The sequence below is a fragment of the Leptosomus discolor genome, chromosome 8 (genome assembly GCF_034619465.1).
Source record: "Leptosomus discolor isolate bLepDis1 chromosome 8, bLepDis1.hap2, whole genome shotgun sequence".
NCBI classification, from domain to species: domain Eukaryota; kingdom Metazoa; phylum Chordata; class Aves; order Leptosomiformes; family Leptosomidae; genus Leptosomus; species Leptosomus discolor.
The window spans coordinates 28,994,153-29,282,510 of record NC_141398.1 but is presented as its reverse complement, the minus strand read 5'-3'; the positions used below and the strand labels follow the sequence as shown (position 1 = coordinate 29,282,510).

At 40.1% G+C, this 288,358-nt stretch overlaps 2 protein-coding genes across 2 annotated transcripts; one reads left to right on the top strand and one right to left on the bottom strand.

Moving 5' to 3' along the window:
- Positions 1–16,441: 16,441 nt before the first annotated feature.
- IRF4 (interferon regulatory factor 4) lies at positions 16,442–28,934 on the top strand. Its single transcript, XM_086469390.1, has 8 exons — positions 16,442–16,660; positions 17,396–17,582; positions 18,526–18,614; positions 19,172–19,313; positions 21,076–21,183; positions 22,446–22,799; positions 26,635–26,747; positions 28,791–28,934. The coding sequence occupies exons 1-8, from the start codon at positions 16,457–16,459 to the stop codon at positions 28,932–28,934; spliced, it is 1,341 nt and encodes a 446-aa protein (XP_086325516.1). The 5' UTR covers positions 16,442–16,456.
- Positions 28,935–57,082: 28,148 nt separating this feature from the next.
- On the bottom strand, positions 57,083–170,959 carry EXOC2 (exocyst complex component 2). Its single transcript, XM_009948124.2, has 27 exons — positions 170,842–170,959; positions 166,416–166,592; positions 164,855–164,981; positions 154,979–155,092; positions 149,803–149,927; positions 139,794–139,874; positions 135,699–135,844; positions 135,449–135,530; positions 134,834–134,936; positions 131,652–131,770; positions 119,754–119,879; positions 114,972–115,096; positions 111,310–111,378; positions 110,891–111,048; positions 107,683–107,804; positions 104,031–104,092; positions 101,250–101,330; positions 100,218–100,277; positions 99,294–99,355; positions 98,334–98,400; positions 96,194–96,310; positions 92,608–92,749; positions 67,174–67,229; positions 63,932–64,054; positions 61,562–61,623; positions 60,050–60,109; positions 57,083–57,220 (listed from the first exon to the last, which is right to left on the bottom strand). The coding sequence occupies exons 1-27, from the start codon at positions 170,957–170,959 to the stop codon at positions 57,127–57,129; spliced, it is 2,778 nt and encodes a 925-aa protein (XP_009946426.1). The 3' UTR covers positions 57,083–57,126.
- Positions 170,960–288,358: the final 117,399 nt, after the last annotated feature.

Below are 288,358 nucleotides of genomic sequence, written 5' to 3'. Positions count from 1 at the left end.
GTTGCATGTAATGACCATCTCCTGGGAAACTGCAATAAATATGGTTGTGTCTCTGTCCTGGGTTACAGTGTAAAATGTGCCAAAAGAAAAAAAAAATATTCTATTACCATCTTCAGGAGCTGTTGAGACCAGGTGGGGCGGTGCTCCCTGCCTCCCCCCTCTGGACTATCTCCTGTCAATGGGCACAACAATGCCTTATCGCCTGACCCATCGATAACTCGCTTCTGGACTATCCCCTGTTAATGGCCCATCAAGGAACTGCCTCACGACTCCCCATCCCATTGTGAGATGCTCCGCCCGGGGGGAAGGAGCCGAGCAGTCCATGCCAAATAAAAACGGAGATTTTGAACACCCTAGCAGCCTTTTCTTCCACTGGATTCCCAGAGGAGCTTTCCCCCCCCCCCCCCCACTGGAGTTCCAGAGGACAAGAGCTACCTACCGACCACTGGACCTTCGGAGGAAGACCAGACTTTTACCTGATTGCTGCTTCCACAGAACTACACCCATCACTTCAGGAGGACTGCAGCCAGCATCTTATCGGACTGCTACTGCCACCCTAACAGGGTGTCAGGTTGTATTCCTGACTCTGTCAGTGTAAACCAGTGGGTTGTTTGTTTTTCCCTGCCTTGTGTTATATATATATATATGTTAGTAAAGAACTGTTATTCCTATTCCCCATATCTTTGCCTGAAGGCCTGTTAATTTCAAAATTATAATAATTTGGAGGGAAGGGGGTTGCACTTTCCATTTCAAGGGAGGCTCCTGCCTTCCTCCACAGACACCTGTCTTTTCAAACCAAGACAGTCTCCATCATCTAGAGTAAAACCTGCACAGAGAGGAGGATAGCCTGCCCAAGTGTCCCAGCTGGCTCTGTGCTTCAACAAATGGCATGCCCTGGCTTTGTCAGCTTGGGCGCAGGTGGATCTCAATGCACAGAGTCAGGCCAGGGCTAAGCTAATGACCCTGCCCAGCTCAGGCTGAGCTGAGCACAGACCCATGGCGTGGTTCACCGGTGAACTGGGTAAGATAACCCAGGCAACTGGGAGCTGACTGTACAGTGGTAATACTGAGCACGTTCTGTTTAGGAGAGGATTAGCCTTGAAGACCTGGAAGGGAAGCTTTACACACTGAGTGCAATCCTAAGATAAGCCTTTCATGCACATTTTCAGAAGTCAATGACGCTTTGGGCAGTTTTGCTTTTTAGCCACCCTTCAAAGGAGGTGATCAATGTTCTTGGTCTGTTGCATGTTGTTGCAGCTTTAGGAACCGGAGTTTCACATTTCAGGGATGATTTTTATCAGGCCCTGCAGATGGCAAAATCATTCTTGGAGCAAAGATTTAGCAGTCAGAAAAAGGAAGACCTCTGTTATGGGATACCTTCCCTTCCACCTGTCAATAATAATTAGGTGTGGGAAGACTTTATGAAGATCACGTTCTAGGGAGGGGTAATTTGTTTAAACAAGACTACTGATGGAGTGTAGCCTCATCTTAAGGTTTCAAAAGAACTTCCAGCAAAGTTATGTGTTTAAAATCCTCCCATCATCTGACGGCTTGAATAATAAACATGATGGTTGTTTGACTTATGCAGATGTCTGCTGTGATCATCTTTGAAAGCAGCACATAAAATGTAATGGAAAAGAAAAGCTTACAGTCATTGTATCACTTTGGGTTGTCATCAAATTTCTCTTTTTCCTGCAGTCTTCTAGAGCTTTGCACCAAAGATTCTCAGTTTCTGTCGCTGTTGGTGTGTTGGACAGTCACAGTGCAAGCTTGTTAAGACACTGAAGGTAAACAGTCATAACAGACAACCTGCTTTTACTGGGGTTTGTAGTGGCCTGGCTCAGTGAAGGTAAGAGAAAAGCATAATGATGTTTTTAGAGGAAAGCCAAGCAAGGCTTTGATTTGGTCTGTTGGTTTCCTGCTGCTTTATCACAAAGGGAAAGCTCTACAAGCAAATAGCGGCACCTGTGGGAGCTGGAAGCAAAATTTGGAGGAACTTTCAGGAACTGCATAAGTTTCCTGAGAAAGATACAGTGAGGTGGAGCTGAGTTTCTGTTCTGGGTTTTCTGAGAGGGCAGAAAAGATGGCTAATATTGCATGTAAATAGAAAGATGAAAGGAAAAGGACTCTTCTTGGAGAAGTACATTGACTATTGTATTTCAATGCACCAAAAAAACCCAATAATGAAACCACAACGACTAACCAAACTGATGGGTTTACTCCAGAGTGTGCAGACAAACTGGCTGGTACTGAACTGCACTTGGCAGTGCAGTTACAGCACCGTCGCAATACTTCTAGTGAAGAGCAGGAATATGAGGAGAGAGCATGAATGCATCAGCAGAGATTTAGGACTTGCAGACTTAGACTACATGAGCTGTCACTTGTTCTCCTGAGCAGTGGGAAGCTAGGCCGAGCTTTCCACTCTTTGTCCTGGTATTTTGTACTTTCAAGTCCTGCCTATGTGGAGGGGTGGAAGTAAGTAAAAAATGCAGCTGGAAGATGATGCCGCAGGTGGACAACCTCTTCTCCCTTAAGCACTGAGGAGCTTTATTAAAGTGTGCACCTAGCTGAATAGTTTTTCCGAGTTGTGCAGATATAACATGGGTTCCTTTGCTTGTGCTATTTAGTGGCACCAACAGTTATCCTATCCCGAGGCACTAGAGGCACTTATGCTTTTTGTTGATCCTGTGAGCTGTAGCTGCTTCATGCATTCATAATCTGAAGATGGAGGTGACTGCTGTGCCACCCTGTATCACTCCTCTGTACTAGGATACCCTGGTCTGCCTTACGGACCTTCCTTGAACGGCCTCTGTGCTCTGGAAATGTGAGCTAATGTTTTAAAATCTATAGACTGAGAGTTCCCAAAAGGATCCTTTCAACCTCTGGTGAGAGTCAAAATTGCAGACACTTGGCTCAAGTGGACATTTGAGGGAAGAGGAATTGGTCCCAAGCAGAGCTGGAGCAGCCCTTGTCATGCGGGTTCCTAAATGAGCCTTGAGCAGCAATAATGATGTTCTTGAGTTCCCTGTCAGACATCTCTTTTTTTTTTTTTTTTCCTAATGAGAACAGCTTGTACTGCTCCTTCTGCAACAATATGGTGTGATTCTCATTTGCCTTACAAAAATTAAGCACTAGTCCTTGGAGCTCTCCCAGTCCTTCGTAGAGAGAATTTTATCTGACTGTCCAATGTGGAAGCACACACCTATCCCAAACATAGGATTACTGGAGTATCTAGACACTGCTTTCTCTAACACATTGAGATACATTACACATGGATATTGGTCTAGGTTTCAGGCTGGAGTTTAGGTGGATAGAGAACAAAATGGCTGAAACTGTGTCCTGGGACTGCCGTTAGTAATACGGTGCTGCCAGTGCTGTGGAGGCTTCGAAGTAACTGTGCCAGTAAAGTCCTCACCTGAGAGATGCCTCAGAAGCCCCGATATGTGTGCCATTTTATGCAGAGCATTTACCATCACTGAAGCAGCACTGTGCCGGCAGGGAATTTTGTCCACATCGCTTTAAATGCTGCTGTCCGTCCTTTTCGAAAAGTCTTTTAAAAAGCCATTGCCTTGCAGCTGGGGAGGGAAACCTCATAACTCATGGCTGCTGGGGCAGCATAGCAGCAGGCAGCCCCTTGCATTGGCAGGACTGTCTGTCCCTGTGCAACAGGCAGCTCCTGGCCGGGACGCTTTGCCCCCAGTGAAGCCAGTGGGGAAACTCCTCCCGAGCTCAGGGACAGCAGGATCTGGCTTTCGGTGCTTTGAGTAGCAGTTTAAGGCCACCAAGTGGCCATTTCTTTATTTCTTTTTTTTTTTTTTTCCCATTTTTTATTTAATTTTTTATTTTCTTTCCTCTTCTCAGGGCAGCCAGCTGCAGCACCAGCATGGTGGAAAGGCTAAGGCAGTAATAGAGAGATGTAACAGGATTTTGCCTTGCATAAGATGAACTCGCATTGCTTCTCTACTTCTCATACCATTGCATTATTGCAAATAAATTCTCCCATCTGCAAGGTCTAAATGTCTGTGAAAGAAAAGGGTTAGAGAAGCTTTAAAAAACTAGTAGTTTGGACAATATGCTTTTTACAGTACCATGGGCAGCAATTTGTGTCTTCTCAAGCAGTAAGGGCTGGGGAGCACTGCAATGGGATTTTAGAGGCTTTTGTTAAGTCTGGTAGGTCTGAAGAGATGATAACAAGGAGGGCTGAACTGTCCCATGGTGGGTCTGAGGTGTTGCAGGAAAATCACTGGCAAGTTATCCATGCCATCCTGCTCAGATCTGTAGCCCATGGTGCCTTCCTGCTCAGTCACATCCACAATTGCATTTGCTATAAACAAGCACAACACAGTGTTATTTTTTTTTTTTTAACAGGCAGTGTATTTTTTGACCCAATCCACAGCAAAATAATAAAAAAAAGAGAATTATGTAACAAAATGAGTAATGCTAAGTGAGTGAGGGAATTTCTTGGTGTTTTATAGCATGCAGCACCTTCAGTAGAAGTGTGCATGGCTAAGCTTGCATCCCTGGCAATGTGAACAACCTTATTTTGCTTCAAAAGGGAAGCATTCACCCATGCTAGTAAGTCACCCTTCAGAGTATCTTTCCTGTTCATGCTAACCGAGGGTAGCCATGCATGCAGAGATCTTTTTTCTCTTTTTTTCTTCACCATTAGAAAAGAGCAACCTGGTACAAAAGTTAATGAAATAGGCCATCCAAGCTGCATCAGCTGTCAACAGTCGCTGCAGCTGTTAATTACTCCAAAGGTGGTGTGGGCCAGCATCAACTGTCAGGCGAGACTCAGAGAATATGCAGAATTTTCCCCGAGATAAAGTGAAGCAAAGCGAGGTGAACAACGTGTTTTAAAAGGGGAGTTCTTCCCATGTCACTAAAAGGAAAGCAGCACCCCACTGCCGCTGAAAATTTCCCTCCCTACCTTTGTGGACTTCCCCTTGGTGGTCAGCGCGCTTTGCTGCAGCCACTGTGAAGCAAGTGAATATAAAACCAAACGCTGCCCACGGGAAACCCTCTGGACGCGTGTGCGCACGCTTTCACTTGCACTTTTCCAGTTCTCCCTGGCAGCACCTATGCAGACTAGCACCTGGTGTAAGATTGTCTTCTCCCTAAATTTTGATGGCTCCCAAGTGCTATTCTCCTGACAAGGCTGTCCCGGATGCACCACTGCAATTGCCGTGGCCCTTCCTTACATGGTGATATCCAAAGCTGCTGTATTATTACTATAATTTCACATACTCACTGTTCAGGGAGACATTTCCAGCCCAGTCTCTTTTGCCAAAGTGGCCACAATGTTGTGAAGTTTCCTCCTGTATTTCCTCTCGCGTTTAGTAGTTTTATCCTCCACCACCCAGGTGTTTACTTGCTCTTTGTGTGCTCTCGGCATCTTTGGAAATAAGGCTTTATAAGCGTTGTGCTGTTAGGCTCTCCAAGGAAGGAGAAGCATCCCAGAGCCTCCTCCATCTTTACTGGCTGTGGGGGAGAAGCATGTCTTGCAGCCAGCTGAGGAGCGATGCAGCCATCGCTCTCCCTCTGGCAATAGCCTGCTGTTTGGAGAGTACCTGCACCTCCAGCTTTCACCTCTTCCCTGACAGGTTTACATGGGGCACAAAGCAAGGCAAGCCCTAGGGAGCCCCGGTACAATGTCCTTGTTCCACCTGGCCCTGTGCCTGGGGTGATCAAGCACCAGTGAGGAGGAGAAGCCTGGTTACACTGCCCCTTCCCCCTTACTCCACAGTATGGAAAACCCACACCCAAGCTGCCCTAGGCTGAAAGACGCTGACATCCCAGGAGAGGTAGGTTACTTCAAGCAGTTTATTAAAACTTTGTGGTGTCAAGCACTCTCCATGCTCTCATTCCCTCTTCTTTATAAAGGCACCTGGCACAGAGAACCGTAACACAAACATCCCTGTTGTCACAGGACTGCAGAAGGACAATTTGTCCCCTGCAAGAGTTTGCACCAAAGCCCCTGCCCAGGGCAGCTGGCCTGTTGGGTGTTTTGTGCTGCCCCACGATCCGAGCACTGGAGCTGAAACTGATGAGGATCCAGTGGAGCATCTCATGCTGTGCTGCAAAGCAACATTTGATTGCATTTGGTGTTGCAGCTAATGAAGGTGTTTCATGTTTTTGAAAACTTTCAGAAAGCATTCACTGATTTATGTATGTGCTAGACTGATCATTGATAGCAGGAGAAATTCTGACTGGATGTACTCGCTGTCCCCTGTTCTCGCTCTCTGCTGAAATCCTTGTTTACAAAGATTTGTTTCCTTTTAGATTATTCTTCTGCACATCTAATAGGGCTGACCCACTTCTTTTTGAAGTGAAATACCACTGTACATTCATTTAGGGCTCGCATTCACTCCCTCTACATTACAGCTCAGCTTGCATTGTGCTGCTGTGAATGACGAGTCAGGTCACTCCTCAACAGGAAAAGACACAGGCAGGTTATTTGTGCTGCTGCCTGAGGAAGAGCAATTAATAAGTGGATTTCTTTTTCTATAAATAATTTAGATTATAGCCCCCCTTGCTCACTAAGTATTTTTCCTTTAGGTCTGTGAGTTCCTGTTTTGTCTATCAAAAAGAAGAAGGTAATACAAACTGCTAGACCATTGCCACCACCTCCTTCTCACAACCATCTGCATCTCATCACCACCTGCTCAGTAAGTCCAGGCTGAGGATTTACCCCTCACTAATCAAGATAGGATGAAACCAAATCACGTTTGAAATCGTACAGGGTATGCTACACCTATGGTCTCTGAAACATCTTCCAATAGGACATATGTGCCACAAGTGATTTCTACCCTACAATGGCCACAGACAGGAGAAGACTGTCCCAGATTCTTTAAAGCAGAGAAGGCTCCGTGGCAGCTGCATCTATGGTTTTTGTGAGACTACCAAAGATCTCTCCCTTCTGAGTTCTTTTCTCTATCATCTAAATTCCTGCTTTGCATTGCTTCTCACAAAGATTCTCCAATTCAAAAAGACAGAAAACCCAGACAGTTTTATATTTAATGGAGAAATATAGTAGTCAGTGGGAGCAGAATGCAGTATTGATCTTGTGGATTTTTTTTAATGTTCAGTTTTCAGTGATTTTTCTTTATGTGTCACCCTAATCCCTTCCCTCTCCAAGTCACTTTCTGATTTAATTTGGCTCCTTGCAGCTCAGTTGCTTTGCAGTAGAACCTCAACCCCCAAATGTACAAAACAATGTTGATCTTTTGAACCCAGGAAATTATGTGGGTTTGAACTTAGTATTGTGCTTGGGTTCATTTGTATCTTACATTATGCTGATATGAAAGCCAGCAAAGATTGGTTAAAGCAAATACTTGAAGTGATCACATCGGCCGCCTCCCTTCCCCGAGCGCGGAACTCTCACAGCATGCCAGGATATCCAACAGTTGGGGTGTCATCCAGCCACAGACTCTTGACAAGCTCAAAACGTGCCAGCAATCAACCTGCATGCCAACCAGTGCTCCCCAAATCCCTGGAAATTTTCTTCTCCTTGCTAGAGGAAAGTACTCAAGAAAGTAATCCTGAGGGGGTCTCACTCCAGCCCATACACCCACTGCAGCCTCCCCATCACCAGCTGCATCCTTGTCCCACTCCTGCACCGGCCAGCCCGGCCCTCTCTCTATGTGTCCTGGAAACACATTGCAAAAAGGGAGTTTTTCTGAGGACATGAATTCAGCCTTTATCTTTTTCTTCACTGTAATAAATCATGTTTAGATTGGGTACCACCTCGGGTACCACCACTTTTCCACTCTGGTGAGATACCATCCCTCCCCAGCTTGGTTTAACTTCTTCTGTGATCAAGATGCAATAAAGGGTTTTGTCAGCATTAGCCACGTTTTGGGATGTCTTCAGCTGAGTGCAGCGTGTAGACTACAGTTATGGGCACCGCTCTGAGGACACAACATAGCTGAAGAAATTTGGCCAGGAGGGCTTATGGTCTAACGCCCTGTCTTGTCTGTTTACTCCAAACAAAGCAGGTTGGATATGAAAAAAAAAAAAAAAAAAGGTATTCCTATGCTTTGGATTTAGAAGGCTCCTAGGTTGGAGCATGATGGACACATTACTGCAGGGGACACATGGCCGTGCTGTGCTCCACATTGCTGGCAAAGGATCAGTTTGCTCGGCTCGATACTGGCAGTCTTCAATAGCCAACAGCCACCCGACAGAGATACGAGACTCAAACTACTTGAGTTAATGGAGAGGTTGTTCTCAGCATCTCCTGGCCAGTACCAGAACATGAGACAGAGATGGCTGACTTGTTTGCTGGAGGTCATTTGAAAATAAGATTTTTTGCATTAAAAACCAACTAACCAGAAAGTGCCAACATAAAATTTGTTAAAATATTCTGTCTATGGTAAGCAAATAACCCCAGAATTTTTTAAAGCCTTAAAAAGAGAATTCGAACAGATTTTTCATTTTGTTCTGTTTTGTCAAACATCAAACACACCAGATTTTGAGTTTTTGTATGGAAACAGAACTATTTAAAAAAGTTGTTTCTCTAAAAAAAGTTCTCTATAATTTTTTAAAATTAGTCAGGGAAAAGATTTGGCTTTTTGCTTCATCTGCTCTCCATGATAGAGGGTTTTCTTTTGTTGTAAATTTTAAATTCTTGCAGCAGTCCATCATATTAAGCTCTATGTTACTATTTTAAGGGCCAGAACCCTCCCCAGACTTCATCAGGACAGGTTATCTCTCCAAAACTTTTGTGTTGGTGGTGATCCTTCAAGAGACAGGGATTGGTATTGAGACTTACTATTATTTAATACAAGGCATTTTAAAGAATGGAAATGGTCGCACCAGGTGAGCGACCGCATTCACTGGATGGATGATGCTCAGTGCGATGCTCATCTCCCGAAGGTCATCAACATGTCAGCTGCTCAGGTGGTGACAGCGAAAAACAAATATGCAGAGACATTAAATGCGTTATTTCAAGACAAAGCAAACACATTCTTCACAAATACATTTATACATCTGTTAAGAAATGGTCAGAAATTCACCTTGTTAAGTGATGGCAACCACAATTTTTTAATTTGAAAGCTAAAAAATCCTCCCCCACCACTTTTTTTTAGATGTATAACTGCTGCTTGCTGATGAAAGTGGTTGGACTAGCATAGGTTGAACTGCTTTGGGAAGATGGGGAGAAAAGATGACACTGTATTCAGAAATACAGCTGAAGCAGAAAAAGAATGGGAAAAGGATGCTGCTCTGGGGTAAGCTGCTGCACTTCAGATCCAACCTTGGCATACAAGAAGTCCAATTTCTTGCTCATTCAGCAACAAACTCTCAATATTGTTTTTATTCATAACTTTGATGATTTGATTTGCAACACTACTCACTCACATGTTTTCATTTCCTCAGCTGGGTGAAATCATCAGATTCGTGTGTCCAGCACAAATGTGACTGCAGGTTTTTTGTCTTGCTTGGGCTGATGATGATCCAGAGCTGCCTTATGGCTGTTCAAAGAGTGCAGAGCGAGCTTTAAAAATACTTTTTAGCAAAATTGGAATTGTTACCAGCATCCTGAAAAACACAGGCACGTGAGTGTGTGTGCAGACACACAAAATCCAAGGTTTTCTCCCTTACAAAATTGATAAAACCTAGAGCACCTCAAGAGTAAAGCCCACTCCTCCCATTAGTTGTAGACTGGAAATGTTCACGCTTTGTGGTTCCACATGGCTACAAGAGGGTGTCTGGATGCTGGAGCAGTACCCAACTCCTATCCTTCATATTCCTTTTTACTCTTCTGGCTTCCCAAAGGAAAATCCTTTCTTTACCGTTCAGTTTCCCTGCACTCTGTCAGGGCATTTGGCGTTTTCCAGATGGCAGTGGTATTTGTGAATTACCTCTTGCACTTGCTATAGAAACAAATACATGTTAGCAACCCCCGGGCGGCTTTTGCCCTCAAGGACACCCAATCTAAAAGTGGATGTTTCCAGTCATACGGCTTGTCGCACATTTCTGCATACTAAAGAAAAGAGTCCAGAAATCTGAACATTAGTTATTCCTCATTTCAGAAATCTGTTCATGAGACACACTCTCCTTGTACTTGCTTTCCCAGCCAGCATGGGGAGTGTTGGAGAGTTGCAGAAGCAGGCCACAGGGGGGCTGTTCAGCCACGAAAGGGCTTCATTGCATTTCTCCGGATCCTCGCTCAGCAGTTCAGCGTGGCATTTGGGAAAATGGAAATGTTATTGGGGTATTGGTGGGAAGGGGTCAATAATGAGCCAAGAATAACCAGAGATCCCTGAAAACATGTGGAAAGGTACATAAGAGTGGAAAAAAAAAAAAAAAGAGAGTATAAAGTACCTCTGATTTCCAGAGAAAGTAAAGTAATGCTTAGAAGTGCCATTAGATGAAAATATATTGATTACGATATCATCAAAACAGTCTCCAGCATCCAGCAAACAGCGTTGCTCTTGGTGGAGCTCTCACTCCTGGCAGTATGACGTCAACAATATATCCTTTCCCTTCAGGTGCCTGATGGCACCTGAGCCCTTGGGGCACGGCTGGCTGGCACGGACAGGGAGGCGATGATTCTGCTGCTGAAGCCTTTCATCCCCCATTTCAAGGCCCTCCAGTGCCTGCTTTATAAAGAAAACACCATCAGCCCAAGCAACTTGCTGCTCAACCAGGAGGCCCTGAGGAGCGGGAAGCCCGTAAAAATTTTGCCATTGGTTTGCAGGGGTGAAGGTGCCAACCCAGGGTTTCTAAGCTCCTGGCCTGACGACCCAGCATCGGGGAAGGGCGCCTTGCTGCTTGTGTGCTGCGTTAGGTGGATGCACACACCAAAACTTCAAAGGAAAGACACGGGATATCTCAGGTGTTAGGACATGCAGTGAAAGGCTATTCCAATCTCAGGCACAGGCTGATGTATGGAGGCACAAAAGCAGTTTGAAATGTTCTTGGCTACAAAGCAGAGTGGAAGTATGTGAAAAGAAAACAAAATGTACACCAAATCCACCCAAAATAATCGCAACCAGACCGTGAGACTTTTCTGCTTAAAAGACATGGCCATGCTTGCCAGTTTGCTTTATTTCTAACAGTATAAAATGACAGTGTAATTAGTAATATGGAAGATATATTATAGATTAATACTGTTTCAGGAGTCACTATTTTAAATGGAGGAACAAATATCCCCCCAAAATGAGAAGGGAGCGCTTATGACACCAGAAGTTACAATAGAGGATGCTTACAATCACCCGTTGTGACTCAAGTTAGACTGCTTGCAGAGCAGGTGCTTCACTGGAATAAATCAAAGTAATCCGGAATCTACCTCAAATTTCCACGGTGTCTCTGAATTCCGTCAATGCCATCCATGGAGGTCTCTCTGCTGTGTAAGTGACTTGTGAACTCAGCCCCATGCCTCGGAGCTGTTGACTGAAGTGGGGGGTTGTGCCTCTTCTTGGGGTCTGAGTTGTGCTGCTGCTTTGGGAAGTGGAAGGCATCATCTCACAGTGACTTGCAACCAGGGATTTATGAGGACTTCCGAGGGAAGAAGGCACCCAATGGAAACACGTGCCAAGCGCAAGGTATTGAGCCCTTCAAACACCTCAATCTCAGGAAAGCAGATTTGGGAGAGCTGAAGATGTAGACAGGCAGGTGTGGGCTTTTCAAAACCACTTTTAGGGGCTTTGTTCACTTCTGAAAATGCATTTACTGATGTCATTTGTCAAGGGCTGGGTTCCTGAAAACCCTTGTCAGTCTTCACCAGAGACTAGAGCTGGACCGCTGGGGAAGGAGCTCACTCGCTGCCGTGCTCCTCACTGGTGGGTCCATCCCTGGCTGCAGCGAGTGCATGGGGGGCCCGACCTTTACTGCCCACCGAGTCCTGCGTCATAAGCGCATTCCTACCAGAGCTGCAGCGGATGGATGGCCAGTGCAACCAGGGCAGCCCTGCCACCCCCAGTGGGAGCAGCGCAAGGGAGTGGGCGCCCCTCCCTCACCCTCGGCAGGTTCCTCTTCCTGCTCAGAGGAACTCCCCCTGCGTCAGTGCCCGAGGGGATTTTGTGGTCTGCAGCGTGGGGAGAGCCCCTGAACGAGTGGCAATCCTCAAAGGGCCACTGCTGCCAGACATACTGCCTCTGGCATATTTCCAACAGGTCCCTCTGGCTTAGAGACTGCACTCACCCAGTGGTCTTTTTTTTTAGGGAGGCAGGATAGTCTTTGCACCCCGGAGAGCAAGGGAAACCTTCCTGAAGGAAAGCAGGAATAAACTCCTGCATGCAAGAGCATTTAATACATGTGCCCTTTGGCTCAGCACTGCGCCTTTCCATAGGGACCCATTTCAGAGAACCCCTAGCAGCCCATCTGAGCTGCTGTCTGTCTTTGCTTTTCCGTCTTGGGTGCAATTCCCAGGTGAGTCAGCTGGGACTTCAGAGGGGTTTGGTGAAAGCAGAAGCCAGCTTTGTATGCGCTGAGGGCTTGCGAGCTACTGTTGAGAAGAAATAGTCACTTTTCCTGGCATGCCTTTAGTCAGTGTGACCTTAAGAGTGTGAAAAACAGGGGCCCAGCGGTGACTGCCGTGGTTAAACAGCAGCAAGAGCATTTTCACAAGAGGACTTCAATTCGGTCACCAGCGCAGAAAACTTCCATGAAGGCAGTGGGGCTTTTGGGTAAGGTGTGAAGGGTCAGGCACTCGCAATGGTGTGGAAATCACTAGAAAAAGGCAAACAGGCTTGAGGTGCTGGAGGTGTTCAGATCACCAGCAAGGGAGGTTAGGGAGGAATCTTCACATATGCAAAAAGCACACCACGAAAGCTTACCAGCGCACTGCTGCAGCATTAAATGCAGACACCACAGTTGTGTTATTGATCAGATTTTTTTACTTTACAGACCAGAACAGTGGTCCAAATTTTTTTTGCCTTCTTAAATGGAAATGGCTGACATCCAGAAACCCCAAGTAACAAGTCAGCAAAACTAATGAAATTAGCATGTCTTACTCATGAGAAGACCTACTTGCAAAGGCTGAATGTGTGTGTAGGGTCTGGCTTTAAGCATCCTCTCTAAAATTTAGGCAACTGTAGAGAGTTTTGTAATAGTGTTCTTGCTGCATGAAGACAACAACCAGCCACCCAGGTAGGTAATTTACCACACACATACTGTCTGGGGTTTTTATTATCGACTTTATCTTCTCTCAAAGATCTCTGAATGTGTAACTCATCTACCTCTCTATCTATACATGGATTTCTTTGGACAAGAACAACTATTTTTTCAAAATATTCTCCAGCATTTGAGAAAGATCGGGGTTTTTTTACCCTGAAGGGTTTGATCTAATGTGGATCAAATCTGCATGTTTCACATTGGCCCAGAATTTGCTGTCTTAAAAGCTGCAAAAGATAGAAAGCATTAGAAGTGTTCATTTTATAGTGATGTATTTCAAGATGGTTTTATCATTAATGAAATTACAGTTGGCGCCCTGGGTACCACATGGTCTTGCCCCCAGGAATCGAAATTTGATTTTTAGAAAGCCTTTCTGATGCCTTTTGGTAAAGCTCTGGTTGCTTATCTTGATTGACAAGCTACCTCCAATCTCAAAGATGTATTTTAATGTTTTGAAGGTGCCTTAGCTCGTGACTGCAAAGATTTCTGCTGGGCGCTGCCAACTCTTTTTTTAGAGGATGGATGGTGCTTTACAAACCTGATATCTAAAAATGCCAGCACTTCTCACTTCTCCCTCAAAACGTGGCGATAATTACATTTAAATTTCAGAAGATGGCGTTGAAGATTTGCAATTAATATCCTAAACTCTGCGCGTACCCTCCACGCCGGCGGCCTGCCAGCACAGCGCGCGATGACGGGTTTTTTGATCTGATTCGTTACAGCAGAAAGGATGTGGATGTGTGCGGGAGACGTTAAAACAGAACAACAACAAGAAAGCGTCGTGGCACGAAACACGTGTTTGAAACCCGAAAGGCGGTAAGAAAGACTTTCATGCCAGCCCGGACCTCGCTCCTTCGTGTGTCCCCCCCAGCTCCCACCACGTTAGGGCAGAGTGAGCGCGATCCCAGCCGCCCAGCCCCGGCTCCGGTGCCGGTTCTCCAGACGAGCTTTCCTCGGGCAGCATCCCCCGAGCCCAGCGGGGCGGAGGCCGCTCCCGGACGGGGCTGGCGGCCGCCCCCCGCTCCGGCTGCTGCCGCCCCGTCGCGGGTCGCTGCCTGCGGGGCCCGGCGCCGCTGCTGCCCCCCACCTTGTCCCCCATTTCACACAGTGGAAAGCACTGGGGCAGGCTTGCCGCGGCACAGCCCCAGCCCCAACTTCGCCGTCGCCTCGGGGAGCCGGTTCTCATCCCCCTCCGCCGTCCCGGCTCGGTGACCCGGGCAAAGCCGGGTTGGGTGGCAAGGGGTGCGGGCAGGTGGCACCGGCCCCGGGCGCGGCGTGGGGGCGCGGCTGGGTGGGTGGGTGCGTGCCCCCGCCGTCTCCCCGAGCCGCCCGGGGGCCCGGCCGGCGCCGTCTAGTACGTTTCTGGTGGGTGTAGCTAGCTGGGTCTTTTACAGTAAAAGCCGCCTGGGTACCATAGGTAGGAGTTTCCCCATGCTATTTATGTAGATGTGTCTGTATAGGTTTTAAAAAAAACCCAACGCGGACGCAGAGAGGGCGCCGGGCTGCGCGCCCCCCCGCCCGTGTTTACCAGCAATGGGCCTGTGTCACTGCCTCAGATGTTTTCCAGCTCGCAAAGTCCCCGCTCCCCGCCGCCGGCTCCACCTCCGGGCCGGGGCCCGCCTCCCCCCCCGCCCGGGCACGACGCCCTCCATCATATAAAGAAACTTCCCGGTGCCGCCGGCCCAGTTGCCGTCCGCCCCTTCTGAGCAGCCGCTCCGGCAGCCGGCGGCCCCTGCAGACAGAGGTAAGCGGCGGCGCCGGCCGGGACCCCCCCGGACACCCCGCCCCGCCCCGCCGGACCCCCGGGCCGAGGAGGGAGACGGGGGTGGCCGGTGCGGGCACCTCGGCGATCCCCCGCCCGGGCTTCTCCTGCTGCTGTCGGCACCTGAGCGAGCCATTTGGCCTTATTTATTTATTTATTTAGAATCCCCGCCCCGTTACCTGCTCCCGAGGTGAAGGCGTGCACCGGCCCCGGCGCTGCCGTTTCCCCCAGCCCGGGGAGGGTCGCGAGGGCGGGTGGGGGCGATCCGCTTCATGCTCTGTCTAAAGAGGGAGAAAGGACTTTTTGGGGGGGTCTTTGCAGGGGCTCCGGCGGGCCCCGCGCGGGGAGAGCCGTGGCCCCGGCCGCCCCCCAGGCACATCGTGCGCAGGGGAGAAGCTGGGGGACGGGATTTGGTGTCCGGGGGGATGCTGCCGGCTGAGGAAGAGTGTAAGGGATGCGGAGCTGCCCGTCTGCCCGCAGTGGTGTGCACCTGTCTGTCAAGGGTCTCTGAAAAGCTCCCTGCGTATAGAGGCAGAGATCGTGAATGAGGAATCACTTTTTTATTAGATGTAACGCGGGAAAAAAACCCACCAAACTAAGCTGTAGGGCATTCCAGCACTTTTTCAGATCGGGGAGACAAACCTGACGCCAGATCCCCATCACTGGTGTCAGTTGTCCTCCCGTTCGGACCTTTCCAGCGGGCACCCACCACTGCAGAGCCACACTGCTCCCAGTGCGTGCACCTCTGCCTTTAGCTGGGGCTCTGTGCCGCTGGCTGCAAGCTCCCACTTCCCTGGGGACAGCATCCCTATGCCAGGCTCTGTAGGTTGGTGTCTTTCCACTTTTAGGTATTTGCAATATCTAGATTTGAATGTTACTGTATATGTGTGTCAGGAGCAGTTGGAGGGGTAGATATGTATGGGACGTAATGTGTTCAAGTGTGTCCTGCTTAAGTGATCTTGTGAAAACTACTTTGGTGTTATAGTTAGATGCCATGTAACTCGTAACTGCGTGTGGAGCCCTGCAAATTGTGTGCATGTGTCTACCATTACATGTGCGCACTGTCATATGCAAATCTCTTTTTATGCAATTTTTTTTCCTTTTTGGTTAAAAAGTAAAAACCCAGTTGAACTCTGAGCAGGACAAGGGGTTTATGCCTTAAGTCACTGGTGATGAAAATTTCAACAACCCATGTATGTTCATGCAAAACAGTGTCAGGACAGGGGGGGAAGTCTGTCAAAGTCTGCAGCACGAGTGGTGCCTGGGGAGGGCTGTGGGGGGCTGTGTCCGGTTTCCTGAGGCTCTGTACCGTGTTTCCCGGGCCCCCGGGCCCCCCCTGCATGCAGTAGCTGCTGTTTGGTGTGATATGTGTGCCACCAGGGAGTGGGGACTGCTGGTGGGGCTCTATGTGAGGACTCTGGCCAGTGCCTAACCTGTGGGTTTTCCTCTCCCCCCATCCTGCCCCTCTCCCACTCCTCCACAGTCCCCCAGAAAGCCGGTGCTTGGGTGTGTGCAGAGAGGTGGGCTCAGGGAGGCACCCCAAAACCCCCCCACCCGACCCCTGACACGAGTGGCATGAACTTGGAGCCGGGTGAGTGCGGGATGAACTCGGTGAGCTGTGGCAATGGGAAACTCCGCCAGTGGCTGATTGACCAGATAGACAGCGGCAAGTACCCGGGCCTGGTGTGGGAGAACGACGAGAAGAGCATCTTCCGCATCCCCTGGAAACACGCTGGCAAGCAGGACTACAACCGTGAGGAAGATGCCGCCCTCTTCAAGGTAGGGCTCAGCCTGGGCTTAGGGTTGTGGGACACAGCCGAGGCAGGAGGGATGCTTGGAGGCTCTGCGGTGGCCCCTTGCCATCCCATCCTTGCCTCTGCAGGCTGGCTCTGCTGGGTGTGTGCTGCCACCAGCCACCTGCCTGGTGGCCCTGGCTGTGCCCTGGTGTCCCCTGTGTTTGTGGGATGAGACCGCCTGCACTTTCCCGCTTCTCTGTGTGGAGCTAAATGCTTGTGGGACTGCAGCACGTCTATTTCCACATTCATCTTGGATCTTTTTCTCTTCTTTCTTGTGCTGCTAAACTGTTTTTCTACCTTACCATGCTGCTTTTTTTCTCAGCCTAAACCTGTAGGGAGTAAATTCATGCACATATAAGTACACACGTATATGCTGTTTCAAGCATTGTGGTTCTTGAACCTTGTAGTTGATTTTTCTTTCTTTCTTTCTTTCTTTCTTTCTTTCTTTCTTTCTTTCTTTCTTTCTTTCTTTCTTTCTTTCTGTCTGTCTGTCTGTCTTTCTTTCTGTCTTTCTTTCTGTCTGTCTTTCTGTCTTTCTTTCTTTCTTTCTTTCTTTCTTTCTTTCTTTCTTTCTTTCTTTCTTTCTTTCTTTCTTTCTTTCTTTCTTTCTTTCTTTCCGTCTTTCTTTCTTTCTTTCCGTCTTTCTTTCCGTCTTTTTTTTTTTTTTTTTTTTTTTTTTTTCTCCCTTTGTTCTTCTGATTATCTGAAATGTTTCCAGGCCTGGGCTCTTTTTAAAGGAAAGTTCAGAGAAGGCATTGATAAACCAGATCCCCCTACCTGGAAGACAAGATTAAGGTGTGCTTTGAACAAGAGCAATGACTTTGAAGAACTGGTGGAGAGAAGCCAGCTGGACATCTCAGATCCTTATAAAGTATACAGAATAGTGCCAGAAGGAGCTAAAAAAGGTAAAGCACCTCAAATTCCCTATGTAACAGTTAAATTGAATAGGTACCAAACTACATGGTGCCCCATGAACGGAACTGGAGGGAGTTTGCTCCGGAGCAGCCGCATCCTGACATCCCATATCAGGGTGCCAGCGTCCCCTTTGCAGCTCGCAGTCATCACTGGCAATTGTCTCATTGTAAGCATATGAGGACTGAAGCGTGCTTTACTGGAGTGGCCCTCAGTCTTTTTAAGTCTTTTAAGGAGCCAAAATTCAGGGCTCAAGTGCAGCTTGTTCTGATGACTTAAGAAGCTGCGTCTGTGGGAGGACTGCTGGCGTTTGAGTCGGAGCATTGAAAGGGAGCCCTTGCAAAAGATGCAGACAGGCACCCTGCACATCGCTGGAGGAATTGCTCTTTTAGCAAGAGCCTCCCTGCCAGTTCTGTGTAGTGAGAGCCAAGCAAGCGGCTCAAGGGACAGGCAAAAAAAAATTGGAAAAAAAATATGCTTGCTGGATCTGGGCTTTGAATACAGGGAAGAGCGAAAGTGTTTTGAGCTGGACAGTAGGTAACTGCTGCAGGGGGAAGAGCTGGGAGCAAGGGATGCCCAGCCTGCAGCCTCCTGGGCAGAGGCTAGGAGCAGTGCCTGCTCTCCAAGAAGCCCCTGGCAGCAGGCAGGACTTGCAGGAGGCAAAGCCTTGGCAGGGCCCGGGGGGGCATCGTGGTGCAGTGGGTATGACTGGGCAGCACTTTATCAGGGTGCACTGGAGAGCCCAGCGGGACAGACTGTCTCCTGGAGCTGCCTGCAAGGGAGGGCTGGGAATCTTGTCCCAAACGGGCACTGGAGGGCATTTTAGTCCTCTGCTTGTTCAAAGGCAGGTTGTATGGGTTTGTCTTCCATGTGTCAATTCCAGGTTTCCTTGAGATGTAGTTGACATAGTTTTTTTTGTCGCTCTGATGAACATAGGTGCAAAACAGATCAGCATGGAGGAGCAGCCATTGATGATGAACCATCCCTTTCCAATAACGTCTCCTTACACTTCACTACCATCTCAGGTATGATATTGGTTACACATTTCGCTTGGTGCTTGTACATGGAGCAGGATCATTTCTGTGCTATGTTTGTCTTTGCTGGCGTGACTCTCTAGTTCTTTCTGGGAAGAAAATTTATTATGAAAACTGAGACATCAAGAAGCAACTTTTCTAATGTCATATGAGGCCACAGGGCATTTGATTTCCCTTGGTGTTATTTATCCCTGAGTAATAGCTCTTTTCTGTTGGACGATAGATATTAGTGCACTGCCATTCTGTTGATGCCAGAATGTAGGCACCCAGTGAAGCCTTGCTCTTCCAAGCAGACATTTACCAGCAATGCTTTGATTGCCTTTTGTTATTCCACCCTGCTTATTATTTACACCAGTGGTGAGAAGTTAATTTGAAAGCCTCATTGGTGGTGGTGATGGCAAAGTGCCACTTGTGTAGCCTGGGCAGTGTTTAGACCTCCGTGGGCTTTGGCAGAGAAAATCAAGGAGATGAGATGGGAAAGCTGATGCAATGCATAGCATTAGTTTTGACAGCTGCCGGGTAAAAGAATATCTCGTTAAATTGAATAGGTACCAAACTACATGGTGCCCCATGAACGGAACTGGAGGGAGTTTGCTCCGGAGCAGCCGCATCCTGACATCCCATACCAGTGTGCCAGCGTCCCCTTTGCAGCTCGCAGTCATCACTGGCAAGGGCCTGGCTGTGAAAATGGTAAGACATTTAGGGTTGCTCGCTGGGGTTGGTCACCTAGAAGGACTGCAGATTTCAGGTTTCTTATTCATGGCTTTGGCAGGAATTAACAGAAGTGGCCAGAGAGGAGTGCTGGGCTCCCTTCAAAGAGAGCTACAGCATCTGTGGCAAGAGCCTTTGTCTGGCTCTTGTATTCACTGCCACCGTACATGCGGTGTGTGGGCTATTCAGTCCTCCGAGTTGATACAAGTCAGCCCCAAAAGTCCTCAGCTGTCTCAAAAGCCCTGAGCAATAAGAAGGCAACCAACCGCCTCCTCAAACCTCGAATGGGAGCATGTGTCCTTTAGCTTTGCTTTCTGATTTTGGACCTTTTGAGGCACACACCAGTGAGATTTTCCCTCCAGCCTTGTGTGTTACAGTGGCATTATTCTCCTGAGAGGAAAGCTGAAATTATTACTTTATTTTAGTGCTCTGGCAATGGGACAACTTGTCATGGATTGAGTCTCTCTTGGGGCTGGTACAGCAGAAACAGAATAAAGGGACGTTCCCTTCCCCAAAGATCTCACAGTACCAGAGCCTGACATAATCATGGCTTTCCAAGCTCTGCATCCTTAGGAAAAACCCTGAATTGTGAAACCTGGCAACGCTCGAGCCTGTAGGGGATAAAATGTAAGAGAAAGGGAACTGTGTGCCATATACCCTTGCAGGGTAACTCACCTGAGGATGCGGGCTTTTGCTTCGTGAGGAGAAGCAGCTGGTTCAGAAGGACCAGAAAGGCTGAGAAGTGAGGAAGGACTTCTTAGAGCAGATACTAGATTTTCAGAGGACAGATCTCTAGAGGTTTTGGTGCAGAGAAATCTTTGGGTCTGCTAAAAAGTAAGTGCTCAGTGCGTTGCAACTTTTGCTGGCAGGATATTGGAATTATTAGGCGGAATCCTTTGCTTTTATTTGAGCTATTTGCTAATAAAAAACTGAGGTAGCAAGCTGAATGAACTCTGCCCTGGAGTATATCTTCTGCAGCAGTTAAACATAAGTTCAGATGCTTTGCTGAATTTGGAGGCAGTTCTTAGTGGCTGGTAGTAGATTTCTCATTGGGCTGTGAAGGGACTTGGGTGTTTTGTATCCACATTGCTCCAGCTCCTGATCATGGTGGGTTCTGCCATTGGAAAAGGTAATGTGCGCTTGTCTGCAAGTCACTTGCATCATCCTCCAAAGACTTTTATTGTCATTAAGAAACAGAGAAAACATCAATTGCCCATGTTATAATCCACTTCCTGAAAGGCATCTCTCGGAACAGTCTAATAGTAGTTTTGGTAATAAAACCCTAATAATCTCCTGCTGCACAATTTTCTTTACCTACTTTTTAACAGGGTTAATTCCAGCTTTATCGTTACATCCACCTTTAGTAAAATTCCTTTTACAAAATGGATAGTTTTATGCAGGCAATTTGTAAGAGCACTGTAGTCTAGTTAAAAATGTAAATTATTTGCAGAATAGAATAACACATTAGGGAAGCAAAAAGGGCAAAGGGGAATACCAAAATGCTAAGGGAGTATTTCGTGCAGACCCAAATAAAAATAGAGTCCAAATAACATCTGGAGAGGTTGGTAGAGTTGGCATACCTGGAAAAATTGGGAAGTAGGACCTTTTTAAGAAGAAGGGGGGATGAGAGAAAGTTCCTGGTGCGGTCCAGAAAAACTCGCTTTTGCATCACTGTGATCTCTGCCTGAGATTTTCCTTTAGGATTTAGGCAGCTGTCACTGACTTTTGTTTGTGAAAACAGGTTGTCAGGTGACAGGAAGCTTTTATGCTTGTGCCCCTCCTGAGTCCCAGACTCCTGGCATCCCGATTGAGCCAAGCATAAGGTCTGGTGAAGCTCTCGCCCTGTCAGGTAAGGTCCGTAACCCCCTGGGCTTTCTGGGGAGCTTGACAAGGTACTCCCACTTCTGACTTGCCCTGGCAACATCTCTCCTTTCTGGTGAAAAGAAAAAAGAAAAAGAAACCTCTTTAATGGATCAATATAGTGTATGGGCTTAAGCCTCTGTTTTCCAGGATACTTAAGCACTTTTAGACCCAGCTTTAAGGGATGGAGATGGTTAAAGTTAGCAGAAGTGCTTCACTGGTTCACAGTGTTAGTGCTGGGTTGCTTTGGTGAGCCACCAAATCAGGCCTTCGCAGGGGAGTTTGGAAATTTTGAGGGGTCAGTGAGTTTTCATTTGGGAGGACCCTCCCAGAAAACTAGTGTTACCTGGGTACCTTGCTGTGCTCGTGCTGGTGCCATCTGGCTTTGCTCTGCTTCATTATTCCTGGTGAAAAAAAAGGCATTCAGGAAAGAAAAGAGATGTTATTTCAGCCAGGTTTGCAGTCATCTGGGTACTGGGGGACTTTCTGAGTAACTCTGGGAAAAGGTGTGGGAATGTGCTTTTCACAGTAAGAAAGGGTAAACCTGTAAGATGACACTTGGCAGGTTTCTTAAGTGGGATTGTTCTCCTGAATCAGGGTCTGTATGCATGTAGATATATGTGTGTGTGTGTATATATATGTATATACACACATATTTTTATATATATGTATTTTTAGTGCTGTGTGTGTTCTTAGGGGTCAGCCATTTGAAAGTAAAGCTGGGGATTTTGGCTGCAGCCCTGTTGGAGCTGGAGCCAGCAGTCGCTTCTCTTCAGGCAGCTGAGTGCAAATTTGCAGGTCCTCTGTGCAGAAGCCTCTCATGCAAAATCTGGGGAGAAACACAGCTACTTCCTGATTAAATCTGAGGAAGTGTACTGAGCCAGTGGGTTTAATTGTGACGTGAACCTGGAAAATATGACAAGCGTACGCGAACAACTTTTTGTGTGCAGACTTTTCCTTTTAAGCGGAAGTGTGGAGTTTGTGGGATGTTAGTTCCTACCAAATTCCCACATCAGTAGCCGTTATAATAAAATCAGAGAGCATTAATGCTACTGTGCCCCGAAAGTGGTAGTGTTCATATTCTTTAGATGATTTTTGCTAATGTGCGCCTATCTTCTGGGCGGTGGTGACACCAGGCTCCAAAATATCATGCAAACTTGTCTCTTGGCCTTAGTACAGATCTGAAACAGAAAACATTTGTACTAATTATCACAGTGATTCTTTTCTTTTTTTTTTTTTTACTCCTTGTAGATTGTCGGCTCCATATCTGCTTATATTACCGTGAAATACTGGTAAAGGAGGTGACAACTTCTAGTCCTGAAGGTTGTAGGATATCCCATGGCCAAAGTTATGAGGTCAGCAGCCTGGAGCAAGTTATCTTCCCTTATCCAGAGGATAATGGCCAGAGGAAGAACATAGAAAAGCTACTGAACCACCTGGAACGAGGAGTAATACTGTGGATGGCACCTGACGGCCTCTATGCTAAGAGACTTTGCCAAAGCAGGATCTACTGGGACGGACCTCTGGCACTCTGCAGTGACCGACCCAACAAGCTGGAGCGGGACCAGACATGCAAGCTCTTTGATACTCAGCAGTTTTTAGCAGGTAATTCCCGCTATGGCTTTGATAGAATTTCTGGAGGTGTCACCAGATGACTCTTATATCAGCTTTATGGGAGTGCTCTTTTCGTGTAACCTTGTGAATTACCCCTTACTTCTTCTGGGTAAGCGCAGTCAGGGGGTAGCTGGCTCCTGAATAATCCTGTAAATTCTGCTCTCAGTGCACATTCGATGCTCCTGCACAAACCAGCAAGAGTGCACTGGTGCCTAGCTGGTGATACCCAAAACCGCTCACCTCTTTAAGAAGCGTAAGGAGGAACCTAACCAAATAGTCTTTCTACAAATTGAGTGACAGAGGAAAATGGATCCTGATGTTGGATCTGCTAGTCTAAGTCCTGGATCAGTCTGTGGTCTGCACTCATACTGCTCTCAACTTGACACAAAGCGAGCCTGAGATCTTGATCAGAGTATACAAATACCAGCATGAATTTCAGTAGAAAGCCTTCTTTTCAGTCTGTGCCAGTGTTTAAAAGATATCTCAGAGTGTAAAAAAGGATTTCACGAGCTCTGCAGTTTCAGGATTGCCTAATACTCTAAGCAAGGAGGTGCATTACCTCTCCAGAGCTCTGTGGGAAGGTCTTGATTTGCACAGGGCAGTACAGAGGGAGCAAGGGCATGTGTCTGGACGGTGCCTTCTGCTTTCAGCCTGTGGAGGGAAGAGGAAGACCCTCAACCCCACTTCCCAGCATTTCTGAGCAGTTACGAGGGAGGAAAGCTGTCCACCCAGAGAAACCAGTGAGACCCAGTCATTGTCCCAGAGGACAGCTTGGGCAGCAGGCCCTTTTTTGAGAAGTGTGGCATTGCTATAGGTGAACTGTGTGCCTATGTTTTGTGCATGTGTTTTCCCATTAGAACAGGGTATCAGCACCAGCACGACTCTCTCAGGAGAATAATGCATTGCAAAACTGAAAAAAAACCCACCAAACCCAAACCAACAGCTGTAGCGTACTTTATATTCCAGGGCTGTTGCACCATCCTAGCAAAATGGTCAAGCAAGGAATGCATTTAAAGAGAGAAATCTCATATGGATGTGAGAAATGACAGTTAGAAAGGGGAATTTGAGGTCAGGGTATGGGCTTGGGCTTCAATCACATGCTAATTTAAAGATGTATAATTCTGTCTCTGATGATGGTTTTGGAAATCCCTTTCCCTTTTCTCAGGTGTTTTTTTAGATATACTCTGGGTTCTTCCAAACAGTTGACAGGACATCTGTTTTTAGACTTCTAACACCAAAGATAAGCTCAAGCAATAGTTATTCCCCCCTGCCCCAAATTACTTATGCACCAGTGCCTGTGCAAACCCAATCATGTGGTTGAAGTCATAGTCTGTGCTGTGTGCAAAACGAGTTTTTGCATGTGTTGATGCTCAGCTAGGTTTGTAGGTGACTTGCCATGGGCATGCATGTTAATTGAATGTACTGAGATCCCAGACTGCAGGCAAGCTTAGGGATTCCCCCCTCAGGAAACTGGGCCTTCCTGGGGAAGAGAGACAGGAGATGTCTACCAGGAGAGGAAATCTTAAACAGCAGAGAAAGAGACAGATGCAGAACTGCTATGGACCACAGCTATTAGGACCCCATTGAGAAGCTGGACCCTGCAATGCAAACTGCACCAGAGCATTGAGGCCTGTGTTGAGCACCCTGTACTGCTGAGAAGCTTAAAATGACAGTAAATGGCAATAAATCAGAAACCAGGTGGATGGTCTCTGGGGAGCAGTGCGTAATAAATGCAGTAAATTGGGCTGGGTGGAGAGTAGGAGGATAGAGGAAGAGATCTTGGGAGCATGAGGGCAGCAGCCAGAGGAGGGTTGGCTTGGCAGAAGGAGGGATGACTGGATCTGGAGTGGCAGGAGATGGGGAAGGTGTGGGAAGGCATGGGGAGAACCCCGTGGTGTTGGAGGAGACGCTTGGGCCTGGGAAGGGAGACGGAGTGAGTGGAGGGTTTTGGTGAAGCATGAGGCTGACATCAAGCCCTGATTATCCTGTTGCTGGGAAAGAAAGGGCTTTCTTCTCCAGGTCCGTGCCACAGGCTGCTGTGGAGCACTCCCACAGGTTTTCAGGAGTTGGAGAATTGATGGGGCCAAAGAAAACTGGGGGGAAAGGGGAAAAAAAAAAAAAAAAGACAAAAAGCAGGGTTTTGAGGGAGACCCTGTGGAGAGCTATGCTTTACTCTGTGTTTTAAGTGAGCTGCCCATTGTTTCAATCTTACAACTGACCTTCCCAGTGAGATCAGTAGTCCCAAGCCAGGGTTGGGACACTTGTGGTAGCCACTGGATTCACACCTTGGTCTGAAAAACTTGCAGTTAGAGTAGAAATGGCGGGGGTGTATTTTGGGAAAAGATGCGTTTGTCATGCCAAATTCAAAGACTATCCTTTCCCTGTATAGCAGGGGGTGCTTCATTATAAGACGTTGGTTTTAATATTAATTTCAACTTTTTCCAGAAAGCATGAAAAGGGTTATAAATTAAAATGAAATTTTCATGAATCAACTATGTAGAAATACTGCACATAATGCAGACTTTAACGAGGATATTGTGTTAGATGGAGTTTTTTTCTGGAAGGAAATTCAGTGACTAAAACACGACAGTGATTTTGATCTGGATGCATGTCTCTTATAAAGGCCTCCCCTGCTATCTTTCACAGGGGAGACTGACTATTGGAATAATTATATAATTTGACCTTTTTTCTTTGTGCAAGGGTGTAGGTTAGTGAAGAGAGTGCAGGAGCACACAAGACACAGGCTCTTTTGCTGGCTCAGTGCATGGCTTGGATAAGGTCCTTCACCTTCCCTGGCCTCCCCGTCCTCAACTAGTCACAGTGACAACAATGGCTCCATGACTGTGTCCAGCTGAGACTGAATTCCGTGGCTGGCAGGGTAAAGACTGACTTTCAGTCCCTGTCTCTACTAAGCCATTGGTTTCAGTGTGGCTGTTGGGTGTCTGCTTGAATGGGTCCCAGCTACCACCAGCATCTGCTGCAGGAGGTTCTGCTGTCAAGGCCCAATAGAAATGCTAAGTGGAAGACATCCCAGTTGGTGCATATGAAATAACTTGTGAAGCAAGGCAAATAGAAAAGTTGCAGTGTTATAACTACCTCCCTCCAATCTGGGAAAGTATCCAAAATCAATGGCTTCTGCTTGCCTCTTGTCTTTTTCCTGACCGCTCTCATCCTCCCCTGGAGTTACTTCATCTTCTCCAACTGTGCTCCAGGGTCATCCATTTGGAGCTCAGACCTCCATGAAGTCTTTTTTTACTGGCCTGTACTGGTTTTGGCTGGGATAGAGTTAATTTTCATAGCAGCCCATGGTGCTATGGTTTGGATTTGTGATCAAAACAGTGCTGATGGCACAGGGATGTTTCAGCTAATGCTGAACAGTACTTGCACAGTGTCAAGGCTTTCTCCGTTTCTCACTCTGCTCCCACAGCAAGTAAGCTGGGGTGGACAGCAGGTTGGGAGGGCTGACCCAAGTTGACCAAAGGGATATTCCCTACTGTATGACCTTGAGGTCAGCAGTAAAATTGGGGTGGGAGTTTGCCAGAGGTTGCTGTTCCTTGGGGACTGGCTGGGCATCAGTCGGCTGGTGGTGAATGATTGCTTTTTACATCACTTGTTCTTCTTTGGTTTGTTTTGTCTTCTTCTTTTTTCTTTTTTTTTTTTTTTTTTTTTTTTTAACATATTAAACTGTCTTTCTCTCAACCCACAAATTTTCTCACTTTTGCCCTTACGGTTTTCTCCCCTATCCTGGTGGCGAGAGTGAGCGGCTGCGTGGTGCTTGCCTGCCTGCTGGGGTTAACCCACAACATGGCCCTTTCTCTCTTCCCAGAGCTGCAAGCCTTTGCTCACCATGGACGTCCGCTGCCAAGATACCAGGTCGCTCTGTGCTTTGGGGAGGAATTTCCAGATCCGCAGAGGCAGAGGAAACTAATTACAGCCCATGTAAGTAGGACTTCTGCCTTACGTGAAAGAAACAGATTCCTTGGAGGATATGAATCTGCCAGTCAGGCTTTTCTACCTCGTGTAGGTTGTGAGGGAGGTAATAAATTCTTGAAAATGCAGCACCATCCAGACCAGAGTTGCATCCCCAGATCTGCCAAGGACTGACTGGTAGCCCTCAGTAGGGCAGAGTGCCTGATTTCCGTCTCTGTAGAACATAAGTGTCATCTGTGATCCCCTGCAAATCCCTTCAAAACCTAAAGCTGAAAGGTACACTGGAAGAGCTGGCCCATGTTGTTATCGCTGGCCCATGTTGTTATCGCTGGCCCATGTTGTTATCGCTGGCCCAGTTGCATGGCGTCTTGTGCTGCCAGGCTGGTGCAGGACATGGTGCTTTCACAACCGCTGCACCTGAAGGTGCTCCAGAATCCCAGCCTGCGTCTCAGGGACTTCAGCCCTTAATGGGATGCAGGGGCTGCCTGTGCAGCTTCAGGGTTAAGGTAGCTGGCTGACTGACCACAGTTCACACACACTCAAAGCTAGTGTTTCGGGATGCTATCTGAGAGAGGGTGATGACAGAGACTGAGACCAGGTACTTTCTAAATTGGCTGTATTGGCCCATAAAACCACAGGAGAGGTGATAGTGCATATGTTAGTGGCAGGGCTTAGCTTATTGCATCCTTAGGAAGAAAATTGGTGTCTCTCTTAATTTTTTGAAAGCCCCTTCAGTAGCAGCATGGGTCCCAAGTCAGACTTTTGTCATAAGCCATGGCCTCCCCTTTTTTGTACTGCCACACTCCTGCTTAGTGAGTGTCTGGGGTGGAAGGTGGGAAGCTCACAAATCCATCCTGAGCTATGCAATGACTGGTTAGAGGTAGCTCTCTGTCCCCGTCTCTCCTTAAACTCTCTTCCATCCTGATTTTGGTTTTCCAAATTTCCATCCCTCCTTCCTAGCATGCCCCCTCCAGCTGCCTTCTCCATCTCCTGTCCTGGCAGCTTCTCTGGGAGCCTGTATGTCCTGCTCTTCCCAGAGATTTGCTTCCCCCTTGCAGGTTGCTCTTCAACCTCTTGGGCTGTCGTGGCTTGTGGGCTGATGGGGCTCCACCATCCCACCAAACAGCTATGGCCCGGGAGCTCTCCGGCTCACCTGCCCCGCTGCCTTCCCATCTTCCCCATGGCGGGGCCTCTGAATACTGATGAGAGGAAAGGAAGGAGGGATCAGTGGGGCTGCTCCAAGGGAAAGAGCCAGAAGGGATCCACAGACAGCATATTTTTCCTCCAAAATGGTCCCCATGTCTTAACATGGAAGGGTGGCTGACCAGCTGGAGAGGGTTGTGGAGAAAAGTTGTCCAACCTGTCCTTCCTCCAAGAGTAAGGAGAGCTTCAGGTGTTTGTTCTCAGTGTGCAACTTCAATATTTGCAGTGAGAGCACAAAGGCCTGAGCGGGAACAGTGGTTTCTGGAGAGACAGAAGTGAAGGCAGTGTTAAATCATACAAATCCCTCTTGGTGGTTGAACAGATTCCTCATCAGAGCTTGAATGAACAGAAACAAGGGTAGCCTTGCTGTTAGATTGAAGCCTAATTTCAAACATAGTCGTTTGATGACAGTATCTCAGTCTGCCTGAGGACTCCAGCATTTCAAGTTAAGTCCTCAAAGTCTTTTACAATGGAGACTTTCAGTGCTTTGTGTATGCATTTGAACACATTGAGTGGTCACAGAGGTGCATTGCTCACACCCAGGGTCTGGCTCAGGGGCAGCAATTGCTAATACATCATTTGTGTCACTGGTATGTGCCTTGTAAAGGAAGACTGTGGAGGTAGGGACTGTGTGCAGTTAGCAAGGTACTTGGCAGCAGAACAGGCAAGCCCTATCTTGAAACAGAGATTAGTGAGACCACTGAAATTGTATTCCCATTCTGGTAAGCAGAACTGTTTTGTCCTGCCCTTTTTTTTTTTTTTTTTTTAAGTTAAACCCAGTGTAAATAACTAAGATGAGGAGCGTGACATTTTCTCACATGTCTGATTAACATTTTGTCTGTTCTTAAGGTTGAACCAATGTTTGCCAGGCAGCTGTATTACTTTGCTCAACAAAACAGTGGACATCTTCTGAGAGGCTATGATTTACCAGAACTTGTGACTAGTCCAGAGGATTATCACAGATCTATTCGCCATTCCTCTATTCAAGAATAAGATCCTCAGAAAGAGTATTTTTAAAGGCACTGTAAAGATTATGCAGAGTGGAGGAGCAGATCTGTGTCACAATTTGGACATCCAAATCACAGCTGGATGTGTTCGGGGGTTCAATGGTAGGGAAGTGAACTAGGACAACCATATTGTATGTTACAAATGACGGGTCTTCAACGTTTGGATGCTACATCTCACATAAGTTCCACTGTCTCTGAGAATAACTAAAAACTGACAAAATGATTGCTATGTTTACGTTTGCTTTATGTTCTCCTTGGGTTTTGAGGACTGATTCTTATTGAAGACTTAAATCCAGAGTTTACACTGTTACATTTGCAGGGCTATTTATTTTGGATTACTGATCTCAGGGAAGGTACATAAATTTGTGGTGTTCCTAATTTGAAACTGTAGCTACTATAGGTGGGTAGCAAACGTAGATGGATTATTGAGAATAGCTAATACATGTAAGTGGTTATCAATTTAGATTCATAAGTGTGATGCCTATATTCTTGTATAGAATATTTCAGTGTATTTTTTAAAAACAATGAAATTCTTCAGAGCCATATTTTTTTAATGCCTGACTGATATTTGTCCTGACAGTGAATTTTGTTGCTGCCACTGTTGTTACTGGATTAGCCCCCATAATAGCAGTTTCTAAAGTGATGCATTTATGGTACTCTGTTAAGAAAAGTTACTGTTCAGCTCATATTACCTGTGGATTTAGTGGATTAACCAATGAAATTCTAAAGTCCCGAAAAGCAGGTTTAAAAATAAGTTACATTTTTCATATAACTGAAAGCTATATATATATGTATGCATTAGAATTAAGTTGGCAGACCTTGAAACTAGCACAGAAATGGTCCTGCTAGCCCTTTTTTGATGTCACATGCATGAGACAGGTTAAAATAACTACCACCTCTGTCTTACAAAGAGCTCTGCTCTTCACGTGCACTCACAGCTTCCTTCCAGTGGTACTGAAATGAATGTGAAGGGAGAGTTCAAGGAGAGCAGCATTTGGCCTCCCGTATTAACACAGTCAAGGAAATACTCGTTTTAATGTTTGTTTTCAAGAATTTTGCAGAAGTATATTTTGATGCAATTTGCAGCTTTTAATGATAGAGTGCCATTATAAAGACAAAGAGAAGAGGTCATTTGGTATGCATGTCAGTGAAATTTCCTCACTGGTGAGCAGACCATGTGATCTTAGTAGCTTTAACTCCAGAACATGATCACCCTATGCTTGACAGACATAATTCACTTGACTTTCTAAATGAGGAAGAAAAACCGGTACTTGGTCTGGCAGCAGACTTGTGTTCTAGGGACTTTGAATTTATACATCTTAAAGATGCATACTCTTTTGGGATATATTATCCCCCTCCTTCTCCAGAGTGCCAAGCGGAATTAACAGATCATTTTCACTTTTGTGTTCTTTGCTACTTGAAGTGTTTTTCCTGGCTTAAAGATTTTCATAGGGGAGACCTCTTTCTAGACATTAAAAGCACTGCTCTAGGTGACCTTCAGAGCTTCTGCCTATGCTTGTGGCCTGTGCATACATTTTACTGAAAGGGACTTTTGTGTTCAAATTGAATTGATACAATACAAATATTTGATGTGTTTTTTCACTTTTTTCTAGTGGTCGTTGCTTCATATGCTCATTGCTTCATATGCTCATTGCTTCAGCTCACGTCTTAGAATAAAGTCTTTATTCCCTACCAACTCGATTTGTATGTGTTGTTTTCAGTAGCGAGGCAAATCTAGAGCGTGCGGTTCTGCACTCTGAACCTGGGCAGCACTGCTGGCTAAGTGTATGGGGAACTGTGTTTTAAGCCAAAGGTGCAGGGAAAGGTCAAAAGGTAAGGATTTTTTCTCATTAAAATGTCTGCAATATTAGCTACAGTTAGTAGAACAAGGGAAAAGAGGGATGTTGCCCTTTGGCTGTTGGTTTCCCGGACCATGGAAGATGCAGCAGAGCCCTGCAGCTGGGGATCTGGTGCTGCCACACACCTGAGGGCTCTGCCCCTGCCCCTCCATGGCCTCCGGGGCTGGGAACCCTGCCCAGCCCAGTGCTTGAGGACTCTGACCCACGGGTTGTCGGGCTGGCAGCTGGAGCTGGAGGTGGTGGTTACTCATCACTATGATTTCTAGAGTGCTTTCAAGTGAGAAAAGCTGGGAAAGGGTGAAAAGGAGGATGACAAGAGAACTAAAAGAGTGAAATTAAGAATAGGAGTGAATTTCACCAGGCAGCCCCTGCTTACTGGAAATCAGGGTCCTGAGAAAGGTCCTTGGGTATGGTAGATTACAGACAGAGCAAGGTGTGAAAAGTAGTTATGAGATTTGTGAAGTGTCTGAAGATTGGGGGGGGGCAGGCATTTTTTCTTTATGTGGAGGCTTCTGTTGACTACTGAGGTGCGTTATAATTTTTTGCTTTGGAATGAGCTTTCAGTTATTTTCCTTGAAGGAGCATGTTTTAAAGTCAGCGGCTGTGAAGAGGGAGGGAGAAGAGCGTTGTCTATGTTCTGGCCAAACACAACTTGCTTCATTTCAATGTGGAGACATGCATGTGAAAGACTTGCTTTAACCAAGCAAAGAGGTTGAGATATTTCTCTTGGAGGGATGGGGCAGAGGGAAGAGTGGAAGGAAAATCAAGCTGTTAATTTGTACCATAAATTACTTTGCACGTGAGGACTTTACAGCTTCATTTGACTTTCGTGACGATCTTTTACTGTTCAAAATAACTCATGGATACGTAAAGTGGAAAAACAAAAAGCAAACAAGAAAAAACCCTGAAAACGTTTTCTCCTTTTAGTATCTTTTTTACAGTCACTACGTGAAAGCATTTGAAGTACTTCCTACTTCTGTTAACTTCTGTTTATAGTTTTTGAGGTCTACTTCCTTCCTGTTATGATTTCAGTGGCGTTATAAATGGCATGTTTCACTCCTGTCAACACTGAAGGCATAGCTGGTGTTTTTTTCAAACAATTTCAACATGTGATTTATGTCAGTATTGGTTTCTCTGATTTTAATATGGCCATAATTACAATTGTTTCTTGAAAAGGTTTCATGCCAGATCTCTGCAGCTGAAGTACCTGTATTCAAAATTTGGTTCTGCTAAGTGGTTTTGCCTACTGCTGTAAACTGTATTAGCCTTAAAGGGATTGTAGGTTAACCAGAAACAAGGAGATATATTTTAAGCTGAAACATAGTGTAACAGGGTTTGTGGAAAAAACACAGGATTCACGTGAAAACCCCTGTGGCCTTTTAGATGGGCATATGCATACTGTTTACATCAGCATTTGTCAGCAGCGTGGAGGTGGGGAAACACCACCTTCAGCAGAGGGCTTTCAGGAAAAAGTAAAGCATTTTCTCTTGAATGCTTTCAGATCATTGTCTATGTATACGTGTAGAGAGGCAGGGCAGGGGGAGAGAGATAAAAAGTGCTTCCCAAAAAAAAAAAGCAGAGTAGTTTGAAATAATCATAATACCTCCTTTCCCAGGCAGAACTGTATGTCAAGTGTAGCTGAACTTGGACAGCAAGATTTTAAAGATTGCCAGGGTGTTTTTCTTCCGAACTCTTATCTGGCTGGTAGGAGGCTGAGACTTATTTATTTGTGATCAAGTGCTTGTGAGTTTGGTCAGCTCCGACGAGAAGTCGACAGGTACCTGTGACTCGGGGCAGTTAGGCGGTAGCTGGTGTGCAGCTCATTCAAGCACTTAGCTTTCAAGCTTGTAGCCAGGTAAGTGCATCCTGTTTGTGTCCCAGCGGGGTGGTTACATCCACTGCGTCCCACAACCAGCTCCACTGCTGGGCTGCAGTTACCAACTGCCCAAATGCCTGCAAAATGCTCAAGTGCCTTGTCTGTGCTGAAATGACAGTCAAGGAGGAGCTAACTTAGGTGTCTCAGAATAACATTCCTTGAACTATAGACAGCTGATGAACAAATAACTGATGAACATGCCGATTGGACGGGTTGCCATTGCCCATTTGGCAACTGGCAAGGGGGTAAGGCAATCACCTGTGCTTAAGTGGAAGCTGAAAACAGGCCAGATGCCTTGGTTCTAGGACTGGATTTGTTTTTCCACTTTGCACTGGCAGAGTCTCACCTGAAAGCCGATGTCTGAGGCCTCTGCCCAGGGTGGTGTTTCATAAAAAGGTGATAGTCAAGAAAGGGTAGAGCCCAGTCTGTATTTTCAGCTTTTAGATAGGAATAGCTCCATGCTCTGGGAAACAATGGAGATGAAACACAAGACTTCATTTTGCAAATGCATTTTTATTGTTTTGGCAGTGTTGGCACAGCTTGGCTGCCTCACATCGCTGCAGGCCAGCTGGCAGTCTCCTGCCACTCCAGTCACAGTGCTGCCGGCTGAGGCCAGACACGGGACTGTGAGCTAGGCACTTTTCTAAAATCAGTCTCCCAGGATTTAGCTATCATTTCCGGCTCCCTTCAGAAGACGGTTCATGAATTATGCACTAATTCTGCCTCTCAGGCTAAGGAAACAGATAGATTTAGGTGACTTTTTTTTTCACAAACCGCAGGCAATGAGTGTCCTCTGTATTCCTGGGAAGTGGTTTCATCTTTGACCCTTGGGCTTGCCCTGTTTTGGTTTCAAGACCAGCTTCTGCGTTCTTGCTCTAGAAATTTCTAAAGTCCAAAAACTTGTGGATTCCAGTTGGCCTGGCTGCTTACCCCAGCTTTTAATCCCTTTCCTGGCCAGGCAGAAAGTATGTCCATGTAATATCAATGAGACCACCTACCAGAGGAAGCTCTGTGAATGTCCACATGAACCTGGAGAGGTTAGAGCAGATCTTGCATCTTAGTAGCTGAAATATGCTTGCCAAGCTCTCTCAGCTATGTTAGTAGTGCAATGTGTGCATCATGATGCGTGTGAAATGCATTTCATCACATGCTCACCAGGTTGTCCACCTTGCTCCTTCTCACTTACTTCATGAAAAACGGGTGTTTAAATCTGCATCAGGCAGCTGGAGGAATGCCCTGATTCTGATCCAGAATGTCTCTCTGAGCAGGGGATGGCCAGTGCAGCACAGACAGAGATCAGACACTCCCAGGTTCAAGCACTTCTGCTGTTTGTCTCCAAAATGCATTAGCCTGTCTCTGTCCATGGGTAAGCCCTACTCATGTATCAAGGGGCTGTTTATCTCATGTAGTCTTATGCCTTCTCGTCTAATATAGGTATCAGACCTGGTACGTGGTCATGAAGAAATTTACTGGTGGTTGTAGCCATCTAGTAATGTGCACTGCTAAATACCTCTAGCTAATACTTTTGGCTCTCTTGGGTCCTCTCTCAATCTTCCTCTACATTGACAGCAAGATCTAGAGGCAGGCAGTGCTTCTTACTATTTGCACAGTGCCAGGCATGATGGGGCACCACCTTTGAAAATGAGCCTCTAGTCAACACCAAAATTCCTATAATTGTGAGTAGGGTGTTCTTGGGTCCTGCCAGTTGTGACTCTCACCCTAGAAACCACAAAATGCTCAGCAGAACGTAATCGTGGCAATCATTTATGCTAGGCTTTCCCGTAGGAAACTGGCGTGCAGCTTATTTTAGCCTGAGCCACCACATTCAAATTACGTTTTCTCAAGGAGGTGATTGAATCAATTGTTTCACACGCTCCTGTTACAGCCATTCATAATTCTCCGTAAAAGTGAAGGCTGAGCATTTCCACTTTCTAGCACAGAGCATCTAGCTTCAGATAAAATCACTTTTAGAGCTAGATGCACTGCCTTTTTCCTTTCAAACTTCTCCTGAGTTTCTCAATTTTTATATCCTCAGAAACCAAAGTTATGGGTCAGGTCTAGTTACATCTCCAATAACTCATTTTCATTTCCTTTTTTCACACATGATCAAGAGGTTTAGCCCTCTTCATGACTGTCCCCTCCCACAGAAAAAACCCATGTGAGCAGTAGTGAGAGAGAAAGACTTCAAAAACAGGGTGAATGACCTCATCATGTATCTACTGTAGAGACGTCAGTCTCCAAGAAATCAGAAAGGTCAGAGCTGTTTAGAGCAAGGGTTTTTTCACAACACAGCTGAAAAACCCAGACGTGGTCTAAAGAATTCATGCTATCCTGACCCCTTATCTCATCTTTTCCCCAAATATTTGGAGACTCTCCATCTAGAGGAGTTGCTGCTGTGTGATTTTAACATTGGTTACTATCCTGAAGCACTGATTATGGTAGCTTTCACCAGGCTTGGCCCTTCCAAAAGAAAACAGTGAAACAAATGACAGACATTTGCATAGGAATAGTGCAAAATCTTTTTTTCCTACGAGACAGTATTTTCTTCTCCCACCCCTCCATATAACCAAATTCTGGAAGTTTTCATTGCACCACTTTAACAGTTTAGTATTTGGACTAATTAGCCCAGGAGGTCACTCAGTTTTGTGCAGCGGATGGGAGAGATGCGGACAAGCTTTCTCTGTGGTGGAGTGGCAGGAAGGTGGAGGAGCTGGGAGCTGTGTCCCAGGTGCCATGGACTGGGGCAGGGGTTTAGCTGGTGTCCCTGGGCGTGGATGCAGGTCACCCATACCCACACACGAGATGGTGCCAGCCTAAAGAGTGACTCTGAAGTCTCACTTTCCTTTAAAACCATTGCTCTGCAAATAAAATGGCTTACCTACAATCCCCACACAGATACAGACGCTGTTTAAATATAGCAAGCATTGATGTCTATCTGTAAATTACAAGGAAATGAATAAATCGAGGCGACATGAACCACAAAAAGGAAGTTTGAAATCAGCCTGGAGCTGTGATAGGTCAGCTCCTGCTGAGGGACCCTGCTGAACCTTCACCATCCACTATGGCAGTGACACAGCCACTGAACCCGACCCACCTATTTCGGCTGCCCGGCGGCTCCCTGGCACACATACCCATGTGTTGCCGCTTGCCAGGGGTATGGCCCATATCTAGTGGTCTAGACCTGTGCCGTGGGGGCACCAACGCCCACACAAAAGCTGAAGGCACCCCGAGTACCCGGGATCCCTGCCACAGGGAGGGGACAGTGTGGCGTTTTCTGGAAACCGATGAGCTCATTTCTGGGAGGTGGTGTGGGGGGGTGCTTCAGCGTGCGGGGGGGGGAGGTGTGAAGAGGATTAAAGCAGGAAGCTGGGGGGAAAGGTTTTCTTACTTTTTTTTTTTTTTTTTTTTTTTTAAAAAAAAATCTGAAGCACGGTTTCTACACTGCTTACCATCCTGCAGCTAGCTAGGTGCAACTATTTAGCAAGGTTGTTTGGCTTGGCTTCATTTATGATTATGAAGGCTGATCTTCTTTTCTTTGCAGAGTTTATATTAAAGCCAGAATCATTAAGTAAAACATGAAGGTTTTGCACACAGCATGTATGTATGTGTGTGTGTGTGTGTGTGTACACAGCTAGCAAGCCATCCTCACCCCTCTAAAATGTTGACTGATACATTTGACCAGGTTTGTTCCCATGTGAGTGAGGGAAAGGGTGCTAATGATACCCTAGAAGTTTTATGAAAATACTGGGCTGGGGAGAGGAGAGACGGAAAGATTGTGACACGTGCCAATGGGTGTTTGCTGCAAGCTCTCAACACGTATTAGGCACTTAATTTTTTTAGATTCCAGTTGGCGAGGGGTGTCCATTGATGCCTTGTGCATTGTTAGACCTGGGAGACCACACCATCGGACATGGGCAGCTGATCGTGCTGCTTCAAAACTCTGTCTTTCCTGCAAAGTGTTGTGGAAAAAAACCTCACACACTCCAAGGGCCCTGATAAACCAATTTCTGCTCCTTCCACATGCTTGGTGGTCCCAGGACAAACACCGTAGCTCTGGTACCAACAACCCCTTCCCCTGGGGAGGTAAGCTTGACTTCTGGCAGGGGAAGGTGAATGCTCATGTGTAGCCTCTCCTTCCAGCCTCTCTTTCCAGCCTCTCCAGCACACCCCTGCAGGTGGACTGGTACTGAAATTAGTCTGGCAGGATGCAAGGGTTATCAGCATTGCTCTTTACCATGCCAGCCAAACTGTGTCTGCCCCAGGAAAATCTTTCCATCTTCAGATGGATGAAGAAGAGCAGGGTGACTGCAGGCATGGACGTGGCAGTTGCAAGGAGCAAGTGTGGAGGAGGATGGCTGGTTCAGGACAGTTCACTTGCCAGGTTTAGCTGGGAATCATTAGGGCCATTTAGTACATGCTACTAAGGCGAATCAGCTTTGCCTTTCACAAGGACAGCAGCGAGCAAGTCTGGAGTGAAGTGGGTTTTGGCCAGGAGGAGGTCAGCTACTTCTCAGAAACAAGGCAGCACATGCAGATGTGGGGAGCAGGAAAGACATGAAAACCCCCAAATAATCAATGCATAAAGACAGCTGTCTCCACTGTCTTTCCCCCCACCAAAAAAAAAGGAAGAGAGAAGCTAAAACTGTCTGGAAAAGAGGAGGGCACTTATGAGCTGCTGCTTATGGCTGCGCAGGGAAATTTGGTTATGGGGTGGGCGGAATGGGAGCTGGGGTCAGGAAGATGTCTGCAAGGGGTGAGGGTGGACACTATAAGGGAGCAGGCCAGGAGCAAGCCTGGAGACCACCCCAGGGGATGATGGAGAAAGAGGACAGAGAATGAAAGGGTTCCCCAAGGGGCAGCAGTTGGGCTGCTAAGTGCAGGTGTAAGTGGAGGGTGAGGGAGAGTTTGAGGATTACGAAACAGCAGGTTGTGCTTGGAATAGGGGAGGAACCTTGAGGAAGAGGTTGGAGGGAGCAAAGGGGCACAGCAAGAGGGGTGTTGCAGCCACAGGTGCTCTGGGAAGCAGGAGGAAGGAAGTCCAGGGAAGAAGAAGAGGATGGAGGATGGTGATCATCAGAAATAAGGAGCTGGTTGTGTTTAAAGAGTCAGTGCTGTATGGCTGGGTCTAGAGGAGCTGGGGGAGAGGGTTATTGGAGGGCCTTGCCAGTAGGCTTTCAGCCATACTGGGAGAATGGGAAAAAGCAGATCGGGAACTGGGATAGAGTTAATGAGAATGGCCCCAGTGCTAGAGAGAGAGAGAGAGAAGAGCAGGAGACTCAAATCTGTTGGAGCGGTCCAGAAGGAACTTAGCTGTGCAGAGGGGCAAGGGGAGGCTGAAAACAGCAGCAAAGCCATGGCCAGTGATACAGCCAAGGTCACGGCAAGGCCAGGAAAAGAGACAAGAAGATGATGTTGAGGGAGAGAAGAAGGTGGCCATAGAGAAGGAACTGAGAGCCCAGAAATCAGATAAGGAGCAGTGCATAGCCTGAAGAACATTTTTAAGAGGAGCGAAAGTTAACAAGTGGTCCTGATGTGGTGAAGGCTTAGTGAAAGTGGGATGTTGAATAATTCCTTGGTTCCTCAATAAAGTCAAGTGAAGCGTCCTTGGTTTAAGGTAAGCATCTCACCACAGCCACTCACATGCTGCTGCTCCTGCCCGGCTCTCTCCAGCTTCATGTTAGGAGGGAGAAGGCAAAGGGTATTACTTTTGGACCAAAGACAGCAATTCCTGCTGTCACCAGGGAATCTTGTCAAGACTGAAAAGGGTTTAATGGGCCAGGAAGGATGACTTTAAGTAGGGAATAGTTCAGTTAATCATTAATTATATTGCCAATGATGCAAAGGTACCAGCTGCCACTGCTAGTGAAAACTTCTCTGGGAAGTGCCCGCCCCTTGGACTGTCAATGCCATGACCGTACTCCCAGCAGAAGGCATTGCTGTGAGCTGCACAGGTGCAAGGAAACCTGTGCAGGGGATTGCTTTGAACCAGCCAGTCTAGCAGAGACAGTCCTTCCCCTTTCAAAAGCAGCATCCATCTCTGCACGTGGAGTGTCTTCATCTCCCCCTGGGCCCCTCGCAGCCACTTTGTGGGTTGGGCTGGGCTGGGGGAACCAATGCTCATTTCCTCCATCCCGCGGGCAGAGGGGAGAGGCCAAATGGACCAGGCAAGGGGCATCTGCGCGATGCTTGAGAAGGATTCACATTGACAGCAGTGCCTTTAAAACCTCTCCTAGCTCACAGCCCCTGTATTTTGGGTCTCGTACAAGTGTGGGACTAGGTCATGTGCCTGGCAAGGGGGAAGGTAATCCTGCCCTCGGTGTGCATGGGGAGATGCTTGGCGAAGTTTGCCAAGGGGCAGATGAAAAAATCTACGGTAGGTCCAGCATAAGCCCATGATTAAAGGCTATCCAGAGCTGTCTGTCCACCCCTGAAATAGTCCTGTGTTTTTTTGTGAGAACTTATTTAGATCTGCATTTAAACATGATGGAAGCAGGTGAATTTTCAGATAGATACACAAAGAAAATGTGCCATTTATCACTTCTTATGCTGATGATTAAAGCAGAGGTTTTCCTTTCTCTCTAAGGAATATTGTGAGCTGTGTTCAATCGTGTTAATGACAGCAGTAACAACAACAGCAATAAGTATTATTTTAGTGGAAACTGAGGTGTTGGTGAAATGCTTACAGTCGAGAAGCTGGAGTGGGACAGGGCTGGGGGGAGGCTCAAAATCCTGATTCTACTGACTTCGAGGGCTGAGATTTCTCCCCAGATAGTAAAAAGTCTGAGGTTTTTTTTTTAAAAAAACAGAGATGACTTCAGTTATTTGGGAGCGGGTCTGTGATGTTACCTAACTGCCAAGGACATCCTATGAACCTCACGGCTGCCTGTGTTCTGATGGCCAATTTGGAACCGAAGCGAGTGATGCGGTGGAAATAATTGTCTCACCGTCTGATTTAGTCACTCTGGCAAGGTGTTTGCAGAACATATCTGCTTTGTATAGGATAACAAAAAAGCAATGGGCTGGCTAATTCAATTAAAAGCAAATAGCTACAGTCTAGGCACTTGACAGCATGTGGGAGGAAGTGGTGTTGTTTCCACTGTGACTGGCAGTGAGCGACTAGCAAAAACAAGGTGGTTTGAGGAACGCTTGCGTGTTAATGGCATTTCCCTGTTCTGTTTGTCAAGCAAAGGTGGGAATATAGAGTCAGAATTTACTTGAATTGGTTCTTTTACAAGAAAGATGAGGGGCCTCCATGGGAACAACGCTGAACTGCTGTGGTGCACGGGCAGCGCCCTGAGTGTGCCTGCAAAGCGCCCGTGTGTGCGGCAGGTACTCACACAATGTTTCTGTGGGTGAAACAGAAAAAAAATACTGCTGTGCGTGGGGTAGGCTGGAGATGGTAGTTTGTCTGTTGGGAGTGCTGAGTTGCTCTCGCTCTCTTTCTCTGTGCTGCAGTAGGGCTCCTACTCTCTGCTGCCAGCCAGCATCTTGTACCTAGAAAAAGGCTGCCCGTGGCATGGCTGATTCAGGCTTGTGGCCGTTGTAGGCCCATGTTGCAGCCACGGGCTCAGCAGAGTGGCTGCGGTGTTGGACTGGAGTGTTTCCAGAAGTGAATCAGACTCTCTGCCTGATGGCTGTGTCAGACGTGATAACCCAACAGTGTGTAATAGCATCTTCCTCTGTCTCTGCCTGTGTGTGCATGTTCTTCTTTCCCTCATTAAGCTAAAAAGGCCACTTGTAATGGTGCTGGGCACACCGCTGGACAGCCTATAGGATGTTCATTCCCTCCTGACTATTTCAGATGACTTTGCATAAGGAGAAAACATTTCTTTATCAAACCTCAGTTTAAAAGAAAATTGCCCATAAATAATTAATTCTAGCTTTTCAGTGGCTTAACCTTCTAGTCAGCATCTCGAGAGAGACAGAACTGAGGTGCAGCCCAGAGAGGGGCAGTTCCCGGGCTCTGCTCTCCACTCGGTGGGCAGTCCTTGCCCATCACTAGGGGTGTTTCATATTCCTGGCATGCCCCTCCTCCCCAAGGGGCTGGCTCCCTCCTTCATGAGCTGTGAGGGAGCCCAGCAGGTACCTTCGGTTTGGCAGGAGCATGGTTTGATGATGTGTGGGGTTGTGCGACAGCGTACAGTGACAGAGGGGAGCGTGATGTGCATGGGATGGCACATCACATAGGCAGCAGACTGAAGACTGAGCCTTCCTCACCACTTACCTTCAGCAGCGAGGGGTGCTGCAAATGGTGGGTAGCAAACCCCCCGCCCCTTGGGCCCCTGTGGAAGCAGCACACAGCAGTCGGGGGCTGTAGCTGCCCCTGCTGCATGTCTGCAGAGAACTGAGTGCGTGTGTGCAGAGAAGGGGGCAGGAGCTTCTTGGCACAGAAGTTTGGCCTGTATTTGATGAGGCACCAGCTGACAAGTACGTGACACCTCTGGCACGGGAGCGGGGATTCCTCTGTAGCTCTGTGTGCCTACTTCCAGTTCTTACCCTAGTCGGAAAACTACCACCCCTGACTGGTACCAAACACCTTGCTCTAGGTCAGGCTTAACCTTCTAGTAGATCTTGTTTCTTCTCAAATGCGTAACAGTAAAACCAAAATAAATAGGTAGATTAATCCCCTCCCACCCCAGCTAATCTCTTTCAGCAATTTAAACACAGAGGAGATGCTCTGGACTTACCTCTGTCATTTCAAAGATGAATACAGAAGTGTAAATCTGGAAAAGCTTGGGTTTGAACTGGCCTCCTCTCTGCCCATCCCGACCTTTCCATGTTGTTTTTGGTCTTTGTTTGCGACTTGGTTCAAATTAGACCAGAAACTCCTTGGCACAGTGCGTGTGCAGTTCTCAATCACTAAGCACCATGAAGCGACAGGCCCAGCTGGGAGCTATGTATGGTGCCACGCTACAAGGACTAGCCATGCTAGGAGAAGGTGGCAGGTTATATGTAACAAATGAAGTAAAAAACTAGCATCGCTATAACATGATCTGCTGGAAATTACCAGTCACACATATGCTGGCATGCTGTAGAGCATGGTCCTCCCGGACTTGCTGGGTGTCTTGGAAGACATTTCCTGCAAGCACGTCCTGCAATAGCCTCTGCCGCCAGCTGTGGGGGCATCCCCAGGAAAAAAGTGAGAGGACAGGCAGAGCCTCCTGTGCAATCAGAGATGCCTTAATACCACTGAAATGAGTGTCCAAATCTCTTGAGGTGGTTTCATATTAAAAAAAAATATCATAAACCAAGGACGTGCCCAAAACAAAGTTAGCAAGAGTGTGCTGCACAGCTCCAGCCGCTCTAGGGCTTTTCAGTCCCGTGCTCTCAAACCACGTCCACAGCTGATGGTATCTGACATTTTTTTTTGTCTGAAATGGTTTTCATTCCCATCCCTGGCAAGGGCAGCTCCTGCTGCACAGTTATGGAGCTTGCATAGCTGGGCACCACTGGGGAGGCAGCAGTATGCTTCACCTCCAGGTTGTAGCCGCTGTGAACCAGCCATATAGAGACAGCAGCTACTTACGTAAAAAATTCCTTTTGTCCTGTGGTTGACATCAGGAACTTGATGATTTTTTTTTTTTTTTTTTTAAAAATGGTTGTTTTGTCTTACCCGGTTTGAATGGGGCTACCTCCCGCTCCCTCTTCGTCCACCCCCACCAGTTTTTGATTCTCACTCACTGCTTCTTCCTCCCTGTAATTCAGCACTACTGGCTGAGGAGGGATGGGGCTTGGGCAGGGAGGCAGCCAAGGTGCCTTGCTGGCGTTCATTTTTTTTGCAGCAGTTATTTCATTGTCACGGCCTGCGCTGGTTTGGCTTTGGGTCGCGTCTCACAGAGATGGGAGAACAATCCCCCTGGCATTTGCGTGGCACTACACCATGTTAAACCCCGCTCCGGCCCCATGGGATGTGCAAAGCCCTTGTCCTGGGTGATGGGTATGCATCTGGCCCCACAGTCCTCAGCACCTCATGGCTCTGTGGCCCGAGCCATGCTCGTAGCAGCAGCATTGTTCTTGGGAATTGAGCTGCATCCTGCGTGGGACAGTGTTTGTGTTTTTCTTTCTTGTTTGGTTTTTTGTTGTTGTTGTTTGGTTGGTTTGTTGTTTTTTTTTGTTCCCACTGCCGTCACAGGTCTGTCTGCTTTGCCTCTGCCTGTCAGTAAGTTGGGGCTGCTGGACAATAAGAATTCTATTTTGCAGAAGAAGCAGTGAGTTTTGTGACATTTGGGGTTTGGGCTTTTGGTTTTGTTTTGTTTTTAAATTCAGTGATGGGTGGGGGGAAAGCAAAATTTCACTAAGACTTTTCCTAAGGAAAAAAACCTCCAACAAACAAAGAAAACCAAAATAAATAAATAAAATAAAATCAAAGAGCAGCCACTCAAAAGCCTGGACAGTACTCCACACCAGCAGAGAAGCTGGCAATCAGGAGGTGGGTGCTGGCCCAGCCCAGTTTCTCCAGTGACCTGTCCGTTCTGATGTGGCCACCTGTGCCATGCATGGGTGGCTCAGTAGTGGCACCCAGACACCTCCGTCCCTGGAGAAAGGCCACCCACGGCCAAGGCTGAGCAAGGGAGCCTTGAACTCAATGGAGAAGAGGCTCAGTGGTGGGGAGGACACCCCTTCACCCCTGTCAAGTGCAACGATTTCGAGGCTCAGCCCCACTGGTGGCATCCCTGCTGCCCGGCTCTCCAGGGCTGTGCCCCACGGGTGCCTGGAGGGAAGCCCAGCTGGGGGGAAGCTTCCCCAGGAGCCAGGGTTGGTCCTGCGTGACTCAGCAGGAGCATGGTTTCGGGTGCTCGGGTGGTGAGGCAGGGGCTGCAGGGAAAACCATGCCTTGCAAGCCAGTGGCTCCCAGCAGCCCTGCAGCAGGCATGCATGGCAGCACAGCGGGGCTGAGCCGGCTCAGGGGTTCTATGTGCATCACCCAGCTTTTTCTAAAAACAGAAGACTTACTCAGAAGCAGAATTGAGGTGCCATTCGCCTTTAACTCCAGCTCTTTTATATATAGTCCCCATTTCTCCTGATTTTACTTCAACAGTTACTATATGAATCGTAGCTTAGAAGTGGTGAGGAGGGGGAGGGGAGCGGGGATAACTGAGCACTGCTTACCAAAGTAGGAGCTGGAGCTGCTGGTTTGCTGCTGGACGTGGGGAGTTCCCTCTGCAGGGTCTGTGCCAGAGAGCAGCCTTCATCCACCAGGTGGTTGGTGGGGTATGTGTGGGGCTGATGTTACCTTAAATGAAACCTGGGTCTATTCTTTTTCCCCAGGGATAGACCATTAGCATTTTCATTAGTGTTTTCCTTCCTGTTGTTTTCTTCTTTCTTTTTTTAAATTTTTTTTTAAGGAGCATAGCCAAGCTGCAAAACTAAGAGGTTTGTTTTCCCTGCAATGTAGGATGAGGCAGAGCTTTTGTGATATGTGCTTGGACTAGCCTCCAGCCTTTTCAAGGGACATGCCTGATGCCACCTCCAAGAAGCATGTTAGCTCAAAACCTACACTAGAAGGGAAGGAAAGAGCAACAGTGGTTTGACCTTACCTTCAGGCACCTTGACATTGGAGGCGGCAACAGCCTGCTTTCAGTTTGTCTGCAACTCAGAAGATCTCCAGACCCATCAACCAAATGTCTCGAGGAACCGCAGCTTTCCCATTCCCTTTTCCCCAGCCCACCTCATGATGATGGAAGTTGGAGCTGCATTTACTTCATGGATTCCCAAACCGATGAATCAAGGCCTCTGTTTATGACAGCAGTTCAAAACGCACATAAATAGGAGGCCAGTTTCTTTCTCTCTTGGCATTTTTACAAAGCTATGGCAACGTAAACAGAGATTCCTAACAGCCAGAAGAGAGATCACTGGAGCAGCCTGAAGTATTTTCTTAGAAAAGATTCACACAGACATGACTCTTTGGCCCACATTGTTATAAGCAGAGATAAACAGAAATGGCTCTTTTCAAACACTGAGTCTTCTCTACGCAGAGTTAGGGAATTTAAACATGAGGGACATCTTTCCATATTGGTCACTTTAAAGAATTGACCTTTTCTTTTTCCAGTGGTGCAGCATAACTTGTGAAAAAGCAGCATGCCTCTGCCTGAAGTTTCCTACTTCAATTCACAAAAGCAGTGCATGATCAGCGTACATGCATATGCAAACACACACTCACACATACACACACACACACAAATTAGGTCATCTTCATGTTGGAGTCAAACTCAAAACAGACCCAAAAAACCCCAAACCAACACAAACCTGTGAAAAACTCAGAGGTTTGACTTCACCTTCAGTGAAGGTGAGCTTAAGACTGTCAAACAAGAACTTTCAGGCATTTGCGTGCTTGGGTTTTATTAGTGCTCTCCTCTGCTTTACTGTCTAGACACCAAAATCAGGTTACCCAGTGCAGCAGCATCTAATAAGGGACATTTCTTGTCCTCAGAAGCTTCCTGTCTAAAGCAATGGGGCAAGTGGCAGGAGAATGGAAGCACTACTAACTAGATCCGTCCTCCACTGCCACCTTTGCAAAAATGATACAAAGAGAGGGTTGATAATAAAAATACCAAGGGTTTGATAATGAAAAAAAAAGAAAAAAGAAAAAAGAAAAAAGGTATCAACAGACAGACAGCATTTGTTGAATGGAGTCATATGCCTAGAAGTGCTGGAAACAGGACCAGGGACCCCTTTGCCATCTTAGGCACCAGACCTGTATTTTCCTGGAGTACTCAGGGCTGCTGTGACCAGCCCTCCAGGTGCCCAGCCCCAGGCAGCCCCAGCGGGAAGGCCCTGTAACTCCCCATCGTGAGCTCACAGCCTCAGACATCGCCCTTGCTCGGGTAGCGCTGTCCTAGCTGGCAGTGAAGGAAGCATTTCCAGGAGCTTGTCCTGCTGCTGCTGCTGCCTGCTTGTCCATGCTCATGGGCAGCTGAGAAAGAAAGGATCAGGCACGGCACACATGTAGCTGCAGGCGGGGCTGGCAGGATGCTTTTCCCAGCCCTGCATTGACGGTTGGTGTCTCAACACAGTATGCGGAGATGTGGGGTTGGTGCAGGGCTTGTGGGGCTGCTTTACAACCTGGGACTTTCACGTGGGCTCTGAGGTGCTGGCTGGACTGATGGCGGGATTGTGTGGTGGCAGTGAGGGGTTACCTTCCAAGTTGCTTTTGAATGGACCAAGCAACTTGCTAATGATCACAGGGGAAAACCAGCAGCTAAGCTGGGCATTAAAGCAAGCCCCCTTGAATCTTTTCAGTGCTGTAAGAGGAAGGTTTCTCCAAAACGCCTTGTAAAGATGGCCCCACAGGGAAGGACCAGGATGGTGGCGATGAAAACAAGCATATCTAAAGTAAAACCAACCAACCTCAAACCTAACCAACCCCTAACCCAAACAACCTATTTTTACGAGCAATTGCATCCATTATCCTAAATAAGAAGGAAATCCCAGAATTCTGGATAATGGTTGGGGCTCACTAGAAGCATTACCCACCATATTCCTCTTGGTGGCAGGTAACTCAGTAGGCGCAAAGAGAGGCTTAAAGAGTTGAAGAACGCTACTGCAGCACATTAAACATCTCTCTGTCAAGCTAGGAAAGAGCAGAGATAAGGGATGGTTTTGGCACAGGTCTCGGAGTACAGAAAGGCCTTGTGGCCTGTGATTCAGAGGTGCTGGCCACCACTGTGGCTCTGTCTGAAGTGGTGGGTGTTCAGCTTGTCAGAAAGTTATCCCTTTATTTACAAACCCACTCCTCATTTACAAGCCTGTTGATGAAAGTGCCTCATCTTGAACTCTCATAGGAAGTCTCTTTAATCACAAAAGTTTCAGATCACTTACTTGCTTTGGGTTGGTGTTTCTTTTTTATTTTGCACTTCATGTGCAATATTATGCAGACAGGGAAGAAAATTACAAAGCCTATATGGGCAAAAGTTAAGAAATACCAGCATTGGACTTGCCTATGTGCTGTTTGTGTGCCTGGGTATTTAGGTCCCTTAGCTTAAGGAGACAGAAACGGAAGGGAGACAGCAAACTCAAGCAACAAGATGTGATTACATTATATTGGACCCTTTGGCTGTAGCCTGCTGCTTCAGCTCATAAAAGTCCTCTAAGTTGCCATCCTCAGGATTAGTCCTCATACAGTATGCTCACCGTATGCTTCAGGCACTTGCTCCTTCACTGCTTCCCTGTCCCATCACCACCAGCGTTAACGCACAATTTCTCCCTCTGTCTTTTGTCCCTAGTCCCACCCTGAGCCACGTCTGTGCTCCCCTCCACCTCCAGCTCCTTCTGCTTTGCCATGGATAGTGCCAGGGCTCAGGCTGCTGCTGCCTGGCAGCGCCGGGGCTTGCAGCAGTGGGACCCTCCTCTGGAGTGAGACCCCAACAAGACTCAACCCCCCAGGGCTTCAACACTAAGTTTTGTGCAGGGGGGCTCAGGTACAGGCCTTGGGAGGCTCACGAGGAGGTGTGAGACTGGAATAAAGCTAGTGGGATTCTTTTTTAGCTGTCCAGCTTTAGCGAGCGCTTGTGAGGAAGATGATTTATCTCCTCAGAGGCTTCTAACTCGGCAAAATTTTGATGGAGTCTTTTCACAGGCAAGCGGCACATTCCTGATACATAAGCCAAAATCCTGCCACATTTCAAGACCTTTTTCCAAAGCCTGGGGGCACAAAGAAAAGGTCACCAAATTTCTTGGAGCGTGGGGGTGGTGGTAGGGGGGAAGAGCACGTTTTCTTCCAGCCAAATGATAAGCAACCACTTAAAATTTCCAGGTAGAGAAAATACACTAGGGCAAACTCCAACCTGGGATATTCCAGCCCAAACAGCTGTCATTTGACAAAATTACAAGTGACCCTGATTAGGAAGCAACAAGCAACTGCTGGATTGCTGGTGCCTCATTAAAACATGCTTTTTACATTTTTCAAAGAATGAAAGCTGCTGTGCAGGTGTATTTGCTACGGTTGGGAAGAAGTAGCACTCTGCTTTTCTTCTCCTCCCCAGCCTCCTTTTTTCTGAATGAAAGTGTTTTACAAACGAAAATTGAGGTTTCCTGAAATGAAGGGCTGCCTTTTATTCTGAGCTGGCTTCCATGAAATGTGTTTGAGAGCCTCCTGTCCTTAACTCTGAACTTGCTGCAGGGTGACAAGCCACTGTCCCGTCTGGGTCAGCTTGGCTGAGTGAGTGTCTGGGCTGGGCAGAGTACCCGAGGAGGTACTGGGCAGCCCCAAGTGAATACTTGCAATACTTTTTGTTGCCTGACCCCACATTTGGAGTTCACCCCATGTATCTGTGCTTCTCCTCAGGGCCCACCGGGTGCCCTGGGAGGCACAGGCTGCAGGAGGGCTGCTTCCCCATCACGCTGTGGGGCTCCAATCCCGGCCAGCACACCCTCCTGCTGACATCCCGAGGAAAGGCCTGGCTGCCTGAGCAGTGCCACCCACCCCGCTTGGGCACCCAAGCGTTCAGTTTCCCAGAGCCAGAGTGGGGAAGGTATCCCTGGACCTCTCACCAGGGATGACCTGCACTTGCTCTGGGGGTTGCTGGCAGACTCTCCCCCACGCTTTCTGAGTCATTGCCATCGCTTTCCTCACAGTCTTTTCTCTCTCTTTCTCTTCAAAAAACCTTGCTTTGTGACCTAGTCCCTGATTTCATTGCTACTGCCTGGGCACTGCCAGGAAGGAGTAAGGACATGTAACAGGTCCCATCCCAGTGGAATAAGAAAGCACAAGCACCTCCAGAAATACAGCTTGACCTGCACAGCACCCACGGGCAAGTGACAGAGAGAGGGTGTGACAGGCACGTGTTGGAGACTGAGGGCCAAAGCCTCCATGGCTCTGTCTAGGTAGCCGATACATGAAAGGCAGCTCTGGCATGGGAATGGCAGCACCCCAGTATGTTTTGCTGTACTCGGTCATACAGTGAGCCCCAAAACTCAGCCCCACGAGGGAAAAGCAATGTGACCATGTATGACAAACTGTTAGATGCAGTTCTTTGCATAGGTTAGGATCATAGTCTAAACAGTGTGCAAGCATAGAAGGAAAAACTTGTAGCCATTCACTCTCTCTAGTGTCAACCTGTGGACTCACTGCCATGAAGTATTGCTGAGGCAATAGCTCTACAGAAAAATTAAAAGCCTAGTAAGTGAACCCCTTCCCCTCATTCATAATGCTGATGAGAAAAGCACAGCAGTGCAGCAGAGAAGAAAACCCATCTTGATGCAATCTTCTGCAGACATTAAGAACTGCAGGGATGCTGTAGTGAAATCTTCCACCAGGTAGGCAGGAGGGACAGGCTATGGCCCGTCAAGCTGGAGCACTTGTTCCTCCTCACACTCAGGAAGGCTTTGTGCTTTTTAGAGTAGTCCTGCCCTGAGTTTTCACCCTGTGGGACAAACACAAAATCAAAAGAGTGCATGTTTGTGGGTGTGAGCAGTGGTAGACCCACCAGGGAACAGGTCTGAGGAGACTGAGGCTTTGTTCACTCCTATCCATCTATCTCGTGCTGGCATTGCTGTCTCAGTGTTAGCGCTGTACGGCCTCTCCTATCCCAGGGTTAAAATGGCACAATTTCTTACAGCATATAACAGATCTGATAAAACAGATTTGCTTTTGCCAAAGAGAAAATCTTCATTACGCTGAAGTTAAGATCGAAACAATATATTGGTGAGATGTGCAAATTTTAAAAAAAAAGACAAGACATTGCCACTGCAAAATCTCCCTCAAGTAACACCCTCATTCCAATAAATCAAATACATAAACAATCCATTCCCAATAAAAGTCCGAGCAAACCAAAGCAAGCTCGAAACAAATGAAACACAAAACCCAAAAGGACAAAACAGCCCCAAAACTCTGACAAAGTGACAGCAATTGAGTTTCAGTGGAACATGGTGAACTGAGTAGATGAAAACCCAAACAAAATACAGATATGGGAAGTAGGAAAAAACAAACAAACAAAATGAAGAAGAGAAGGAAATAAATGCCTGGGGAATCATTCCAAAAAGCCTAACGTTTTGTGGTGTGGCAAGTCACTCCAGATGATGCTCCATCAGCCCTGTGCGGCTTTGTTCCCCTTCCTGCTCTCTGCAGCACGATAAAAGCACAGGAAGGATGTTCAATGGCAGATTGGCCATCAACCACTTTCAAAGGGGAGTCATTTAGTGAGATTCACTCATACTTGTATAAGCTAAAACAAAAAAAAGAGAACAACATTGCTAAAGCAACCAGACTGATCTTGCAGACACATTTCATCTTGGACCTGGCTGATGGGAAAAACTCTCTGTTACAGAGAATGTAACATTATGAATACTGACAACACCTCCAGCAAGCCTCAAATACCTATTTCCAGATAAGTGTTTACCACCACGTGGTCAGTCAGGGCTGACCATATCATGCACAAGTATGATTATTACAGCCCTAGTGTTGTGTTGGTTTTACTTTTCTTTAAATACAGGCGTGTATGGCTGGGTGGAGGGGGGCTTTTGACTCGTTCTTCATTTCTGTAGCACACCAGAGCTGTCATGCTTAGACCAAAATCTGTGAGCTGTTCAACCCAAAGCAGTCAAACTGATAAAAAAAAACCCCACTCCCTAGAAAGGTTGAACCATTTTTAACAGTGAACATTTATCACTTACGCTCCTTGGTAAAAGCTAGCTAGTCAGACTTAAGGTGGTAAGAGATAGAGATAACTCACAATATTTCTTCAGTTATTTGAGTGGTACGCTGCTCCCAGAAAGGTTGAGAAAGCTTTTGCAGCCTGGATAATTTTTCATTCATGAGAACTGAGCGATGTTTTTGTTTGGTTTTGGGGCTTTTTTTCTTTCTTGCCTTTTTTTTTTTTTTTTCCTTTTAAACCCATCTCACAGATAAAACTTGTCACAATTCACCACTGGCAGGAAACCTTGGAGGGTGCGGTCTGCTGGGTAGAGCAGAGGCCCAGGGCTTTGCATATCTCACTTCCATCCCTGCCGCTGGCACTGACTCACAGCTGGCTGGGGTTGAGTCACCTCCTCGCTCCGCACCTCCTGGGGAAATGGTGGCATACCTGGTGGGACAGCTCTGCTATTTAAGTTAGCTCGCACCAGGCATGGGATTTTGGGACTACTGAAGCTGATGGGTGGCGTCTGTTGGCTTTCACAGGTTCTGGTGTTTGTCCCTGCAAAATGCATCAGGAGTCAGTGATCAAAGGCCCAAGGTGCTACTAGAAGCTATGCTGGATTTGTAACTTGCGTTCTCAATACGCTCATGGATTGCACATGAGGGTATCCATTGAATTAGAGCAATGCCGCCTTCACTGAAGTGTTAAAGGCTTGCCATGTGTTAGCCAACCAGAGGTACCATGACTTTGCTCAAGAAGGACTTCCAGGTTCATGTCTCTGCTCTGGCATCGATGCATGTGATCACAGGGGAGACACGGAGGTTGATCTTGTGTCAGGAGGGGAGCCTTGGGCACTTTGTCCCTCCTCAAGCAGGGCTGCTCTTAGCCCTTTCAGCTCTGGACCACATGTTCCTCATCTCGGGTCCTTGCCCTTTTCCTTGCACAAGCTCTTGTGTTTTGGCAACTGTCTGCTCAGCAATCTGATGCAATCAATGATGAATTTGAGGTAGAGGTGGAGGGCCAGGCCAGGGTGGCAATGCAGCAGCAGTCTTACACTCTTCAGAGCCATGTGCTGAAGTGTTGTGTCCAACTTTGCAATACCTCAGTCCTGCAGCACAATCCATTCCTAACATCCTAAGAAAAGCACCCTATCAAGGTGTCTCAAGAGCACATAAGCTGCTTGAAGAGGCACCTACACAAGCTGTTAGGAGAAGTCAGTTCACCTTTGAATATTCCTTAGCCACAACACTTCAGTAGTCTTCAAAACGGAGATGTAGGTCTTGCCCTGTCCTTAGTTCTCACTTTAGGCAACCAAACATCACTTTGCTCCTTCTTTCTGACCAAAGGTATCTTGGATTACTTCCTGCATGGCTTAAACTATGGGGATGAGGACTCCCTGCCCAAGCACAACCTACAGCAGAGGAGCTATGACATGGCTGCAAAAGGCAAGGGAGGACACAAAACCAGAGGTCCTCTTCCTGATAGTATACTCTACCCAGGGTCTCGTCTTGAAGACCCAGACTGCAGCATCTACATCGAGCTAGCTTGTAGGAGGGCACAGGAGGAGTTCGGCTCTAGGGCTATAGTTACGTTTCAGGTGTGAGCAAGATGCCTGTAGCTAACCAGCAGTACTCAACTGCAGGCAGGCTCCCACCCTCTGCAAATACGATGGCAACTAAGCGCATGCCAACCATGCTGAGGAGTTGCAGGCACAGGCAAGGAGATGCAGCATTGCATTCCTGCTCTTCAGCTGCTGGTTTCTGCCTACATCCCATCTTAGGCACCAAAATGTGCTTGTGAAGCTGGGTATATAAAATTATGGGATCGGTACTGGAAATGTAAATACACAAGTTCTGACGTGCTATGAAAGTGGTCCCCAAGCACATTCAGGAGGCTGGGCTGAAGCATGATAGGATTAACACAATTCAGACACGTCTGTGTAGCAACTACTCTTAGGACGAGAAAAATCCATACATGCAAAACATATTGTACTGGCACACAGAGTCCTGAAGGAGCAGCATTTATCGAGGTTCAAAAAGCGATTCAACATTCACCCTCAGAAAAATTGTGTACTTTGCTCATGAACTAATCCATGAACCGCCTGGATTTGTAAAGTGGTCACCAATTATGTTGAGCTAGAAATCAGCTTTCCCGTTTGACACAACACTTAAATAATTGCCCAAGAAGGATAACCCGGGCAGCACTGCTGCACAAGGGTAAAATGTGCCTGCAAGAGGCATCTTCCTCAGATTGTACCAGGATTAGTCCAGGTGTGTTGCTGACTTTGGAAGCTTCAAAATGTAGAATAGATTTTATCCTTGTGAGTTAGAAAATTTTGCTGGAGTTTGTTTTATTAAGTTTTGTAGCAGTTTAATGATAACAGAGAATCATCTCGCCCTCTGCACCAAGGTATCACCTTCTCTTCCTCTCCAGCACAGGTGGGTGGAGATGTCTGAAGAGACATGGATGGAGATTCCCTTCCCTGCGCAGACTGTACCAAAGAGGGTTACAACAGATGTCTACCAACATTTTCTACCCAAATGGTTCAGAGCTCTCTGGTCTCTATTAATTGATTTTCAAATCTATGTCTGCCCACATATATGTCAGGTTCTAAAAATAAGTAACACCGTTAACATTTTGAATTTTAATTATCTACTGAATATCTAAAGAGATAAGCTGGAAGGGGAAGCCCCTCTGCGAGCAGAAGTACAATCTAGTTAAATGAGTGAAATTTATCAGAAAAAATGAGTAACGAGCAGTGAGGAAGACTGTCTCATTTTACTAATTTTACTTTATAAATTATCTGATTTGACATTCTGTGCTGAAAATCTGCTTATGAGCGAGGGACATACTCTGCTTGGTTGAAGCAGAATCTGTGGCCACAAAAATTTTGCTGCATTAGTACTGCAGCATGAAACCCCTGCCACCAAAATGAAGACTCTCATGGTTGTTTCCAGATCTTTGTGTATTTAGAAATAGCTAGGTGTGCTGGGCTTTGGGTTTGAGTCTATGCAGAGCCTCCTGCTTATCTGCAATCACATCAGAACTGCATTAATTTCACTGCACAGGTGTCATCAATGCACAGAAGCACTAAGCAAAGTTGTCCTTCCCTCTACCTGCATCCCTGAGCCCATTTCAGGAATGAAGGAAAAGACAATTCTTAATCCTTAACTTGTATTTAATGCATTTTTAATGAGCTATATTGAGACTGTCAGCCCATTTTATTCAGGCACTTTTGCCTGGGACTGGCAATGAACTTTTAATACTGAAGTTACTTCAGAAGAAAGAGGTGAAAGGGTGCCAAAATAGGCTATAAAACTAAGCATGTGTTAATAGCATCTGTTACAAATAAGGCTGGATTCCACTTTCCATTGTCTTACTCCTTTTTCCTTAAGTTGTTTAAATTTTCCAATTCAAAAGGAATTTGGCTGAAGATTTCCCTTACTTGGTCTTGACCTCAAGGAGGGCTGCTTGCAGAAATGTTGAACAAAATCTGTTACAGTCCTTTAAATAGTGAGGATGTGAGAGAAAAAGAACACAGCCATCTTCTTGGATGTTCAGACTAGAAAAAATTAGGTGCAATAAAGCAGCCCCCCATTTGATCCCCAAACCATACCACAGCAGATCTGTTAGTGCCACTACTCCAAGAGCAGCAAGCTTCCCTCACTGTTCCGTGCAACGGTAACTGTCGCAAACTGTGTTGTTTAAGTTATACACCAACACACATTATTTTAAAGGACTTCAAGGGTACATTAATGACTCTCCAAATGAAAGCCCCCTTGGGCTGTCAAGTAATACTGAAAGCAGTATATAATTTACATGATAAACACCTTGTTCTGAAATAAATACACCACTGTGGACATGCTCTCATAATATCTTCATTAAAGACAAGTTTTTAGAGCTTAGCTCAATCAGCACCAAGAGAAAGGGAGCTGAATTGCACAAATTCCTCTTTAACCTATGGCAGCACTATATAAAAACAGAACTTATAAAAGGTAAGGACAGAGACAGCTATCATGTTCCTTAATGAGACTGTGTCTCTGTTACTCCCAGTTTTCCCTTTTATTTCATGCCAGAAAAACTCTAGTAGGTATTGCAAAGTCAGAAAACAAGCTGTCAACCACATTAAGCCAAAATACTCTTAACACGTAACACAGCTTGTGCAAAAATATTTTTGCCTATAATTAACCATCTAGCATTTTTTATGGCTTCCTTTAACAATGTTAAAAGAAACAATGTAATGTGTTAACACTGCAGAAGTAGTCTTAACTCTACAAACACCCTCATGTGTGCACACTTAATGCTAACACCTAATACAGAAGAATAGGATAGCTGCTGATGAGGACATAGCAGGTAAATTGAACCATCTCTTTACCAGTATATAGAAAGGCTAGAATGCAACTAGGGATAAATGTTTGACCAGCATTTTTTGGTTGTGGTTTTTTTTTTTTCCTTGAATTAGGAACCCACAAGATTCTCTCCTATAAATCTTTTAAACAAGTTTACGAGTTACAATTATTTTTATTTTTTTATTTTTAAATTTTTTTTGGATAAGGGTTGTTGCCAGAAGTCCTCCAGGTACACAGCTAAGCCAGAAATGCCAAAAGACCAAAGTCCTATTTGAAGTCTATCACCAGGTTTAACAAATCCCCAAACATTTCCACCTACCTGGAAGCCCAACTAATTTCAAAACATATTTGTGTCTTACTAGTTAGATAATGCAAGTGCTGTTGCCTGTTTTGACAGTAGTGAGAGCCTATCACTAACTCCTGACTGATGTTAAAATTTTAAGTGCTATGCAGGAACTACCATTCCTAACAGTCAGAAGCAGATTGCAGATGTCACATACTGCAGGGGTCCCTCTTTCTGTCCCAGGATAAGAGGCATTTCTTTCATATCAGGCTGAATTCAAGTAACATTTTACTCCTTTACAAATTATTCTCTTGTTTGCTGTCAACGATATGTTCTGAAGTGTTACTTCAGAAAGGCAAATAAACACAAACATCTGACATCAAGTTTTAAAGACAAGCAACGAGCTGTTGTAACAGAAGATGAGTAAGAGAATGATGTTACAAAAAACAGATGCTTGAATATATATTACTTCAGTAGAGATGATAAAACATGTTTTCAATACTTAGGAACATGTCTGACAAACGTAGAAAAGGTAGACTGGCAAAATACATAAAGAAATCGTGCTTCTTGGAAAGTGAGGAATTCAAGAAGAGCTTATGACCATCTTTCTTAAATATTTTATTATTCTGAAGTGAAATCCTTCACAGATTGAACTAAATGGATGACTATTTCAGTTAATACCAGCAGCTGAGACTATGACCAGCTTAGAATGGACAACACTTAACAAAACAACATTGCTCCAGCTGTTTAATGGTTCTCCCTGAAAGCCAATAATGACATATATTTGAAGTTTCAAACTTCCATTTGACATGCTATTATTACTTACATTTTTTTTTTAAATGAGTAAATACAGTATTTCATACCACAGGAACTGTACACTGTGTTTTTAAAGCACATAACTGAACTGGTAAAAGAAAACAATTGACATGAAAAAATTGTTTGGAAACTCAGTGCACTGTTTCTGAAAAGTCCCACCAGAATGACTGCAAATACAGAAAGAATACATTACTACTGCATGTTTTACTTGCAAGTCATGATTTCAGCTATAAAATTAAACCCACTCCTCACTCCCCAAAACAAGATCACTTTCTTGTTATGGCCTCCTGCATCTTCTATCAAGTCCCAAAATGAAAGTCAGTGTCAAATCGTCCCTGTCGGGAAGACGATTCTTGATCTTTGTGTAACTATATCTTAATGGCAGCAAAATTATTCTTTCCTCCTGAATCCTTATTCCCCTCCACACAAATTCAATAACCGGTGGTGAAAAGAGGACTGACTAACAAGAGGGAAGGGGATGACAGTGGTAGTAAGCCTGTAAGAACAAGACAAGAAGAGTAAGAAGGAAGCAGCAAAAACAATGACATATTGTGCTCCTCCTTACCTCTGACTATGTGAGAGGCTATTAACTATTCTACTCCTTAACACCCAAGAATAATTTACTTGACTTTTTTTTTTTTAAAAAAACTTTTACTAATCTTATAAACTCAGAGTGCTTTTCTGTTAATCACCAGTGAAAGGAGAGCTTATTTCAAATGTGAAGATTACTATCAATACTCTCATAGAAGGGAGAAACAAGAGAGGCAGGAACGTGTTTAATTAAAAAAGAAGCAAGAAAATAAAAGCCTCCCAAGAAATCACTTACGACCACTAAAACTGTAGATGATAACAGAAACACAAAGTGATAATTTCTAAATGCAAAAGAAGCAGTGTCCTCCATATTGTATATGAACACTTATTAGTCAGATGTATGTAGTAACGAGAAGTAAAATATCTCAATAGTTTATAGAAGTTGAGTCTTTCAGTCACATCAGTATCACTCTATATCTAGAAAGGAACAGATTGATACACTGAACAACATGAGTAATACTCAAATTTAAGGTGACATTTGCTAAAAATACATTTCAATGTATTTTAACAAATGAAACAGTGCAGCACACCAATGAATATTTCTTCACGAACACACAGCCAAGAAAAGTGTATGTAAACAAAATTGGCTTAATCCCCTCCACAGAATGAAATACAGCAGACAGAAAACCATCTCATCAAGTTATTTGTGACCACAAGTCTCACTCAGAAGGATACCCCATATCATTACTCAGAGAGTTGTATCTCATAATTCTTTTTCAGTGAAATTCCTTTTGTTTTCTTCTGATTCTTCAAAGGAATTGAAGTAGTACAGAAAAAATGGGTGATTTTTAAGCACATTTGCCTTTTGGGTTGCCTGCATTGTGTCGTTGTCTATGTTTTCATCATTGCTGACGAAGCAGCTTGAAAACAGGTCAGCTGCAAGTGCATACTGCTTTTAAATTTGTTTAGTAACTCTTCTAGTAACCTGTAAAAGGAAAACAGTTACAACTTTGACAGATTCTGAAAAGGGAACAATTATCAAAAGTGTTGACTATTCTGTCTGTGACTTCAAGCACGCTGTCTGCTTAAACGTGTCTGCCCCCTCCCTGGCAGTGTTCAAGGCCAGGCTGGATGAGGCTTTGAGCAACCTGGTCTAGTGGGAGGTGTCCCTGTCCATGGCAGATGATCTTTAAGGTCCCTTCAAACCCAAACCATTCTGTGATTCTATAAATAAAGGGCCTAAAATTTGATCTAATCTAATATCTGAATATTATAGACATTTAGAAGTATACCAAGCGTGTCAGGATGATCTGCATCCAGAGAAGGACTTAGCCAGAGAGATTTTATTAAGGTGATAAAATAGCCCTTTATATGGCTTTCCTTCCTTCTTGAGAAACGTATTTGAAAAACACAGTGACAAAAGGACTGTTAGAGAGGGTTGTAAGATACTTCTGTAAGGAAACTCCAGGAACTGCCAGGCTATGTACCATAAACCCAGTATCCCTTACCAAGGCAATGGCTTTTCATGTGTAGCTGAATGGCAAATTTCAGTTCTCAAACTTGTCTTTGGAAGGTCTTTTGTAGATTTCTCTTAAGTATCATGGCTGAAAGATCAGAGAAGGTGTGACTGTTCTAGAAGAAACATTAATTAAATGGCAACCATGTGCTTTTGTCCTTTACAGATAACAAACTATGGATGAGTTCATTTTGTCACATAACAATAGTTTGTTTACATTTACACAGCAGCCAATGTACTTGGTGCAGTGGATAATATTTATTACAATGCACAAACTACAGGTGTAGGACCAAGGGTGTTGCTGGCTCTGTTGTAGGAGATAAATTTTGTAACAGTGGAGATCACACAGAATCACAGAATGTTATGGGCTGGAAGGGACCTCCAAAGACCATCTAGTCCAACTCCCCTGCCAGAGCAGGACCACCCAGAGTAGGTCACACAGGAACGCATCCAGGCGGGTTTTGAATGACTCCAGAGAAGGAGACTCCACAGCCTCTCTGGGCAGCCTGTTCCAGTGCTGTGTCACCCTCACAGCGAAAAAGTTTTTCCTTATGTTAATGTGGAACCTCCTATGCTCCAGGTTGCACCCGTTGCCCCTTGTCCTATCATTGTCCATCACCAAGAAGAGCCTGGCTCCATCCTCCTGACCCATTATTACACATTTATAAACATTGATGAGGTCACCCCTCAGTCTCCTCCAAGCTAAAGAGACCCAGCTCCCTCAGCCTTTCAGCATAAGGGAGATGTTCCAGCCCCTTAATCATCTTTGTGGCTCTGTACTGGACTCTTTCAAGAGATGCATTATGAAGTTTTACAGTCTTGCCTGTGTGTTTTATTTTCCTTGTATTCTAGGGAAAGATGTCTTTTCTGAACTTTTTGCTCTATTTCAAAAATAGAGACAGACATGTACCACCTCAACTTTTTGGCAAGCCGTGATTATTGAACAGCCGTAACAGAAGAAACTATACTGTATGTTAAAAAAACCCAAAGAAACTCAAGAACAACTTGAATCACAAAACCAGTATCTTATCTGCTTCCTCAGTAGATCCTCTGGAAGATGCCTATGGCCACATTCATCATTTAGTATCACATTAATGACTGTGAATGAACAGAAATGAACAGCTCTAAATCAGTGCACAAACGTGTGTTATTTTACACAAATATGTGTAGATTACAATGAGCTGCCTGGAAAGATGACAATTATGGTGTAATGACCTGGGAAACAAAACAAGTTTTGCACTGTCTAGGGCTCAGAGCTCCAAGGCAGATGTAAAAATGATGCAGTTCTTGATTCTCATCTGTCTCATGAAGCTCAAATGCTTGTGACTAAGTGAAAAAAAAAAAAAATTCTACAGGTGTTTTGGAAAGTCTGAGTTGAAAGAACTCTCCTTACTCAAAACCGATTCCTATCTTTAATAAAGCATGAGAGCTAAGTGAGGTACAGAAGTAATTTGAGACTTGTCAGGGCTAGTGAGGAGTAGGTTTGAATAAATATACAGAGGACATCTGGAAGAAGGCACAGTCCGCAGACTATGGGCTGCACAGTCTCTTCATGTGTCTACAAAATATTCTAAAATCTGACTGTTAAGTTCAAACCAATTTGATGCAGTTCACTTCCTGAAAGTACCATAATACCAATCTCAAGTTCAAAACTTCTATACTTATACAAATATAATCATTACAAATCCATCCTAGTTTTACCATACTACTCTATTAAGCTATGCTTGTAAACCAGACTACCATATACTAGGCTGGATGCAGCAGAGCAGCTTGGTTGTCAAAGGTTGCTGCAGTGGGGAATGAGGAACCCAAAACTCCTCCTCCTGATGTTAAGAAAGAACCACAGACCCTACGTTCTTGTTTTTAAAATTAAACAGCCCAGTTTTGAGAGTTCCCCATGTATCAGCTGACAAAAGCTTGGACTTTGTTCCTTGGCCATTTTTTTATTGCTGCTAAATTCAGTAAGACAAGACAACGGACCTCACAGAAACTTTAACAAGAAAAGCTAAAATAGACTGGAATTACAAAATAAATACAAAACTACACTGAACTGATAAGACTAGGATGGGCAAGAAGGGTATGCCACAAAGCTATCGGCTCTTCTGTGTAATTTAATAGGCCATGATGAACAAGGACTCAGTTTATTCTTAACTCTGTCCAAAGAGGCTTCTGCTCCATAATGCAGAAGGTCAAATAGAGGAGTGAACATTAACCCTCTTATAACAAAGTTCTGATACAAAAGTAAAAAGCAATAGCTCCAGAGACCAGAAAGAAGACAAGAAGGTGCATCACACTCACTTTTTGTCAGTTCCACTTGAGAGTTGAGGCAAGGCTTCCAAAGCTTGCTTAAAGCTTGAACTGCAAGGAAACCAAAAATACTTATATTCCACTGGTACAAATCTCAGCATTCACAGTTTCTCTCTATAAATTCCATAGAGATATGCTGTATTTTATCCATTCTTATTTCAATAAATTAATAAAATATTAACCTGAGACCTGACATGCATGTGCAAATTGAACATAAAGTGGTCATGGGTTCAAGAAGGTCTCTTTACACTCCTACTGTGATGTACATCATACATTAACAGGAAACGTTAATCAGCATCTGATTTAAGAGTGTGCTTGACATCCTGGACTCTTCAAGAGTTAGACAGCTGCAAGCCTGCCTTCTCCCTCAAACTAAGTGACCATCAGAGTGCAAAGCACAGATAAACACTGATTTTGGCTTTCTGTGCTTTGTCCCTATGCCAGCTGGAGACAAATGCCACTTCCATTTTATGCAATTTGAGCCAGTGCCAAGCAGTTTTCACTTAGAAGTCTCCACCGCTATTGGATACTCAAGATAGGGAAGCAAGTCTTTTGAAACAGAATGCAGTGACACAATAGGACACTACATGTGACACTACAAAGACACATTAGGCCATCAAGCCCTGCAATTTCTCCTACAAAATGCTGACCAGGTAAGATAACCAAATTGTTATCTGCAGGATTGGCACTACACGTTCGTAACGAAGCATAGGCTATTAAAACAATGAATGAACCTGCCCATATCCAAGCCCCAACATAATCACCTAGAAATTTCAATCGGTCAACGTCACTCAAAACTGATGACAGCTATCATAGTCTGTTTTCACATGCCTTGACTCCATCAGTCACTGATGCTGCTAAGGCTTTTCTTTCTCCCTTTACATTAATATGCAAGTGTGGCCCACACTATTTATCTTTGGTCTTGCACCTCACTGAGAAATGATAAATTGCTGAGAGCCTTCATTCTAAGAGACAGCACGAAAGTGAATTCACTTTCTCTGACTCGGTGTGTGGAGGAGGAGTAGGGTATTGTACAAGCTTGTGAAGAGCCTTAATTCTCCACATCCCTATAAGGGGATCCTGGCAGTGTCCAGTTCTGTAGCCTCTCTGATGTGTCTCGCAGGTTCTTTGCTGTGTGCTTTATGAGAAGCTGTGAAAAACTGGATAAAACTCAGCAACATCTGCTTTTGGCTTGTTTTAGCATCATTCTCCTCAGCAGATGTATTGCTGTTAAGCAGCTTTTGTGTTTTTTTTTTTTTTTTTTTCTTTTTTTTTTTGGTGGCAAATACTAGTTTGTGTCTAAAAGTAAAAAACAAGTAAAAGTAATTATTTTCCTTCAACTGATAAAACCTTGCCTGCAATCTGTTTTTTGTATATTTACCTAGTATATCGCATATTCTATTTGAAGCAAAATTTCATAATCCTTAATTTACATTATGTGATTTTGCACGTTTAGCAAGGATTCCATTACACTGAAAAAACAGACATTACAGCACATCTTACTTGCTTTCAGGTGTTAGGTATACGGCCACGGTATCTCTCAATGCACAGATTTCAAGTCTTGCCTAAAGACAGAAATACAAATATTAAAACAATGACACAATGTCCTTTCATCAAGTGAATACCAGTGTCCCAAAGCTTCACCTTTTTTAGGGGCAAATACTATTACACACTGCAGCTGTAAGCAGCCTTGGCTTTTAACAGTTTGTTTCCTGTATTGTTTGTTGCCACGCTGCTATGTCAGGAGACTGCTAAAAGGAACGATTTCATACTTTTGGCTCAAGCCAAACTGTTTGTACGGTCACTGTGTAGCAGTCTAAAAACATTGGTTTGTCTCTCAGTAACAGTAACAAATCTTTAATTCTGTTCCATATTTCTGTACTGTGATAGAAAGATAGAAGGATGCAACCTTAACTTTTTTTTTTTTTTTTAATTATTAAATACAGTGAGCTTAACTTCTCACAGCAAGGCTTGGCCAGGGAGGAAGGAAACCACAAGAGTACAAAAATCTGTCAATACACATTTTATTCTTGGTTTTCCTGTTGAATTAATTTTTTTCCATCAGATGAGGAAGTAGAATGGTTGTGCTCTGTTTCTTGTCTGTCACCTGGTGGGCACACAAGCTTAGGGATTTTACTCCTGCACTGTGTTGTGTGTCTAGGTATTAAATTTTACCTAGGAAAACTATGGTGGAGAATGAACTCAAAGATGAAACAAATTTCATAGGTCATCCTTTAGTCTTTGAAAAGCAATCATCATCATCACAGGTTTCGTATGAAACAAACATTCTGCATATGATCAATACTTCCAAGTCATTTAAAAATATAAAGTGAACTTCATCCAAATTCATATTCTATTCTTGTTCACCATAAAGACAAAATTTAATCCAGTTAGCCATTACAGAAACAGATCTACATTTAGACCCAACTAATACGATATGAATCTTCCAAAACAAAACATTTTATAATGCAACACAAACATCTAATTTCAGTTCCAATGAAAGGCTTTGGCTTTTATGTCTTCCCCTCACCTCTCCCCTAGGCAGGAAGCCAGCTGAGATTTATGCTTTTTTAGTAACAGAACTTTCTGGCACAACATACGACATAGCCACCCACCAATTTTATACTTGTAAGAAATGCTTTTCTCACCACAGAATGTTTCATCTCTTTTTGTATGGTGCTTCAAGCTGAACAGCCTTGGCATTTTTGAAGTCCTACACATAAGATACTGGAGTCTTTCCTGCATTTTAGGAGGTAGCAGTACCATAGGGAAGTGCCACAGTCAACTACCACAGTCTAAACAAGTGTGGTAGAAGGGCAAACCCTGCAAAATTGTGGGTCACGTGATATGGGAATACAGATTCAGGCTTCTCTTTGGGAATGGGTACTTTTTGAGCAGTCTGACCAGGCTCAGATCACTCTCACACTGCTGCTGTCTGCCAGACAGGGTTTTCTATGTTCAGAAGAACATAAAACGACCGTGAGTGAAAAATTTACAGTAGGGAAAGAAAATCCTTTCAATTATGGGTTTAGGCAGCAAGTTCATATGGTAGGCTGTCTAGTCAAACAAAAATGATACACAGGTAGCTTTGTTGCTATTCATTGATTTGGTTTTAAATAGGCAGTCAATCTTATTTGGCTGTGATCTTCCTACATTAATTCTCTGTCCGATGCAATTACTACCAGCAACTGGAAAATAAAGCTTGCAATTGGATAATTACTTTCCCATCATAATGCAAGAATGCTGTCAGGTACAATGAAAATCGTGAGATTGCTCTTCTTGCCTGTTACAGATGTAGCACCATTGACTCAACGGGATTTTTTTTAAAAAGATGTTTTTCTTAAGAGTCCTTTGAAACCCATCCAATAGCAAGTACAACTACCAATCCAGCTGTAAATGCAGAAGGCACTGTAAGAGTATCTGTTCTACCTGTGCTGCAACAAAGTGCTGATGTAGAAATAGAATAACAGACAAGTGTCTGGTTTTGCAAGATCCTACCGCATCATATTTTCAAGATCTTAAAATCTCAAAATACCATAAAACTGTTTTTTCTTTTAAAGTCATTTTTTGATGACAGGTCAAAGACAGTATTTAAGGACATTTCAAACAGATACCACGATGATGCTTTTTATCTCATAGGATATAGGTAATCTTTTATGCACTCAGACCCAAAGGCAACAGTAAAGTATAACGAAACCCAAGAACCAGTATCCCAAAGGGTATTCATCCATAAATCTGAAATAGGCCGTATACTAATCCTTTTCATCTCCTTGCTTTCAGTGCTACAATAAATCCAAATACACAGGTTACACCTCTCTGTTATTCCCAAGTTCTCTAGATTCAGATGTTTGACAGTACAAAGTATTCAGGTACCTGTAAAGCTCCATTTTTGCTGAAGGATGAAACACACTGCATCAGTCGACTCAGTTCTTCAGAGACTGCTTCCACAACCCTTGACATTACCCGAGGAACTAAGTCTTTGGAAATGGTAAACACCTGATTTTTATGAAAGAAGCATCATGAGCACAATAGCTATATTAACAGAAATATTTTCTACAGTAACATCAATGGACAACAAAACATTCAAGAGCGATTGGAATATGAATGATTTCTTTTGATGCTTGCCCCGCGCTTTGACCAATCACCCCTGTTAATGGCAATGTTAGCTATATGACATGTGACTATGACAACTTTCCTGCAATGCCCAAAAGCAGCTAGACATCAAAATATGTGCTCTCAGCTGATGGATGCAGGTAGTCAGGTACACAGTACACACACTGCTCTTTTATAGATAGCACCTTTAATTAAACATATTGGGATTCTGTAACTGACTGACTGACCCAATTACATATTCAGCCACTTTCTACCCATGTATTTTGTTATTTCTTCTAGAACCCTTTACGTCTGACCACTGTCAAATGGCTAGCGTCTTTATGCTCTGTGGCAGAGATAAGCCTTGGAAAGGGTTTGAGAGTATGGTGGTGTAATGGATTTTCATTTATATTCTTCCACCGCTACCATTTATTAGTTCCCTGGCAAAAACACTACACCTTACTATTTTTGCCATGTACTGAGACAATCCTTTTGACTGCTTATTTGTATACCCTTTTAAAGTGGTATTTGGATCCTCCATTTGAGGTTGAGAATAGCAACTGCAACACAAAAATCAAACATTAGATCTATGCCTGAAGGAAAGCATGAAGAAACCAATCTTCCTTAAAGGGAGCTTTAAGGAAGCGAGAAATTTTTGGTGAATTAAAAACAAAAAGAAGTATGACTTTTCTACACAGAACTGGGGAAAATGCAGGCCAAGAGGCTGAAATATAGGAGGAAGTGAGATTATAGGTTAGACAGACCAAACCTGTGTCAAGACTTAAAGGTGATGATAAAGCTGCACTAAAACTGCACAGGGTTGGTGGAGAAGATGACACAAGGAACTGAAGATGTGACTGGAAGGGTTAAACAAGAAAAATGAACTGCATAGAGTTTTTAAACACTTCTCCCCCTGATTTCTGCTTTAAAATGATGTAAAAAATTAAGTAGTGGAATGATCGTTTGCTAGAATACCTTTGCTTTATCTGAGGTTTAGATCTCATGTCTGACAAGGAAACATAGTAATTGACAGAAGATATTCATACCCGTGTGTAAAATTAAATTAAGGGAGAGAAAAAAAAGAGAATGCAAAATTCCTACGCAGTTTTCAGCGATTTAAGTAATGAATTATGTATCCGGGTTCCCATAAAGCTGACCATACCAAAAGGCAGGTCTGCACCATAGGCTAAGTACACTGACCACATACATGTCAGCTATCAGCTGTTATCATTGTTCATTCAAACATGCAGCTTGTTTTAACTGTTTTGACACACAAAAGCTAAGTAAGTGACATACTTAGCTGTATGGTACGAAAAAAAGCAAACAACCAGTAACGATTTGGGAAGGGGTCGTCTTATTCAGCAGCAAATATTGCTGAGCAATTCAACACAAACATACCAGGAACATGCCCAAAAGTCTTCTACTGAGAAGAGAATATTTGTGCCCACAATGAGTACTCTCAAAGTTACTATGTAGAATCCAGGAAAAAAAATTCTCAGCAATGGTGAATCATCACAAATTTGCAACAAGAAGCCCTTATTTTGATTTCAGTTAAATTTGAATTCAAAGGTAGAGGAACAATTTTCTTTCCACTACAGTCCATGCTTGCTGTTCAGCTCACAGTTAGTTTTTGCTGTTTCAAACTACAGAAACTTGCAGCCTTGCTAAACTTAAAATCTGACCCAGCTTACAGAATTTCACCAGAAAACAGTGGAAATAGGAGTTTCATCTTGACGCATGTTTTCATATTTCTGTAATATTTCACATCTAGAAATTTACGAGGCAACACTATTTGGGCCAAAATCAGTATCGGTCTCAATGAAGTCAGCAAGGCAGTGCGCCTTTCTGCTGCAGCAATTTAATGAGTATGCACATTTACAGAATTAGCTCAATAAGTCACAAATGCCTTTGACTTTTTTTTAAAGCAAAAGATCTCATTTTCATTTACATTAATTTCCACTACACTGAAAAACAACATTAAAAAATGAATGTGATGTTGGTATATATTTTTTGTGTTGCTTATTCGCTGATTTGGAAGCATTTGGTAAAATCAGCAATGCTTCTGTGAAAACTGCTATAAGTAAATACTGAAATTGAATCAAAAATATTTTAAGTGATATTTAAAGTTTCTGAAAATATTTTAATTTATACAAATCCTTGTAATTTAAGGAGGAATAAAAACCAAAAACCTCAAGTGAATCTCATTAGATTTTAAGTAGATGGAAAAGGCAGAGCAGTTATACTTGTCGTATTTTGAAAGGTAAGAATAATATTACTATTAATTCTTGTACCAGGAGCAACAGTAATCTGGTAATACTCTTGATGATTAGAAGGAAGGCGTATGTAGAACAGAGGCTGCAATTTAAAGGACTATAGAAAATTCCTGCATATTATCACAAAAGGCCAAATAACTGCAGCTCTGCAAGCATATTATTTTAATAATATTTTAATTTTAATATGAACTCCCTATCATAAGCCATTACCTACCTAAGTATTTCAAACACAATTTGTGCTGTACAGAGACCATAAAACTTTCTGGTTTTAGGTTTCCACTTTTTATCCTATGTACAAGAATGACATATATTGCCTTTTCACTCCAACTAGCATAAGCTGAACATTTCTTCCAAAGCGAAGCACAAGCTCATTTTCATATGTTGTGGAAAATAAAGTTAATCAGAGAAAGTGAGCATCATCTCTCTCTCTCTCTCTCTTTAAACTGCATGAAAAGGGAAGAATTGAGCTTTAGATTTCGGCTTTCCTCTTCATCAGATAGAGGAAACAAAAAGGTGTAATGGAGTGTTACGGAGGATAAACAGGAACTGTTCATCTCCTCCTGCCCTTAAAAAAGTTAGCAGTTGCATAGCTGGGTGGCTAAACCTAACCCAAAGCACCTACACCTATAATGAAGACATTTCAACAGAAGTACCATTTTTAGGGGTGATGAAAGCCAGGATTTACCACACAAAGTACACTGAAATTATTCATATGAATGTAAGCATGAAACAATCTCAAGATTTTCTCACCTCTGCATGCACAGCAATGATATTCACTAATGCTTCTTTCAAATAGTTTCTGACACCTGAAACAAAACAAAAAGGTTAATTAATTACTTTCATTCTGTTGTCTCAACAAAGCCATAATATTCTACTGTTCAATACTGTACTTTTTATTTTCATTCTTTCACTAGCTCTTTTGCAATCAGAGGCAGAAAGAGAAAGTTCCATAGCCACACCACCTATTTCCTTTTTCAAATCAAATGGAGAAAGGCACATTTCCTTACAGCAAAAGGTTAAAAAAGCCAGCAGGTTCCTGTTTCAGTGGTGGTGTTCTCTGACAACCCAATTTCACCAACTTTTCAATTTAATAAAAACCTAGCATTATTAAAAAATAAACTCTGGATGTCTTGCTAGAATACACATACCATGGCATGTACTATAGCTTGTAAGTTCTAAAGAAACAGAGAAGACAAGGGGTTTTGTTTGTACAACAGTCTTCAAGAAGATCTTACTACTATATCAGCTTCTCTGACTGTAAATTATTATAGATAGAAATAGCAAGGACTCTTGTTTCTCTGAAAGCATTTCAGAAGATACTAACTCATGGCAGTTTAGGGGAGATGTCATGCCTTAGTAGAAATTTCCTCTTGGGGAGGGTGGAAAAAAATCAAATAAGCATTTTGTTTACCAAGCATATGAAATGTTTGTCAATTTATACTAAAAGGAAATTCTAAGCAGAAGGACATCCAGCAGGGTATGCTTCAGTTAGGACATGCTCTTACGCCCCTATGCTGCTGTTATTCTGGAGTCCCAGACATGCACTCCAGTTATGTAACACCTAGTAGGCAAAAATAAAAAATTGCCTCATTTGCTTTTCTGGCCACTTTGTAGGCAAAGGCAATTTAGAAAGCATTTAACTCATTAAAGCACGCATAAATGTTGGAACTACAACACAAGGTGATGAGCGGGGGTTACTGATCCACACCACCTCAACTTCTGATTTCAGTTACTCTAGCATGAATCAGAGAAAGTGCAGTCACCCCATCACTCCCTTCAGTATACTCAATCGACAGGAAAAGATCAGAATTGTGGACAGACTGGTGAGACCACCACACAGCTCAGAGATCAGTGTAACTAGGGCTGCTGTTATAAAAATTACAAAGTGAACCTCTAATCAGTTCATCTTAGTTGCTCCACCTTTCTTCAGATAACACCGATGCAACAACTTAATCCTGCTACAAAAAATAGCTTTAAAAGGAGTTACCCGAGATCATCATAATGAGTTATTCTATGGGAGAACAGTCGCGTCTCACGACTGCCATTTCAGTTGTGCCCACTTTTTTAACCACTGGTCCCACAAGTTGCCTCAAGATCTAAAAAGAAGACACTTCTTTCTTAGATAAATATAGACAAACTTTTTCTAAGAGTAGGATAAAGGGATGACAGGAGCCCCTTGCATGACATACGAATGCTTTCATTGCCTGCATCTACAGTGTGTGATGCGATGCAGCCTAGAGTTTAGATTGGAGGGTGCTTCCTGGAGGGATCAAGGGTCTCCTGTTGAAGCAAGGGTGCTTGGGAAAAAGCAGAGGGAGAGACGTTGATTAGCGACTCTTGTTCCAATGTGCGATGTAGCCGAGCTCTGCACCCAGCCCTGTGTATCAAGACAGTCTCTTTCAAAAGTTCATAGCAAAGAGGCAAGCGTCACATACTATTTTACTGCTCTCACTAAAAGCAGTTTGGTTTCTGAACGCACAAAAGAATTAAGAGCTTTTTAGGAGGAATGTTCTATTTTTACTCTGGAAGAGATGCAAATAACTGGACAAGGTTAAGAAAAAACACAAGCCTTTCCCCACACATTCCAAAACATCTCTAATACCTGTTCTTGCTATCTTTATTATTTTCCTTGAAAAATCTCAGTCACTCTTCCCATTTAAACTAAAACAACAAGAAGTCAAACAGCACAGCATACTAGGTTGCAAGCTTATAATTTCTCATTATCTTAATGATTTTTTGCAACAAGGAAGAAAGGGAGGGAGGGAGGAATAGAGCAATACCAGAAATTTTATGAAACTGGCTTTTTTTCTCGTCCCCTGTAACCTGCAAAACAAAGTAAGAATGCTACACACCACTACTTGAACCACACCAAAAGATCACAGGTATATGTGGAAATGCAACACCCCCTTCCTTTTTCCTCCTCTACTGTTCTCCTTCATCTACTTCACTCTGCCCCAGTTTAAATTCTCTGCAGGCTTCATATTGCAGAGGACAAAATTTGTATCATGTTCCACAAGCAAATACAACTCGACCAGGCACCGAATGGTGGTATGCAAATCATGTCAAGAGGTACAGGGCAAATTTGGGAGCTGGTTTTCAGTTAACCTCAGGGTGCAAAGTGTTGATTTTGCTCTGCAAACCTATGCAGTATTCAGCTTTTGGCTGCCTACTGGCTTCATCTCGTGACAGCAGGATCTTTCACGTGGAAACTGTGTGTTTTTACTTTTGCACAAATGTCACACAAGATTAAGACTTTGACAGTTGCCCTTCTCTATGGATACCTGAGCACCACCAGAGCACGTTCATTAGTAATCAAAATGTCACTCATGAATTAAGCAGCATTTCTTTGTCCAAACTGATTGTTCTCTAATGAAGCATCTCACTCAAACTCTGGTACAGCTGGGGCACCGTAATGAAAGTACAGAGAAGGGGCTGCTATGTCAGAGAGGGCAGATGTGTCTCCCACAGAGAGGAGGCCAGCTGGCTGAGCTGGGAAGAAGTGTTATCAAGGAGGCGAGTGAAAAGCTGGAACGTATACAGACTGAAGTGGGTGGGTTGTGTAAGAGGGTGATGTGGTTCCAAGGAAGAATCCTCATTTCCCACCCATCCCGCCCAAGCTCCTGATGTAGCGTGCCTCTGCTCATGCATTCATGCAACTTGGCTCCAGATAGGAGCTGCTAATTCTGTCTGCTGCTGCTGAGAGCACCCAAATTTAACAACTTTTGACTCTGCGAGTAAGAGTTGCCTATCAACTATGTCTCCAGAATGTATTTCTTAAAGAATCAGTCACTGAATTACTGTAACCGGGTACTGTTAATTTCTGCTAGCATGAAATACTGATGTCAGCAACAGTAGCACCAGGCGTTAGATACCATTGTCTGGTGGTGCACAACCAAGATATAAACCTGTCATTTATGTCTTCTAACTGAAGAACTCAGAATGAATTGACTAAATGGCATTGAGATGGAACCTACGGTAAAACCGAAGTAGCTTAGTGTCACATATTACCAGCCTGCCCCAGCTGAATGATAAAATTTTTAACTTAAACCTCAGTGAAAGGGCATAAGCAGACATATTTTATCTTGCTTCCTTGTATCACATACAAGGACAAATGGGTGAACCGAGAGCTTAAAGAAACTTATTTCTTACAATCCCAGTAGCAGTAATTAGGTGTTCGTGACCTTTCACAGCAGGTCCAGTCCTGCTACGACTTCAGCATCAGGGGGCTCAACACAAGCTTAAGTATTTCCTCAGTTTCTCAGACAGGTTTTGCAGTTTAAGAACAGATAATTCAGCATAAACCGTGCAAAGCTATGCAGTTTAGAGACAGTCCATGTATATGGAACTGTAGTTGCCTTAATTACAGCATCTAATAGTCTAAAAGACCTTGTCTTGGTAAGCTGAACTACCCAAGAGGCACAAAAAAAAAAAAAAGCAACCGCACTCTGAAAATGCCAGTAAGTGGAACCAGACAAGGAGAGAAGGGAGAACTAGCTAAGCTGAAGAACAATACTGGCACAAGAAAGAAAGGTATAAATGAATTGACCATCAGTAAACTTAGGCTGGAAACTAAAGGTAACCATGTAACAGGTTTGCTCTGACTGTGCTATTAAGTACATGGTGGTGTGACAACCATTGCTGTCAGGAAGTCAGTTTCCTACCGTGAACAGAGCACAAATAAAAAGGGTATTTCCCCCTCAGCCCTTCTTTTTGTCTTATTTGTGAAGGATTTTAATTTTTGCATGTGAAGACAAAGCCAAACATATCTGAATGTCAGGACCTGCAGGCACAGTTAATAACTGTACTATATTTTGAAAAATTACAATTAAAAAATATCCAGTTTCTGATTTATATCACTGCACTGTTTGTGGCAGGCTTTGGTGAAGCAAAGTATTACTTTTCTGGAGTATGATTCACTGGAAATACAAGCAGTGGCATCCAGCTGTGAATTTCTTGTGAAATTAATTTCAAAATGAAAAAATCCTGTCTAGAATAGAATTTTTGTGCATCTTTCTTTACGACTGTTCAGCAGCCCACGCAATTACAGTTTTGGGACACCATGCTGCCAGTCCTATTATACAGCACTGAAAGCTAATGCACCATATAACTGTAGGTTGCAACTATTAGGCTAATCAAGTGAAACATAACATTCTTAAGTCTAAAATACCTCTTATTTAGCATGTTGAAACATGAATACAATGCCTTTCCATAGCTTCTGACAGAAATGTGTTAAAGAAAATCTCAACAAGCCCTTGCATTTCTTTCATGAAAATGTTATTATTCTGTTACAGCATAAATGCATTCCACTCCTACTCTATTCTTAACACTCAAGACTCCGACTTGCTGGAATTCTAGCTGCCACCAACAAAGCCCCAGCACTGCTCTAAAGAAAAATGGATGGGAAGACTTAAGACATAAAAATGAAGGACAGTTTCAGCCACCGACTGTCACAATGTCTGACAGAAACATTAAAATAGCACCTTCCAACTTTGGGCACTTCACTGTACTTTTTACTGGCAAAACATCTAACAAGATTATCCATTAAATTTAATCCCCAGTTTACATCACCTATTAAGTTTGGGTTTTTTACAAAATAAATCTGTCAGAAAGTCTACATTTATGAGCAATTTTAACAATAATTGTAAAGCTATAGCAAGGATGACTGTGTGAACTATGGGAAAAGCAGAAGGGAAAAAGACCTGTGGTTCTGAGGAGTAACGGAAACTAAACTTCTAGCTTGCCAATGCAGGAGTCATTCAGGAGATCTTCAGATGGTGTAGTGCTACCAGTTGTCCCACATATAGTTCTCAGAGCTATGTTTCCCCCAAGTACTTAGATGACAGCATTCTACTATGAAACCTCCAAAGTGACTGAATAAGCATGCAAAAGCTGGAACTGCAATACTGTATGTGTAATTTTAAAACACAGAGGCTACAAATACTTGCATGCACAAACAGAGCAAAAGTTGCACACATGGTAAAACTGAACTCATAAGGATGCTTTTTCTGTGCCAGGAGCCAACACAGATCTTCAAATTTTCCCAGTCTTTCTAGAGTAACTTGATAGAGAGAGAGGATATGAGTGTCAAACATTTTTACATCTTCTGCAGACTCAAGAGTTCAAAGAATGAACTGAAGCTCAGCTATGACAACTGAAACACACAGGAAATTTTAACTCGGGCAGCTTGGTTTTGACACATTAACTCTTGTGAGATTGGAACCTCATTTGAGATGGACAACTGGGAAGCTAACCTTGCTGCTGCCTCTCGCAGAACAAGGCCTTCAGCTTGCCTGTTGTGCAAAAAGGAGGAGGGGAGGATAAAAGCACATAACTGCTTAGAAAAAGCAGCTTGCGCCAGCAGGCACCTCTGCTTATTGGCAGTAAACCACACCAGAAATGAGGATGAGAGGCTATGAAGGGTCAAAAGAAAAAAATTCTAGGGCAAACTCACAGTCAAATAAAAATCAGGCAGGAATATTAAAAGCTGCTGCACTTCTGTGGAGGAGTTAGAAAAGCCATCAACAGGAAGTTCTACAGTTGACAGCTGTCACTCATTCTGGCCTTTTTTTTTTTTTTTTTTTTAAAAAAAAAAAGCAAAGAAAGAGAAGGATTCACCAAAGAGGAATGAATGGCTATTTGTGCCTTGACCAAGCTACCAGTCCTGTTTCAAGACCGACTGACTGGCTCATTAGAAACCTAAGCTCTGAGGGACTGAAACAGAAATGAGCCTTGGGTAGGCACAGAGCCACCAATTTAGGAAACAACAGAGAGAATTCTGGCCTCTGTAGGAGGCCAGTACTTACATGGGCAAGCAACTGTTGCTGCTGGTAGCAATGTTTCTTAGTGCCTCTGAAAAGAGCACTAAATTTGTTGGCCTTGAGCCTTGAACATGACTTGGTAGAGCTAGGAAAATTGATGCCTGAGAGTCTGAAATTTCAGATTTTAAACCCATCCAATTGTACGCAATATTTTTACAATTTATTGTTCTATTTGGTGAGATATGCCAGTAACAGTCAATCAATATGAAAACTTTTTTTGGCTCTTCTAGTTTTTAATAAAAACTTTTCTCAAAAATAACAACAAACAGAATTTGGTGATCCAAAGAGATTAATATTTTTCATACCTAGATGCACAGCACTGATACTTGACTGCTGCTGGATGTTTCATTTGCTATACTGATGGTAAATTTAGAGGAGGACAAATGGAAAAAAGTTATGATTTCATCCACTCTAAGGAAGGCACCTGCTTTTTACATTATTTAGTATATATTCTTTTCAGTTACATTACACCCTATTGCCAGATTCAACTGAATCAGTATCGCAAATGTTCTCCAAGCTTCAGATATATAGCACCAAACTTTACAGCAAGTCACACACAAAGTGTTTTGAGCTGTATGTCAGTTAAGCTCCTGCAGCTCTTCTCTAAGTTTTTAGTCTGCTATACGAAACCACTGGAAAAAAACTGCACACATCTACTGCAAGTCGTTAATCAGTGCTGTGTAGTGTACATTAAAAAAGAAACTAATGAATGGTATCCACAAACCCATGTAGCTTCTTTAAACAGTCTGAATTTAACTGTTAAATTTCCTCTAGGTTCAGGCTGCAGTGCAGCTGAAGCAATAGCAGTATTCACCAACTGCTTTAACTACTATTATTCTAGCACAATTTCCAGTGCGGTCAGGACATATTTTCCTCTATGAAACTCATGTTACAAAAGCAGTACTATGGGCTAGCAGGACACCCTGTGGGATGGCAGCCTATTATTTGTGTTTCTGCAGCTCTTGGAAAGGCGCACTGCTATGCAATGCATCAAGCGAGCACTGTCCTGTCCCATGCAGCCTACTCGGGGATTTCAAGGTTAGATGGATGCCTCCTGACAAACCAAGCTGCCCAACTGCCTGACACACACCACAGAATTTCACTTTTCAATCCAACCTAACCCATAACTTCCGACTAAAATCAAGTAATCTCTTTTTGAAAACAAAATATAAACAGGTAAGACAAAATGGGTGGGAGGGGGAAGAGGCACTAAAAAAGTGAAACATTGAGGTCGCAACAGGTCAGCAGAGTAGTCAGCACTGTCTGCATGCAGAAGTTGCTAGAAGATTAAAAAAAAAAAAAAATAATCTGTGCAGACATGCCTTGGTACACAAATTTTAATTTAAGAGATCTACAGAATAGCTCTAGGCTTCCCATACTTATGGATGGCTGCCTGACACCTGCCAGAGCATGACGAAGCTCTATCAACTACCTTATCCCAGGAAATGAACAAGAGGCAGCACAGATGAAAAGTGAAAATTAAAATGAACACAGATATGTTTTTATTTTTAGTATGCAGCATTCCAAATAAACGTGACATATCTTACATGTAAAATATTTCACAGACTCAGGCTACAGAACTATGAAGCATGTATAGCAAAAATGTTTTACATTATGTTGATATTGTGAAGCTATTTGGAATAAATGTATTTATTGACCCTTTCAAAGGACTTAACTTGGATTTGAAAAAAAACCAAAACCAAGCTATTTGGATTTAGAATTAAGTGCCTAGGATGACATGAAAGAAGAGGGTGGCACCTGCTACCCATGAGGACTCAAGAGCATGTCTGAGGCTACATGAAATGCCTTTGAATAAAGGTGTTGTCTGCCAAAACTATTTAGAAATCAAACATTTATAATCAAGGAAAATTTAATGTGACTGACAGTCTGTTTAACTCAAATGTAGGCATTAACTGAAATAATTAAAATTCCATTATAAATGAAAACTCTGTAAGTTTCTAGAGCAACAAACTGTATTTGCCTCATTAGAAAATGCCCTAAATAATTTAATGTTTCTGGAAAAATAATTTTAAAAGCTAGCTACTATTTGCAATTACTTTAGTGAATTCAGTACCTCATTTAGAAAAGTAGTGTTTTAATTTCCAAGAAGCCTAGTCTCCTAACCATGGAACAGACAGAAACCTGTTTGCAGACATGAGCCTTTCATGAACTACAGACCTGGTACATGAGTATGTCATGCTATTTTACTGAAGTGCCCCCACCCACGCAATGATTTCATCTAACCTGACAGACTGAATATGTCTAAAAAAAAAAAGTAAAAAAAAAAAAAAGAAAAAAGAGTAGAGATGTGACTTGGAATTTCCCCATGGACATAAAGTAGCTCACCTCTACTCTTTACAACAGCACACCAGTTTCTCCCTTCAAAGACAGTTGATAGGAAATCGGCTTCAAATGTGCCTGTTTTCTAAATTAAGGTAGCTAGACAAGCCTGTTTCTTTCTAATTACTAAAAATGTATTTGCTATTATGCTTTGTCATTTGTCCTAGATAAAAACATTTTTAGAAAACTGTTTGTAGGATGCTAAGAGCAGAACACTTATATCTGGCAGTAGCTCTAAAAATGTAACTCTACCAGGTCATAACCCTTACCACCACTTAAGCTGCTTTATTCATTTATTATCTACGCTCCTCATTTTGACTCACAAATAATATTCAAGTTGATTTTTAAAAAGCTAGTAATTAGTAGCTGTCAAAAAAACAAATACCAAGCAGTGCAAAAAATGGCTTTCCTTTAGTTATAGCTTCTGCTTTGTCCAAAGAAACACCGACACTACCTCTTAGAGAATTAAATGGACGTCATTATGTTCAGTAAATTCCTTACTTCACAGTAAGATTTATGCAGTCTGATTAGTAACACTATTTTACTACCTCCAAACTTGATTATATATATTTTAAAAAATATGTGCATAGTATATTAACAAATAAATACAGCCCCATGTAAAAGAAAGCGTAAAGTTGGAGGAAAGTAATTATTTAAAGCCAGTCTAGAACCAATTACAGCATTCACAGAATTTTATGGATTCACATGATGCACTGAAATCATACAACTGCTGCAATGTTATTAAAGCAGAAAAAACCCCACTTACAGACAGGAACTCCAGAACGTCATTTGAATTTAACCAAGAATGTAAAATTTTTCACTAGGCCACTTCCTGCTATTGCTGGAAACATTCCCTCCTTCAAACAGAGATGGATTTCAAGGTACTGAGTGTTGTTTTGAGAGTACATTCAGAAGAAAATGTGAAGGTGTAGGCAAACTGGAAACTCTCTGGAGAGATTACCCACTTATTTAACCACACTTCCTGTTTTTTAACCCGTTTGTCCTAAGTCAGTCCTTAGACTACTGACAAAAATAGATACAAGTGTGCTATAAATAGCTCATTAGCAGGTCTTTCTTGGTAAAACTGAAATGTTTTGATAAATCTATTGTTCTTACTAGCTCCATACTAATTAAACTGTGAATCAGACTAATGTTTCCTTGAAATTCTTCTCTGCATAGCTCGTTGTAATTATAAATATACAGCACCTTAGGAATCAGAGAAAAAGTAGTAAGAACTAATAGTGACCTAAAAAATAGCTATCAATAATTCAAATTTAATGAAGAAATTACTAGTAATCTATGTGTTAAAGTGCTTTTACAAAGCACAGTTGTGAAGCAAAGGAGGAGAGAGCCTGTTCGCTGAGAGTCAGAACCTAGCTAAATATTTTGAGATCTGAAGACCAGAGCGCTACATCTTTGAATTAGTTGCCTTGCTCTTATTTTCAGCCATGACACTTGAAGGACTTAACACAAGCAGCCACAAAACTACTTTCCAAAAAACATTGAACATGAAGACTTTCAAGACTTACCTTACTTGTAGTTTTGGAACTATTTTAACTCAAGCAATAGAAATTATGTCATGATGTTCAAAGAACCTGAAAGTTTCTGTGTTTCAGCAAGAGCTCTAAATACTGCCAATACTCTGATTAATACCTTTGTCTATGCATGAACTTCAGTCTACAAGAGAACACCAAGAGAATAATACTGGTTCTGTGCCCTTGTACACAGCCCGAACTAATATGTCTTTAAAAAAGAAGTCGCTGAGGCTGTTCTGAACTTTCTGCTACTCCATCCAAACCGTCAGAAGGATCTGAGGGACAACTGAAGTTGTCTGCAGTCCAAATACCTGCTGCTTTCTGATCCTTACCACACACGTTAAATTTCACTGCTTCTGGGAACGAAGTATCTTCTTAATGATAAAGCAGATAAGGAACAAAACCTGTAAAGGCCAGAGACTACAACAGGAAATGCGAAGCCCAATAGTGCTTCACTTGGGAAGAAGAGATGTTTGCTAGCATCTAGTACTTGAAAGATGTGCAGGCAGCTGAAGGCCAAGTTAACATGTATGCGTTTTATCAGGAGAGTTTTGTTAAGAGATGGATTTACTTTAATTTCTTCCATCAAACAGAGCAACAAAGTGTAAAGGGCCTTTTACCAAGCCAGACCTGAAGGTCATGAGCAAAGGATGCTGCATACTATACTGAGCCTCTCAAATTACTTGAATTATTGCAGAACAAGACAAATTTCAACCCGTTAATCTGGTAACAAAAAATGTAAATGGCAAAAGAAAACAAAAATCAAAACCCTCTAAACCAAACAAAAAGCCTATGCACTAATGTAAGAAAATACCTACTTCAGAGCTTATAGCCATCCATACCTCTTCATCTAAGAATACCCAGGTAGCAGCTCACTCAAAATGCCACTTGTAAACAAATGCATCAATAACTCTTAGCTGAGCCCAGTACTGGAGACATATGACCCATAGAAACTTGTCTCTTTGTTGTCATTTAAGTACTAACAACATTTGTCTAGCACAGTTACAGCCATTAAATGGTGCTCTACATGCACAGTTGTCCCATCAATGTGTGGCTGTAACTCATAAATACAACCTTGAGACAGCATAATAATACAAACACTTCACAAGCAACAGTGTGCTGTCCTACAGATTTAGCAGCACTTAAAAATATCTTAACATTTCTAGTTTGGCATTAACAGTATTGGGGCTGTTGAGTCTTTTTTTTTTGGTTGAATTTAAGTGGCTGCATATGTTTGTCTTAAGGAGAAACCCAAGAGTGTCAAATAATCACACCTATCAGATATTTAAGGTAACTGGATGAGGTAGATGAAAAAAAAATTGCATTATGAGAAAAAGCCATTTCACCCAACTATAGTGTTATATATACTATCCAAAACAAAACCATTGTTCTTCCTGAGTGGGAAAAATAGTTCTGAAGAGTGAAATATTTATGTGAGATTCTCAGATATAACAAACCCTCCTTCTTGACATGAATACATATAAGGATGCCTTAGTATTACCTGAACTTTTTCTACCAGCAATCCATTAACTGTAGGATGGCTTCCTAAGCAAATACTGCTTCATTCTCCCCAAGGAAGTTTTTTAACAAATTCCCTCCCTCTGCCCCAAAATTTTCAGTACATAATTCTCACAGCATTATGTATATAAGTTCTATTATCACTAATTTCCACTATAAGAACCATTTTAATGCTGAAGGACTTTCTTTTGATAAAGTAGAGAGTGTTTATAACTAACAACATGTAAGGTGATGAAAAATCAACAGGGCACACATCCCTGGTATGACTAGATTCCCACTGATTTCAGCTGTTTCTAAGGCAGGATTGAGATCTTTCTGTGTGCATCCATGAAATTTGGCAGACTGGAAATTTAATGGTTGTTTTCCGGCCACAAAATATTCTTAGGTTGCCAGTGTCTGTAAGCAAGAGACACAATGAAGCAAGACACAATATTGCATGTAAGAGGGGACAGAATGCTTAGTATATATGTATTTGATATATTGGAAATATTTTCAAAACAGCCATCTGCATCGACAGTTTTCTCATGAAATAAAGTTACAGCATGCCAACCAAGAAAGTGCTCTGCTGCTTAAAAGCTTTCTCTCTCTCTGCCACACCGCCACACCCCCTCCCCCCCCCCTCTGATTTAAGAAAAATAGAGAAACTGTGGAACAGAGCAGCTGGTGGGCATACTAAAAGTATCATCATCTTGTAAAAACTACTACCTACGTTCTTCTGAAGCCTGATACTCATATTGTTTCCAGTACTGTACCCTGTTTGTCTTGTCATTTATCTAAAGCATTTTCCATATTCTTCACAAGTTAACCACTTAGGAAAAAAGAAACCAATTGTACCTCTTCGCTTCACAATTTTGACATAGGCTTCCAAAAGCCTGACTGTGATAACTCATATTTGGTGGTCCTCGGCAATCCCACACACATCTCTCACTTAACAGATTTGAAGGTTAATGCCCAGTCACACGTCCAGTGGTGTCAGTGGGGGCTGATGTCAGCAACACAGACTAACCCCTTCACACTGCCCCCAGATATCCCAATGCAGGAGGATTTACATAACAGCAAGAAGTGTCAATTTAAAAAGATGTGTTTCATCTTTTTAAGAGGGTAGCTATATGCACCAAAAAGATACAGAATGACCGACTCAATGAGAAAAGCAAGTCACTTCTTTAATTGTAAGGTATACGAAAAATCAACATCTCTATCAAAACTGAGAACAGTTGAATCCAAAAATCTCAAGCAATATTTCCTTTCATTAACACAAACCAAGCATAGTCTGCAAGAATATTCATTTATTTCTTTCAAACACATCAATTTTAAGGCACCCTGAAGGTATCCTTTCATGATTTTATAAAACCTAAAATTATTAAAACCTTTCAAAACACAGATTCACTCAGGAAACTGTGTGTTGTTCTCATAATTCCTGAAGTCACTGGTGCTGTAATAATAGCCTGTCATATGCAAAATGACAGCAATTTCATAAATGAAGAATGGGCTTAGAGATATACTATGTTTATGAATTTACTTTGGTTGTCACTCAAATTTTATTATTCTAAGAAACGAGAAAACTGAAGCCAAACGATTCAAAAGAGACCAATTTAATGAAGAAAGTATTTGGAACAATAAAGACACTAATAATTTTAGTGTCCAGTTATGTCCTCCATCTGTCTAACCTTCAAGCTACAGGAAAAAACCCACCTTAGTCATCAGTGAAACACATCCTGTGTTTACTGCAGCAACTTGAGACAGACGTACTTTGGTAAGTAAAAGAAAGGGCAAACATGGCAAAAGAAAGTAGAGTATGTTAGAGAGATTTTTTTTTTTAAAGCAAGAAAATTTAAAAGTGGTGCTTCGATCAAAAAGAGTATTAGCAGCAGTAAGATACACAATTGTCCTCTCTTTTACAGTATAGTTTTGTTAGTACAATTAATGATTTTTTTTTTTTTTAATTTAGGTTGCTATTTCTGTTGAATTATATCAGAAGTACAATGGTAACAAGCAGGTGGCACAGATATTATATAAAAACCCCAATACTTTTGGAACCTGATTCTGCAAAGGTCTGTGAATATTCCTAACTCAAAATGCAACAGTCAGTCACCACACTGAAAGAAACCACAGGTCTGGCTGTTAATATTTTTTACACACTTTCTTCCAAACTGCTTTGTGTACCATTTGTGGATACACAGAATTTTGATTTGTCCTTAGGAACTAAATTCAGCAAATTGGCAACCAAATCAAAGCCAGGGTATTTGTTTACAGGCAAACACTAATAGGTAGCAGTATTTATTAAGCACAGCAGAAGTATCAAGTCATGGGAAAGATCTGACTGAAGAAAGGGACTTTGGTTACAGATGTGGTGGATTCTTTGGAAGATGTAGTAGGAGGTTCATCCTCCTCTGCTTCATTTCACCAAATTCTCAAATTTGAGGTCTATGGTAAAATCTAGGTGTTTTTTTTTTTTTTCCCCACAGATTTGGCAACTTGCAATGACCTTGAAGAAGTAGTCATAATTTTGACTTTCAGCCAGTTCTTACTTCTACCAGTGTATGTATTTAAAACTGCACCATGTCTGCAGTCAAATGCATGTAGGTCAGTAAATCAGTAATAACAACTCACGAGTATACTTAAAATTTATGGCAAAAAATGCCATAAACCAAATTTCATGTAGAATTTTATTTATCTGTCTCTTTAAATAATCAGTGATTTGGAAACAGACCACAGCAGCTTTTAGAGATGTTACAGCAGTAAAAAAAACAAACAACACAAAACATAAAATACCCAACAACCGAACCAAAGCAACAACAACAAAACCCCTTACTGCCCTCTTCTCTGCTTGAAAAAAAGAAAAAGAAAAAAAAAAAAGGAGATAAAGATTGTCATGAGGCACATACAGTATTCAGGGAGACCGCACATTTTTTATATTTATTAGAGTGAAGGCGAGAACTTGCCCTGGCTTCCAGTGCTACTATTTCTTAGTTTTTCACTTCCAAGTTTCACCTAATCCCTACAGCATTTTGAAAAGGGCATGAATTTGAAATGAAGAATGTCTTTGCATGACCTGAACAATAGATCCTTAAACATTGTCCAAGACCAAAATTAACATTTGGAAGCTATCTCAACTCAGGAGTGACCCTCAATAACTGTAAAGCTTAAGATTTTTCACAGTTCAAAGTAAAGGCTTTTAATAATTCTGAATTACTTCAACCACTGAACAAGTCCAACACTATATTTTCATCCACACATCAATAAAGTTTAAGTGTTTCATTAAGTTGAAATTGGTATTCGTCATGTAAAGAAATTTTAAGCTAATGAAATGCTTTTTATTACAACGGATCTGCTGTACTGTTAGAAGTCTATCATATTTTCCCACTTAAAAAGTAAGAGTTCAAGGGCTTTATAACTTGGCTACAGAGAAAATATGCTCCAGGCTGAATTTTGTATAGGAATTTTATACAGAAAGCTAAAGCTTTCTGTTATGCTAAAACTTTCAACCTAAAAATACACACACAACCCTGAGCAGAAAGAGTTACCAAAGCATTGAGTAGACAGCTATTTTCCCACTCAGCTAGTTTAGCTGTCCAATGGCAAGGTACATCTTGGAGCTTATATTTTCATCAGTGTTTTTAAAATGTTAATAACTACAGCATCTTTAACTACTGCACACATTCAGAGATTAGAAAATAACAGTATTTATCACCCCTCTTTCATCTTGAATTAAGTATTGTTTTACGCTTGACCATAAACCCCTTATGCAACATTTCAAACCATAACCAAGAATGTGAACTGACCAGTGGGTTTACCAAGGGCATCAAGGCTTTTGGACCTCCCCTGCTCGGTTGTCTGAGGCAAAGCCTGTGCATTTTAAGAGGATTCTGTGCATCTGTACAGGTGGTACAGGAGATACTGTAACGCTATCCCCACCACAAGACACCAAGCAGCTTTATCAGAGAACAACACACACTGATTGTTCGTAACTACTACCTACATGCTAAATGTTAACAAGACAAAAACATTCTCTAAGCACAACAGTGTGAATTATAGGAACCATATAGGCAGCTCCCTGAACAGACAAGTCTGGCAATTTTGATACAGCTGAGTTTATTTAGACCAATAGCAAAGTTTTAACTTGGGACTTTCCATTTAAGTATCACACCCAAAACTCTCATCTGTCGTAATTTGAGCTACAGGACTATGACTTACCTACAAACAGAGGCAGCCAAACCTCTGCTACAGATCAATCATTAGCCTTAAATGAGAGCCACAGTCAGCTATGAGTAGGTAACAACAACACATTGAAGTTTTCCAAATGTTAAGCATGATCTGTAAATGCTTCTTGACCTCACAGTATTCCCATACACACTCTGTCTTCTGAAACTGTGACTATGACCTCAGTATGACATAATAAACTCTTCCCCAGTTCAAAGTTCCACAGTTTCTAGAGCATAGCAGTTTGCAGAAGACCAACATCCATATACTAACTGACAGCCGTGCAACAGCAGTGCAAGCAGGAATGCCTTTGGAATCTGGCTAGAGACTGCCAAAGGGACTTTAATACAGTTCTGGGTACAAGAAGAGAGCAGTCCCAAGATCTTTTAGCAGCAAATACTACCCAACTGGATATTATGTGAGAAATAGCAAAACATCTACAGTGAGCACCCTGTGGAAGTATGTATTTGTAGGAAGAGAACAAGCCCCAGATAAAAAGCTTAAGGAGTCTGGGACAGGCCCGATAGCACAGTTTGGGACTACAGGTAATTTTACTTTTCATGTGACTTTCTTTCTCCGCTCCACTTGTTTCATTACACCTCAGCTTCTTAAAGATTGCCACAGAAACTACCTTGAGCATTACCAAGACAAAAAAGACGAGTCTCTAAGGGTAATGATTGAAGGAGCAGTCTAACACTGAGCCCAAACACCTCATTCACTAACAAGCTTGTGTTAATCTTTTTTTGGCTTATAGTCAAACTACAGTTTGTTATAACAGTGACTAGTGACTTGGAGTTCTAAGTTTTTGGCTTTTTATACTATGACCTTATCATACCTCTCTCACCTCCCTGGTCTTCAGTTCTGGCTCCCAAACCCATCTGAAGTATCACTGAGTTGTTCTCCCACCCTTCCATCCATCCATTCCTACTCATCCAACCTGCAAACCCAATCTGCCAGTGCTTCAAACTGTTTCCTGCCTCTGTTCAGTAACATTGGGGCATCCAAAGTAACCAGTAAACCAAACAGTAATCATTAAGATGCCTAAGAAATGCAAAGTAAACATGAAAGCATTCACTATGCCAACAAGGTAGACCACTGAGTATTGTTCTGCTAACGACAGGATTTACTACTATGTTTTATTGAAGGGGTTGGGGCAGCACAAAGCTTGTGTGGATATCCCCTCATTCATGCGTGTAATAAGGGGTGCTAGAAGAGGGAAAAATGATGGTTGCCCTTTCTCATCTACGCATTATCATTGATTCCAATCCCCAATTAATTTTCTCCTTTGAGAAATGCACAGATCAGTTGCTATTATCAAACACAGTCATAAAAATATTAAATAACATTAAAATAGCTTAAGTGTTTCTCAAAGAGTGTGCTTAAGGGTCTAAAAAAACATTTAGGTTTCCTTGTAACAAAAAAACCCCAAACGTTGTTGATATTAACAGATGGCCACCCAGAGACTGAATGCGAACTAACATTGCATGAACTGACAACAAGTTTCCCAGGTAAAGATCAAACTGGCCTTTGAAATGCCACACTGGAGACAAGTATGGTACAACTTCCTACAACTTGGCTAGACAACAAGAGAGACTTCTGAGTTGTCAGACATTGCTGATAAGTAAATTCTCTGGAGTTGCGGTAACTCTCATCTCATTTAGGTATTAGAGGGACTTCTAATATCATCAGTTAGAAAAGGTATGTGAACAGACACAGTTCTCAAGCTACAAAGACTAGGATACAGTCTGACCAAAGAATCACAGCAAGATTTCTTTTTAGAGATACAAGGCTCTTGCACTCATGCTCTTCCCAACTCTCAAGCAATATAAATGAGGCCTGTCTTACGTCTTCAAAATTTTCATATAAGAAAGATTTTTTTTTTCCCTATCATATTATTTCCCTTCTTAAAACACATCCTGCTTTAAATAGGCAATTTACAAATTCGCTGACCACTTAATTTTGCAGTTTGAGAAGAATGTAAATTTTCCAACTTTTAATGAAAAATAGTGAAGCTAAAATGGTTTTGGAGCTTAATTCCTGGTGTTTCACAAAGCATAGACAGAAGCTATAAAGCTGAACTGTGAGTGAAGATAGACATGTGCAAATCAAGAGAAAGCATAACAAAATAATTAAGTTGCAAATGAAATTCTACTGCATGCTTGCACATCTGCAGTCTAGAGTCTCCTGAGACCAGCCAACAAGAAACTTGAATCAAAATTAGCAGAAGAAAATCTTGCATGCAAGAAGTGTGCAGAAGCATAAGAAGATATCTAATGAAGTCTACATGCAAGTGCAACTCAGTATGTGGCAGGTAGGGACGAGACAACACAATGTCTCTCCAGGACAGTTTCTGCTGGGATTTCTACAATAGTCAGAAATTAAAGATAAACTGTCAGCAGAAACTACAGGAAGCTGGAGAAACAGTTCTTTCTCCTGTTCTCACTTTTGCAACTGTTTCCAAGGACAGAGAGGGTACAATACCCATTCCCTTTCACCAGCTAGAATGATCCTTAGTATTTATAATTCAGACACTAATGTAACAGCCTAAAGAAACCTCACTGTTGACAGAAGTGAGAAATGTAATGAAACCTGAATGTCTGAAAGTGAAATTGAACAAAAATCTGAGGTTAAAATGAAGTCACACAAATGAAGGTATTTTGAAACATGCAATGAAATTTGTGCTTATATTTCAAGCAGCAGATTATTATTATTTTTATTTATTTATTTTACAAAATTAATTGAAAGGCTACAGTACAACTCCTGACTTTGAAATTTTAGTACATAGAACGCATTGGGCTGGAAGGGACCCCCAAAGGTCATCTAGTCCAACCCCCCTGCATGATTCTACATTGCAAAGAATTACGTGTAGGAAACCAAATGCAAGAACTGCAGTCATGCAACACATGCTGGTTGAACAGGTCATTTAAGGATGTTGAATTCAACTCATCCTAATAAAAATTTGGTTGTTGATACAGAACATAGTTAGTATTTCCTTACTATAATGACAAATTGATATTTACTAATGTATGCTGCAAATGTAGCTAGTTTGAATGAAAATTAGCATATTTTAACTGGAGTACTTAAGTACTATGTATAAGAACACTCTAGTGGTCCGAAAAGTCACAAAGGCACAACACACCTGGACAGATACACAGATGTTTCTTCAACTGCTGATGGCATTTCATGAAGCCATGTGTTTATGTGGTCTCCTCTTTTTTTTTTTTCTCCTCACCTTCACACATATCAGATAAGCTTGCTGCAGCTCTCCCAGGATACAGAAAAGAGACCCAGCTATACTTTATACTTACCTGCCATTGAGAGGAAAAAACAAAAACAAAAAAACCACTTCGCTGATGCAGCTAACAGTTAAAGGTAAGTTCCCTTTTCAGTAGCTAATGTTGTCACTCTTGCCAACACTGAACTCCTTGTGCACTATAAACTGCAACCTGAGTGACACTGCAAGAAAACTGAATACAACAGCATACAATGCAAGGATGCGCAGGCTGTAAGACACAAAGCTTCAGCCTGTACCCACTCCTTCTACTTCCTAGCTAGACAAAAATAACTAGCTAGTGGAATATATCTGTGATTGTGTCACTAACTGATAAACAACTGGCATTTTGTAACAAAAAAAGCACAATTGACAAGTCCTTTAGCAAATTTATTTGCCAATGCAGAACACTTTTTTTCTTTTCCTTACTATTATGGCATATATTTCTTATATGCAATAAAACCAGCAAAAGCATCATTGTTTTCTTCTTGTTCACATACAAAGACTAACTGGCATGTTATACCCCTGAATCAAAAGAGCAGAATTTGGCCTTTCTAAAGCATAAAAAGACAGACAATTCCTACACACAGGACATCAATAGTTTGAGATCTGTTGGGAGTTCAGAATCATGTACATCTAGTAAGACAATTCTGAAGCCATCCCTTTGAAATGTCAGAAGAAATCTAAAGGGTTACAGAGATTTTTAAACCAAACTATTTTGCACATTTCAGTCAAAAAGTAATTGCCTGTTTCTCAAAAAAAAAAAATTCTACTATATCCAAATGTTTTTAAGATGTAAACGCACTTGTCATCTTTCATGTAAGCAGGGTGCTGGTGCCCCAAATTAAACAAAAGAAGAAAACTTAAGGTTGACAAGTATGTCGCTGTGTAACTACAAATTAAATATGCCTTTTGATATTTAACTGTTGAGTACCTTTTCATCAGGCTACTGCCATTAGAAGTTTTTTTATAAGATTTTTAAATTAGACAAATAACAGATAAGAGATGTGACAAGTACATCAAACCTGATTTAGCAGGTCTGACGCACTTAATCTTTTAGCGCAAGAGTGACATTTGATATATTTGAAATGTTTCAAACAATGCTCCCTTAACACGCCAAATAAGAAGGAATTCAGATTCAACTCTACTATATTCAATTTCTGCCAAGTACAGAATGACTATCCAAAAAACACAATCAACTTTCAACTGAAAGTGTGAAATCACCTGAAACTTTCAATGCGATGTGAAATCCTAAATACTACCAAAAAAACCCCAACAACCCACCCAATATCTGACACCACCAGTTAAAGACAAACATTTTAAAAAGACTGTTAGACTAGCCTCTGTAACTCTCTAAGCTCTGAACTTTGAGTGAATGTTGGCTAGAGTGCACAGCAGTCAGCATTTCAAAACTACTTTATGAAGTGAAATCACCATATATGAATTCCTTAAAAAAAAAATCCACTTTTTGTGTGGTAAACAAATCCACACTTAAGATAGTCTCAAATTTATGTAGTTGTTGTATATGTAAACAAACTAAATACAATGAAACTTGCCGCATTATTAAAAACAATTTGACATTTGCATGCAAAAGCTCATATTAATAAACTAAAAGGTTGAATGCCCACATACTACAACTGCTTTCGCTTGTCCTGCACAAACTTCAATACGCAGAAACCTTTTCTATCCAAATTCAGAGTAACACAACCAGCTCGTTCACCCTCCAAAAGACTATAGGCTTGGAATCCAGAAGAGATCACAGAGCCTGGTTTTATCAGGTGACTAAGACAAAGTATTTGCATTTAAAACAGAATTTAAAAAATGCAACAAAATGCAACAAAACACAACGTACTACTGAAAGAGAGGAGAATGAACACAAATGAAAAAACCTTGCACTGTGAACTAGCAGATTGACCAGTATATACATACACACATATACTAAAAAAAAAAAATTCGAAAAACATACTTGGCAACTCATTAACATTGTAGTCCCCATTATTCATCTCTCTTAATTCAGTTAATAACATAGATTAAATTAGAACAATGTCTCAAACAAGAAAAAAGTACCAAACTAGATTTCATTGTTGCTGCACGTAAAAAAATCAAAGTCTTTGTTGCAGAGACTCAGCAGCCAAAATTGAAATTAAAATGAAAATTTAAATGAAAGTTATTTATTAACAATAAATCTAATTAAGTTAATAATACTGCCTTCTAACACCAGCAGTCACACCTTAGATCAAAATAAGAGTCAAATGTATAATTACATTGTGCACAAGTTTTTTCTGACATTCAGAACTTTCATACCGAAAAAAGCATATATGTTGAAAAACTAAACAATAAAAGTTTTAGTGCATAGGCTAAATTAAAATTTGCCCCATGCAAACAACTTGCCCTTCCTTACACTTAAAACTGTAACAAAAAACATATGTATAAGTAAACATCTGATAATTATGCGACAATTGCCTAAGCGAGGCATATGCTTTTTCACACCGACAGAAACATGGTACAAAACTTTAATACTACGTATTTTTCAAAGCTTGCTCAAAAGGCAGGCTGCTTAATTTCATTCTAATTTCTTTAGAACTGGTCATTTACTACAGTTCTTCTCATTCTTCTATTTTCTCTTCTACTTCCCCATGAATTATATGATGCAAGGAAGTATTGTCCCCAGTACTTACAGAGAGATGACTGCAAAGTTGCCAATGATAAGTAGATTGTCAAGGTTTTTGGATAAGATTTTTCTGAAAATACTATATATTACAAGACTTCAGGCAGTCAAATTAAATGTGAATGTTCAAATTGACAAGAATCAAAAAAGGTATTTTAAAGATAAAGACAAAAATGCTTAAGTGAGTTATTAACACAGCACAGAAAACCTAGAGGGGCAGGGATAGAATCCTGACTCCACTTTTTCCCCTCCCAGAATATGCTTCTCATAATCTGTAACAGCTGAGGACAGATTTTTGCCTGCAACAGCTCCACTTAATACAAAACCCAGTTTTATCTCCAAAACAGCCTCCATTTCATGAAGCGAAGAAAGTATACCCATACAGAAAAAAATATTATTTAAAGATTGGATTATAATTGATTGTGTAGTTTTTTCTGTACATATTTTTTAATGACATTGAAAAGAAAGCAAACAAAAAACCAGAATGGAAACCAGAAAATTCTCCGACTGCACTGGTGTTTATAGCTCAACAACTGAATCGGCAATACATACATCTAACTTCTGTGCAGTAGATTTATACAGATTTGAGTGTCATTTGGCTGATGTTGTAGACCTTGACCTTTGTAAAAAAGAAACGCTGATGGCATGGGCAAGGCAAAATGTTTAGGCCATTGTGTTTCTCAGCGGTACTGCCTATATACAGTAGCATTGCCTCTAGTGTTACTGTAAGTATATAGTAATATATACATACTTCCGCCATGCTATGTAAAGGAAGTGATCAGTAACATTAACAGGCTGTAATCCCTAGAGGACAAAAGTGCAAGAGTGAGGGGATTTCTTTGATTACATCACAGCTTCTGGTAAGCTCACTGACCTAGTGAGTGTCAGACCCCTCTGCCCTTTTATTTGCACTTCAACTCTGTCTCGTTTGTATAATCCCTTTCAATCGATTTCTGAATCCTACCCTAATTTATGTTCCTGCCTTGCTCATCCAGTCCTGGTTTCCCCCTTTGTTCCATGCTTGTTCCTTGCTTGATACCAGTCTTCATCAAAAGATTTCATTCCAGTATGCACCCTCCCTTGCAGTTACCTTACTTTCTACCAGCATTGGTGTCCTCCTCATGAACAATTCCATCTACCCAAAAGCATTATTTTCCTGACAGTCCAGATTAGGTGTGCCCTGCATTTTATTTAGGCTTCCAGCTACTTCATTCTGCTCACTAACAGCAGGGGGAGCAGCAAGAAAGGAATACTTGCTAGTGCTTGACCGATACAATTGTTCAAAAGATTTGCATTCTCGAAGCTCTGGACTGGACTAGCAACACGGGAAATTCATCATCAGAAAATTCTCAGTGTTATTCCTAACCAATTCACAAGTATTTTCATACTCACATTTTTCCAAAACGTCCTTTGCAAAAGATACATCTGTGGCATCAACTTTTCCCCGTTCTGGTCAAATTTTCAGTCGTCAGATGGAATGCTTGAAAACTTCAGACTGCATCAGCGAAACTATTTGCCTTTCACCTTATCTTTGAAATATGGGCAAACTGATGTCTTTGCCCTTTTCTTTCTTTCAAATTCAAAATTTGCCTTTTTACTTTCACTAGTACTATTTGAAAGCTAATGGAGAAACATCGTATAAAAAAAACTTCAGGCCAAACACGTCTTGGCGATCAGGCATAGTTGTATCCACTAAGGAGCACTGAGTAACTTTAATTATGCAACACTACATGTCACTGATGGTGCTACTCAGGTACAAAACTCACGCCTAAATATTTTGCCCCGCCAACATCACCAACGTTTTTTGTTTTTTAAAATTAAGGCTACAAAAGTCAAGATCTAAACCAGGCAAATCACTCGCATGAAATCTTTACATTTTGCAGTCACTAGATATTACTGAAGAGCAGAGAATTATTTCTACTATACTAATAATTTTTTTCCTCAACAAATCAATGTGTCAATCTTTAGCAAATGCTTCAGTAAACTGTGTGTTTGACTTTGTGTGACCCACTCCCAGTCATCTGTATGCTGTTTTAGTTTAATAAAGTAGATGCTTTTCTTGCTGTACTTGGAGACGAACTGTAAAGTAGAGTTTTGTCGGTTTGGGTTTTTCGAAGTGGAAAATGAAAAGACAGCATGTCTACTGCAGTACTAACTGCATCTTTTAGATTACATAAGAGTGTACTTTCTCAGCATAATCCTGTTGTACAATCTAACATTGTTTGTAAATACTAGTTTATTGGAAAACATCAACTATATGCTTGCTGGGTACTCAAAGTTACTCTTTCACCAGTCAACAGGGTGCATTTGACAGAATTTATCTAATAGAAAGATAGTTCATCAAGGTGGAGAAGCATGGAGGAAGTGACTATATGTTTGTTCTTAATATGTTTAGCTTGGGGATTAACAATAAAAAAAACAACCAAACAAACAACTTTTTTACTACTTCAAATTAGCACCCCTTGGCCAACACTGTGATGAAGAAGAGTCTCTAATATTCACTTTGATTTTTGCCAAAAAGTTGCAGAGAAAGTACTTAACCAACAATAAATTGGACAACAAGCAGACTAAGGCACATCTCTAACATAAATTCCATATTCCCTTTAAACGAAAAATACTACAGAATAACCCTACAGGCAGTATGAGTCTGGTAAGCAGATCCCAATGCACCAGATCAAAAAATGACCATATAAAAAGCTGACACAACAACTTCTTTCTCTTTGTCTTTGTTAGCTGGTGGGAGTGCAAACATGCCAAGCAAAAACATACTTCAAACACGATGATAAATTATGTATTATTCAGATACAAATCTGAATGTGCAAGATTAAAATCTAAGTTATTTCCGTTATAAACGGTATTGGAGCATATATTCTGAGCACAAAAGAAGAGACACTTTTCTCTAAAGCAATAAACCCTAAGTTCTTCGTGTTTTTCAGGCCCAGTGAGCAAGCACTGTAGCTCTTGGTTCAGATTACAAGCGTGCTTCTTGTAATTATCTCCCTGTCAAATTTTAAAGTACCACAAAATTTCTCCTAAGCTTGCCATATACAACTCCATGAAACAATCAAAACAAGAAAGTACAAATTGTTATGTCAATCACTGATTTACTGAAAATTAATACAAGATCACCTTCAAAATGCCATGTACTATGTTACCGCAACTAATTTCTACTTCATATTAACCAGGCATTCATGTGAGAAGTGATCTGGATGTATTAGTTTCAGATATGACAAATTAGATGTTCAAAGGACCTAAATGTTAAGATGTGCACAGTATTCACTACTTAAAAAACAACCTCATTTATATTATGCTTTCTTAAAACAGAGGCTCTTAAAGCACCTAAATAATGATTCATGTCCTACTCATTCCAAATACCTTATGCCTGCCCTTCTTCAATGGTTTAACATTCTTTGCTGAACTACTGTTATAGTATGCATTTTCTCATAATTCTACCTTTTCAAGAACTGTAATTACATCTATTTACATAATAGCCAGATTCTCTGGAAAAAATCCCAAACAATTTCAACGAATTTCATAAGAAAATAGCAAAGATGTCGTTTATAATTCTCTCTATTATGTATAAGCAATGAAGCAAAATAATCACAAAAAACAAGTATTAAAGAGATTATCAACAATAAAAGCTGCTTTAATCATTTGGGGATATTTGAAAAATGATTTAGGAATTAAGTAAAGTCTGTGAGAAAGAACTTACAATAAGAACTTGTCAAGAGTTAAAAACACAGACTAGAAAAAAAGTTTTTAATTGCACAGTATATTTTAGCTCCTATCAATAACTGTTAAAATAATTTCAGAGTTTAATAAGCAGATATTTACCTGCTGGAACAAGACAATCTTTCCAGTCAAAATACCCTGCATAAATGCCAGGTTCTAATGACCCAACTATTGGATCTGCCTTGAATTCAATGTACATTTCAAACAGTCTTTGATCCAGCTCTTTCAAGGATTCCATACTAACCTAAAAAACAAAACAAAACAAAGAGAAAGAGAAATAACTTAATAGTCATTAATTACTAGAATTAAATTACATACCCCAAAAATTTACCTTATGTCATCTATTAATTTCTGGTAAAGAGTAGCAATTACACATTTCAGTTCATAAATATATATATAAAAACCTAGGAACTTCCATACTATCCTTTCATCCTGCCCAGTATAATTTTTTTTTTTTCTGATTGTGCTCAGCAATAGTTATTTTCGGGAAAAGTCCAAGGAATGCCAAAGCATACAGATCACTCTATAATTGTCTAATGGCATGAATTTTTTTTCCTGCATGTCAGGAGGTCTTGGTCTTGCACCAAATTTTCTTGACAACCAAATTTTGTCAATGCTTTAAAACATGCCCAAAACAATTTCCATCCTGAAACATGGAGATATTCCTATAATACTTAAGATCTATCAATTGTAATACTGCAAGTTTCCACTATCTGCTCTGTATTCGAAAAATACAGAGATTTATAAGTCATTTGGCTGATGTTGTTATCATTCCTTTCTAAAGATTTAATGCTGCAAGTTGCAGAACAAGGGATGGATCTTCTTCACTGCAGGGATGTCTCTAAACTGTGTTCTCCTCTGGCATGCCTACATTGTTAAGTGAAAAGTGCACCGCAATGTTTGTGTCAGAAACAGACAGATAAGCCTTCAGGAATGAGATCATAAGTGCAAGGGAAAACAGAAGTACTATTGAGGTCAAAGTTGCTGCCAGATTCAGGAAAGTTGGGATGGTGAAGTTGTTGCTCAGAAACACCCCCACTTTTGTGCTTTTCTATCTAATGAACCTCCCTTAATTTGTCACAAGAGGCTCTATATCCCAAAGATAGGATATTCATGAGGCACTGAGAAATTGGTCCCAGAGGAAGATCAAGGTATTTTCTTCTTCTTTCCCTCCTACCTGACAGCCTGTTGACACTCCAGACTTGAAAAAGAACACCACACTCAAAACCGTATGGAAATCTCATGCTTTTGCCCTTACCCAGGACCACAGAAACATAAACCCAGAACGGGTTTCAAGACATTCTTCACTTCAGTTTCTCATGATTATGGAGAATAATTATCCTTAGACCATTCTTACTTAGGTTTGAGCTAGAGGGAAAAATACAGTACAAGTTCCAGTGGGAAGTCCCTGCAAGCACGTTCCCATTCAAAGAATCTGTGAACCAACTGCAGCAGTTGCCCCTAAAAAGTGTTTTAGAATTAAGTAATTCCACTTTCCACTTCTGCAGTCATTCAATATGAAAGATCACCTGCACACTCAGTACAGATTTTTTGTGTCATGCGAGTCCTCTTCAGCCTGTTTCAAGTTCAATACACAATTAAGATAGTGGTGGGTAACCTTGTTTTTCAGCTGGTGGGAAGATTACAAGAAAGAATGAACAATTCATCTGAACGTTCTTTTGAGTCCAGGATGGGGTGGGGTGTGAAGCAGAGTAGAAGTCTTCAACAATTTCCATTGTGTATGCCCAATTTCCTGACTCCCAAGTGGGGTAAATGTTCATAAAAATATACAATTCTCTCATTATTATCTTTCTGCTGGGAACTTCCCTCCAACTACAGTTTTCAATTTTTGTTTTAAAGCCATTTTGAGCCTCTATCCCAGTAACCCCTCTGCCTTATCTAAGTATCAGAACTGTGGAAATAATTTTATTCAGAAGCGTAATCAATAACCTAGGATGAATGTTATGGGATATGTAGTTATTTTTCCCCACTTGCTAAATGACTAAACTGATGATAAAAAGTTGAATTAAAGAATCTCCACAGAAAAGCACTTAAAAGAGTTATGCAGGAATTAAATATAATTACTGGTGAGTACCATAAGTATGTACTAAAATGGCATGGGCTAAAGCAAAGTGTAAAGTTTGGCCATTTTATATAACTCTGTATTTGGCACACTAAGAAAAAAAATGGAAATAACAACCATGTAGAATGTAAGAAAATTTTCCTGGTTACCATTTTATGATTTTTTTTATTTTCAGAATATTAGATAATAACTATTTCCCTTCTAACAAAGGCAACTTTAAAAAAACCACAGTCAAACAACAAATAGTTTTTACCAACATACACCAGAAAATTCACTTTGAAATTAAATTTATAAAGCTAAGGGAATTTAAAAATACAGTTTTGTTTCAGCCTTCTCAGATAAAACCAAATTCTATATTTCAAAAATTTCATCAATTCTTTATGGTAAATTTTTAATCTAATAAAGTTAGTTGAGAAACTTACAGAAGTTCAGGTGACAGAATAACAAACTGAAACCATAAACCAACCCCTCTAAACCTTTGCGAGTTTCTAGCCTCTCTTAAAACTAATGAAGGGTGAAGTTGCCCTCCTAAGACGAGTATTTAATTATCCCAATCCTCCCAGCTAGCATTACTGATGATTAGATACTGACCTGGACAAGCTTGATAGGTGGTTTAAATTTGAAATTAATCTGCGACTTCCAACATTTGATTTTTGTCATTTATAAATCTACTAGACTTTTGATGGCAATACTTTGATGTGGCTGTACAAGACAGTGTTAAATATAAACAAAACAGATGTCTTATTTGCGTATACAGACAACATTAACTGTACCTAGCTCAAGTCTCAGTTGTCTCAGTAGCAAAGAACAGCAATATGAAAACAATTTTGTATACTGTATTGACCACACAAATCATGTCAACCCCATTTAAATGATACTCAGAATAACTTCAGCCACAGAAATTCAAACAGTATTCAGGCAGAATGGGACTACGGATGTACCACATAGTAGAAACATCAGTTCGAGTGAAATATTGTACTCTCTACTGGAAAAAATAACATTTTACTTCCAACTAACAAATGTTTCTGGAAATAAACTCGCTTTATGGTTCTAAGGATTAAGTCACAACATTTCTCATAAAAAATGATTAATCTTTACAAAAAGGCAGGAAAATGAGACAGCTACTGCCACCCACTTTGACATTTCATTCTTTGAAAAAGAAAAAAAAAAGAAAACCAAAACACAACAAAAAAGCCTTGAACTAGTTTATGAACAACAGCTATCAGTAATGCTGATTGCCAGATGGAATAATTTATCAAGTATATTTCTGAGATAACAATCTTTTATTCTCTGCATTAAGAAAACACAGTGACATTAAACTGCTTTACTAAGAAATCTGATTACGATCTGCCATTGAATACACAAGTCCTGAATAAGAGGTCACATATTCTATACCACCTATTTAAGCCTTATAGGAACACATACAACCTTATCACTGTTGTTGTTGTGTCCAACTGATGCTTGGAGTCCTACACATTTGTAGAAGGCTCTACCCAAGAGTCCTCTTGGCCATTTGAACACTTGCACTTCATCTCCACAGAAAGTAAACCAAATAAAACCTGTTTCCTTCAAGCAATGATACTTCATTGCAGTGCTCTCACTTACTTGAGTTATTTTTTCAACACCTTGAAAGCCGTGTTTCTCAAAATGTTCAGCTATATTTAGGAAGGTATGACGTTCCAGATAACGGCAGTTACTGAGTGCAATTAAAAGCCTCTGTTCCTAAAAAATTGTTTTACAAGAAGGAAGAGTATAATAGTTAGAAAAAAGAAATAACATCATGACCAATAGTGTAAATGTGTAGTATTTTATTGACTCTGTGTGATAAACATGCTGAGAAATAAAGTGGAATTTACAAATACTTGCATCAAGAAAACACCAAGAACTGAGTGAATAGCGGGTATGATGACTGAACATGTATGCTTTTTCTTACAGGATCAGGAGCATTCACTGGAATAGCTGTGACTAATACAGAACCATGATTAAGGCTTCTTTACAAAAATTAGGTTTGGGCAGTTTTCCAGGAAGCTGTTTCTGGCTTTTACTTTGCTTCAAGAAATATGCTAAGAATTATGACCATCATAAAATTAACTGAAGATCATCCTCACTTCCACATGAAGCTGGCCAAAACAAGAGAAGCAAAACACGTACTGAATGAATGTACTCACCCACTCTAAAATAGTAGATGGTTCAGAAGTATACAATATAATTTTGGCAGTTCATTTGAAACAATTCTAGGTGGTTACAACTTATCTCTGTTCTTCAATGATTTTTTTTTAATTACAAGAAGGTCAAATACATTCTGGAGTTGAGATATCAGAATTGCCGTTCCCTGACCTTGGTGCAACAAGGTGTAGTTTCCAAAGCAACAAAAACCAAACAAGACAGAACTAATATTGAAATAGATTTGGTCTTACATCTTCCTCTCTCCTTCTCCCAATGGGAAAACATTTTTCTACCTGATGCAAGTTCAAAATCAACACCAGCAAATATTTTGAAAACAAAATTATTTGGCAATGAAGTCACCATAACAGTGCAGATCTGACTAAAAACATCGGTGTTGGTTTTAAGACCCTGAAGAACTCCTGACAGTTTTGTATTCCAGTAACATGATGACTAGTATTGAGATGTGCAGTTGCCTACTACTTTAAATTATAATCAGTTGGTATATAGACTATTCAAAAATGAGGATTTTAAAAATACAGTGACAAATCTTACTCTGGTCACTCACTTTTTCTGTTCTCATTACTCAATCGGGAAAGAGAAGATAAAGTGTTCTGTGATTTACAGAAAAAAAATGTTTGGAAAGCAAACATTGTCTAAAATTGTTGATTTCTGTTTTGTTTAAACATTTGTACCTACAACATGTGGGAGGAAGTCACAGCCACAAAAAGTTACTTTATCAACAATTAATATAAAAATCTATGTTTTGCAAGAATAGAATGATATACAAAACTAATTATTAGTCTACAATTCAGCAACTTGGCCAGATTTGGTAATCTGTGATTCTTTATTGTAGCAGGAATGCTTATGAATCTTGTAAATGAGGCAAAACTGGGCTCCTGACAATATTTAAAACGTGTAGTCAGAAATGTTAACTTCACAAGAGGTTCTTACTAGGTTGCTTGCAAGGAACAACTACATTTTTTCATTAGTTACCGGACTAGAAGGAAGTACATTAATCAGAGTCCAATTGTCAAGTATATTAAAAACTTTTTTTCCAATTTCCTAAAAGAAACAAAACCAAATTCAAAAAACCAAACAAATAATCAATACTTTCAGTAATTTTTTTTTTTAAAAACTGCATTACTGAACATCTGTATCGTCATTAGTTTTAAAAAGTAACTAATAATCAGACCACAGTTGTTCTAATTTAAAACAAGGCTATAAATCGAAAGTCAAATCCTCAGCCGTCTTAACACCAGTGCTATTTTCACCGATTTCAATGATGCCATTTTCCTGGCATCTTAGTTTCTGAGGAGGACTGGTTTCAAAAAATGTCTTAATTAGTTATTTTAAGATGGTATACTAAGATATCATAAACAAACACTGCTTTTAAAAAGAGTCTTACATCCTTGTATTTTCTTACACTTACATTATCTACGAAATGCCTCTAGAACACAGAATTGCTCTCTAAAAAAAGAAAACAAAAACCTGAAACAATTAAAAAAAAAGGACCACATTCCTGTAACTTTGAGAAATATTAGGTTTCACATCAGCTTTTAGAATTAGAAACCAAACTTACTGAAGAAAGACTCAAGTCTTCATGAATGCTTCCAAACAAATCTGGAGATGAAACATCAACTGAAAGACTGGGAATATTGTTTAAAAAGTGAGTAGTATAGTGCTTTTCATTATCCGATACACGGTAGATTCAAATGAACAGTTGGAACAAAAGATTAGAATGTTGTTTCAAGCCCTCTCATGCCAGGTAATAAAGTATCCCACTTTGTTCAGTTTTTCCTAAGATGTCCACAAAGCCTATAGGAGCTTTGTAGACAAACAGTACTATTCTAGCTACAGACCTTACCTTGTTAAAGCATTTTAATTTTCTCTAATTTCTCTGGTTTGCCACAGGTTCCATTTTGTTTTTACACCTATCCAGCCAACAGTGCCATCCAAATAGCAAAATAACCCCTGGCATTAGGAACACAGTTAATTTGCCTTTCTCTAATTAATGTTGCAGGTACCAATATTTGCCAAGTCTCTGCTTTTCTCTGGTATCCTTGAAGATGCAGGCTATTCTGACTTGTTTTGGTCTCTAAAATAAGTGGCTCATAAGCAACCATTGAACAAACATTCAAGAATTTAGTGGAAATACCAATAGAACCAGTCAAAATAGAAGAAGAAAAAAAAAAGGCAGTGGCTGTTTCTCTATGACTAGACATTACTTAATGACAAGAATAACTCATTCCATGTAAGGTTCATGTCAAAAACAATATATCTGCTTCTACAGCGCACAACTCCTGTCATTGACTAAAATGGTATAAGCAATACCATATTCATTATCTTGTACGATATTTACTACATGTGTCTCAATTGCTTTGGCATAAAAAGTATCTGCTCTTATTTCAAAGCATCACTAACCAGAGGCAAATGTATTCACAAGAAATATGAAATACGAGAGGGGATAAAACCACTGAAATTTGAGACTTGCATCCACAGTTTCAGAATACTACACCTAGGTCCAATTTATTTTACTTACTGTGCTGTATCTACGTCACCATCAGGTTTGGTGCTCAGCTGTTCCAAACAGTCTATAAAGACCTAGGAAACAGTAAAGCAAGATCTACAGTTTCTGTCAAAATTAAGAAAAAATTCTTAAATTCACTTTTACTACAGTCAATAGGAACAGAACAATCATCATCACCTCTCTTTGTCTTAAACGTACATAAACACAGTAACATTTTAGTTATACCTTCTGAATGTATATTTTCAATTTTATATGCATCACAGTTTACTTGTAGCAAAACAAAAGTGATTTTGATCCTGCTAAGTGATTTTCATCACACACGACGAAATTATGCAGTGATAATCTGCTGATTTGCAAAGAAGGCATTGTTAATAGTTTTCAAGTGTTCATTCTGAATAGTTGATCGCAAGTAAGTATCACTAAAACCCATTTTTTGCTTTGGTTCATGATATCTTATTTGTGAAGACTACAAAAATGGTTCAAAAGCCTAAAGCATGCTATTATCTATTTTCAAATATATTTTTATATATATATATCTATCTTTTGTTACAAAGAATATTGGTTTCTGATACAAAAATTAAAAGCTAGATCTTCAGCTGATGAAAATCAGCATTGCTCCTTTTACTGTAGTATATTGATGTTAGATGACATCAGCTCAGCAAGTGTCTCTCAAATCATCAGTAAAATCTTGAACAGTCACAATCAGTAAAATACTTGAGTATGTCACTTACCCACCCTCTGAGGATTCGATATCAGATTCAGCTAGTAAGATATACATACTTTTTAAGTTGAACATTTCTCAGTATCCCTGAGGTATCAGAGGAATAACAGAGTCATCAACTTAAGCTATCTTTTGGGAGGTGGGCAGGGTACAAAGCACACATTTTTGTTGATCACTTGTGTACACAATTTCATACTTAAAAGTGCTCGAGTTACCTGCATGATCCCAATGCTTAGCTGGCACACATCCTCCTGTGTTTTCTGCTGCTGGAAAACCTGAAGATGCAAGCATATTATTTCAGGAGAACAGCTTCACATGGCCTTATTCTCAAGGAAGGCCTGAGCAACCTATCCCTAAAGAGATGACACAGTTCTAGGAATGGGTGCTGGGACACAGTGTTTTCTCATGGATCAATTTCAGTTTTTCCCCACCCTAAAAATGGGGAGAGAGAATGCAAGTCCCAGTAAACAGTCTGACAAGCATAAGGAGATAACGCATTAAAAGGAAAGAAGTCCGAGTACACGTGATACGTATCATTGTTGGCTAACAGAATTGCAGCAAAAGCTCCTAGGATATTCAAAGATCTTTGGGGACTAACAAAGAAGGATTCACCATGCACTGCAGATTCATTTGAATAATGTTAAGAAACTAGACAAGCTAGCTGTAAAAATTAAAATAAGGGAAGAGAGAAAAACAATACCCATACAGAGGGGCTCAAGGGACTTGGAAAAGTGTTAAAATTTCCTTAGATCACTGAAACCTGAAAGAAAATACCAGTAGCACAGTCAATCAGGGTCTCAAGGTACTAAGTGGATGGGGATAATCAGGACTCCTGATTCAGATTAAAGTTTACAGAAGTAAAAAGCTGAATTTAAGTTCTGCAAGTAGTTTGATACAACATGGGGTGAAGAGCAACTCCTAGGAATGCCCCCCCTCCTTTTTCCATATGTAAATATGTAAATAAAGTCACACCTACTGCTATCTGAAAACTACATTAGTAGCATTTGTTCAAAAAGCAGCTCTAAAGATTTAAATATAGGTCCAATCTGCCCCGTACACACACAGATACCCCTAACAAAGGAAACACAAACAGAATTCTAAAAGCTAGCAGCAGTGCAAAGGCTATACATGGAAAAAAATAAAGAGGGAAGTTATACCACTGTATCAGTCTCTGAAAGTTCTTCTCCTGAAACCCAACAGTAATTTATATAAAAGGAGCAAAAATAGAAGCATAAATCAAAACTTACGCTGGCCTCTCCAGGTTTGCAGTCCAGCACAGTCTTAAGAGATTGCAAGGAATGGATAACGCACTGTTCAAACTGGGATGGCTGAAAGGTAAATGACTTGTCAGCTTTAGATAAGCATGTCAAATGTGTATACTACACTAATATATAAAAACTTCCATGCCATATGGTAAGCTCTTAATTTCCAAATCAACCCAAATAAGGAAAAAAAATAAATCATGATTCATATATTACTAGAGGACCCTTTTATAGTGATGTATTTTTGCACTTAACTACAGAATTATTACCATAGACTAATGTACTTTTTTTTTAAAATCAGAATGAGACTTCTACACCAAACAGCCTCCTCTAAAAGGACCACGAAAGATTTTTGTAACTTGTTTGTGGTAGCATATATTGAAAATTACATTACAGATGACTGTGACATCCTCCCTCCTCCCCTCTTGAACTAAGTTGGGATAGCATTTCACCTGGGATACCTGATATTTCTGCATTTTATTTCAGCAAAAGGTTTCTAAGAAAAAAAATGACTGAAATTGCTTTCACATGGAGGAAAATAACCATTGTTTTGGGGTGCTTTTTTTACCTTCAGGTTTCCAAACCTGAAGGATGAATGCCTTTATGTATGTATCAATTTCACTCTGAAAGTGCAAACGAGTTCACAGCATCAGACTCATTAGTCAGTTTTTCCTTGTCTTTCTCTCTTCCCTGTTAAGTCATACTTTTTTTTTTTTTTTTTTTAAATGAGGCTGCCTGCTGGTATTAGGCAGTAAGTTGTTGTACAGGACAATGGAAAGCAGAGAGGTGTCTCTCCTCTAGAAATCAGGGACATCATCCTATTGGATCTGGGTCAAAGAGGTGGACAAAAAATGCTTCTAAGCCATGTAAACCTGCTTTTCAACCAGTAGATAGTTTATGGCACGTCACCAACTTTAGGCTTAGGAGTAACTTTTATTTCTGTAAATGCTGGGGTGGAGGTGGATCATGAAAGTGATGCCTGCATGGCAACATGAAAATCATTAAAAAAGGCACTAAGACAATCTGTATTTATTATTTCTGGACTCCCTTAAAAGAAAAAGAACAGCAGTAAAGTGCAGCGCTCATTTCTTTCCTTCCAATTAATAAAAAACATCAAACCTCAGGGGAAGAAAGCAGTTCAGATATGTTATTCTTTGGATATTGTGAAACTGAGGAAAGTTGGTTGTGTCTCACTGTATCTTTTATCTGGAATATAAATGCTAAAGGGGTTATCAAGTAGTATTTCCTACAAACTCAAAATACAGTTTCTATCTTAAGCTCCCAAGGAGACTGCCTGGCCCTTGTTTATACTGGTTAATTTTTGCTACAATTTTTGCTATAATATTACCACAATGAACTCTATTTCAGAAGATAAATAACCCTGCTATGACAAAACATAGCCAACTGCCACCATTAAAATTTGCCATGTCTCAATCACAGCCTTAAAAGGTATCTAGGGAACTGCTGTATACAAGGAATTCATGGGTGATTTCTAAATACAAAAAAAGACTTTAGCAGTTTTTAAACAGAGATGAGTTAGCATACAGCAAAAGCATAAAGAGACAAAGCTTTCGAGGAAGATTCTTCCTCCTGCCTCCATTTTACAGATGAATAGAGTGAAAAACATAAAAGTTAAGGGACTTGCTCAAGTCAGTGGCAACTGAAACCAAGACCAGAAGCTGTAAATCTGGTTATAATAGTACAATTGCTCAACGACACTCCTTCCTACAATGTGTATATTGTGATTGCTTAATGCCCTCCTACTCAACTTCAAAGACGTATTTATAGAAGCAAGTAAGAAAAACTAAAGAAGTCTGTGGAGCATTCTCTTAGATAATATACACAAAGCAACCCTCCCTCACACAGGCCGTTTCTGCTTTCGCAGATTGTTTTTAAGTCACACCTACAACATGCTTGCTGTGTTTTAGGCATTAGTCATTACTGTTTATTTCCAGAAAGCATATCACTAATTTATCTGAATTTGGTTTCAAGTCATTTGTTGTTTGTGTGTAGGCAATCTCCTAAATTAGTTGCTTTTCAGTTCAATTTCTCATTATAACATGTAAGTGACCTATTTATTTAGCTACAGACCAATTCCATGGTAGTGTGCCTACTAAATTATGAAGCATTTTGATGTGAACTGAACTTGTGACCTCAAAAATAATTTTTTTCTTCAGTAAACCATCCCTAAAATAAGATGCCTAACAATGGAAGTTATTATTGTTTATCTCAGCAAAATCATACTAGAGGTCAGCAGTAATTATACTGATACTTTTAAATAATGCTAGTTAAGGCAGAAAGTCATGCTAAATATCTCGATGCCTCGTTCTTCTTTTTGTCCTTCAATCCATGACACAAATCTGCCAATCTTTTATTTATGCCTTTTTTTTTTTCTTCTCACACCTTCAATAATATTCTTCTTTGTCACTTGAAGTTACTTCAGAAATAATAGTTTAAGGACTACAAATAAAAATTTTGGAAAAGGAAGAAAAGAAAAAAATAACTTTGTGTTTGGTGATGGGATCTGTTAGGAGTGCTGTAAGTAACCAATCAAAAAATTTTGTATTTTTTATCTTCCTATATTTTCATATTTTAATAAAACTATAGACAGCAGTATGCAAACATATAGACAAAGTCCAAAGTAATTCAATTTTTGGAGAATATGGAAACCAGTTTCATTACACTTGCCAAAAAAAAAAAAAAAAAAAAAGAACCCCAACCCACTCCAGCAAAGAAAGTGCCTACAAGACACACAAGTATACCCACCAACAATGTCAAACCTTCATTGTCAACAACCCAGTCTTCCTTTTCAGCTAACCTCTTTATAGCTGTAAGACAGAGTAAGAAGGGGGGGGTGGGGGGTGTGTTAATTTTCATAATTAAAACCTCCTTGAACTTAAAAAGATAAACCACAGACATTGGGACTGCAATGACTAGGCATGCAAGCAAATAGCACTAAGAGCTTCAAAGCTTTCAGCACTCTCAAATTACTAAGAATGGAACTCATACATGGTATGCTGGTGACACCACACAGAAGTGTATCTGTGATACATGGCAAGAGTTGCATGAAGCACATCTTTTACTGGAAAGCTTAAAATTAAAGGAATATTGTGAAGGGTTTGAGTTTGGTTTTATTTTGTAAATTTTTAATCACAACATAAAATGCTGCATTTAAGAACCCAAACCTCTAGTCTATTACGCTCCAGCTCTTAATTAAAAATGAAAGAACAACTGCCTACCATTTTAGCAAAGACAGAAAGGACAGCATATAATTCATATTTAATAACTATAAAAGAGGCAGAGTCCCCACTCAGGGTCAAGGATCCATGGTGCCAGACTTTCTTCAAAATACATGAAGGCACACGCAAAAAGCACTCTCTTCCACTACCCAGAAAGTGACAACTTCTACAGGCTTACCGAAGCTAACAGGAGCTAAGTCAGGATGTGAATTCAAAGTTTATGTAAACAGAATTCCTCTATGGATGCATGCATTCTGCATCTTTTTTTTTTTTTTTTTTCAGGCTTAATCGACTTGTAAACAGAACAAAGATGAACTGCGCAGCTCAGGAGGCTTTGACATATAGTTTTTCACGCACAAATTGCTCATCGGAACTGTCTATATCAGACAGTAAATACCTTTTAAATGAGCAAAAATTTTGGTGAATTACCATGTCTCCCCAAAATCCAAGAAACAAGGATAACTAATGCATGCTGAAAGGTATCTTCAGTATCTTGGTGCTTTAATTACCTAAATTAAGAAGCTTGATTATGGTGCCATACCCTGCAATTCTACATCTCATGGAAGTATTGGCTTAGGGAGGATAAAAAGTGTTACAGGGTTGGACAGAATAATTACTCTGTTCATTTCCCTATTTAGTAAACCTCTTAATTCAACTGATATTCCTCTGAGACTTTAGATTGCACTGGTCAGCCTTCACACACTTTCGTGGCTGCTCATTTTTGCATTCTGTTCCAAGCTAATAAAAATACAAAAGAAAAAACCCTATTATTTCCTGTATTTCACTGCTCATCAAATTCCAGTCAAATACATTCATGTAAATCCCCTGTCTAGTCTGGCATTCACATAATCTGGCTTTCATGACCTTTATGACCAGTGATCATATATGAGAGAGAAAGAAAACAGACTGCTTCTCAGGGCCAGCATGAGTATATAGTGTTTATCAGAAAACAACAAGAAAACCCTGTGTGTGGGCAGATTTATCCTATTTAAATAGCTAATGGTAGGGTGCTCTATTAAAAATTTTAACTGAGCTGAATGCCTTTACCTACCTACAACATACAGCAAGATATGAGACTGAATTTTATATCAGACTACACAGCTCATACTTCAGCGAGATTATAGAGGTAAGATTCAAGTCCAGAAGAAGCTTTTTTTTTTTTTAAATATATTGCAAATGTAACTACATCTGAGATCCATTTACATAGCTCCGTGAGAATATCCATTAACTGTTCTTTCACTGGGTCCCTAAAAATAACACTTTCTCCAAGGGCCCAATTAACCTAGTCCTGTCCAGAAAAAACTGAACACACTCAACATACATAATTTTGCTTTAGCTGGCAAAGAACAAAAAAAAAGGGTCCCATAGATAAGGCCCACAGTGCAACAATATCAAATGAGAGTCATCGTACAGGCAGGCATCTTTTCTCCTGTTTGATGCTACAGCCAATACACAGAACTGCTTCACTGATAGGGGATGGAAGCAGCAGTCAAGGAAGGCTGCTGTTATTGGCTAGAGAGATTCATTATTCAGCCAGCGTAAGATAATAGCATCTTAAGGGATCTGATCTCTTTTGATTCAAGAAAGAAAAGTATGAATAAAGATGTTCAGACCAAATACAGAAGGATTCATACAGACTTGTAAATCTGCTTTTATCAAAATCTAAGGTACAGACTCCCACAGAATGGATGTGGCCATCAATCAGGATTTAAGAAGCAGAAACTCTGGGTCTGAACAAAGAACTAGGCTATCATCATGATGCAACAAGTAGGCAAAACTATTAAGAAAGCATATTTTTTGGCTAAGAGCTTCATCATTAATCACGTAAAAGACTGCACTAGAGAAGCTAGATGGATAGAGCTCAGAGATTTGATAATCTAAGGATTGTCAGCAAAATGGTTCAGAGCTAGGTATTTCCTTCCTCTGAAACATTTGGGACATCTGAGCAATCACTCAATTCCTAGACAGAAGGCAATCAGTCCAATAGAACCATCCTCACGTCACAATTAAAACAAAAAAAATTATTTTTCACCTATAATTTAAAAAGAATATAATTTATCTCAATTACGCTGCGTGAAGAAAAGCAAGAGACTTCCTCCTACTTTAAGTGAAATCTTAAACAGTGCTAATACTGTCCATAAAGAGTTTTAAACAGACAAGACAACCTACACACTTGTGTGGCCAACTGGCTTGATATTAAAGTATAAAAAATAATGTGAAGGCTGGAATGAGATTTAGTAAAAGAATTAAGTGCCAATAATACAATCCATATCAACATTGTATCTCATAGACCATAGAGGCCTTATGCTTTGTTGTCACCAAAAGTTTAAACATTTGCTTAATATAGCCACCTGCGCTTAGCACACTTAAGGCTTGAGTAAAACACTTAGCTTTGTGTCAGCCTACAAAATAATAATGAATCATATGTAAAAGATTAAAAAATCCATTAAAGTGTAAGATTAAAAAAGCCCAACTTTTTTTAACACTGAGGGTAATTAGTCTTTTGGAAAAAAACCCTGCTAAGTGAATTAGTAGATCAACCTGCCCTGATTTTAAGAGAGGCATTTATTTCTGGAAGATTTACTTCATTCATACTTAAGTTTCTAAGCTGAATACAAGATGGTAAGATGAATGGCCACTGATGTACATAGAGTCACAATAGATTTAGAGAATATGTTACGGGCTTTGACAATCCAGACATTTATGGCAAAAGCTGTGTACACATCAAGAAGCCTGGGGATTATAATGTTAGTATAATGTTGGAAAATACAGAACTAAAATACTTCATAAAGGGCTATGGATGTTTTTTTTTCTTGGGTGTGGGACATGGCTTATTTAACTCTACACTTTACATAACTCAAAAAAGAAAATAAATTATATTTCCAATATGGAAAAGCTGCAACATGAGATAAATCATTTGCATTGTAAAACTGTCTCAACCCAAAGGAATCAGATGTAAACTACTGTATTCATTAGACTAAGGGACAAAAAGACTCATAACACATTTCTGTCAGAAAAGCGAAAAAATTTAGTAACTCTTGTGAGATATTACAGAACTCAGAGGAGTCAACTGCCACTGCAATATCTGTAACAAACATAGTCATCTTCTGCAACATGGTTTGGCCTAATCAGAGGCAAAAAATCATGATAGTAAGCAGAGACCTGCAGCCTTCTATTACCTTCAGCTGTGTGTTGTAAGGTCACTATAATGCAACGTACACGAAGGTCCAAAATAAGATCCTGGATGATCTGAAGCATATCATTGGGTATCTCAAGTGCAGTAAGAGACTCAGAACTAAGCCTGGAAAGCAAATAAAGTTAGACTGAAGTGTAAATCTGCGGAGTTTTTTAAGCTGATATAACTTCATTGAATTTTTTAGATGTTTTCTGAATATATGAATACAGTAGCTCCATCCACAGTGTATCTTCGAAAACTGATTATCCCATTAAGAAAAGATTAATTATTTACTTAATGCAGAAGCTTGCAGACACAGATTTATTATATATGTACTTTTTACATACAACATTACCATAATGTCATCACAGCAACATGCCAACTTTTCCCACTGTCCTCTTGCACTTCCCTGCCTGCCTTTCTGCATGCATCTCTTGTCTTACAATCCAAGAATAATCCTTTTGGAGCAGAAGTAGCTTTTTTGCTGTTTTTATCTGAATGCCTAGATCAAATCCTAGGTCCACAACAGGGTTTCCCCACATTACGACAGTAAGAGCCATCAAGCTGCCATAAAAGGTGATGTGGCTGTGCACCAGATTGCCAAGAGTATACATATTTAAGGAGACAAAATACAGCGACTGCATCACCTACAGAGCGAAGAGGGAATTCATTCACTGTTTTGCTCCCAACTCTGACCGGGCACAAACCACCAGCTGCTATAGCTGAGGATGGAAACATTCCTTTCCATTTTATCCTTTAGAAACAGTGACACAGCAGCTGCTTGCAAGGAATAGCACTTCCACTTATAACTAAAAGTGCAGTTGTGCTCAGACTTTAGTTAGGGGCACAAAGGGAGGTTCACTACGTTTATCCAACTCTCGGATGGATATTTAAGCAACGACAATTTAAATGCAGTCATTGCCATTTGCCCTACTGCTACTACTGAGCAAAGCACAGGTACTAGAAAATGCCAAAGAACAGGAGTAGGGAGGCACAAGCAAACAAGTTTGAGTAGTAAGTGGAACATTTCCAATCACCCACCTGTAGGCTCCAGTTCCTTACCCCTGGTGCTGGGCACAAACCATCAAAATCCCACCATTAACCAGACTGTTATCTGCTCAGCACAACTATTGAATTAGTAGATTACATAAATTTGCACTTTCTTGGACATCCAGGAAACAGAGGATGTAAATACTTATCTGCGAGAAGTTTAAGTGACTTTAGACTGCACAAAAGGCCTGTACTTAAGAGTTGATTCTATGTAAGGGAACATGCAGCTGTCACATCCCTAAGATCATCTTTTCCTCATGTAACTCACCCTAACAAGTATATACCTTTCTATCCTTACAATAAGGCAAAACTTGCCAATAATGGCTTCACTTTATCACAGAGCTCTAATTTATCCTCTGGAACAGAATGTCACACAAGAGACAGAGTGCGCAATCACCCCACTTTAAGCTGTGCGATACACACAAACAAGCAGAAAAATTAAGATCACACAGATGTAACGACAACTTGTTATCTAATTTTGTAAGTTTTAGCATTCTTACACACAAGCAGAAAACAGTAAGTCATTTGTGAGATGACTGAAAAGAGTAAAATTCTATCATGTGCTTCATGATGACTTTGTTAGAAACTAGAAAAATATGACTTGAGCTATTACATAACTTTCCAACAAAAAAGGTTTTTACACAATGTGTGGACTCTTCATGAGAAGAGTCCACCTTCATTGTTGGTGTGAATCATAAGAATTTGTTAGGTTGTCCAAGCGTGGGGGCTTGAAAAGTACTTGCAGCACTTGCAAAAACTTCTGAGCTGGTCATCACTGTTAGGTACCCCATCACGGTATGTTCAGTTCCTCTTCTCCAGATTGCCCCTTTTCTTCTCTACTTTTGATCGCTTTACATTAGTGTAGTTCACTTTCGTGAAGTGCCAGCACAGGCATCAGTAAGAATATGAAGTGAGGAAAAGAGTGAGAGGGAGAGATAATTTCCCCAGCTCCCAGTTCAGTTGCTCATTACCGGAGCAGCGGCCAGAAAGCAAGAGGAGATTCTCTGAAAGAGAGCCTTCATACATCTTGGAACCTCAGCCTGGATCATATCTTGGATGGCAGGACTCTGAAGCACAACCAAGTCTTCATGAATCTGTTGGTTAACTTTCCAAGACAATATTACAGATGTGCAATTACATCTGTAATATTACAGATGTTAAATTCTAGAATTTTATAATTTGAGTGAAATTGGATTGCTCCTCATAGAAAGGCAACACTGGTGCCAAAGCCTGTTCCTTTGCCCTTTTACATCTTTTCATCAAATGCCAAGTCAGTTTCATCTTAAATTGGAAGCTTTCTGTAAAATGCAGCCAGAATAAGAAACTTCATGTGGAAATTTTTTTCTAAATGGTTAAAGTATAGCTAACATAACTGACAAAGGACTTCAGGAAAGTGCTAAGCAGACTTGACAACAGGTATGTATCACTGTTAGCTCCATCCCCAATAAGAATATCTATACACAATTATACCCCTTTCTTTTCTTCCTCTGTGCTTGGCTTGTTACCTACTTTGAAAACCACAGATAAAAAGTACACTATCATATCCAGGTATTGCTCAAGCTGCCAAAAGATAATGACAGTTCTTACATCCTCCATAAACAAATGGAAGAGAATTCTGTATATTAATGAGACATTTTGCAATTAATGATGTGCACTTTACTAAGTTTATAAACAATGTAATTATAAGCAGAATGGCATTATAAGGAGGAGTATCACTTTCCATAAAACAACTGTAAAAGTAAATTATGACTTAAGAATGATAGTATATTGAGAATCACACTATCTTTACCCATTTTGGCAGAGATAGGAAGATGTGTAGCAAATGAAGCAGATAATTGCTTTCTACCCTAAAGAATCAAGTCCTGTTTCATTCATGGAGAGTCTATGCTATGCCGGGCAAGTATTTTATTCAAATCTTTTCATAAGATGCTACGGGAAAAAAATTGAATGTATCATTATGTAATAAAGCTACATCATGAGACATTATTAATTATACTTGCACATAGAATCCTAAATCTGCCGTAAGTAATTTTTTTTTTAAATCCTATTTTTGAAACATTAACATTCTCACTACTCAGGGTATTTAATTCAATAAACAAAACAATTTGTCTTAAAGCACATATATTCCAGGAACAGCATCATTTAGGTCCACAGATCTTTACCTTACAGTCTGGATAACATGTGTTAGCCACTGGCCAGAAAGTTCAGATTTCATCTCCCAGCCACCATACTGTCTTGATTCTCCTTCTCTGAGGCTGAACGGAAGCAAAGCTCCACGGATAAGTTTTACCAGACAGTGCATCACTTCCTGAATCATTTTCTGCATCAGAAGAAGGGAAAGAAAAATCAAGCAAAAAGCTCCATCGATGTGCTCAAGCAGCCACGTACTTGCTATACACAGCAGCTTGGAATATATGATTTACAGGTGGCTTCACATGGTAATGAGTAGAGGAGAAGGAGGTATAAGGGCACGCAGATGATTTAAGAAATCTGATTTTCAAGATGGTGACACTAAAGCATCTTGCTATGAAGCACAATTGAAAGAAAAGTGTCGTGTTCCCCCCCCGCCCCTATAACTTACCTTAAAATCATTTTGTCTTTGTCTAGCATTTTTCTTTGATCTTTCCATTTGGCCAGATTTTTCAGCAGTCTTGTGAAAACGAGAAAATTGAAAAGTGTAAGTATCTCATAATCACTGTTAAAATAATTCTGAAAAAGAGTTTTCAAAGTGAAGAAGTGAAAACCCACAAGTTTATGATGCAATTATAAAAACTAACTCATAGCACCTCAATAAGCAAAGACTATATATATCAATAAACTCTTACTTACTGTAGGTCAGTGCACTAACGTTTAATCCCAAGGAACAATGTGTATTTAAGACAAAGTCAGAGATAAGCTCATAGCCCAAGCACTACAAACTTCATGACATCAAAGTTTTCTCACTGTTAGTGAGAGCTAAAACATATATAGTCCAATTGTGCATCAAGTTTATAGGAAGAAACTGTATTTTCTCACCATGGAAGCTGCCCAGAGAAGGACATCAATGTGAAGTAGGAGACAGTTCTTGGAATAAGGACAAGGGAAGATTGAGGGGTTTTTGTTTGTTTTTTAGGAATAGAACAGCCTTTTGTTGACAGTGCTTTTTAAAAAATTCAACTAACTGTAAAAGAGACTCTGCAAAATAATCAGCATCTTCAAGGACAGTTCACTTTGAGGAATGTGAGTACACTTTTCATGAGACAGTTACAGTCGAAGAAAAACATGGTTTGACTAGTAGTCTTCCTGTTTGTAGTTCTAGCCTTCTGTGGAGTCTACTGAGAACACAGTAAATTATACTGAAAAAGTTATTTCAAATACTGGGTTAAGTACAGATGTAGAATTTTGTAGTTAGAAACCCTCCTATTTTATGTATGTACAGCAACATCTACTGGACAAGAAGTGCAATAACATGACAACAGAATCACTTTACTTTCTAGTCATTACTTTCAAATGATATATTTTTCAAATTCCCTCTTTAGCTAAAGCATTTCAGATTTAAGGCAAAATAAACAATTTGAAGTGAGCAAAAATTAGAGAAATAACCCTGCTTAACAGTTTCAGAAAACACATAGATATGAAACTCTTGTACTTTAAAGCCCTGAATTAATACAGTTTCAGACAAGGAGAACAACACTCGAGTTATTGCTGCATATAATAATGCCTTAAAAAGAAAATAAGCTGTATTCCTTTAAACCTCAGGTAGCAACTTAAAATTCACACTGTTTTACAGCTGGATTAAAGAAGAACAAAAAAGTCACAGGTCTTTGATACTTATTTTTTTCTTCTTAGTGGTTTTGCTGAAGACCAATCTTAAATTCTTCCTGCACAGACAGACCAAAACTATCTTGTGGTAAGATCAACGGTTACTACTCACACATGTGATTTCACCTAGAGTGATTCAAAGAACTCAACTTTTTAAACTGTTGAAAATATCACGTAAATCTTTAACTGACAGTATTTTAAGGCATATAGCTAACCTTTCAGAAGTGAAAAGAACACTTCCCCCAAAGCCCCAAAAACCTACAAACTAAACAAGAGAAAATATAGCTTGAAATTCATATGTGGGGATTTTCTTCCCACATTTTTAAAATGTCTTGAAGACTTGAATAAGCTAACCAAAATGACCCTCTACCCCACAGGACTTTTCTTAAAAAACTGTAGCAATCACCTTGCTTCCTGAATGAATAAATAGCAAGCAACAAAGTAAAAGAAATTTCTTCATGGACAATTAAAATCTGTACGGTTTCTGACAGAAAAACTTATAAACCTTAAGTCTTGAATGTGATGTGTAATGATGCAATGATGTAAGTCTTCTAGCTTGTGCCACCCCCCTCCTCCCCCCTGTCCTCAGCTGATTGTGGCATGCAGAACAGACATAAGGAACCGAGGGCACCATCCTTCCTCTGTCCCCAAGAACTTGAGGGGCTTCTATAAAGACCAAAGGAGCAGAAGAAATCAAATGCATGGGGATCAATTTCTCACAATCTCAGAATCTGGCCCAACAGAAGGAGTAGATGTACCTTAAAGGCTAACAGGAAAATTACCACCTCCTCTTTTTTTTTTTTTTTTAATACATGGAAACAATGTTTTGTTCAGACATGACATAAGATCACTGCATTTTCCACTTGTAGTCATTTTCATGAGCAGAATTTCTCAGCCTTGTTTACAGTTCAAGTCTCAGTTTCTCTAGAAATTGCTTTCTTTTTCATTGTACTTGGAGGAAAAAACTACAATAACTTAGCAGGTGAAAGGAAAGCATAAAATAAGCTTCCAAATTTCCTTTTCCCAAGGTTTTTATTTTACTTTCTACTATAAGCTGCAAAGAGTAGTAGATATTTATGGCTGCAGTTCTGCTTTAGGAATAATTTTGTAGTGGAATAGTGTAGCTGTAATGACTTAAGGATTTAAGCACAGTAGGACATGGCACAGCAGGATAAAATCGTCTCAACAAATTAAATAAGGCAACTGTTAAACAGATACGTTTTAGATTCACAAACTTTTAGGTTTGATATAGAAGCTGATCTGAATAATATACACGTCCAAAAGCCTGCTTATTTTCCACCTGCTCTGTATTATGCCAACTGTCTCTACATCTCTTTACAGACCTTGTATTCAGAGATTTTTAGGACCCAGAATGTGGGAGTCCAAACTGTAGTTAGCAGGACTTCCCAGTGATAGCTATACAGATGAGGTGTGAACTAGTGTCTTATTCTCTGTTGACAGAACAGAGAGCTGCCTTACACTACACTTCAATCATGGGGTTGTCTTTGTCAAACATGCTCCTTGGGAATATGCCATCACTACAGTTCTCCTTCTGGAGAAGAAACAACATGGCTTGGGAACCAGAAGCGAGCTCTCTGTAAAACATAACATAGTTCTGTGACCAAATTTTAGCAATAACACAAACTCCAAAGCTATTTATTTATCTGGTAATGATTATGATTGTCAGCTGGGTAAGCCACCCATATCAAATTAATTATGAAATGTATCCTTTCAAAATCTGTTAATAGTGTGCATATAAAAATGGCACGTCATGAATCACTACTCTTTTTTCCCTCCTTGCTTCTTGGATTATCAAGATTATATTTACATAATTTGCAAAAGCCAGATCATCTGAGCAAGAAGGACTAGAAGGACAGATGACTGCAGCTGACTGCACCTCCAGACTAAACTCCCTATAGTACGTCTGTGCATACCACTCTGAGCCTTGGTCATTTTGCAACTCTGGTCTCGAACCTATCCTCACTTCCAAATACTTAAAGCTCAAGAAATGAGTACTCTTGCTGCAATGAAAGGAAACAATTCTTTTCTGCATGATTGTCTTTTATATATCTCTATCCTTCATGCAATTTGCTGTTTCTTCAGATCACCAATGAAAGGCAGCGGGCCAGCTATGAGCAAGAGGTGAAACTACACAGATATTCCCTCCAGCATCTGCAACGCACACAGACACACCACTGGCAGAATTCTAAGTAATTCCACTGTACACTTTTATTCTTTTAAAAATAAAAATCTCACTTCTACATGTTAGTATTGCAAGACACCTTACTAGTCAAGGTACCATCTCAAATGTGTAAGAGTCCACATATTGTTTTATAAGTCTCTGATTAAAATAAGTAATCACTTCTTCCAGTGAAAGACAATACTTCAAACATAATATGGAGTTTTGTTACTTAAAAGTCATTTATATAGAAGAATCCATACCTCACTGAATAAACTTCCATTCACGTAACAAGTCCAGAGCTTCCAGAAATTGGGCAGCTGACTTACAACAAGTTTTGTCAACTTTTCAACAAATACAACTTGATGAGGAGCTTTGTATCGCCAAGCTAAAAGAGGGTGAGGGGATGGAAAAAGCAGAAATCAAAAACTTGGAATTAATAATAAAAAATGTACTACTATCTTGCTGCTGCAAGTATAGTTACTATACAGTATATATAAAACCTTTCAGATAGGAATGAAAAAATTTAAAACCCTGTCCATATACGTGTACACAATTGCTACACATACAGGCTCTTTCTTCTCTTCTCCTATGCTTACAAGGTGTGAACACTATGACAGCATACAAAGAATAGGCCCCTTTGTAGGGGTATCTAATGCAATCCACCTAACAATCCATTCAGCAGGTCTTCTGTCTTCAAATCACTCTAAAAGGTAAGGTAATATGAAAGCAATCAAGCCGTTAAAAGTTTCAAATGATGAGGTGGTGATGCTGAAGAAGCAAAGCTGCTAGGATGGGCTAGTGATAAAGGCAAACAATGGAAACTGGAAGATCTGCTTTATTTGCAGTTCAAAAAAATTTTCCATTGTGGCCAGGGGCAAGTTGCCAACCTCTCATCTTCATTTCATTTGTTCGGTAAAGTCTTTTTATCTGAAAAACAGGGGGGATACCAACAATCTCATTAAAACTCAATAAACATATCACTAATCATATAGTGAGATTCCTGGATGAACAACACAATCACAACATGTAATACTGAGGCATCTCTCACTTCACAAACCTACTTACACTCCTGGTTCACCATCTATTAAAACACATCAGGAAAATAGCTTACATTTTGGCAGCAGATAAATTTTCTCAGTTTCTTATCAAACAGGGCAAAAAGAGGTTGGCGGGGAGGTAAAGAGAAAGCTGAACAGGGGCAGAAGAAAAGTACTAACACAGAAAATAAATGAAATACTTTTCTATAACCATCTGTCTTCTCCACTGAAGCTTTCTCAATTACGACATTTTAACAAAACAGGGTATTGTTATAAAGAGACTTATATGTCACCTCAAGAATTACAGTCCACATTAGAACACTTGGAAAAAGAAATCACAGATTTTTTGGGGAAAAAAAAAAAGAAAAAAGAAAAGAACCCCAGAAAACCAAACAAAGCCACACAAAATGAAACAAAAACACTTAAAGAGGTCCATGTCTGTTGGGGTGGCGTTTTTGTGTATAAACTCTGGTCTTTTATAAATTATAAAGTTAAAAATACAGTATCATCCTACATGACTCTGTGGAAATGAAGAAAAATATTGGGCAAAATAGCACTTTTTGTCTTCACTCTGCTTGAGAATATGCCTACACAAGACAGGAATTTACCAGTTAGGCAAAAATAGCTGTGTAATAGCACATTAGTTAACTACCAGGCTTCACCACAGCCTTGTTATTTTATTGCGTTGGTGGCCAGTCTTGAATCTCCTTGAAGTACAGTATGCCTTCAGTAGCATCCATTTGTCAAGGTAAGGGTCAAATATCGGTCCATCTCTTTAGTGGGTGAATAAACATTTGCAATACCCAAAATGTTCTTTTTCCTCAGGGGCAAAAAGTTTAGGGACTCTGGATGAGTATTTGAAAATCACAATGGAAGCCCAAAACTTGGAGAGAGACTGACATAACTGAAGTATAACTCTGCTGATAGTGACGCCTGTGTTTAGGAGGCAGGAAAACTTCAAAGCTCAACTAGCAAAGCTCATAGTGTGGACATAGATAGGATGTCAGAGCACTACTTTTGATAGCTTGGTTTATGACTGTCAGAGAACTGGTCTAGACCCAAGTAGCAGAAAAAGTCCTCTTGTAAATTGTGCCTATGCCAGAAAACTGTGTCAACGCTGCTATAGCATCAGAGGCTCTGTAACACCAACAAGCCCCAAGTTCTAACCAAAAGATTTCAGCTCATCCAAGAAACCATTTCATCTTTTCCAAAAGCTCCAGCACCAACTCAAGGTTATAACCAGGGGCATTTGTTCCTAGGTGGAAACACACTGGCAAGATTCAATTCATGTATGAAATTCTTTTTCCCCTGCAGGAAGCATACTTCAGGCTTAGTCCCAAGCCTGCATAGGGCAGACATTCATTACAATAAGCTCCTGCACATCATGTCAAAAGGACATTCTGGCCATAAATTCAGGATATTTTGACTTCTTTGCTAGAGAAAGCTCCAATCTATATTAAAGTAGAAATTTGCTTTTATTCTATTATAATCTGTGCTATAACATCCTAAAGATGAAACTAGAACTACTGTTTACATATCCTTATGAAAATATGCTCAAGCAAGAGCTGAATGTTATTTGAATGCTGCATTTTCAAATTAAAAGTAATTTGTTCAAACAATCTCATGGACAATCATTGTCAATCACATTGAGGAAAAAAAACCCCACACCAAAACAACCCAGAGACACCCTTCCTTAAATTTGCTAAAAAAACAGAAGGATGCACAAGCAACTTGAAAACAGAGCACATCATGGCTAATCACATCCTGGGCTGCATCAAAAGAAGTGTGGCCAGCAAATCAAAAGAGGTGATTCTGCCCTTCTACTCTGCCCTGGTAAGACCTTGCCTGGAGTACTCCACCCAGCTCTGGAGCCCCACCACAAGAAGGATGTGGACCTGTTAGAGCAAGTCCAGAGGAGGGCCATGAAAATGATCAGGGGGCTGGAGCACCTCTCCTATGAAGACAGGCTGAGAGAGTTGGGGTTGTTCAGCCTGGAGAAGAGAAGGCTCCAGGGAGACCTTACAGCGACATTCCAATACCTGAAAGGGGCCTATAAGAACGCAGGGGAAGAACTGTTCACAGGGGTTTGTAGCGATTAGATGAGGGGTAATGGTTTTAAGCTAGAAAAAGGTAGATTTAGGTTGGACATTAGGAAAAAGTTTAGGACATTAGGAAAAATATCTCTGAAGATATTCAAAACCTGTCTGTACGTGTTCCTGTGTAATCTGCTCTAGGCTAACCTGCTTTGGTGGGGGAGCTGGACTAGATGATCTCCAGAGGTCCCTTCCAACTCCTACCATTCTGTGGTTCTGTGAAAAAGTTTTTTAATATGAGGGTGGTGGATCACTGGAACAGGTCGCCCAGAGAGATAGTGGAAGCCCCATCCCTGGAGACATTCAACGTCAGGCTTGATGGGGCTCTGAGCAACCTGACCTAGTTAGAGATGTCCCTGCTTATTGCAGGGGGGTTGGACTCATGACCTTTAGAGGTCCCTTCCAACCCAATACATTCTATGATTCTATGGCATATTTGGAATGGCAGCTTCTGCACTAGTATCACAAACGGTTGGTTTGCTTTGGCTCTCTGCTCAGAGAAAAACAAGGATGGTAGAGCTTTCAACTGTTCTAAACACGTGGTGTTCTAAACATGCAACTAAGTACCAATGAACTCAACTTAGAGGCAGCTCATTCTGACTCTAGGGTCTTTGCAGTGAATTGGGTTCCTAAGGCATTATGATGCTCTGATCCTCCAGTTTTCCTTTAAATCCTGGTTGAACCTGCTGGCTACAGAATCTGCAAAGCTTGTTGAAGGCTTACCTTTTCCAGCTTGTAAAAGGTTACAGACCCATAATTAATATTGTAAAAGCAAAGACAACTGATTGAATTAAAATTGCCTCCCATAGATGCAGCTATTTAAGCAGAGCCACATGCAAAAGAATTCGAACAAGGAAAAAATAAAATTGATTTTTGATGTTGCTTCCTGTATTAAGTGCTGCATGTGTATTAGTGGACACTATCCAACAACAACCAGCAATTTAGTGTGTCACTCTGTAACACTTGTTATTCAACTTCATGCAAGGTTTTGGGCTGAGAAAGGACAACAGTAATACCATAATGTAGTTACTTGGTATATGTGTATATTTTGAAGAGTCTATATAATTTATATTTTGAAATACAAACATTCAACCTCAAACTGTGACATAATTTGTTTTGCATATGAAGGTACACTGTGGCAGCACAAGAATGTACAATTCTCATTATTCTTCATTCTATGTTCTTGAAAGAGTCCCTTCATTCCTCCTCTTGCTCGAAAAAAAAACCAACAGATGTTTATAGATGTTTCTTCAAGTAAGTCCAAAGAACTGGCAGAAGAGCAACATGAAAGCAGACCAAAGCCAGAAAGTTCTTCATAAAACCTCACTTTCTGGAGAAAAGTACTTTGGTAAGAAATGACCTATCCTGTGAAAAAAAAAGTTTTCTGTCTCCAGTGATGTCACTACTTCAAGACTCCTGAGGGTCTTGAAGACAGTTATGGCACACAAGGGCTCAGCTGGTTGTGGACACACTGCTCAAGCTTAGTCACACACTTTTGTTTCCCTTTCTGAGTTTTCAGAATTAGAGAACAAAGACTAGATATGTGAAGTCCCAGAAGAAGTAAATGCAAGGAGAGCCATCTTAGCAAACACACTCAAAAGGTAACAGCAGGAAAAGGTGGTAGGCAGTAGGTGGTTATGTATGCCAAAAAAAAAAATATTCTGGTTTTGCAGGAAAAAAACCTCTTATAACCTTGGCTATATTTTAAGAAGTAGATTTCTGCTCTTTGCTTGCAAAAATCACAGAGGACCCCTTTACTAAGCAATGGTAATGCACAAGAAGAAAGAATTTTATTTGGAAACAAACAAACCAAATACACAAAATGTGGGTTTCTGTCTGAGTTTTTTGATTACACCACACACTGGACATAGGGAACTGCAGCTTTGTTTTTCCAATTAAAACAGCTACCTACCATCATCACGGCCAGACTGAAAGCTGCCGCCCCTTTTCAATGAAGCAGTTTGACTAAGATGGCCAATTGGTGATGGACGCACATCACTGTCCAGGTCTAACATGGGGCTATGGAGCAATGAGTTGCCTAGTGAGAGGGAGGGGAAAAAAAAGTTAAAATGGTGTTGCACATCAATTGACATATGAAATTGCACACTGCATGTGGAATTCTAATTTAATTCTGAAGTGATATAAGACAAAGCTATCTAGTGAAAACATTCTTAATCTTGCTTATTTACACTGTCTGTTCATCTACATCAATGCAATTCAGTAATACCACTATTGACTTCTGTAGCAAAGCCAAAACTGGAAGTACCACGTGGGAAATACCATTCTTTGGTCTGCATGTTTCTCTGTTTTTACTTTAATCAATGTTTACCATTAGTTGCTTGAAAGCCATGGATGAACACGTATTTATGCCATTAGCGACACAGCATAACTTTTCTTCTGGTGCGTGTCTAAATATGCTTTTCAACAGCAACAGTTTCTTGTGCCTCCAGCTGAAGCAGTTAAGGGCAGAATGTTCAACAACTTTTGAGTTGTTTAACCTGTGCTGAGTTCAGGCAGAAAGAATCTATCCTTCATGAAGCAGATGAACTAATAGCATCATATGCCTGTGTATGTCTGTAAAACACCTCACACACATATATCCACAGATTGACCAATATTTCCCAGTGAAACAGTTACTGTTACCAAATAATTATTTTTGTCTTTCGGTGCCTGACCATATGTAGGTCACTATTAGCATGCCCTAAGCAATGATCTAATCTGATGGAGATGGACACTTGGAGTCTAATGCACATTCTGGAAAACAACCATACCGTAATAAGCAGATCATGATGATTTTTAATGTACTGCAACACTGACAACATTTCTCAAAGTCTAAATTGCTGCTTTATGCATTTCACCATACAGATACATTTCTGAAAATAACCATCAAAAACGATTTCAGCATTGGCCAACTTAGCAGTATCAGCTAAACTTGAATTAATCCCAATTCATGAAATTATAAAACAGTCCAGGTTGGAGGGGACCTCCAAAGATCATCTGGTCCAACATTTTGTGGGAAAAGGAGCCTAGGTGAGATTACCTAGCACCCTGCCCAGTTGAGTCTTGAAAACCTCCAGTGATGGGGACTTTACCACGTCCCTGGGGAGGTTGCTCCAGTGATTGATTGTTCTCACAGTAAAAAAATTTCTTTCTTATATCAAGATGAAACCTCTCCTGGTAATCCATGCTGAATTTTGTAGTGAGAATCTCAGTGCTTGAGTTTATATTGCTTGATCTTTTCCATCAACACCTACATTCACTTAAAATGACAGGAAGGCCACATAGTAAGAATACCAGCTGCAACATTACAACACTCAGATTCAAGAGTAACACAAAGTAAAAAGGATTTGGAGACTATTTATTCTGAATTTATGCTGCTGTCAGACCATTATGGCAGTAAAGATACACCCAGTCACTTCACTTCAACATCTGGGGCCTAGAGAGCAATAGTAATTATTATGAAACTTATCGCAAACTTCCAATAGGTGACGGTATTGGGTTTTAGTTCCTCTTGAAAGAAGTTCTTCCTCCCATAATTCTTTAAAAGGCTTTCAAAGAGATTTCCTGTGGTCTTTCACTGCGGCCTCACCGAGGCATTGTCATTATCGAGCTGTTGGTTCCTCTATTCATCTTACTACTGTTCATATTATGAAACATTAAGTAAATAGATCCATTGATATGCAGTTCACAATTGTGACAGACACACTGCATTAACTGACTTGGTGAACTCATCTGTGCTATCTTTAGCCTGTGCTACGATTTTATTGACTATTTAAATCCTACACCACTTATTAAAAACAACTGATCTTTATGACACCTTTAAAATTCCTGAGTTTTCAGGAATATGGACTGCTACAGTGATTTACTATCCACCATCACCATGGAGAAGTTCTACAATGAGTTTGAACAAGAATTTGGGCAAATGCTTTTCTGTCTGAATGAACTAAATACAGAATAATAAGGAAAAAATCCTAAAGCTATCAGAAGTTTTTAAAGTAGGTATGTATGTTGCAAGTGCAAGTAGTTAGTTATGGACACGTACTATGCTACCATTTATGTAACAGATCTGTGGAAGGTCACACATCTGCATCTATGACTTCTAAAACATATCTTAATTATTACAAATTTACAACATTAACTTCTGCGAAAACATTCCAGCAAGCCTGCAGAATGAAGTAAAAAACCTACCAATTTCTTCCTCTCCAGATTAAAAACAAGCATGCATTCAATATCTTACAGAGATTCCACTCAGAACAAAAAAGAAAATTGTACAGAAGACAAGAAATTTTAAGTGCCTCACATAGTTCTTGGGCTTCCGTAAGAATTTGACTCAGAGATTTTACATATCTACATATTTTATTTGGGTGAAAAAAAATACATGCCAAGGACAAATCACAATTGTTAGAGGCATTGCTAGTTAAAAGATAATACTAAAAAAAACCAAACCCCAAAACAAACAAAAAAAAAACCCACAAAAGTGCAGCAATGCTATCTTCACAAAAACTACAATTAGAAAAAGCCATGATACACCTAAATTTCCCCATTCAAAGTCTTAACATAGAAGTTAAACTCTTACCCTTCAAACACCTTGTTAATATGAGGAATTTCTTGTAAACAGATTGCTTCTAAAAATGACAGTGCAAATTAAACCTCAGAATTAAGACAGACACACCAAAACATCTTAATGTGAATTACTTCAATTAAAACCATTTGCCTGAGGTAGCTGAAAAACTGAAAATTCTGTATTGCTGCTGATACACTAACCTCACGCCACCCAAATGGTGTATATATATTCACCAGTAATAGAAAACATGTAAAGAATACTCTCTTGTTCCACCAGAGAAACCACATCATCGGTTTGCAGCCGTACCAGGAAAAGAAAGTTTAACATGAACTAATTTCTTAATTGGTTGTCTAGCATTACAAGCAAGTATAACACAGCAGCAGGGAACTACAACGGCACATATACCCTCAGGACTAATAAACATCTGGACTACATTAGCAAAGCTGATTTTGCTTTCACCCAACCAGAAGATAGCGCTTGAAGACTGCACACTAATACATAAATCTTGTAAAAAACTGAGAGTTAACTTACAAGCAATTTTTCTCCCATCCCAACTTGCTCTCTCTCTGGAGCCAGCAGCTTAAATTTAGCAGCATAATGTAATACAATGAATTAATATTAGCATGGACTGTAGTCAATAATATTTATAAACCTAAATAAACTCCCCAAACAATAATTTACTGCAGACTCATTATCCGATTTGTGTACTATTTCTACATTCCTAGATCCTGAATATAGGACAGCAACAATCTAAAGTTTCAAGGAATTGACTTTACTGTAACAGGTTTTAAGATGTTGTATAAACAGCATGAATAATACATTCCTGGCAGATCCTATTTAAAAAAAAAAAACAAAAACAAAACTGCATGTTTGAAGTTACAGAAGTATTTTTTTTCCAAAATACAGCATCTATATGGAGTATATCTGTCAGTGATTCCAGTGCCAACTGTATATTTATCCAAGGAAACACAGGAAAAATAAATGTACTACATTCTCCTCTTCTACCAAACAGCCATGACAATTATTTTATAATAATTAAAGCCTTATTACGTTTACAACTGGAAAATCATGAGAAGATCAAATATGAAGTTTTAAGGATCTTAACATCGCTTTATTTTTTTGGTTTTAAAGGATTTTACTGGGTTTCAACTTTTTGTGCACAGATATTTTAAAGTTATGTAGAACAAAACAAAAACATACAGATACTGTGCGAAATATAAAGAGTTCAATGATTTTTTTTAGACATCCTACTGTTCTGCAGTAAGAGCTCACCAAAATAAGGACCTGAAAAAAAAGTGTGCCATGCTTTTTGGAGGTCATTAATTTGTGCTTTCACTTCCTGTAAATCAAAAGTCACCTATGCTGACTCCTAATTGCAGGTTTTCTCTAAGTTTTCTCAGTACTGGAGTTGCTACAAGGTACTTATGTGCCTCCAGTACCTATGGCTGACGTACACACCTTGACACCAGTTTTTAGAGGCTACCTGCATGCAGCATGTTGCAGCCTCAGTGAAAGAGATGACTAATGTGAAGTGCGCCTAAAATAGATTTTTCCATTATTTTTAAAACAGACAATAATTTGAATTTTTTTCTAGCAGCTTTACTTTCTTATTTCAAAACTATTACCAAACTGAGTGTAAAAATTGTTCTACGATACCTGTTGCTTCACAGCTCTGCTTGGTTTTTTTCCCCTCGCAGTCTTACAGGCAGAGATTTCTTGTGGGACTAATACATCTCTTGCCTCCCTTCTGTAACCCAGCCTCAGCCACTCTGCAATTCTGCCAGCCCAGTACATCACTTATGTGACATTCAGCTAAAGCTTTTTACAAAAGCTACTGGAATAGTTGATCAGGGGATAATATAGTGCCAGTACTTTTTGCAGTGACAAAGAAAATTGTTAACAAGTGACCAAGCTCAGGCTGAGTAGTTTTGCAGTGTAGTTTTCCACAGTAGGTCAAACATCAGTCATTACACAGACTCTGTCATAAATCAGCAAGATTTAAAAAAAAAAAAAAAAAAAAAAAAAAAAAAAAAAAAAAAAAAAGAGACCCTACAGATGTGTAACCAGGTGAATACAGTTACTGTATTCTTTCATCCATTATGTATCTTACAGTGATTTTTCTCACAGGCTACAATAGTGAGGGAAGGCTGATCTATAGCCTCCGGACTCTCTGAAGGGCAGCAGACTTCCTTACCACCCTTAAACACCTTTGAACATTTTTTCCTGTGCACAGCGGGCCCTTGTCCTGTGCTACAGCCTGACCACCCACTGTTGCTTGTTGACCAAACACACACTGCCTGGAGCCTGCACCGACACAACCAGGATGAGATTCCTTTCAAGGACACCGCACTAAGAATTTCAATTTGTCTAGGCAAGAAATTAGGCAAGCAGGAAAAATTACTGAAAAATTCACCTGCTTGACAGATGAATGACTGCATTTTATTCTTTTTCTTCAGTACTTTTTCTTTCTAACCTCACATTTATTAGACATCTGACATTTTTAAATGATCGAGAAGAAAATGGATTGTATTTCTAGCAGAGAGATGTGTGGAAGATTAAAATTGCTGCACTTTATGGAAAAATATTTTTGGAATACATTTAAAAATTAATGCTTTCTTAAAATCTTAAGGCTAGTCCTCATTATATTGAATATATTTATACTGAAACTATTTTTCAGTTTACCACAAAAAGGGTAATTGGGCTGATTATTTCTAGTGGTGTTCTAAGTATTTCACAGCCTAATGGTGAGTCTTATTGTCAGTCCTGCAGGCCAAAAAATACTGAAGCAAGAGCCAAACGCCTCAAGTTCAGCACATAAATAAAAATGTCATTTTACTAGCACTAGTAAAATGCACCCGTGGACATTAAAATCTTCAGCAACTTTGAAAACAACCTGCTTTTACTCAATTGCCCGAATAAGGACTTAAAAGACTAGAGCAGAAACCAAGGTAAAATTCTGGCCACAGAAGAGTTTCATTTTATCTTCACTAGTACTAATCTTTTAAATTTTGATTTTAAACTACCCGTGCTGCTTTTTAATCACATTATTTACTTTTTTTATAATACTCTAAATATTATTTAAAGTATTATAGAAAATAAGAATGCCCCCTTCACTTCTGAACATGTCAGATTCAACTAAAAATTCCAAGTAACAGCAAAGTTATAGATACAGGTGGTAAAAGAGGAAAACAAATCCACTGCCAAATTTTGTATTGATATTTTTTTTTTTTTTAATTAATAACTCATTAAGGGTTTGCTTGACATCTGCTGTCAAAAGGGTATTTCTGCTATGGACAGGGGATGTGGTTTAGACATGAAATGGCTCCCAGCTGCAAGAAGTCTTCTTCCAGATGTACAGTAAGCAAAGGCAATGGAAGAAAACCGGCTGCTAGGATAACAAATTGAGAAGGCCCTTTTGACACAAGCCTTGCCGGCCTGTCTGATCTAACAAAGATGGATCATTCATTGCAAGGTGAATAGAATCTCAGTGTGGCACAGAAGAAAGAGCAACGTGGTCTAAGCATCCATCTCTCTCCTTCACACTATGTCCAGCTGCTGTTAACTCCGGCACAGAAAAACCCTGTGTAGTTTTTTTACAATATCTGGAGAGCTGTGTCTCATACACTGACTGCTGCAAAAACTGTATTTTTTTTTTTTACAGCAATTAAGTACTACAACATAAACCATAATAAACTAGCATATTCCCATTTCAAGAGCTGTCTCCATGTTGGGAACATGAGTTGTATATTACCTATTTTTGCAACCCAAAGAGGAGCAGAAAGTTCACACTACAACTGTGTTAGTCTTTCCATTTACAGTCTTAGTTTCTAAAGGGTATTAACAGATAGATTATTTGGAATAATGTTGCATAATATCTCAGAAAGCCCTGTTAAGAAATGAAGACTTTTTCAATCAGTTTGACAGTAACTGGATTAAAGTCCGTACCCATTTTAGCTCAAAGGATCACGAAACTTACTAAGCCACTATTAAAGTCTAAGCAAATAACCACTGGCCACATAGAAAACAGTCTTAACCTCCAGAGCTTCTTCCCCTGATACTCATGCTAGGAATCCCATTGCTTAACTCATTTTGGCTATCTGCCCAGTGCCCCAGGCAAATTTTAAACTAAACCTCATTTATTTACATTTACTTTCATGTCATTTTACGTCATTATATCCCCCATGTTTCCTGTACTCCAACAAGTCTGGAAGCATAAACCCTAGCGAAAACCTACAATTATGCCCTAATAATAGAGGAATTGCCAAGTAAAGTTAAAAATTAAAAATATGTAAAATCTTGATTGAAGGAAACAATTTACTATCCAGGTACCAGGTTTGAAAGTCTCCAGACTTCTACAAATCCTAAGTTCAAAGTTCAGAAGCAGCAACTCAGACTTTAGCCAGTACAAGGCATAAAATATCAGCACAATTCAGTATATCATTCAACTGTTTTGTGTAAACATTGTGCTCTTCCATGTTAAGCTTCATATTTATAGCCTTCAAAAATGCTCTTTTTCCTGTCTATTCAGTCTCATGCACCTCCCTTTCTCTAATATACTCTAACATACATCTACATACTAAGTAACAGCAGCAAACTGGCTTTACCTACTTCAGGTCCTTCCAGTGGGCAGCAATAGTGATATGTGATCAGATTTATAAAAGGAATTCAACAACACTTCAGGAAATAAATTCATAACAATAAAAAAAAGTTTAAAAAAACAATAAAAGAGCCTATTCCATTAGTAAAGCAGACACATTAAACAGAAAACATAAAAAGTTAATAAATCCATATATTTACAAGCATTACATCAGCAGAGCTAGAGCTCCAGCCAGTTGCACATGGGTCCATACCTACAACTGCACCTTTAACGGAAGAATCTGACCATCACAGAAGCAGGAGAACGGCTTAATGTAAGGACACTAGCTTTACAATTTGGGCATCCCCTGTACTGCCTCATGCTTCCACTGTGACTTTGGCTATGCTGTTTGGTCTCTTTGTCCTGGCTGCTCATACTTCAGAACTGGAGAAATTTTGATCTGCTGTCATATATGCATATCCACTCACACCTTAAAACATGTGGGCTTGGATTCCAGCAGTTTCTCATAACACGAACATCATCTGCCTGCATTTTTTTTACCTCACAAGTGAGGAAGGTCTGCTATGGCTATATAGAGCAAGAGCTAGATAGACTGAAGGCAATGATGGGTGAGTAACAACAGCCACATCTGAGCGTGTAATGAAACATTAATCTGCATAAAGACTAATCAGCAAACCAACAGAGGTGTTAAAGTACTGTTTCCCCTCAGTGTAAATACTGAGATATTCAAGGGAAATACACTCCAAAATGCTGCTGTACTTGGAACACAGGACTTGAGAAAATTCCCCATCCTACTTGTACCCATTGAAATAAATGCAAGCAATTAACTAATGATCAGATTACTGCACCTTCTACAATTAGTAACTGTCTGCTAAAAATCAAAGGAAACATCCAGTTGAATAATACTTTGCAGTGGGTAGTTGTCAGCCTTTAAGTCACACTGCCAAATTAGGTGACAAAGCTTAGCACAGTTTGATATAACCTTTTAGTTTTTGGAAATACTATTAACACAAGTCAGATTAACTGAAAACAGACAGTATTTGAAACACCTAAGACTTCTGCTAACCCCTGAAACAAACTCCAGGAAAGAAATCCAAGACCATTACAGCCCTGTAAATGTGCCATGGTTTCTTCTTTCAGGCTGCATCAGAGATTGTACTATGCTACTTTACAGTGCTAGGACATGCTTACAACTGCAGACAATTTTTACAAAATGGTGTTAACCTCTAGTAATATCCAAGCACAGAGGCTTTTTTTAAAAAACAAACAAACAAACCAACCACCAACCACACACTTTTCATGTGATAGTACTACTGAGAATGAAGGATTCACACTTGGAACAAAAATATATACTTAGACATAGAACCAAAATAAGCATATATTTAAATACATCTCTAATACACAATTTTCTGATAGCACCTTCAACTACTTCAGCATGTATAGTAGCTCACTCCACTCTTCAACTATGCTTAGGAGAGCCTTGAAAGTACAGTTACTAACAAGAGGGCAATCATCAGACAAAGAACCTACAGAGGATGCAGAAAAGTAGATTTACTTCTGGTTGATACTGGGGATTTGACCTGACTGCCACTACTAGTGGCCCGGATGAGACAGTACATCACTAAATCTCTTAAAGAAGCCAGGAGAAGATGCTATTTCTACATGAGAAAATGAAATTACTTAAGTTGTGATGATTAAAGGGTCAGCTTCCTAGTGTGGAAACAACTGAAGAATTTTGTCCCACAGAGTACACTGTTGGCTTGTCATATTGGTGACTCAATTTAGAGTAAGTTCTCCTTAGAATTCACTTAGGTTTGGTTTTTAGCTTGTTTAGCAAATAATTGCAACGTTAGCCTTCCCTTCCACACCATGGCCAGCAAATAAAGTCTTTGAGATTATTTACTATTTGACAGTTAGCTACAAAAATCCTGTCTAGAATGTCTAACAGAGTTTGCAAAAACTACTTTTCCAGAGAAAAGCAAAGGTTTTAATCTAATTCCAAATCCATTTCAGGCAGTAAAATTCATGTGTAACTACTCAGAGCATAGATCTGCTTTGAAAACCGATTAAAAAAATACAGCAAAATGCTTTGGCACAAGCTCCGTTGAAAGTTGAAAAATTGTGCACAAATGCAAAAATAGACACAATCTACTACTGAGGTTTAAGTTTACTATGCTGAAAAGTTTTGACTCAGTCAGTTTGAACCCACAGATTCACAGTCAGCAGAATAACTAAGCTAAGAATAGCCAGAAACTGTTGGTATGTTCAAGGTGGAACTGTAATCACTGTCTGCTTATTCCAGCATATGCAATATGAAGACTACCATCTGTTAGAAGCAATGTCTATTACCCCTGTTGAAAAGGGAAACCTAGAAAAAGTTTTAATGTCCTTTTTATTAGAGTATCAGCCTTATGACCTACCTCTTCCTCCAAATACTTGGTGTACAAAAGAATCTTTTTTGGAAGCATGTTTTAAGTGGAGGACTTTAATGTTTGAATATTTATTACTATTTTCTCTTAAAAATAGCTTGTGAGTTTATGAACATATAAACCACATTTCTAATTTGTTTAAGTTGATTCAATTCCTGAGTCTTGCATAACCAATTTGATGTCTTTGAGTAAAACTCCACACTTTTCCTGTTTGAAAAGCATACATCTATTAAAGCAGATTAAAATACATTCCATGTCTCTGATCACAATCAGCACTGTTCTACTTGGCAGTTAAAAACAATTCTTCCGAGTTTTCCTTTTTTTCCTCCCATATGGTGTATGCCAAAATTAAAGATCTATGGAAAGGAAAAATCACATTTAGCAACCTTCCTTTGTCCTTCTAGATACCAAGTGAGAAATTCCATAAACTAGGATCAATTCTTGAGTATTTTACAATTTGTACAAGAATTACATCAGTAAGTACCACATAAAAGGCTGGAAGAAAACTATTGACATTTGACGAGCTCTTTAATAAAAGTGGTAATATATTATCACTTGTTTCATACATGCACTAGATAATAACTTTTCATACATGCATTTACTGGGCATTCAAATTATTTAAATTCCCTCTTCTGTAAGCCAAAGCTAACATCACAGCCCCTTTGATATTAAGGCTGAGGTAAGCAGATTTGCTGCAAGAAAAACACCAAACAAGTTGAGATTTTCAAGACAAGCCTAGGAATTTAGACACATTTTCCCATTCATTTACTGGAGCCTGCATTATCAAAATTATACAGACTACTAAACCAGAAGTGTTTCAAGCACTTAGTATCTTCATGCCCCTATTTTTCTTGCTAAGAAGCTGAGAGATGGCTATATAACATTTTGCAAGTGAGAGCAGAAAAAGAAAGCTTAGAATTGTTAACAACGGCCGTTTTTACAAGTGAGTTTTGCTCCTGATAGCTCTGTGTTGCAGAGGTAGTGGTGGTGTCTCAGCTTTTTGACGAGGGAAGATGGGGAGGTTTTGGAAGTGTTCTGAATTTTGACCGAGGCCAAGACACCAACCCAGTGTTCCAGTTGGTCCCATGGCACTTCACACCATGTTCTGGAATAAAGATGGTCTGTGCACACTTCAAGCTAAAGCTTACTGACAACACTGTGATATGCAATGCACCCTGTGAACTCTATACCCGATGTCATAACCTCTGCTGAAGCGAGTTTAAGACTCCTGCAGCAATATTACTGGACAGTTCTGCAGCAGCACCAACTCAGTAAATTATCTGTAGTTTCTCGGAACAGAACCTTATTTGGTTTGGGGTAAACACGCACTAACACTAAGCATGGGGGTCACCGATAAGCCAAGAGAAGCCAGATTCCAATATGCCTACTAATTTCAGAAATAGCAGCAAACCCGATAATACTTCTTGAAGAACAAGGCACTACATGTCATTTGCTAATTTGAAAATGCAGGTTTTAGGTTTTACTACTAGATATGCCAGGCCAGTAGCCTCCCAGCTATGCCCTTTTGAAAATACACTGATGTGATGGATCATGCCAATTGGTAGCTAAGTTGCTGCTACACCTGAAAGCAATAACTATACATTTCTTTGAGGAGCAACATTAGCAAAGACAAAGACAGAATACAACTAAGTATCCATAATGGTCTTAATAAAACATTGTCTAAATATCCCATTTGTCCAGCTCACAAGTCTGTGCTCAAACAGTGTAATTTGAATTTTGAAACAGCACACGAACAAAGAACAAGAGAACACCCTATCATCATTTACTGTATATCACAAAATTACACATTATTCCACTATGCCCCAATGCCCTGCATATCCACATACTAATAGCGTATCTTGTGATAAATAAATCTATCTGGCAGATTCAGACAACAATCCAAACTTCATGTGACCTCAAAGAAGTATTTCGACAGGACAGTAAGCTTCAGATGAATGACTGAAATTTAATGCTTCTCCCATGTAAAGAGCTTAAAAGTTGTAAGTTAAACAAAAGGAAAACTCCAACTGCTGTTTTGTTTTTATAATAGAATAAAGAAAAAAATACAAGTCAGTATTCAACTTTGTAACGAGCTATCAAAATTGATGGGAAACCCCCCAAATATCATTTGTACACTAAAACTTGTCAAATAAAAGGCAATGCCAAATTCCTAAATGTCAAATATATATATATATATATAAACCAAAAATATATCCTTGCCTTTTTGTTCTTTAACATAGCTTTCTTTACAGTTGTGCATGAGCTGCAGAATCCACTGATGTTGAGCACCAATGCACTGCCAAGCAGGGTCCCCAGGCGCATGAAGATCAGAAAGATATCTGTAAAACCCAGTCCAAAAATCACAGCTCTGACTCAACACACTGAAGGCCTCATTAAAACAGACCAAAGATGTACTAAGAAAGTTTTTTTTTTAAAAGCAAGTTTAAAAATTCAAGAATAGTTGTTAAGATACACTCATACCCAATGCAAACACAAGCTTTGCATTCTCCCTTCCCCATTTAGTGAAGCAAAATGCCATGAAAAAAATTTGTAGAAATAAACAAACCTATATATATCTAATATCACATTAATACGTATTTTCAGTTGTGCCTCTAGTAAAGTACTCTGGAAACCAAGCTCTCTATCTGCCAAGGTTGCAGTTCAGTGCTTCATGTTTCATTTGGAATCACTGATGACTTCTCAAGCACATAAGATACGGTATTTTTCTTCCCACTTTATATGTCCTGATTGTATCATCATGTAAGCTTAACAAGAAGTATCGAAGGAATTAGTTTTTGGCAGTTCATTAATTTTAGCACACACATGCACAAACAAATGTAAACCAAGCTCCTGGGTTTTTTGTTGGTGAAGGTTCTTTTTTTGGGTTGTTTTTTTGTTGTTGGGTTGTTTTGTTTGTTTGTTTCTGTTTTGGTTGGTTTGTTGGATTTTTTTTGTGTGTGTGTGTTTGGTTTTTTATGTTTTTTTTTATTTTGTTGTGGCTTTTTTTTTGCATTAGTATGTGTGCACACAGTCTGGAGAAAAAAAAAGGGGGGGGTGGGAGAGATAATTAAAAAGAATGGGGCTTCTAATACGTGGAAGAGAAACACCCTCTGTCTTTAAGGAGAGAGGAGTATTAGAATCCAGATGCTGTGATTTCAAAGACACACAGAAGTAATATAGTCCAACGTATGGCATTCAAGACTATCTGACACAGTACTTCCAAAAGAGTATTTTCCAAAAGCAGTAGCTGCTGTACTATTTAATGCACTCCATTACATTCTGCATTAATGAGACTCAGGAAACACTAAAAAATTGAAGATGCTCAAGGTGAAGTACACTGACATTATCTCAAGCAGTGCATGGGCATGTTTAACTCCTTAACAAAAGCTGTATTACTACAATAATACCTAATGTTATTTAGGACTGTGTTGCAAAATTCTGTTGTCTTTGAGAACTGTTTGCAGTACTTAAAAAATAAACTGTCAAAGTAGGATTAGTTGGATGGATGAGAACATTACACAACCAACCATTTTGATAGGTGACATTTATAAACTATGAACTCAAGTCCTTCCTCAGTGTTAAGGGGAACGTCAGTCTTTGCTTAGACACAAAATAAAAATTAAAAAAATTACTGCTGGTCTTGGAAAAAATACATCTACTTGGCTGTTAAGTGATACGGTAAACTGTTTCTGAACAGCGTAAAATAATTATCAGTGTAAATACCACAACCAAATGAGAGGAAAATATTAATTGAAGCCTAATTATAAACACTGAATATATGAAGGGGAAACCCACAGTATTTCAGGTCTTGCTCAGTCTCAGACATTGGAGACATAAAACAAACATATTGAGGAAGAAAAAACTCTCATAAAAATAGCAAGTTTTATGCAAATAATTTTATGATTAGGGCTTTGTTAATTTCCTCTTAGCTGAAGTGCTCTGAAGAAAGCCTTCTTCACACCTTGCCTCCAGAACATTTACACTAGTATAACAACATTAGCACATCTAAAGCAGTGAAACTAATTTACTTGCTTTGTATGCTAGGATTGTGTTAATTCATTAGAACTAAATTATTCCATATTTGTCCACTCCTTGCTCTCCTTCATTATACCGTTCTACATGTGGAATACATTTGGTAGTTAACACAGTCTGCTTTAATGTAGGCTGGGATATTTTTAGAGATTTAATACTTCAAGGTAAGGGGCCAGAGAAAAACTAAAACCAAAACCAAAACAATGCCAGAATCAAACACATATACAACTCTGATTCCTCCAAAGAATCCTTAGAGGAGGTCATACGACTTGGCTTAGATAAAGAAGCTGTTCTTTAAAGTTTTCAAGACTAACATAGAAAGCAAACAGTAGTGCCTTCTTCAGACACACAAAACACTTAACTACTCACCTTAAAATGCAATTCCAATAACTAGGCAATATTTAAAAAGCACCCAGAAGAATGAGAAGCATTCTACATAAACGTACACTGGTCATTGTCCTCAGGAACTAACATAACATAAAGGGACCTAAGATACCAATATCACACTTTGTCCTGTGCGACTGGACCTGGTGAGCATACAAAACAGAGAACTCACACAAGTGTGAGAATTTTAAGACTGCTTCTCACACAGCACATTTGGTCTTCATCATCTAAGATAATGGGAAAAAGCACTAGGTGCCCTAGTAACATCCAAAACTCAAAAGCTTTCTAAATAAATCAGATGTTCCAGAGCACTCTGAAGTTTGGCTCCAAGGACTGTAAAGCAAGTTAAGGTCTACCAATAGAAGATCCAACCAACCCGTGTCAGCGTACCTACAACACCTTCAACATCAGCTTTGTGAAAGAAAGAAAATCTAGGAATTTCAATGAAAACTGAGGAATCGGTTCACATTCATGAAATATAAAAGAAACTCCATTATTTAGGCTGAGTAGTAAGAGAGAGAAAACCAAATTTAAATGACAGTCTGGATTAAAACCTCCCTACTATTTGACTGAGGATGATACCATTTCAACATCAAGTCAAGCTGAAGTGTAAAACAAGTTCATAAGCAATCTGTTTTGAGATCTGCAGCCTGTGAGTGATCATTTCAGACATAGCTTGCAATATGACGGTTTAGAGGAAGCAACAGAATCTAAACATGCCTTAAGGATTTTTAAAAAAATTAAATTCAATCTCAATTATCCTTCATTAAATTGTTCTCATTCAAGAATTTTTTCAGTCATTCAACAAACAATCAAGTACCAATTCCCATTATTTACATAATTGTAAAATCTCAAAATACTCCACTTATAGCTTTAAAAATTAGCATTTAAACCATAGTAAAATTGGTCACTACCCTAATTAGGAAACAGATTTAGACACACATCTAACACCATATGTCTGATGAAGACACTAGTCAAATGATTACCTTATATAACGTTTCTGATCATGCAATGTTGATGGAGTTTCAAGCAGCTTATCCAACAGAAGTTCTCTTAAAGCTTCAATTCTAGTTTCAACTTCAGCATAATCTGGGAGTAGGGAGAGGAAATAAATTCAGTGTGTGCCTTCAGCAGTGGTATGAATTGAAAATTATGTTATTTTCCTAGGACATCAGACACTTCTAGAGCTAATGTGGAAATCAATATAACTCATTTTATAACAAGCCACATCTGAAACTTTTGTATACGACAGTTCTACAAAAACAGAAAATTGGACTTTGAAGTCTTTCCAACAACATGCCAGTGAGAGCTACCCGAAGTCACATTTTAATTACTGTAACCTTTCTTATGTCCAGTAATACCAAATGTTAATAAATAACTAAAATTGGCTGTGATTTCACATTTTGTAGTATATACGTCACTCAGAAAACTTGCTAGAAACATTGCTTAGAGTAATTGGTTCCTATAAATCCATAATTTTTATGGATTAAAATCCATATAAAATCCCCACAAAACACTTTGGACTACTATGTGCTTTTTAGCCCTTAAGGTCTTTAAGTTAAAAGAAAAAAAAGCAGCAAATAACAGAACCCATATCTTACATTTTTTGAATACTTGAACCTCTGTCTTTCCAAAGAGTGACTTGGCTTTTTCGTAGTCATTAATAACCACATCATAATCGCCCTAAAAAACAAAAACCAAAACCAAAAAACCAAAACATAACAAAACAAAAAAACCAACAAACCAAAACCAACAACCAACACACACACAAAGAACAAATGTTTATATTTGTCAAGAAAAAGGTAACAAACTAATTTCAGCAAATAGGAAAGTCTTTTTAAAGGATTATACCTTCTGGATGTTTCTTTCAATATTCAAGGGAAGGTTGAAAAGAAATTTAAAACGCTGAAGAACATTAAGTGCATTCCTTGTTGAATCAGCTTTGTCCTTGCGACCCAGCACTTCTTGGAATAAAGTATCTGCTGTGTTACTGGCTCCTATTTTAAAAAGGATGAAAATAAGAAAAGTAGTGTAAGTAATCAGTTCAAATGACATACAGATTTTCCTCATTTTAATGAGTCACTCAAGGTTTTCTTAGAGCAAATGACTAAATACTGCTAAATTTTTATACTTTGTTCAACTGTGTTAACATTTTACGACTGATGAAATACTATTTCAAAGCGAACCACTTAGCATTTTAATGTGGTAAAATCCCTATGCAATTAAAAACAACCACTCTTCCCTATTTCAAATGCTTAACTTTGCTGCAGATATTTTATAGTTTGCTTTGGCTCCAGATCTACGTTTTACAACTAAATTATGCATCTCAGGATATGGAAAAAAGTCATAGAAAGTTTTCCTTTTAGAAAAGTATAATTGCATTATGTTAATTAATGTCATAGCTTCAAGAGTTATCACTGGGTTTTGCAAATAATTTTTTTGTGTTTTCAAATTAAGTCTTAACAATTTTTAACAATGTTTGAGTCACTTAAAAGTACCAATGATTAAGTCAAAGACAATGGCATGACTGAAAAGAGTCAACTAGCTTGTTACTGTAACAGAATGAATACAAATTATTTTCACATTGCATTAAAAGTCTTACTGGCTTCCACGCATACAGGATCAAGTCTTGGTCAATAATTTCATGCAATTAAGTTTCTATACTGTCTGTGAACAATCTTCAATAAATACATTAAATATAGCCTTAAAACCTTTTCAGTCCAGACTACAAAGCACTCTATTTTGTAATAAGGATTATTTCCTAACACAGAATAATAGAATTTCATTTATAGTAGGGAAGATTTACATCACATGTGAATATTTGCATTTTTCAACTCGTGACTTATTTTTAATTAAGCAAAAAAAAGTGGAACTCTTTTAGCCTTTTTGATCGTTGCATGTAGAAGTTTCTACATTATCTGGTCTAGTGACTATACTTTAAGCAAAGATGGAAAAAAAAAATTACATCAGTCTCGCTGGGTGGCTTGCATGCCATTTTCTCTAGTCAACACTGTGGGTGGCCTGCTCATGTTAAAAGTAGTCTTTGTAAAATAATTGTTATATCTAAATAACATTTAAACTTTGCTGAAATTTTGAAGCCTCAATATAACACCATGCCCCCCCCCCCCCTTTTGTAAGGACAGATATTTCTACTGCATACTATTTAGCATAGAATACTTTAATCCATCAAGGAGAAATGCACAATGAAAACAGCTAGCTGGACATTTAAATACAGAGCACTGACAAAGTATGATTTTTCTCTTGAGGATATAATAAATTATTGTTTTGTAAAACCTTCTGGTAAGTAACATTTGTTTTGTTTGAATTCATGTTTCTTGTCCATTCTTTTAACAGCCAAGAAGCAATGTACTATATCTGGGAATTAAAGTTATAGTCACATAGCCTTTTTTTTAATTTGGTGCAAATTTTCAAAAGGCAATTGACAACTGCAGGAAGAGTACAGTGTTTTCCATCTTTAGTTTAAAACTACAAGCCTTCATCTCTTTATGCATTAATCTGCTGTAGAAATCCTCAATTCAAGTAAATTATTTTGCTTTTTTTCTACAGGCACCTTTTCAGTTTTACACAGAAATTGAAATACATTGGATTACTTACTAGCGTCTTCATGAAATTCAATACTTCATGCAAGAGAGGTCTGTCTTTTTAGCCTTAAAAAATTCCTGAAAAATTTCTTCCCTTCTCACCCCTCCAAATCCTTTCTACATCAACAAATTTTATCTCTTGATTACTGATGAATAATCTAAACCTAAGTAATCCATGGAGAAAGATTCAGGTCCTATACTCACTAACTATGTTCTTAAAATGTATGATTCACCTACCAGGTGCAAATGTTTTTTACTTCAAAACAAAACTCTAGTTATCCAACAGTTGTCTTTCACAGATCCTGACAAAAACTCTACATAATGGAGACTGACCTCCTTTAAGACACAATTCTTTGTAAAATTCATTATAGCACGCCATATGTTTTTTATAAATACATATTTAATAGCTTGTTTAGCAAGTAAATTTAGCAATTTAGCAAGAACTGCAAACAATTATAATTCCATCTGTAACACCAGACTCTGCTTCTAGTATCCCATGCCATTTCAATGCAACAATTTGGCACACTTAACATACATTCAGATGTGGTAGCAACATCCTTATTCTTCGGAGTTTGTAATCAAGCTCACAATACCAATTGTCTCTCAAAATATGCACCTACAATCCATGAAATGTAAAATTCGACTAAAGATTTGAAGCAATTTTTGAAAGCAGGCCCTGTTACTCATGGATTATGGAAACTTTTCAATGGTCAGACAAGAAACAAAGCTTTGATCCTAAACTACTTTGCATAACATTATGTACTCTTTTAAAATCCTTGTATTCCTACTTCCCTGCCTCCCACCCAGCATGACTTGCAAAGTATCAGGAGGAAAAGCAGCCAATTCTTTTCACAGCAGAGCCAAACTTAATGCCACTCTGAAGTGCCTGGCACAAGTTCCTCTCCAGACCCAGCTTGAAAAAGACAGTCTGCATTACATGCATACAGAATTCAGCCACCATTTAGCAAATGAAACAGCAACTATTTTTTATAGGTAGACTTATCTCATATTAGTATGTGTAGGAAAATGTCAGACCTAAATTTTTGCTTTTTTATTTAAAATCTGTCACACAATTTTGTCAAAGGGAAAGTGCTCTCCAAGGAATCTGTGCTTGGAGCGTGACACGGCACAAATAGAGAGCACAGAGCACTGAGGATCGCAATGGCAAATTTCAGCAAATGCTTTTTTCTCTTATGCTACATATATCAAACATTCTGCACGCAGACACACACACTATAGTCTTTATCACATAGTGTCTGTGATGTTTTCTGTGGGGTTTTTTGGGGGGATTTTTTTGTGATTTTTGTTTTGGGGATTTTTTTTTTGGGTGATTTTTGGCTTTGGAGATTTTTTTTTTTCCGGATTCCAGGCAACAAGATGAGGGAATAACAATATTCAAACTACACCTTTATTGTGAACATTAATGAATCTCTACCAAAAAGAGCTAGAGCTGTTCACAAACACCCCTTTCTTTGTGCTCCCCACAAAAACACACAGTCACTGCTTTCTTCATACAAGAGAAGAAAAACAGTGAACTTCCATGTCACTTTCTTGATTTCATAAAACACACTCAGACTTTCCAACACTGAGTCAGCTATCTGCATGTCATTCCTGCTTATTGATATAGCACTAAGGGAAACATCCCTTCCTCTGTGAAAAAAATCACAATGAAACAAAGTAAAATTATCTTGGCAGAAGTCCCAGAATTAAAAAAAAAAAAAGTAACTTTTTTGATCTGATGAAACACATACCAAACTTCAGTAAATTCAAGCCATCTCTCTCAATGCAACTTTACAGCTAATACAGAGAAACAGAAAACAAAGTACTGACAGCTTTTTCAAAGTTTCTAAAACTAAAAAGAATGCTAATTTCAAGTAGTCTAAATGGCAGCACATTCAGTGAAAAAAGATTCTGTTAATAGACCTTGTTACTGCAAACATCTTGTATTTGGCTTTTTTTCCTCTTTTGCTCAAACTTCTTACTAGCCTGGTATTTACCTTCACTCACGCTTCTACGGTTCTGTCTGTCCATATAGCTCCTCTGTTTTCTTTGTCCACTCAAAATGGAGATGCCACCAAAATTCATTTAAAGTAAACACTTTAGAACATCTTCATTCTTATATTTATTCTCTTTGTTATCACAAACACTGTTGAAAGTCACGGCAAAAGTTGCTACTTATTCCAAAAGGTGTACTATCACACCCTAAAATCAGTACCATCAAAACAAGGAAAGACAAGAGAGACTGTACTGCTTTCCACTTTCTATCATATTCCTAGGAATATATTAAAACTTGTTAGAAAGCCCAAAGTCCATAAATAGTTGCTGCTGGAAGGACAAAACTTACTGTTCAGTACATTCTCCAGTTTTTGCGTCATGGATCCTTCTACTTTTTCCGTTCCATCCGCTTCCAGTTTTTGATGGATTGCTGGAATAAAGTGTCTAGTTAAAATGCAGAACATTTTAATAGATGGTAATACATTACATCAAAGTGGCACTTTTAAACATTTTTAAAATTAAAAATAAAGCATTATTTTTCTTGTTAGACATAAAAAATACAAACATGCTTCATGGTAGCAGAATCCAGTGGAAGACAGGGCTTAGAGCCAGACATTGCAGAATTTTAACCATTACTTTGACACGGACTTCCTGTATCTTCTTGAACAAGACAGTACTGCTCAAGGAAAATAAAAAGTGGCAAGAATAATCCCAATTAGCTATCCTGTAGTACAAGTGTTAATTCAATTTAGTATTTTGAGCAGTAAGTGTCATTTAAGCACAAAATACTTTTACTTTGTAGAGTAAAGTTTTTATACTGATCTCACAGAAAAGGAATTACCCATAATTAAAGGGTAGAGAGGGTAATGGGAAGTTTGGATGGCCCCAAAACACGTGTTAGAACACTCCCCCACCAGTTGTTTTCGTCTATAAAAAGGCATTCTCAAAACATGCAGTTTAAGAGTATCTTGTAGCAACACACTACATTAACCATTACATAAAAGCACTATGATGCTTTTGCTCAAAACAACATGAAAACAGAGGGGAGTTTCCATATTTTTTTGAAGACACTATTTTTTTTCCTGTCCTAAAATGCCAAATGCCCCAACTCTTGTTTCCATGTGGTACTACTAATGGATGTGGAAATGTGTAGTATCAGCATGAATTTGTTGTTTTATTATAATTTCTTTTTTTTCAGGAAGGGAGAGATTACCAGCATAGCCTGACTACACTATAGTACTCTGGAAATATGAACAGCGACTGGAGTGTAGATACTCCTTTCTTCTACTTCTCTCTCACACAGCCTTCCATCCCTCCTCTTCTTTGTCCAGTACAACCGGCACAGATCAGTATTTCTTTTTCCTCTTCTTTCTTTTTTTTTTTTTTTTAAAAAGGTACTATTCCTGTATATATGCCTATAATATATATAAAAAAGATCTAAAAATATAATTTTCCTTTCAAATTTTTAATCTGTTAACATATGTAAAATCTGCTCTATCAAATAGCCATCACTTCCTCTTGCTTTAGATAAAATTAAGGCTTCTAAAAAAACCTCCTACTGCTTCCTGCTGGTTCTCAGTAGAATGAACTGAAGCTAAGCTACCCTTGAAAACAGCAATGCTCAGTGCTTTGAAGAAAGCAAGTAACAATATATTTTAGTTCAAAACACAAATGAAGTTTTGAAACCAGTCTCCAAATTGCCCCAGTTTATCTTGCTTGGTTTGCATGGCTGAGCGCCCTGAATCCCTCAAGTGGATTATTTCAAGACGAAACAAAACTAAAAGATGTACTCCATGAGTATACCTAATGTGCTCCAGGAGATACCTGGAATTGGGTGATACTTGAGCTAGTCTAAAATACCACCCCAAACTGCATATAATGTGCACACAGAGATGTCATCGCCAACTGGTCTCCTCTACAATGCCACCTCTACTTGCCCACGCTACACGGATGGAAATTAAGAACAAGCAAACAAGGATAGAAACTACCTTTAGTCAGGCAGCTCTGTGGCCTCAGTCCTAAGCAGTGAGAGGGTGGCTATTCTGGAATAGGATGGTCCTTGATAGTCTCCAGCCCCCTTTAAAGGAGGAATTTTCATTTGGGGATTGGCAGTAGGGGGTGAGGAGGATGTGTATGTGATTAATGGAATTTTCTCTCTATTTTTTTATTCTCAAACATCTAAATTTGACCCTTCAATCCCTTGATCCTACACAAAAAACTTCAGGAAGTTTAGCTTCCTGAAAATGCAAGAGCATCTCTTTATTTTCGTTAGTACAGTCACTAGAGGGGCAAAAAAATAAATCTAATTTAGGACACTATATTTCTTAAGACAATCAACACTTAAATGAAATTAACTAGAAATACACAAGAATCTGTTAGTTTATGGAACAGATGTCTATCTTAAAAGATGGTGTATTGTTAACCACAGTACACATTTTATATATGACATGGACACTGCTTACCTTCAAGAATACCTCTATAATTTTATAAAAAACCCCCAACATTAAAGGTTCTAATTATACTACTCTATTTATATACATCAGTTCTGGTTGGGGCAGCCAATTACTGTACTGCAATTAATGTTACATACTGAAAGGCAAGTTCATCAGAACAGCAACCACAACATAAATGGATATTTTAAAACCAAATGTTGCAAGTTCTATTGGAACCTCAAAGTGTAATGATTTTAATTTACGTATTTTGAAATCATTCTATGAAGCATATTTTTATCTTCTAAATAAATGTGGGTTAAAAAACCCTAAGTTACACATTGCCTCAGAGATTTTTAAAATTTATTTTGGAACCATTAATTACATAGCATTAACTGTTGACCAATTAACTATAATGTTACTCCCAAAGGGTACACACCTAAGAATTTCCAAATCTGAACTGTAACATCTAAACCTCTATCAAAGCAGATATGTTGGCAACAAAAGGTAAACATGAAGACTTCCTTTAATGTACAGAACAAGAAGTTTTGAAAGACCATGATTTACCATGTCAGCACTTTCAAAAGTCTCAAGTCACGAACTGGTTTTTAGTCTGAAGGCAGCTTATTTAGGAACCGTATCATGATCATTGACCAATTTCTGAAAGTTTTAAAACACATGTTCTCCAAACCAGTTCTCTTTCTTATGTCCTTTAGATAAGACTATACAATAGCAATACTATTCCTTCCTCTTCCTTTTATAGGACAGAAGATTAAATGCTACCAGTGTGAAAAATGTTAAGTTAGTGGCTTGACATAAAGTATTTTTAATTCTTAGGTTGAAAATAGTGGTGTTGGAAATCCAGGAAGAACGATCCCATTAAACCAATTCCTACATGTGTTCAGACATGAGAAAAAGATGACAATGGGGCAAAAAAATAAAAATAAAACAAAGTATTAAGTTCCAGAAAGGTGGAAAGCACTGTGGAGTACAGAAAAAGGCATACTAAGCATATGTAACTGGTAGCATAAACCAAACAGTATTTTTGGACTACTGTTTGAAAATAAGGTATTTTAGGACACAATGAAAAAGACCTACCTAAATTACTCTATGTGCTATATTTCCTTCTATGTGTTTAGTGTGCTACCTTCTTTGTGTACCGAAGCTATTTTTACACATTATATTCGGATTTAGCAATAAGTACATTCATATATATACCAAAGTTGAGCTGGAAAAAAAAGTTTTATGTTTTCATAGTGAAAAATATTATGAAAAATGCTTTATCAGAAAGTCTAACCTTACCTTGTTTGCATCAACTGATTTTTAAAAAGCTAAGTACATGCCCCTTCCATAGCGACCAGACAAAATGTCTCCAGGTTAGAAGTTTAGACAAACAAAACTATATACAGTCAAAAGTGTCTGTAGACCTAATCTCAGTGGAAGGAATCTAGAGATACTCAAGTTATTCTTTTACCTTAGAGTACTAAACCCATGTAACAGTGATGGTGCTGCCTGGGACAATTCCCATTCTCTTGCACAACTCTATGAGCACTTCTGCTGGATCTAGCAATCACACAGCTGCAGGGTAGCCATAGTAAGAAGATTCGATGGAAAACTAACTCAGTGATTAAAAGATTTCTCTTTATTGATCAGTGAGTTTGTCTAAACCTTGCCCCAGGTGCACCACTGCAATAGGGAAGAGGAAGGAGCGTATGGCCAAGGGCAGGATGAAAGCCAGCCTACACCTCTCACAGTAGCCAGGACTTAAGTTTACCTTCAAATGCAACTTCATACCCTCAACTCATGACTGGCTCCAGTAAGAAGAGCAAGGAGAACATTTTAGATCTTTGAAGGTCTGACATAAAGGATGGACAGGATTTTTTTCTTGAATTGCCAGTTACTCTGGACTTACCAGATAAAAACTATGTAAGTTGGAACCGCAGTTGGAAACCTAGAAGAGCCTGTTTACCATTTTTGAGGAGCTTTACTATAAGAAGCATTCAACAAATAAAGATGAGGAGAGGCTAGATCCAGATACTTCAACTATGGCCAGAAAATTAACTGTATTTTGTATCATCTTTGCCAATAAGTGTTCTAGCTTCCCAGTTAATTCTGAATATTTAAAGGCTTGCAAACTTCAGAGCTGCAATGAGATACTAACTAATAATAGTGAAAAGACTAAGTTTAGAGCTCAGTCTCTAAACTGTGACTAAATACTTCAGAAATAGTTATTTTTGGTCAAAACACGTGCAAAGTTCAATCTGGCAAATAAGTCATAGTACAGGCCTTGGAGCAAAATAAACTGCAATTAATTCATTGCTACTTGTGTTGAAAACAATTTTATTTAATCTAAGGAAGGATATGGTTTTCTACTTGGCAACCCTAAATTAACAAATTAAATCACGCTTGCCAAGATCATGCAGTTTTTGACTTGCAAATTTCATTCTTCCTTTATTCATTAGACATTTTAAAAACATATTTTGTGATAGGTACCAAGAGGTAGTATTCTCAAAACTTCCTCAGCCTAACTCACCTCAGAGCAACACATATGCAAGTTCTCTACCATTTTCTGCTTAAAAGATGGCTAGAAATGCATTTAGTGTATCTGAAAATCTTACCCATTTCCACACAAATATGGTTAAGGAGAGAAAAAAAAAAAAAGGAAAGACTGACTCAGCAAAGCATTTCTGAAGATCTGATGTGGTAGCTATAACGAACTTTGTACCAAAGCACAGTAATGGAGGGATAAAGAACACACGTAACACACGTTAACATGCTGCCAGGATTCACACCAACATACAAATAAAAAATGCCTTTGGTTTCCCTTATCAAAAGATTAACGATTTTCTGTAATTTGAACAAAACATTAGAAGGCTACTGATGAGGGCAACACCCCCATGTAGGGTAAAAACTCTTCTGAATGGATTCAGCAGGCCACACATCTGAACAGGAGTGGAAAGTGAAAAAAGGAATAGTCTGTAACAGCCAGCAGTATTGTATATTTGTATATTTTTTTTTCTGAAAATCATGTAAAACATGTTTGTAGTTGTAACTGCACAAAAAGAACTGTTGCCATAGCAAACTAGAAAGTCAAACCTAAATCTCAAATTTTTTCAACATAGCCACATTTCAAAGACAGCACAGCATCTTCTTTACTCACCAATATAGACGTCATACTTGTATGTTTTTGTATAATTGAGCGACTGAAGTGGTTGTTCCCCTATTTTTTTCCTTTCACTTAAAAAAGAAACTGCAGCTTAAGGCTCTCTGTAAAGAGCACTTCTGAAAAAGTACATTTAAAGTAAGTTAATTTGCTAACTTTCCTAAGACTTCTGTGCAGGACATGACTTGCTCACGACAATAAAACGTGACTTGTCTACAGGCATATAAGCAGCAACCCTTTTAGGAATACTATTTTCTAGGTGCACATAGAATTATGAGAAATAAATCAGCTGAACTCCCCATCATGGACAAGTGGGTCAAGTCGAGGGGAGCCCAGTTCCCCTCAGCTCAATTTACAGCTTCCTTCAGCTGATGAAACAAACTTCCTCCTTTGCAGCAAAGTCACTGTCAAACTGTCAGCCAAGCTAATGGGCAGAGACGTGAAGAACTGATAAGGCAACTCTATTTTCCAAGAAATTAAACCAAACAAACAAGGCTTATGGCCTATTTGACCTCTTATTTTCTTAGTAACTTGTTTCTAAATCACAAAATACAATAAACATCTTTATGGTTTCGTTGCTTACTTGTGAAAATACTAGTACTCATTTAAATGTAGCATTTTAATATGCATTTCTCTGTTAAAATTTCCTATTAAATGTATGTGCAGAATTATTAAATACAGTCTGATAGCACACTTAAGATCAGACTGGTCTTACTGATCCCAACTAATGAAAAAAACCTGCACCACTATCAGCAATGCAGGGTTTCCCAGATCAAGTTCATGTATTTGAAACAAACATTGATAAACGCATATGGGTTAAAAAGAGATTAATAAAAAAATAGATTAATATTAAGTACCCAGGAAACAAAGTGTTATACCTCTTAAAGTGAGTCTTCTATAAAAAGTAACATCCTGTACCAACTTAGGGAGTCCTAGGAGAAATAACTGTACACAGACAGTTCCGCTCTACAACAATAACAGAATGGACCTGCAGTTTATAAAGCATAACCATTGGGGATGGAAGATATGTTCTAGGATATCTGAAGGGTAAAATTGGAAGCCTAAATTTTTGCCCATCAACAAAAATGTATCTTCAGATAATACATTAGATTTTAGAAATCTTCCAAAGGAAGCGGGTAAAGAATAAATACGCAAATATCCAAACCAAAACAAAGCAGCTCAAGAAATTTAAATCATATTGGAAGACAGACTAGGTGTATTCAGTAATGTTTTTCTCCAGTCACTTTTGATCTGTGACAGTTGTATCCTCAGCATCGAATAATGGAAGTTTGCAGAACAAAGGGTATGTCCCTAAGAGTTTGTGCTGAAACAATCTTTCAGCTTTCAAATATAAGCCATTCTTCATGTAGCTTTGTTTAAATGCATACAAATTCTAGTTGCACCTTTTTAAAGGAGAAAGTAAGACACAAATTCACCCTCACATATACAAGGACAGAAAAGTGTCATTGTATCACCTTGTACAAACACTGTACAGCCAGAGTATAACAGGATTTTTAATTTCATGTTCTGCTAAAAAGCATGAGTTTTATAATTGCATGCCTAAGAATTACTAGGGGTTTTGTTTGGTTTGGGTTTTTTTGCTTGGTGGTTTTGTTGTTGCCTTTTTTTTGTTTTAAAAAAAAAATTTTTTTGCATCCGAGCTGTTTCTCTAGAACAACACTAATAATGCTTACACTTAATTCTTGTCATCCTTCCTTTAGGAAAACTGTAGTGATTAAATGTTCTGGAGAAAAGCTCTGACATCTGGCAGGAGGGAGGGATGATGGTGTCTTGCTACTACCAGAAGCCTCTCCACACCCAACTTAGCTGTTGATTGTACCTATCAGAGGTTCAAGCCTTCCAAAAGTTATGTAATTTTTCCAGCTACACTCCTTCAAAAAATATTCTCCATAAGGAGGAAGAAAGGACAAACAAGCAGTTCTGCATTACAAAGATGAAATTCATATGCAATGAGGTTTTGGTTTGTGTTGGTTTTTTTTTTTTTTTTTTTTATTTAAAAGAATCAAAAACATTCCACACATGCATTTAATAGGAAATTTCAACAGAGAAATGCATATTAAAATGCTACAGAAGGCAGCTGTGACCTGCACTGCATCTCATTAAGAATTTCATTTCAGAATTTTAAAACTAAAAATTGTATTGGTAAGTCACCTGGACTCCAGTGTTATAGCTTTGAATTTAAGGCTTCAAGTCTCTAACTTTCTTCTACAACAGCATCATGGCCATACATTCTTAGTGCTATTTTAATTCACTGTTTATAACAAATCAAGCTACAAGTCTGCTTCATTTTGAGCATTTAAAGGGGATCACTGGCAGGAAGACAAAACCAAGACATTTTGGTTATAGACAAAAAAATGGCACTGAGAACCCCATGAGTCATCCCAAGTTTTAAGTTCCTAACTTACGTAAAGGGCTGCACTGATAAACTTTAATTTTAGGTTAAAATAACACTCTGATACAGAGAAGAGATGCAAAACAATATTACAGCTATTCTAATTTTTTAAAATTGAGAACACAGTAGTTAGGGAAATAAGTGAGTTTGCTTTCCCTATCATTATTTTATTAATATTTTTTATATTCCTAATTGCTCTCTGACATCTTCATTTATCAGGAAATCAGTCTCCAAAGGCAAGAAATCTACACTGTAATCACAGAATCATAGAACAGTTTCAGCTGGAAGAGACCTTCAAGATCATCAAGTCCAACCTTTGTCCTAGCTCCATCAACACCACTAAACCATGTCCCTAAGTACAACATCTGCCCGTCTCTTAAACGCCTCCAGGGATGGTGACTCCACCACCTCCCTGGTCAGGCTGTTTCAATCCCTAACAACCCTTTCAGTAAAGAAACTCTTCCTAATATCCAGCCTGAACCTCCCTTGGTGCAGCTTAAGGCCATTTCCCCTTGTTTTATCACTTGTTACTAGGGAGAAGAGACTGATCCCCGCCTTGCTACAACTTCCTTCCAGGTAGTTGTAGAGAGCGATAAGGTCCCCCCTCAGCCTTCTCTTCTCCAGGCTAAACAGCCCCAGAACCGTCAGCTGTCCCCCATATGAGACAATGGGACAAGAGAAAAATCACTCGGTTATGTTCAGTCTTCCTAAAACCTCACAACATTTATGGTTTGCATTAACTTTCTGTAAATTCTACTAAGCCTTTGCTGGTCCAAAAAACAATCTTAGAAGATAACACATATGTCTACCAGCAATACCTTTTATCCATAGCAGTAACTGTTTGGAAACAGAACTCTGAATCTTTTAGAGTATTTGATATTCTATATGCAAAGCAGATTTGGCTGTGAAAAACAAGTCATATTTTAATATTTGTTCAGCATTATTTAGGATTTTGAACTATTTAAGAAAAAATTAGTATTTCAACATTTTCAGGTTAAAGACTTACAGAGAAATAACCTATTATCATTTTTCCCAGCATTTAATAAAAACTTAACTTACAAAAAAAGTTAAAGAATGCCAAATACTGATTCTTCTTTGTGTCTTTTCCTATGACTACAACCACACTCTCTAGTATTTCCGCTAATTCCTTTAATTCTCTCTTTTGTTGTTGAGTCAAGATTTAGGCCAAGATTTTCCAAAACTGACCAGTAATAGGTCAGTTCTGGGTGGGGTAATAAAGATGTTTAGGAGTTAAGATTCTTCACAGGAAGAATCTTCAGATGTCTCAAGAAATCTTCCCTACCAAAGCACATATGTTTGCACTTGTAGAAAAAGTATTCCTCTTAAAAATATCCAAATTAGGCAGGTAGCCAAAAGCTATCATCCACTTTTGAAAACGCTGTCATCCGAAGGGCAGGTCACAGTTTAATCTGCCTGGGGCAGTAATACAGGTGGACCACCAGGTGAGACAGCACTATCTTCCCTTTTCCCTGACACACGGAAGTGGCTATCAGACAGTTTGCGAGTGGCCTGCAAGTGGTCAAGAGAAAACTGGTACTTCTCCAAAGCAGTGTTCCTAAAGCCAAGAGAAGTGCTAGCTTGGCTGACGTGAGGAGCAGATAAAAGTTTTCTTATTCCATGGTACCCATAACACAGGATCAATGATCAGGAGTGATAATCCTGCAATCTACAGCATTAATGAAGAACAGCGTAGATGGTAAGTGTCAAACCTATCGGGGATGGCCCAGCACTATCGCTTTCTTATCCAGCACAGTCCCTAACTAGACAGGACTATGGCAGCCCACAATGAGCTTTTACCTGAAGACATTTTAAGCTTTTGTGTGTGTATATACATATAAATAAAATAGAGATATATATACATATATAAATGGCACAGATAACTAAGCTAATATCACTAGTGTGTCGCATTTTCCCTACAGCAAGCAAAATATAAAGGCTGTCTGATTTCTGAAGACAAAGTGTACTGAACATTCATATAAATCTTAGTCTGACTACGGAATACAGCACCATAAAATCAAGTTTTTATGTTGCTACAATTTGTAAATCATCTTAATATTATCATCAGTTTAACATTTCCTCTTTTCTGGATTTGTGGTCTAAGCAGTTTCAAACGCCTCCAATTCCTGTAAGACACATTTGGTGCCGTCTTTTGCAAATATACCACAACCACCAGCCAGTTGCAGCTTATGGCTAACACAATACAGATTTTGGGGTCATTATATTCTTTTAGAAGAGACTGCAAAGAAGAACAGTATTTTTAATATGAAATTCAACCACATGTGCAGATACTGGTTTTTATATACTGTATTTAGTAAGTGCAAAGCATCTTTACCTGACAGAGCATCTTGTGCTTCAAAAAATGTGCTGAGACCTCCTTTCACGTAAGCTAGACTCCCCTCATTTTTCTTATTGGCTTGTTTCTTCAAATTCAAAACAGCCGTTTTGAGCTGATCAAAACTGAAAAAAAAACCACAAGAAAAACCCCCTGTGACATTCAAACAACGAATAAGGTCAGCTACTGAATAAACAGAACAAACCACTTGGAAAATAAAGACAGCTACTTTTGCAACAACTATTAAGGTCTGAGTAATTGCTAATGAGTGTGCTTCTTGATAATCACAATTTTCTCTTAGCCCAAAGAGGTTTTGTTTTTAGTTTTAATCTTAACCAGAGGGCTGGCTCCTATCACTTGTGATGGAACAGACTTCTTTGCAACAGAAATTAGTACAGAAACTTCTTCTAAACATGCAATATTCCTCTTCATTAACTGTCTGTACTACATTAAATAGGTGATAGTACAATTCACTACACTTGGTACATTAGATTAACCATTGGGATGTTAGAAGTCTCTTTAATAATGACATTCGTTTAACTCTGCAGCTTAGTTCACAGCCCTTTTTCACTTTCAGTTTCTAAATTCCTTTAATATTTTTGTGTTGGTTTGTACATACAGCTCAGAATTGAACACAATACTAGTGCAAAAATAAAGAAAAGCTGAACAGATTCCTGCTTTATGAAAGTATGGGGTTTTTATGGGGTTTTAATATGTAGTCTACTGAATTGTTTTTGAAAGATACTTCATAAAGGAGTATTGATCACTGGTTTTTGTACGGTAGGTTTCTATTTATCTTAGTTTCCTAATATTTCCAGGTTATTGACAGTTTAAATTTTATTTCACATTTTTATTTTTTGCAAGCAGCTGCAATTATTCTAGAAGTCTTGTGTTGTGACTAGATCTTCATTACTTGCATATCTTCTTTTGTCGATAATCGTGACTACAATCTCAATAGTTACACTACTGGATTCATTATAAAAGCACTATCATGAACAAGCTCAGAAACACAAACATAACACATCATTTTCATCTCTAAAGTCTTTTCTCCTACTTGCAGGCCAAACCCATCTGCCTCATACAAAAGGATCAACCAAAAAACTGTGCTAGAACTCAGTGAGGAAAGGGAAACAACAAAGGAAGGAAATTGAGACATAAGGCAATTCCACCAATACTCTTTGCCCATTTTAAACAGTGGTAGAAAATAACACATTAAGAGAACAAACTAAGCTTCAGCCCAGGCAACGAGAAGGCTGTCACTGCCTGCTGAGATACAAAACACACTGGTGCACTTACAGGCATTTGCCTTTTTATACTAATGATGTCACAACATTTTGGTTTATTTCCTGTTTCCATCTGCTGGACAGAAATCATGTTACTCAATAGCTGGATTGGTCTACATGGGCATACAAGAAGTACTTACCAGCAGTATTTTCAAACTAACAAAAATCTATACAGTTCTCTTTTTAAGCACCGTTTCACGTTATCTGAAAATCTAATAATATGCCTAAATAGTTTCTTTGTATTTGTCAGGATATTGCCGGGGTGAAAAAAAAAAAAAGTTATTTTGATTGCTTAAAAAGAATTTCCTTCAAGGAAAAAACAGATATAAGCTAACCAAAACATCAGTGCACCACACATTTAGCACTCCCAATACCTGAGGTTACGTAGAGGACAAGAACTAAACCATTGCTGCGTGTTTCCGGAAAAACAGCACAAATTATATGGGACAGATAATTATACAACTCCAGAATATTTCTAAGACTACACATTTTGAAGTGGGAAGAAAAAACCCCAAAAAACCCACAAGACAGTTTCGCTGCTTCGTTATTTAAAAAGCTATTTAAAACTAGATTCAATACATGACTAGATTCACCCTACCCTTTGAGCCATTCTTCCCATTGAGTTTTACACAGGTTTTGCACCTTCAACACTAAGATTTAGATTTTATAAACCAATATAAACTGAATTAATATGCAAAAAACAGCTTTCATTTAAAAACAGAAGTTAATACTTTTTATTCTACTGGACTGAGGGAATCATGACTTGAAACAGTTGACACGCAAAGACACAAATCAAAGTTTTTTTCCCAAGAAAGAGAAAGTACTTAAGCTGATACTAGACAAAGTGTTAAAAATGTTTTGTTTTTTTTCTTAAAAAGAAGCTTCAAATTTACATGAGAATGGACTTACAGGTACCGACCCATTGGCATAATCCAAGTTAAAAAGGGGCCATACAAGCTCATGTAATAATTTAACTTATCAATTCATAGTACTGATGACCAGAAAAAAAATCAGTGTTTTTACTGATACCTTGTCATATTCGAGATATAGCCATAACATTATGCTGTTGTTCATATTCCTTGGTAACTCTCATAAAGAGAGTCATGTAATGAGTTCTAAGGAGTCATTTAATTTGTTTTCTGGATCCACAGCATGCTTAAAGGTACTCAAGCCATCTATGACAGACAAGTGTCAAAAATCTCAGCACTCTCCAGTGATGGTGATTCTGCAGTTTTCCAAGTTACACTGTCCCAGAGCTTAAGCAACCTAATATTGTTTTTAACCGGTATCTAACCTAAATCTGCCTTGTGGCAAACTGAAACAGTTTGTTCTGTTCTTGGTAAACCAGCACCAATTGATGGCTATCCTTGAACTGCCCACTACATATTTCAGAACATGCATTCTGTATTAATTTTGTTTCTTTTCTAAAAGCACCTAATTCATTCAAGCTGTATACCCACAGATATTTATATACTCCTACTTTTATGGCTCAGCTCTCACATCTTTCTTAAAGCAGTGGCCAAAACTGGGCAGAGCACTATAACTGCAGCTTTAATAATGCCGAGCAGAATAATATCCCCATATCTTAACATCACACAGTCTTGCTGATACACCCCAGAAGACGATCTGTACTAGACAGTCAACTGGTATTTATGGCTTGTTATAAACACCAGATTGGCTTCCGTCCTGCTGTTGCCCAATCCCCCGTGCGAACTCTGCTGCTTGCCTTCCCCACACTCCTTAGAGCCTTGCCCTCAACTCTTGCACGATTGCTACAGCCAAGGCTGGTTATCATGTCCCCTGCCTTGCCTGCATGAATCAGATTTAGGAAAGCAGCACCTCTGATTGCCCACATAGCAGCTACCTTAGAAGTAATTCCCACAACTCTCCGCAAGCCTCCTGGATTGCTGCCCTTCCTGTAAGTATCAGGGAGGTTAAATTCTTCTACGAGAAACTAGGGTCTGCTCTCTGGAGACTTCCTCAAGTTGCTTAAGGAAGATTTTGTTCACTTCCTCATCCCATTGCAATGTCACCCTTTTCAGCCTCTTGAACAAGCTCTCAACCATCCTGCTACCTGCTCCATAAGACAGACCATGTATTTAATTCAAGCTGTTCCTTCACACAAAGGTCAAGTCCCTCTCTTCTTTCCTGGGTATCTTTCTCAGAAGGCCTCTTCCCATCCATCGCAGAACACCAGGCACATGAGCTACCACACTTTATTCCAGTGATATGCTTGTCTAATCCCACAGGTGGAGCTCTGGCTCCCCTTGTCTCCCAGGCTGCATGTGAGCGTGTAAAGGTACTTGAGGTTAGACTCTTCCAATTGATTTTGTAATTCCCAACAGCACACTCAATGTCATCACTGAACCAGACATATAGCATTCTGTCCCTTCATTTAACTGCAAGCTGTTATCACCATCCCCTGATTTTCCCAGTTTGAAGCCCTTGTCACCTAAGTGCAAACCTGCTGGCAAAGACGCTTCCGCCCCACTTTTTCAAATTAATCCCATTTCTCACTAGCAGTCCTTGTTCTTTAGTAATGATCCATGGCTGCAGAAGTAAAAAATGCTGCCTTTGAAACCCATGGTACAGCCATCTGTGAACCTACAGGATGCATCCACTACTACCTGAAGCCTTCTCCTTCACCTGTAAAGGAAAGAGAATACCTGGGCTCCCATGTTCTTCACTTTTGACCCCAGGGCTTTGCAATCACTCTTGATCTATCCTCCATCCCTCTTGGCAATGTCACTGATGCCCGCATGAACGAGCAACAAAATGGCAGCAGTCGAAGGGCCAAAGAAAGAAATTTCTTAAAACCAGATGCAGCAAAAGCTGTTTGTTCTTTCTCACTTTATTACCCCTTTAGCTTTTTTAAAAACTTGACGATCACCGAATTATAAGCCTGTGATTGATAGAATTCATTCTGAATCTCTCTTCTTTTAGTTGATTTCAAAAGATGCTGACACTACATGTGTATTAGGTAATGATGTTCTTTTGCTATTGTTTTGGCTCTTCAATCTACCATCACTTTGAGAGGAAATTAAAGCATTTCCTGAGTAGATTAATTATTGCTGGAGCGCCTAAAACCAAATACCACCCCCCCACCCCCACCCCCATAAACAAAACAACAACAAAACCAACCCACATCCGTTTTTACCATTAGGTAACAAAAACAATATTAAAAAAATTTGTGAAGTGGCATTTCCCTTCGAAATGTTAACTGGAATACACAGCTGAAAACAACAACAACAACAAAAGGCTCATCATCTCTACTAAAAATGGCTTCCAATATTATCCGAACACCAGCAGACAAAAGTTTGAGCTTAGTTATACATACAAAAATATATTTACGTAATGCATTCATGTAATTACATAGTATGAACTAGATTTAAAAATGAAGACATTAATGGGCAAGATTTTAAGAGATTTACATCAAAGATCTTATTCACATATCCAGCTTCTTTCACTATAGCATTTTCCACAAAAGTTAACTAAAAGCTGACTGATCATACTAATGATTTTACTCTTAGTTGTCTGCTCAGTGCCCTTATCCTAGCTTCTAGTCATGACTTAAGTTAATCCCTGGAGTTCCCACTCAAGGCCATGCTGCCTAACTTCTTGATTCATAAAGGGCTTTAGCCTGAAGAAAGCCAACTTCCATCTGACAGGGGAGGGCAGGCGGAAGAGGCCATAAATTAGTTGTGGTTAAAAATGAAGTTTTCCTCATAACCACATTGAGCAAACTGGTTTCTAGCCAAGCAGAAACACCACAAGCAGTAGAGACTAAAGGTCTATGGCTATAAAGGTCAACCACCAATGACACATACATTGTATAATGAAATAACATCAAGTGACTTGCATTTAAAACAATTATTTATATGAAAGCAACAAACCTTGTTGTTGAATGATTCTCAATCAGGTACCAGGCAGCAGAAAAGTTTTCACTAGTGAAATCGGCACTCATCCCAGGGAACAGTGCCTCTAAATCTTTCTGAGGAAATCTGCCTCTGAAAAACAAATATTCGTTTCTTCAGTGAGACATATTCCTGTGAACAGCTTACAATTAAAAGTGTCACATTAAAAAACAAACAAACAAATCATGTTCCAACAAGATGTAAATATAACCTTGTATCTCACCATGAAATTACATCCGGTATTACAGACACATATAGCATGACTGTGAAAGAAAAGATTGAAATCGAATCGAAGTAAAACTAATTTTACCATTACACATATGACAGAAATGCTGCCTGTACAAAATACTTCTAAAGAAAGAGAATGGCTGCCTTCAGAAAATGAGACTAGACAGACTCACCACAATATTCCAAACATTCAAACACAGGACCACTGATGCTGAATGTACTCAAAGTACTACCTTTTAAATGGGAAAATCAGTACACCAAGCCAAGTAAATTGGAAAGAATACTCTCTATAAGCCATGAACCAGTACCTATCTAAGTTTAAAAATGACAGGACACCACCAGCTTGACAGCCTGTAAGTGATCTTGCACCATCATTGTCTATTGGTCCACGTGCAGCAGAAGTCCCACAGAAACATGAAGGAAGATACACAGATCATACTTCCCTTATATACAAACAGTGAAAGAAATCTCGAGTTAAAATCATCCCTTTGCAAAATGGAGTACACTGATCTGTCTGTTCATAGTACACAAAACAAAGGAAAAGTGTGCATGTCTTGAGCAAGAAACAGCACGTTTGGTTTTTTAATTCATTCTTACAATGCATAAAGATAGCATGAGAGACAATACCTTGTGAAAGATTCTCTACAACAATATTTCTGAAAAACAGGTAGCTTTTAAGAGACTTACAGCAAAAGTATTCCATTTATTTTAAGTCAGTGTAACAAAAATATTTAAAGTACTTTTTTATGAAAACATGACAATCTTCATCCTTCAGTCCAGACACACACTTAATACTTGGCCATGTTCATTCCACTATGCACTCAGTACATCACCAGGTACACTCACCACTATTCATTACCACCAGCTGCATCCCATCTTCAGAAACTAATCGAGACAAACAAGTTTACTTCTGGTCAGCCCTGAATTGATCAGGCAGGTAGACCAGATTATCATTGTAGGTTCCTTCCAACTGAAATACTCTATTCTAAAAGTTTACAGTGTAACTTTTGGATCACAATGTCAAACTCAGAAGTCAATAACAACCCTCTCCGATGCTCACAAGCTAGGTGAGCTCTGCTATACAAGGTACACTGTATGCAAACACAAACCTGCCATACTCTCCATCTGAGATCAAATTTGGGTGGGAGTAACAACGCAGAGTCAGCTATTGGAATTACATTTAATATGTATGAGAAGCCATTTGAGCGGACACGAAAGCAATTATTTGTTAGTCTGGGGTTTTCTGTAATCTAAACACGTTTCAAGATAGCTAAAGCTGTTTTTATTACAAAAAGCAAACAGCAGATTAAGTGAAACAAATCTAAAAGGCATGCACATTAAAAAGTACAATCACACAGAAAAAAGAGTTGCATTCTCTAAGTTTTTATTCATATCCAAATGGCCAGTAGCACAAGCAGGTACAAAGGACCTACACACGTAACGACATGGCACAGAAGTCTTTCATCATTAGCACCTGATTACAGCAGGGGCATGAAACAATACTTTTTAAAAACAAACAAACAAAAAAAATCAAATGAGATGCAAGGAAAAGCGATGACAGATATGAAAAGCACAGAGACAGGGAAAATAGTGTGAGAAACAAATGTAGTAACTAAAGATGAAGGTCCTAACATTTCTCTGTGTTCAATGAAAAAGTGATAATATTAATATAAAAATTTATGAACATAAGTAGTGAGATTCAGGATTAACAATGATCTTGAATTTCATCAATGCCAGTTATTGAGAAGAAAATGCTGACAGACATAAGAAGAAGAAGAAAGTTTCAATTTATCCTTCCTTTAAAGACATTTTAAGGGATCTTATTTTTCATTCAAAGTAGTCAGAAGTGCCCAGCAGGCACATGAATTTGCAGGATAGTACTTCACATGTTATATATGGCACAGCTGTCCAAAAAAAGCTTTAATATTAAATCCATGCATGGTGGCATCTTTGTGGCCAACTATACGTTTTCTTCAAATGCTAAAAACCAAAAACAATAAAAATTTTCAGTTACCTCAGAAGAGACTCACAACTTCAGTGCAACACTATGTAAGTGCATGCACACAATACAGAAGAAGAATTTTGTTCCTATTTTTCAGAACTTCAATGTATTTTCTCAGGGGTCAAAAAGAAGCAGATATAATAGAAAGCACACACACTCAACAATATACCATTACCAAATGCTACTTATTATTGCAAGATTATAAGACATACACATGACAGTTTAAGCTTATGCATGAGGTATACAATACCTAATGAAAAAAATCCCAATAAGACAGACAGACAAAGACCAATAATTTAGCTAGGGATGTAATAAATTCCTGGAAATTAGTTTTGCCCATAGACAGTGGGATGGAATGAAGGGCTTTTTCAGTTAGATGTTTGCCTGTGTTGAAAAGTTACTAGGAGCTTTTTTCCAGCAGACGTATTTGTGCAGAATCATAAATTAACAATGCATTTATGGGTGCTTTTATCTGCGCAGACATATTTTAGACATAGTCACAACAGACTAGAAACATGAATGTGAATGTGTGCGGTATGTTAACAATATGTTATATGCTATGGTGTGGTATCCTTATTTTTATCATAAATTCTACCAGTAGTTTTTCCACTAACAGATATGGGGAGCTTGGAATGACTTGCTACAGCTGTCATCCCAACAAGCTGCTCACTAAAAGTTCAAACTAGAAGCAACTCTATTTCTAAAGTGTCTGGCCAGATGCATCTAAAAAGAGACTGACTCCACATACACACAAGTTTGTTTCATTAACTTCCATTAGTAAATTAAATAAGTCCTTGGAAGTTGTTCTCATGAAAACTTGCGTACTGTTTACTTATAAACAAGCACATATGTGACTTGAGAAAGTATTTCTCTTTTAGTCGTTTAAACATTATGAGGTGAATATGAACCAGGGGCAAAAGCTGAGACCATGCTGACAAGCAATGAAATTGTTGACCATTTTTCTGTCGATTTGATTGTTATACAAGAATCACTTCAGGAAGGAACTCTGAATACTTAATCATTGATTTAAAAGCAACCACTGTAAAAGAAACTGGGAACTACAAATTGAATCCGGAAAATCTCAGAAAAAGAAGAGAGAAGCTTACCAGCCTTGACAACTGCACATTATTTTGCTTCCTTTACAATTTCAGCAAAGGTACATGTACTGGATTTACTGCTAGGCAGACTATTTTATTTAAAACAGAACCAGATCTGGAACTAGACCTCCAGTTAACATTTTAAAGTAGTCTTATTCACCCACCAGCATCAATTTTAAATATAAAAGTAATCAAGATTTCACATACCATTTATATTCACGAGAACTATAAGAAAAATAAATTTGGTTTCAAGCCACCATACACTTCCACTTCCCTGAAATATATACATCTAATACACTCATGCAGTATTAGATGTAATGGTCCTTGCTTCCACGTAAATGGCATGCATGTCTACTTTGGATTCAAAACACACAGGGTACATCAATTCACTTGCACCACATGTGCCCATCAATACAAGTCCCTCCCTCCTCTACCCCAGACTTCAGGTTCTGTATAGCCTGATACTCAATAAATCTAATTTATTATCACAGGATATATCAGCTGTTACAAATTCTATTACAGAACTTGTACACATATACAGCATTTATATTCTGCAGAAGTTTAAGATTGGTTGTAATCTGCATGGGTGAATCACAGCCTCCAAGCAGTCACAACTGAGTAAAAGCAACAGAATCCAATGGATACTAATGACAGAGCGCCTGACTATGAACACAGCTTAGCAAGTTGTAAATTTTCTGTAAAGATTATTTTGCTCCCAGAGTTTCAGAATCTTAGTGTGCTTTTCAGCATACAGGACAATATTTGTAGATTAAAGGCAAGTCCCAAACAGGATACAGCCACCAAAAGGTAACTTGAACCTCAATTCCACAGAAGTTTACAGGTCAAAAGGAGCAACTTTAAATAAACACAGATTCTGAATAGCAACCAGCATAAACACGCTCCAGCTAGCACTGCTGTACATTGCCCTTTCTGTCTGGTACCAGTCAGATTCTTAGAAGCAGCCTTTGTACCAGCTGTACTGTGTTAATAATGCATGCAAGAAGACCAGCATAAGGGACACTGGAGTAGACTAAACACAACGAATCAGAAGGTGTTAACAAAGGTCTCTCCAACAGCAGAAAGGCAAGTATGCACTCAGGCAATTACTCCGTAGTCGTGTTGAATTTATCACAAATATGACAGCAAAACTGCAACCGTATTTGAGAAATAGCAGAATGTGATAAGAGAAATCTACTAAGAGACAATAGGCTGGTGGCTCCAACTGATGCATCAGCCTTACAAGAAGCAAGCACTACTATGTTTTTTGATGTCGTAAAACTAGTACTATATATTACTATATCCTGCATCTCTTGCCCACAAGTTTCACAATTTTTCCACATGCATCTCTGTGATAAAAGTTTCCACCAGCCCATCACAGTCAACGATGAAACTGACTGCATTTCCACAGAAGCCACTGAAAAATAAATAAATATCAAAGCCTCCACAAAGTCTTTTCTTATCTCACGGTAGCAAGCTGACATATACCATTAGGTGGCAGCGTAAGATCATCTGTTCCCTCCTCCCAGTTGAACTGTTTTGGAAGCTGTCGTGGGAAGAGGGAAGCATCTGTATTGAGTGGGTGGATACAGAAATATGTGGAATGTACTTAGCATGTCAGCATTTGCTTTCATGTACGAGATGGATCCACCATACTGACCTCTGCTACATGCAAAACAACAAACACTGTTCAAAAATTTTCTAACCACCACTAGATCTGACTTGTTACTGCTTTGCAGAGAATGGATTTTCTTAGTCTGACGGAGGAGGTAGGGAACCTTCGATTAAATAAGGACTGGTCATACAGGAGGGGAAAAGTATGCGGTACATCTGAACAAGCAATTAATTCACAAATCTTACGCAGATCTAAATTTCCACCAACAGATTTCAGCCACTGCCTTTATGAAACAGGCATCACATGTTCTCCCCCAGAACAGTTCAAATTCTGAACAATGCTATGTAACCTACAGACCTGCTCTTGTAGCAGCTCTAAACTGTGAAAACTAACCCAAGTACTGCAACATCACTGTTAGTTTTAGCATTTTCATACCAAGTTCCCACATTTCTCAGACTGAGGTGACTACTCTGCATACTCTTTTCCTTCCTGTAAGCTATTTAAGCCTTCTGTAAGGGTTTCTGGCTACATCTGCGTGACACCACATCCACGAATATTACACAGGGACGATGGCCGCAGAGGCCTGCTTCACACTTAAAGCCAGCAAAGATAGTGATAGAAAACTAAAGCTTTGTATCAGTCTTTACACCATTCTGAAAATTAAAAAATGTAGAACTCAAAGATTAAATATTTTAAATACTTATTTTCTGGTGTGAATGAAATAACTTAATAGCATACATACAATATGCACCAAGCAACAGCAATGTAAAAAAAGCTTCATCTAATTGGATCAGTTCTGTGTTTTAAAGACGAACAAACAACTGTTAGCAAGGCAGGAGAACAAATGTGTGTAAACACTCTTCTACTTGTGACTTTAAGGATCACCACCAAAACATAATAACTAGCAAGTTCAAGTTTCATTACAATATAAACTATTTTATTATTTAGCAACTAAATTCTTTGTCCATTGTACAGCACAAGGACAGCAATTAATTCTTGGAAAATATGAAGAACTTAACAGCCAGAAATTATGTATACTTACTAAACTTGCAGGCTGAAAGATGATGGCTTGAACACTGTGTATACATATAACATTTAAAATATCTTTTGTATGTAAAAAAAACAACCAGGAGGATGACTGTATATCTTAGTTCTTACTTTGCATCCTTGAAATATTTGAACACAAATATGAAAAGAGAATACCAGTGCATATTTTGAGTATTACTCCTACAATGTGTCTACAGGCAGTATTCTAATTATCACTAGAATGTTTTAGACTCACTATTATCTATTTCCCTCAATTCACAGTTCAAACCTTTTGTCCCAGTCAGACCCAATTAAACTCCAATGTTAAGTCTACTGAATCAGAGTAAGCATCTTTTTGTTCTTGTGCTTGCCAAACAGTTTAATGAAATGCTATACTAAAGCACTTCTGTTTGTTACTTACAGGATCTTTTTTCTAGTATTTCAGTGACCCATTTGCAAAACTTTCAAAGTACCCACCTGAATGATTCAAAAGCTATAATTAATTTTTAAACACAATTTAATTAGACAAAGTCCCATAACAAAACCATAAACAATGTTTTAAAAAGCCACAAAAGGAACTTTTCGAACTAAGTATAACTCATATTAAAAAAAAAATAAATTAAAAAACCCCAGAACAGATAGATGATCTAACTCTTTCCCATGCTGCAGATTGTCTTTTCTGTATCATTTGCTGATGACTGACAACCACTTTCTAGAGGGATGACTTCTTTCAGCCTGTAGTCTACCCACTTCCCGCCTTCTCTTCAGCATGCTCCCATCTACCTTACTTCTATCCTATTTTCTCACAGCTATTTTTCACTGGTCTTCTCCTGGTCCTCTCTTTAAATGTTTCTCTTGTTTACCACTAAACCACATAACCAATGCAAGGCACTCCTTTCCCTTCCTTATCAGCCATCAGGCTGCAAGGGTTTTAAATCCCACCAAGTCAGCCCAATGCAAATGATTCAGCTTCAAAATTAAAATACCTCCCAATTTGCACATATTTCATAATAGTTTAAAGAAGCCAAAAGTATTAATAAAGGAGAGACCCATTATGTTGCAGAATCCCGTCTCCTTGTATACACAACTGTTCTTTATCATATTAGGCTTTCTTTTATTTTAAAGCATCCCAAAATTATTAGAATTTTTCTCAATTCCAGGGACAAATCATTCCCATGTCTACTAATGCTTAATTTTAATATCTTGCTTATCCACTCCCTTTCTTATTTTATAATTGACTTTCTTCACTACCTTGTACAACTTCTCATTAACCATCTATCCCATACATCAAGTATTTGCAAACAAGTGAGTTTAGTTAAATTATATGGTATTAAAGATTATTTCATAAAAGTAAACCTCACATTGCTCCAGTTTTTCAAGCAAATTATGAAAGCTTTTCCATTAGGGAGGCATTTTTTAATTAAAAACAGAATGTTCCATCTATAGTCACAACTATTAACACCATGCTGTCACCCATAACATGAGGCCAGACCAACCTTTTCCTCTCTTTCCTTATCTCTCTCCACAACTTACCCTCCCAATCCCTCTACACAATTACTTGTTATATTGACTAGTGTTCCTTCTCTCAAACTGGTCATTTTCTATGCCAGTGCTTGCCATAATCTTAATGCTTTACCTCCAATGAGCTTGGAGGTGAACTTGGAGATCACTGAAAAATGAACTAGGCTTGATTTTATGCTTGCCCAAAGATTTCCTTATTTTCACTCCCCCTGACCCAGGTAATTTGCTATCTATTTACATATTTTTGACTTTTTTTTTTCCACACAAAATCTGATGATTCATTAACATGGTATTTTCTAATGCTTTCAGATGAAACATTTAAAATATAGTATCATTGGTTTCTTATTTAACAAACATTTAAATAGACTGCTCTAAATTAAACAAATCCTGAACTAACACTGCTTAGGTTTCTGTAAGATAATTCTTAATCTATCATGCTGACACTGTTTTAACTGTAAGAACTATCAATTTTGGTTATGAAGCCAAATACTACATTAGAAGTTTTGTTAAAATAAGAACAAATTAAAAGTAATTGTGTCATAATCATTGTATTTACAGAAAGAAGTATTGTGAGAAACCTATGGACAGAGAGCTATGCAACAGAACTAGTTATCTTGACTTAAATCCCAGATAAAATATTGGAAAAGCTGTTGCAGTGTTCAACAGAATTAGAGAAAATTAGTTTTAATGTCAGTCAGTCACAACTGTTTATTAAAATGTTTGAGAATGTATTATATGGGCTTTGAGATTAAGAGCTTCACTGAAAAAAGTAACCAGACAAAATTAATATATCATCATTTTAAAGGAGACCTGCTATGGTAAGATTGATTAAAAACTTAGTTTTATGCAATGCTAATAGAATATACCACATGGATTAAAGAACTAAAAAAAAACAACCACCAACCACCCAATCCATGGAGAAGCAAACCTGGGAACATCTGTAGCTACAGTTTTACTAAAACCCACATTACTTTTTCATTGATATTTGCATGATCACCAATGCTACTTTATCACCAGCATTTTTTTCATAAATAGTTGGTAAAAAGATTAAGACGACAGACCATTATCTGGACTGAGAAGACAGACAGTAGAACATAGTCAAACGCAAAAAAGATATAGCTACAATAAAGGAATCCTGGCCATCCCTATAGAATAATGAGCAGCCATGCCAGCAGCAAAAGTTATCTGGTCAAGTGAATCATCCAACAAGCCACTCATTGCTAGTTGCCAGTGCAGCACTGTGGTAAACAGGATTATTAAGTAGTTTTGTTTTGTTTTTTTTTTATTTTATGAACAGGGAGGTAGGGCGGAGGAGACACAGGAAGTCTTCTAGCAAGACACTGGAATACTGTCCACACTCCTGGAGTCCACATTTTAACAGAGTTGGAAAACTGGAGAAGATGACAGAGTACCTGTAAGAATTTACGTCAGAGGCTGGAGAAAAATACTTATGATGAAACAAAGCCTTCAGCTTATTACAAAAAATTGGGTTAGTACTTTGAAAAGAAGGAAAAATACATACTCAGACTAGGAAAGAAATGCACAGCCAGAGGCTGGAAGGCGATGACAGATCCACTAGAAATCCTGTACAGATTTTGGGAAAGTGCAGTTTCCCCATCAGAACAAGGTAACGACGGGCACTGCATATTTTCTCCAATGCACTCCCCTGACAAACAGAGTACTCAGCAGATAATACCCCTAGTAATAGTATAGTTTTAAATAGCCTTTGGTTTTGGTAGAGGTGGTATCTTGATCAAGAGAAATATTACTCCTGACGCTATTTCTAGAGTTGGGCAGGTTTGGAGCCCTAAGAGTGTCCCATTTAAGGCCCTCTAATTCCATTTATCACTCGCTAAAGTTTCTATTTCAGAAAAAGTGTCAAACTCCACCATACTTACTAATTAAAGAAGTCTGTGGGTTGGAAAACAGTATTAATATTTCAGCAAAATAAGGTAGTTGATGTAGTATAATAAATCACATTTTACAGTGCAATTTTAGCAACAGATAGCAATCTAAACATCCTTAAAAGCCCCATGAAACTCAACATGCAACAGTAAGTATTCCATAACTACAATGTATAAACCCAAAGCCTTAGGTTATTTACCATTCCTCAAAATCTAAACATCACTGGGGTCCAATATATCACGCTTTTAGATTACCTACAGTTCTAACTTATGATCTAAAAATGAGGATTATGAAGCAGGATAGAACAGTCACCAACAACTCTTTTAAGTACCAAATAGCATATCAACAGCTAATATATGCATGTATTTTTAAATCTCTGTAAACCATTAAACTTTTCTGGAATTCACAAAGGCACATACAGAGAAAACCACTAAGAAAGTGGATTAAAGGCATTTGGTACTCACTTGTCTATCTCAATACCAAGCGGATTAGCTGGACGTAGGGACAAGGGGGGAATCCCTTTGTTCCTATCAGTGCGCATGTCATAATAGTTCATTTCATCCACCCAGACAGCAGACTGATCCAAGATACCTAGAGAAAACAAAGTGCAGATCCTTAAAACAACAAGGGCAGTCCAGCACCATCAACTTCTAACATACTGAATTAATTTGAAAAATCCTGATAAATATAAAAATGCATGCCTAGGTAATATACTGAAGATACATGGCAAAACAACCTGGATGCAACTATGCTAAATTATTTTATTATAGCTGCTGAAAAGGTATTCATGGCTAGTCATCAAACATTACACTCTTACAGAGGGCACAGTTTCATGTACTTTATGAGCATTTTTCCTGATCACAGAGTATTAGTATTTTTCATTTCTCCAAGTATTTTGGTATCTGTCCAAACCTTGTAATCTACTACTTTCAAAATGAGCAATTACCTGGAGGTCTTCTTACTTGCATATTTTAGGGAAGATAATTTTTGTGTGCCACTCACTAACCAAGAAGTAAGTGAACTTTGGGCACATGCCAAGATGGATGACTGAAAGAACACAGGACTGGCTGCTTCCTTAGCACAGACAAAGGCGCGTAAAGGTGAGGCACAATAGGTCTTGACCCTCAGCCAAAACATGCAGCCAGCCATACTCTTGGCCATGCCCTTCTTTAACATACCCAAGATACTCAACACCAGAAATTACCCCATCCCCACATCTGTTATTTAAAACACCAATTCTCCTCTCCTATCACCAAAAGCTTCACTGTGTAACATTTGCACTTGATTCATCTTTCTATTATTAAGATCTTAGTACAGCTTGGGAGAAATTGTGTGTTATTTAACTGACACTGAGCCACACAGAAAACAAAAGCCTAAAACAGTTCTTGCAGGAACCTCTATGCTAGAAAAGGTAACTATACAACTTCATCAATGAGGTGCTTTGAAAGAAACATTTTCAATCCAGAGGGCATTTAGAATGGATTCTAGATTAAGCAAGGCTCCTAGACTGCTTGGCAACATCATTTCAGTGGTTAAGCATCTCATGAGAAATACTTAAGACTTTCCATCTTGCAGGATGGTTTGAATTACAAATAAGAAACAGCACTGAGGACTCAAGTTTCTTTAAAGGATTAACTGTCAGCTTAGGATTTAGGCGTAAAGCTCATGAGCTGGTTTATATTTTGTATTTATTTAGTGCACTTAAGAGTAATTACTGGATCTGTTATGATTTTTTTTTTAAGTTTTAGAAGTTTAGTGCTACTCCTCACAGAAAAATAAAGGACTACTTTTCATTAGTCTCTGAGGGTTTTATCAGGATATGGAGATAGGATGATTAATTTCACATCTACTATGAGTTTATCTATGTACATATTTGCACATTTTTTGGATATACTCTGCTTTTTCTAGACAACTGAAGATTGTCCTAAGGTGAATCCATTTTAAACATACATTTTATTTAAGAGGCACTCGGTCATATATTTGTTTAGCAAAGAAAACAGATGTGAATTTGAACAAGAAAAATACCTATTTTTTCAGGTTTAAGCAGTTTGAAGGAAACAGTTGAAGTTCCTTTGCCACCAGACTTTGTAGTAACAATAATGTCTCCCTTGTCATTTTTAGCCTGTCCGACCCGACAGACAATTTTACTGGCAGACATCCATTCAGCAGTTAGCAGACAGTTGTGCCCACAGATTGTCAAACCTGGGGGAAAAAAAATCCTACTGTGAATACTAGTATCTTTTGATATTCTGTAATGCAAATACATTCATGATGCTTCACATATTTTACATAAATATATGACCCTTCTCCAGTCCCTTACAGCCAACTACAGTGAAAGAGCCACGAATACATTTTTCAGATGTTCCTTAGGTGACTTCAGGTCTTTTGTCCTAGTGACACTTCATGAGACACATGAAGTGCTGCTTGAAGCTTATTTTAATCTCTTCTACCAGTTATGGGCTACTGCAACTTTTACTTTGTGCTGTACAATAGATCTTCTGTCTGCAAGACACTAGAGAACTGCTGTTCAGTATTGTACTTACACAAAACTTCCATGAAAACTGGATGCAAAAAAAAATCTTTCATAAGCCTACTTCGTATGACTTTGCATAGCACTGCAAAATATTCACAGTGAACAATGCTTCTTCAACCTTACTTGTCTAGCAGTACTTTTGTGGACACAGAAGGACTTTTTGGCCAAAAAAGTCTTAATTGACAAATATCCTGTCCCAATCCCTTCTGTACAAAATCCATGATGCAAGACTATTCTGCTGAAAACTGCCCTTGCTGTATGAAAGAATAGTCACATAATGTTCATCTATTTCCTCTTCTAAACTTGCCCATAACAGAAGCACAAATGACAAACTATGAAATAAAAATACAACATATATTTTAGCCCCGAAGCTCTCTTGTAGGTAAAGACTGTGACGTATTAAAATATGTCAAGCTTTAGCGTTAACGAACACCTCAACACCCAAGAGTCAAGATACGCTTTAATATAAGGTCCAAGGCTTCCTGGGGCTTCACATCAAATCAGTCTGACCCGCTGATCAATCTGATTGGATCAGGACTCTGGATGCTGGAATAGATGGATTGTTTTCTCAGATCTAGAATAACAATTTCCGTATTTCTAATCAGAGTTTCGTTGTCTTGAAGAATTGGCAAGATCTTAATTTCTATAGCATCGATTTGGAGAACAACTTTATTAGGTTCTTCTTAAATAAGGGAAAGTGTTTCTAGGTAGGGATGTTATGTCCAAAAGGACAAGGCCATACTAGTGCGTTGGCTGTACTGGAGTATAAATTAGTCAGGTATAGAAGTTCCTCCCCTGTTGGTTTGGCTTTTGTTTTTAATTTCTAGAAAGCTCTGACCAATTTAAAAAATACTCGCAGGCAGAAAAGGGTCAGCATATGTGGCTCAGTACCAAAGCTTCACACTTTCTTTTTCTCACAATTTAAGTCTCTGACATTACACAGCAGACAAATTTGGCAGTTTTCATGGTTCTCAGACATAAAACTGCCTTACTCCTTGCCAAAAAACGAAAACCAAAAAATTAAAAAAAAAAGGCACTGAATCTTACACAATTGAAAGTAAGTTTACTTGAGCCAGGACAGTAGATTTGCTTCCTAAAGCAACTGAGTAAGGAGAGGGGGCAGGGTGGAGGGCACGTGCAAAATAGGATACGCACAAAAAAAAGCCTTAAAATAAAAAAATACTTCGGTTGTTATTTATTTGCAACATTTTAACCAGGCTGGTTTTTATTTTTCAGAGGGGAAGCAAAAACCCACACATTTACAATGTACAGGTTTTAATTTTAGGTTATATTATTACATCTCCTCTGGTTCTAGGCTAGCAACTTCTCTGAAGAAAAATGGAAAAAAAAAAGAGACTGCGGTAGGAACTAAGAGTAAGTGAAAAAAATTGTTTGAACCATTCATAAAGAAATTTTCACCCTAGAATTTCAAAAGTCTGAATTCATGCTTAAATTAAGTAATACTTCAAAAATCAAGACTTGAGCTATAGCAATTTACTAGGGTAAAAATTTTTGAACAACTGTTTTAAAAATCCTTGTATCAATTATTTTCTACTCATCAGAGGTTCCTAAAGCTCTCAAGAGAGCAAGATCACAAGATTCAACACTTGTGAAATGGAAGGAAACAGCCTTTGTGTCTTAAAAGGCAAAAGAAAGTAAGTCTCTCAACATTTTATATACCACACTGAATATAGTATTGGCACAAGCCAATTTCTAAGACACAGGCATGTTGGGGGAGAACTTTTGATAGTACAGATACAACATTTTTTCCTCCAAAAAGACAAAAATTCCCTTTAAATAAAATTTCATTTTAATCTATTGCAGGGTACAAAGATCTTTGAGAACATCATACTCAGGTTCTAGCTTTTATGCGCCTTCCAGTAAATAGGCACAAGCAATTCTCTTACTAAGACTTGCCAATTTTGGTTAAGCTTATATACTGTCAATTTTACAATGCCTACAAAATACAGCTGCAAATGTCTTAAAAGACAAACTGAACCTTCAGAGCATGTTACAGGTATCTCCTGGATTTGACTTTTTGTACCATGAGCCAGAGAGTTACAAATAAAAAGTTTGTTTGGTTTCAAAGACACAAAGAGATTACTAGAAGGCGCTCTCCTACATGAAACAAAAAAAAATCATGTTCTTCTATTATGTGATATTCTGGTTTTATATATATATATATATGAATGTTTCTTGCTTTTCATTTTACTCTAATGCATCTCAAATAGCAGTTCATAAACTTTATAAAACCCTCACTCAAACTTCCTTAAATCTCATGCTTATAAAGGCTCACTTTTGCAAGTATTTCCATTAAAGTCACAGGGAGTATTTACATCCCTAATTTAACCATGAAAAGAAATCTTTACATGTCTGGGGCCTTAGTCACTTACCGGAGAAAGCTGAGAACTGAGCTAAGGAAAAAAATATGGCAATTTTTTTTTTTTTTTTTAACCTCACAGCATGAGATTATTAGCAGCTACGTGTTACAAGAGTTACTCTGAAAAAAAAGCTATGAGAAAAAAATATTAGCAGTTAAGTCAGCTGTAATATCGAGGAACGGTTCAGGAGATGTCTTCCTTCTCAGAATCTAGCACTGATCACTTCTAAGAGGATCTCATCAACAAATTAATGAGGTTATCAAAGTACATCAACCACACAAATACACAGAAAAACACTCACCTCTAACATCATCAGTTATTTGATTATTTCTCAATAAAGATTTGTTAGAGTACTGCAACCGTGTCTAGCAGCTCAGAAAAATACTTCTTCCCCTTTTAAGAGGCAGCAACCAGAAGTGAAGAGGAAAACTATAGTGGCTTATGCTTGGCCATAAAGTTCATTGTGGTGGCCACGAATGGAATTCAGGAATCTTGGTTTCCATCCATTACACGAAATACTGTTGCTAGCAAAGCCAAACAAAATTCCAATGGACTTCAGAGGAGTCATGATTCCACAACAAATTAGATAAATTGTCTCTAAGACGGATACTGAAGTACACACATGCTTAACTTACAAAAGAAATACGGGAAACTCCAGTAGTTAGTTAACTTGGATTTCCAGAAGATTTTACAAAGTCCTTCTTGAAAGGCTTAAGAGAATCAAGCAGCTACAGGGTGTGATCTTCAAATGGATAAATAGCTTGTTAATACAGAAATAGTGTTACAGTAAATGGTGTTTTTTCACTGAGGAAAGTTTCCACAGGGTATGTGCTGGGATCGCTCATGTTCAATATATTCATAAATAACAAGATAAAGGTTTGCTGATGATGTTAATTTATTCAGAATGTAAAGACTGTAAAAACAAGAAAAAAATGTGGGACAGACCTCATGAGACTGAGTGGACGCACTATAATGTAGATGCTATACAACAGCAGCTGAAATTCAATGTACAAACACATGATGCACACAGGCAAAACCTTAAATTCACAGCTACCAGGCTCAAACTGACTACTAACGCTCAAGCATTAAGTCTTAGGACTACAACAGGCAGAACGACTAAAACCATTAGCTTGGTGCTTAGCAGGAGTTGTATGGAAAACAGAATCCTATGGAAGAAATACAAAACAAAAGTGAGTACAGTATTACGCCACAGTGCATTCGCATCCTGAACACTGCATGTAACAAAGTTTATGTTCACTCACGATTGGTAGGGAAATCAAGAGAGATTCACTGAAGAGCAACAATCAATCTTAGTGTTCAGCACAGAATGTTGAGTCAGGCTAAGGGCTGATTGAGCAAAGTATGGTCATTCTGATTAGTTACACATCAGGCAGCATCCCCGAATTTACGGATTCAAGCGCATATTTATGCTCATACCATGCAACATAGATTTTACCACGCAAAAAAAAAAATCATCTCTAATCATATCCTAAATGCAACATTCTACAGTTTCAAAAGAAGGGCTTTTTCAACTTACCTATGAGGTCTGTAGGCCCAGTTCCCAAATTTTCTCCTCTGATTATCACTTTTGTCCATGAGATGCCTTCATTGGGAGAGATGCCAGTTACAAGTGGGGGTTGCCGTGCTCGAGACATGATGTCTATTCAGTTACTGAAAACTGAGTTGCTTTTATCTGTTCAGCAAGAAACAATAATTTAAAAAACAATAATTACATTATGTAAAAATCATTAAAAAACTTTTAAGCTGTTCTTCTAAAATGGAACAGAAACATGAATGAAACTACATGCACACACTCCAAATCACTTATGTCAGAATTCAAATGAACCTATTCAAACCTCTATTAGAAAGTTGTTATTGTATTCCTTAGCTTAGCAATTCTAAACTTTCTAAGTAACAGACTATGCTTACATATTTGGATAACTTCCCCATCAAAATTAGACATATTGGCACAGACAGTCGCACAGGAAGAAGCCCCCAGCACTTATTTGTATAAAGCATCAACATTTACATAAACTGAGAAAATTAAAATGTTACTTACAGACACTACACTAGCAGAGAATATCAACAAAACAAATAATACTCAACAGATCAAAAGAAATTCACATAAAATTATCGAAGATGCATTTCCAGAAAAGTATTCCTTTGAGCTTGAAATGAGGAGTCAACTCAAACCAGTTTAATTAGCTCTGTAATACAAACACCAACATGGTACACACATTACGCAGCCTACATTCAGTTTACTATGCCACTGATCACAAATTCCTATGGTTTATTAGCAGTTTCCTTTGTGCAGTTCTGCAGCTATAAGAAGCAGATGAGTATAACCTGAAGCACATTAGTTCCCACCACCTTCTCCACATTTACAACACTTACTAAACACAGAGCTGCCCACAGCTACACAGAAGTCATAAGGCAGACAAAAAAGGTTTTTTTAAGGACTTGCAGGGTAATTTTGCATTACCTATTCCATTTCATGGCTCCTGACTTCTTCTACTAAGACAAAACATCCTTAAAATTCCTAGTTAAAAAAAAAGCCACTTCATTTGGTATTCTGGAACTTCATAAAGTTATCTACAATCAGTTTCTAATAGAATTAGTCTGAATAGGAAAGGTAAGAATCAAAAAAATCTATAGGAAGAAATGCTTTTATTTCTAAGTAAATCCAGGAATGATGAAATAGGTCAATACTCAAAAACCTTAGGTACACATATAGAACACTTAAGTGTAGACAATTTTAAGAGGTCAGGTTGGTAAAAAAAAAAATAGTTATATAAGCCAAGCTTCATAAGGCTTCTCCTGCTACTTTCATTTTATGTCAAGATATATTTTCTATTTCTACTTGCAAATAATAGAGTCCATGAAACCCAGAACCTCTGTAAATCATAACAATAAACTGCAGTAAAGTTGCAGTTTCCAAGCACCTGCAGTTAGGATATATAAGAGTTAATTAAGCTATCTTTGTTTCAGCCACTTCTGTATATATAAAATACATTCATTGTACCATCATACACCACGCTTCTACACAACCTCCCCAAATTTTTCAGTGTTACTAGACAGATCTGCCATGAGGATCAAGAAGCTCTCATTGATTCGTTTCTTTCTTCATGTTCTATAGTTGGAATGCACACTGAAAATGAAGACTGAAATCAGAAAGGCAGGAATAAGGAGGAAGACCTCGTGGTGAAAGTAATCAAAGTATTTGATTACTTTCTATCTATACCATAGACGCACAGCAGGGCACTTACGATAAAACTTTACAGCAACTTTTTTTTTTTCTGCTCAGTTTCTGGATGTCCAACTTCAGAGCCCACAGCCATACCTGAAGTCAGTGCGAAATGTACCCTGAACATAGGGAATGCTGCACAATGCTCCACAATATTCAGGTCCTAAGTAACCACCTCAAATCTGTAAATACGTTTGGTATTAAGTGTCTGTTTCTCAGTTTCACATATTTAAAATAAGAATGCTATCACACATCTCAAAAGCTATCTTGAAGATAAATTCATTAACACGGAAGAGACATTTAGATATTCTGAACTACAGAATTATTAATATCCTTAAAGAACTTTTGAGACTACCTTTGAAGAGTGTGCAGATAATAAGAGATGCAGATTCCTATTGAACAAGCAAGAACACAGTAAGTTGCAGTGTGTGAGCCATGTCCAGTACATGATGGAAGTCTGGTAAGACACACAACATACACCTGGAACTAAATTGGTTTGTTTTGGTTTTGTGTTTTTAACTGGCAAACCTCATAATATTTCCTGACTGGTTGACTTCACAACATTAAAAATTACATTATGATTTTAATAAAAAATTAATTTCCCAGTTTTTTGCAAACAACAAACTAATGAAAAATGAATAAGTTCTATAATATCATACGGATGCTCTTCCAGATCTGTATATAAAATACTGGAACCTTTTACATGAACCCAACATGAGGCTAGAGAAGCGAGTAGTCAACAGATGCAGTCTATAACCTTGTGGGCAGAAGAGCACTGAAGGAGAGGAGGACTGCAGCAGCAGATTACAAAGAAATCAGCTGACAGTCATCTCCAACTATGGAAAAGAAGGTGGTGCTCTGGCAGGTAAAGTCCCCTCCCTCCTGCTCTCTCATGCCCTGCTCCTATTTCTTTCCCAGCACTGTTTTCCTCCCCATCTCACAAAGACAGACAGTTCTCTGTCTCACTTCAAAACCGAGGCCAGGTCCTAGTCTTGCAGCCAAACTACTTCCTGCCCCATCCTGCCGATTTTCACTCTGACTTTTTATCCAGAAGTTCCAGCAGGGAGGAATAGGGGTGTTAATATCCAAATTCTCCTTTCAAATCCAGACACCTTGGTAATTCCTCTTCCTTACCTCCCATTCCTCACCCCAAGACTTCTTGTCCAGATAGCCCACCTGCACTACTGTTGATCCACTTCCTTGCCACAGGTGAAAATAATAGAACCAGTCTTCTGTCAAGATCCCTAGTGCTGGAGTCACAAGGTTTGCCTAGCTCTCCTCTCACCTGTGCTGCATTCAAAGCTACATTACCATTGCATTGCCTGACAACACAATGGACACCACAATAAAAATAAGCTTCCCAGTTCCCATGGCTAAACCTAATACTACCTGGAGCAATCGGAATCAGAAATTGCAGGGAAAGTCTTGTTTATTCCTACACAATTCCAAGACGCATTTGCACAGAAGTTCAGCTCTTTCAGAATTTGAAGTTTCCTCTGGAGTCCTGAACAAGGAGGATGTTAGAGAAGAATCATGTGCCTAAGTCTACCTAGACCAAGGAGGATAAACTGCATCTATTCCTCATGATCTTATCTACATAGTCTTTGCAGCTTTTCTCACAGATCCTTAGCAGAGCTTGAAGATAGACAACAGTTGTAAATAAACAGTGGGGTTACATCCCTACATACACACCTAGTCACCTTCTGCAGGAAGCAGCATGTGCCTAGATAGCAGTAAGACAACGTTAAACACCGCTTTTACTTTTAAACAATTTTTTGGTAAAGATTTCTGTAGAATGTTAATCAGTAACATGGATGTAAAAAAGGCATCTTCAGGAACCCAGTGGCAATACGGAGAGGAAGAAATCTTCAGGAAAACAAGAAAAATAGAAGCTACGTTGGTATTATTTGGCTGATTTTCCCCCCACCAAAAAATGTTATGGTTTTCAGCCGTTGTTTCTTTCTTTCAAAATACCTAGGCACACAGGTAATTGGCTTGAATCAGTACCAAAACTGAAAAGTAATATTACAACATTTTTCTGGATTTCAGAAATTGTCACTAGATCCCCCTTCATGATGAGCTAAATAAATGTAATAAAAATGCTGAGCCTCCTGAGGTCTAGTATTTCTTCTAAAGTATTTCCATACTTACTGCAGAATTGCTTTAAAATACCCCATTGGAATGAGAATACCACAGTAAATCTCAACACATTACAAAAGCACTACAGCACTGAGACGCTCTATTATTATTATTTTTAAACAGTAATCGGTTTCATTTATTTCAAAGACTAAGTGAAAGAACTCTATGGAATCTGTCCTTACTACAAATATCAAACAAATGCTTGGGAGCCTTCAATTCATTTATAATATTTCCTCTCTTCCTCTTTATGACAAACATGTCAATAGTTAAAATGACTGAACTGCTTATTGGGAAGCCATGCCAGTATACTACTGGTGGCCCAAAAGCAAGTTTCTAGTTTGTTTTTTTTTAAAAAAAAAAAAAAAAATTAAAAGAATATTTAAGGCAAAGCTGAAAAAAATTCATTTAATGAAAAACACAATAATCTAATTAAGAGCTTTTGTTGCAATTCCATACATTGCCCTAAAGAGATGGAATGGGACAACTCACCACTGGAGATGTCTGCGTGGACACAACTCCACACGGGTCTCTCGCAGGAGGTGGAGGGGGGACCACCCACAAGCTGGTTCCTGTCGTGCCTGCAGTGTGCATTATATTAGGGGAAGAGAGAGGAGGTGTGCAGGCGGGGGGGTGAGTGGCAGGGGAGGCAGGAGGGAGCAGCTCCGAGCACAGAGGGGAAGCCATCCGCCTGAGCACTGCTTGTCAGGAGAGCCTGCTGTACTGCTGGCCTCAGCTTGTTGTTTGGTTTCAGGGGGGTTTTCCCTCTTTTTTTTTTTGGAGGGGGGTGGTGGTGGTGGTTTTCAAATTGAGGGACTTACGGGCATGGCATCCCACCGACCCAACAGCCTCCTCAACCCCAGCTGGGCAGCAAGGAACACGGGGAGCCAGCAGCCCCCGCCGCTGCAGCGCTTCTTCCCCATCTGCACAACACACACAGCAGAACCTGCACCAGAGTGGCCGCGGGGCCTTGGCAGGCAGCAGTGGGGCAACTGCCTGCTCCATTACTTCCCGAGGAAAACCCTCCTGTAGTTGTCCTCACCCACCTTGCGTCCTGCCCGTGTGCCAGCTGGCTGCACTTATGTCAGCCAAAATTCAAGTTTTTGTATTTCACATTTGATTTAGTTGCTTTTCTCTCATCATGATTTTTTTTGTATTCCATGTTTGATTTAATTGCTTACCCCCTTGCCCAAAGCTGCTCCCCACACTGCTCGCCCCCCCACCTGTGTGCCACCTCCTCCCCCTCGCCCTAATGCAATGCACACCGCAGGCACAGCAGCCAGTCCCCCCTCTGCCTCCCATGAGGGACCACTCGCTGCCACTCGGGGTTCCCCGCAGCATAGAGCCCCCAACGATGTTCAAGGGCTTTGCAGAGCCCACTGTGCAGCAGGGAGGACCAGTGGAATCTGCTGACCTGTGTAGACCTGTCCCCATGTAGAGTTGGCCACGTAGAGTTGTCCCACAGAGACCTGGCCACGTAGAGTTGTCCTAGACCCTCGTTATTATTCTAGTTATGAAGGTGCAAGGAGTTAGCAAGCCACTGCAAAGACCACCTACTACAAAGCCATCCTGAAAGGTGCCTTTCATAAATATCATCTTTGTCTTTACATGAGCTTCTAAAATAAACTGTCCTCTCATAAAGGTTTGGTTCAAAAAAAAAAATCCAAACAATTCTGAGCATTACAAGCTTGCTAAAGAAGAGGGGGCACCTTCACTTTTTGTCTTAAGAAAATCCACATTAAAAACAAATAATGAAGAAATTAAATATGGCCCAATGTAAGGGAAAATACAAGTCTAGTTGCTTTTTTGACTTTTGTAAACCTTCAGTTGGTTTAAAATGAGACTTCTTAAATGGGTTTCCCCATTCAACTTTCAATGGCAAGCAGAGAAGAAACAAAGTAAAATGCCAACAGCTACCATATCTGTTCTGTAAAGCAGGGTACTGCTTACCACTCTGGAAGAAGTACCACAATATGCAGTAAGTGAAAACAGAAGGTCAGGATTTAAGGATATTAAATTGGCTGGTAAGTACAAATCCCAAAGTAAAACTAGAAACACCACGAAGGCACAGAACTTCAGAAGACAAGTAACAAATCAGGTGCTACCTTACAAATTTCACCAACGGAAAAATTAGTAGTTGAAATGTTCTGAAAAGGAGTTTCTGAGTTCTAAAACAAGACGGCAAGTTGGTTAACTTAGCTGAAACCAACTGGAAAATTTTTCAGCAGTACTTTTGTCACAGACACTGACCTTAAAAGACTCTCTCAGAGGAAGACTGACTCAAAGTCAATGCAAGTACCATGGTCATCTAGCAAAGAGAATCTAAGCTGTCAAGAAGAAAGAAAAAGCCTATTTGTCATAGCTGATAAATTCTAAGCTCAAGCAAGCATGCAAGTCTTCAGTACCAGATATTTATTTGTTCTCACTCATATATATGCGACAATAGAATTTTTAAAATTTTGAGGCAGGAACAGCAGGAATGATCAAAGCATCACCCATATTCAAGTCACAATATGCCTCAGATGTTGTTGTTTACTTTTTAAAAAACAAACCAACCTGAAACCAACAGGTGAGGTTCTCTTATCACACTAACATCACAGCATTAAATGCTTTCCAAATGAACAGATTTATGAAACACCCTTTTTTAAACAAGCAATAAATATTCAGATTCCAGAACCTAGGTGATGGCCTTTCCACCTTAAACTACACAAACTTGTGCTTCTACTAAATAAATCTAGTAATTTGTTTTCACTAGAAAACCCAAAGAGTCCCTTGAGTACAACACACTACAACAAGAGTCAGTGAAGGGACACAGCAAATGACCCCAAGCACGACAAAGCAGAAAGCTTCCTACATGTTTGTACTCCAAACCATTTCAAAAAGATGAAAAACACTATTGCAACCTTTTCTGTGCTTTATCTTCCCAACAATATAAATTCAGACAGACAATCTACATAAATCAAGATTTAAAAGCATCCAAAAAGCAGCACTGTGAAAATAACTGACATTTATTAACCCCTCTGGAGATCTTCAGTGCCCTAGAATTTCCACAGCCTTCAACACTGCATTAATAATACAAAGTCCATTCCTGCAAGCCTGCCAGAAAAGACTGGGAAGTGAATAAGCTAAACAATGCCGAAATTCCAAGTGATATTAAGAATCTATGCATGTTTATTTAAATAATAAAAGAAGACTTGTCAATTTAAACAAGAAGTGCTCACGAATTTTACATTTGGGGAGGGGGGGACGGGGATGGGACTCTTCAAAACACCACTAAGCTACTTATAATGAAAAGATGAACAAACATAAAAAAGGAGGTAATTTCACCGTAACACAGAAAAAACAAAGCCTCATTTGTCTTGCCCTGTCATATCCGGTATGTTGATTCAAGCCAATATTAACACTGCCAAACATGTTAACCTACAGGACAATGTTACATGCCAAAATCAGTTTCAGTTTGGGAAGATACAAAAGTTTTGCAATAGAGGGGGCAAATGACAAAAAAAAGAAAAGCTTTGGAGTATTTCATGACATAATACAATACCCTTCTCTTTTTAAAAAAGGGCTACTGAAAATTCCAGTCAGTCATGAAGGGTGTACTAGAGGTTTGAGGTTTAGGGTAGCCAAGGAATAAGCACAGCAGTTTTGCTTTCACAATAGCCACACTCGCATGTTTCCTCACCATCTGAGATCCTGCTTTCCTTAACCCAGCAAGGTACATCTTCATGGCTATATATCTTGACAGAGTGAAAGCAAAATAATCACAGTACTCAGCGATGCCATTAACATTTCTGAGTCCCAAGGGATTAAAGGGCTGGACCCGAGGCAGATGCTGCAAGAGCCCTCGGCAGAGGAGTTCAGCACCCGTTGCAGCCTGGGCTGCAGCTGCGAGGGATTGACACCACTCAGTATGGAACCCAGCTCAGGAGAAACTCCGGGCACAGTTCCGGCATCCGAAATAAATTAAAGTAAACAGTGTTGCTCTCTCTCATCCACCCTGTTAGCAGACTCTCAGTTGAGCTGGAGACCACACACACAGACCACACAGCACCAGCTGAACTCACTCGCACGCAACATCTAGAAGCTGTCACTCTGCTGAGGAAAAAAGCGGGGCAGGAGTGCAAGTGTGTGTGTGTGTGTGTGTGTGTGTGTTTAGGAAAGCTGCTTGCTCTCTCCTCCTATCATTACGTTTTGTGTGGTTGGGAAGGAGGGAAAGAAGGGAGGGATAAAAAAAAAAAAAAAAAAAGACCTATAAACCTCACTAAGAAAACATACTGGTCTTGGCCTTTTGTAGTAATGATTTGCACTCCTCCTCTACTAGTTTAGTAGCTGATGAAGGGCTAACAAAGCATCCATTTAACATCAATTAACCTTCTATCTATCCCATGTCAAAAAAAAAAAAAGTCTAGACTTGTATAAATCCATTTCCTGACAGCATCCTATCAGTTATGATGTACAGCATACCTATATATTGATGTATTTTTGCATCAGGAATTTTGACACATTATTTATCTGGGGAGGGGAGAGATGCCTCTCAAAGAACAATTAACTGCACAAATGCCATTACAACATCAAAACTCTGAATTTTTCAACAAACATTCCATTGTAAAATGAAGTTTTGTTCATTAGTATCTTACACCATAAACAGCCTGAAGGAAATTAACAAGTCCGCGTATAAAACTGAGTTCGTGACCCATCAGCAAGAAGTAAAAATAGCAAACCTCTAAAAATAGATTTAAAAGAAGAATAATCTATAATACAGACGAACAGAGACTTAAAATGGGAGGTGTGGGGGAAATTCTTTGTTTCTTTTAGTTCAGAAAAATCATTTCATCTGCCAATTATATCACCTGTTCAAACAGAAAAAGCAGATTAAAACATTTGAAGAATTCTGAAGTCTACTTTAGTCAGTCTACTTTAAAAAAAAAAAAAGATACCCTTCCCTCCACTCTGCTACCATGAACACACATACCTCCTCCATCAAACTCACAAGCACACAAATTTAATTTAATCCAGGTACACAGTCTCAACAGCCCAGAACTACATAGATTTTGAGCTGAGGTGAAAATGTGACTATTTACCTAAGTGACAACAATCTCCAAGTGACACTATTAAACAAAACCATCGATACTACAATAACCCAAATTTGATTATTAGCCCTACAAACTTTGATTAGAACATTTTTGTTAGGGAAAACCTTAAGAAGAAATTCCTAAAAATATTTCACCTTACCAAATACATTTTCAAAAAAGTTAGTTCCATAACTTCACACTGAAAATAATTTATTCCCCCAATTTATTAATTAGTTCTATATGCTGGTTTATACTAGTTCTTGAATGAACACTTGTGCTAGTATATTCAACGTTACAGCACCTATTCATTACCAAGACTCAAGTCAAACCAATTTAAGTCTTCTCAACATCTGTTCTGGTCATACTGAATCAGCTAGAAAAGGTCAACAGCATAGAAGAAAATGCAATTTAAGAAAGTCTGAACACAGATGTTTCTTTCCAAAGTTTCTCCTATTTTCATTATAAATTGCATTACAACCCCCCAGAAATTAAGTCATCTACTTGGTTAAAAGCTTCTGTATTTGTTATGTGACACATCACTATAATCTAGAGACATTGTGAAGAAAAGCCTTAAACATCTCTATATAAACATACATACAGAAAAAAGTCAACTCAGTTTTACACAAAACCATATCACAGATGGCCATAAATCTCCCATTAATTTCTAAATTCTCACAAAGCACACACTTTCCAACATCTGCTTCTAACTCCAACATCCAGCAGTTTGCTTCATCTAAAGTCATTGTCCTTACTGTGCTCCAGTTAAACTGTTCATCCCCCTTTTGTTCTAAAGCTATTCATAACTTTCTGTGCATTATTTTAGTTTGTAGGAAAATGGTAAAGAATCTTACTACCCTCATCATCGATCTATCTTATGTTATTCACAGGCAGAAATTCAAAAACAACACTTCAAGCATCAAAAACTTTAAAATACCTTTATGCAAATACATTCAGAAAGGATCCAGAAGTTCAGAAAAATAAACTAAATAAATCCCAATAGGATGGGATTTTTTCTTCTAGATGAAAGAAACAAGACACCACAGATTTTTTTCTAAGCCCTTTAACTATACACAGTATTCTTTATAAAAACACTATATAACAACTGTAATTACACAGTTCACATGGTTGAAGTTTTAAGTTGGGTGCTTGTAGGTAAGAATGCAACGTTAAATTTAACGTTTGCTGTGCAAGCAATTCCTTTGTTTCGAAAATACTTAATAGATGAGACATGCACTTGTGTTACTGAGATTCCTGTATTTTTCATGTTCTCTCTCAAACACTTTTTTCTGGCCTCTGCTCAGGGAATCACTCAAGCCATACACTATAGCATCTTTCTCCATTCATATGCCAAACACACACACACACAAGTATTTTACTGTCCAAGAGTCTGCGTGCATAGATATTTTTCTAATATATTTTGGTCTGCTTCTGCGTTACATATTCTCAATCTTCATTTCCACTCATCCACCTGAAAATCCCATTTTCTGTATGGAATTATCATGCTTGCAGAGTAGCGACGTTGTCGTGTGAGAAAGAGAAGCTTCCCTGCCTTCTACACTGATGAAGAGGAAACACAAGAAAAACCTATCAGCTACATAAAAAGCTCCTTAACTTTTTGCCAAAAATCTAATGTTCAGTTTTGCAGCAAGAAGCAAAGTACCCATGTTAGAACCACAGTGAGACTTGAAGTGTCACAAGACTCACAGAATTCTTAAATAGAAAATTTAAAGTCATTGCTTTTTTAATTGAGGCATTTCAAGATTATCTCAGAAAATCAGTTTTGTTTGTCCTCAATATAAAAGTGGGCACTTAAAGTTCCTTTAACTTTCACTCAGCATAGCCCTAAATCTTTAACTACTATAGGCTTTTGGAAGAACTTGCAAATACAGGGTACATTGCTTTTGGGTTATCCACAAAGTGAAAGAAAAAATACAAGTCTAAATATATCTAAAAATCACTGATTTATATTGTAATCTGATCCACAGACGCTTTCACGCTGCCAGAGTCCCCACTGGCTTCTGTACAACATAGCCTAAGGTCTGCCTTTGAGAATTAAATTGAAAATCTGGGAATCTGTAGTTCTCTTAAGGTCAAGAGAAAACCAGACCCATTAAGGGCTTGGTGTCTCAGAAATTTTGTTTCCCTTCAAAACAAAACAAACAAAATTAGAAAGGAAACACAGGCTTTTACACCCATCACTGACGGCTATCACAGTATTTTCTACTGAAAATGCTGAACATACTGTCTGCAGATTAATTAACTTCTGCTGTCAAAAAAAAAAAAGCTACACAGACCAATTTCCTTTTGAAGAAAAAGCACTAAATATTTCCAAAATAACAGGGAAAAGTACAATTACAAACAATTTCTCCACAGGAGCAAGAGGAGGTGTTTGACTTAGTGTTCTTTAAAATGTTAAATACTTAGCTTACCTTTTCCTATGCAAAGCGTGTAATATACCAATCATACAATCCTTATTTTCAGGTATTTCTCTATTCAGTTTCTACAAAAACTGCTTTAGGTTCTTTCTTTTTTCTTTTTTCCCCACATCACAAAAATGAGTTCTCCCTCCTGCCCTTCCCTCCACCTCTAACTTTTGACATTGGGAGAACAACCCAACTGCTTTTGAACTGAAATACAGACAGGAATTCTAGAAAATAATTTTAAGGTTAAGGTACAAGAAAATTCTAATCAGCTTTATTTTTAAATTGATACTTTGCAAGCTGTAAACACAGACCTTTGCTTTCATGTACAGTGCCAAAGATGAAACAGCAATCTGACGTGACTGTGCTATGCATGTGCTGTCTAATTATCCCTCACCCTACAAGCACCTTTACAAACAAGATTTCCCCCTTTACCAAGCACAGTAGTTCTGCCTGGGAAAAGTAATTTGAAAGACAATGTTGCACAGCACAAATTTAACAGAACGTAGGTGGTCCAAGACATAAGGTCAAAGTTAAGCTGAAGAACGAACGTCTGACTTGTGCTAAAAGATATTAATTTAGCTATTTTCAGATTTCGAACCTTCAGCGTACTTTTAAGTACAGCAGCAGATTCCACTATTACTGAAAAACTCAAATAGCAAATAAATTCACTATAACATGTACAGTCTTCTGAGTATTATTTTCCAGTCCTTCATTGTAAAATGAAGTACTACTGGTTTCTCCTAACTAAGTAGTGGTGTACAGCCATTCAAAATACATTGCAGGTAGCCTCTGTCTGTGCTTCACAGGCTGGAGTACAAAACCGTAACTTTAGATTATTTCATAGACACTTTCAATAGCTGTTAGAATCCATGTTTTTAAGAACACCTTTTATACTCATTCAGTCTTCTATCACCATCCTATTGAGATGTTACATTTTTCTTTTCTCTTTTAAGTGAAGTAGGAAAGCAGAAAAGCACAGAATAAACAGAATGAAAAAAAACCTCAAAACCGATGCTTAGTTTCAAGCCCAGTGCTTAAGACTTACCGGATTTACAGCTAAACATATCAGTACACTGAAAGAAATTAATTAAGTATGGTTTAACATAACATATCTAAAAGTTTTCAGCACTAAAAGAGGTCAGTGGCCTCTACCTTTCTAGTCAACCCATTTATTTTGCTTTAGTTCAGCTTCACTGTGAAGAGTAGCATAATAAAGAATAGACTGTATCAATGGACAATTTCTTTTAACAGGACCTCAGGAAAACAATTGGTGGATTACATATTTTAACATCTTTGTCTGGTTTTGCCCCAAATGCTCTCAACAGCTAGCAAAAAAACCTCTCCTCATATTCACAAGAAACCCTACAACTCAAGAAAAAAAAAATCTGAGTACTAAGGATTCAAAAATACTTAGTGCACAGTACCTTTTGTACTGAAGATGAACCAGTTTCTCCATGCAACAATATCCACTGCTCAAAGGGTAAGGTGTTAAATACTTCAAAAAATATTAAAAAATAAGCCTTTAAGTTCATGACTTAGAACTTTAAGGGTTTCTTTAATAATTCATTTGAAATGTCCATTAACATAGACTGCTATTCAGCACTACTATCTGATAAAGCAACTACAGCATTAAAAAAACCCCTATCAATCTGTAAAAATACTGTAATTTATTGAACAAAGGCCATAAAAACACAAGAAAACTTTACATTTTGTTTAAAAAAACCAGCACATTTGATTGGTAACATGCTTTTAATTAAATAGTTTCACCTCTGACACATACTAAAAAAGTTACATTTTCAATACAGAAAAAACCCTTACTGTTACAATGTAAATTAATGGTATTTTCACTGAGATAAGTCATACCAGTATAGTGAAAATAATTGCATCCTGTTTTAAATGACGTTTAAGACAACAGAAATCTCATCTAAGTAAAAACATTGTTGTCTGAGAGTGGGTATAAATCACAAAAACTGTAAACTAAGCCATACATGGGAAAGAAATCATCAGCAGGACATGTCTTTTGCTGCTTCTTGCTGGGTCAGTGCAAGCTGTGATAAATACTGTAGAACCAGGGAACCAACAATTACAGAGCTTTTCTTCTTCAGGTGAGCAAAAGGTAAAGCAAGAAAACAGACCCGTTTTCCTAAGCCACAAGTTTATTTGCAGTTTATATTAAAAAACCCCCAAACAAATAGAAGTCCTCCAACTGTTTTGACAACTTTATCAAAACCAAAACCAAACAAAGTTCACAGTAATGAAACGCGCAGAAATCACTAAAAGAGAAAAGAGACTGTTTATTTATTTTAAGAATGACCAGAAAGCCTGGAAAGTTGAAGTGAGATTACAATTTTAAACCAAGCTTTAAAGAATGAATATTTGTAGTTTAGATTTAATCCAACGTTCTGTCAGAGTTTAATATTTCACTGGCTTTCATTTCAAAGCTTTCGCGTGCATAACTAGAAGCTGTTAATCCACAATGAGCAAGCAAATCGCAGGAAATAGAAAGGTGGGGGCGGGGGGGTGGGCAGGGAGAAGGAAAAACTGACAGTGTGGAAGGTATACTATTTTGTAAACCAATAAAACGGGACAGAATGGGAAACTCCCTTTTGGAAACAGGATCACCTCCAGTTCCAGACATCTACTCCCCTTGATAAGAGATCCTTTTCAGCTTCCCACTTAAGATACAGAAGGGGTGAGGAAGAAAGAGGTTTGGTCACACAGTTCACGGATTCTTCTGGACTGCAAGGCAGTCCAACTGAGAGAGAAATGCAGAACCGGGTAGGAAGTAAAAAATATATATATATATATATCAAGTCACAGAGGAAGTGTAACTTCCAGTTAAGTATCAATGAATAAAGCATCTCCGTCCCTGGAGACGTTCAAAACCTGCCTGGACATGGTCCTGTGTGACCTGCTGTAGGTGAACATGCTCTGGCAGGGGAGTTGGACTAGATGGTCTCCAGAGGTCCCTTCCAACCCTTAGCACTCTGTGATTCTGCGAAAGCAATCATTTCTCAATCAGTATATGTTATTTTGATTTGTTCTACATTCCTTACTACAGCACTTTCTTATTGTACTTGCCTAAGTACACATTCATTTTGGAGAGTTATTTCAGAAAATTTACAGTACCACTGAATGCAAAGGAAAAAAAAAAATTTAAAAATCAGACCTGCAAGTAACCAGCTCTTCAGAAGTGAGACCTCGCTTCTCCCTTCCTAGTTTCCTCTACTCCCCCACTCAGCACACCCACACAAACACTTCACTGAGCTGAACGATTTAAGACAGTTCTCGATCAGCCTCACTTCACCCTATAACCGCGCTGGCCCAGGGGCTCTGGGCAGGCGGACGTCCGCAAGCAGAAACAAAAGCAAAGGCCGCTGAACCACTGCCCTGCCCGCCGGCCGGCGGGGCCAGCCCCACCCGCACTGAACGGGGCTCCCTCACAAGCGCCCCCCCGGCCCGACCGCAAAACCTCACAGCCTTCGCCACCCAGCAAACACCCACCCGCCAGCAAGACACCGTGTGCCCCCCGCCCGTGGTAGTCACGGGTGACGGGGAACCCCACTCCCCCGCGCCTCCAGCCAGGGGGCTGGGGGAGGAGGGAAAGCGAGCTGCTGGAGCCGTGAAGTCACCACCTCCTTCCCTCGCCAGGCGGGGCCCGCCGCCCCGCTGCCGTCCTCTCCCAGTCCCTGGCCTCGGGGAGGCGAGCGGGGGCAGGCAGCCACCCGGACCGGCGGCGGTAGCCCGGTACCGACGCGCCCCCGCGGCGGGGCGGGGCCGGCAGATACCTCCGGGCGCGGGGAGCTGAGGAGAGGCTGCGAAGCGCGAGAAGGCGGGAGACCAGCGACGCCCCTCCGCGCCCCAGGGGCCGTTAACGACAGCTCCGTCCCCGCTCCCCCCCGCCCTGCGGCAGGGGCGGGGCTTCGACCCCCCGGGGAGCGGGGGGAGGAAGAAAGGGGGAGGCTGAAGGGAGGGGGCAAGGAGCCGGAGCTGCCGCTCTGAGAGCCGGCTCCGCAGAGCCCGGCAAGGGAAGAGCGGGGCGGAAGGCCAGAAACTGTCACTCACCGGCTGCCGCCGCCGCCACAGCTCTCGTATCCGGCACCTGGGGCAGCTCCGCTCCCAGCAGCGCCTCCGCGTCCGGCGGGCACAGGCACCTCCAGCCGCTGCCCGAGAAAATCGATGGAATGCGGAGCGATCGAAGTAGGACAGGGCGCGGGGACCGGCTCCTGGCCGCCGCCGTGCCCTCGAGCCCCGCCCCCTTAAAGGCGCCGCCCTGCGCACGGGCGCCTTCTTTCCCTCCCTTTCCCCGCCGCCATCTTACCCTTCCGCGGGTGGTGATAAAGGTGTCGAGGGCACCGGGAGCTGGTCCCCTCGCAGAAGGGGAGCAAGGGAAAAATAAAATATAACAACAATGGTGACAACAGCAGGGACAACGACAACAACAACAAATGATAATAAAGGCAACCTCTGGCACTGTGTCAAGGCGTCTGCAGGCAGAAGCTCACCCAGCAGCAGTGTGGGGAGCGCCATGCTGTGGTGCAAGGGGAGGGCCTGCCGTCCTGGGTGGGAGAAGGAATGGTGTTGGGGAAAGGCCCAGGCAGGGCAGTGCCGTCATGCTGAGTAATGCAAGTCAGTCTTTTTCCAATGAATAAGTAAAAATGTTTCTTACCGAACCCGCTGTCTACCTGGGGGGCCTCTGAACACAGGATGTTTTTCCTTTTGGAGAGGGTTAGGACATCTCCTTTTTCCCTTTTTGCTGGGATTGTTCAAAATTCAGAAGCAAAACCCAAGTTCAGACAAAATCTTAAGGGGAAGGAGAGGAAAAGCAATCAGAGAAAAAACCCAGAAAGAAGACTCTGTTGCTCAGTTTTGCCAAACCAGACCTAAACCAAGACATTAGTGGGGAAATAAATTACCTTTCTTAAAACCTCAAAGAACTTAAGCAGTGTAAAAAGCATTACGGCCAAGAAACATAAATTTCCTCACTTTTTTTCCAGAGGTTAAAGCTGCCCAAGTTAAATTAGTAGGCTGCAATATCTCGTCACATGAATAAACAGCACTTTTCTGACTCTTTCCTCTAGGCTCTGTAAAACATTACATAGCACTTCTCTGGGGGAAAATGAGAACATCTGGTACCTATCTTTTCTCTACTTATCTCCAAACCTATTACTAGTGACTCTGCAGTTTTCTGCTAAGATCCAATGCAGAAAGAGAGCTCTTCAGTTCTCCAAGAAAAATGAAGTTGGCACCACATTAAAAAAAAAAAAAAGTGTAACTATTTGACACTCATTTCAAAATTATGGTTTTCCTCCATGACAGCTTGTTTGCATTTTGTCATTAAAAGCCTGTCATCGGATGTGCTAAATAAAACCACTACTTTGAAAGGTTTCATTGATACGGAAGGCCCCACCTAGCACACTACATACCTGGGTCCCAGCCCTGCTCAATGCCCTCTGGGAGTGGATACCTGTGCCCCAAAAGCCCATTGACTTTAGTGGGGGTCCATAAAGGGAGCTGTCTACCCAGAAGATTTTGTAATAAACAACCATGAATTTAGACTTAGTTCAAGTGACAAACTTCAGTGGCAGACTGAAGTTTTGTTACCGAGTTAACTGCATCTTCACCTCTGTTGTAAATGCAAATACCCTAAAGAGGGGAATCATTAAGAAGAAGGAGCCTGAACTTCAGAAGAGACAACTCCCACAATGTTAGCTGAAGTGAGGAAAAGCTGCAAGGCCTTTTGCTTCTGAAATGTCACCCAGCCTCCCCTTTTAGAGGATTTAACCTGCTGTTTCTAAACAGCAACGTCAGAAGCCTCATAAATCGTAGAATCATAGAATCATTTTGGTTGGAAAAGACCTTTAAGATCATCAGGTCCAACCATTGTACTAACACTACCAAGCCCAACACTAAACCATGGCCCTGAGCACCACATCTATGCGTCTTTTGAAATGGTGTGTGTAGGTTCATCACAAGAAAATCCTCCTATTGCCAAGGGCAGCATCCAGGACTCACGATCTGCAGGGGCCCTGATAATATTGTCAATGAAGAACTTCCTGTGTGCTGCACTCTGTTGAATCTACCACGGGTGGTTTTCCCAACTGATGTGTGGTGACCATGTGGTAAACATCACCTGCCCCTTCGGTGACTCCAGAACAAAGCTGACCATGACTGACTGTACATTTGACCCACTGGGGAAAAGAAGCAAAGCCCCACACATCTCTTTAGAACAAAAGGAGGAAAACTAGTGCTGTTAATATACATTTATATCTATCTCATATACATAGCTTATAATGTACATGCCATAATAGATAGTATATATTTGCTGTCATATATAATGCTGCTAATATAAATATATTACTCTATGGAACTCCAGATGCTGTTAAAGAGATTAATCTATGCTGTTAAAACTGAGGAAAGAAATGACAAGTTGTAATATAATGACCTGGTAAATAGTAAGTATTATACTTCATAGAGGTCACAAGAGTAATTGCTCATTCATGCCTTTTTCTAATCCATTTATGCAGATTTGACAGTGATCTGTAAACATTACATCTCTCTACAAAGTTGGCTAAACTGATTTGAAAGCCAAGAGAGATTATTATGATCATCTTGTTTAACCGGAATATTGAAAGCTGTAGAATTTCCTCCAGCCATTCCCACACTAAGATCTTTCTGTAGTTGTTTCTCAGAAAGACAATTTTATTTTAAAGAGCTGGTGAAATGGTGAATCCATCACTGCACTTTTGAAGCTTTCTCAGTGGTTACCCTAACATGTACCGTGCTACCCTAACATGTAAAAAATATGTGATAGTAATATAAATGTTGTTTGAAAAGGTAAATTCATCTAGCTGCAGCATCTGTCCATTGCAAGCCTGCTTCTTGTTAACAGAAATATCTTCCTTTTGAAGATGTTTGTAAAATACAGCAGATTTACTTCTTCACCTTCTCTTGATAAACTGTATGGATTAGCTTTGATTCTGCACTGTATAACTGCCTTTCCAGAACTGTTCTCTTTTCTGAATGTCTTCAAGCTTACAGCTATCGCCTTACTTTTTTGTCATGTGGATGCCAAACCAGACCTCTCCTACTTCTGTTTGAATTTGTGAGGTGAATATTATAACCAGGGAAATCTAAGGGGAAAAAAAAAAAAAAAAAAAGCTAAGAAGCGTAAGGTTGAAAATGACCTTGAGAAATCACCCTTTCTACTCCGTTCCCTTGCCCCAAGACAGGATCAACCACTCCTTTATTATGACATAACTGTTTTTTCAATCTTCTTCTTAAAGACTTCCCAGTATGGTGCTTTTGCCATCTCCTCAAGCAATCTTTCCCAGTGTTTCCCTACCCTTACCACTAAAGGTCTCTTTTGTAATGTATACTCTGAATAAATCCTCTACTGCAATTTCAGTCTGTAGGTGAAAGGTCTGTCTTTTCTGGGCCCAGAAAATGGACTGTTTGCTTCCTCCCTGTAACAGTCTTTTACATATTTAAAGGCTCTGGCCCCTGTATGATCTTTTCTTCATTAATCCAAACAGTCAAATTATTATCCTGATATTTAATGTTTGATGGACTGGTAATCAAGCTTGATCTCTATTGCACTCTTGTCCAGTCACTCAGTGTCATTCTGGAAGTGCAGTGCTCCAAGCCAAGCATGCTCCAGATGAAAAACATTAAGAAAAAAAAAAAGGAAAAACTAAAATTGAAGTCGTACCATGGGTTAGCAGAGCAAAATAATTGCTTTGGCTATTTTACAGGCTGTCTTCCTGTTCCTACCCTCCTTGTATGGCATCTGCCTTTTTACAACAGCATAACAGCGGTGACTTGTGTTTAGCCTGTGATTCACTCTACGTTTTTTCTATGCGACTGTAATCCTGTTTACTTTTCCCCTTCCTGTATCTGGGGAACTGACGGTGCCATGTCTAATCAACTACGCTTGCACCTATTGAAGACTATAATCTCCTGCGTTTTTCTTAAAAAAAAACCCCTCCAGTTTGACAAAATCCCTCTGAAATCTAAATCTGTTCTCTAACACACGTTTAGCTGCTCTCTTCTTCAAGTCCTCTCCAAATGTAACAAGCTCAGTCTCTATTCTGTTCTTCAGATGTTTTATAAGTAGTATCAGATACAGGATAGACCCTCGAGGAACCTGTTTTAATACACCTCTCCATTTGATAGTGGGCCCATTTTGCTAACTCTTCCTCAGCCCTGCTTTTTCTGACCCCATGGGATTTTCAATCTGGACCACATTGTCTTTGCTTATTCTTAAGAAACATTGCCAAAAGCTTTACTAAAATGAAGATACATGACTTTTTAATACTTCTCTCCTTTGTATAACGCCTATTACCTTACTGTAAAAGGAAATCACATTGGTGTAATAGGATTTGTTCTTGACAAATCCATGTTTGTTGTTACTCGCCAGCTCCTCCTTTTTTCTATGTGTACTTAACTTTAAGCATGATTGAAATTGAGGGCTGCTCCCATGACCATGAGAGGTGTTTTCTGAACTGGAGATCAGCAACCTGCCAAAGCCACGGCAGTAGAACCAGGAGCAGAGCCAAGTAGCCCAACTCGTTCTTGCCTGCTCTAACAAATCTATAATCCCTGCACAACCTTTCTTCACCTCATTGGTTCCACTTCCCTTTATTTTCTTGATCCATTGAAGGAACATTCCTGCAGATGTTGGCTTCTAGCAGCCGCCATAGATTTAATGAAAAACTGATACAGATATTTCAATTTCCAAGCAGATTTCCCGTGTTGTATTTTGCTCCCAAGACCAGTTGCTTTCTGCTTCCTTCTAAATTGGAAATCACCTGCATCTGTGTTGTCAAACCAACATCAAGGAAATTATCTACTTGAATCTTAGGCATCTATTTCTTTTTAAAATAAGTAGATACAGAAATAAGTTCTTTGACCTTGGCAGCATTTTGGCCATTATCCGGGAGTTCAAGCAAGAAACCTTCATAATTAAGTGAAATGTATTTATCTTAGCTGAGAGGCAAGAGAGAAAGAAGCAACTTACTGATCAGTGTTTTCCCCCAGATGATTTCTGGTATGCTTCAAGAGAAACAACATATAAATTAATGCACACAATATTTTGAGTTTTCTTCCAGAACATGTACAGTCACTTTTTCCACATCAAACAAAAAATACAGTCTTTTTGTGCTTTAAACCATTTCCAACAGTACACAAAATTCTCTCACTGTTTTACTTTCTTGGCTAACACCACTCTAATTCTTCCCTTTCAAGGCCTGTCCAAGGAATCTGTGCACTACTGACCCAGAGGCATTGTTTCTCTAAACAGCACCAATGAAACAAATTATTAAATTACTTTTTGCAGCTAAAAATACTGAATGCTGTATACCACAGCTCTGTCAAGAGTGTCACTACTAAGTTGCATCAGTTTAAATACTTCTTGGAACCAACCTACCTCTACTGCATGTATTTTAAAACAATAGATGGGGGTGGAGAGGAAATTGAAACTTAAATCAACTTAAAATTTTGCCACATTCCTTTCTCAAAGGAAAAAACCCAAACCACTTCAAACACCATTTGACAGTTTCTGACCCTAAAATTCCAGGTGAAATTCTGTCCCTCTTTTCCACAAGCCAAACTCTGGCACAACTGTTTTTATTTCCATGCTTTTGGGAATAAGCAGGGAAAAGCTGTTCATTAGATATTTTTTCACAGACTTCTGGAATCGTGTTGAGCGAGGGCAGAGATCAGATCTCCTGTTCTGCATGGAACTGAACCTGTGGGACAGTTCATCGCTGCCTGTGCACCCCAGCCCCCCTCCACTGGAAGCGAGCATACCTCTGCTCCGCTAGCGGCCAGCACTTCCCAATGCATCCTAGCAAAAATCAGCTGGAGTAACAAAGAACAATTATTTAATTCTCAGTGGGGCTCATTTGGATGGAACCAAGTTGTTTCTCTCACTTGCCCCAGTCAGTGGCTCTGCTGACGTGTGCCTGTAGAGAGAAGACGTGACAAGCAGCCAAGGTTGGCCGGGTTTTGCCACTACTAGTGTTTGCTTGCCAGAGGGCCTGTCAGCTTGCAGTTTCAGGTGTATGTGCAATTTCTTGCGGGAACATGGCTTTATTTCACATGCATTTCAGGGACAGATCCATTTTGCCATTACAACTGTTCAATGTGTAGTTTTTTGATGATTGATACATAACAATAAATAATCAGGTCTGATTACACAATAAGTGTGTCACATACACATATATTTGCAAAACCACGTTTATTTTAAAGGAAATGATACAGGGATTTTTTGTGTTTAATATTACAAATAAAGATGTCTAAAGCCCTTCTTGACTGTATTTTTTTATCTTCCTAGGTTTCCCTGTCTGTCTTTCTCTTCTTCTTTCCTCTCTTCTTCCTCCCATCCTCCTGGTGTCTAATTCTACTATGGTGAAAAAGGAGTGGAAAATTATAAAATAGGGCTGGGGAAAAGGGAACAAGAATGGCAAAAAGCGCTTAGTTTAACTATGCAATCTGGGCCAAGTATAATTGTACTTTCAAAATTTTTTTCGATAATTTACGTTCAAATTAATGTCACAACTGTATGCTATTAGTAAGAGGTTGCATTTTACATCAATTAGAAATAATTATGAAGTTGCTTTTAGAGACAAAAATTATTTTAGTGTATCAGACAAGCAATTAACATTAAAATGCGGATTTTGATCTGTGCCCTAAATGTACGATCAAAGGTACTACATCAGACAGCTTAATCTGAAACCCATTAAATACATGAAAATATTTGATTTTAATGAACTACAGTTCTAGTCTTTAATGTTTCTTACTGACATTTATTCTTAAACGCAGAAGTACATTTACATGAGAGAGGTGCTTGGCCTTGACTTCAGATCTACAGCAATTTCCACAGAAATTTCTGAAAAGAATGTTGGTCGGTGTTTTAAAACATAGGGGCCTAAATTTAGACTGTTAAATCTGTATTTAGCCCTGCAACGTGCTGAGCACTCTGGCTGTGATCCAAGAAAGCACTTATGCGTTCCCATTAACTTTAAAACACATTCAGATCTATTATTCACTTTACCAAAAGAACTGAACTCAAATACTTAAAATTAAGTATGCACATTAAGTAGCCTGTTGGGCTCAGCCTTACACAACCCCCAGTCCCGTTCTGCTCACAGCTAAGACCCTGACTCTGTTCGTGTGACTTGCTCTGTCGCAGTAGTGGGACTGGTCATAGCAGTAAAAGTACTCCAGCACATTACAGATTTCAGGGATGATTTTTTCAAAAGGGCCAAGTGCCCATCAGACACACTTTCAGAATCTACTCTGAGATACACATTTTAAAATATATATTATAGTCAATATCTGAGTACAGTTATAACAAAGACTCTGTCCTATTTCTACTTTATTATTATTACCTTTATTATTATTTATTGCATTGTGCACATCCAAATCCAACTTGTGGGCAATGTTTGCCCACTTCTGAAGACCTGGTAGAAGTCCCACAGCAGTGCTTAAGAGTCAGTTTTCCATATCTGGGAGGGACAAGGCAATAAATAGGAGGCACTGCAGCAAAGAGCATTCAGGTGAAGCATTAGGAAGAGCTGTAACACTAGGGACAATGAAGTACTGGTATGGATTGTTCAGGAAATGGACTGAGCCTCCTTCACTGGAAGCCTTTAAGAACTGGCTAGATATAGCACCTACAGGACTGATGCCACTCCTGGTGCTATGGTCAGTCCTTCCTTAAGAGGCAGGATGTACTAGGCAAGTTCATGAGGTGCCTTACGGCCCTGTGCGACTGTCAGTGTCAGTATCAGGCTTGTATTTGGCTCTTGCTATGTACCGGCTAGCCTTCTATGCTGATACCTGTGCATTTGCCCACTTAGGACCTGTGTCATGATTCAGCTATGAGCAAGTGGCAAGATTAGACATTTTTTTGGCTTGTGCAAGTATTTCTAGCAACAGAAAAAAGAAGGCATGGGAAAACTGGATAGAATAATTTCCATTTCCCTTTTCCATTTCCCAAAGCTATCAGCTGCAGTTAAAGACATCATCAGTCATGATCTGACAGAAATCCTGGTGTTTTCTTTAAAGAAGTATTTGCAGAAAAAAACCAAAATCAGAATTAGAGGAGTTAGTACATTCACAGTCATTTGCAAATGCGATAGTCACTAGTTATTTTTCAGGATTGTAAGAGATCCAACCTGCAGCTAAAATATCTGCTTTCCCCTCCAGAGCATAACCACCAAAACCCAATGCCCTTGGTGCTGCCTTCACCAGCAGTAAAGGAAAAAGCCTGGAGGAAGGATCTTCTAAAACAGATTATGCTCTGGTGATTGTACAAGAATTTCCTCTACAGGCAGCAAACCTACTTTTAAAAGTGCCCCTTGTGCCTGCCACACAGTCCCTCCCATTCCGTGCTGTGCCCCAGTTGTGTCAAATGGCAGGCTGATGGTGTGGCTGGGTCCTTGACAAGGGGCAGAGACCCTCAGTGGGGAGAGGCTGGGGGGGCGGGCACCATCTTCTTCCATTTTAACCCATTTTTCCTAATTGATTACTGCTGACATTTACAAGGCAAAATTAACCAGCCATAAATATAAAGGGAAGTGTTCATTTAACCACTTGTGTTACACTGCAGGGAATTTGTGACATCCAGCTGAACCAGAATTCACTGTTAATTGTAACAAGGCACAATATGCACATGTGAGATAAACTTTGATCGATTGCCACACTACCCCTAGCTTGGGGCACTTTTTAACTGCCAAAATCAACCTTCTGTCTGGCAAATGTATAGCAAGGGAGTTTGGAAACAGGATTTGGAACAGGCTGGAGAGGTCAACTCCAAATCTGGACTTCCCCAGTGAGGAGATCTAGAATTTTCAAAGAAGGAAATGGAAATGGGGCAATGCTAGGCCTGACATCTTGATTTGAGACTGTCTTTGTTAAAGCAAAACAAAACGAAACAACAAAATCACACAACAAACCAAACAAAACCCCCCTCTGCTTATTTTGCTATTTTACTCATTTACAAGAAAATGTGTGGTGCTTGAGGAAAAAGTCTCCAAATTTCAGAGTTATAGGTAAAACCCCAAAATGGCATCCTGAAAACTCAGAAATAGAAGCAGACATTTTCTTCTTTAAAATTTCTTTTCCTTTCAGCCTCCAGTTTTATCTCCATTCTGAAGCATCTATAAATTAAAATAGTTGAGTAATCTTAAAATGTGTGTCTGTAAGTAACAACAGGCTCCATCTTCAGTTCACTCTTCCTCCAAATAATTTCTGAGATACAAATCAGCATCTTAATGGCATATTTATTGCTAGACATTTCCTTATGACTGCATTCCAGGGAACAAAACATGATTCCCAAAAAACTTCAATATTTGCACTTAGTGTATGAGGAAAAAAACAAACAGGATTAATTTTTGCGCACACACACACACAAAAAATGCAATAAAACAAAGTAATTATGGAAGAAGAGGGGAAAAAACCCTGTAGGTTTGAAATTTTGGGAAGGAACTGGGGAAAATACTTGACCAAGACTTGAAATCTAACACAGACCCTAATACCCAAGCACACGCACCTCCAAGCACAGAAGTAACACTAACTCTGGCTGCTGTGGAATTACATTCCTGCAGAAATCCGGGGAGGCAAAGTACAGCGCTAGTGCCAATGGCACATCCAGACATAGCTGGAATTTTCCTAGAGTGCAGGGGGCCTGCTTCTGTCTTCCCTCCACACACATTATGTAGCTGTTGAACTCTGCAAGACTTGCAAAGAATACACGTTATATTATCTTTTCATTTCCATGGCATCTGTTCATTTGAAGTTTCATGCCTCATTGTGTCTGCATGTGATCATCTTGTACATGTATTTAAATTGCTGCTCCTGCCTCTGATCTTGAGAGACAAAAGCAACACTGAATTCTTTTTCCATTATATATTTTTACAAAAGAACTACCATAAAAATTAATCAAAGGTATGCTCGTTTTTATTGTTATTTTTTTTTTAATTTTGGGGGGTACTTTTCCTCATATTGCAGCGGTTTTGAAATTGAAACGTTGCACTGCTGAGAAAGTGCCATGAAAATATAACCTACTACATTCCAGGAAAATAAATAAGCAAGGCCACCCAAATTTTCAATTAGTGCTAGTGCAGTATGCAGGAAATGGCTGGAGAACCGTCAAAGGCAGCCTTAGGCTGGGTCGTGGATACGGAACAGTGACAGGAAGGTTTGAAGCAGGAATACAGGCTCAGTGTGAAGATGGCTCGTCTCCAAGGAAAACTGCATGCTAATAGGTTAATACTGATTTCCTGAAACATACAGCCTGGGTATTACATGCTGGAATTTACATTCTGACAAAGGCAATTGCTGAGCCTGAAGACTTTGCTTTTTTGGTGATGAAATAACACTAGAAAGTTCAAGCTGCATTATATATTTCATGTTTTAAGCTTATTAAACATTCGAAGTACAAACTGTGCACATATTTTTAAGCCACCTGAAATAGCAACAGCCTTGCTAGTTTGGGAAACTAGTATGAGAAACATTACATTTCAACAGGTCAGGCTTGTCTGGAGTAATACCATCAAACAGATAGTGACCAAGGTGGAGCGATGCCACTTTTAGGGTAAATCTGCCCGGAATCCAGAAATACTGCCCAATCAAGCAGACAGGCACAGCATCAGGAAAGAAACACTTTTCTTTTAGCACAGCCTGTATAGACAAAGTGCTATTTGGAAGATAGCTGAAGCCTGAGTTGGATAAAGCACTTCAGAAAATAAAAACCTAAAAAGCACAAAAGAAGACACGACATCTCTTTCTGCATGTCAGAGGAAGGGCTCCCATTGGTGACAGAAGGTGCTGTGCCAGACCTTCATCCTGAAGCAAGTGCCTAAAATATGAAGAACAAAACGAAAAAGGAAAGAAACTTAAAGAGAAAGACCAATCCAGCTAAAGACTCCAGCCAACCTTTCCCTACAGATGTCCTGTTTCACTCTGTCCAACTGATGTTGCGACTGTCAGCTGAGGGTGGCACTGCAGCATCACAGGAGACCCTCCTCCCATCAGCCAGACCCAGGTACTACTGGCTGTCTTTACACAACGTGGCTGGCAGAGGAGCACACAAAACAAGTGCAACCACAAGTGGAAGTGGGGAAGAGATGGTGGGTCTTCCACCAGTGTCTGTGGGGCCAAGATTTCTCTGTGTATCCACCTTAATATCAGCAAGCAGTGTGAATAATGTTTTTATAGCACTACTAGTGTGGGCACGATCTCATGTCACAGCAAGCAGCCAGTGGTGCCTAGCTCTGCTGCCCTGATCCCAGGCACCCATTTAAATCACAGCTGTGCCTGTACCTGGCTGATCATATTTATTTACAAGGTACACACCATTTTCATTGTCTTTCACCGTTTGGAGAACTGGAAGCCATCCTGCAAGTCTTTTTAACAGTCCTAATTGCACTAAAGTCACTGGGAATTCTACCCAGACAGAGGCTGGAAAAACGGGTCCACAAAAAGAGACTCTAATTATTTGTGTTAGGAGGGAGAAACAATCTCCTTTCAATTCCAGCCCCTCCTGAGGAAAAGTTCTGTGGGATTGAATATTCTGAAAACTACTTGGGGTTGATTGAGCAGTGCACTTTCCACCTCTTTTCGGGGAAGCTGTTTTAAATAAGCTGTATAAAAATTTTAATCAGCACAGAATAGTTTAAGTTCCAAGTACCATACCTACCCTGCAACCTTTTTAGTTTAAAGTCAATAATTGTGTCACTTGCCTATGAAAGAGCAATTAACAGAGAAAGGAAGGAAATGGAGGGAATTTGGGGGGTTTTAATTTGTTTTCAGACATAATGGTACATTTTTTGGTCATATGTGACAATTATTTAATCAAATGGAATTTGCCCAGTGGTATTTCACATGACACCACTGCCAATCACTGCAAAGCAAACAGATCTTTCAGGTGGTGAAGGGAGACTTTACTCATCAGTCTTCTGGAGAGCTGCATGCTGTGAATGCCAAACGGCACATCGAATATTGCTGAAGTGATCCATGGGCAGCTAAGTGGAATAGGCAGCAATTCAGGGCAACATTTATGTATTTTGGGGAGTCTGGACAACTTTTACAGAACTTAGGCATGTGTGTAAGGCTGGGTATATGCTCAATCATTGTCCTGAATCAAGATGCTCTGCTGAACTGAAGACACAGCTTTTACGAAAAGGTACTTCTTCCCTATAGGAAGAGAGCGCCTCATTTCCTTTCCATGTAAACACTTGATCCATGATAAATGTTTATAAAGTTCCCCTTAACCAAGTTTCTTAACTGCTGAAGAATAAATATTTAAAGAATCACAAATACTATAATCAAAACCACGTAAGATGCTACAGGAGTGGTCCCTATTGTATGAAAAAACAAAGGAGCTGAAGCTTGCAGAAAACTTCATTTTCCTGGTTTGAAAACTGATCTACTGTACGATATAGCATGTATTATCTTTGTGCAGTATTTTTAAAACAATACCTTAAATGCCATTGGCTTAATTCTTACCATATTACTATAACAAAACTGTGGAAGCTCTGCAGAAGACCAATGGAGAGGAGATTTGGGGGTCGCATCTGCAGGGTACCGAGCTCTTTAGCTTTTATTTGGTGAAGTCCTGGGGATTAGACCCATGTTTAAGATTAAGGACATGTCTAAATGCCCTGCTGGATGTGAGCTGGAGTGTTCAGCACCTTGCAGGACTGAGCCCTTTGCTGGCGTTCAGGACGGAAACTTCGAATATTGAACAAATTCCTTAGGTGGCGTAAAATTTATTATTAAAAAAAAAAAAAAAAAGACACGTGTTTCCTAACTGTAATATGCAAATATCACCTGTAACACCCTCAGAAGCAGGCGGCCACCTGATGTGAACTACCTACAGATTTTAGAAATATAATTATACACATAGAGTTAAACAATAAGGCTTTTAGTTAAGTCATTTGGGTAAAAATCCTGGTTCCATGGAACAAAATGGGAGCATTGCCATTTTTGTCACAAAGCCAGGATTTTGCTCATCCTTTATTACATGGGATAGGCTGATTTGGAGCCTTCTTCTAACTCCAAATTTGACTTCAATATTAAATTAAATGTCAATTTCCTATGGCCAGTGACCAAATTATCCAATAATATCTGCTTAATACAATCAAAATAAAAAAGGTGGAAGTCATGTTATTTTAATGCAACTGATTTGTTTCCTGAATTTTAATCAAATGGGACAGAAGGATTAAGTTATTCGGCCAAAAAATTACAGTAATTCAGAGGTATTTTGAACACAACCACACACCTTTGCACAGGTAAAAGTCTTTCTCAATTCTAAGTCTTCTTCCGTTCTTTCCTTCCTTCCTTCCCTATAACTGTTGTTTATGTCAAACACAATGGAAAAAAAGCTTTTCAACTTTGGAAGGCAGGAAAATCTATAGAAAGTTTAACCATGATGCCTCTGGACTCCTGCAGATCAAAGGTAGTTTCCTGTTTTCCTCTCCGGGCCATCATGCAATTGCTCTGGGAAAAAAACTTGGGGAGTGTTCATAGCAAAGTGTCAGCGGACTGTCCCAGAGACATTCCTGGGCTCCCGTACTCACCTGGCTGCTCTTGCAGCAGTCCTGCAGCAGGTGCACAACTGGCATCTGAGCATCCTGGCTGCAGAGTCCAGGCTTCAGTCCCCATGTGCACGCCTGCCCTGAAATTCTAGCCTGCTGCCAGACCGCCTGCAAGCCAGCACTGACTTTCGCCAGAAGCAGAACGTGATTAGAAGCAGTTTTCACCTTGCAGGTTCTGTGTGTTTGTAATTAGCTGTGAATTTATGCGGAACATTCCTATACAAGTTCTCTTTTCACCAGCAAAGGGTACATCCATCTATTTGAGCTTCAGGAGAAAGAGAAACTCGTTGTTGATGTCCATGTTTTCTTTTTTTTTTTTTTTTTTTGTTGCCACTTCAGCCTCCAGGTATAAACGCTACATCGAGAAAATGGCTTTTTAAGAGTGGGGTCTGACTCTGTTTATGTTATCATTAATTTTCACAGTAGCTACCAAGAAAAAAATAAATTAACAATATTTTTCTACAGTTAATAGCTACAGAGAGGTTTTGGTGGTGAAACCGTTAATGAGAGCCCAGCCCCTTACCAGAATTACCTACCTCATTGCTCTCTGATATATCAATATGCATTTCTCCTCTCCCAAGATACATCACTGCTGTAAAATGTCTCAATAAAAAGCTAGCTCAACTTAAAAACAAGTGTGTGACAGACAGAGTAGGAATTAGACATGCAGTTGTCTGCAAACTATCAACAACTTCTGCACAAAACTACTGCATTTTTGATTTATGTTCTCTACTAGTTTTCTGGTTTTCAAAAACCACGAGAGGGAGCCCATAACCTCTCATAAATATAAGTAAAGGCATGTTGGGGCTGGCAATGAAAACAATGGAATAAGAATTAAGCTGTCTTTGGGTTTCAAAGAAATACACTAATTGCTGATTCACCAAGATCTACATAGATGCAAAAGTTCTGGACAATGTCACTTGATACACACAGAACTATATTAGAAGAACCTTTTAAATTTGGTCCTGACAACTATTAATACAACTCATAATAGTTCTAGTATGCCAAAAGATACACGTTAGAGGTGAGGATGAAATGATGTAGGCAGCCAAGTACCATACAATACATAATCATTTAACAATGTACTTTTGAGATCTCCTGCTGCATCTGTGTAACACCATCAGGTGCATGAAAACATGAGTGATGTTATTTACAAGTTGGCCTCAAGGGCTACTTCACATGATTGCCAGGGTCTACTCCCTTGTAAGTGCTGATGGCTAAGGTAACCACTGAGGAAACGCTGATTTGTTGGATGAAAGAGTGAGGAGAGAAGCATGGTGTCATGAAGCACTGAGGTGATTCTACAAGTTTCTACACCTTAAGTGTTAGTAACTGCAATGACTACCACGGAGAAGTACTTCAAAATCTGGACTGACATACTGTATGACTTGCTACCGATTTGGCTGTCAATCAGCTGGTCACTGATTGATCTAACTAAGCATTACCTTGACTAGAACACAAAATAAGTAAAGAACTGTGCAGATGGTCCAAATGGACTTACCAGACCAAATGATTAGGCACTTTTACCATAGAAGGCTAAAAATATCAAGTCATGATTCCTTACTACAATTACCTGATGTGAAGGTTCTTCCAGAAGTTCAATGCGGCCTGACTAAAACAAAAGTAGATCCTAGGAAAAGCCTGGACCCACTCACCACTGTAGTCAAGATGTGCACTGCAGGAATATTATCAATCCAAGAAGTTTGCCATGACGATAGCACATGGCATGTAATTTATTTGTCCTTGCCAGGTCAATAGCTTCAGGATGTATGTACTAGTTTTATAGACATGGGAATAAATGCTTAAAGTACAGAAAAGCCTAAGAGGAAAATGGACAAAAGATAAGATCCGATAGCAGGACCTGAAAACACTGTTTCTTTAAAGAACCAAGTAAAATTAATGAAGATTAGATGAACTTCATTTGCTGTGGCCAAGAACTGAATCTTAAACTTTATTAACTCTGAGGGAAGGCTTTACGATACCCTACTTTTTTTTCTGGGCATAGAAGAAAAGAGACCTTGCATGTGTCTTTCCCTTGGTGAATAGTCACAGGTTTTAACTGCAACGTTTTTCAAACCAAGCTTCAGCTAATAACTGGCTAAAGCTGTCTGCAAGAAGCAGTGTGTCTTTATGACACTTCGGTTCTGGAAGTGCACACAGAACCTACAGCTTTTGCAGATGTAATTGTAGGGCGTTTTTTTCAGCTTTTACAGCAAACTCTTACCATTTGTTTTGATTCCACTCCTGTGACCTCAGCAATGGAGGAAATAGTTCTTTCCCAGTTCTAGCTCTCTAGTCCTCTGGGGAAGAAGATGCTTTAAACAGTGCCTGAAGTGCTTAACTAATATGCAATTCTGTTTACACACACATTACAAATAGACCAGTCAATGCCACAAAGCAAAAGCTGGTCATACTTGGATTGATAATATTCCTGCAGTGCACATCTTGACTACAGTGGTGAGTGGGTCCAGTAACAGTACTAATCTCAACAAAAAAGGGTCTAATTCGACATTCGAAATAAGCACTCCCGTCTGATCTACCTTACTTGGTCCGTGGGACATCTCATTATAGATAAATAAATAAATAACAGGAACAACAGGTAACATCGTGTTATCTCTGGCCTCACTTCCTTTCTAGGAGACACAGTACAGAATTGCAGACAGTTTATAATTTGAGTGCTCCGCACATGAGGGATCAAGTAGAGATCAGTTAATTAAAAAAAAAAAAAAATATTAGAACATCATAATTAAGGGGTGAAATTGTTTGAAAGCCAAAAAATTCCTCATTTAGTTTTCATAAAGTCCTGACCGTTAGAGCTTCCTCATTAGGAGAGAGCTCGTTCCACCAGAAGCTACACAGATTACAAGGTGCAGAAGAGGGTGCAGGAAAAGAGCTTATGCATCAATCAAATAAAAAACGGCATCCCATCAGTGGAGAAAAGTCCACCCTGACAAAGAAGATCTGCAAGGGGCCCGTGCGAAAGTCCCAAACATGGTTGTCATGTCACAACTGTCATGAAACACCATAAAACCTAACCTACATCTTCTTTTACTGCTTTAAAGTGACAAAAGACGGCTATTTGCAAAATGTAACATGAGGGCGAAAATCTCTTACTCTTCACCCAAATCACAGCCACCCTTCCTCCCCCTCGGGCAATCCTAGGAAGAGCTGCAGCCACAGCTGGAGTGCTGCGGCGGGCGATGGTGTGCCCACGCAGCTGGGGAAGGCAGGACTGCTGTGCCCAGGGTGCTGCAGTCTCGGCACAGTGGCTGGCAGCCATGGGGCCTGCCAGGGCTCTGCTGTCTGGGAGGGCAGCTGGAGCCACCTCCAAATCACATGCATAGTGCAGCCAGGCACACCGGTAAGCCTGGGAGCTGGCTGCCGAGGGATGCATTAAAAATCCTCCGCCCAGGGGGCAAGTGTAGGACCATAGCTGTCCCTGAAACTCGGCTCCCCCAGCCTCAGGCGCCTTCCTCACCCCAATTCCCACGACTCGGCACAGTTGGGGATCGCTTTCTGCTGCCTCAGCCGGCTGTTGCTCCCTGCCCATCTCTCTTTGAGCCCATGACTCACTTCCTCTCCTCAGATCCCATCTTTCAAAACTTCCTTTTTCCTTTTCGGGGAGTACGTCTGAAAGTCAGAAAACTGAAAGCGGGCATTGGGCTTACTTACACATGGACAAAAGCCCCTCTAGGAAGCAGCACGTTCCAGTGTCTCACGACTTCCAACCAAGAGCGAACAGCCGCATTTGTGTGGTCCCCACCGCGCCGGTGCGCACAGCTCCACACTAACCTCCTCCCAACCTCTGCTTCAACATGCTGCAGCTGTGGGGTGCTGCCAGAGGGCTTTGCACCCCATCCCCTGCCCGCAGGTGTGGGGTGGACAGAGGGAAGAGGAGAGGAAGGAGAGGCCCAGCTCACCCCAGCTCTACTCATTGGCTGCGTCTTGTTCAGAGAGCAGCAGCCCTGGGGTTCAGCCACAGCTGGAGGGAAAGCAAGAAAGTAAAACCAAAGCAGCTTTGACTTAAAAAATGGAGCTCCTTTCATTGATCCTCTGTTTTTTGAGCTGTCAGGAATTCAGCTTTTAAGGTTTTTCTCTACAGCGATGAGGGTTAGAAATGTGTTTCTTGGAGAAGAGCAGTGGGCCCTCCTGAAATTAGTGGCAGTGACAGGAGCTGCTCTAGCAAGCCACTAGTGTCATCCCCTGGGAAGCTCCCAGCTCTTTGCAACATTCCCTCACATCAGACAGAGATTTCACATACTCCTGCCCCTCACAGGCCACTAGCACCAGGAAAGACAGAGGGGCAGATGAGTGTGGATATGAGGGGAGAGGTGTGGGGGGAACCTCTCAGGGTTTGAGCAGTGGTTCAGGATCAACTTGTTCCCTGGGAAATTTCTGTGTTATCAGCAAGATAAACACATTGGCTAACAACTTAATCTGCAGGTACAGAGGCCGAATTTGCCTGTGCTCAGCAATTCAGAATGACGCTATTAGTTAACCCTTGTATTTGTCACTGCATTTTCAAGATTATGCTATTGGATCAGCATGCATTGACTGCTCCAGCCTTCAAACTGCTTGGAAGGCTGTGTTTTCTGCTCCAGGACTTCTGAGACCTTATGGCCTGATGTTTTGCCTATGTGTAAAGCTATTCTCACTTCTTTAACACGTGGCATTATTAGGGCGGGAAGCATAAAGCTATCAGGGCCAGATTCTCAGCTGGTGTAAAACCACATCTGGAAACGGGTGCTATGCAGGTTCACGCTAGCTGAGAATTTAGCCTGTCGAAGTTATAACAAGAATTTACTTGTGAAAAGGATCATTTGTTTGATTGTTTTACAGCAGGGACTTGCAGTTTTTCATGCTAATTTCATGCCACGCTGATTAAGCCACCAGGCAGACAACTGCAGTATTTAAATTAAGCAGGCAAATTGATGTGGTGTTGAAACATACTGTTTCATTAGTATCTTCCATTCTCAAAAATTACAATGCTTTTCATGGCCAAATATACCCACACAACTGAGAGGAAACATGAAGAAAATAAACTGTGCATATAGATTCCCATGTGTCGCCACCCTGCAGTTACATAGCTGCATCCCTTCTGGTCAGTGGATTTTGGTACTGGACAGTCTGCTGTGTCTTTGGATGGATAGACCTGATACCGTGACATTAGCCCTACTGACACCGTGCTTGCTTTCTTAGTGTTCTAGGAACACACATCAAAAATCATTGCTTAAAGAACATCAACTAGATTCTCTCCAAAGCATGCCAGTTATTAACAGTATGGAGACAATGCAAATCTATTTTAAAATTCATTTTACCCTCTCTCCACAGTAGGTGTGAGAAGCAGGCTGTGCCCCACAGTTCCTCGTTTCTTAAAGCCAGCCCAAACTGGTGTGGTGCTTAGGCAGTTATGGCTCGTTTTCCAACAGTATAAATATAGACCACAACTCTCAAATGTACGACACTGAGTAGTGACTGAGAGTACATACTCCTCTACTACTGCTAAAGGGAACACCCTGGCAATCAGGTGTGGTCCCTGCCCTGAATTACCTGAGAGGAAAAAGAGCCCAGCAGCCAAACTAGACAGAGGGGATGAGTTAGTGACACAATATTCCCACCAAAACCTTGTATGCCATATCGCTTAAAATCTGGTTTTGCCACAACAGAGCCCTTCTGCCTACAGACCACATTTCCCTGGACCCTGATGTAGGACAAGCTGGTCACTTTTTTCCCCATCTGAGAATAAGAGAAAATCCCCAAATTGCTGAATTTCAGGAGACTACCTGATGGTAGTAACACAGTCTTGCCTTGCTGAAAACAGCACTGTGCGTTTGGGTCGCTATATGCATTTTTCAAAGGCAGCAAATTAATCTGTGAGGCAATAGAGGACTGTATGGGCTTTCCTAGGCAGGAATAAAAAAGTAGCAATAACCAGTGCTAACTACTAACATTGGGTGGGCAACACTAATGTAGATAGGAACAAAATTAAACTGTTTTAAAATTTTAAAGCGTTTTAATGTTCACAAGGTTTCTATAAAAAGACAAAAACCACAAACCACATCTTACTGCTAAATCTAAAGTAAAGTTTATTTTTCAGAGGCAATTTTTTCCAGCACTGTGTTGCTGTAAATGCCTTATCAAGAAGTAACAAAGAAAGGGATTTCTCTTTTCAGATCAAGAGAGCGGCTTTGGTAATGCCTGTATTCATTCAGCTTTTCATTCCCAACATCATCCATCATGCTGTATGTCCCTTACACTGGACTGCAAAAAACATACCACAAATTCTACTTGAACAGCAATGCATCTTGAACAAAGCTGACTAAACTCAAAATTAAGTTTTCAACAACTGCATGTTAAAAAGAAAATCAATGAAAGAAAAACAGCAAGCTTTACTGAATAAACATCCTGCAGTTAGAAAAAATATGTTTTGATTGATGAAGGAAAAAGCCATGACATTTTAGGTGGTCTAAAAAAATTTCAAGGATCATATTAAAAAGAAAGCTGGCATTGTATTAAAATATAGTTATCCCAAGGGATAACTGGAATATACTGGGAAACCAGGACATAGACTAGCTTTATCTTTTTCTAAAAGCAGTTCTTTAAATCTTGCTTTCTTCACCTCATGTCCCCAAGTGGGGGAGTTTACCTTCAGGATCATCAACATTCATGGTTGTGAAGCAGCTCTGATCCACTTCCTTGATCCTCCTGCAATCGATTAATGCCACGCTAATCCCGTCCTAGCCAGGCACAATGTGTAAAACTAAATGTATTACATTACCTATAAGAAGAGCATTCAGGAATCTAAATCTGAATCCAAGATACTTTCTCTAAAGAAAGATCAGAATGAAACACTCAGTAAGATTTACTGAGCTGCGGCATCTACAAAAACAGCAAGGTAAGGTCTGAGGAGAAGCACTATCTTTCATCAGATCAACTGATACAGCTGGAAGAAGCAGACAACATTTCAGGCCCAGAGAAACAGTGCAGCTATGGGCAATATCTGAAGTTTAATATAGGTTAGCCCCACAGTGAAAACAAGTCATTTGGCACTGGACATTTAGATAATTAACCCTTTCTAAGGTACATTTTTTTATACTCTTTATGGAAAACATTTTTATGGTGTAATTAGAAATAAGTTCCCAGCTTTAATTTTTATGACAGCAACCCCCCCAGATACTTCCATAGGATCTTGTGTGCTAAAGCTAATAATGCAAATGTGTTTGTCAAAATTAGCTATAGTTTTAGTATTGGAAACCTCTGTCCAGTCTCACAAATTCTTAAACTGAATACATTGATTCCAGAGAATTGATGGTTCTTTTCCACCAGCTTAATATCTATTCTTACAGACAATATGAATCATACACTTTAACGAGAAAGTGTCAGTCAATGAAATTACTATGCACACTGCTACTTCCTGTTGAGTGAACTTGCCAGCTGAGTGTCTTTACTTATAATACTTTGGATGCTACTCTGAATGGTATCTGCTTTGGTAGAAGCAACCAGCTGCTCTTCTTTCTTGATATGTGCCCAGGCTTGTTTGTCTACTTCCAGTCAGTTACACAGGCAACAAGATGGCACAGGTGTCCCCACAGGCATATTACTTTTATGAATGTCATCTTTGTGGAGCCAAAACTGCTCTGAGAACAAAATTCCCTGAATTTTGTCCTGATTTCCCATTCCTCCTGTGCATTATCGGCGGAACTCTCGAATGTTTACTCAATCCCAGTTGACTACAGCTGTACAAACCCATGGCAAGTTCCTCCTCCATTTATAGTAGCTGCCATTGTTATATTATATCCTATTTTATTTCTCTTTCAGATATCGAAGTAGCAGCACAACATAAAATCATGGAAACAAAACGTCTCAACAAAATAATAAAGCCACCATAAAAAACCTGAATGGCTCATTGCAATTGTATTTTCTTGTTCACAGACAGCCTTGCCAGCACGAAGGAAATGAGGTGTACTCACACTGAAAAGAAACAGGCCACAACCCCTGGGCTTCTGCTGGTACTCATAGCCTGGGCTCTGGAGGAAAACTGTTGGGACCTTCTTGCCTTATCTCCCTCCTGGGCAAGCACAGCTTCCTCCTCTCTGGGTGGTCTTTCCAGTCATGGAAGTCTTGGCCTTCCACTTCTGGTGTGACCCAGGAGTGAACTGAGCTCATTAAATGTATTTGCCTTTCCTTTGGAAAAAAAAGAAAAAGGGTAGAAATCAGTAGATTCAGATAATGATAATACAGTTCTATTAAAAAAAAAAAAAAAAAGATGGTGTATTTGTTTGTAGAAATCAACAGCATTTCACCATGTGATGCATCTCTCTTGAGAGACCAGAGCAATTGTCAGATCAAGCATTTCAAGACACATCATTTCCAGAAGAGAGGAGTTAGACACAGTCTTGATCGTGTGCTTCTGTTTATTCTGCGTAAGGGATCTAGGACACCTGTGTTAGTTTTAAAGCTACTACATGTACAGTACTTGACTGCTATATTTTGGCAAGTTCCAGCTGTTATTTCACATGTGTGAACTATGAAAATACCCAAGGTAAACACAGACTTAGAAGAAGTACCAAAAACATTTACAATAAAGTGCAAGTATGGCCCGGTGTGTTAACCTGCTAATATATACAGTGTGCTGGCCCTGATCTATTTTCCTTTAGAGGGGCAAAGGAAAAAATATGTAACAAAGCCTGTATGAAACACCACAACTGGTTACCAGTTATTTCTCCTAAAGCAGCAACACCAATATGAATTACTCTTCTAATACTTTTCTTTACTTACAATTGTTACCAGCCAAGCTTACCCAAATGTGGGCAACACAGGCCAGAAACATTTTTTTCTGTTTGTTTTGTGCATCTGACAGCATTTAATCTAAAAATCAGTTTAAAACTGGATTACTTACCTGTGTGCACATGCTCACACTCCCCTGGTACACACACAAAGTTAAAAGGACATTACTGATGATCATTTATTTTTCTCCACTCTTACTGCATTTCATAATATCCCTTCTCTCTTGAAATACTGCCAGAGAAGATTGTCTTTAATACACTTCAGTGGTGTCAAAAGAACCTCAGGAAATGAGGACTGAGGTGAACCTAAGGTCCACTGTATGCCACAAGTACTCTGATTATACATACTGCTTTGTATAGGAGGTAAAGATCTGCACTCCTGATGTCCTGCCTTCAAAAACCAATATTCTGTCCACTTTCTGTCTTTTCTAATTAAAGCAAATTACTTTGACCTGCTTGGTTTCTCCTCCAGAAGTGATGTTCTATTATAGCCTACTGTTGCGCAGAGTCAGGTTTGAGTTATGCCTCGGAAACTCTTAGATTTCACTAGAAATTAGTTTTGCTAGAAAAACAGCATTTCTTTATCTCCACAGTTTCCTGTTTATGGGTCATATCCTTTTAAGTATGATCATCAGCTCTGTGAATACTACCCTTAGAGGTAAGCTTTCCAGCTGCCGCCTGACATGTCCTGACGTAAGCACCCCGTAGTCTGTAAGCCATATCCTCTACTAGGCAAAGAATTAAAAAACCCCAAGCTATTGACTCAAACCCAAGGGGCCAAATAAGTTACTTCCAGGCAGCAACCTGAGCAGAGAGTAATGTTTCCTGAGGTATTTCAGAGAGGAGCCTAGCAGGTATGAGAAGCTGTAGGAGAAAAGGGTCATTTCTTGATCAGTGACAAGACCAAGACTTTGTAATGGGATGGCAGGACTTTGTGTGACCAGGGTCAGCTCAAGCTCTGAAGGAATATTTCCCAATGTTTTAGTTCTCAGTTGCCAAGTTCAGCCCTGATGTAAATGAGACCTGTTCTGCTGAAGCTATGCAATGGATGAGTTAGCTTGCTGTGCAAGAATCACATGCCATTTTGTGATTAACTAATTTCTTACTCAAAAGCTTTCAGTACTTGAAGACGAATATTGTATTTGTCCCATGTTTGACGTGGCAATGTTCAGTTCAAGTATCATGTCCCTCTAATTATAGGTGCTTCAAACTCAGTAATGTTTTCCTTACATCATTCACTGATCATTCACTACTCTCATTCATCAAAATGCTGGATTGCTCCAGTTCACTCAGCAGTAATTCTAGCTGGCTTTTATCATTCCAATGGAAAACACACACCAAGAATTAAATCTCTCAGCAGAAGGAATCAACCTCATTTGGAGGTTTATAAAAGCATTGAGGAAAGAAAATAGTTTATATATTTATGCGAGCAATAGCAATGAATAAGTATATAAATCTGTGCTAACAATACAGGGCATTTTATGAAATGTTAATTTGATGGATTCAGGCATTTTATTTTTCTGATGCCAGACAATGTATTTTATAGTGATAGGTCTAAAGATTCTTGAGAGCTTGTGTAACTTGAAAAGAAGAAGGAGGGGAAAATGACAAGGAAAATGCACATGCGGTTATCTATAGAAGTTTGTAGAAAGTACCAATGCAGTGCAATCTAGAAAACATTCCTTTACTGTAGTGATATAACTCTGAGATAGTTAAATATCATCTAACAGTAAAGTACATCCCATTACTTTAAGGCAGGGAGAATAAGCTCCCAAGGCAGAGAAAATTTTGCCTCCCTCATTTCTTACCCTTGCAGAGTTTGTGCGTACTGCACTCTGGCCAACTCTCTCCACTGTCGGTCCAGTTCCACGGCCTCTGATGACTTGTGTGAAGTCCTGCAGGAAATCTGGGTGAGGGCTGGGAATCAAGGAAGCTCTTCTGTCTTCTTGCCCCATGCTGTAACCATGAGAACACCCTCCTGAAGCCTGAAGCCTGAAGATATCACATAGCTTTCCACGTATTTCAGCCAAAATAACTTCGCGATACTGGAGGATAAGCAGTGAGCATAATGGTTTGAGAGCTGATGGCTCTGTCAAAAATTATTTACATCAGGTTGATGCTGGCTTAATATGGTCTTTACTAGCTCCCATTGTGATGAGTTATATGTCCTTCCAAGTCTTGAAAGAAAGAAATGAGGCTTAGCATTAGCTTACTAAAGACTACAATTGTGTTTCTATAAAGAAAGAGCATAAATGGATAGCTGTCTATGTGTAGATAATGTTAGTAATGGAGAATTGTTAGTGGTGCTCATTTTGTGTATCTGTATATAATATACAGTAAAAGCAATAGGCAAAATGAGATGAGAAGCTGCAGAAAAAAAATGGTTTGGTTGCAAGACTTTAAGAACCACTCTGCAATAGGGAGCATGCACAATAAAACAGCAAAATAGGATTTGATTAAGCTAGTGCTGAGGCCACCATGCTATAGGCTGCTGAACAAAAATGAGCCTTCATCATGCATAATATTTGTAAATTGGAAATCTTTGCAAAAGACAGTACAGTGTAAGATCATACTTAGAATCACAGAATGATTTACTTGAGGTGGGACCTTTGGAGGCAGGGCTACTGTTACGTCAGATTTAGTGGTCATACCTGAAGTTCCTGAACCAAGAAAGACAGAATTTTTTTTAATTCCACCCTTAGGTTACCTGTGAGTGCTGCAGCTACAGCATAAAGTTAGCCTGACCTAGAGACATCTCATTTATTCTTATAGGCTTGGTTTACACCTGCTTCATCCAAACCAAAGGTGGTTTCAGAGATCAGTTTCTCTACTAACCTCATTTCAGTGCTTTCAAAAATTCTTCTGGCTCACATGGACATCTGCTCCTCAAAGAAATATCATAAACCTCCACCAGCTTCTTATTACTTCCATCACGGACCAAAAGCACTGAGTTCCTTTTGCCTTCCCAGCAAATGCTGTGGTGCTGGAGAGAGTGATCCCTATTCCAAAGATCTTATGTGTGGACTTCTAGCAGGACATTTTCCCAGACTAGCTTTGGTAGCAGGAAGAGTTGTTTCCGTCCACATTTTCTGACATCCTGCCTGGTTATATTTATTTGTGTACTGCATTTTATTCCAGTTTCAAACTTGCCTCCATTCCAGTGCCTCAAAACAACTGAAAATGGATAAACTGGCTTGGCCTTCTCTGGATTCCAGTGGTCCTTCTGTTGACTTCAAGGATTGTGATTGCTCTTAATGCTACAACGTTAATGCAGTTAATATATCATGCATGTCTTGGTTTTCCTAGCTCAGAGACGTAACGGCTGAGATGCTAAGGAGAGGAATTGACTTTAATTTTTCTCTTTGTGCGACATGATGAAAAAGATTCTTCCAAGAACAAGTAGCTGTTTTGGAGATGCAAAGCCTTATAAGGACCTTTTCAAGGAGTCAGACCCATGCAGAACTATCAGTGCTGTGAGAGATAACTATGAGTTAGGAAAAGAAAGGGACTGCAATGTCTTAAAAGAAACAATCTATCTATATTGTCCTTTAAACCAATTAGGTATCAGACCACCAGCATTTCTACATCCTGGTTTTGCTCATGGTACTCATGGATTATAAAAATGTCAACATTTCTCTTCAACTTGATTAGAATATTAAAAGAAGAAAATGGACATGTTATTTTTAGATGCATTATGTTTTAGAAGTAGTGTTGTAGCTGTGATGGTCTAAGGGCATAACCAAGGCCAGGTGTGTAGAGAGAGGTATTGTCTTTTATTAGATTAAAATAGTTGCAGAGAGAGACAAGACTTAGACAATCACTCTTCAGGTAAAAGGAATAAAACGTCCTTAATTGCATTAAGGTAAACTGGAAAAAGCTGGAGTACAAGGTTACAATCACTGACCAACTTGTACAGGCTTAATGGGAGAAAGAGGCATGAAACCTGTCAGTCATCTGCACCATTCAAAAGGAGTCCCCATTTACAATTCCCGATTCTGAAGAAGTTTGGGGATTGCTGTCCCCAAAGACTGAAGGGGACAGGACATTTTTTCCTCTCTTTTGAGTGCCTCATGCGTGACAGGCTGCTTTTGACACTATTTTTACGCCAGCAGTGGGAAGTTAGGAGGCAGACAGACATCTTGCTGGTCAGTACACATTTGTGTCACACATTGTGTCTGTCTAATGTGTCTGTTGGGAAAGGATAGCAAACAGGGTCTTCTCACTGCAGCCCCACTGCTTACCTCTTTGACTGGTAGGTAGTCCTGTTTAAGTCACTGGGACCAAGCTCAAAGTGTAACATTTAGGATGAAGAATCTTTGAAGAAAGGAGACCTGAAAGAGCAAAATCACTGTCTTTAGAAAGCCTGCAGATGGCATTGCTCAAGCAAGCGTGTTTGAATTCTTCATGAAAAGAAGAATAAAAACTATCCAAGCAAAAAAAAAAAAGCTTCTAACAGTTGGCGCCTTCTAGTTTCTAGTATATTTTTCCTTGGATTCAGCTGCACTTAGTAACTGTATATAAAACAAGCTTTGCGTCCTGAAGCCTAACTTTGTATCCTTGCACTGTAAAAGTAAATAAATAAATAGGAACACTAATGAAATGTTGTTAGAATTTAGATAAGGGGGCAGAGATTTAATAAATGCTACTAAGGTACAGTCTTTTAAAAATAAATGCACACCGTTTGGAGGGAGACTATTCTGTTCTCATTCTAATGTAATTAACAGAAATGTGTTCACAAGTATTTCACAAGGAATTCTTGCATGCTAATCCAGCCAGGCAGTAGAAACAGTGGTCTCAACCAGCCAGTAGCAATGAGTGAAAAAGAAGGTAACAGCGAATGCTGTGCACTAGAAATCAATGAACAAATATAAAGCTCTGCAAAATTACATTCCAACCATGATGAGCCTGGAAATATGTGGACAAAAAGGGGCTAAAACTACAGATAAATTAATAATTCCAAATATTTCTCATGGATTAATATAGTGCTAATTTTCTGGAATGCCTAACTTCGGAAAAGATGGCATTTTACAGATGTTATGGCAACAGTTTTTACTATCTGTCTCTTGATAGACTGGCATGTAGGCATACAACTGCAGAGTATCCAGCTGCAGGATGGGAGATGAGAACAGATAATCCCCTCTGGTTCTGGGACCCATCCCATGGTGAGAAAACAGCCACATTGATATGATAATATATGCTTGTGCTTTGTCATCGGATGGATGAGAAAGACTGAACAGCCCTTTGGAAGGGCTCCTTTGGGAACTCTAGCAGGCTATTTGTCAGATTTATTTCACATACTGGTAAATGTCTTAATTCTCCTTTAGCTTATAAGATAGCTGCTCAGCAATGATTTGGCTGGTTAAAAATTCTTGGAATTTGTTTACGCACCATATCATCTCCACAAAGAAACGGACACCTATGTTTGCTCCACAGTGATGAAGAAGGCTCAGAAACAACAAGAAGTAAATTTTCTCAATGATTACATTTAGTGAGTTAAGTTATTTTTTCCTTTTTTTTTTTTAAAAAAAAAAAAATTTTTAGGTAGAGAATATTAACAAGATTTTTCTGTTTATCTTTCTGTAAAATATATACACATGCACCTGTAGTGTATGTGTATGTGTGTATCCATATATGTATGAATATAATTATAAAGTATACAAATATGATTATAATTATAATACAGTTAACTATTGTGATGTTTAATAATAATTATAATGTTACAATATAATACTATTATAATTTACATGGGATCTTTCCCTATACATCTAAAAATCCATCAAGAAATTATGGAATCATATATCTATGTATGTGTTTGTCATATGCCACTGAAACTGGAGCAGTATTTTTAGTGAGCCATCCTAAAGAAATGAAGCTTCTGGGATGAGCTTCCTGCCTGGTTGGACCTCCTTCTTCCCTGTATCCCAATAACTTCCAGGCGAGTTTCAATCCAATTCAATATTTCACAGACAATGGTGTTCCTATTAGTTTTATGAAATTCAGAGGACAGAAACCTAAGGCAGCAATATGATGTGGTCTGCTTCACAGCTTATCAATCGGCATACCACGGCCGAGCACCCAGTCAGCATGGTTATACTTCAGACCTGCCACTTCACATCTCTCTCTCGCCCTACTGGAGACATCTCTAGGAACTTGGTAGTTCAATTCAGTGCTGAATAAGCCATGAAGCTTTGCAGTATTTCAGAAGTTATTTTGATCCTTAAGCCCATTCAGTCCTAGGTACCTGTCAAAAACTCCCTAGGAAGCCCTTAGCGTAACAAATTTCAGTTTACAAACCACATTATAAATTCCACTATCAACCCAGGAAAAACATTGTGTAATAGCAGTGCTGATGGACACCTGCTTGCAGAGAAAGGGATGGCATCTTTCCAAACCACTTATGTTCCTATATCCTGTTTAGAGCCACAGAAACACAGTGTACATTACATTATATCCAGCATTTAATTTTCCTCTAAGAGAGAAAAAAATGGACAAACAGACAATATGTTAGGCCTGTTGCTTCTGGTGATACCTTGAGATCAATTTTGCTATTCCTGTAGCTGATGCACTTTCCAGCAGGAGACTCATGCTGAGCCAGCTAGGGCCTCTGGTACCCACTGTGAAAGCCTGTCTTCTACCCTCCTCACTTCTCTGCAGCAGGGGCCTGCGGCCTTGGATGAAGCCATACAACCCTGAAAGGGGGTGTGCAGCAACATAGTGTGCGATGAAGACAAGCTTTGGTCCTCACTGACTGATATCTTTTCTATGGCACCCTTTTCCCTGGCTCATTTATGTTAGCTGTACGTGAGGTGCTACAATGCCAGTGTGTATAAATCGCTATAGGATAAACCTTTGGCATCCTGAATGTAAGGACCAGATTTAAACTCCTCTCACCCACATGTCTGAAATTAATGTGGGCCTTCGCATTGCCTGTAACACAAGTTTTGTCTTCTGTTTGAGTTGCAAGAAACCCTTGTGTCATGGTTTTAACCCCAACTAGCAACTAAGCATCGTGCAGCTGCTCACTCACTTCCCCTCCCAGTGGGATGGGGAGGAGACTCGTGGGAAAAAAAAATAAAACTCTTGGGTTGAGATAAGAACAGTTTCATAATTAAAATAAAATATCATAATAATAATTTAGAAATAATAAAAAATTATTTAAAAATATTAACTGTAATGAAAAGGAAGATAACAGAAAGGGAGAGAGATAAAACCCAAGAAAGACAACTGACGCACAATGCAATTGCTCACCACCTGCTGACCGATGCCTAGCCAGTCCCTGAGCAGCAATCAGCACCTCCCTGCCAACTCCCCCCAGTTTATATATATACCCATGACGTCCTATGGTATGGAATATCCCTTTGGCTAGTTCGGGTCAGATGTCCTGGCCATGCTCCCTCCCAGCTTCTTGTGCACCTGCTTGCTGGCAGAGCAGGGGGGACTAAAAAATCCTTAACTACTCAGCAACAACTAAAACATCAGTGTGTTATCAACATTATTCTCGTGCTAAATCCAAAACACAGCACTGTACCAGCTACCAGGAAGAAAATCAACTCTATCCCAGCTGAAACCAGGACACTTTGCAGTGAAAATACAGCTGCAAGCTAGGTCATGGTGGTGTTCTGGTGAAAAAGGAAAATCTGAAAACAAATACCTTTTGCAAGCTAAGGATGATTCCATTAATCTATAAAATTAGTAGTAATGCTGATTTGTCTTCCTGTGAGCTGTTTTTGTATATGGACACTATTACTTGGCATAATATTTACTGAGTTCAAACACATTTTTATCATATGCTTAGCTGCTGAAGCGATATACCTGCTAGATGCCATAGAGTCATTGACAGGTTAATGCTGATGGTGGCCAAGAATGGGCTCACAATGTGCTCTTCTAATTGCCCCCTTCCCAAAACCTTCTCAAGTGTGGAGAAGTCACAGGATCACATCCCTGCAAGCTTATATCCAGTGAGGCAAGGGACGTTTGTCCAGCCCCAGGGCAAAAGTGTGCACATTCATCTCATATCACGTGAGGTTAGGAGGGAATAGTGCCAGATCCTCGAGTCATTCTGCAATACAACAGGCAGATTGCTCTAATATAAAAAATGTAAACCACGATAAATGGGAGCAGATTTGGCTATGACAGTCCATGTAGCCTTCAATGCATGAATTAATTCTTTGATGGAAGTCTGAGCTATTTTCATTGTTGACAGATGCATTTCTGTTCATATGGATGGTTTTATAAAAATTGATGATATAAATAAAAAAGTATAACTTAACTAGATTGTCTTTATTCTCCAATTCAGATTCCCCTAAATGAAACATTTCATTTTGACAGGTCAAAATATTGCATTCTGCTTCAAAAAATCTGCAATGTTCAGTTCCAGCTGGAAAGAGTAGCTCAGATCTGAGATGTTGGAAAATATCCAAGTTCTATTCTATTTACTTATTCTTTAAAGAGTCATAAAGCAAAAGAAAACTCAAATACCCTAAGTCAGAAAATCCCCAAATCCTAGCCAAAAGAAACGTATCTGTCCACTTTTTAGTGAATTAATGCATTGCCCAAAGAGCATGTGCTTTGTACATACATAGATCTTTCTTGTGGTGGTTCCAGCAGTGCAGCATAGGACCACCTGGAATAACAATAGAGCCACTAGAATTACTTTTTATGCATATACAGCAGCCAGGATTGGGTCCTATCTACATACAAGAAAACTTTTGCTTTTGAAGATGTTCCCAGCCAGCAACACCTTTATGAACAGCACAAGTTGCAATTCAAATATTTGAGTTGTGTGTGTCTCATGTCTGTTCAGTGCAAGCATACTGTAATTGACTGGTTCTCTTAATTAAATCTACTGTGTGACGGGGAAACCCTATAAAAGAAAGTCTGTCTGTAACATTCGAGCTAGATGGTAGAATTTTATACGTATTGCTTACTCTAGCCTCCAGTAGAAATTACATTCTTTGAGTTATGGATAGGTCCCAAGGCCAAAGGGAGCCAAATTTCTGTCTTCCATTACCCAACAGGAAATGGTAAAAAAAAAAAATGTACACTGAGTGGTGCAGTTAGCCAACATCACATCTGAACCCTTCCCAGTAATTCAACAGAAAGATTTAGGGAAGGGAATGGATACAGAAAACACTAAGATACAAAGCATTTTGCAAAGCATTTTACAAGAGCATAGTCCGCTAAATGAGGGAAAGAGACGTGATTGGTAGCCGGCAGTGATATAAAGTGCATCTATTTAAATACCTATATATTTCTAAAAGATTCCCAACCCCTCTCTCCCTCTTTTTTTTTTTCCTTACACTCCTTATAGTGACAAAGCCACCTTTTTATATACAAAAAAAAAAGCCCTTAAAATATCTGTTTCATACCTTCTAGAGTCAGGTTTTCTTTTTTCTACTTTTTAATATGATTAATAACTCTAACAGGTATTCTCCAAGCCAAACAGCTGGGTTATTGCTCAAAAGACAGCTGTTTCATTGCTAAATATAACCTTATTTCACCAGTCATCAGCTTGCTGAAGCTTTGCTGGTTGCTTGCCTTTAAACATTTGCTCATAGTGAGAAAGTCCTGGTACTTAATCATAGCTGGGGCTACAAAAGCCGGAGCTACTTTTTCAAAGTAATACACAGAGAAAAACATTGGCAGAAGGCTTTTTTCTTTGAGGGTGGGGAGATATTTTTTTTTGTTTCAATGCCACACATTAGGTTGCAACCAGATGTTCACATTATAGATCCTGCCTGGATTAAAAAAAAAAAACAAAACCCAAAAAAAACCAACCCCCCCCCCCAACAAAAACCTCCCTTTTTATTCAAAAATGTCATTATCATTTAACAGCAAATGTAATATAATTACAGTATTCAATAAACATTTAACAAGACACAGACATTTTCTGCAGGCAAATATTACCAGAGCGAGCCTTTTAGCAGTTTAGCAGTTAAATTAGTAATTTCTTTTACAACATCTGGTGAGCAGTCTCTAATTTCTAAAGTTTTAGAACAAAATACATCAGGCAGATTTTGAGTTATGAACAATTTGCCAGTTGTTTACCTTTATGCCAATCTAATTCTCCCCTGCATAGATGCAATCGAATACATTACAAATGTGTTTTCCATAAAAATCCCTAAAATTCGGGAAGGGGAAAGTAGAGAACAAGTTGAAGCAACTCTGGCCCTTCACAGGCATTACCATGCCTGTTACCATCCCCCTCACCTCTTGACACCTGACGGAGGCTCAGGACCCCACTCTGAACTCCCGAAATTTAAGAGTGCCTCTGTGCAGTGACTCAAACCAAAGCAGTTGACCTTAGCAGGAATCTTTCTGTAAACTGTGTGGATTTGGGATTAAGTCCAATGGGAAGCCCTCATGGCAAGAGGAGCCTCTCTGGAAGCGGGAGATCAGCGAGGGACCATCTGGGTGGAGGAAGACAGCCCCAGCCACCTGCTAACATGCCTCTGGCCAGTCTGGGGACATGACCCTCGGGGTGGGGAGGCTCCTTCCACAAGGAGAGGTTGCCAAAACACTAACTCCTTTCCTGTGCTGAGAGCTTTCCCTGGGTATGATTGCTCCATATCACAGTACTGCTTGCTCCACATTTTTCCTAACTTGGCTGAAGATCTCAGCTCTGTCTGTAGCAACTGCCCTCCCCTTCGCAGTTCAACGGCTTGCCTGCACTGCAGGCCAGGTTTCAGCGGTTGTGATGATAGCCGCCACTGCAGGAGCTAGGTCAGTCCACTACACCCACTATATCCACTCTTATCTACTCCAGGGGTTAGATCCATCCTGCATTACAGCCACTGTAATCCTGTGTGTTGGGTCAAGACCTCCAGCAAGTAATTGATGTACAACCACCGCTCCACAAACCACATCTTGGAAACGGTGGGTTAAATCTTTCTATATCTGCTTCTATATCTGCTTCTATAACTGTGGAACATAGCTAATTTATTGCCCCTTATCTTGAATGGGTGATAATATTACAGCTAATAAAAATTACTGTTTGTCATCATGTCATCTATCAATATACAAATGATAGATTTTTGTATCTTTTAGATGGAAGGTTTAATTATTAGCCTATTTCTAGATACCATAATGTTTATTCTTTAATTCCCAGAATTAAATCTGCAAGATTTTTTAACATATTTCTAAGACTGTATGTTCCATACATGCTTATAAAACTTCTGCAAAATTTTTCTGAACTGTCCAAAAAAATGGGCTTTCAAAATATCTCTCCTAGTTATTAATGTTGAAAGCCCTTTTCAATATCCAGTAACAGATACTTTTTAAAAAATTTTCATGGGCTCACTACACAGAAGAAGATTTCAGCTTGCAGGTGCTTTTGTTGTACACTATGGCAAAGCATGGCTGGATCTCATCCACTGTGTGTTCTCCAAGCCATGAAAATAGCACAGACAGGTGAAAGTACAGGCCAGAATGTTATCTGATGTAAAGCACAACAGTGAATTTTTAACACCTCAGATCCTTCCCTTCTTTAACTGCCTTTTTTTTTTTTTTTCCCCAAAAAAGTTCAGAGGAGACAAATAAGTGCACAGATATTTGTGGGGGTTTTGTGCTAGATCAGCTAGTGCACTTCCAGTTCCCCCACAGCTCATGCAAACATAAACAGTCCTAAAAGAGGAAAGAGAGAGAAAAGAAGAAACAGAAGCTTACGCTATGTTTTGCTCTCAATACCTCACTTCCACATGTGGGAAGTGAGTAAGTTGGATAATTTCTTCTATAGCCTGCAACTCCAGTACCAGTTACACAGCAGAATGAAATAACATGTTGGCAAACACCAAGCAGCATCAGAAACTAGAGGCATTATGAACCATTTCCTCTTCAGGGAACTCAAGCACTTTGGATCAGTAGGGAAGGGCACCCAGAATCCAAAACCTGCTAAGGCACAGTAGGACTGAAGGGCATTTCATGCCTTGCGACAGTAAAGGATCAACCAGCTGTTCGCCAATGGTAAAAGCACATAGTCTGTCCAAATTCTGTGCTGTCTTTGCTGCAGATGTTTCTTGCACTGATGACTGTGGACAGCCCTTTTGCACGCTGCAGCTGTTAGGACTCAGCTGTCTCTTGTCTATAGGAGCGTACCTCGTTGCTACTTGCTAGACCAAGAAAAAGGAATGTAAATGGAGGGAGACAGAGTTTAGGATAAGTAATTCAGTAAGATGGGGGACATTTTAATTGAGAAGGTAGTTTTTTTGGTTGAGGGAGATGGGGGTTTTTGGGTTTGTTTTGTTTTGTTTTGTTTTTCATTATATAGCATTTCTCTGCTGCTTCTTCAAGCAGAGCATGTCTGAGATGTGACACTCTGTGTTAAGTGCTCCATCCAGCTGCAATATAAACAGAGCTTTTCACTGCATATTCTAAAGGAGAATAATGGACGATGCCTTTTGATGTCTTTGTGTAAACGAAGAATTTTATTACAGTGAATTACCATGTTAATTTATGAAAAATAAACAAAACCAAGTGCAAAACTGATTCAACGTGTAACCTAACTTTCCTGGTGCCTAACGAGGTGACAGTGATGGAATCAAAACAAATATCTTTATGTTTCATAAATGCAGGGAAAAATACTCCTGTGTTTACACTGATTGAGTCACTGACAATGCTGGCACACCAACACCACAGGTTTTAGGGTAAATAAGAGTCACTTTTTATAGTGGACGAGGATACAGGCAAATGCACTGTGGACCACCATGAATTGTAGGATAATAAGGATGCAGGGAAATAGCAGATAAGGCTCAGAAGCATTCGCACTAGTCTACACTTAAGGAACATACCTTCCCCTGTCACTATTCCCCCATTCATCTGTAAACTATTGTAGAAACAAAACTGTGCAAAACACTTCATACTGAGTGTCTCCCTTGGGCCAAGGGAGGGCTTCCAAGGGGGAGCAGTTCTGGAAGAAGACATTGAAACTGGGCCCATGGAAGGCAAAGTGCTGTAACTACCCGTAAGACATTATCCCGCTCAAATTGGCAAGTTTGTTCCTGTGATGGTATGAACTAGGTGCAGGTCCACTGACACGTAAGTCCTCCAGGCAAACTTCTAACTCAGGGTTAATCTTTAATAAGAACATTGTCTAGGCCTCTCTGGGACAATTTGGATGGATCTGTTGCTCTTTACAGGTATTCTCTCAGACATTCAAGAGTTGTACGCATATTTGCTGTTCACACAGAGATGAGGTTTAAGTATCTGCAATAGTGCCACCGACAAGTTATTGCATGCTGGTGTATACCCTCCTAAGAGTGCCAGAGTAGAAGACTCTACCACAGCTGCATGCTGGACAGTGGTTCTGTGCACACCGGCAAACTCAGTTGTCCACAACCAGCTCCAGTCCGAGTCACACTGGTGAACCGTCTTGCAATGCAATGGGTAAAAAAGTACCATACCAACAGGTAAACTACAGTTGTCTAAATTTACTACGGGTCTGAGAGACGTGATTTGAAACTAGTTTAGTTTTTGTGTCTGTGGATTGGACCTTTATGTTCTGAAAACTGTCTAGAGAGCAGCCATTTTTGTCCCCTACCTCTATGAGCTCTTCCTGAGAAAAACTACAGAAGGCACAGCCTCCCTTTGATACTCTCTCGTTTCACAATAGAAACATTTGCAGTGAAAGTAACTTTTTTTTCATATGGAAACGTAACAGAGAAATTCTGGGATCCCTGGCAGAGTTGGGTATGGCAATTCCAATAGCCCTCTAAGCAGCCAAAGATAAATAATGTACCAAAACCTCTCGGTAGTTGTCAGCAATGCCAAAAATAAAGCTGGGAAAGAGTTCACTTGTCACTGTCCATACATTTCTTAAGCTGATTAGGAATCCAGGGTGTTGGCTAGATGCTAACAAACAGCCAGGCCCTTGGACTCAGCCTCTTCTGGTGCTGCCAAGACATATCACACTAACAGCCTGGACAGCCTAACCCTGCCTCCTTTTTAATAAGCTCCCATTTAGGAAATCATTTATAGATAAAATAAAGGAAAATTATTGTGCTCACTTTATATTCCTGAAGAAGGAAAAAGCAAAGTAAATTAAGTCAAATTTGCATGGTCTTTTGAACACGCATATATTTGGATGTCAGCTATGGAACAGACATAGAATGTTGTGGCCTTTATAGTCAATATTTTATTAAATTTTTCCTTGTAAATTTTGCTGTGTCTTTATTGCATTCATTCAATAACAGGAGAGCTTTCCTGTAGCTAATTCTATGCCTTGAAATTTCCCTTCTTGTTAACCTGTGACTGCAGCCTAATGGATAGAGTGTCTGCCATACAATACAATAAGGGTAGATTCAGGTACCAAGGTGACTGTATTTTTTATTAAAATACCTTTTTATATGCTCAGTTTCAAACTGATGACTGCATTTGCAACACCTAAGTGCCACCAGTATCCACAAATACTTCGCATTTAATGAAAATATCAAACCAAGTTCCTTATTTCAGTTGAAGCAGCAGGTTGTATTACCCAGTGTAAAATCCAATTTTATGAAATTTCATAGAAATACAGATACAACTTTGCACTCTCCATTCTTGTTTGAACTTTATACTCTTTATATTTCAGGGCTTTATTAATTTTTTTCATTGTAAGTCTCAAAATATTTCTTTGCATCAGGGAACCCCATTGTGGCTAATTTAACACCTGTAAATTGCCATGGCTACCAACCAAACATTTTCTGGCTTTATAAGGTAAGTATCTATTTCATGTTTTAAAATAGTGGTGGATTTGGTTCTAGTGGTTGTATCTTTTATTAAAAATTCTATTAACTTTATCCATCAACACCATCAAAGATGACTAAGAGCCCACAACTTCTTGCACCTTTTAAAGCCAGAAGGGAATCACCTCAGTCAGCCAAGGCTGACCTTCTTCATGCCGCATAGATCCTCACCTAATAATGTCTGAATTAAATTTTTTTTTTTAAAGATCCAAAACACGCTTGCTACTTACAAGAGCAAACAAGAGAAAACAGTTGCACTATTTGAAGACTTGGTTAAAATGAGGAGCGGAGAGAACCGTGTCATCTTTGGTTCTGTCCTTCACTCCACTTTTCTCAGAGCACAGCTTCGGACATGATTTTTGGTAAAACCTAACAAGGACCTGAAGGTCCTTTTACTTATGTGCAGCCACATCCTCTACTACTCAACTATACTGCTAATGCAGCTTTAGATTTGCTTAAGGTAAAGAGCCTTATCTTCATTAGGTATGAAGTACCATGGTGTTTACAGCCTACAGCATAATGAAAGGCCTGACTCATGGATTTTAGCTTACCTTATAAAGCAAAATCAAGTCATAGCAATACAATTCATAGAAATAAAAATCAAAGATTATAATTCTTCAAACTCCAAGAACAGGCAGATGCCAAAAACGCCAGAGTTTTTAGTGCCCAAAGATATCCTTTATATCTGTGCAATGCATGATGTCCCATAAGTGATGTCTGAGATAAGAGCCTATCCGCTTTACAGGGACTGAGCTGGAACCCACCAGCTGGGAGACTTGACATAGGTGATCCCAAAGAGTCTCAGTTTCATGCTTATTCAGTACAAAGTATACCACAAGAGGACAATGGAGCTCCATAACTTGCAGGAGCTGAGAGTCTGCCTTCATCTCTTAAGCAAACAATAAATAAAATAAAGGTACAGCTGCCAATAAACAAGCTTTTCTATTTTAGTCATTTAAACAGTTTAGGTTCAAATTCTGGATTACATCTAGGTAACACTATTGATTAAGTTCATTACTGCAGAGACACTCTGTATAAAGAGAACTGGTGAGAAGGCATGAAGAATGACTGAAACAGCAGAACTGCATGAAAAAACCATAACTTCTGCTTGGTGTTTTGGCTGCTTTTCTAGGATAGTTTTACACCTCTGTGGGTACATATACACAGTCCTGCTTCTCCTCCTCTCAAAGGCTGGTAGCCTCGCTCTAGAGTCAGCAACTGGCAGTGGTACTTGCAGGGTGTATACAAAGCATCCTAGAGCACCCTGGTCAGGGAATGGGAGAGCACGCAAGAAATGGCTAACACTCCGTACAGGAACATGTGCCAAATGCTTTAAGCATTCCAGTGGCATCAGCAAGGGGGTGGAAACCTAACTTGGGCTTACATGGGCTGAGAAAGTGTGGTTCTGGATCACAGTCTGCAGCTTGAACCCATCGCTGCTTTGCCATAATGCAGGTAACTGTGGCAGCATGGAAACTCAGCACCTATAAGTCAGGTAACTTTGGTGCTGCAGTTCTAACACAATTAGAAGTTTGACATGAAAGATGCAGAGATTTTGCAAATGGCCCACTAGGAGAAGGTTGTAACATAGCCAGATATGTTCACGTCACCCTCCTGATTTAGTGGGAATTGGTCAGAGAGGTCTCATGAAAAATATACAACACTTTCAGGCTGAAAAAAAATAAGGAAAAGAGCTTGGAATACTTTGAAAGGAGAAATAAGAATGTGGGAATACAACTGCACTGAGCTCTTTGATCATGAATCCAGTAAGAATGTTACTTATCTTTATATTTGTGACAAGATTGTGGGACTTCCTTTTCAGCAAGTCCCTTCAAAAGTAGAGGGAGAATGTGATATAACAAATTGGCAGTGCTAATTCAGACGAGGAAGGCTTCCTTACACGTACTGTACGTATCTTGGCAATCCTGAATGGAAATCAAAAAAAGAACAGGGAGATGTTTTTTGCAGGGCAAGTAACACACTGCTCTTGTGCTCACCAACATAAATCCACTGCTATTCCACTGGCTTCAGTTTAGCTCTACAGATTTTCTGTATTAAAAACAAAACTAAACAAAAGACCTAGTTCTCATTCCATTTATACACACATCATATAATTATGCGGCAAATCCACTGAAACTAGCGTATACGAGAATAACATCCAGCATTGTACCCATAAGATGCATTCAGGTCCTGGGTATCAAAGCAGGACTGGAGCTGCAAGCACTTGTATGATATCAGCACTATATAACACCCAGGGTAATTTCATTCATTCCTGACTTTGGCAAAAAAAAACAGAATCAGACCCTTTCTTTAGGGTTGCTCAGAATACATCCATAGAACTAATCTTAGTATCAAGGTGTATTAATAATCACATTTCTTTCTACATTGCCTCTCTTTTTTATTTATTTTTCCTTGTTTTAACTGTTGCTCTGCCGCCTCCTTTTCTGGGCACCAAGGGTCTGTCTGATTCGAGGAACTTGCAGCGATCTGGACTTCTCAAAAACCAGGTTTTTCTTTTGAACAATTTCCACTGACAGGGTTTCTATTGTGTTCCTATAAAAAACTAAACCCAATACCTGTTGAAAACCTGAAAAGCTTTTCTTTTGAAGAGTCAAAAAGGTTAGGTGTGCTGTAAAGCAATAAATGTTCGTTTTTGCTATGTTTTCAAAGAAAACCTGAAAGAAGGCGAGGATAGAGTTTATGTAATAGGAATTCTTAAGAGCAGAGGGGTAATTACATTGCTACCTGTGATACGCTTTAGAGACACTAATTTATTTTAAATTTTAAATATTTTTTCTTTGCGTATGCCAAAACTATTTTTCAAAATTTTTTAAAGTATTTAAAATAATAAAAAAAAATATTCCTACCATCAGGACGACAACGAGCTGACGCCAGGGGTCAGGCGAGACTCCCCAAAAGGCGGCGACGGCGGCGGGGCGGCTGCTCCGGGCTGCGAGGGGCCACCCCGCAACTCGGCGAACACTCCCGACAGGTCTTTCTCTCGAGGGCACGGAGGCACCGTGGCAGAGCAAGAACGCGTCCATTTTGTTCCCTTCTGCACGTATGCAGCAATTAACGAGCTGAGCGTGTCCACTCACACGGGTGTCAGTTTGTGCTCAACGCGACTGTAACCAAAGCACTGCAAGTTTTACTTTTTATTTCCAAATTCCCAGGAGAGATGCATTTCAGGCTATTTCTTTGGGCTGAGTGGGGACTGAAGCAGTTCCACCAGCTAGCACATTTATTGTGTAGGGAATGCTTTTCTATGTCCATAAATTTATCCAGAAATTATAGATCTAGAGGTAGCAGGTGACAAATCTGAGCTTCTTTTAATTCAGTTCACATATAGCTCGCTTTGTTTCAGACCAAATGCTTACTGAACTGAAACTAAAAAAGAAACAGCTAGCCAAACAGCCCGAGATCACAGCCCTACAATAACAACCCAGGACACTCACACAATAGGAAAAAAAAAGCTTCTGCAGCAGCAAGGAAACAGACTTCAGCCTCAAGCTTCCAGGGGGGTTAAAACAATAGTGAGTTAAACGTGCAACTTTGCATAATATGAAAATATCTTGGTCTTATATTCCCTGAGAAGTTCAGAATCAGACTACAGAAATTGTGTATTGTAACTGAATCTCCAGTACGAACCTTGGGTTTCTTTGCATGTGGAGACAAGATTTTTCCAACGCTGATTCAAGGAGAGGATCTGAAATTGGGAAGAATGCTTATGCACACACTAGAACCCAGGAAAGTCCCTGAGACCAAAAAAAACCCAAACAAACCTGCATGTATTTAAACACTTTGCTGAACCAGGGCCAGTGTTTGTAGTAATAATTAGAGCATTTTAATAATCAGGATGTTTTAATTAATATTCAGCTTGTTTTCTTTTTCATGCGAAGAAAATAGATGCCTATAAACATACCCACACATGTATTTTTTATAACTTAAGTAAATAATTTTTCTAAGGAGGCATTTCTTTCCTATTTTTTATCAGAAGCACAAATACGATAATACAGTTAATGTTTGTGATAGTCTAGCAAATGGAAAAAATAAATCAAATACAACAACAATGAAATATTTTTCTAGTTTTCTGACCAGTTCTAGAATTGCTTGCACTTGGAAAAAACAATTCACTTGCACATTTCACCATAATTCAGAATATTTATATATTCCTTCCTGCTGTGATACAAACTGTTCTTATTATTAAATACAACAGCACTTAAATATAATAAGACATTTGCAATATAATGAACTTTTCCACATTTGACCTTTTTTCCTTCTCTCAGTTGCAACAACTACTTACTCCAAATATAACACTGCTTGCTATACAGCTTGCTTGTACAGGATGAAACAACATCACATCCATTCAAAACACAGCTTTATTCTGTCTCAACTAGAAAACCAGTCATATAATTGTTGTAGTACTACTTACTTCAATGTTAGAGATAACAAAGGATGACCTCCCAATTATGAAGTTCTGTTTCTGTTTGTGAGTGGTGATAAAATAGCTGTAATTCAGAAACATTTCTGCACTTCCCCAGAAGCGATGGTTCTGGTCTAAGCTTAAGTCAGCCCATGATATATCCAGAATCTCTCAACATGCAGAAGATTGATGGAATTATGGCTGTGAATTTTCTCCAATGTAGCAATTGCCAACATAAAGATAGGTTTAGTTGGATCAGGCAATGATCTGCCTAAATTGGGCATAAATTCAAAGCTAATGACACTAAGTAGATTAAAGAGTGGGTTGACATCACTTGTAAAAGTTGCATCCAGCTTACTGTAGTATTTGAAAATTCAAACTTCCTCAACAGCTATTCCCCATTTGACGTGTCTGTATGTGTATGTGTGCGGACATCTATGTACTACGTAGCTATAGAAGTAAAGGCAGTGAATACCTTCTTCCAAATTTCTGAAGAACACCACGACCTCTATATTTCTTGACCACTGCAGAAAATGTGGGGATCTCACGCTCTAGCAAGCGAGACTTTGAAACACTGCTCCATTTCTCTAATATTCTTGGAGGTCTGCTGTAAATCTTTGATTCTAGAAGCAAGTTCTAGGTTATATTTTCCTAGAAGAGGCTAAGCCAGCTCAGTGGAGTTGTGCTGATTAATACTAGCATGTGTGTTGGCTTAAATATGTTCCCAGTCAGGCTGTTGGGTTTTTTTTTTTTTTATACAGCCATAGCCTGTTTTCATCAAAGGCAAGGAACATGACTAGAATACTTTTAGAAAGATGTGTTTCATGGGAAGTTTCAAAATTTTATTTGGAATCATTGTTTGCATAAGAAACTGCCCAAAAGTGAGGAATTTTTCAAATAAAATTAAGCAGACTTTATTCTGGAGGACTGGAGCCATAGTAGAAACTTGTGTCAGAGCAAGATTTCAAAAGGCTGCTGTGCACAGGGTTTGTAACAGGGTTCAGAGGCGGCTGAATGGTTGAAGAAGAAAGTTTGTTTTTCTTAGTTTAACTGCTTGGTCACAGCAGTGCTGCAGGGGCAGAACACATCCCCTCTGCTGCACGCCATGTGCCCCTATTTCCAAACACGGTACAAGACACATCAGTCATTACTGGCAAAAATGATGAGATTTTTCTTCTACTGAAGAACTCGGCTCTTTTCCACACTGTTCTGCTTCCCACTCCCTCACACCTTCCCTTTCAGACCTCAGCTCCCTTAACCCTTTCTTCCACACCCAGCACTGCTCCTGTTCCTTGCAATATTCCCCTCCTGTTATGGCTCCTTGCAAACAGGAGGTGGTGAGGAAAGAGAAGCTGCAAATGTACTTCTGAAGCTTCCAAAGAGAAAAAGTGGAAACTTTCAGCCAATTCTACTCTCTTTTTTTGCTCAAGGCACCAACACAGGTGACCCAAAGCCTTCAGGAGGCCAAAGAAGTGCACAGTTAGCTGATAGCAATGCATGCATGCACAAGTATAAATACACGTACATACACATGTGTGTGTTTTGAAAAAAGCTGCTGGCTTTCTTCCCTCCCTTTGCTGCTGTCAGTGCTCCTAGCTGCATTCCTCAGACAAGCCCTGTTTGTTTGACCTCTGCTTCCCAGCATCCTAACAAAGAGTCCCTCCCTCTTTGGCTGCCCAGAGCTGTGCCTTTATCCAGGCAATTCAGATTTTAGGAAAAGAAGGTGGCACTAGTGTTTGAAAAGCCCATTGGTAAGGCTGAGGCACGAGCTCCTACCAAAGAGGACACTACAGCATATATGTGGTGACTTCTGGTGTAGTTTTTTTGCATTACAACTGCTGCCCAAGAACCCAAAGGACAGCTCTGTACTTCTACAGACAACTAGAAAATGACCAAGAGCTAAGCTATGAGGATCAAAGGCAAACAGCATCCATGTGAGCGTGGTTGCTCAGGCAGATCAAGAATAGCAAAGCAGTGCTGCTACTGGAGCATGAAGCAACGTCAAGGGACTTAACGGCTGTCAGTGCAACAGGCTGGGAGGTTCTGCCAGGCAGCCAGATGTTGTTGTTAGGGAAACATATCCAGTACAGCTCAGCATCTGGGACCCATGATTACCCCTGAAATTGAGGAAAGCACTGGGTTATGGTGCACAAAAGGCTTTCAGGGCTGTTCTCCACCCTTCTTTTCAATTAGTTGAGAAACATTCTTGGAAAGCTGGGGTGCTAGAAAGGGCAAGTCTTAAAACACGACTGAAGAATAACTTAAGCATGTTATTTATATATTTACAAAAACATGTGTGTCTTATTAAGGCTTTTTATTCTTATTTCTTATGAGAACATTGTTTGAGAGCTGGGAAATATATACTGAAATTAAACCACTCACTAATATTTATATTGTATTTATAGCATGATGTATACGTGCGTGTGTGAGTTTTCCTATAGGCGCTAAGTCTGTGCCTGAACCTGCTCCCAGTTAAATCCAGGCAAAACTCCCATTAACATTAATAGGAGGAGATCTTGACCTGGTGACGGTCAGTAAGACTTCCCCTGAGCTCAGCAGGCCCTGAGTCCAGTCCAAAGGATGGCTTGCTCATGGAAGCTCATTCAAATCTACTTTGTCTGAACATGGTGATAAATCACTTGCTATCCTAAGTCAGCTTCAAGGAAACCTGTATCCTCTCATGCTTATTTGTGCCTGGCTGAAATCAGAGATAGTGTATTGGTACATTGGGAGTGGAGTTTGCTAGATTTCTATTTTATACATTAAAGACAGAAGCTTTCAGATATGCCAGCTCTTTTTTGCTGTATTCTGGGAAAGATCTGATTTTTGAAAGCATTCTGCATTTCCTGTTCCTATTGAATCTTTCTGCAAGGAGGAGTGCTTAGCAGCTCTACAAGGGTCTCAGGCTCAAACTGAACAGAAAAGTAGGAGGCACCTACATGCTCTTTTTAAGAGGAAAAAAGTATATAGAAAACAACAACTTGATTCAACGAAGTCAATAACAACACCTAAAATCTTAATAATCCTTCCCTGTTCAGCCAAGTGCTTCAGCACATGAAGTGCTTTGCTGGGAATTGTATCTGTCTAATGCAAAGTACGTCTCACAGTGCTTTGGGGGTGGATGCTCAAGCTGAGCTCCCAGAAAGTGGAGCCCACCTGTCCAAGGTGGGCACGGTACCATGTCTATCTTCCCAGCCTCAGTCCCTGAATGACATTGCAAAGACCACTGAACTAGCAAAAGGACTTACTATTCTTTCACCCTGAATTTATAAGAATCCATACAAACCCAGACAAACTTAAACCATACCAAAATGCCCTCTTCCTCTCTGATTTGCACTTTGAATAGATAACTGTGTCAGTGCCAAATAGATGAAAAGCATTATTAACAGCAAAAGGAGTGAATTCTTCTGTGCTGGCATTTCCAATGCTTTTGTACAGGTGGGACATTATGGCACAGATTTGCTGGGCAGAAGGGAAGGGGCAGGAGTAAAGAGCCTCTGCCCTGTTCAGGTGAAGCCAGCCAGAGTAAAGTTCACACCATACAATGCAGTTACCTGCCCGGTCCCTGTTACAATGGGAAACTAGAGCTTGCAAGTGCCACCACAGGGAGTTCTGCAGCACGAGAATGTGCCATCAAGTTGTTTGCCCTGCAACAGTTTAATTTTGTATTAACAAAATAGAGTTCTAAGTAAAATCAAATAAATAAATAGAGATTATATGAGGATAGAAAAGAGTCAGGTTTTTATTTTAATTTTACCCAAGACAGTTGTATTAATACAAACAGCCTGGGTCTTTATTATTTGAGAGCTGAAATGAAACCAGGCAAGCCCTGAGCATCATTTCAGAGGGTTAGTACCTTCAACAGGAAAATAGCACTAAAGTGTTGACTAAGATATTTGCCATGAATATCTAGATAGTAAGAAGCTCCAGACAGGTAGAAATTCTTGCTGGTAGAAACAGAGAACACTTAGATCTGCCGTCCTTGAATTTTGTGCTATAGCCCCTGAACTGCTAGTTTTTCATGAAGCACCACGGGTTCTAAGACGTATTCTAGGAGAAGACACCGATGTTTCATGAAGACATGCCTTTAATGCTAAGGTTAGACTAGAGACTACCACGTGGGATGCATATTGCATCTGTACAGCCCTGGACACGGTGGAGATCTGGAATGCATCCTCCTTTGTAACTGCAACTAGAGAGGCATACACTCTAATTGTAACTATAAATAATAATAATTAAAAAAATAAGAATAGGTTCCATTAATTATTTCAACATTTTTCTTAAATTGGCACATTGAAAATTCTCTGTCTTATATCTCACTTAAGCAAGCAGCATGTTTTATGTGGCCATTCTTCCAGATCTTATGGCTACAGTTCCAGACTCTCCAAAATTGCTCTTCTGACTCATATGAGTTTCAAGGAAAGCCTGAGTGGCAAGAATAAGGAATATAAAATAGTGCACTTCAGAGACATTAAAATATTTTAGAAATATAAAAAAGGGGCAGCAAGTTTTTCGAAGCTGTGCCTCTAGACCTCGATACATTTCAGATCCTCAGGTGGTTTCTACAGAATGTTTATCAAGGTTTCAAATTATTAAAATCTGAATCAAGAGCAACTTTAAAGTATGGTGTGTAGTAGGCTCTATAAAGTAGGTTAGCCTTCTTTTTTAACCCCAAAGTATTTTGGCCTCCATAATCTGTGCTTGGAAAACATTTTGGGCAAGATGTAGTTGGCTCACTCCATAGCCATGTATTGTACAAGCAGACATCACACTTACAAACCAGCCATGTATAACCAGAACTCATAATAGCCTTCAGCTTTCAAAACACTAACCTCGACCCAGGGAGCAAAAGGAGCTGCCCTGCTTCATGGAGGGAACCTAACATAAACACTCAGGAATAGCTTTGATGCTTTCCAGTTTATGGACACTGACAGCACAGATGAAAAAATGCATTGAACCTTTATTCACGATGGACCCCTGATTCTGTGATCCTTATGGATGAGGATAGAAGGTAATATATGTACTTTTGCTTTGCTTTTTGGGAAAGGAGAATCAACACTGAAGTCTGATTCTGTTAAATGGGGGAATAGCACTCCTGCTATTCAGGAGTGACATGTGCACTATAACCTCATGATACTTGAATTCCAACACAGACTTATTTTTCAACCCATGCTCATTCAGAGGAAATTCTTGAGTATATATATATTATCAGCTGAGCAGTTAGCTTTGGTGCCCACCGATGCCCTCCATTGACTGGGGGTAAGTTTGAGGACAACCCAAAGAAATACTGCTTTTGTTCCTATTTTCAAACACTTGCAAGGGATCCAAATACACAACACCAGGATGACACAGGCACCAGGATGAATGCATAAGTGGATGGACTATAATAAACCATAAAATTGGACAATGCTTTCAGGAAAAGCTTTGTTCACATGGGCAGTAGTCGTTATTCCAGAGGTTCTGTTTTAAAAACCACATAAGCAAAGCAATGGAGTTGGTATAGCACTTTCTGTTTTGAAGTATGGCAGAATATCCCACAAAATAAGCAGCCCTTAGACTGCTAACAGGCAACTCAAGAGTATGACAGCCAGTTCTGCCTGCAGGAAGAAAGGTTAGACCTGTTAGAGAAACCAGTTACTGCTTTAAGATCAGGCCATCAGAAACCCTCTCAATCTAATTCTGCTTCCACTGAAGCTGATGGGAGACTTTGGTGGACTTCAGAATCACCAGAATAAAGCTAAACATAATTTTACCCTCGGAAAATACCATTCATTGTGACCGCATTTCACAAAAAGGATTTTGCTGTTTATGCTGAGGCATCTGCACAGAGCTGAGGGAAGCCAATACTGGACAAGTTCAAACACATTTATTTTATTTATATTACATCTGCTCCATACATCTGGACTTAATGTAAAAGTACATCATAGCAGACTAAAACACTGCAAGCATAAAATGGCCCCTAATCTAACCTAGCACCTTCCCTACACATAAATAAATTTGCCACTTACAAAAAGGCCAGGTTAGAGAAATGAGTGCAAGTGTCCAAGGTTGCATTTGTCAAACTTAAAATTTTCAAGGCTTTGAAAATTTGTGGCCAGAAGGCAACATGATGATCAGCCACAGTGCCTTCCTGCAAAACACCAACCCTAGGATTTCACCTCACAATTTTTGTAGGAAATATAATAACTTGTGGTAGAAATAGAGAGTTTAAGACATTGCAGTGAGTAATTGCACCGTTAAAACAATATTTATGTTTGCCTTGGAATGAAGCTACAAAGCAAAGAACCTTTTGCATTACTGATTGCGAAGAGCTTTAATGCTCGCTCTTTTATCTTCTTTTTTCAACACATCACCTTTATGACATTTAGCATTGACCAGATCAAAACATAAATTAACAAAGACGACACCCACTGTGCCAAACAACATGGCAAAATCTTTTTGAAACATGTGTAAATTGTTTCTACCTGCTCTTCTTTAACGTTCATATTGAAAGGAAAAAAAAAAAACAACAAAGGAGAAATAGTTTGACATTTTACTTCTCATTTCAAAATTGCTCTGTCTCCAAGATATTTTGGAGAGAAATTAATTTTCCTGCACATTTTCCTCTGACAGAAAAATAAAATCTGATTCATGTATTCCACAGATATTAAATTGGGATTGCTAATATTGTTCACTGTAAAGTTACAGACTGCTTTTAATCCTTAATATGATGTACAATCTTGACCTAAGCACATCCCTTTATGTGAAAGACATTAGCATTGAACTGATTTAGAGTAAAAAAAAAAAAAATCATCTATTGTGCTTTTTTGAGTGGATGTGTCTGGGTTTTTTGAAAAAACAGTTAATAGAAACAAGAAATAAATTTAAATAAAGAAATAGAAATAATAAAAATATGACTGAAGTTTACACACTGATTCAGTTGAGGCAGGTTTGTCTCAGAGGTAACTGGATTCCCATGATTTCAAGTGGATTTCCAGAGTGAATTCTGTGGATTTGGAATCTTTGGAGATAAGACCCAAACCTTCAGTTCCTTTTATTCCCTTATAAATTGCTACAGTTGATTAAAGTATATTTTGGTCTTCCCAAATATTTTCATTAAAGGTTCTTTGTTTTCATGAAACATTTTTATGGAAACACCAAACCTCAATCTATATCCCAAGTCAGCTGGTTCAGGCAGCTTTTTAACATTTCTTTGGGCCCAGGTCTATGAAGTCCTCAGCGTTCTTCTCTAACTCACTGTGAGGCTTCATTAACCATATGGTGGGGGCACCAAAAGATTGAACATTCAAACCTATATTTCTGGTACTGCAGTGGAGCGGAAGGCAAGGTTTAAACCCCAAATGGTGAAAACATGTTTCAGGAAGGTACAGGGCTATTTTGGGCAAAAGGATGAGGAAGTTCTATAACAGCAGCCTATTTTGCAAAGTCCCATTAGATCATGCAACTTTTGGCTCCTAAGAACAAACCTGCAGAAAAGAATCTCAATTACCTTCAGATGCACATGAGTAACTCACTGGTTCCAATAAGTCCCAAGCCTGTGCATGTGCTTTTGAGGGCAGTGGTTATGAACATATTACCAGACTGAGATGCTGGCAGATTTACATTAATTCTAGCTTTTGGTAGAAGGTGAAGATGAGCATCTCCTATCTTGGAAGCAGCAGCTATGCTGTAAGCACAGGAACAGCTTTTCTCAAGATGCATTCTGTATAACAGGAGGAAACCTCAGATCCGCACACTCCTGGTTTTCTATTATAAGACATCCATTTGTTGCAACCTGTAAATCAATGGCATAACAGCTATGCTTTGCCTGAATGATTGATATTTCTAAATTACATGTTAATAGAGTGAAATTGCTATAGGCTTTCTTGAGGTTTTAATATATTACTGAACTGAGATCTTAAAGACACTCTGGCAATTCCAGGAAAAGAAAAAATTAGAGAGACTTAAAAATACTATGAATATTTTATCATTCCAGCTCAGGAGACATTAAATTTTACTCTTTGTTATTACTTAAATAATTCCAAAATATTAATAAAATATTTAATATTGAATAAAATTTTGCAAGAACTTAGTAATGAAACTCTGACAAAAATTGCACTTCATGGTTGAAAAGAAAGGGAGTTGTTGTTTTACATTAACTCTAGTTCATTTTTTCCCATATTTCTACAAGGGTCTGCTGGCATGATGCAGAGGGATTTTACAAGTCTAAAGCAATCAGATAAGAAAAAGAGTAGCAATTACTGCAGTAAAACATATTTGTGCTGGATTCTAAGGCTATGTGAAGACCGCTAAACAAATCAGGTCCAGGGAGTATTCCTGGCCTGGAGGCCAGTCTGACTACATCTTCAGTACTTGGCCTTGGTCCTTTCCACCACCCCAACTTTATCCTTTACATTATGCAATGGTGGCCCTAAGGCCTAGTTACAATTGTGATGTGTCTTTTCAGTTCTGTGTGCCTGAAATAATGTGCAGGCCCACCAGAATGGTATTTTCACCATATGAGTCTGATGCATGAGGACACAGAGATGCTGGAAGTGCAAAGTCTGCTAGACCTCAGAGGTCTGTCCTGGCAAGAGGCATCTAAACTTGTTTCAGTCCTATCTATATTCTATATCTGAAGTGGTTTCTGCTCTATGCTTTCCCTGTGCCAGGCCTAGGCATTGCCTTAGACAGCACCACTTGGCAAAGGCCAAAACAACCAGGGAACATACTCAAAATTAGGCAGCACAGATGCTTGGCAGTCAGTGGTCAAACACACTCCCTGGACCAATTTTATTTAGCAATAGAAATGCAGTTCGAATAATTGAAGGAGCTTTACCACACCCACAAGAACTGTGGGTTGTGATAAAGGTCAAAATACCATTTATAGAATGCAAACTTGGCTTTCTCTGCAATTTTGTTACTGTTACTGCCCACTTCCAAGGAAGACGCAACCAGTTGTGTGTGAAGGAGGCCACGTGCTCTGGGACGAGGGGAAGGAAAGGGACCACCCAGCCAGGACACATTCCTGGCTTTGCCCCTGCCCTGCTCTGTGACTACCTGACACAGCTTCTGCCACAGTTTCTCCACCTGTAAATGAAGGTGATGATCCTTTCTAAAGAGATTGGAGAAGAGGTTGGGACAGTTTCATGATGTAAAGAATAACATGATAAAAAAGGAAGCTCTAACAGCTTTAACATTAAAATTGTATTTGTTATCAGGGATAGAATTAAAACAAATAATTCACTTTCCATAAGTGCTGTAATTAGGAGTCTCCAGGCTTTTGAATTTGTGCATGGAGCACAAATCTCTTGAAGAAGGGAAAGAGAAGGTGCACTTTCTACTGATCCTGTTTTTTATATGCATATAGATATATTCATCTCATAACACTCAAACCTTATTTCTTTTTTGAACACCTGGTGAGCCAGTATTGTCTTACATAAAAAGACATTCTTTGCTTTCTGTTATACCTCTTTAGTGTGAAAATGCCTGCTTAGCCACCAATTCAACACTTTTAAACGTTAAGAGGAAAATTTAAGAGCTCAGGTGGGAAGAGACACCAACAAAAGAAAATGACACAGAGCTATCCTCAGGATTGATTCTATTGTGCATCTTAAAGAATGTCACATTGGTTAATAGTTTTGAAAGGTATTTAAACTCATAGCTCCAATCAAAAGCAGTAGCTTCAAAATACGTTCCTTCAAAAGTCTTTCACGTAACTAAACTTAGATCCCAGATCCAGATATGAGTTCTAAAATAAATCTTGATTTATTTTTTTTTTCCACAATAACTGAGGTTAGTATAAGTTATGCCACTGTAAACAAAGGAAGAATTTCACAGAAAATTTCTGTATGTTGTGGTTAAATGCACAGTTATTCCCTAAAATTAGGGGTAATTCTTCACAATGAATAACACCTATAAGGAAACAGAAAGGCAGAAGCTTCTTAAAAGAAGTCAGAGGTGAATTGTGCTTAGTGCTGCCAAAGTATAATGTTAGGAGCCCTTTATTCCATTCGTAATACAGTTTTCAGCTTAAAAATGAATAATGAAAAAAGACAACTGCTATATTGAAAAAAACACCCCACTCTAAACCAGATGTGATACGATTTCACTATGGTCAGAAAACAGTCTGCAGATAAAGTGGTTAAAACTACATCTTTGGCTACTATTATATCTTTTCATTTAGAAATATCTTTTACTCCAGTCACTTATAAAAGTTTTGCCTGTCTGTTTTTTTTGAGGGGTGTTGGGGAAGACTGAGTTATGGTTCAGCAGTTTTATCACCCCTAAACTGAAAGGAGCTGAAAAGCAGTGCATAGTTTTCTCCTGAATGTGGACTAAGTAGCACCTCCTCCCTACCTTAGTCCTTGTCTGTCTGGAGTGGTTTGACCTTCTAATTTTCCTGGGGCTCCAAACGCTGGACTTCCTGAGCTTCTCCCATGGAAGAACTAAGCTCCATGGAGGCACCATAAATATTGAAAAACACAGCTTCTGGGAACTTTCACCACAAGACAGCCCGTTACGGGGATACAGACACACCTTTCCACTTCTGAACACTGAGTGGGCAGGAAGAGGACCTGAAGTCTTGTGGGGCCAGAACAAGCTGCTGCAGGCAGCTCGATTACCTGCAGTTCCTAGGGGAAACTTTCTGACCACCCCACGAGCTGAAGCATGAGCCAGACTGGCATCTTTGGGCAGTGTCCGCGCTGGGTTTCTGGGGCCATGAACCTGCCTGCCCTTGGGTTGCCCCTTGGTGCAGTCTGGGCATATCCTGCCTACTTACAAGCTGGTGGTGGCATACATACACATGGCAACCGGTAAGATATACCATGCTTTAGCCCATTTCCCATCCCAGGCTGCCTTGGCTGATGAGGAGCTGTTGAGGTGAGCCTCACACATCACCTTCTTCTCAGCTACCTAGTGGTGGAACAGCCCCTCCCTCCAGCAGGTTTATCCATAATGATCAAAGGCTTTCTTCAAATAAATTGTTGCTGGAGCCCTTTTCCACCGTCCAAGCAGCTCAACAGATAATGTCTGACTCATAACTTACCCTACCTGTTTATTTTGCTTTTAGGCAGCATGACCAGCTCTAAGAGTATTATAACTGATCTGTCTCACAATTCAATGATAAGACAATTTATTAGGGCTATATTTTCCAAATGTAACTTTAGTATTTTATTTAAAAGAACAACAGAAAGTCTTCTAGCAGTTCAAACTTCTTGCCTTTCTAGGCTGTGAATAATTTTCTAATCCTTCTGTTATGAGTGACCAAACAGGAGCACTAGATTTCATTTCTTTCTCCCTTTTTAACCTTAAATGAGATAATCTTTTCACTACCCCTGCTCATGTGGAAGATAAGCCAGGTCTCCAAACACTTTGGCAGGATCGGGGGTTGCCCACGTACAGAGTCCTGCAGGAGAGATGTGGCAGAACATGTTCTAAAAATATGGTGGGAAATTTTTGAAACTGTGTTGAGCTAAATCGGAAAAAATCCCCAATTTCATTTCATAACTGTCACAGGACAGCTGTTCCAAAATCTGTTGCCCTATTTTATTCTGGGATAACATCCATATTTGATTAACTCCTATTTCTCATTTGCATCTTCATCATCTTAAGACACACAGTACATCACAAAATTTTCATTTGTTGACAGGCAGCTTACTTACGGTGTCAGGATATTGGCAGTGCGCCTTTTGTGGCAGATTTTTTAATCCTTAGATAAAAGGTAATATTTAAAACATATATTGTGCTATTATTAAATCTTCCCACTCTGGCAGACTGAAAATTAACAGAGAATTTATGTTTATGAGTCTGATTTTCTATAACCATATTTAAAACAACAATGTTGATTCCATTAATTTCTGTATAAATTTCTGCATGTTTCTCTGCGTAACTAAAATTCTGATCAAGAGAACCAAACCTTTAATATGGGCATTCAATAATATTTATTAGTAGCCAAGGCCATTATTTTAGGCACTTTTAAAAATGGTATATTTCAGGGAAAGATGAAGAATTACGTGCACAAGAACATGCTGCTTTTCACATTTCCTTAATTTCAGAGTTTTACTGAGGTTCCTGGTTCTGTGTGTTACTAAATTTACAATAGTGATAATAATAATAAAGTGTTTTAAAACTCCCTAAATACATCTCACTCAGAGGAAACTTTTTTTTTAAAAACTGGTAAACATCTGAATGTAAGCTGTTTTTTTAAGAGAGCACTTCAAAAGAACAAAAACATATGTTGTGGCTGGCCTTTGTTATCCAGATAATGAAGAAACGAATTCATTGTTTGGACAGGCCATTGAGTAAAACTTAGCTGATTTTTTTGGGGGGAGATCAAGTACTTAATGCACACATGATTTGTATCAGCTTTGATTTGTAGGAAACATATAGTGAATGCGAAATAATTTCAGAGTAAATATATTAGAAAGCTTATGGACGTTTTAAAACAGATTTTTTTAAAAAGACTGCATAGCTACTGTTGCTCCCAAACATCACATGAAATATTTTGCTACTTCAAACACACAAAATGTTGAAGTAAAATTGTTCTTTATGGGAGAAAGTGTAATAAATTCTGTAAAGACTTAGAGACTATGCCACTTGGTGAGAAATTGAGTATAGAGGTTGCAGTTTTATTGTTAGTTTGCACAGAACTGTATTTTACTCAAGACAAAGCTCAACTGTGTAGTGAGGCAGAAATAAACAAAAGCAACACATTTAATATGTACGCTAATGGCTTCCATATAAGAGAAGGGTAAAGATGGAGGGCTAGGTCCAGCAAAGAGCACTGGTGCCAGGCAGCAAGATGCATGGCACTTGAGGAGACTGTACTGTACCTGGGCAAGGGTTGTGCACCTCTGCCAGTGTTTGCTTCAAATGCTGGCTAGGACTGGCCTCTTCTAGAAGCCTCAAATTTCCCCTGAGGATCCTCCCTGCACTTTGCCCGGGGGCACATGCCTCCCATGCTCTTTGGGTTTGCCTTCCCTGCCTGGTGAAGAGGCTGACATGGTGGTGCCTTCATTTCTCAAACCAGGGTTAGGTCGAGGTGTCAGCCATGCCTCTAGGCTGAAATTGGCGTTTTTACCTCCTCTTGGGACTCAGGCTATCCTGGGAGGATGCTCAGCACCCTCAGACAGTCCTCAGCCCCACCCTGGCAAGCACCAGCAGGACTCGTGGGGACAGAGAGACATAAAAAGGTAACCTGGCTTGGTAGGCTAGTGACCAAGGTAGCAGCAGTGGTGGCAGAATGGAAACCCTAAGGTCCTTTCAAAGTAACAGAGGAGCAACAATGAAATATTATTTTTTTTTAAAAAAAAAAAAATCAATCCAAATCTGAAAACCCTACAGAGCTAAAATCAGGTAGCCATTCTGAGGAATGGATTTTTATCCCAGCACATTTAACAAGCGTCAGCAAAAAATGTGCAGAAAGCAATGATCAGCAAGCTCTTTTCAAGTAGTGTAACAAACCATGAAAATGTTTTTGGGAAATTAGAGGCATTGCTAAGTTACAAAAGCAGCATAAGTAATGACAGGAAATTAATGCACACAAAATCTTCAGTTTTGCATAGCTGGGTATCGGGAGCCAGAGAGGACAGAAAACAATTTAAACTCTGAAATAATAATTTTTTTTTGGAAATAATATCTTTTGGGGGCCTTCATTAGTTATCCTCCAAAGCAACAGTGTTGTTTATAATTTCCAAAGCAAAGAAATTGCAGATCAACAGATCTGCAAATCAGTAATCAATTGCTCCAAGATAGGTATCAAACAGAGATCTTGAAAATGACATTTGTACCATGAAACCAGCAAACCGGTGAATTCAAAACCACATTCTGTATCCACCTATAGGAAGTCACTGAGAAAGTCAAAGACGTGCACGACCTTTATTCTCCCATCAGAATTTGGGAAGGCTGGTGGAATCAGGGCTGGTGCCCTGCTTCATAATTGGAAGAGAAATGTTCCCAAACAGTATCTACCAGAGAGCGTGGAATTCCCTGGGCAGAACAGAGGGAAATTTGAATCATCTTTCCAGGATATCTAAGTTTATAGAGGAACTGGGAAATTACTGATTGACGTGTGGCAAAATTGAAGCTCAAACTTGAAAAAATACCAACCAGCCCAAGCAGCACTGAGGAAAGTAACAGCAAAAACCTCGTGCACAAAGCACAAAAGCATTTCAAAGAGAGAAGACGAAGAAATCTGAGTTACTACAATTAGATTCACCACCAGTAGTCAATATTGATATGTCACAGCTCTTTCCACATGACATTATTGTCTATTTGGCTAAAACTATAATTGTTCTCAGATGAGGAAACCTAAAGTGAGAATGAATGGGACTATGAAATCTGCAGAATGCTTTCAAGAGATGCCAAACAGATCAATGTCATAAAAAGGGATTGACTTAGACAACGAGATTAACACTCAGAACTATGAAGCACTATATCTCATATCCAAATAAAGAAATTGAAGTTTTAGTAAAACAAATAACTGGAGAAATCGGCATTTACTGACCAAGTTAATGTATATAAGCAAAGATAATTAATATAAGCAAAGTTTTATATGATTCAATTTACCACTTAAAGAAATGCAACACAGACCCCATTGTCAAACTAGGATGCCTTCTCTCATTGCTTTTGTTTGGCTTTGCCATCAATGTCACTATAAAGACAAAGAGCATATGAACACAACACAAGTATCGCATGGTTTGACAATATAACACCAGGAGACTCACAGAAACAGTGAGTGTAATAATATATAGCTCATGTGCTTGACAACTTGGTGCACATGCATGTACAGACAAAGATTTTGGCCAGGATTGCAAAAAAGAATCAAACGTATTTTTGGAAAAGAAATTATCTGCTATAACCTCCATGCACCCCACCCCAAAACAAGAATCTAACAAGAAACTTAGCAGATCCCAACACCAGCCCATTTAAGAAGTTTGAGTGGGTGAATCTTCGAATACGGAAGGAAATTTCGTGTCACAAAAGGAAACAATTGCATTTACCACAGTAAACTAGATTTGCTCATCAAAAGTCTGTATCTTAACAACTAAACTTCAGATTTTCAACTGGGTTTTTATTTCCATGTTGATATATGGATGTGATGGCTAGAAATGCATCAGAGAGAAAAACAGGTTTCTATATGCTTCTGAAAACAAATAGTTAGGCATTTAATGGAACAATCTTCTGGCAAGTGTCAGGATGAATCTGGTAGCTTCATAACCAGAAGTTATCCAGAAAAGTAAGAGGAAATTTCTAGGATATGTGTTAAGAATGAAGATAGAGCGTCTGCTAGGAGAAGGATATATAGGGGAGCAAGGACAAAAAACACTACTCAGCACAAGAAAAATGCATGGGGCTTCATAACACAGAAGAAAAGCAGAGAGCAGCCAGAAACAGATAGGAATGGCAGGGGCTTGCTCATCCCTGTAGCACATCTAATAGGAATGGCTCACCTGTGGTGTAGGCTGAGCTAAGCTCTGAATGGACTGAACTCTAGTAATTCACAACTCCTCTGCTAGCACTCCTAAATAGAAGGAGAAAGTAAAAGGGAGATGATGGGGCCATGTGGCCCTTATGACTTTACTGACCAGTGTTGCTAGTTCCTTCCTCTATGTTAACTCATAACTAGGAGTAACTCTGCGTGCCAGCATCTCCATTCACCAAGACCTGCAGCTCTTGCCTTTGTCCAGCCCTTTATCTGCAACTCTTGCCCTTGCTGTTTCCACCTGGGCCACACATTCTCAAACCTGGGAGCAGGCAGTGGGAAAGCTCATCTTCGCTCCCTTCTTCAGGGGGCATGGGAAGTCATATGAGTGAGTAATAAGCCAATACCACTATATCACTCATTAACCATACTATTCGTTAGCAATAGCCCCTCCCAGTGCACCAGCTTACTTGCATGCAAATTGTCACTGATTAATGACAGGACATTTCCAAGTAAATCTGATTAATGCAATCTAACCATCCTTGGCAGCTATTCTTGCAGGGCTTTTATTATGAAGCAGGAAGGAAGAAGGTGTTCGTTTGCAATCCCCTTTGGAAAAGCAGCTCCAGCTCTGCTTCCTCATAGCATAATAGAAGGAGTAAACTCTCACTGCCTCATGGAAAACGTTCCCAGGCTGTCCTCCTTCCTGCACTGACCACTGCTGCCCAGGAGCATCCTATGTTTGTGACTTTTGACCTCAGCTTCATTCTAACCACCTATCATAATACAGTGGTGTGATTACATAAAACATTCCCTGGAGTTCCCCAAGGCAACACAAATGACAAACCTGCTCTATTCTACTCATTTGGAAGAGTGTTATTGCATCAGATGGAGCAATTAGAAGTTTTAGCTAATCTCTAAAATTATGCCTAGAGATTGGATTTTTGTTTGAGTGACTAATCCCTCGTTTACATGAAAATCCAGGACAACTAAAAGCAAATGGGAGGGTGAAACATACTAACAGTTTAGCTCACCACTACGAGAGAAACTTGCCAATATGATTGCAAAAGAATAACCTGCCATAATTCGTCTTTCAAGGATCTACATCCTTGTTATGGTCTCAAAACTAAGAGAACCAAGTCAAAACTAAGGCATGGATTGCCTGTCAGTTTGAAAGGATAACACCCCTCAACGTAACAGAGAAAAAGCCTCTCTCTGTGGGCACTTCATAGATTCCTGACTGTGTTCTTCACATGCTAAACTGGGATTATCACTTCCACACTTATATGTTGAGGGACAAAGTAAATCCCTCCACTATCTTATTTTTACTGGGACTGACCTCCAAACAGAACAGGAAACCTCTTTGTAAGCAAATTCCCATAACCAGTCCCCTTGCTGTTTAGTCTGCATTGGATTAAGCAGTGACTTGCTTGCTTCTTTGATTGGCAACTATAGTACTATAAAAACAAATGTACAGAGCAAGTCTCACCAGAAAAGCCTCCCAATCTGCAGACCCTTTCAGCTTTATTTGGACTGAAACTTGATGATAGCTCCACTAGACAGGAAACACTCACCCCTCCTTTCTAATATGGCACTACCAGGAGGACATATTTTCTCACAGACGGAGCAGCAAAGCGAGGAGGGGGTAAGAGAGCAGGAACACCAAAGACCTTCTATAATACATGTCTCAAATTCAAACTGTTGTAAGAGGCAGAAGCTGACAACGCTATTTATTTATCTTAAAGTTAATTCTTTGATTGATAAAAACCATGGTTTATACCATGCTTGAAATTGGGCGAGGTATGGAAAAAGCAAAGCATCCCAGAAGTTTTAAGCCCTCCATACTGTAGAAGCTGGAATGAGTAGACAAGTAGTGAAGCATTTTGCTTGTTTTCTCACTGGATATAACACCCTATTTGTTAAAAACAATTTGCAATACTGTAGCACCAGGAAGCCCCCCCAGGTGGTAAGGGCTCTGCCTTTGCGGGTGCTGTAGGAATTCACAGATATGCAGAAGGGGCTGTACAGCATCCGCCACTGTCAGAAAATCTTAAGGTAAATACGTGAGACAGAAAAGGAGTTAGGTGCATTATCTTGCTATTCAGTAGCACATCTATTAAGATGAGATATTTATGTGAGGGGACCACAGACTGAAAAGTCATAAAAATAAAATACTTCTTTTTGAGACCAAAACAGAGATGTCACATAGTTGAGCTGGCATTAAACAAAGGAGCCACCAGCAGTTGTGAGATGCAAGTCCTGCCTTCCTTACCCTTGAATCCTGTGCATTTGGCACTGCTGTTGAACTTAAACCTCATTGGCCATTGACGGCCGATTGCCCTGGTTGCCTGCCCAAACATCACCTCTGCCACATACTTGATATTGTGCTATCTGTTGGAAAGATGTGGAGTCAACTCCTACTGTTACCAGTGCAACTACTGTCGAGGAATACATCTCAAAACTGGAAACTTTACGGGCAGGTACATGTCTCTGCACAATTCATCCAAGTCTGGATGGCCACAAGACAATATTTCTCCTCCTTTGTCACCGAGATAAGAGATGGATCAGTAACGGATTTGAAATTGTTCAGTCACTTACCTGTGCACAACTGCATGCCTCCAGAGAGTCCTGGCACTTTGAGAAAGGTGAATCTCCATGTCTGAGTCTGCGAGGCATTTGCATTCCATCTGGGCTTGTTAAGTGTTAATACCCAACTATACCTGACCAGGCAGGGAAAGGTCTAGACTGAGGTCTCCTACCTAAATGCCCAACAGGAAGGACACAAAACTTCTATGAAAATCTCTGGCTTTTTTAACTAGAGAAGTGGAGGTGCTGTAGAAAGCAGTAGGGTATTAAAACCAGGAAACATCTGGAGGGCCATAGGCTCTTCCTTCTCTCTCCCAGCCCTAGCCATGCTCTGACTCTTTATCTCACTTTCCTTCTGCTGGGTCTCCTACCTGCTACATTTGGCATTCACCGTGTTGTTGATCTCCAAGATTTCATTTGACAGAGTGAAGAGCAAGAAGGAGGAAATGCCTCCATCACATTCACATGATTCATATTACTCTGGAGCACAGTTCCCACACCTGCTTTCATACAAGTCACCTGAAGGCAGTTAAAAAGATACCAGAAAAAGTATCTTGCTGGTACCATGTTTGCCTGTACCTTCCTTTGGTGTGGGGTACCCACGTTAGCCCCTTCTCATGAACATCAGCTCTTGCACAATGTGGCCACAGGCTGATTAGGCAGATCAGCCGCTGAACTGCTTCTGTGAAAAAGAAAGAAAAAACAGTTAAGATTCCTTAGTTAGTTTTCTGGGATGTCTGAAGAAAGCCTTTGCTGGAGCTGGCAACAGCTGATCACCACCTGCAGGACTGCTCACGCCACTTCCTCCCAGCCAGTGCTGGGGATGGCTGGATCCCTTCATGGTATGACATAGGCCACTCAACCTGCAGAAAACTATACCTACCAAGAGGGGAAAAAAAAAAGTCTTTCTGGCAGTTTAGGAAGTTGAATTGCTTCAGCAGATGCCACTGATGCCAGAACTGCCACAAGAGAGGGCAGGGCTTGTGACTGTGGGGCGAGGGAGCAGAGCCTCCCTTTTTGGCAGTGGGTAGGGATTGTGCTGGTTCCACTGTCCCCGGAAGCACAGCCCGAGCCTTCTGCCAAATGCCTGGATCACCAGGCTGGAGACAGGCAAGGCTGCAGCCCTCCCGAGCCCTCCCTGCTGAAGCTAGTGCTGTGCCTGGCACCCCAGGGTGTTCTCCAGGGCAGGCAGGCAGCACAGCCAGCCTGGGCACGGGGACACTCGCCAGCTGGTGCAGAGCTTCAGGGATGCCCCCTTGCCCAGCTAAGAGGCAGGTCTACACCCTGCAACAGAGCATCGACCTTCGCTGGGGAGCCCTATAGATAACCGTCCTTGCCTTCTGCTTGGAGGACAGCAATGAGAGGGCATGTCCCCTCTCTGGCAGAGGAAGGATCTGAAGCTGGATGCCCTGCCACCATGGAGGGGTTAGACTGAGGTGAAACCACTATTTCCACCAGCTATGCTTCTTTTTTTTTGTGGTCAGGGGACAATTGGGGCTTCTCAAAGGCTGTCAGTCAGAGCTCTCACTCATGGATGTCATCAGTGGTTAAACATGAGCTGGGTGTCTACTTACTGAGCTCAGGAAGAGAAAGGAGAAAAAAAAAAAAAAAAAAGAAAGAAAAACCAGAGGCAGTCCCAGGCATGCCCAGGAGCAGACCTTTGGGCACCTCAGGAATTTTACTGGCAGGAACATAGGCACTTGCAGACTTCAGACGCCTCCAGGGTTAGGCAGTAGCTGAACAGGGGTTTTGAGGATCTAAATATTGGCTGCAAATGCCTATGAGGCAGTTAGGCAGAGCTTACATGCCTAAACCTTTTTTGTGGCTCTAGCCCTAAACTAATATTATGGAAAATACCAGCAATTATTAGGGACTTCTTATCAGATTGGATACATATTCCCTCTGCATAACTTTACCATGGCCTCATTCATGTGGTGCTTAGAGAGGATGAATACCTGTTCTGCATGAGTAATTATGCCAAAGGCTCATGTGAGGGAGTTAGTTTATGACCGCTGAATAAGGCCAGCTATGTTTACCTATACAGCTTCATCACTTAAAGTAAAAATTGGTCTTACCACTAAATCTCCCTTGCTGCTTCATTTGCCTGATTGCAAACAGATCTCAGAATATACAGTTGCAGTAAGATGATTGATGCCAAGACGTTGCACTGAAAAGGAAATATTCTTTTAAGTGTTATCACAGCTATGGCATAAGCAAAGCCATGTCACGTGACAAAATGTAAATAAAGCATTTCTTAGAAAAGCCATTTATTTGCCTCTGTGATTTATTATTCAGTGACATGTAGGCTATTTTTTCTTTGTTATTGGCACTCATGTTCATAATAACAAGGTACTTGACTCGAAGGTATTTGGCCAACCCTTCCAAAGTGCTATGTAAGCAGTAATCAGAGTGAGCTAGGTTCGTGAGTCAACAAATTGCTCTCCCATGCTGATCAAACAGTCTTGCCATCTCTATAAAAAAAAATACAAAACCAGATTTTGGACTAGCCTACCAAGTTCTCTCTCTGAAATTATTTATTGTATTTGCATTTGACAGAGTCCAGGCTTAAAAAAACCCAAAGGTGCCAGTTGTTTTATTAATAATATTTTACATGTGATTTTCATTTACGTTTATAAGGATAAATGAGATAGCCAGTCAGCCTCCAAAGGTTTTGTTGCCATAAACTGGGTTTCATTTGCTCAACCCAGGGACAAATAATTCTCTCATTTTACACCGTACTTCTACAGCCTGCAGCAGAAAGCAGTCTAATACTTGGGTCAAAGCTAGTCAGGTCAGTAGAGCTGAGGTTTATCGTGGAAAGCTTTCATTCCAACCTGCATCAGGTTGTTACTGTTAAAGCAAGTAACAACCAGATATACTGCACAAGCTGCAAGCTTTACCAGCAGGAGGAACTCAAATCTAGGTGGGATTTGTACTCAGTTTCCATCTTCTATGACCATCATATGTGTTCACAAATCCAGGCCCTGAATCTGAAAAATATATTCCCATGATTAGTCTTGCTACTTCACTGTGTAAAATTAAATATGTGTATATCATCTAACTGCTGCACTGTGTGCAAAGTGAGTAGGGCTGCGTGAATAATTGCACTTATTTTCAGCGTGACTGCTGAATTGGAAATATATTGGAAGCTTGGATTAAACTGACACAATTTCCGCCCCCCCCCTCCCCCCCCCCCCCCCCTTTTTTTTACATGAAACGAAAAAAGACAAAACCTCATTTTGCATTGAAAAGCTCCTTCTGACCCCCAAAATGAAACACTTCATTTTTGGACACATGTGGTAAAAGCAAAGGAAATTAAAAGGCTAGATTTCGCAAAGCAAGAAGTGGTGTTCTCTCCCTTTTTATTCAGGAGCCAGGACGCAAGAGATAAATCCTGCATCTTCCTGAGGTGTTTGGAGCCACTGTCTCCCTTCCCTGGGGATACCACTCACCATCCCTTAGGTTAAGGGGGACAACCAGACTGTGACTTTCCACGCAGCCTGCCAGCTGTGCAGCTTTCCTCTATGCTGCCTGTTTTGTGCTGTCCCAAACATGGAAACAACACATGGGAAAATGAGGTGAAGTGAGGTGCCAGAGCCTGAACCAGCTGCTTCCAAAGTAGGCAGCCGCAGGCAAGGTGCTCCCCCAAGGTGTGACGCTGGGGGCGGAAGCGCTTCCAAGCACCCTCCTTTTGGTCCTATTTTGGTTTGTCTATGTAATTAGGTGCTCCCTGAACAAGTGTTGCTTATTCTCCAGGAGAGAGTCCTTCCCATCAGGCTACACAGTTACGCCGCTTTTTAACCAAAGGGTTACTTCAGCATTTGGTTTCTACCAAAGTGCTGTTAAAATAGTTTCATTTATTGTAGAACCACAAACAACTGTTAATTATGGGTCTGGGGTTTATTTACTTACTTATTTTCATAGCTAGGTCTTATTGACCTTCACTTAAGCACTTTTGAATATTTACCCCATATAAAGACTGCTGTGTTGAAAAGTGCTAACAATTGCCATCATGGAAGTCTTGCATTCAAAGACAGTTTGCAGACCTCATTAAGCCACTGAGCTTGCCAAGTCCACTCTTTCCAGTTCAGTGGAAGCAACACATATATCCCTTCATATGGCAAAAGAGCTGCTAGCAATGGAGGCTGCGTGACATGGGCAGAGAGAGCTAAGCTCACTCAGGAAGACTTGTCTGTTTTGGTACCAGAAGACAGTGGCTTACACTGGAAACAAATGGACTTGTAAGAAGCACCCTAAAGAGCAGCAGGGCAACAGGGCTTTTTGACATAGGGCTGATCAGCGAAGCAGAGTCAAGATCTCTGAGCTAGAAAAAAGTCTCCCGGCTGTCCTGTGTCCCAGGAAACATGACTTCTGTATAGTCTCTGTCAAGAAGCACAGTTACAGTGATAAACCTTGGCCAATGCAAAGCAAGACTGGCAAAGTCTTCCAAGGTCAGCTAGCAATGGGTAGCATGCTAGAAGCTCTGCCTGATGCCTTCGAGAAGTCTTGTCTTGTGTGCAGGAGAAAAGCTGATTTTTGACAAGTTTCGAGAAAGTAAGATAAGCAGAACCAACTCTTCAAAGAGTGGTATGATGCTCTAGGCATTCAACAGATCCAAAAGCCACACTACATATTTGCATACTAAATATGGCTGTAGGCAAATGCCTCAGGTCAGACAACAGTGTTTCTATGCACATAACGATTTTCAGCTGTTTGCATGAAGATTACACTACAAGGCACCCAGCCACATCAGTCGGAGTGGAGCAGATCAGTCTTACATTACCACAGTAATATGCACAGGGCAAGAGTTTAGAAGCTTCCAGTCTAAAAAAGTGAGACATAGATCATAATAGTGGCATTAGTATTTCATCAGGGAACTCAAAAATAAGAAGGCAACACACAGATTCACAGAAGAGTTGAGGCTCCTGAATTCAGCACTATGTAGGCACTTTTATCTGTGAGGGAAAGGAAAAGCTGTGAAAATTCATGACAGGTATCCTGATTTCCAGGCTAGTGCTGCCCACAGAGTCCATCCTTCCCCTCAGCTGTATTATCCTCAGTGCAGGACATCTTCAAACGAGTATTTTCAAAGGGCAAGTCCCCTTTCCACCCTATTTGCACTGAACTTACAAAGATGACCCCTCATGTTAACTCAGCACAGTCTCTCGGGATTTGTTTGGCCAAAACCTCTCTATTAGATTTAGGAATCTCCCTACATTTGTATTCAACCATACATCCTTGCAAGCAGTAATCCAAGTATAAAAACCAGAAGCTGCTTAAACACAATTCCCAAAAAAGTGCAACATAAGTGAATATCTCATTGTGGCATGGCCATTAACAAGTGTTATAGAAAAAAGAAAATAAACCAAGATCTGCTCTGGAACACAAATGCATGATAAAATCCCTGAGTGAACATATTTGAGACACTGTTTTTACATTCAATTTACAGTTTCCAAGCATTTATCTCTTCAGGTGGGATTTTAAGTATTGACCATAGGTAGAACACACCCCATTTTATAATTCCCTTATCTTACTTAAATAGGAGACAGATAGTGACTTCTACACATGCTCACACCTTGCTAATAGAAAACAGTGATGTATTGAAAATTTACTTGTCGCCTTCAGTTCCCACACAGGTGTTCTTGGTGATAAACTACTGAATGATGTAAACAGTGATTTCAGGTTAAAAGTAACAATTGGCCAATAGGAAGACGTAAGACCCCACAAATTAAACCACACTTCCCGAGTAGGATTTGGAACTGAATATACTTGAATACAGGAGCGTAAGTGTGAATTTTGTCACTGTGGCTGTGAAGCATAGTCTCTAGGACTTCTCTTTAGCAATGCTTGCTCTCACTTCTCACAACCCTCAGACATCTTCTCTTGCATTTTGAGATCTTGATCTTGAATGAGTGACTTACAGATACAACAAGGAACTGTATGATATTCCCTCTGTTTTAGCCAGTGATATGAAAACTGAAAGAAAATATTAATCTGTCCACTGATGGGTTTATCTCCAAGGGGTGTTGTCATAGAACAGCTGTTCTGCAACTACTGCTGAACAACAGTGGCAGAAGAGGAATTCTGGAACAAGAAACATTTATTCTGAGTTAGCTCTGTCCATTTCCAGCTAAACTGTTAGTTTTCCTGTGATTGCTCTTTAAGATGTAATAGAGAGCATCTAAATGTATTTTAACCAGCTTACAGTCTTACCTGTGTTGCTGCCATTGTGTAATGAGTATATTGAATCACCTCAGATACACAGAAAATTGTAAGAATTTATGCTCTACATTGCCTTTGAGTATTCTCATTTTTGTATTCCAAGTAAAACTTGTATTCTCTGACCTTTACCAATTTCTTCCAAACAGACCACTAGAGGTCTAAAAGAAAGCAAATGCACACCTGCTGTTGTAGAAGTGCATGGCCAAGCCTTTGCTCCTGCAAAGGCCACAGCTTTCTGGCCAGTGTCACTAGGGACAAAATTGGAAACCCCAGCATGTGATAATGTTTTTGAAAATCCCGTCTCTGGAAAGTTTCCACCATCTGCATTTATTATCCAATAATGGAATCAGATTATTAATACATAAAAACTTTTGTGAAATGTAGGGGAATAGAGTGTCATTTTAACAGAAGCATGAATTCAAATACATATTTAATTTCACAAGAAACATTCCAAGATCATCTCTAGGGCTTTTTCTGGAGCAATATGGCATTGTACTCCCTGCCAGGATTAACAGGCTTCAGTAGCTGTACTCAGCCAGACAGCCATCACCACTGCTGGCCAACACTATCAGACAGCATTGCCATTCTCTTATAAGTTCCCTGTAAAGTTTCTGCCAACTTGACAGGAATAAGATGTACACAAAAAGTGGTCATTTTGCTTGGAGAAAAAATTTTTCTCAGTGGCTTAAAGACTGTTTCTCAAGCATTATCTGGTAATTGAGTCCTCTTGAGTAGGGAAGTCCATCTCAGATTTTGGAGGTATCTTTCTGTATTTAAAACGTTAATAATATCAGATCTATCGATTTTTTCTCTTATTTCTGCCTTACATGCTTTCTGCAATTATTTTATGCCCCAATTTGCCTCCACATGGAAAATGTCAGGCAGGCCTTTCCATAATCACCTGTTGTCCACATCCAGGTGTGTACCCAACTTCTGAAAATTAGAGTTAGACATCTAGTTCATAAGTTGTTTTTACTAGGGACAGGATAGCTAAAGGAAAAGATTCTTTGGCTTCCTTTTATCAAAGCCGCTGCTTTTAGCTAACAGTATAAAAAAGTAATCTTGGATATTTTCCATAAGGTCAAGTGTTGTCTGAATAGGTTTCTTTTGTCATCTACAAGAGTAACCAACTTAGAGACAAAGGTTTCCAACCCACAGTGTGTGATTTTTTAATAATGGCAGGTTTCAGTGGATCTCAGCTTCCCAATGTGTCCAGTTTCTCTATATGATATGCAGAGTACCAGTATATAGGTGCAACATGGCACTACACAACTGAACAGTAGCATCCTTACATCCTTACCTGCTTAGCAAGTATTGCTTTCTCAAAGCCCTCTCTATGAGAGGGTTCTTGGCTCAAGACGGATGGGAGTAGGAGTTTAGATCAACAGCACCACTGGCAGAACAGCTATTCCAAGGTCAATTGTGCAGAGTACCAAATATCACAGAATGTCAGGGGCTGGAAGGGACCTCAAAAGACCATCTAGTTCAACTCCCCTGCCAGAGCAGGACCACCTGGAGTAGGTCACACAGGAACACATCCAGGTGGGTTTTGATTGTCTCCAGAGAAGGAAACTCCACAGCCTCTCTGGGCAGCCTGCTCCAGTGCTCTGTCACCCTCACAGTGAAAAAGTTTTTCCTTATGTTAATGTGGAACCTCCTATGCTCCAGCTTGCACCTGTCGCCCCTTGTCCTATCATTGGCCATCACCGAGAACAGCCCGGCTCCATCCTCCTGACACTTGCCCTTTACGTATTTATAAACATTGATGAGGTCACCCCTCAGTCTCCTCTTCTCCAAGCTAATAATCCCTTGATTATTCCCAAGCAGTCTTGATAATCATCAGATACACTTAACAGTTCTGAAGAACTCGCTTCATAGGATCAGGACCCCATAGGTGTAATTTAATATGCATTAACCAAAATGCAATAAAGCTCTTGAAGTGTCCTCGCATTCTTGAGACCTACTGCATTATTTTTATCTGGAGTAGCCACAAGCAATCAAATATGTATATTTTATTCCTGCTGCAGTTCTTGTAACATGAGTGTTGGCTGTGGATCACAATTCAGCACTACCAGTACTGTCTTATGTCATTGATTCTTTCTTACTTTGCTCACTCAGGGTCCAGTTGGATGCTACCATCTGCCAGAGTCCACAAGGAGGCATGGGGTCTGAGAGTGGATTCTCATGAGAAAGACAGCAATGTGAACAGGAAACGTCCCACCAGGAATCCCTTCTTGGGACAGACTCCTGTGGAAAAGAACAAATCCTTATTGTCACTATTGCAGTTTTAACTTTATATTCTTGTGCTCATCCTTTGATTCATTCTCTCTCCCCTCACTCTATTCCCATCTGACGGGTGGGAAACAGGATATTTTGTGAAATTCTTTCCTTCCTGTGTGGGTCTACATGACATCTTTAATTAGCAACTCTCTGCAATGGAAGTGAAGAAATAAAAAGCACAACTGTCCAGCTGAGGAGATCATAATAAAGCTGCTTTTTGAACAGGTATTTAAGGCATCGCTTTCTGTCATTTACGAAGATCACTGATGTTAATATTTAAAAATATCACACACACAAAAAAAATTCAAAAGACACTTCCCTGCAGAATGAGTGGTCAGGATGAGCTTTACAAACATTGTCCCTCTTTGTGTCCCATTGGAGAAGCTGGAATGCGAAAGAGTGATAGGAAAGAGACTTCTTTCTGCTTCCCCAGGCAAAGCTCCAGCAAGCTGGCACCCACCATTTCACCTGGAATAAGTAAGAACACTTGCTTCATTAATAATTTTACCCTGGGAGCTGATCAGAGCAGGGAGGGCTTCTACAGACAACCACTGTGGTTGCAAGGACTTTTCTGAGGGTGGGATCTGACACTATGGAGGCACAGACAGCAGTGCTGCCTTGGAAGGAGATCAAAGTAGAGACAAGCCCAGCAAACACAGGGCCTGATCCTTCCCTGCCTTGCTCTGTAGGATGGTAGGTGTAAAATGGTATTAAACCTCATCTGGCAGGACTGTCCTTAAACAGTAGCAGTCCAAGTGATAGCCCCCAACTTCTGTATGTCCTATAGGTTTGGCCTATTCCTCTCTCCCAGACCCACCGAACTGAAATTTCCTTTTCCTGCTGGTACGGCTGTACAGCCCCAGGGGACATTAAGATGATCCTGATTTCTTTCTGATTGTCTTTCTTTTTTACTTTTTTTTTTCTTTTTTTTTTTTTTTTTAATTAGTTTGATCCTCTGGTGTCTTACCTGGCACCTGGAAAAACTCATTTACACCACTACAGAGCAGCATGCACTCATCTGGTGAAAACAAACAGTAACCACACAAGAAGCTAGATCGGGGGAAAAATAGGCTCTGTGTGCCAGTATGGCATTCCTTCAGCACTGAAAGTGTGGGGCTACAGACCAAGAAAACCGCAGAACGAAGTACAGGGTTGTGCTATTGGAAGAGTATTTGTCATACCCAAAATGCGTCCAAAGGTCGATGTGCAAAACCATGGAGGATCTCAGCAGGCTGTATGTCACATCTGAGAAGAGTCTCACAGAAAGAAATAAGAGGACACTTTTTTCATGCTGAGCTTGTGCACCAAATCGCTCGACTGCTATCTCACATTGTCACAGCAACAGGTTTGTCCACAGCTACTTCATAACATAAAGTGACTAGAGGCACTGCCTCCTGATTTTCATACAGATCTAATCATGAAACAAGAATGTGCTTGGTTATGTTCATACTGGGACTGCACGTTCAAAGTGAAGTTTGCACGCCCCAATAAATTGACTTGCAGCAGAAAATAGGAACTGCTACTGGTAATGACTGAACCTATAACTCTGAGCAAAAATTACTAGTGTGCGAATATTGCTGATGGCATTAAGTGTCTTTATCGCATCTTGTAAAGTGTTATCAAGTCAAAAAACAGGTGTTAAGCAGGTAAAAGCTGTAGCTTGAGGCAATAGATAAGAACTTTTCCCTTGGATCTTAAGCACTGTTCCCTACTAGAGCTTTCCTTAGAGAAAGTGTCAAGATATCAAAGGGAAAAAAGAAAGATATTTATTTTTTAGGCCTTGGGGCAGAAGAGGGAGGGGATTTTCTAGAAGGTTTTAGGAGAAACATTGCAAACCTCTCAGAATGACTTCCAATACCAATCTTCTCCCCAATCACAACCAAATGTTGTGATTATATTTACAAAAGAATCTGCCTTTGTTTTTAAAACAAAAATTCGCAGGTATTAGTAACAGCTATGGCTTGTGAACTTGTGAAATATATGTGGAAAGAGAAGCAAGCATATTTGAGCCGTGGGAGTTTATCATATACCGTAGGCACCCAAAATAAATGAGTGGCAACATTACACTGAGACTTGTTTGCTGTACTAGGATCTAATGCACATCGCTTGGCCTGCTCCAGTCCTGTACCACAGCAAGTGTTACTCATATTTAATACACAGAAGGTAAAGAAATCAATTTCAAGGCTATAATTGAAAGCCACTATAAAATTCCACTATTACTGCTATGCTGTAAATTACATGTGTTATTGATTCCTCCGGTCATTTTTTTACAAGTGAGGTGACTCAGTGGGTTGGAGCCTCAGCCTTTTATCTGCACGCAGACCCGCCTGAGGAATCTAGTGACCTTACTCTAAGCCTCCATTCAGGTGTGTTATAAACCCACCAGCATGCTCAGGACTCCTGCAAAAGCAGGCTCTGCAGCAAGGGCTGAGGTACCTCCACAGAGCCGCATAAGGACACTCTCAGAGCTGAGCTCACGTTCTCTTTTAAAATACATACAGTCCTCTCTGCAAGGGCAGAAACAGCTGCATTCACAGCAAGGAAAAAGAAGATATCTATGTCTGTCTCTAGTTTGAACCATGAGTTTGTGTTTTTGAGAGCTGAAAATCTGTAATTCAGAGCAACCATTTTTTTCTCAAACAAATGATTTTTTCTTAACTTACTTTATAGTTTCTTCTTACTCTGAGAAAGATAGGGAATTACCAAAAGAAAAGATTAGCATAAGAGGTACAGGTTCTAAACAGTTTAAAAACAGGAGGGAAAGTAAAAGCCCTTCTCACTTCTGCAGTCAGTTAAAGGCTTCAACTATTTTTTAAGACAGACAAATGCTTTAACAGTTGTTTTAGTCTGGGAAGAGCGTCAGGGGTATTACTTGAGGGGCATTATTTGAGGCAGGCACTGGAAAGCAGAGACCAGAAACTTGGCCCCATATTTCCAGTCCTGAGTTCCAGCTGCCCAATGTGAACTCTAAAGCAGGGGAACTGCACGCCAAAACCAAACATGAAAAGCAGAAAAAGAATGCTCTGCTAGGAAAAAAAGCTCTGATATCAGTTTATATGTACAGAAAAACAATTCTGTACATAAAAACTGATATCAGAACTATCTCCCTCCTAATACAAACCACTGCAGATGAAACAAAGCCAGCCTCTTCACACACAGGTGAATTTTTAAATAATTTTGTCAGGATTTCAGACAGCCCTTGAGTGTACTGCAGATTCAGTTAAAACATTTTTAGTAACTATCTCATATCACAGTGAACATCTCCTATGGCCTCTCAGCTATCACAGAGAGCGTTACAGTATTTTTTAATATAATTGTATAACTCTATTTGCAATGACAGTGCCCCTGGAAAGGTGAGATGTTTTTGTGCCCAAACTTATGGTGGGTCAAAACTCAAACCCTGACGCTGAGCCTTTTGGATGCTGGAGACGATAGCCCTGGACTTGTGAGCCCAGGTTGTAGGTGTGGCGTGGTGTGGTCCAGATACAGCGGAGCTAGCTTTCCATATGCCTAGCCACAGCATTAAGAAATACATGCCAGCTAATTTACCCCATTCACTACCCTAATCTAATAGTAGTAGATCAGCCCCTGATCTGAATAGCCCGATCTCAGTTACCAAGATTGACTGATTGGAGTAATTGAAAAGATCTTACTTAACTGTTTGCCTTGAATGATTCTGGAAGTCTGATTCAGATAAGATTTCAAACAGTCTCTGTGCTTTTGATCTCAAATTAGCTTCAGCATTAACTCAACCTTGGTTCAGACACAGTAAAGAATCCCTCAAGTATATCCTGCATCATAACTATGCTCAAACCCTCTTCCTGATTCCACCAGCTTAATTAAATCTCATCTCAACCCAGTACATCTCTATTGTAAAGTTGTGCTAGGGATGGTCTGAACTGTAGGACAGTGCTGGGAAGCTGAGGGCAGCAGCAAGACAACACCTTCAGAAACTCCTGTGGCTGAAAAGTGGCAGCAGGAAGGAGAGAGAACTCTCTGCCTCTTTCTTTTAAATTCTGTGATTTGATGGATGCTTTCTTGTCTCTCTGGTGTACAAAGAAAAGTGCCTGTGAGCAGTAAGATCAAGAGCCAACACGTCCTTTCAGCACAAGTGACACTAAACTAATTTACACACGAGAGCAGTCAAAGAATATTTCGAGTGAAAGCTCAAAGCAAGCACGACCCTTTAAGAAGCTTTCCTTCTGCCTTCTGTCCACTTCACAGGACTGCTTCAGACAGAAAAGCTTCTAACATTTTGAAGGCACGCTACACAAGACATACCATTTCTTTTAACATAAAAACCCCTGGTTTGTTACAAGTATTTGCTTTTAAAAGCTCTGCTCCTTTGTGCATTCCTTTGCCAGGTACAGTACAGGTGCTTCAGGTCAACTCTAAAAACAATTTTCAACAGTGACTTAGGAGCCTGACTACCAAGTGTGGAGCACTTAGCACACCCATTTTCTAAACAATGTGCCAGCTACGCAGACAGACAGATGCCCGTTAGGATAGTTCAAGTTACTTCTGCAACTAACTTCATACAATAAACTCTCCCAGGCAGCTTATTCACAACCAGAGGTAAAAATATACCTTGGAAAATTGTTTTCTAAAGGTATTCTGGCTTAGGCTTTGTGGTGTTAATTCCCATTTTTAAAAGCAAGGGAGGTATCTAACCTCAGGTTTTTAAAGGTACATAGGTGCAAATAGCTGCAGATGTGTGCTTGGGTACCTCAGGCTTACAGAAATCCGTACCTTCAATTTGCAGCTCTCTTTTTATTATTTACGTTTTGCTACTGTTGAAAGGAGCAATGCATAAACAGTTTGAAAAAGTTGGTCCTAAGTAGCAAAATTACTTTAGAAGGTGAGTTTGGGGTTCTTAATTCCCTTAGAAATGCTCCACTCTTTTAACCTCAGGTCTACAGAAGTGTCTGTGTATCACATAAAACCACAAAGCCTGATTTTGATTAGGCTGTGGGTACCACTGCTAGGTTATTATTCTAAGATAGCATCATGGAAAAATTTCAGTTATAACTTAATTAATTTAAACACTATCATTACTTTTGAATGGAATCATTTTATCCAAGCAAAGCATCACCCCTGAATGACTATATTTGTACTGTGGAATAACTATGGCTCTAGGGTTCAGCTAAGGTCTGCAATCAAAGTTATTGTATTAACACTTCTGTTATACTGCTGCCTACAGGTCCATATTTAAAATTAGGGTGTTATGCTAACTTACATTTAAACAAGGCTCCTGTCCCAAAGCTTAGAAAACAAGCAAGCTAAGAAAGGTATGGGATAAGCTGAACCCCTTTTAACTTTTCCTGGTTATGTTTGTGTATGTAATTGAATGCATTTCTTCCACTTCCCTGAGTCACAGAATCATAGAATGGGTTGGGTTGGAAGGGACCTTAAAGATCATCTAGTTGAAGCCACCACAGAGGGGCTGGTGTCACAGTAGAGCTGCATATGAGAAAGTAATTTAAAAGGAAGAAAGGGCTGATGGTGGTGCCTGTATTAGGTGTGCTGTGGAGGAAAGCACAGCAATACGTGAATAGCAGCCCTCCACACAACAGGCAGGTAGGTATCTGTTGATGTGTGGTGTTTGTCACAAACCGTGATCTCCACCTGGGGACAACTGCAAATTTTCTAAAGCAAGCAAAGATATATTTTGTAATTCCCCTGTGTGTGGGTTGTGCCCAGAATATATGGACTGTCTTTTCCTAATTTGTAATTTACAGATCCCTTACAAGTAGGCTATGAATCCCAAGGGCTTCTCATGTTGCATTTCACTATTATACCCAAAAAAACAGTGGCACATGCCACACATTTCATCAAAATAGAAACATCATTCTTGTGAAGGCTAGAGTGAAGAAGCACAGTTTTTCATATACACATGGTTTTTCTTTGGGTAACTGACTCTAATCGCTATAAACATATTTTGGATTTTAAAATATTTTCTGAACGTGGGAAGAAGAGATTTCAGCTTAGTGCCTGTAGAGGAGCTAGGCACTTCTGCAAGCACTTCCTCTCCTCCTTACAGAACTGACTGATTTTGGCAATCCAGGATGCTGCTAATTTCAGCTAAAGCTAACAGCAGCTGAAACAGTGTTCTTCCATGCACCACAAACCAGTCTTTTTTGCAAAAGGAGATTCCTTTATTGGAACAATTAGGAAACTGCCATCCCCTAAGATCATGTAAATTAATAGAAACATTAGCATTTAGCACTCAACATCCTCTGCACCCTGGAGGCTGGATAAGGTATTAGTAATCTCTAATTAAAGTTGTCTGATGCTAGGCAGTACTCAGTGACTGCCACAATACAGTTTCCTATGTAATCATTGGTCAATTTGTTACAGTATATCATCAGGATTACTGAATTATTAGTTATAATTACAACTGCAGAGTCAATAGCAGTGTCACAGCAAGAGTAAGTAAACACTACAAAATTATGAGGGGTGGGAATACCTTTCTAACAGCTACAGCTACATCGTATTAGTAGTCCAGAGACCACCCACTGTAACAGCTAGGCACAATGACAAATTCCTACTTTGAGAAGGTGGAGTTGGATATTTTCCCCTTAATGGACTGCAGTCGTCCCGGTGACATCCCCGATAAGCTCCTCTCTGGTTTCTGCCCACCAGCTGCAGAGCACGCATGTTAGGTGGTTTAAACTAGGTAAAAACCATGCAACCTGCCAGACTTAATTTTACAGCCAGCACTGTAAAACTGTTTGCACAGACCATCCCCAAGGATGCACCTTCCAAAGATCTACAAAAGGAACCTCCCAAAGGTCTGCGGCCCATTTTCCTACAGCACTTCAGTCACCCCAAGTCCCATTTTCAGAAATGATCTGAGGGATCAGGAGTCCACCTCCCACAGCCTGTCACACAGACACCAATGCTTCCTTCTCCAAGGGCCACCTGCTCTTAGAGAGTTCATCCCTTATGTATTTCTGAGAATGGCAATGCAAGGTCCTCTATGGAAGAAAAGTTTGATAGAAGTGCCTACTGCTTTTCATTGTGCTTTTCATTTTACTTTTTGAAGAACACTGTACTTGCTGTTAATATTTTTACTAACGGGGAGCCACTTTTTAAAACCATTCATGATTTCAAAACAAGCCTTAATTTTGGGGAAAAAAAAAAAAAAAGTATTTTTCTCCAGATTTTTTTCTCCAGATCAAGTCTAGGACTTCCATGGAATCCAAAGAAAAAACATTTCTGATAAGGTATTTCAGGTTTTACTCTAAGTTCAAAGTGTGTTGGGAAATGGCTTAAGAGTTCAGTGAGTGGAAATATGACCAATAAAATTCAGCATATACTGCAAGGACCAAAGTCTAATCAAGGCAGTTGGTCAGGCTTTCAGCTTATCAACCTAATCTCCAACCCCAGCTTCAAAGGTTGAAAATGTGACCCCATCTCTTTAAACCAAGAAACAGGTCATTAAAATTCAGGCTGTACAGCTAACATTGCACTCATTTAATAAAACAAGAGTTCAAAACAAAAAAAGATTAACTCCACGTCAGAGACATTTCTAGAAACTGCAGACTTAACAACCTCTCTTCCCTCCATAGGTTTCAAATGAAACAGGCACAGAGGCTCTCTTTGGCACAGACCAACCCTGTTCAACCGGGTGTGGGTTTCAATTAAGTCACCCTTGTGCAGGAATTTGAAGTCAAACATTTATAAACATTTTTGGTAGGTTTTTGTTTGTTTGTTTATTTGTTTTATTTTAAAAACGCTGGCCACAGCAGTCACACTGCCGAAACCAGCAAGGACGGCTGCAACAGCAACCCAGAGCCAACAAGCCAAGTCACAGCTCTGGCTATACATGTGCTTGTGGTCTGCTCTGACAGCCCATAGCCTGCCCTGGTGGAAAAGAAAAAGTGTGTTGAAGCTCAGCAAAAGTGAGAGGTGACTTCTGAGGAAAAAAAATACGGCTACAGCCCTACACCCTTTTCTGGAAATCTGTCAGAGTCAGTTGTGGGAGAGAAGGTCTTGATCAGAGCTGGCTGGGTGACAGTGGAATAAGTCCATTCCAAAATGGCAGGTTTTCCAATTTTTTGCATGTGGTCTTGAAATGAAAATAAAAACTTTCCAAATGGAAGCGTGTGGAATTGTGTTGAAACATCTATTTCTGCGTTAGAGAGATCAAGTTTTCAATCAGGCTTTCAGATCAGACATAACCAAAGACCTCATCCCAGGATACAGAAAAACTCCACATTCATCAACACCAGCACCTCTGCAAAATGTTTTGGCACCCAAGAAGCAGCATATTTTAGCTAAAATATGTTTCACCAAACATGTTCTGACCAATTCCAATCTTTAGATGACATTGTGTCACCAGTCTGTGGAAAGATCAGTATTTAAAAAAACCTCATAAAAATAGAGGACTGGAAAAGAAGCTGAGGAACAGCCAGTCATTCAAAAGACATTTTTCAGCAAAATTAAACATAAGTTTGTGCATATTCTGTTTCATCGCATACTGTTCCTTCTAGGGGTGAGGCACTTACAGTCATTTCTCTATTCTGGAATGAGACTGCAAGACAAACAGTTTATCTTCAGCTTGGCAAAAGGAAGTTACATTAATGTCCATCAAGATGAAAGTGGTGTGAAACAGAATATTTTACAATTTAAATAGTGACTCTGTTCTTCAGCTGTGTGTAAACTACTCTTCTCGCAAGATGCAATCAAATGTCAGTGTCTTGATACAAGAGTTCCCAGTAATCTGGAAAACACAAACCCAAGTACTTTATATATGTATATATACACATACATACACAGACACATATTTCGTATATAGTACCTATATATATATATGTTTGCATGTACACACACAAACCACATCTGGAGTTCCATTAAAATATTTCTCCTGTCTCCTCAATAACCCCAGCTACAGTAATCAGTTTCCCTAGAAGGACCAGAGTGGGGCTAAGGTCAACAGTCTCTGATCACCAGCGTTTGTACAAAGTGATTTTATGTTTCATTTGCGCTAGAGATGAATATCAAGTTAGAAATTCGTAAGAATTTTTACAAAAGAAGAAAAAAATGTTTGGAAGTTTGAAAGATTTTCCCAAAGGAAGGTTCGGGGAATAAATAGGAGATTATTTATCTTTTTCAAGATTTTTGCAAGTTGGAAAATAGGGAGAAAATTATTAACCTCACTCCTCACACCACTGTGTTATCAGGTACCCAAAAGAGTTTGTATTATATTCTTTCTGATGAAGTTAAAATAATAACAAAAAAGATCAGAAAAAGCACAGTGTGTAAAAGCCAATCCCCTTTTCACTGAAAACATTATCATCTTTCATTTTAAAAGTCTTACTGTCTTTTCATTAGGAAGATGAATTGAAATGTGATATACATTTTCCATCAACTTTGAAACAATATTTTAAAAACACCTTCCTTTCCATGAGAGTTCATAGCTTGGGTTTTTTATTAATTTTTTTTTCCCCAAATGTTTTTATTGAAATAAATTTCAGCCTATTCTACTTTGCATTTTGGATTCTCTCAACATTCAAATTCAAAACTTCAAAGCAAGCCATCTCCACAACCATTACTTTTGTAAGATTTTGATCAAAGCCATGGAAATTCCTGGTTCCACCCCGGAATAATGAACCGGTCCAGGTTTCATTTGAAATCCGGCTCCGAGGAGCTGACTTACCTATCTGGTTTGTAAGAATCCTGCTGTCTTCACCTGACCTGAGAGCATCCCCTCATAGCAAAGTTTTCCTCCAACTGGAATGCATCCATGCAATACAGTCCCCATCCCCTCTATGTGGGGGGGCACCAATGCTTTGCTGTCAACCTCCAATTTACCAACCTTCCCCAAGTTCAGAAAGCTCCTTCTTTCTGTGACTTGAAGATCAAGGTTTTTTAGCAATTCACTAGCTAGCTCTGTTTGCCTAAAGAGACCCTCCCACTGCTCTTTTATCCTCTGAAGGCAGGCCAATTTTCAACTACAGTCTGGTGGTTGCCTGGGTTAACCTCTGCCTTGTTTCATGAGTCTTCAAAATCCCAATACAACTCTTAAATAGCATGTCTGATCACACTCCTCTGGCAGATAAGAAGAAAATGAAATGCTCAGAAATGTGCTTCTCCAGGTAAGTGCCAGCGTGAAGCTACTGTCATCTTCCAGGGGGGAAATGCCTGGCAGGCAGGCAGGCTAGGAGGTCAGTTACAATGGGGACACAGAAAAGGCAGCTCTGTAATAGCACATAACAGCACTCTTCCAGTGCATCTGCAAGGCAAGGCTGTGCCATTGCATAAACGCAGCATTTCCTTCTACAGGGACTTTGCAACAAATATCTTAAATAGTGTATGTAAGACATTTAGGTGGTTGTTCAAAATAAAGACACTCCTACCTTGTTCTACATAGCTTATATTCAAGTATTCTACATTTGAATCTTCATGTTTCAACTCAAGGCCTTTTGTCCTGTAGGTTGTCTTATTATTTGTATGATCTTTTTCCATCATGCTGGTAGCCTTTTCCTCCTCTCACCAACACTGATCACATACTGAAGCCCTGTGTAATAACACAGGCTACAAAACATGATTTACTTCAACTTGTTTTTCAGTTTCCATCCTTCATGTTTGTCTGAGTCCAAATGCAAACTTCACTGCACAGGAAAATTCAGGTCTCGTGGTTAGTCCAGACTGCTAAATTGTCCTTTGAGTGCAGGGTGCTAATCCACAGCAGCCCTCTGGGCTCCTCTAACTGATTCCAGGGATCTAATCAGTCCTCTGGACACCTGGCATTCCCAAGGCACAAGTTAACCTTCCTAAACCTGGATGTGTCCAAAATGGGTGCAATTAAAAAAAAAAATAAAAAAAATAAAAAAATAAAAAAAATCTCAGTGTTTTCAGTGATTTTTTTAATTTTTTTTTTTTTTTACTAGAAAAACACAGGAGTTCAGAATTCACCACCAAATCCCCACTCCTGGGGACTCCATTCTCTCCTGTGCCTTTCACAGTTTTCCCCCAAATGCTACACATACATTTAACCATCTCCTGCTGAGGTCAATAGGATTTAGGCAGATTTGCGCCCCCACAGCAGGCAGAAACCCAGCTCCTCGGCACTGACAGCACCTCAGCTGCTCAGATTCGTTGCACAGTGTGTCCTGCAAAAGAAATTGTTTCAAGGGGTGCAAAGCATTTGCTGCCTGCTGCCGTCGGCAGAGTAAAACCACCAAGGAGCTGTTGCCAAAGGAAGAAAAAAATAAAATCCCCTCAGGGGAAAAAGGAACACACAGGAAGAGAAGGGGGAGCGGGGCTGGAGGCACAGGGTCCCTCCTCTGACCCAGCTCTCACTTCTAAACAAGCTGAGCTTGCTGCGGGCACAGGGTTTGGCCAAGCCTGCTGATCCCCCTGCGGGCACCCGTGCAACCCTGTACATGCATAGCTTTCATGTGCTGAGGGTTGTTCCTTACTTGGTGTGAGACCTCGCAAAGGTCTTTTAAAAGCAGCAGCCCTTACTCCCCAGCAACTAGTTGCCCAATGGTGTGTCAAGTGAGGGCACCCAAAACCCTTCACCGTTCAGAAACTGGGTGCCTGCGCAGAAACACAGCCCTCCTGCAGACACCTGCGTGGCTGGGGGAAGAGGCGGAGGTGTGCCCCTCATTCCCAACTTGAAACGCACTGAAGTGCTTTCTCACCCACATTGATTTGTTGATATCCATCTACGGTACAAGAAATTGGACTCGAGGCAGCAATGTTAAAATCGATAAACCACCCCCTCATGCAGCCAAGTCTGCCTGGAATGCACTGCAACAGATTTGAAAAGGAGGGGAGCCAGGCAGGGGCAAGTCATGAGACAGAGAGCAAAAGCCACGGGAAAGGCCTGGAGCCTGACAGTTCTTCACCCAGTCCCGAGTCTTAAATTTTCTGTCTCACATACTGCTCCCCCAGAGCAGTTTCCCCTGGTTAACACAGCAGGTACACCCATGCTCTCACATTACAGTAACAGGAATCCAAATTTAAGAGCTTTAAAAGCTAAAGCAATAAAATTGCTAGATACACAATCCTGGTTTTCTTCATTCATTTTGGGGTCATGCATATATGAAACTTCTTCTATAACTTCTTTCACCATCTCCAGCAGAGACCTCCTCCAGACAACCTCAGCAGTAACAAAATAGTGCCCCTGCTGAATGACAGCACCAATTTTTGTCACTCCTTGTAGCGGGTGCATAAAACACGCACTTTGTCTCTTAATTTGTCTTTTTTTCCATCACTCTCTGAAAACATATTGCACTTTCCAAAGAATGGGATTGAGTATCAAGAAGCCATAGTCCTTAACAGCAGATTTTACGATTCACTTCAGTATTCCATGGATAACAAAGTATAGTCCTTCTGATCCATCTTATTTCACAGACTTTCTCCAACTATTTCAATGCAGGTGTTGCCCCAGAACAACTGTTAGATTTAAACCTCAGTTTTATGCAACAAAGCTCACTAGAAGTCAGAAAAAATTACATTAAGCTTACAGCTGGTTTACACAATAGGCATATTTTCCAAATATTTCATCCAATAACGCAATGCTTTTTGTTTTGAAGCAAGTTCTACCACTACTACTCAAAAAAATGTTCCCCAATGTCACAGAGAGTGTATGTTTTTCAAATATTAATTCACAGCATTTATTTTAAGGGCATGTTTATAGAGGTTAGAAGGAAGTTCAGATAAAGTTGCTGCATTGTGGCAATATATGAAATGAATTGTTTTAATAGGGAAGAAGTTTAAGATAATCTCTCAGCTCTGTCTCCTTTGCTGGTGAAAACCCTTGGTCACATCTGTGAGAGCAATACTGGCCACTTCTGTTTATTTTTCTTTAATTGAAATTTTTTAACCCTGAAAGTAAAGTTGAAAATGAAGAAGCTAGTCGAAGGGGCATCATGCTATGCCAGCATGTGTCCTTTTCCAATTGCAGATGCCTCAGGAAGCAAATGAAGTGATGATTTTTGCCTTTCTCCCTGAATTTCTGTGTTCCATTTGCTGTAGCCGCCATCTGCAAAGAGCAGCTTGGCATTGCCAAGTGCCAACTGCAGATACGATAGGGAGCTGCATAAGAAGAGGATCTAACTAGCTAACTGGAAAAACTGTAAAGCCAGTGGAAACAGGACAGGCTCTGTCAAGCAGCGGGGAACTCCTCAGAAGTGTCTTATTGTCAGGCAGAAAACCAGATGTGAAGAAATTATACAGCGCAAACACAATACCATAACATAAAGCTTAGGATTTTGGTGGTGAAGCCCGAGCGGAGATCTGAAATCCAGAGGCTGCTCTCAACCAACATTTCTGTGGTCCTATTGTCTTACATAGATAAGAAGAGATTTCCCATTCCTGACTGACTGCCAGAATTGTCCTTCTCCTCTGCTTTTTTTTTTTTTTTCCAGCAGAGAGGGCTAGACAATTAGATATATAATTACTTATTAATTTTTTCAAATACTTGAAGTTGAAAATATGAGGGGGACTGGCCAGACAAAACCAAGTCTCTACTGCTCCCTTATCTAACAGACCAGACACCAGGGACTTTTTCCAGCAACGCTGGGTATGTTTGTCTAGATCCTACCTCTCTCAGGTCCGGGACAACAGAGGCCTGGATCAAAGGTCCCCGCGTCCCACACAAGCGCTCTACAAAGCAAGGCTGATGTGCCCAAGAGCAAAACTTGGTAATGCAGCCACACGGCACCTGGGGTCTGCGGCAGTGCTTCGCTTTGCCAGGTAGCTATGGCAGCAGGCTTGGAGTTCACCTAGGTGCCTCTAGGTCCATGCTTGGTGCAGACGTATCACCAATATGCCCTACATTCACCTCCACAGAAAGGCTCTAGCAACATGTGCACATCTATCCTGCTGCTTGGCAGGTACAACTGGTCACCTTCCAATTAGTGAGATCCCTGCCTAGCCTAAGGACTTCCGTGAGGCACTTAGACCGTGCATGGGCCAAAACCTTTCCTTCAGAGACTGTTTCTTATCTCAGACATAGCAAAACAGTATTAACTTAGCTGTGGGTAGACAAACCTGATTGGAAGGCTTTCTGTCAGTTTGCCTGTACCTGGCAGCCTCTGACAGACCACTCACGATGATACCAAAGCATGTAAGTAATGATGCACTTGAGCATAACAGATATGTTACACCGTGGATTTAGTTATGTCCCTCATATTCTCAAGGAACCCTTGCAGACTTCAATAGTCTCTTAAAGACTTACAGTAACACAAAGCAACAAACAAAACCCCCATGGCTCCGTTTCCCAATATCAAAGGGAGAACTTGCCAAGAGCACAGGAGTAAACCACGCTGACTGCGAGGAAACAAGCTCATTCCTGCATTGCCTGTAAATCAGGTGACTTTTACTGAGGTGCCTAACTTTGATCATTCATGAATGAAAATGTTCACTGGTAGCTTCTTTTTATGCTGCTTCTGGAAATCCTGCTCGTTTGAAAATTTGGTGAGCTGGCCTGACTAATACATTTATGAATGTCGACATTTAGTTCACAGTTACTGCTGAGATATAGCGCAAGTTATTTTTCTCAAGATATAGCCATGTCTAGTTCCGCAATTTAATTTATTTTAATGTAAATCAAAAATATTTTGGTGTTAAGATAAGCCAGAGAATTAGATGTACTCTTTTGCTGAACAAAAGCCGGTTTATGTCTCCTATCTGTGGTGCCTGTCCTCAAAATATCTAAGTGCAAAAGAAGACACCTCGATTGTGCTAGCCTGCACAAAAAGGCAGCTGTGAGGGACGTATAATGTTTGTGCTGCATTAGTTCATTTCTTAGCACCTTTCTACTTCGTTTCCAAGAGCACTGTAGAAACAAGGCAAGGCAGACAGAATTTCCACGCCGGTGGACACTTTTGTAAAGGTACAACTTCTACAACTTGTTTAAATTACCTGAGCAGTAGGTGTATGGAGCACCTTAATAATTTGCTTTTCTCTTTTATTATTGAAATAAAATACCTAAAATATCTGAGGGTGTTGGAAGAGAGGTTGCTCTTATTGCATTCCTTTGCAGGCGGCATTGCTTTTGCAGGGACACCTGTCTGCATGAAACTGTGTAAACGCTTTTTAACAGGTCCCCAGGTAGCAGAAAGAACACAGCTGCTAAAGAGCGTTAATGGCAGGACAGCTGCTTGGCTGACAGAATTGGAACCAGCATGGTACATGGGCTGGGACTGTAAACAGGAATGAATTTTCCTAAAAGCTTTATAAGTAAAAATGTTTATTTTGGGAATATTAGCAAAATAAAAGGAGTTACAATGTTCCTTTAATTTTAAGTCAAAACATAATGACATGCAGCTTTTAAGAAGGTTATTTTATAGCAAAATCTCAAATTGAAACAAGGTGGCTTAGAAACAACTTCAGAAATACCAGGCATTTCTTCTACATGTATATATAAAATACACTTGGGCATTTTTTTGCCCTTAATGTGTAGTAAAATTGGTCATGAAATCCTTCTTTCCATAAACCACACATCAGGTATTGGGGAACACCTTTCTGGCTGCCAAGCCTGCCATCAATGGCAAATGCTTGGTGTGTGGTGTGTGAAGGTATTACAAGGTACACGGAACAGGTTAGTCACATGCTAAAAAGAAGAAATAGAGGTCTTATGTTTCAAGGACAGGCACCGAAATAAAGACACCTGATTCCTAGCCTTCACTCAGCCACAGCCTTCCTCTCTGAGTCAGAGCGAATCATTCAGTGCCAAGAAAGTGCCCTCTCTTGGTGGACACAAGCCCGGCACAGACTCAAAACTGGAATTTTGAACCCAGCTGAACAGCAGCATCAGACTGGTTGCAAACAACTGGCATCCTTTTGGGACTGTTGGTAAAGAACCATGTTCTTTTTTGTAAAGTTCACATCAGGATAGCAGAACACTTGCTACTCCCCTCGTAGCACAGAGCTCCAGCCTGGATGATCTGAGCAGTACATGCCTTGTCTTGAAATGCCATAGCTACCTTTTTAGGATTGACAGAGAACTTTTAAAAGTCTGTCTAGACTTCATCATGTTTCTCAAAGTCTCTTAAAGGCATTTTCCACCAACCCTGCTACACCACCACAAAACATCCAGTGCGCTGCACCAAGGGATGAAAACAGAGGACCTGTTACCTGTACATATCTCTTCACAGCTTCTCATCCTGATCCTGAAGCTGGGCTTGGTTTAAAGTTATTAATTGCCTTTTTCACAGCTGGCACCAGCAGCTTCACATGTTGACTCAAAGTGTGATGTGATAATTAAGCTGGGTAAGAAATCTTTGTTAAGTTTTGTTCTTTGGCAGTACTTTGCCTTTGATCTTCTCTGCTCTCCTTTCCAGAAGAGTTAGAGCATTCCAGCAGAAGCTGAGGGTGGGCCTTTCATCGACCGGGGGGGAAAGCTTCATCCTGTGCCCCATGGCACTTTGCTCTGGGTCTTAAACACTACATTCGGATGATCACTATGTGCTAGTTGGAGCGCCTGTGAGCTGCCTATAGTCAGAAAAGCACGTACAGTGCATCTTCCACCAAAACACAGACCAAATCAACACATTAAAAAAGAAGCAGCACAAAGTTCAGTAACAAAATAAACAAATAAGCGGGCTTTTAATAATGCCTTTTCTACATTAACTTGTTTGAAACCTTGTATTTTGCTCTGCAGCTTAGGAAGGCTGGTGGCAAAATAAATGTAACATCCTGCAGAAATCTATGGCCGTTTCTCACTCGGGCTCCAAAACTGCCCATATTCTAGAGTCATGCAAGCAGTTAACTTACTCATTCTGCTGATTTTTATTGGCAAATTACTAACCGCTTAACAGATGGTGTAGAAATGGTTATATAAACTAAGGAATAAGTCCTAGAGCATTTATACTTTTATGAATGAATCGTTTTCCCAAAACGTTCATTCTCGGGCTTTTGTCATTTACTACTTCTTCCACATCTCCCCTGTCTATTTGTCACACCCTATCCCTCTCCAGACCTGGGCTGGCACAAAATGCAGAGAGACAGTGGGTAGGTCTGAATCTCATTAATTACGTTCCTGCCTTATTTTTCACTACACTGGGCCTTTAGCAACACAGCAATGCAAGTCAACAAAAAGTATCTGCCTCAGGAGGCCTAATTGGTGGGAGTTTTGCAATATGCACAGAGTAAATGAATGAGAGAAGACTTTGCATAGCAATTCGCTTTTTCTGCCCCTGGAGGGAAACAGAGCTTTATGTTGATTAGGAAATAAAATATAAAGATGTGATTGCCTGTTACACTGTGATGCATGTTGAACTAAGTCACAGAGCTGTTTTAGTACTATAAATTAGGCATGAATAAGATGCCTGCAAGACAGTTATGTAACTATGCACCTGACAATGGAGTTAATGTCAAAGCGTATGTATGTGAAGAAATGAACAACTGGATGATGTGTCATACATAAAGAGTAACTCTCTAATAAAAACTGCTTTCCCCAAGCCATTATCCTTAAAATCTCTTGTCCTTCCAAACCAGGAAGGCTGAATATGACAGCCTGTTAGCAAGTTTTTCTTGCTGCCACAGCTGTGTTAATTATGGTAATCAACAGAGCTTACGCACATCATCTTCAGTTTCTTCTGGGCAAATGTGCAAAAATTCCATGTAACTGCTCAGAGGCTGATGCTGGCACAGGAGCAGATGGCTGCTCCATCTCTGTTGCTGCTCTTACCCCAGAGGCAGTTCCAAAGAGTAATCCCCTTTAGGGGCATTAGACCTCCCTTTCACACACAACGGGCTGAGCTGTGGCACTTTTTGCCCTCTCACACCGGTCTGCCTTCCCCTGCTTCCCACTTCCGCGCTGTGTGCCTGGCCACAGCTGGCCAAGGCTGAAATTCAGGAGCAGGGATGCAAAGCAAGTCATAGGTTGTTGATAAACAGCCACAGCAACAGAAACACACAGGTGGGAAAGGAGCAAAGAAAATCCCTTTCTTCTCCTCAGTCCCTAAGGATTTTGCAGGATACACAATTTACAGGGTGGGTTTTTTGTGGATTGGATGAAAGAAGTAGCCCAGTTCCAAGAAACAAAGAAGGCAACTGCAGTGCTGTGTCACATAAATACCCGACTGTCCACGGACTGTAACAAGTCAGTCCCTCCCGTTCTTTAATGGGTTAAGCTTCTGCAGGAATTTTTAAAATTAACATACACAGCTAAGGATGCTTCTTACAGTGTCCCCCACACAGGCAGAAAGCAGTCACTGACGTGAGACAGACAATAAACTGGCCCAGGTGAGACCCACCTCCGCTCTGTCATGATCACATACATACTTTCCCGATGAAGCTAAATACATTATCCTAAAGTGTGCCTCAGTCATAACTGAAATACCACACACCCTAGCTAACTGCACAGCATCCTACCTAGCCTCTGTGAGCTTTATTTAGAACATCTCCAAATCACTTCTACTCCACAGGTACCATCAATTGTTGGACTGATTTCCATGCCTTCAGTGAGTGACGCTTAAATTATGCCTTTTGCTACTGGGGCTTTTGTCTCCATGCTTTGAATTTTCCAGGAGGGTCTGTTTAGGCTTCTGGCAAACTCCTGTTATGGGTGGCCAAATGGAACCAGACACAGAATAAAGGGCTCACCTCTTCCATGTCCTAATTTAAGCACCTAATGTTCACCGGACTTTGAGTGCTATACATATGAAAGACAATTTGCTGGTGGGAAAATGACACACCCAGAAACTCGGCTGGAGCTGAAGCTCTCCAAGATTATGCTGAACTGGAAAAGCTATAAAAATTTGTTTGAGTCTGAGAGGAAAAAAGGTAACCAGTCTTGATTCTGACAATAGTGGGTTCTGAAGCAGGTGGTATATTTTTACAATCTTTATTAATCCAAACAGAAAGAAGAAAAAGTGAAATCGCATTATGAAACTGTAGTGCTGCTATCCTCCAGGGGAAGAATGAAATGTGAGAGATGGCAGTTCTTGAACACAGAATACAAATAGAAGAAAAAATTTACCATCTGCAACTGAACCCAGGTTGCAGAGCTTTACAGTGTTTGGGAAGGAAAAAAATGGATGCTGTGTGAGAGACTCATCACGCCTGGAGCAAAGAGCTCCAAGGCAGAACACTGGAGGACACACAAACAGACCTTGACAATGTACTATAAGGGAAGCCAGTGGACATAGCTGAGAAAATCGATAGATGACAAAAGACTGGGGGGTAAAAGGCAGTAAGGCAATTTAGCTTGGAACCTGTCAAGAATGGCCCCTGTAACATGTGACATTGTGCCAGCTAATGCTTACCATGATCATGCTAAACAAGTCTGGGCAGATGCAGCACTGCATATGACAGTATTTCCTCAAACTGCGCTTGGGTTAATTTCAGGACACGAGTTACATCAGAACATGCAAGGGTTTAGATTGCCTTGATCTACAACAGGCATTAAGTTCAACAGAGGTGGCATTTTCTGACTATGGGAGGGACCAGTAGAAGAACAGGATTAGAGCCTTGGGGAAACTTTGGGGGAAAAAAACAACAGAAAAAACAACAGGAAAAAGCTACAGCTAGACTGACCATAAGAAAAAAGTCTGTGTAAAGGGGAAAAAGCATCTATGGGAAAAAAATGCAACACATTAAGGGATGCTTCAGTTGAATTCTGCTCCTGACAGACAAAGAGGACATTAAAATATTGTTCAGAATAACAAAATACATATTGTGAAATTTGTGGGTTTATTTGTCTAATGGAGCAGGGACAGTATAAAAAGTTGGAGTACTGGAGGAATTAAAGATGTCCTAGAGTTGCTTATATATCAGAAAACATAATATGTAAATTGCCCAAGGAAGTTATTAGTTCAGGTTCTGACAGGAAAATACAGTCACAACTGACAACTAGTGCCTTGAGACACCAGCAGCTCTAGCAGTGAAAGAGGACAGCTGCAATTTTAAGCCATGGATTGAAAAGGTTTGATATCTTTACTGATAGGAGTCTGTATTAACTTCAAATTGACTGTAAACTCTCTGCCTTTGCCAGAAAGGGCCTGGCAAACTTTTTGAAAAAAGTGCAATTATATTTATTTTTTCCCAGCTACCAAATATATGACCTGCAAGGCACATTGAAGTGAGGCTGATGAGGCAGGCATATGCATTCCAGCCTTCGAGGAAAGTCTAGGATAACAAATTAAATTTGGTAGGAGCCAATCTAATTTTAAAAGCCTTGTCTAGATGAAATACAGACCATGAAATATGTTCTTGCTGGAACAACTGCTCAGGATGTGACCCCACAGAGACTGTGTAACAGTCTGTAGTTTGTGTTACAGCTATTGGGTTGCTAGGTTTTTAAGTGCTGTTTCTGCATTGAAAAGAAATTATGGTACTGAGAACTGTTGCCTTAAAGGCTTAAGCTACTCAGACAGAGACTCTGGGGCTGGGTTGAGACTCTGAAGCTGTTGTCAGCATTAGGCACAGCCAGTTGGAAATGCATATGGGAAAAAGTAGTTCTTTTATAAATGTCTTCAGAGCAGTGAGTGATCCCTAAGGCTGTGCTGCTCCCTCTGAAGCTGTGCTTCAGCTGTCCAACGTGCATGGTTCCCCCCTAACTTCAGCAGAAGTAAGCATCGCACAGAACTTTATTAATCCACTTGCACTTAATGTGTTCTAAACTTGCGCTCACCATTGAAATCGCAAATAAATGAAAACCTTGAACATTAGGATTATTACTACTGTCCTAGTCTATATTTTCTGTCCCCTGCTCTGAAGGCCAAAGTCTGGTGATGAGATGCTGCTGCTGTTCAGGACCTCACTACTGACCCATAGCATGTCCTGGAGCAAGTCTCTTCACGTTTGGTATGCTTCAGGTTCAACATCTGGAAAACAGAAAATTCACCAAGCTCCAGAGATGCCACATGAAGATACTAGTATCTGTCAATGGCTTTGACTTTTCCAGGTGTGAAGTCCGTTAAATGCAATGAGTGGCTGACTACAATAAGTTTTGGATCAGGCTTTAGATAAAACCTGTATTACTGCTGATTGAGAAGTGAAATTACAGTTTTTAAAACAGCTCTCTAATGTGTCACTATTCTGAATTGGTAAGCCTGTAGAGGAGCCACTTGGGAATTTCCTGATACAACATTCCCAGTCAGAAAACACCTATTTGTCAATAAATAAATGTTTCTCTTTTTGGAGGAAACAATCACTTTAAATAAACTGCACAATTTGAAAGATATTAACAAAAATGTTTCCACAGCAACAAAATATTTTGTTTGTATTTATAAAGAGTTCACACAGGTGCCAATTTAAGTTCAAAATTACTCTTGTTTGAAAAATCTTCCTAGCTACCTGGTAGTTATAGTGAAAAAGTTAAGTTCACAGTCCAAGTGAAAAATTTCCAACTGATCGCAATTGGGGTGAAAGCCACAATTTCGAAACCAAGCTGTTGTACAGGAAAGCTGTTTCTTGTCCAGTTCTAGCCATTGTAATATCAAGCACCCTGCTGCACAAGCACAGAAGCACCACTTTTGACTCTTAACCTGCTGTGGTCAGAAAGGGCAGGAGTATTCATGTCAGGAAACTGAAGATGTACGTTCAGCACCTCTGGCATGGCACAGGCACGCTGGGGTGTTTATTCTCATGAAGTTAAAGAATCTGCTCGTGAGGTAAGGAAAAAGAAGGAAAGCTGAAGATTTAGAAATTGTGAACCTGTAGCTGCTTTCTGAATTGATTCCTTTTTTAAGAGTTTGAATGGGACAAAGGAAGGAAAGTTACATACTGCTGTGGGTAACAAAGCCAGCAGGAAATATAGCTTAACAGTCAAAAGAACACACACGATAACACCCAAGTTCACACAGAACAATAATATTTATCTCCTCTTCCCACCACTATCAGAAAAATACAGGGTCCAATAAAGAGTGTCTACATGTCCAAAGTGCTCAGACAGGAAAGGATTCGGAAAAGTAAGGCAGGAAACAAAATCTGAAGAATCAGAGGCAGAGGCATCTCAAGAAGAGAAGAAAGTGAACTTGAGATGAAAAAGAAAGGGAGATCTACCTTGTGACAGTCAAGTAGAGAGGGGTACAAGCCTCAACATCAAAATCCATGTTTCAGACACCTACACTGAACTACAGTTATAAAAGCAGAAGTTAGGCTATATGCATGGTGTTTGGAGGCAGCATATCTGTATCTAAGTACAGGCAGTCTCTGCACCCTGGTTTCACCAAGAACATGCTTTCCTGTGTTGCTCTTCTAAGGTACTTCTGTGCTTCCAAATTTTGGTGTACTCTTAGTTAATTTGACTTTAGATGAGCTGTATACTCTCACGGAAAATATATTGCAGATGAAGATCTCATCAGCCTCGAAGCTTAAAAATATTTAGGGTCAGGAATCTGTTTTGGACCCATGTATATTAAATGAAGATGAGCCATGGGTTGCAGAGGAGGAGTGGCCTGCTTGAGTCTTCATTCATATCATAGATTGTCTGAAAACCCCATTACTCTTTTTCGAATATAAGAATCTGCTTATCGTACTTCTATTGTGTCAGTTATTATAGCTTTACATACAGGTTTCAGCCTCTTTCTCTTTAAAAATTATTATCCCTGCACATCCTGGGTTTAACTGGATGAAGAAACGCTGAAACAGCACAAAAATTTACTTCTTTCAAAATGTATCCCACCCAGCCAAAAGCTGTTTTTATGAGAAATCTTGCAAGAAAATCTGTTCTCATCTTATTTCCAGCTGGGCTACATCCAGTTCCAAAAGTACTGGCTGATGGTGTGTCCTGGGTTACAGTGTAAAATGTGCCAAAAGGAAAAAAAATATTCTATTACCATCTTCAGGAGCTGTTGAGACCAGGTGGGGCGGTGCTCCCTGCCTCCCCCCTCTGGACTATCTCCTGTTACTGGGAACAACAATGCCTTATCGCCTGACCCATCGATAACTCGCTCCTGGGCTATCTCCTGTTAATGGCCCATCAAGGAACTGCCTCACGACTCCCCATCCCATTGTGAGATGCTCCGCCCGGGGAGGGGGGGGGAAGGAGCCAAGCAGTCCATGCCAAATAAAAACGGAGATTTTGAACACCCTAGCAGCCTTTCTTCCACTGGATTCCCAGAGGAGCTTTTCCCCCCACTGGAGTTTCAGAGGACAAGAGCTACCTACCTACCACTGGACCTTCGGAGGAAGACCAGACTCTTTTACCTGATCGCTACTTCAACACAACTACATCCATCACTTCAGGAGGACTGCAGCCAGCATCTTATCGGACTGCTACTGCCACCCTAACAGGGTGTCAGGTTGTATTCCTGACTCTGTCAGTGTAAACCAGTGGGTTGTTTGTTTTTCCCTGCCTTGTGTTATATATATATATATGTTAGTAAAGAACTGTTATTCCTATTCCCCATATCTTTGCCTGAAGGCCCGTTAATTTCAAAATTATAATAATTTGGAGGGAAGGGGGTTGCACTTTCCATTTCAAGGGAGGCTCCTGCCTTCCTCCACAGACACCTGTCTTTTCAAACCAAGACATGGTGTGAGAAAAGCGTCTCGCTATGGACATTTATTTGATTTGAGACTCTGAATTTTGGATTGTGAATACATCCAACACTAGAAACACCAGAGAGATGTGTTAAGAAGCCACACTTAGCACAGCAACAGAAAGGAGAGGTGAACTGAAATAGCTTCCTCTCCTAAGGAAAAGCCACGCAGTCTCACCGGTCCTGCTGCTACTGCCATTATCACTTCGCAGATGCTTCCCTGCACTTCCCAGCTCTTCCCTCACTCTGTTCTTCTCTTGGCTATCAAAGGCAGCAGCTCATAACCCCAACCTCCTCTCCCAGCTTTCTAGGTGTTTCACATACCTTTCTCTTTTCTTCATGTTTTGAAAGAACTATCTATCAATGACAGCACAGATCTCTTCTATATTCTTCAAAATGCCTCCTAAAGCTCTCATCTGCCATCACACCTAGAGAAACCTGAGAATAGGCTCCTGGGGTGCCAATGGGCAGCTTAATGTATCAATGAGTGTAGTCATAGTGTTTTCTCAGGTTCCCTCATCTCTCAGTAAGCAATTTTTTGGCAAGCCTGAAGGAGGCTGTGTTTTCTTTCTCTGTTTGTACAACACTGACGTTCTTATTTGTGGCTAGGACTACTTGATCCTATCATCACATAAATAACAACAGGTAATGATTTAAAAGAAAAGCCAAGCAAAACATAAGGCTCAGTTGTCTGAGTTGCTTTGACAGAGTCTCGAAAAAGTCATTATTTGATAGTAGCAGAAGTGACTGAATCCTGGTTGTGGTTTGTTGGGGTTTTTTTAAATTGCTGTGTTGTTCCAGGGATTTTGTCAACAATCATTGTCAGTTCTAATTCTCCTAACAGGCAAAAAGCTGTGTGGAAATCCTGGCTCCACTAAAGCCAAGTGCCAGATTTCCATTGGCCTCAACAGGCCTGGAATTCACCCGGTCGCAACCTAGAGGAAGAATATTTGTAGTAGCAAACCAAATAAATATATCCATGTTTTCCTACGAAAAATCAATTTGAGACTCTTTTTTCCTGGCAAGAGTTACGCACAGCGATATAATATGAGATATGGCAGTACTTGGAACAGGAAATGACTGCGGACACATTGTCAGGGCAGTGCTATGCTATGCCAATGGCTGAAGCAGAGAAAACTCCTAAGGACTTGTTAAAATGCTCCAGGAAATAAAATAAAACAAAATAATAATAAAAAAAAAAAACGGAAATAAAATAGAGTGCACAATGAAAATACCACAGTTGAAATTTCTGTGAGGTTGAGATGAAACAAAGAGATGGCAAAAGCAAAGAGATGGCTAACTGTATTAGAAGAAAAATAGTATTGCCTGTTGGTTGCCGATAAGGTTCCAGATGTTGCTCTTTGCAAGAGAGGGAAAGGATCTTGACAGAGCTTTTCAAGAACTAGAGTAGCAACACAGCAGAGTACCTTAGGGAACAACAAGCCTCCAAAATATCTCAATATGGAAATTGGGTGTGGGGTGGAATAGCTTTTTTAGACACCCAAAGAGTGATTTTCCTATTCTAAGGAATTTATATTAGCAGAATCATACACCTGTGTACTCAACAGATTACGTGAAACAGAAAAGGACTCTTTCATGGATGATTAATTACACGTGCGCTGTCTAAACACAGGCAACCAGTCCTTAAAGGTTAGGATGCCTATGCCAGAAATACTAGAAGCAGATCATCACCATGAATCACACATAAAAGATGTTCTCTACATCAGATACCAATGATACTTTCAGTTATTTAATGATTTTGCCTAAAGGAACAATTACTCATTACATTAAATCAGAGCATTACACAGCAGTGAGTACAGTTAATCAGTGGTGTGAGAAATAGCCCAGAAACGTGAAAAGTGTGCATACAAAACCTGTGACTTGGTGCTTGAATGTGACTAGAGGCACACTGCTTGGTTACATCTGCAACAGACACATCAGTCCAGTATTTTTGGGGAGGCAACTGATCACTTTATTTCCTGCTCATTGATCATTTTTGGATGTGAGGGAGATCTGGCTGCGATACCTGTCACCCCATTGATCGCTAGGGTTAATCCATCTGATCTGGCTGGCTAGGCGGGTGTCTCCTTCCTCCCTCACTGCTCCATGTGCGTCCCTCCCAAAGTTGGGCGCTCGGTTGAAGAGGATGACCCTCCCTGATAGAGGCGGCAGCGTTCATTGGTCAAGGGTACATGGTAGCTGTGCTTCCCCCCGCTGCTAGAACCTTCAAACAAGCTGTGTGTGATTTCATTGAAACAGTTATCTCACCTTTTCTTTTTTTCAATTAGAAGATTAATATATTTTTTCCCACTGAAAATGCAAACTTTTTGCAGCATTTCTGGCATCACAGACAAAAATACTGGTGAATAATTTTATAATTACACGTGACAGAATTACTACTGGAACACTAAATTCCAAAGGAAATGGTGAATTCCCATGATGATTTAAAGTCATTATTGGAATGAGACACATTTTTGGAACATGAGCTGCAGCAATGCATAGTTTTATCGTATAATAGGGGATATTTTTATACAGCATAAGGGCATCATCAGAATCAAGCGTTTCATCAAAAATGTAACTGGCAAATCTCCAAATTGCATCAAAACTGATGATCATTTATGTCGTATCAGTCACATTCTGCTTGTAACATGCTTCTTCACTGCAGTGCATGTTGCACAATTCAGAATGCTCCTCATTCCAACATACTGTATAATGAATTTTCATTTTTTAATACTTCCTTACTTCTTCTGGGTGAGGTACTATTAAATAGTTTCTGTATATATGTATGTATGTTTGATATGAACACTCTAGCAAAGGGTTTTTGCTGGCAGAAACTGGATTTCTGGGCACAGAGTCAATAAGGAGAGGTATGTTATAAGTGCACATAGACCAGACCCGTCAGGGGAACAAACAGTGCACATGTGCACTCTGCTCACCCACAGCAGTCCACATCAGCCTAAAATGGACTTGAAGGCAATGGCCACACATAGGGACCAGAAGAATATCTTTTTTAGCCCAACTGCAATCTTTTCACTGAAGTTTTGCTCTGTTTCTTAAGCTGTGGCTCATACACCTAGGTCTTCGCAGCTGTTTGAACTCCAGAAGATGCAAGTTTTCTTGCTATCCAAAGAGTGACTTTTATTTTCTTTAGCTTTTTATTTATATTTTGATATAAGATATTTTTTATTTCATAAAAATACAAAAGAGTTCATGGAAGTGGGTCACTTCTGACTCACAGATCCAGGACAATAGCTGCAATGCACTATCGTGGCATGAGACCTTGTCTTTGTCTCCTTTCTTATTCGCATGAACTTTCCCCTGCAGCCCCCCCTCATAGTCCCCAGCTCTCCAAATTGTATAAGAAGATGGCTAGCCCTTAAAGCACTGTACATACATAACTTCCACACTATAGTCTGCCCATTTTATCCCAGTTCTTCACAGTTTAAATAATATTTTTAATTTTACTTTCCAACTGTTCTCTTTTTTTCTCCTCAGCCAGACAAAAAAAAATTCAGTGTTGACATTTTTATTTTAACATTAGGGAAAATAATTTTAAAATTAAATAGACGAATTAAATAAGAGTTTGCAGAAAGCATTTCCCTTTCCTCCTTCCTTGCAGTTTTTTTATCTTCACACCACAATGTTCCTTGATTCAGAGCAGTGCTATATGACAAGCTTAGCTGATATCCTGGTAGCAAAAAGGGATGTGAAGAGGTACAACCAATGACAGATAACTGTGCTATCACCTTTGTGATACAGAGGCAGCTTTATCTGAAAATTGTGAGGTTTGCCTTCTTTTAATTTATGAAAGGAAATGGGAGCAAGAATAAATTATACAAATAAAAATGCCATTTTGCTACTATGTACCGTAGTCATATCAGAAGGAAAAGCTCCTCTGGCAATGAACTTTCCAGTGTTACTTCACACCTGTCAAAGCAGGAAGATGACCTTAGACAGCAAATCTGATTTCTTTTTATTAAATGCACTCGTTGCTCATTTCCAATGTAAAAATTTAATGCTATACATTAACTACAGAGCTTGCAGTAGGAGGAGGGGGTGTAATCAAGAATTAGTACCACATCCAGAAATTTTAAGCACATGCTCCCATCTTCTAGATCACTATTCCACAATGCATGGAATGGGCGGTTACTGTGTCATCTAAAGCAATAAAGCTGAACCAAGCTCTCACAGCAATCATCTGCATTATATTCATTGAGCATGCAGCACTAGCAGAGCTCCTGTTAAAAACCAGACAGATAGAAGAATATGTTCAAACTGCAAGACCAAACCAACAGGGGCAGAAGTGAGCTAGTTCCACAGCAATCAACCTCACAATATTGATATACTTTAGCACTGTCTGCATTTGGTGTAAAACTGGCAGAGGGCATGGGGAAGCTATCTGAGGAATCATGCCAGATATAGGGTAGAAATTCTGACATATGTCCAAATGTCTTTGTTGGAGCAAACAACACACATTGTGCAAGCGTGTAAAGGCAGATGTGACTGTGCAGGTCTATAAAACACAACAAAGGAGCCCACAATAGTGGGTACAGTGATTAGAAACCAGATGTCCCACAGTCAAGAGCTTTTGTTTTAGTTGAAGGAAAGAGAAGTATGAAAGTATTTTTGATTTGAAGGGCCTGAGTACACAACTTCATGGACACTCAGCTACAGAAATAAACTATTTCAGTGAGCAGAATAGAGGGGGGAAAACATAAATGAAATGTGAGCTAAAAGGAATAGCTGAATCCAAAAAACCTATAGTCTAAAAAACCCCATAATAGTCTAACATAGGAAGAGACATTCTGTTCAAAGCTGTCTCCCTTTCTCCTTCACTGTTTGCTTAGGCACTTTACACTCATATTAGATGTTTTCGAGATTATTCCTTAGGGAGCAATGAAAGCATATCCCTGGCAATTGAAGGTTTATGCAGGATAAATAGATGAGTAAAGCTGTTTCCTTAGGTAATCCTAACCACCCTTTGTGTGGGCTCTCTCATATACTGTTCATAAGAAACTGTATTTACAGCAGAGGGAAATTCCCAACTAACAAGAAAATAAAAACCCTCTTATGTTATCAGTCCTTACGCTGAAATTCCCAGCCCTACATACACCATCAAAACCACTAGAATCACCATGCTAACTACTTTAATTTACTTACTGGCTATTTAAGCTTACATATCAGTGAAAGAGAGGAATGTTGAAAAAAACACAGCGAATCAGAACTGCTACCACACAGCAAAAGTAGGTCTACCAAGTCTGACCATGTATGAAGTCTGTATTACGAAGTGTAAAAGAAGTATCTTAAACTGACACACCATTCTTGAACTGAGCTCAAGAAATATGTTAAAAATATACCCAGCAGTTTTCTCATAAGGCCTCTGCAAATTCAAAAATGATGAGTCATTTTCAACAATGGCCATATGTGATTGTGTGCAAAGAATACGTCAACATAACACATGAGTACACGAATCTGTAACATACAAGATAATGAAAAAAACAGAGGACTGCTGACCAGTGTTTTCAGAACAGTTTTTGATATCAGATACAATAATGATAAGCAAGTTAACAATATATGAAGAGAAGACAGTTAATTTCTTAGAAGCATCATTATTTTATTAAACTGTAGATTAGATAACAGCTTGCTCTCAACTGGTTTGTTAGTAAAACCTGGTTTGCCCCACTATCACCACCTGCAAGCCATGGCAGAGGGAGCATGAAGACCTTGTAAAGAACTTGGTTACCCAAATATTCTATTGCTCTGCTCCAAGCAATACTTGTTCTGGCATTCATTTTTTTTTTAATGATAGATAAAAATGCCACACAACAACGTGGCTACGATAGTGCTTTTAAAGGAGATGGAAGTCCCTTGTGACACCTTTTTTTTGTAGAATACCTTTGAGTTTAGGAGACTGGATTACCTGGCAACACATTCCAATTTCTAATCAGATTCAAGGTAATTTATTACCTGTAGAATGCTGAGAAGATAAAAGAGAGTAAAAGTACAAGCAGAAATATAAGATAAGACCTCCTATTGAATATGTTGAATGGGAATCCTCTATCTAGCACAAATCAGTGCTTAACTGCCAACTACAGCTGTCACTATTTTTCATAGGCTCCACAGAAATTCACCTCATCCATAGACATGAAGAGAGAGAGCACAGATGCTCATTTTCAAAATAAGAGAGGAAAAGTTGCCCAAACCTCTCACTTTTCCCCTCATTCTACAGATGACAGAGCTACAAATTTCCCTGTGTCACCCTGTCAATACTGTTGTCGGTGTGTACACAAACACCTGTCTTCTTTATTTATTCAGTCATCAAAATTCCAAGTCTGCAAGCTAGTCATAATTACGCCTTCCAAAGAGGCAGGAACCTGCCATTTACTCTACCTTTTTCAATTACATCTAATTGAAGACTTGAGCTTAAATAGAGCAAGGGAGACAAGAGTTCTTCAAACTATCTAAACACTTTCTGTTCAATAGAAAAAGAAAGATTTCCTACCACAGCTCAAAATAAGCCCTCCAACATGACTGGCATAATAAAGAACCGGAATATGAGATGCATTTCCTTCCTCTAAACACCCTACACCATGAGGATGCTTTTTACACAGATAATGGCTCACAGCTAGAAGAAAAGCTCCCTCACCCCTGTCTCCCCCTGTCACTGGTGAAGCTAAGCTATGAGTGCATGTCTTGAGTATAAGAACTTGTCCTGGATAACTTCCAGTAACTTCCTCCTTTCAAGAGCACCCAGATGATGGAGGGCAGCATGTCAGAAATGCCAAAAAAAGCAGTCCTCAAGAAACCATGTTTACATGTGATCATACAGATGGGTGACTGATAGTAGATTATCGTCTCTGAGTACAGCTGTAAACTCCTTGGCAACAGTAACCTGATAGGCACTGAGCTAGAGTAACCTGCTAGAAATTAGAAGAATCTGGAAAAAAACCCAGCTGGCTCCACTTATATAAGGGATGTAATTAGGTCTAAAGGAGAGGATGATTTCAGCCTGTGTGATCTGCATTAATAAGTCCCTGACAGCATTTTTGAGAAGGTACTTCTGGTACTTGCCCATGTGCGCACATGTGTATTGGGATTTTCCCTTTCCTTGGACAGTGTGGCAGAAGTTTCCATCAAGACATAGTAGGAAGGTATCATTTAGAGAGAAGATGGGAAGAGTCAAAGAAAGGAATCCTTGTATCAAGTGACATGATAGAAGAAGTTTACTACATTGTTTGGTCCCTCAAATTCATAAGCAAGAAACAGCAGCTAATACATAAACTAATTATGCTAAAAACAAAATGGCCAAATGGAAAGGGGAGTAAGTTGTGTAACATATGCATAAGAAAAGCAGAGTAGTTAAAAATGCAAGAAACCATCATCATGACAATCACATTAGTGATGCATCCAAAGATGCACCAGTATAATCCTTCAGTTCCTTTATAATCAAAGCTAAAATGATATTTGTAAACTGAACAGAAGATATTACTACATCAGCACTTCCTAGCCCCATTACTATCTTCCTAAGTGCAGAGGGAACCTATAGTGATTATTGGTCTAATTTTAAGATAATGGATGATGACAGACATTTAACCATTGAGAACTTTGTGCATAAGTTAGAGAAACTAAATGTAAACACGATAATGGAGTTGTACTTGCTGTTTGAAAGCCTGAAGACTTTAATGCTTTTGAGTGAAAACAGGGAAGATCTCAGCTATTTTTCATTTGTATTGTCAGCTGGAGAACGCAAACTGTACTAAAGGCAGAAGAATATGATATTCCCTTTCACTGCCTTTCCATCTTTTTTTTTTTTTTTTTTTTTTTTTTTTTCGCTTTCTACAGAAGAATTCAGGGCCACTATCAAACAGTTTAGCAAAGCCAAGGTGATTCCTCCAGGTTTCCCTGGACATTCCCTAACACCATTCTTCAATGTATTTGTGGAGAACGCAGTGGCATAGGGAGGAACCTCATTGCGAAGCACGCTGCACTACCAACGCCAGCAGCTAGCTAAGCTTTCCTTTCATCTTCTGTTTTGAGGGGCAAGAAACTAGAGAAAAGCAGCTCATTTTATTTCATAGCCAGATGCTATAGTAGAAGAGATATCTGCCAGGCCACAAGAGCATAGTAAGAAACAAGGTATATTCTGTGGGTTTTAATAAATGTATACCTTTTATGCTACTATCTATCCTTTTTGGTAATGGCGGGGGGGGGGGGGGGGGGGGGGGGGGGGAGGATAAGAAAAACTTGATTTGTCAGTCTGTATCACTTGAATATCTCTCCTTATGTTAATCTCTAATTTTGTTTGTAGCATTGCACGTTTCTGATACTTGCTTATTTTTTCTATTCTCTCCATTTTTCAATAGTATTTCCAATCAGTTCCTGAGCAGATGACACCGCCTCTCAGACAACTCATTTTTTTCATACTTTCATACATGTTGACAGTGATGGGGGGTGCCAGATCTGATGGTATAAAACATGCATAATTTTAAGTATCCAAAGAATCACATCAAATTCCTTCAGATTACTTACATGCTTAACCAGAAGCAAGTGCAAGACCTAGTCTTGGGTTTTGTAAATAAAATAGAAGGACAAATTCATTTCAGAGATCACTCCACTGGCCACAAAAATGGAAAACTACTGACCTTAATGCAGAGACTTGAAAGATTCATTTGGCTTGCCAGTTTCCCTGTCTATTCATTTATTTATTCATTCAGCAATGCACTGGGGAAACTGCAGAATGATTTCACTAAATACGTGTCATGATTTGCATGCAGGTGTAAGGGGATATATGCACACAATACATATGCACATTTTTCCTTCCCTTACCTTGGTAGCATCATCCTCCCTTTCTGTTGCAGTTTATAACCCTAACATTAACAACAAAGGCCGTTCACTTCTCTTTCATTGACATGAGTGAAAAACCTTGTTTGGACAGCCCAGATTAACCATGTTCACAAGGACCTCAAAGTTCAGAGAGAGACTGAGAAACTATACTCAAGTCTTTCTCCACCAAACGTCTGAGCACTAATCCAGTTTAAGACTTGGGGAGTGGGGGGAAGTAAAAACAAAACAAGCCAAACTGTGCTTAGGCAGATAACAAGTGATCCAGGTGAGAAAACCAAGACAAACTGACACATCACTAGTGCACTGGCTGAGAAATGTGAAATTACTGTAGGAGATTTGGGACTCTGGGTGTATTCCTCTCATGACACTGAAAACAGATTTCAGAACTGTATTCACAAATGCATGGATAGTATACAAAGCAAATTCATGCATTTACAATGAGAAACACTGGGGGTGAATTATCTATCATGATTGTGTCCATTATTAGACCCTGTTTCATCCAGGCACAGCAAATGTAGCACCCAACAACACACACTAAGCAGTAATGAAAGCCAGAACTCTCTTTATACCTTTTGTATCAATACACTGAACACACTGCTACTTACTGCACCTTAACCTAAATGGGCATTCACTGCTTCACTATTCCTTTTATTTCATAGTCACTGTTATTTCAATGTCCATGTAGTTTCTTGCTCATATGCTTCAAATAATTAGGATAATGAACAACATTTGTGATTTGCCTTCTGTATTGCTTGGCTTTTTCATCGCTTATTCCCAAGAGGGCTACCCTGTTCGTTCTTTTATATGTATGTGATGGAGAGGTAAAATTTTCTTATTCAACGCAACACAATTAACAGAACTTTTTTAAAAGGGCAAACAGCTTCGCAGATTTTCTAAATGGAGAGGCTGTGGGTAAGACTACATTTACTACAGCGCAAGCAGAATAAATAAAAGGTAGGCAGGGTAAACTGAACTTTAGCCTCCAAAGTGTGTTTTTACTCCCAGAACTGAACAGGTACTTTTCACATATATGAAATGGGGAAAGTAAAGCAGGGTATGTTCCTCAGTGCAGCCCTAGGCTGCAAAGGAGCTCTATGGGGACTCCTGCCAAGGGCTGCCCTTGGAGGGAGCTGGGAGCCAGGGGCAGCTGCTTCTCCCAGACACGAGAGCCTGGTTTCACAGACAGCCTGAACATGTCCCATCTTACCAAAAACAACCATGAGCTATTGAAACATTTACAAGAAAGATATGGCAGCGTAGTGCAAGCACCATGTGAGACAGACACAGCTGCTCTGCAGATGCCGAGCTGCATTGACACCAAGCTCTCACAAGCAAGCACGGCTGGTATGGAGGTAGTTCAAGAAGTTACCTGACATATCTATGTCCAACAGTGCTGCTTAGGAATACTAATGTGTTGGCTCTGTGCAGCACTGTACTATGCTGACATAACCTTAGTTTTCCCTTGCTCGATGGATTCTCCTTTCCCTCCCATCAGTCCCTTAGCCTGCCCCCACGTTGCTTCAGATTTAATTTGCTTCCTGACCGTTTGTTTCAAGAGTTACATGAAACAGGGAGGCACAAACTTTCCCAAGCCGATAGTGACTTTCTAAGTGTGGCAAAATGGTGCAATACACAAGAGAAAAGACTGCAGATATTCACTGCAGCAAAAGGCAGGTTTGTTTTCTTCTAGAAATGTTTCGTTTGTTCTAGCAGGTGTGTCTGATACCTTCTGCATAATGATAAGCCCACACACATTCTTCATGCAAATAGTGACCCAACAGTTGCTCTTAGTTGCTTCAAGTAGTAAGTGCATGTAACAACCTGCACTTGCATGTACACATATGTTTACAGAGCATTCA

What these genes read in the sequence shown, in the direction of transcription:
- EXOC2 (XM_009948124.2), bottom strand. Translation starts at nt 170,959, where the DNA reads ATGTCTCGAGCACGGCAACCCCCACTTGTAACTGGCATCTCTCCCAAT. An exon ending in GAGAATCATTCAACAACAAG is followed by an intron (nt 149,928 to 154,978) that starts GTTTGTTGCTTT and finishes TTTTTTTTTCAG; the next exon opens with TTTTGATCAGCTCAAAACGG. An exon ending in TCAAGTGGAACTGACAAAAA is followed by an intron (nt 57,221 to 60,049) that starts GTGAGTGTGATG and finishes TTCCTTTTACAG; the next exon opens with GTTACTAGAAGAGTTACTAA.
- IRF4 (XM_086469390.1), top strand. Translation starts at nt 16,457, where the DNA reads ATGAACTTGGAGCCGGGTGAGTGCGGGATGAACTCGGTGAGCTGTGGC. An exon ending in AAGATGCCGCCCTCTTCAAG is followed by an intron (nt 16,661 to 17,395) that starts GTAGGGCTCAGC and finishes AAATGTTTCCAG; the next exon opens with GCCTGGGCTCTTTTTAAAGG. An exon ending in GCCAGAAGGAGCTAAAAAAG is followed by an intron (nt 17,583 to 18,525) that starts GTAAAGCACCTC and finishes TGATGAACATAG; the next exon opens with GTGCAAAACAGATCAGCATG.